Source organism: Callospermophilus lateralis, chromosome 11 (genome assembly GCF_048772815.1).
Source record: "Callospermophilus lateralis isolate mCalLat2 chromosome 11, mCalLat2.hap1, whole genome shotgun sequence".
Taxonomy (NCBI): Eukaryota; Metazoa; Chordata; class Mammalia; order Rodentia; family Sciuridae; genus Callospermophilus; species Callospermophilus lateralis.
The window spans coordinates 16,593,634-16,881,991 of record NC_135315.1 but is presented as its reverse complement, the minus strand read 5'-3'; the positions used below and the strand labels follow the sequence as shown (position 1 = coordinate 16,881,991).

At 41.7% G+C, this 288,358-nt stretch overlaps 2 protein-coding genes and 1 non-coding gene across 14 annotated transcripts in view; 1 reads left to right on the top strand and 2 right to left on the bottom strand.

Annotated features, from left to right (window-relative positions):
- Mapt (microtubule associated protein tau) overlaps positions 1–90,406 on the top strand; it is a 92,132-nt gene extending 1,726 nt beyond the window's left edge. The window contains exons 2-14 of one of the 9 annotated variants that reach the window (XM_076869229.2): positions 44,266–44,382; positions 49,858–49,944; positions 51,940–52,026; positions 55,357–55,422; positions 59,230–59,535; positions 62,284–62,339; positions 66,652–66,832; positions 68,032–68,085; positions 70,061–70,326; positions 81,156–81,248; positions 84,787–84,868; positions 86,739–86,851; positions 89,621–90,406. In XM_076869229.2, coding sequence (XP_076725344.2) covers positions 44,283–44,382; positions 49,858–49,944; positions 51,940–52,026; positions 55,357–55,422; positions 59,230–59,535; positions 62,284–62,339; positions 66,652–66,832; positions 68,032–68,085; positions 70,061–70,326; positions 81,156–81,248; positions 84,787–84,868; positions 86,739–86,851; positions 89,621–89,836 — 1,707 coding nt within the window. In that variant the 5' untranslated portion in view covers positions 44,266–44,282 and the 3' untranslated portion in view covers positions 89,837–90,406. Of the gene's footprint in view, positions 1–44,265; positions 44,383–49,857; positions 49,945–51,939; positions 52,027–55,356; positions 55,423–58,488; positions 59,536–62,283; positions 62,340–66,651; positions 66,833–68,031; positions 68,086–70,060; positions 70,327–81,155; positions 81,249–84,786; positions 84,869–86,738; positions 86,852–89,620 lie in introns of all 9 variants that reach the window. The other 8 variants (XM_076869225.2, XM_076869224.2, XM_076869231.2 and 5 more) reach the window with 8 other exon arrangements.
- A 4,228-nt stretch (positions 90,407–94,634) lies between these two features.
- On the bottom strand, positions 94,635–282,210 carry Kansl1 (KAT8 regulatory NSL complex subunit 1). Of its 4 annotated transcripts, none has more exons than XM_076870010.2 (16): positions 282,023–282,210; positions 281,087–281,220; positions 231,408–232,785; positions 154,432–154,573; positions 145,046–145,147; positions 131,020–131,135; positions 130,055–130,250; positions 112,866–113,037; positions 103,594–103,776; positions 102,952–103,140; positions 102,461–102,609; positions 98,809–98,930; positions 97,953–98,010; positions 97,620–97,732; positions 96,645–96,897; positions 94,635–96,362 (listed from the first exon to the last, which is right to left on the bottom strand). In XM_076870010.2, the coding sequence occupies exons 3-16, from the start codon at positions 232,694–232,696 to the stop codon at positions 96,135–96,137; spliced, it is 3,312 nt and encodes a 1,103-aa protein (XP_076726125.1). In that variant the 5' UTR covers positions 232,697–232,785; positions 281,087–281,220; positions 282,023–282,210; the 3' UTR covers positions 94,635–96,134. The 4 variants fall into 4 exon arrangements, with proteins under 4 accessions (XP_076726125.1, XP_076726128.1, XP_076726126.1 ...); XM_076870013.2 differs by having other exon boundaries at positions 98,809–98,927; XM_076870011.2 differs by having other exon boundaries at positions 282,104–282,210.
- Positions 104,857–104,963, bottom strand: LOC143411042 (U6 spliceosomal RNA). Its single transcript, XR_013092770.1, has one exon. It is a non-coding gene; the product is annotated as a U6 spliceosomal RNA (small nuclear RNA).
- Positions 282,211–288,358: the final 6,148 nt, after the last annotated feature.

Here is a 288,358-nt window from a genome sequence, read left to right as displayed (position 1 = left end):
TTTCCAGCTAGGGGCGCTGATCACACCCACGGATGGGTGGAGATCGCAGATGGCCCCTCCCTCCTTTACTCCCAGTTGCTTGCCCTGCGGGAGGAAGTGAGGAGGGGACTGGAGGTTCCCTCAGGTGCTGCGGCCACACCCATCTTTCGGAGCCCACTGGGAGGTGGGCAGCGTGTGGGGGTTGCCGTGGGAACCACAGGCATCCGGAGGAGGAACCTCGTTACATTGCCCCGCCCCCTTGCCCTAGGATATTGAGGACCTTGGGGTAAGGCTGCCTAGCCCCGGGTTGGCCATTTAATAGGTCCGTCGGCCAAACTACCTAGATAGGCGTCCTTGGTGTATTTTTATTATTATGAGCGTGCTAATTAGTATTATTTCATTAATATTATTTATCTTAGGTGTGGGATTTTTCACTTAAGAGTTGGAGTTCACTGTCATCCTTAAAACCAAGGGGGAGGGGTCTAACTCCCTGCCAACAAGTCCTAGCCTCGCTGTACTGCGGTGAGCTGGGTCCTCGAGGTTTTCTGGTTAATTCTATCGCGAAACACTGGTGCGGGGGCGCAGTTCTGAGATGGACGAGCACCTTTTGAGGCCGATAGCTCATGCGGGCTGCCTAGATTGCTCTGAATTTCTGGGGAGTGTCTTGGCTCTGGTGAAGAGCTCTCTCCGGGTCAGCTGTGGCCAGGGTGGGGGTGGGGGGGACCGGCCAGCCGCGGGAGAGTTTCAGAAGTGACTGAAGGATCCATTCAAACCTCTTCCAGCCGTCGCCCTCCGACAGAGCCCGGCATAGAATTCCCATCCCAGACAGAGGAGGGAAGATCTTGCTCCCGCCCTGGAAGAGGGAAGCTTGCGAACAAGGCTGCCCATTGCAGACTCTGGGACAGAGATATCACCTGTCCGTTAGGAGAGACCGGTGGGAGCGAGAGCGTTTATCCCAATGCTGGAACAAAGCACAGGGCATGCTTCTGTTATTTTGCTCCATTTTGAAATGCGTTAAAGCTTTACTGGGACGCTCGGGTCAGCAAGGCGGGGCGGGGGTGGTCTATTAATGGAAGAACTCAGGGATAGCGGGTGACCCTTAGAATGACTACTGGGAATCTCATCCCTGGCTCTGCGCGTGCTTTTACGCTAGTGCTCCACCCCAGGAGCTGGAAGGATGCAGCCTTTGAGCTTATGCCCCGATAGTGGAGCAGCACATCGGGAACTGTCCAGGCATCCGATCCCTCTGAGGGCTACCGAGTGCCCGCATGCGCGCGTGCACTAAGCCTCACGCAGTACCCAGCAGTCGGGGGTGCTCTTTTACGTCCGGTGACACCCCATTCACCCTCTGGCGCTCCAGAAACTGTAACTCCAAGTCCTGGTTTCCAGCTGGTTTGGATTGGAATGAATGATGGTGTCTGGGGCAGGGACTACCCGTGGCCTCTCCAGACTGCCGCACACTCAGGCTCCAGGCTCAGCAGCACAGCTTTGAGTTCTCTGTGGTCCCTGCCTCGCCCCCTCAACTGACCCAAAAAAGGAAATGGCCTTCCTGTTCGTAGTTGATTCTGTGACGTCATGTTGTGGTTAATGATGTTCCTTGTGTTTACCACATAAGAATGGCTTCTCTGTTTCCCATCTCCAAACTCTCTAAATAAATAGATAAATATAGATGATTTAGTGCAGCACCCTCCTCCTCCAGCTCCTGTCTCTTGAAGCTAATTCATTCCTTGACCAGTTTGCTTCCCTAGCTCATATGTTTACAGCAGTAACTTGGCTTGGCTTTGGAATGCACCTTTGGACGGTTTGGGGGCGGGGTTTGTTGGCTTTGCTGTTTTTTGGATGAGTGACAATGTCCCTGCCCTGCACAGACCTTGTTTTCACACACCCATGGTGGAAGGGTGTGGCTTTTAAGTGACTTCTAGTGTCAGCCACTCACTGCTCCCCCAACAGGAACAAAGGAAATGGATAATGCCTACCAATTGCAAGAAACTAGAATGAGTTTGAGGAGGGATCAGATTTATTCCCAGGAGGAAAAGAATCCTTTCAATTGAACATGGCCTTTGACCCACATGCCCTTGGAAGTCAAGACCAGCCTGGAGATGTGATAGGGCCCTGGTACCCTTTGTTTATGCTGACTTTTCCTTCAGTCTTTTAAACTTTAGTTCATGCAGGTCATTTGTTGGAAAATTTAAGAAATTTTATTCCATCTTCCCTCAGCACTGTGAATATGGTTTGAGTATCCCTGAGTGTGGATGTGAATATGTGCTATTTTCCAATTGGATGGGATAATTTTCCAACTGAATCTTGCATTCTAATATTTAATTAATATCTTCCTTACTTCCCCTTTGAAAAATAATCACTCCAAAACAAAACAAAAACCACCCTTAGGGTCCTACAGCAGACATGCATAGCAGACATATGATAGATATTTCGTTCATACTCATTTAAAATCATCCTAGATGGAGAAATGGAGATCATGATGGTGGCAAAGAGAAAGTAGATTGGGAAGGCATATGTGCTTTAGTTGTGATCACAGTATCGGGAAGGTGTGGGGATACATTCTATGCAGTTTGTCCTGGCTCTATGTCTAAATGACACCTGGCTTTGTGTCTAAATGACACCCAAACATCTGCCTGAGCCCCTAGTACACCTCCTTGCCCTCTCTTCCTCTGCTTCAGAGAAGACACACTTCTCCTGCCTGCCAATTTGGGGGTAGAGGTGCCCCTTCTGCAGGAGGTCAAGGCGGTAGAGGTGGGGACCCCACTCCCTCTGCTCCTTCCTGTACCTGCTTTTTTCATTATTCACTTCAGAGATTTCTCGCTCTTCCACACCCCCAGAAGCACTTAGCTGCCCACTGCTCACTTGCCATGCACAAGAGTTAGGTGCTTCCACTGTGACATGGAGCTGGCATTGGAGACCCCTTTGCAGATGAGGGAAAGAGAAGACTCCAACTCCACCAGCTGGGCTGCAGCAGGCAGTGGAACCGTGATGTTCCATTGGGGACTTTTGGCTGTTTTCCTATAAAACAGTGGTTCTCTGCTGGGACAACTGAGCTGTTGAAAGAGATTTTTTGTTTTCACAGCTGGGGAGGGTGCTACTGGCCTCTCATGAGCAGAGGCCAGGGATGCTGCTAGACATCTTCAAGGCACAGGATGGCCCCCTAGACCAAAAAATGATCCCAAATATCATTACTGCCCTGGTGAGAAGCCCTGCTCTAGAGAGTTACCCTGGCCCTATTATCTCAGTTACATTCATTGCCTTCTAGGAAGCTCCAGGTGCTGCTGGAGGTGATCTCATTTAGTCCTCACAACCTTGCCCCTGAGTAGTGGGTACTGTTATTATATCTGTTGCAGGCAGAGACACCGAAGCCCAGAGGAGCTTTATAGTGTACTAAGGCCACACAGCCAGTGAGTGGTGGGCCTGGGTGTCTGACACTAGCCCCCACCCGTTCTCAACTTCATGCAGGTTTAACAGGCCTTTGTGGGCAAGCCTGGACCTCAATCATATATGACATTAACCCAATGGAATATTCTGACTCCAGAATTACTGACTCTCAAAAGAACTTGTGTAAGAGTCTATGATCAGAGCGTGGCCTTGGATAGGGTTAGAGAGATGTGGGGTTAAAGCTCCAGTCTCTGAACTGGCCCTGACCTGAGACCTGGGGGGAAAGTATCCTACCAGGGTCCTTAAACTTCTTCCCCAACACCCAGGGTGAGGCACTGTCATGCCAAGGGACAGCCAGGTTTGATTGGCTCAGAGAAGGCTGGAAGTCAAAACTGGAGAGTGAATAGATTCAGATGAGGCCAGGGACAAGCGCTGTGGCTTTAGGGAATCAGATCCCCTTATTGGGTTCTGTCCCTCCCAAAGGTTGACCCTCGACACCCACCGATGGGAGCCAGCTCTAACCCGTTGGTGCACATGGAGTTGGGTGGGTATGGGAAGCCCTCATGTAAGAATCCCAGGTCTCCCTCTGCCAAGTGGGCCCCGGAGGCTTTGCTGGCTGCCTGGGGCACAGATTCTGCTGTCAACATTCCCTTATACTGTGGGTTAGGCGACTTCTCTGTCCTTAGGGCTCACTGCCAGTCACCCAGGTGGAGGCATGAGGCAGCCGCAGACCTGTGGCTCCCGCTGTCACACCACCTGTGCCAGCGATGGGACCATCGTGCCTGTCTTGCCTTGTTGCCTTGCCAGAGGGGTGGCTGTCCAAGAATTTCTTTCTTCTCTCCAGATGCCATGCTCTTGCCACCTCTGCCAGGTTCCTTTCCTGCCCAGATGGCTCCCATCAGAGTGGGGAGGCAGTGTGAGGCCCAGGACAGGCTGGGAGCTCTTGGGGTTCTCTGATTCTGTAAGTGTGCTGGTAGAACAGGCTTCAGCAAAATGCAGACTCAAATGGATTCAAACAGATTATCTTAATTTTGATGCTGCAGCAGGCCTGGTGCTGAATCAGACGCTATGGAAGTCTCAACACCAGGCCATTTAATCCCCAAGAAATGTACTTTTTGCCTCAGTTATACAAAGAAGGCTTGAGTGCCTCAAGGGCAGTTGTGCCCCCCACCTCAGGTCCCCAGTGCAGGGCAGTGTCCTGCATGTGGAAGCAGTTTGGCCTAATGGTTAAGGGTATACAGATCACTTAGGTCTGCTAGACATCTTCAAGGCACAGGATGGCCCCCTAGGGCTAAAGTCTCAGCCCTCCCAACTCCACATTATAGGACCTAAGGTGTTGTTCTGCCTCTAGGAGAGTTTTTTGGCATCTGTAACTTGGGGTATAATAGTACCTATTATGGGGTTTAAATGGGATCATGCACTGCTTGCCAGGGCTGGGCACATACTAACTGCTCAGCAAATAGTATCATTGACAGTATCCTCTGCATGGACATCTGTGATTGGATAAATGTACAGAGGTGCCTTTGGACCCCAATGAAGGATCAGTTGTAACACACACATGACTACCCTGAATAGGGATCAGGGAGGGAAGTGAGCATCTGCCCAGCTCCCCTGGAGCCAGATGTTGTTTTGGTGAAAGTGGATCCCTGAAATTGTGCACACCCATGTTTAAATGTACACACAGAACTCTTGCCACAGGCAAGCAGAGTGACTTATCTGTTGTCCTGCTTGTGTCCTCTTCCTTCCTGAAATCTACTCTGTTCCAGGAATAGACTGCACACTCCCTAACCCGAGCTGTCTCCTTCCCAGGAAGGATCCCAGCTCAGCATGCAAAGTCCAGAGATCTTTCCAGTTTACTCTGATGATTGAGAAAGTAAGGCAGTAGCGAGGGCAGTGGAAGTGGGGAAGCTTTACAAATGGAGTAATTCAGCAGAGTGTGCAGGTGAGGGAAGGCGAGCAGGGCCTATGAGCAGAGTAGAAAATGTCAAGTAAAGCAACTCCTGCTGAGCTGCGTCTTAGGAACTCCAAGCATCCATTAAGCAGAATCATATATGAATCACTAAATGAGGCTTAAGAATTCTTTTTATCAGCAAGACTGAGAATCATAATACATGTTTTAAAGTCATTATAACAGAATATCATCTTTAAGTGGTGCATATATATTTTGAACATTGTACTTAAATCCTATGGATGTGTGTCTGTTCACCCACCTTTCAATGCAGGGCCCAGGCCTTCTCTGAGTGTTTGGATTAAGTGGCTGCAATTTCTGGTGGTCTTTTTTTTTGGCCTACACCACACACATAATGTGTTATCTAGGTCTCTGGAGTTCAGTTCTGATGCTGGATTTACACAGTGGAGTAAGCTGGGTGCAGAATCCCTCTGCTATTTTACCATTTTGGTTTTTAATGATTTTTAACACCTCATTGGACAATAAAAAATCACCCACTTTTATGTAGTCTTTCTAAAGCATTCGACTTAATTTTCTTTAAACCAGTCAAGGATTTCATTCAGCGCTTGTATTCCATCAGCCTGTGTCTCTTTTAAGTAGTGTGATTTTGTACCAAGAATGGATTGGGCAGGTTTCTGAAGCACAGAGAAGCTTGGCAGTGCTGTGCAGGAGGCAGTGGCTGCAGACCTCAGGCCCTGTGGACCCCAGCCTTGAGCATTTCCATTTCCTCTTCAGTGTGTCAGGAGAGGCCTACTGGGGAGACCTTTTGTGTGAAGTAAAAGGTGGGTGGAGACCTGCCCGCCCTCTTGGGGTTGTCTTCAGAGACCCAGCAGTTTGAAGTCATTCACACAGAGTTCCAGCAGAAGAGGGCATCACAAAATTCTCCCCATCAGGCGCAAAATAAATTTTCCCCTTAGGAAAGAGTTTCAGATCAAGGTCCAACAACTTTCAAACAGTTTGAAATCAGCAAGTGAGAATTTAATCTGAAGCCATTGATAATTATGCTTGATTCATGGCCCTTCCTCTGGCCTTGTCCACCCCACTGCTAAATCTAGGCATCAAAGAGGAGAAGGAAGTGATTATCTCTGGTTCCAGCTGCTCCAGCTCCTCCCAGCCTATGGCCTGGTGTTGTTTTCCTGGGAGGCTGGTGATGCTGTCTTGGGACCTAGGTCGCAGTTGAACCACAGAAGTACAAGGGTGCACTTTTATCCTCATGTCCTCCTCCCCAGGGATCACAGGATGTTAGAGACCCCTGGGTCTTACTTGCCTGTCATGTGATCTGCAGCCAGCACATAATGACAAGAGGGAAGTGCCAGGAGGAACCAGTTGGTGGAACCAAAGAACAGTGCCCCTCCCCTGAGGGAAAGGCCCACTGGTCCCCTTGAATTGCATCAAATCATATGTGAACAGAATTGGGGGGAGGTGGCAAAAAACCCACAAAATATAAACAAAACAAAGGGAAAAATCCCACCAAACAAATGGGGTGCATACTTTTAATCCCAGCAATTTGGGAAGCTGAGACAGAAGGATCACAAATTTGAGGCCAGCTTCAGCAACTTGGTGAGACCCTGTCTCAAATTTTAAAAATAAAAATAAAAAGGGATAGGGATGTAGCTCAGTGGTCAAGTACCACAAGGTTCAATCCCCAGGCCTGCAAAAAATAAAAATAAAAAATAAAAACCACCCAGAACTATCCTGCACGAAAACCAAATCCATTTCTATCGTTGATTTTTCAGATCATTTCAGGAGTGCTTATTTCTCATTGTTCTTATCTCATCCTCCTCCCATGACCTGCCCCTCAAAAAGTGACTCATTGAGCTGGCTACCATGGCATATACCCATTGTCCTAGCAATGTGAGAGGCTGAGACAGGAGGATCCCAAATGTGAGGCCAGTTTTAGCTGCTTAGGAGACCCTATTTCAAAAACTAAAAAAATTAAGTTGAGGATGTAGCTCAGTGGCAGAAAACCCCTGGGTTCAATCCCCAATACCAAAAATAAATAAATAAAGAGATTGAGAGAGACACAGAGAGAGAAACAACCAATTAATTAATAATCCAATGCCCAATGTTTAAATGCCTAAGGGAAGCTTACAAATTAAAGAATCACTTTCTTTTGTGTTGTGTGTGTGAATATTCACTACCTTATTTGTTATATGTCTGGATTTTTTAATATTGAGTTTGCTGAAACTTGAATAGCATTCTGCTTTGGTGATACATCCCAATTTAAGCCCAGCAAAGCTTGGATGTGTAAATAAAACTCTATTCGACCTCCTGCTGCATTGAGGCCCAGTGAAAATCATGATGGAGACTCATGAACCTGTACCTTTGGTGCTGCCCATAGACAAGAAACACCAGGGATAACATTTGGAGGAGTCATCAGCCCTCTTGCCATCCATTTTTCTTGTCTTGTTTTGTCCCTAAGACCAAGGGAAAGTCTCTGCAGGTCCCCAGCAGGTCCCCATTCTGCCGTACCCCAGGTGCCACAGTTTAGTCTGGCTCCACTTCAGAAACACATCAATGAATTTTGCAAAACATCCCTAAATCTGCTTGGATAATGGAGCGATGAGTCATAGACTCACTTGACCCTTCTTTAAACCTATTAATATTCTCCATGGATAAGCCTATGGGGATGACAGGCAGGCGTCCTGGGCACCTCTGTGGGGCTCAGGGCCGCCTCCTTTGGTCCTGAAGTCCCTCCCCTTTGTGGCCTCTCATCTGTGCCTGAGAAAAGGCCTGAGAGGGATGCACTCTGCTCCCTGTGGAGTGCTAATGAAGACTAAGTACATTGAAGTGCATCCCTTTCAGGGTCACAACAGTGCTATAGAAAATCATGAACCAAGGTTTGATGGTTGATGGGGCATGTAGGAAAAAAGAATTTTTTTAATCGGCAGGATTCATGTTATAAGTTGACAATCTGGACTGAGTTTAAAAAAAAAAAAAAGACTTTTAAAAATGATCCAATATTTTGTTGCCAACAAGACTGAGTTACAGAAGGCAGGCTTTGCCTCACACCCTGTGATCACTGGCCACTTGGACTTGCTACCCCCTGGCTTTAATTGCTGACTTCCCATTTACCAACTAGGAAGCTTTTGGCAAAGATGAAGGATTCCTGGATCTCCGATCTTCTAAAGTGGGGATTATGCAGACTTCCCCCACAGAACGGATGATGACGTGGGCAGTCCCTCTTCTCCCTGGAAGCATAGAACTGAAAGGAAAGCACTCTCGAATGCCTCAATGCCTCGGAGCATCTCAGAAGTCAGTGCACAGGGAGAGGGAGATTTCCCAGGAGCTGCAATCAGGTGCCTGATCTGAGTCCCTCCTGAGCTGAGTGGAACCTGAAATGGTACAGCTGCTGCCCGCTTGCTCCTTAGCTCCAGTCAGGCGGGCAGCTGGTTCCCAGGGGTGGGCTCCAGGTCACAGGGCCCATGCCCAGGATGGATGGCGAGGCAGCCTCAGACCAGTCTGCACTGGTCTTTTCTGTCCCCTTTTTAGAGAGAAGGAGACCCAAAGCGGGGTGCAGGAGAGTGGGTGGGGTGGCTCTAGCTTGACCTCAAGCAATTTCCAGCCCCTGCCAGTGCAGACTTCTCCGGAAGGGGCCGGAACTTCCTTTTTGGCTCATGTTATGACCCTTGGATGGAATTTCCTGGGACCTTTTCTGTTTTCTCTGGGGTTTTCAGCTTCTTCCTGATCAGCTGGGGACTTGGTACAGAATCTCTCTGGGGTTTTCAGCTTCTTCCTAATCAGTCGGTGACTTGGTATAGAATCTCGTATTCTAATTGTGCCCGGGGGCAGCATCTCCCCGAGTTCAGTGTTCGGCTGGAAATGGGAATCCATTATGTCAAGAGTGATTAAATTAAAGCCGGGCATTGACTTTGATGGTATAATATTCTGATAACTCGTTCATCGAATGGCTTTGAATTGACTGGAACCTGCCTGAAGTTCATTTGCCTCTTCCCTGAGCACAGAGGGTTTCTCCAGTGTGTGGTTAGGGGAGAGTCTGTCACTGTGTGTAGCCAGTCCCTGACAGTGGCCTGTTCCTCATGGCTGGGCTTCAGTCAGGACCTGGGTGTCCAGAGGCCCATGTCATTGCTTCTTGGTAAAGTGGTGTGCCCTCATTACTGCCTCGTCCACTCACATGGGTCACAGCCTTCCAGTCCCCAGTACAGCAAAGCTGCGCTCCTCCTCCACATCCTGGAAGCGATCCCTCAGTGTCCCCCCTACATGGGCTCTGGGGCCCTCTTTCCAGTCCCGTCCTCACCAAAGCCAAAAGGGATTTAGGCTTTGTCCCCCCCCATCATCATGGAAACAATAATGAATTATTCCCAGTTTCAATTCCAAAATTCACATCCAGCCCACTTCACACACCACTTCCAAACTCCCACAGCAGCCCTGTCATCTGTCGTGTCTTCAGTGGAGCCCGAGTCCCTGATCAGGCTCTCCGTCACCTGCTAAGCCAACCCCAACCTCGCACCACCTGCCTGGGCCTGGACCTCTGCTCAGCCTCCCTGTCCAGTCCCACTTCCTGCTGCCTGTGTGGAGGATGTCTCTGCCTCCCTCTGTTTAGAACACCCATCTCCGTCCTCCCTGAAGGGGCTGCACTGCTGGTACTCCAGATCAAGGGCCTGCCACACCTGGTCCAGGCTGCAGTGGCTAAGACCTCATTGTCTGCCTTTGTGTGTGCAGGCCTCGTCTCCCCTCAGGATCTGCTCTGAGGGCAGAGACTATGTCCCCCGGGGGCTGTCCTGTCCCCTGGGTGTGTGCACAGTCCCAGAGCTCAACCCACTTGCTCTGGATGAAAATAGTTGTGTACTCATCGATCACAGACTGTTGTCAGCCGCACGTTACGTTTTAATAAAGAAGGTCCTCCACCTACTAATCCACAGTTCCTTTGCTCTGTTCACTTGAAAATAGTAAAAATCACATTTCTTCTGAAATATTCTATCGTTGTGACTTTGCCCTGATTCAGTCCAACCTAACACACCTCCTGGTGGTCCACATTAGTTTGGCTGAGTGAAGATGCAGGTTACCCTTTATTTTACTAAGAACACTGCCCCATTCGATCCTCACTCCCCAGTGAGGAAGGGGGTTACTTTTCCATTCTGCAGAGGAGAACTGCGGTGCAGAGATGTCACAACTGGACGGGAGGCAAGGGGTACCTCAATGGAGGCATGAACCCTGCCCTGGGGCACCCTCAGGCCTCCCCTGCAGGCCCCCTCTGCCAGCAGTAGAGGAGCTAGCAGACTGTCCTGGTGCTAAGGACCTGGGATGCGTGCCCTCCAGCCCCTGGGAACGGGTCACTTGTAACCAGAGCCTGGAGAAATTATTTTAAACGGAAAGTAAGCCTCCAAACCAGGCTGCCGCTTCATGTCGCCAGTGACGGCAGAACCAAATTTAGTGTCACAGACAGGTCCACACTTAGGAAGCGGAGACACTCATTTTTCTTCCTGCTCACGTAAAGCATGAGAAATGTTCACAGCCTCCCCATTGGCTTGGGGGGCCCGCAAGGCCAAAGGGGGAGATGCGGGGAGCGCAGCTGGTGTGTAAACTCAGGGAAGAGGAGGACCTGCTCCCCTCCCCGGCAGCATCTACAGGGAGAAATGTAATTAAAAGTGGGGCGGCTTCCCTGGCAGGGCCGGCACAGCAAGCCCGCTGCTGCCAGGGAAGGAGGGAGGGAGGGAGGGGCGGCTGAGCTTCCTGGGTACACCCACGATTATTCCCCATGTCTACACCTGTGTGCTTCACTGGGAACGGGGCACCCGTGAAAGCGGGTGGGACCCTGCACATCGTGTTACCTAGATCCTGCACCCTCCCAGGGCGTCCTCGGGGTTTGACATAAGTTTCCCCCACACCCTCCCTCTCACCAAAACAGCAGCCATTTCTGTTTTCCTCTTGCCTCCCACCTTCTCCCCAGCACTTTTTAAAAAAAGTAAAAAAGTGAAGACACCATATGTAAGATCCTACCCGCTTCTAGTTTTTGTTTTGTTCTGGTTTTATTGTTTTTTCTTAGTAGAAGGAGTCAGGGATCATTTCAGACTATAAAATGTATTCAGAGTGAGCAGTGAGGCATTCTAGAAGAAAATCTTTAAAAGCAGCCAGAACTGAAAGTTGAAGCCCCTGGAGAGAACATGGGCATCCTCGGCCTGAGCATAGGTCTGCTTAGCTCTTCTGGATCCAGCAGGAGCTGCAGAGTGTGGGCACCTTTGTGCACAGCCCTGGTGCGGCTAGGGGCTGGGCAGAGGCCATCTCTCCCTGTAGCCAATTGGACAGTCCAGAGCACACTGAGATTTTGGGGTGCTGGGATGTTTCCCAATTCTCCAAATTGCTAACAAGTAGATGGTATTTTATGATTTACAGGGTGTCGTTTAATTATTGACATGAACCTGTAAATTAAGAATTCTAGGGCTGGGGATGTGGCTCAAGTGGTAGTGTGCTTGCCTAGCATGCATGAGGCACTGGGTTCGATTCTCAGCACCACATAAAAAATAAAAAAAATAAAGATGTTGTGTCCACCTAAAACTAAAAAATAAATATTAAAAAAAAAAAAAAAAAAAGAATTCTAGCCAGGTGCAGTGGCGCATGCCTGGAATCCCAGTGACTCAGGAGACTGAGGCAAGAGGATCACAAGTTAGAGGCCAGCCTGGCTAACTTAGTAAGCCTGGCTCTTCAGTGGCAGAGTGCCCCTGAGTTCAACCCCAGTACTGGAAAAAAAAAAAAAAAATTCTAGAATTCTAGGGCTGGGAGCATAACTCAGTGGTAGAGTAGTTGACTGGCATGTATGAGGCCCTAGAATTGATCCCCAACACTGAAAAAAATCCTTCTTTTTTATAAAATAGGACATTGAAATTTAGGGAGGCTAAGCAGGGTGCAGGAAAGTTAAGTGGCACCTGAAATCACTTGGCTTCTTGGAGGCTGAATGGAAATCTGAACCCAGGACTTCTGCTCCTTAATCTGGGCTTCTGCTCCCCAGAGCTCACCCAGCTTTTCCACTCGTTGCTTTTACCTGGGGTGGGGGGGCTCCTGCCGTTTATCAAACTGCCAGTGCCTGGGCAGGGGGTGAAGAGAGATCCTGCTGCTTTTACTCCCAAAAGACAAAGAAAAAAAAGATGATAGAGGTTTGTGGGTTGGTTGGTTGGTTGGTTGGTTGGCTCCGTAGGGCAGAGGCCTGGGATCGTAGCTGGAGAACTTGTACTATATGATAAATAAATAAATGGATTGCTTTTTCCTTTGAAAAAATAAAAATTAAACTGTTCAGCATAAGACGTTCTGGGAGTGGGCATTATTTGTGCCAATAAGTGCTCCCAGCACTGCAGTGATGGGAGACAGATTAGGGGAGAAATTGGGATCCAGCAGCTCTGCTGTGAGCTGAACGGGGATAGCTGGGAGCTGCAGGCACTGCCGGCGGACCCAGGAGGTGGCAGCTCCCAGATGTGACTCCTGGGGTCAGAGGTAGTGGGAGGAGGCCGAGGACCAGCCTTGAAACTCACCTGTACTTCAAGGGATCCAGAAGACACAAAAAGAGGCAAATAAATAAATAATAAATAAATAAATAAATAAATAAATAAATAATTTGGGGGGGGGGCAACTAAAGGCTAAAAACAGTCCACAGAATTTAAAGATAATTGGCACATTAACTGAATTTCTCTCTGGTTTCAAATCCAGTCAGTTGAAACTTTCTACTTTCACATTACTGGTGCCCGTCATCTGTGTCTAGTTTTAACGACATCATCTGATTCTACTCTTCTGGGCTTCCCTAGGGAACAGGCTCCCTGACTCACCCATCTGTTGAGTGATGGTTTATTTGTATCCTCAGTGCCTGGCATAGTGCATGGCACAGAGTAAGTGCCACTTATTGCTTAGTGAATTAATAAATGGATAAGTGAGTAAACTCAAGATGGATTAAAACCCGAGTCCCCCCCTCACCCGGTGTTGAACTAGGGACTCACTGTGTTGCCCAGGCTGGCCAAAGCCCTGAGTTCAAGTGATCCTCCTCCTCAGCTTTCCAAGTAGCTGTAACTGTAGGAGTGTGTGTCGCCAAGCCCAGCTGAGGCCTTTTTAAAGAGACTTGAGAACAATCAGAGAAACAAATGCATAATTTGGGCATTTTTTCCTCTTTCTACCTTCCGAAGGGTGCATAGGTGCAGATCCACGTGTGATATGTTGAGTGCTGACAGTGGAAAGACGCACACATTTGCGATGATCTCTCTCTCACTTTTTGCAGTGCTGGGGATGGAACCTAGGGCCTTTAGCAAGGTAGGCGAGTGCTCTACCACTGAGCTACATCCCCAGCCCCTACCATAATCTTTGAAAAAGTTAAACCAAATTCTTTCAGATTCTCCTGAAGACTGAAATGCCACCATAAACCTTGAGCCCCACTTCAAAGACAGAAGATCTTTCTGAACGTGGCTGGGTCAGTGTTCTGGGCCCCCACACCTACCAGGAAGGGGGGTAAGCAGAGCAAGCCAATCACCGCAGATTGCCGTCTCCTAATAGGTGTGGACCCAGGGAGGCAGGAGTGTGGCGTCACCTGACCGCACCCTGAACATCTCCAGCTTCGCCTGCAGGGCTCTGAACTCCCCAGAGCCCCTCGTCCTGCCTGAACCTCCTCTTCTACCTTCCTGACAGCCACCCAGCTCCCCAGTGGTCCTCGTGAACCACCTGACCAGGGCACTGGAGGGAGGGAAAGGACGACCCAGAGAGGATGATCAAGGTGTTGGGAGCAGTTCCCAGGTGTGCGACTTCCTTCCACGGAGTCACCCGCTTCCCTTTCCGCCTCCCTGCGGGACCTCCTTTCTCCCCACACCTCCTCTGCTGTCGGAGGTTATGCTGAGAAAAACCCAGAGAGGTGCCAACATCACAGGGCGTGAAGGAACATGAGTCTACATTTTAACAGGCGCCAGAGCCGCTTGAGAAGACGGGGACCTGAGCCCCAAGGTAACAGCAAGTTCATGGCAAAGCTGGGCCAGCAGAGGTCTCTTGCCTCCCTCCTCAAATAGACCAACTCCTGTGCCCCGCGTCACCTCCCTCTGGTGGCTGGGCCACCCAGAGAGGGACCCTCAAGCCCACCAGGCTGGTGAGAGCAAGGAAGCCCGGTGTTTGAGATCTCATGAAACGAAGGCTTATCCTCTCAAGTGATGGAGGCCAGACCCAGGAACTGCTGATCTGATTTGCAGATCGCTCCTCAGCAGCAGTTTTCTAGAACATTCCCCATTCCTCCACAGTGTGAAGAACTCTTCTGCTGTCTCCTCCCTTGGACAAATCATGTTGCTTGGCACAGAGGCTGAGCTCTGCCTGGGAGGGTTGCACCAGCCTGTGTTGAGTGACAGATACTGAGGCTGAGTGGTCACCCCGGGTATGTGCCAGGCAGGAGCTAGAGTTGTCTCAGGCCGGAGGCCAGGACATGCCCTCAAGAGAAAAAGAAATCAAACCAAAACCAAAACCGAAAGTCCGCCTCTCAAAGAACGGAGCCGTGGTGATGTCCCTTCCCTAAAGCAGCCAGGCTGAGTTGTCTCTGTTCTGCTAAAAATGAGCGCGGATCCTTCCGGTGACCCGGGACTCCTGCAGCAGGCGGGCGGGACATCCTGGGTGAACGGCCTCCCTCCATGAGCAGGCCCTTGGCTTAAATAACCAGAGCAGCGTTTGCTGCTGAAAAATATCAATTAGGTTAATGAGGTTTTCTTGCCCAGGGAGGTGGAGCAGCTCCCAAGATGGAACGCAGCGTGGGAAAGCAGCCCACCTCCCGTTGGCCGGCCCACACCGGGAGCCCTGCGACCCCGCCAGGAGATCCCGGGATGGACTGGTGGAAAAGGTCATTTTTTAAATCCACTTTGGCCACTTCTTCTCTTCCTCTCTTTCCTTTTTCTTTCCAAAGTCAGCCGTCTCACTGTTATCACAAAAGCTGCTAGGGGCTCCTCACTCTTCATCTCTCCCTGAACATGACTGGCCCATTTCTTAGCCACTCCAACCACTTTCCCCGACTGTTGCTTGAATCATTTGTATTGCTGTCCTGCTCAAGAAATGAACACAAGATGGAGTGGGCCACCCTGGAAAGCAGGTGAGATAAGGTGGGAGGGGCCCAGGGCTTGGAGCACTAACTGGGACTGAATCTTGCCTGCCCCCATTAGCTGTGTGACCCTGGGTAAGTAGTTCTACCTCCCTGAGCCTGGTTCCTCATCTGAAAATGAGAATAAGAGCACCTCTCTTTCAGGGCTATAGTAAGGAATGACAGAGATGTGTAAAGCATGAGTGGCACAGCAAGTGAGCAAGCCCCTCAGCCACCGTCCTGAGCACTTTGTAGGGAATGGGGTGGCTGTGTGGGCCACCTCCCCTCCAGATGCCTTCCAGTGCCTGGGAATCCCACAGCACCCCACCCCACCCCCTCACCCCCAATCCACAAAGGAAACATCTAAAGTCCCCAAGACAGCAGAGCCCCTCTGCAGGGGTCAGCTGTTGGGCCTGGGGAAAGTAGCGGCAGGCTGAGGGGTTGTATGGCAGCTGACCAGTGAGGTGAGCCCGGCTCCTGCCCCTTTGTTGCTGCCCAGCACCTGCCATGCTGTGGACACGGAATAATAATGACATTGCTAGTGAGCTCATAAGGCCAGCATGGGCCAGTGATGTGCGTCTTTTCACATTTATTTATTAGACACATGATGAGCACACCGTTCAGAAGATGCCCAGGTCAGGGCATGGAGGCTGCTTAGCCTCTACACGTGGATGCCCTGAGCCAGGAGCCCAGCACCCTGCCTCCTGTGGTCAATGGCCTACTCTGGAGGAAGCACAGCTGGCCTGGAGAGAAAGCCAAGAGGGCCACAGATTGTATAGCTCAACAGGTGACAACTAACCACCAGTTACCCCAAGGGACAAGGTGCAAAAAGCCCCATGGAGCATCATGTCACCCAGTGTCCCCTCTGGTGTGGTGCTGGTGAAGCCCCCAGCTAAGGATGGCATCTAATTGAAATGAGAACCCAGTGTAGCAGCTCATCCTGACTCCTCAGGATAAATCAGAAATTGTATTTCAATTAAACACTCCTATTGCCAAGTGTGGGTGACTAATTCCAGAGCTTCAGAACTCTGTTATATGCTCACGGACTATTTGGTTTATGCTCTATCTGGAGAGAATTCAAGCTAGACTATAGGAAGAAATTCCTGAGATTTTCTTTTCCCTTTTTTGAACCCAGGACCTCACACATGCTAGGCAAGTGCTGTACCACTAAGCTGCACCCCTACACCTTTTTAAAAAAAAAAAAATTAAATTTTGACATAGGATCTGGTTAAATTGCTGAGGCCGGTCTCAAGCTTGCAGTCCTCCTGTCTCACCCTCTAGAGTAGCTGGGATTATAGGTGTGCACCACCACACCCAGCTCTAAGGTGAGGATTTGAGATTCTGAGGAAAGGGAGGAGGCCTTGGTGTATTGAGCACCATCCTGCCAGAAGTGAGGGTCAGGGCGCTAGAAGATTCCCCTTAGCAAGGTCCAGAGCTCCAGAGCCCAGGGCCCTCAGCAGCCGGGTCTGACTGCCTGGTTCCCGGGCCCCCTCTGGCTCTGTGCCTGGCTGACTATGCCGCTCATCACCAGGCCTTCTAGTTTGCCCTCTCAGGGTTCCTTTAGTCTGATGCTATTAGTTGTCTTCTTTTATATTCTATCAAAATACCCAGGTCTAGGCAAGTTAAGCCTTAAAGTTTGAAGATGTCCCGTGTGTCCATGGAAATGCCTCCTGTGTGCCAGGCACTGGGCAACTTGGGACCCCACTTAGTTTCCGTCCTTGAGAAGCTGAGGCTATCAGGGAAAGACACACACACACACACACACACACACACACACACACACACACACACTGTTACAGCCCCCCTGGGTTCACTAAAACTTTTATGTTGTTTTGTTGCTACATTTTGACACCCAGAGACTCTCTGAAGGAGAGGGCACCTAGAACAGGTGTCACCTGAAGTCTCCCCTCTCCAGCCTTGGGTCTCTTCTGTTGTGACTCAGGGTTTCTCACTGAGAATGGGATGGGATCATGTTCTAAAGATGGGGCTGACATTGGGATGCCCTCTAGCAAGTCCTCCAGGCTGGGGCAGGTCCTAAGAACCTTCAGGAAAGGCCACTGGACCCAAAATGAAGGATAGAACTAACTAAACTTGCTTCAGATCCTGAATTGGACTCAGATTAAGCACGATGCCAAAGGAGTTCACAGAGGGCAGAGAGATGGAGCCTCACCCAGCAGCTCCCGAGTAGGGAGCCCTGGCCATGTGGCCACAGCCAGGCAGCAGTGGGCCCTCCACAGTGGGTTGCCCCAGCAGGCCCAGGGTTTACTCCTGTGTCAGAGGCAGGATGGGGTAGCCTGGAAGGCTGCTGTCCCTGGTTTACTCTTAGGCACTGGGCGATGCTGGCGCCAGGCAGCCCTCAGGCTCTGTGTGGCTCTGGGTGCCTCCTGTAGATGGTGATCCAAGCCTCTCTTACTCAGGGCTTGCTCACCTTGTGTGCTCATCATACTGAGTTCACACTCAGGACCTCGACCTGCCCGCCTTACTGACAGCACCTTTTCTGAATCATGCAAACCAGTGGGAAACAGACTCACCTCTTAGCTCTGTGAGAGTTATGTGCCTTAAAATCATTTATCCTGCAGTTTTATTGACGTGGCAGTGAAGTGTCAAGCACCCACTCTAGAGCCAGGTGACCTGGGTTCAAGCCCCAGCTCTGCTGGGTCCTAACTGTGAACTTGAACTTGGGCAGGTCACTCAACCTCTCTGTGCCTGAGTTTCCTCATCTGTAGGACTGGACCAATGGCAATAGCTGCCTCACAGAGTTGTGATTCAAAACTGGTGAATAGAGCTTTGCATGTCATAAGTGCTTTGTAAGTACTCGATTTTTTTATTTTTTATTTTTTTGGGCAGTCCTGGGATTGAACCCAGGAGCCTACACATTCTAGGCAGGCACTCTATCACTGAGCTGTAGCCCCAGCCCTTTTTAACTTTTATTTTGAGGTGCTATCGCTAAATTCCTGAGGCTGGCCTTGAACTTGTAATCCTTCTGCCTTAGCTTCCTGGGTTGCTGGGATTATAGGTATGAGCCACCAGCCCCACTCACTGAGTGTTTGATTTTAAAGAAAAGATCCTTAAATGCATTCTTAGTGCATTTCACAAGCCCTTCATTTTGCATTTCACTATTGAGCTCTCTCTCCTGGAATCCAACCATAATCCTGCCGCACAGGCCTAAGACAGGCTCCAGCAAATCTGCAGAGGAGGCGGCGGCCCCCAGTTCCAGCTGGCGAGGCCAGGATGCTGCCGCCTCACTGCCCCAGCAGGTGTTCAAAGTCTGCAATCTCCAAAGCCCACTTCAAATATGCGTGCAGAGCCACGTGAGTGTGAAGTCACCTGTTATTTTGAAGACTCAGTTTTGCTCAGTCCATGGTCAGGAGCAGAGATCATGGGGAGTGGGGCATGCTTAACATCCCCCAAACACTGGGGAGCACTGGGCCGGCGGCGTCCCTGTCCCTGCATCCTGGCCTTCACTCCAAACCTGCTCATCCATCACTTGCCCTTTGAGGCAAACAAGACCCAAAACAGCACCAAAGCCTCAGTACAAAGGCCTGGAAACCTGTGACTTCACAGAGCCAGCTTTTCCCCAGGGGTGACAGTGATGTCATGCCCACCCTCCCTGGCCATGCAGCTCCTGGGAATCAAGCATCCCACATGTCCCTGTGGCCACCCCAGGCCAGCTTAGCCAGTAGAGCTTCTCCTGCCACCTGGAGTCCCAATGACAACCAGGAGTTGCTGATGTGAAGTCATCCCAGTAGAGTGACAGTGTCCACTGTGAACCACTGTGACAGGGACTCACCTCCCCTCTAGTCCAGGCCCTGGTCAGCCAGAGGCCCGGCCGTTTCCTTCAGTAACTGTTGCTGCTGGTTCCTGGGCAGTGCGGGGAAGTGGCACCTGAGACACATCGGGTCTGTTCCTCCTGTGTCTTCTCAGCTGCTGGATCAGAGAGCTGAGCTGGGTTGGGACCTTGCTGGAGGAGGTCTGCAGGTTCTCAGCCCAGGAATCTTGATCATGAACAGGGTGAATTCGGGCTTGACCAAATTCTCTCTCTCTTGTTTTGGACCCACGATAAGAACTCAGAAATATGTTCGTAGATTCTTTTATCCACGCAGACAACTATTTATTGAATGCCTCTCGTGAACCGGGCAGAGCTGGGGCCCTGGGATCTGGTGGGCTACACCCACTCTCCTGGGTTTCTGCTGTGGAAGGGGATTTTGATGGGTTTTCCCCTCCAGGGCCACAACTTTCCCCCTCTGTGCCCCTCGGTTCTACTCGCCCTAGGTGGCTTTCCTACTATGAAGATAGCAGTTTTTGGAGGCAGGTTCCCATACAAGGCAAGCAGGAGTAGGTTTGGACGGATTCACAGGAAGCAATTAGGGGCAATAGACCCGGAAAGCCTTAAAAATATTACTTCTCAGGTTTAGAATTTCACTTCTAGAAATCTGTCCTAGGGAAATAACTGTCCTAGGGAAATAAATAGTCACATGGAATAGATTTATATACTAAGATATTCATCAAAATGTTATAATAGAAAATCTCGGAAACAGGCTAAATGTCCATCCTCTGGGAAAGAGTTATGTAATGGCACATACCCATTAGAAGACGATGGAGTTCTAAACACCACGAGGAAATGTGGGACGAGGCGCGGTGGCCACGTCTGTAATTCCAGTGATCTGGTAGGCTGAGGCAGGAGGATGACAAGTTTGAGGCCAGCCTCAGCAACTTAGGCAGACCCTATCTAAGGATAAATTAAAAAAAAAAAAAAAAAAAAAAGTCTAGGGATGCAGCTCAGTGGTATTCCCCAGTACCAAAAAAGGGAAGGAAACACTCTGACATAATAAGAGAGCATGGCCCAGGGGTCGTGGCTCAGCGGTGGAGCACTTGCCCTAAACTCCTCCTGCAGTACCACGAAAAAAAAAAAAAAAAGTGGGGGCCTGGCACAAATTGTATTTTCAATATAATCTTGACTGTTTTAAAATGCATGGGAAAAAGTAAAGAGGAAATGTGAGAAAACATCAGTAGGGATTTCTCCAATGGTGGGAAGCACTTCTGTTTCTCTGTACTTCCCTGTACTGGATAACATGTGCATATGTTGCTTTGTAAATAAGAAAAAAAAAAAAAAAAGTTCAGTTTGAAATTGGAGTGAAGCTGGGTGTGGTGGTTGCACACCTGTAGTCCCAGCTACTTTGGAGGCTGAGGCAGGATTCCTTGATCCCAGGAGTTCAGGGCCAGTCTGAGCAGCATAGTCAGACCTGTCTCTTTAAAAAATAAACAAATAAAATAGGAATTAAAAGGATTTTTGTGTGTGTGCTGGGAATTGAACCCAGGATAGCTTTACTACTACTCAGCTAAGTCTCCAGTCCTTTTTATTTTTTATTTTGAGACAGGGTCTCACTAAATAGCTTAGAGCCTCACCAAATTGCCTCGAACTTGCAATCCTCCTACCTCAGCCTTCCGAATCACTAGGACTATAGCCGTATGCCACTGCGCCCAGCTGGGGCACAGTCTTTTTTTTTTTTTTTTTTTTTTTTTTAAGTATAACTCAATACAATCCTTGACTGGATCCTGGATCAAAGATCCATCTATAAAGGACACCTTTGGACAATTAGAGAAATCAGAGGGCGGGCTTACACAGGTTGAGCATCCCTTGTCTGAAATGCTTAGAACCAAAAGGTCTTTAGATTTGGAGTGCTCCAGATTCGGGAATATTTGCATAGACTTTATTGCAGAGGCTCCCTAATCTGAAATTCTGAAATCCAAATGTTCCAAAATCTGAAACATTTGGAGCATCATGTGGGCACTCAAGAAGTTTTGGTTTTGGGGTGTTTACCCTGTCGTAGGTGTGTGAGTGGGGTGCGGGTTCTGCAGGAAACGGGATTGTTCTTTGTAGAGAGGTTTTTCTACCCTCCCTTTCACCTTGCTGACTTCTCCTGGTTCAGGTCTCGGCATAAACATCCCTGTCCCCAAGAAGCTTCTTAGGGAGGAGGCAAGAGGCTGTCCATAGCTGATTCTCAAATAGCTCAGGAAAAATTATATATATATATATATACACACACACACATGCATATATTTACATATATAAAATTATATACATGCATACAGAGAGCACAAATTTTGCCAAGTTAACAATTGGCGAATCTTGCTGTTTGGGTATATGGTGCTTATTGTCTTCTTTCTGCAAACTTTCTGTAGGTTTGAAAACTTTCAAAATGAAAAACTGGGGGAGGAAGAAGTATTGGTCCATACTGGACCATTTCCATGCTGGAAATAGAATTCACACAATTAGGCAATTGAATATGTCTTGTTCTGCAGGCTGGTGGCCCTTATGTGTGGGAGCTGGGGGAGCCTTTGGTGTGATTATCTTAGAGGAAGAAGCAAATGCCTACACTCCAGGGTCCAGGTTCTTTGCTCCACTGACCTGTGTGGTGGGAGGCCCAGAGTCAGCATTCCGGGTGCGCTAATTCAGCACTGTTTTGTTCAGGGTCAAAGTTCACCCTGGGCACTTCTGCGGGCAGCTGGCTTGGGTGGCTCTGCTGAATCCAGGTCCTCCTGCATCCTGTGTCCCAGTTGCCATCCCTCTGCCTCTCCCACCATTTCAGGAACCTTGCTTAGATCTTATTTTTTTCCCTTCTATTTCTCTCCTCTGTCCTCCTCAACTATTTCCCTGTCAGCATTTAGGTTTAAATAATTAATTCTCCTCTTTACAGCAAAACAAAACCAATGCCCTCTCCATTCACCCCCACCCCTTAGCTCTCTCCTTTTCCCAGCCAGACTTTTATTTAAGCCATCTTCCACACTTTTGCAACCTCCATTTCCTCCCAATATGACCACCCTCTTCACTGGCACCCAACCAGGATTCAGCCCCACCTTCTTCCTGTGCCCCCTTATATTAGTCAGCACAGCCAGGATTGTGTGCAGTAACTAACAAGTCCCATGTTCTGATGGCTTCACACATCTGCATCTTCCAGCCTCATGGCCATCTTTTAGTTCTTTGAAAACACTGTAGTTTTTTTTGTCTTGGGGCCTTTTCAACATTCTTTCCTACATCCTCCCTTCCACCTTGCAAACTTGTACTCACCCTTTGGATCTCAGCATAAATATTGCTGCCTCAAGGATGTTTTCTCAAACCCCAGATGACACAGTACCCGTCTCACACTCCTGTGGCTCACTGGCCTTCCCTCATAACACTTGGCTTACTTGACTGTCCACTGTCTTCCCTTCTAGCACCTTTATAAGGACAGAAGTGTCTGTGTCACTCAGTGCTGTGGGGCTGGTACCTGCACCCTGGATGCCTACCTTAACTCCACTTTAGAATCACTTGACTCACTTGAGTACCAGGCACCCCCCTGGCAGCTGAATTCAGATCCCTGGGCCAGAGCAGACATCAATAGATATATAGTATTTCTATTGCAATGCACAAGCTTGAGAACCACCGGCCTACATTTTGGGTGATACTCAGTAGCTTTTTTCTAATTGTTAAAAATCATTTTTTCATGTTTGGTACTGGAGATTTCACCAAGGGGTGCTTTGCCACTGAGCCACATCTCCAGCCCTTTTTATTTTATTTTGAAACAGGATTTTGCTAAGGTGCTTAGGGCCTCTCTGAGTTGCTAAGGCTGGCTTTGAACTTGTGATCCTCCTGCCTCAGCCTCCCAAGTTGCTGGGATTACAGGTGTGCACCACAGCACCTGTCCTCAGTAGCTTTTTTTGAATAAACGAACCACTGCAAAATCAATCTCCCCAAATAGATAGGTTGGTGAGGACATTTTCCTAGATAACAATGTGTTATTTCATGAAATGTTGTTTCATTTAAACCAAGATCTGTTATACATCTCACATGGGGCAGGCCCAGTGCCTGGGGACGGTGTGGCCATACCCATTATACAGATAAGAAAAAGTGACTTCAGGTGAGGGGGACCCACATATGCAGTCTAGGATTTCAGAGAATGTCTTAACTTTTCAATTGCAAGTAACAGAAGCCCAAGAAACTGGTTTTGCACACAATTTCACTCTGGCTCCTAAATTTGAAAAATTCAGCAATAGATATCAAGTACACCTGGATGCAGTCACTCAAATGATGTCACCAAGAACCTGGAAGGGCTGTTCCTTGGCTGTGCTTGCCTTTTACCTCTGGGCAATGGTAAAAATGGCCACCCTGGGTTCATGACCTGGGTTATACACAAAAAGCTCTATAATTGTTAGCTCCATCATAAAGCCAAAGCCAAACCCCATTGTTCTTTAAATCGTGAGCTAGACCTTCCTTTTCTTCCTTGTTATTTTCCCCACCTGCAGTCCGGTCCCCTAATTCCCACGTATCAGGTGTCCTGGTGATTTCTTCTCCATTACCCACAACGTGCACGTTTATCTAAAATGCCAGGATTACCTGGCCTTTATTTTGCTGTTAACTGAGCCCGAGGCACAGGCTTCTAGGAGCTTGTCATGGACGTCCAGCCTTGCCACCTCCACCCTCTGACAGGCTGAGTCTGGCATTCTGCATTGCTGGAGAAGTTTCTGGGCCTCAACACCAAGCCAGCTCTGAGGAGGGGTACAGAAGCCCCATCATGCTTTCACTCTGGTCCTCTAGAATATTTTATGATGTTACTGAAAACTAAAGGAGGGGTCCTCCGAGAACAGACACGCCTGTGTCCATCTCAGGACAGGCTTCGGAGATTAGGGTCATAGCCTTGCATCATAAATAAGGACAGTGTGACTGCCCACGTCACACAGCCAGTACAATAAGAGCCAGAATTTGGCCAGGCACAGTGACACACGCCTGTATTTCAAGGCCAACCTCAGCAACTTGGCAAGACCCTGTCTCAAAATGAAAAATAAAAAGGGCTGGGGTTGTAGCTCAGGGGTAGAGTACCCCTGGGTTCAATCCCCACCCCACCCCCAAAAAAAGCAAACCAACAAACTCAGAATTTGAGCCCAGATCTTTCAGCTCTAGACCCTGTGTTTTTTTTTTCCATCACCAAGGCCACTATAAATCAATTCCCAAGATCAGAGTCTTCTACCGGAGACTCCTGCTTCTCATCCTCTGAAAGAGGTGGACACCGCTCTGAAATTCCGCTGGCCTGGGCTCACTCCACACTCACTTATTTTTGCTTTGTCACTGCTGCCCTGTCCCTGCCAGTAGCCCAGGAAGTAGGTCGTAGCTGCAGGGGCCACACGCGCTGGCTGCTGCCTCTGTGTCCAGGGCCAAGCGGGGCCTGACCCAGCCGGGAGCACAGCCTCCAGCAGGCCCTGCTCATCTTTCACATCCTGGCCCTGGGAAGCTATTGCCAACCTTCATATTCTGAGCTTTACCTTCTGGAATTCTCTGTCACCTGGGCTGCTGTATGAGGTAGTGTTTGGAGAAAGGAGCATTGAACAGGACCAGGGCACCGGGTGGTCTTGGGGAAAGTCCATCTTCATTCTCTTGCAGACCTGTGGCTGATGGAGCTGGCATGTTATTGAAGGGGCTCACTCTATCACCAGGTGACACCTTACAGAACAGTGGTGTCCCCAGCCACTTGACAACTAGAACTAACCTTGTTTTAGCAGCCCCCCATTTTTATTAGACTAAATTAGTTTCAGAAATAATCATGAAGTGATTTTAACGGTGGCCAGAAAAGAAATTCAGATAATAAAATGTTTCTCTTATTGAACTCTCATACATATCATTGCACCAATATTTTTAAAAATAAAATTTAAATGTTATAATACAAAAAAGGAAACGGGCTGGGGACATAGCTTATTGGTAGAGCACTTGCCTAGCATGGGGGCAAGGCCTTGGGTTCCATCCCCAGCCCCTCAAGAAATAAAGAAAGAAAGAATAAAAGAAAATAACATGATTGTTTATTAAGTACTTTTTCTATCTAGTTGAGTTTTGATCTTTTGGTTGCAGCCTTATATGTAATGATATTTTATGTAAATCATTGTTTCATTACTAATAGGTGAATTTTAATAAAAGTGAGATAGCAGCAGAGTTTTCTACAGTTTGGCAATTACTGAACCATACTGCTGATACACTCTTTTGTTCTTAATTCTTTTTTTCCCGTGCATAGCTACTTCCTGATTAATTATTCAAGCAATAAAATTCATAATTTAAAAAATCCATTTCAGCCTGGCGTGATGGTAACCACCTGTAATACTAGTGACGCAGGAGGCTGAGGCAAGAGGATGTCCTTAAACTAGGCCAATCTGAAGAACTGAGACCTGTCTCAAAAGAAAGTCTGCAAAGGGCTGAGGAGGTAGCGCAGTGGCGGAGCACTTGTCTGGTATGTGCAAGGTTCTGGATTCAGTCCCTAGAACTGGGGAAAAAAATTATTTTGTTGGACAAGTTGATCAAATGGCATCGGCCATTTGGTTGAACTGTGTCCAGCGGGCTCCTGTCACTACACTTTTCTTGCTGAGGGTCACCCGCTAGCTAGAGACGGGCCAGCACAGGAGCAGGCAGACACTGGGGCACGTTCCCAGGTGGATACAGAGTCAGCACTTCTTGGAGACACCCAGAACTGGAACTGCGGGAGCACCTCTGACCCCATCAGGCGCCAGCTTCTCTCTCCCTTCACCGACCCTCAGCTGGGAGATTGAGCACCGCCACCCCCACCCTCACGGTCCTGGCACTGAACCCAGGGTCTCGTGTGTGCTGGGCAGCTGCTCTGCCACTGAGCTACATCCCCAGGCCTTTTATTTTTTATTTGAGGCAGAGTCTCACTGAGTTGCCCAGGCTGCCCTTGAACTTGCTGTCCTTCTGCCTCAGCCTGCCGGTGGCTGGGGTGACAGGCGCCTGGCTGACTGCACAGGCCTCTGTCACATCCTCTTTTCCTCACCAGACTGAAGGTGGGCTGGGCTTGAGGCCAGTTGGAGCTTTTCTCCTTTTAGGAGGACCCCCAGTCCCACTGGGCTTAACAGCCACGGTTAATAACCGGGGAAGGGCGAGGGGAGCTTCTGTGTGGGTAACCACGTGAGAGAGGGAGATTCGGCTCTTCTCTTGCTGGACAGACGCGCTCCAGCCTTCCTGGGCAGACTCCCTGGGGAGGGCTGCTGTCTCCAAGAGCCCCTCACTGGAATTTGAAAAGCCGTGGTGGAGGGCTCTGCTGTTTTGACAGCTAAGGCTGCGCTAGGATTTGTGCCTCCCAAGAGGCCTTCCCAGCCCTCCAGCGGATGGGCAGCGGTCTCCTCCTCCATCCCCACCCCCTCTATCCTGTCCCCTCTTCCACTCCTCCTTGGCTCTGCTTCTCAAAGGCTTTGTGCACTTTTCTAAGAAGGAAGTTCTGGCCTGGGCCTCTTAATTATGTAACTTGCTGCTGCTCCTGGTCCAAGGATCACTCTGAACAGTGGTCAGGGGTGGGCACACCGCCAGGGTCACTTCACTTACCATCCCCACGCCCTCAGGCAGCACAGGAATTTGGACCCTGCAAGAATTAGCAGCTCTGCCACTGACCGCAGAGCCCACTTCAGGATAGCTGTTCTTCCTTTGTTAATTTCCAGGGCACAGGACTGGTCAGTGGCTGCTAGGGGTCCTTAAGGATCTGTCCCCATCATGCTAATGCAGGATTTCAGCTGGCTCCTGGCCTCAGGTCATTCTGATCTAAGCTCCTTCCAAATGTCTTCTGTTTCAACAGACACCTCCTTGACCAATGGTGTCCCTTTGCCCTGTGATGGCCCCCTTGCCTCACAATGGCCTTTTGCGCCCCTACGGTCCATCTCTAGCACCTATTCACATGTAGCTCACAGATTCTGGGCACCAGGGGTTCAGGCTAGTTGTTCCTCACTCTCTTCTTGAACTGTGTTTCTCTCTTTGTGTCCCCTCCCAACCAGACCCCAGAGGGCAGGGAACCTGTCTTCCATCCCTCTGTCCAGCCTGGTGTCCTGCACGTAGTAGGCAGCATTCCATGAATTGAGTTGACCAGGGGGTCACTTTGTTCTGAAATGACCCCTATGTCACTCACTATTTGTATATGTGCCTCTGAGGCCACACGGAATATGGCCACAGGCAGGGGCCAAGTCTGCTCCTTTGTCTGGGTCCCTGGCGGGGTTGGTACATGCCTTCCTCAGAGTACCTGCTCCCTGTCCTGATCCACAAGGTCTCCCCAGCTGCTCAGCCAGAGCTGGGCCAAGTGGCTGCTACTCACACAGTCCTCTCCCCATGTGGCCTCCTCCTGCCCCCAGCTGTCCTGGAACTGCCTGTAGGATGGGAGGGCACAGGCACACATTGTGCTCTGGGTACACACAACATCAATAATGCATTTTGTGCATAGAAAGCAGCTATAAACTTTATTTATTATCCTACTGACATGTCTGAATCGGTCCCCAAATCCACCTCCAAATGTGTTGCAAGCGGCCATCCCATCACTTTGGAGCCTGCTTTTCTCTGTCCATTAATAATAGATGTCTCCTACACCCCCAGCTTGGCAGCTTTTATTTAAAGTGATCTTCACAGAAGGGACTAATGGTTGGGCCCTAGTGTGTGCCTTTTTAAGCACAAGCATTGCTCTTAATGAACTGGGTCCCGGAGAGCAGGAAAGGCCCCCTCTGCTGCATTGACTGCCCACATCTGAACCCTCCAGCGCTCTCTCCTGTGCCAGGTCCATCCAGGTGTGTCGCTGGACGCCTGCAGCCATCCACTGCAGGAGCCACACCTGCCACCCAGGTATACCTAGCTGCATGCCCGGGGCTGTGTAGCAGTGGGGACGTCAGGAGGTGAGTCCCTGGCCATCTTGCCCCACCTGGGAGAGGGCGCGTCTTCCATATAGTCTGTGGTTCAGAGTGAGGAGGAGCCCTCTTCCAGTGTGCAGATGTGCAGCCACCGATACGGAGCATGTCTGAGGGGCCGACTCCACACCCAAGTGTCCTCCTCCCTCCAGCACATGCAGCCTGTGTCCTCGCCCCCTCTGTGCCCACTGGCGAGGCCATGGAAGGACGAGCGCTGCGAAAGGACAGGAGGAAAGAGGGCCCCACAGGGCATGGAGAGAAAAGGTGGCTGTCATTGTGGGTCCTCCATGAACACAACCAGACAGCAGGCACTGAGGGCTTTGGGGTCCTTTAGCTTGAGCATGAAGAAAGGAAGCCCCCACTAAGAAATGCAAAGTGCTCTGGGGACCAAGGAGCCAGGTTCCGAGCCTGGCTCTGCACTGTACCTGCTGAGGCCGAAGAGCCTCTTGGAGATGTTCAGAGCCATCAGCTGCCCCAGGCTCTGGCAGAGTCTACCAGGCTAGAGGGTGGCCTCGGGGAGACCGAGAGCGCCCAGTGGCCCAAAATCTGACACAGTGCCTGCCACACGGCAGATGCACCACCCAAGTCCTTTTCTTTCCCTCTCTCCCTCAAAATTCAAGTTGTCATTGAAGCGCTAGTCCACATGCACTGAACAGAGTCTTCTATTTGCTGCTGTAGCAAATCACCACAAGTTTAGTGACTTAACCCAGCTCAAATATATCATCTGACCGTTCTGGAGGTCAGAAATCCAGAGGCGCCCACACTGGCCAAGGCCACGGCATTGGCGAGGCTGCGTTCCTCACTAGGGGGTCCAGGGCAGAACTGTCTCTCTGGTCCTTTCCAGTATTAAAGGTCGCTGTACTCCTGGGCCTGTGACCCCTTCTATCTTCAAAGCCAGCTACAACCGACACTCTTTCTCACGGGGACCCGCTCTGAACCACCTCCACCCTCGTGTAGGTTTGAAGCCCCTCATCACCACATTGGACCACCCTGTCACCCAGGGTGAGCTCCCTGTCCTAGTCGGCTGGTGAGTACCTAATTCCACCCGCAGCCCAACTCCTCCTGCCGTGCCAAGCAGCACGTTCACAGTTCTGGGGATTCAGCCAGGGACTTCTAAGAGGCCACTGTCCTGCCTGCTACCTTACACGCAAGTGCTAGTGTTTGCTTCCTAGAAGACTGAATGATTAACCCCGTAAAACAAGGTCTGGAAGAAGGAGAAGTAGCCACCTTAGGATATAAATTTGGATCTGGCAATATCCTTGCTCTAAGTGTCTGATCAGATTTTCCTAATCAGCTCATTTTGTAGCTCTGTCGCAGCATCTCACCTAATTTTTCTACTTTTTCGCCTAGAACAAGCCTTTGGAGCACGGGGCTTGAGAGATCGAGACATTCTGTGTCCCTTGGATGGTGCTTATTAATCAACATTTTGTGGCTCCCAGGAAAAATGACTGTGTTCTTTAATGATAACAGGTTTTTACAAAAGGTTTCTAATTTGCTCGTTTTTGTTTTAATTCTGGGGATCAAACCCACACCCCCAGCCCTTTTTATTTTACTTTGAGACAGGGTCTCACTAAGTTGCCCAGGCTGGCTTTGAACTTGTGATCCTCCTGCCTCAGCCTAACAAGGACCTAGGATTACAGGACCGCACCCCAGCACCTGGTTCCTCTGTTCATTCTCTCCTGTTGAGGAATTGAAGTGTGAGTGGCAGGTCCTTGTCAGATAATCATGTGATGAGACTTCACCCTGAACCTTTGAGGACCAAGGCACAGAGCAGGAACCCCATGCCCCAAATGTCCCTGGGCCACATCTGAGCAGAGCCCTGTATTTTGTGCATGGCCTGCATGGGCAGGGGGTCTCTCTTGACCTAACATGTTCCCTCTGTGCACATTCCACATTCTGGGATTCTGGTTTCCTTCTGGGGAGAGAGGTGACTCAATTCACTATCATTTTGTCTCCACTGTGTGGCTGGAAGGAATCAGATCTATTTTCTTCTATTTGAAAGCACATTTCAATGTCCTAGAATTGTGCTGGGGCCCCAAAGAGAAGAGAAAGTAGTAAAAATCTATTGAAAGGGACAAAGGCAGGCAGTAGCTTGGAGTGGCTACAAGCTTTCAGTTTTTATGGCATAGAGGTTGTATTTTCTAAGAAAACAGAAGGTTGGGGCTGGGGATGTGGCTCAAGCGGTAGCGTGCTCGCTGGCATGCGTGTGGCCCGGGTTCGATCCTCAGCACCACATACAAACAAAGATGTTGTGTCCGCCGAAAACTAAAAAATAAATATTAAAATTCTAAAAAAAAAAAAAATAAAACAGAAGGTCATTTTACCTGCAGTATCAAGCCCTCCATCCCACAACTCCAGCAAATATTCTCTCCAGTGGGTATCAGGGTTTAGCTATCTTTCCAGGAGCTGGAGTGGCCCATGCAAGAGAAGGCTTCTGGAAGCAGGGGCTGCTTTGATAAAGCCTGAAGCTTGCATGGCAGCACACATGAAGGCCTGGAAATGAGACAGAATAGCGCACAGGACCCCCGCACATGACACTGACAAGGCGTGGAGTTTCATTTCATTCTTGAATTGATTCTTTCATTCATCCATTCACAAAGTGTCCTCTCCACACCAAGCCAAGCACTCAGGGCGCCAGGCAGAGTCAGTATGCACCAGTACTCCCCATCAAGGTGCTCACCTCTGGTGGCAGCCAGTGGGAACGATCAACGGGAGCCTGATGTGATGGGCACAAGAGTAAAGATCAAGCCGGCGGGTGCAGTGGCGCATCCCTGTAATCCCAGCGGCTCAGGAGGCTGAGGCAGGAGTATCACAAATTCAAAGCCAGCCTCAGCAAAAGCAAGGTACAAGGCAACTCAGTGAGACCCTGTCTCTAAATAAATACAAAATAGGGCTGGGGAGGTGGCTCAGTGGATGAGTGCCCCTGAGTTCAATCCCTGGTACTACCCCCACCCCCCCCCACCCCCGCCAAAAAAAAAGAGTATAAAGACCAGCCAGGAGTCGAGTGCAGGAGGGAAGCAGGAGGCCGTGGAGGTCAGGAATTCCTGCCCAGGTCTCTGGACTCTTTCCAACCTGAGCCTCCAGAGGAGGCAGGATCAGGCTGACGTGGTATACATGGGGATTTCTTCGGAAATGAGCATGTAGTGGTGTTTCCAAGACACCTGAAGTGTACACCTGAGCTTCCTCTGCACTCCATGAGCCCTGGAAGGGTGACAGAGGAGGCCCGTGGCACGGAGGTGCCCTGCTGAAACAGACCTCCCCACAGGCCTTCCCCGCAGTGTATGTTTTGTTTTGGTTTGATTTGGTTGGTTGGTTTTTGCAGTCTGAGGATTAGACCCAGGGTGCTCTATCCCTGAGCCTACATCCCAGCCCTTTTTATTTTTTTATTTGGAGGCAGGGACTCAAAAAAAAAAGTTATCAAGGGTTTTGCTAAGTTGCTGAGGCTAGCCTTGAACTTGCCATCCTCCTGCCTCAGCCTCATGAGTTGCTGAATCACAGGCGTGCACAGCTATGTCTGGCCCCCATGCTGTGTTTTAACAGGTTAACCCAGGACTTGACACTGTGTACCTCCCCTGCAGAGGTGTCCTCTCCCACCAGTCCAGGAGAGCACATCACCTGGGAAGGCGCCCTTTGGCCAGGAGCTTTTCCCAGTGCTCCTCTGCTCCCTGGTGGACCACAACCCCACATTCCAACTCAGCCCTGTCCTCCCTGATTTCCATCCAGGGCCCTGTCCTCCAGAAGAGCTAGGTTTGTACAAGCCACAAAAATCCACCTTTGTGGTTGTTTTAACGCAGACAAACTCTCCCCAGAGATTGATTTGAGCCAAAGCCAGATTGGCAAGCCGAGAAATTTGTGTAGACGCCATTCCCTGGTGGGATTGCCGGAGGACCCCTGCTGGAGAACCGGAGGCTGGAAGCTGAGAGCGGTCTGAGCCGTCCTGTAGGCCAGGTGGGATCTGCAGCTCCTGCCCAGATTAGAGGGACATCTGAATTTTTAGATTTAGTTACAGAAAAGAAATGCAATGCTGAGCCTCCTTTTCAATTATCGAAGGCCACGTGCACCGGGATGATCGTTTCCAGGCCATAAAATTCCTCATCGAGTTACAATTCAGTGGTTTTAGGATTCTTGCCTGATTGGGGTAGTATCTCCTGTGATACCTGGAAGACCCAGAATCCTCTTAGACATGAGGGTGGGGACGAAGCCTGGGTCACATTCTGCCTTCCTTGTCTCCCTCTTGATGAGTGTCAGGCTTCCAGCGCATGCACACAGGGGCGCACGCGCACTCCCACCCCAAGTGAAGTGTCTGTCATTTTTCCAGGTAGAATTCCATTTCCTACTTCCTCTGACTCTCTTGCCAGCTTTTTCTACGGTGTGCTTATTGCTTTTCACCAGGTTGTATATATAGTACGTGTTTAAAAATGAGATGAAAACAGAGACGCTGACCAGGGAAAGCCGCGGTGGCTCACACCTTCCCGACGGCCGGCGGGCCGGGAGGAGGGTCAGCCGGGTCTCCTTTAGGGACCTGAGTCTGCGCACTGACATCGATGCGTTAATTTCTCGTCTATAAAGAGTCCCTTCTGCACGTTTTTACCACCACTGTTTTCTCTGGCCGGCGCAGGGGCCCCTCCAGGCCGGTGCGCGCCTCTGCCGGGTCCCTCTCACAAGCGGTTGGCTTCACACAGGGTGCACCAGGACAGGGTTTTGGCCCCGTCCCCAGGCCGTCACGGGACCAGGGGATGAGCTCACAGGGTCTGCCATCTGCCCTGCCTGGCCGGAGGCTGCGCTGGGAGGGCCAAGGGGGCACCACGTGTCCTGGGTATTTTCAACAAGAGCCCTTAGAGAGAGCTGTGGAGCACGGTCTGTGTTTTGCGTCCTCCGAGTGCAGCGGGGACAGAGCAGTAGTAGAAAGCAAAGCCAGGCAAAGCCAGCCACGGGACCGGGTTCCACTGGGGAGTCCTGACCCCGGGGACTGTTTCAATCCTAAAATCCGAACAGAGCACAGAAAGGCTCCACTGAGTGACAGACGATAAGGTCCTAATGACAGTAACCAGGGAGGCACTACAGAGCTTGACACCCAAGAACTCGTCTAGTCCCCACCTTTACAGATGGGACCCACAGGACTGAGCGACGTGCCCAGGGTTGCACAGTCCATAATGCAGTGGGCCCAGGGACCCTGCCAGGGCTTGCCCTGCACTACCCTGAGCTCAGCCTTGATCCCCATCATAGCAGGGGCCGGGTCCCTGTCAGCGGGAGGATTCAGGGACGCCTGCTTGACCCCGTGTGCCGTTCTTTGGCGCGTGCAGCAGACACCATTTAAGACCATGCTGAGCTCAGGTCACTCATTACTGAGAGACAACTGCTGATTAGTGATGTCCCCTACATCTTTCAGGGTATGTCCTCAGACTCAAAAAATAGAAATGAAGCCATCTTAAAAATACCACCTTTCCTTCCTGATTCTGCTCTCCCCACCCCCTCCGTCTTCCTTATTGTCCACATCTAATGAAATGTCATGGCTAGAGGATGCCATTCGGGGCTGTCCCCTGTGACCTTTCAAACTCCTACCTTCCCCTGCTTTGGGCCATGTTCCCAGCAAACTGAGATTCTGGCATGGAAAGTTCCAGGCCCTCTGTCCCCCCACCCTCCCAATAGCCTGCCAGTCCTCCCTGTGCTCCATGCCACTCTCGGCACTGCCCAGGAGGGAATGGAGGGGGGGCGGACCATTGTCTCTGTGATGTTCACCTCTACCCCACCTCTGCTGAAGCCTTCCCAGAAGTCCCCTGGCTTCCCATCCTCTCCAGGTGGCCTCCCTGTGGCCCCCTGCTGTCCCCTCCCCTCCACTGGGGCAGAAGCTACAGAAGCGCTCCTGTGGGCCCAGGAGTCCTGCTTTGGGTTCATCTTCTTGTCTCTCCCAAGTCTTCTCCTGGCTCTCCTCACAGAGTCCTGGTGGTGGTGGCCCCGATGGTGGCTCATTTGTCTAGATGGTTACTGAAATGCTCACAGTTTTTCAGTGACCCCCACAGCCACCCTGTGAGACAGGTATGGCTTCATCCCCAAGTAACAGATGAAGAATCTGTTGTTCAGAGAGGGCAACTGACGGGTCCAGTGTCACCCAGCTAATGACAGCTAATGGCCAGCTAATGGCCCTGACAAACCCAGGGCTTTGGGCTGCACTCCAGGTGTCCCATCCACCGGAGTCCATAGAGAGGTCTGAGCAGGGAACAGGGTCCGAGGGAAGCTTCAGAGATGGTGCCTACCCCTCAGGAGCCAAGGGCTGGGAGTCCAGGCTGGTCCAGCTCCTGCTGCCCCCAGGAGGAGACAGGTTGGGGTCGGGCAGCCACTCGGTGGACCCCAGGAGATGATCAAAGATGGTGAGGGGAGAGCCCCTGCTCCCGGAGGGACAGGCAAGGAACCCTCCAGGTCACCTCTGGACCCAGAAGGAGGGTTTAGGGTGCCTCCCCTGTCCCGCACTGTGAGAATGAAGCCATGCCATCTCCACAAAGTGCCTCAGGAAGGGACAACCCGGAGCCGTTACCAGGCCCAGTTGTGGCCAATGGAGGAGCTGGTGCTCCCGGGTACCCACACGCTCCTGGGCAACTGGCCTGATGGTGCCTCTGAGAGGCCTGTGGCATTGCCAAGGCCAGAGCCTGCCTGTGAGGACACCCGTTCATCATCAGAATGACCGTGTCTGCGTGTCCCAGCCCGGCTCCTGGGACTCACAGGCAGTGCCAGCTCTCCCTCCCAGCTCGCTCCTGCTTCCAGGCTGAACTTGAGCAAATCACCACTCGCCAGACCCTCCCCCAGCTCTGCCACCATCTCTGGTTCCACTTGAGGTCCTGCAGCTGCTCTGTGCCTCCGTTGCTTTACCTGCAAAATGGAGAGAAGATGAGCTACACATCCTTCAGAAGTATGGCTAGAGAGGCACCTCCCACCTTCAGGCTTTGCCTGGGCTCCATGAGTCACTGTGCCTGGGCTTCATGAGTCATTGTGCCTCACTGTCTCCAAAGACTGACCTCCCAGTGTCAAAGTGAACGCTAGTGATTAGACCCACAGCCACACCCATCCTCCCTCAACCTGGGCAGCTGAGCTTCAGTGCATAAAATGGGGATAACAACATTCGCTTCTTCACATAGGAGGTTGTGAGGATTCAATAAGATAAAGATATGCAGCTGGGCACAATGATGCATGCCCATAATCCCAGCAGCTTGGGAGGCAGAGGCAGGAGGATCATGAGTTCAAAGCCAGCCTCAGCAACTTAGCAAGGTTCTGAGCAACTCAGTGAGATCCTGTCTCTAAATAAAATACCAAAAAAATAAAAGGATTGGGAGTGGCTCAGTGTTTAGTGACCCCAGATTCAATCCCTCGTACAAAAAAAAACAAAGATAGAAATGTGAAACAGTGCCTGAATATAGATATATCTACTTGTGGTGGGCACAGTGGTGCATGCCTGTAATCCCAGTGACTTGGGAGGCTGAGGCAGGAAGATCACAAGTTTCAGTCCAGGCTCAGCGACTTAGAAGGCACTGTCTCAAAATAAAAAATAGAGCTGGGCACAGTGACACATGCCTGTTATCCCAGCAGTTCAGGAGGCTGAGGCAGGAAGATTGCAAGTTCAAAACCAGCCTCAGCAACAGCGAGGCGCCAAACAACTCAGTGAGACCCCTGTCTCTAAATAAAATACAAAATAGGGCTGGGGAGGTGGCTCAGTGGTCAAGTGCTCCTGAATTCAATCCCTGGTACCAAATAATAATAATAATAATAAAAATAAAGAACTGCAGATGTAGCTCAGTAGTAAAGCACTCCTGAGTTCTATCCCCAGTACCAAACACCCACGCACGCATGCCCACACACGCACACACAAAAGTTTTGGAAAAAATATATATATTTACTCTTGGTATTAAGAGATGGGTATGCATGGCTTAAAAAGGAGAGACTTTAAAAGCCACCCTCCCCAGCAGATTTAAGGGCACTGTCCTGTTGGTCTGTGGACATTTGCAGCTGTCAGAGGTCACGTGACGCGGAAGCTAGAACCTATGTCTCTTGGAATCAGCCAGAAATGAAGAGAAAGCTTATTAACAGCGGCAAATTGTTAAGTGAACAAAGCAGGCTAATGAATAACTGGGACAATGACTCGTTTAGGGACAGCTCCGTGTGCAAGGAGAGGTGCCTGCAAGGACGTGTCCTGGAGCATGGCCGGGGTCAGTGCTGTCCCTTTCACATTGTGGAGTTGACTTTTTCATAATGACTCTGACTTTTGGAACATGGCACCTTCCCTATCCTGCTCTTCTCTCAAAGTCTAACAGTGATTTGTTCAAGGAAACTTTTTTCTTTTTTTTTTGGGGGGGGGGTGTTGGTTTGGTTTTTTTTGGCTTTGGCATCAGGGGAAGCTCCTTCTTGCCTGTTTGGGGCTCCAGGTTCAGGGGACTTCTTTGAGGGTGCACAGCCTCCAGAAAGAGCCCTCATTCACACCTCCAGGCCCTCGGGTGGCCCCCTGGGGCCAGTTTCTCCTCACCAGTGTCTCCCCTCTGTGTGCTCCTTCTCTTCTCTCCATTGGATCGGGCAGTTTTGCTTGAAATCTGGATCTCTATTACTGTTTGGTTCTAGAACATTCTATGATAAGCTGTGCTGTGATGTGACCACCAGCTCCTCTGAGGTGGGTGATGCCGTCTTCCCTGCAGCCTCATGAGCACCTGCCTCTGCTTGCCTGGGGCTGAGTGTCCCCCGTGAGGGGCGGGTGAGCAGGGGGACATGATGGAGACGGGCTCTCTCTCAGACACTCGCAGTCAGGATGTTACTGACCAACTGTCGCCCACTGTCACTACGACAGAGGAGCATCGTGGCATCAGAGTTGCCAGGCCCCAGCCCCGAGAGGGGGACATTTAAGTCTTGGAGGCTCTTTCTTAGGTTGCAGTTGGCTCCCTGCGTGCTAAGTGCTCCCAGCGGCTCAGGAGGCTGAGGCAGGAGGATCACAGGTTTAAAGCCAGCCTCAGCAACGGCGAGGTGCTAAGCAACTCAGTGAGACCCTGTCTCTAAATAAAATATTTTTAAAAGGGCTGGGGATGTGGCTCAGTGGTTAAGTGCCCCTGAGTTCAATCCCTGGTACAAAAAAAAAAAAAAGACCTGCTTCTTGGTAGGGGACTAGGGTGCCCGCCCACCCTTCATATCTTAAAGTGAAAGGGCTGGCCCTAATCATGAGTGGAAATATCAGGAGAAAGTTCCCAAAGAGCTTTAGTCTGGTTGAGCTAATGTCCTTAGCAATCATTTCTTCTCCTGAGATCCTCTCTGAAGCCCCCTTAGCTGTCATCAGGCGTTTCCTGAAATAATCACCCTTATCATCACTTGGCTTAATAGGTCAGCTTCCCCTACCAGCCTGCCTGGCTCCATTATGTACTGTGTGACCTCCAGCAACTTGCCCAACCTTTCTGTGGCAGTTTTCAAATCTGTCAAAGCGGGCCAAATAATCAGCTACTGTGGAATTAAATGAGCCAATACCTGGAAATGCCCATTTTTATGGTCCCCATCATTATGCCCTGGTTCCCACCCCAGGTTCCCACCAGCAAATTCATGGGAGAGCAGAAAAAGAGACCAAGGAAAGGAAAGATGGGATGCAGAGCGCAAAGTTCACTTAAAGTTATTTTGGATTCTAGGCTTCTCTTTTCTTGGTTTTCGGTTATCTGCAGATATCTATTTGGAGTTTTGCTTTTTATTTTTAAAGATAACTTGATGGAGATGAAATTCTCGGGCCATGAAAGCGGCGCAGCCAACGTCAGGTGCCGCGGCCCGGGCGCCGGTTCGCTGAGTCACGGCGCCCGGGTCTCCTCGCGGCCGCCGGGCGGCGGGCGCCCCCTAGTGTGGCCCGGACACGCGCCACCGGGCGGCTCCCGGACCCGCTCTAGACCCAGGAAGCTCGGCCGGTCTCGGGCCCGGATTGCACTCGCGGTGCGTCCAGCTGGGGCCGAGGTGAGCCAAGGCGGAGACCGCCCTGGACTCGGGTTCTCCCTTAATCCTCCCTTAATCCTCCATCTGAGACTGGATCACGACCTTTAGCGCCCCTTTGAAGAGGGTGATGAGCCTCTGAAAAGATTCCTGTGGTGAGCCCTTGCCCTGCTTAGCTGTGACCTTAAACCCGGCACTGAACCTCCCTAATTTTCTCATGTGCAAAGTGGGAGCAATGATTTCTTCTCCCGGGAGAGATCCTCTCTGAAGCCCTCTCTGAATGGCGCCTCCTCGGGGCTCAAATTAGCAGATGCTTTTATTAATCCAGCTGCCAATGGGGAGTGAGCCCCAGGAAGCTCTCTAGAGCTGAATGGCCGCTCACTTACCCATTGGCTTTGATAAGAGAGTGAGGGTCCTAGGCTGGGGCGGTGGGCACGCTTATAATCCCAGTGGCTCAGGAGGCTGAGACAGGAGGATGGGGAGTTCAAAGCCACCCTCAGCAACCGTGAGATGCTAAGCAACTCAGTGAGACCCTGTCTCTAAATAAAATACAAACTAGGGCTGGGGATGTGGCTCAGGGGTCGAGTGCCAAACAAAACACACACACAAACACACACACACACACACACACACACACACACACACTGGCTTGCAGGGGCGCCCCTTGCTTCCACCTGGATGACTCTGGAAAACATGATGCTCAGGGAAAGAAGCTGGTTACCCAAGGCCACCTACTGTGCTGTTCTGTTTATATGAAATGAGCCCAATTCACTTTAAAATGGTCAGCAGGATTAATTTTGCCTCAATCACAAAAAGTTTAAAAAGAGAGGGGGACACTGAGGCTCAGCTCGGTCAGTACTTGGTCCCTGGCCGTCCCACATCCCCAGTCCCGCTCTCCTGACCCATGGCACTGTTGTCTTGTTCCTGCCTCTGGCGACCCTGAAGACAGGCTTGTCTTCCTCTGCCCACCTCCAGGGGGGCCAGGCCGCGAGGGGCTGGGAGGGTTTCATCCTGCAGGCCAGAGCCCAGCAGCCCACTCCCCACCCAAGGCCTCGGGTTAGCTCCAGGATGATGGGGACAGCATCTGGGATCCTGGCTTCCCCTTGTCAGGAGGTGCACCTTTTCCAAGGACCCATTCTACTTTCAGGTGTCACTCGACTTTCGTGCCTCCCCTAACATTTCTTCCTGACCCCCTCCCCCACCTGGAAGCCTGGGCAACAGGAAGCAGGAAGTCGTCTGGAGGACCAGGGAGACTGAGGAGAGCGGGCAAGGAGGCTGGCTGTGGGGCCTGTTCTCCCTTCTGGGTCCTGGGGACGTGTGGGGTGGTGACGCCTGGTGCAGGCTCAAGGCGTGCTCGCTGAGGTGTTCCCAGAGCACTGTCCTGGCAGGAGTCACGGCCCAGCAGGCCTGGCCATGCCATCTGGGGCTGGTTCCGTCCTGTGGCCAGTCATTCCACAGGACTCATCCGGCCCTGGCTCTGCAGAGGGCAGCGGGGAGGGGGGCAGTGTGCAGACCCTGGGCTCCATGCCAGGGTCACCTGCCTGGCGCCTGGACCCGGACCAGAGACCTGCCATCCTGCCACTGGCCCTGGGCTCCTGAGCTGGGGACACAGGCTCAGTGGACGCACTTAGAATAAAACGCTGGTGCAGGGAGGGAGCTCGAGGGTCACAGGGTGACATTCAGGGAATGAAAACCTAAAGGCTAGAGAGGCGACTTCATCACAAGCTGCTGAGTGTGGGTCCTGGCCCTGCTCCTCCCTCACCCCAGACCCCTGCCCCAGGGTCCACACAGGAAGCCAGGGAACTTTCTGTGGTCCAGGATGAAAGAGTGTGTGGTGAGGGGCAGCTGAGTGTCCCTGCCATTCAGGACACAGGCCCTGCCTCCCACAGGATGCCAGCTCGGGCAGGTGACTCCCCAGATTCCTGGGAACCTGGTGTCTACAACGATGGTGGTGATGAGGAAGATACCTACCTCAAGGACAGTTGTGAGGGCTCCTAGGGGCTCTCTCTGTCAGTGGCCCACGCAGTGCCCACAGGAGCACGCACTCTTTTTGGCAGGTTCTGTGCCCGCACTTCCCATTGCCAGCCTGAGGCTCCCACAGCATCAGCCCAGGCAGGTCCCCCCAGACTTACATGCTTAGGGGCCATCAGAGTCTGTCATAAGACTGGGAAGAAGTGACTTCCTGTTGCTCTCCAGAGACCTCCTCTTTCTGGGTTCTGTATTCTGCCTATGGCAAGCAGACCCTCAGGAATGCTCCAGAACATGGACTTGCCTCCCAAGTCCCACCCCCCGCAGTGCTGGTGGGAATTGAACCCAGGACCTTGTGCATGCTGGGCCAGGGCTCTACCACTGGGCTACATCCCCAGGCCCTTTTGAAAATTTTCTTTTGAGACAAGAGCTCCCTAAGTTGTCCGGGCTGGTCTCAAATTTGAGATCCTCCTGCTCAGCCTCCCGAGCAGCTGGTGTTGCAGTTGTGTGCCACCGTGCCCGGCCCTGGCTCATCTTTCTTATCATGGCATGTAGGTTCCAAAACATTAGCACAAGGATTGATGATCTAGGCCAGCATCGCAAGTGTTCAAGAAGGTGCAGGAACCTTGGGACACTGGCCCCCTGGGACTGGGGCAGGCTGAGCCTTTCTGTTTACAGATTTCCTCCCATGCATTCCAATTTTTTTCTGCAAAGAAAAATATTGACCCTTGAGATGCAGTTTATTTATTTGGCATGGTGAATAGTCGCCTGTGTTTTGAAGGATGATTTAATTTCGGCGTTGGCACCTGTAATTTACACAGCTTCCCGTGGGTATGTCTGACTCTGCAGCGGACAGGGTCTGTGGGGGCGGCGGAGGGGCAGAGTGGTCATTAGAAAGCTGGGCTGAGGGACCCATGGCCCTGTTGTCTGCTAATGGGGCTGAACGAGGCAGCCCAGCAGCTGTGCATACCCTGGCGAGTGTCCCCAGGCCTAAAAACAACAGCACTGCCCACGTCCAGCCGTGACCCCTGGTCTCCTGAGTCAGAGCCTGTGGAAACCTCTAGAAGCAGCTGAAGAAAACCCAGTATGGAAAGTAAAAATCCACACTGAAAATATAGAGGGTAACCACAACAGGGTGACTTTTGCTAAGACTTATTTATTTATAGTTTTTGTTTTTGTTTTGTTTTGTTTTTGTTTCTATTCAAGAAGAGAAGCCTTAAGAGGTTTGTAAACTATGGCCCATAGGCCAAATCTGGCCTTGAGCTAAGAATGCTTCTGTGTTCTCAAATGGTTGAAAAAAAAAAAAAATGTAAAAGAAGGGCTGGGGATGTGGCTCAAGCGGTAGTGCGCTCGCCTGGCATGCTTGCGGCCCGGGTTCGAACCTCAGCACCACATACAAAACAAAGATGTTGTGTCCGCCGATAACTGAAAAATAAATATTAAAATTCTCTCTCTCTCTCCCCCTCTTTCACTCTCTCTTTTAAAAAAAAATGTAAAAGAAGATGATATTGCTGATGATGGTGATGCAACCTGTAATCCCAGTGACTCAGGAGGCTGAGGCAGGAGAATTGAAAGTTTGAGGCCAGCCTCTACAATTTGGGACCCTGTCTCAAAATAAAATATAAAAAGGACCTTGGGGTATATAGCTCAGTGGTAAAGTGCCCCTGGGTTCAATCCTCAGTACAAAGAAGAAGAATGCTATTTCATGACCCATGGCAATTATATGAAATTAAAATTCCAAAGTCCATAAATAAAGTTTTCTCACAACACAGTCATGCCAATTCATTCATCATCAAAACTGTTTTCCCAGTGCCAGGCAGAGACAGCGCAGAGCCTGCAGGGTTTACTGTCCAGCCCTTGATGTTGGAAGATTGTCTGACCCTTGACTTGAAGCTAAAGTGGAATACCTCTCCATTGAAGAACCTATTAAAATAAAGCTTCATGAAAAACTTAAAATTAGCCAGGTATGGTAGCACACAGTTGTCATCCCAGGGACTCACAAGCCAAGACAGGAGGATCCCAAGTTTGAGGCCAGCCTCAGCAACTTAGCAAGAACCTGTCTCAAAATAAAAAGTCAAGTCAGGCACAGTGGTGCACACTGCACTTCTAGCAGCTTGGGAGGCTGAGGCAGGAGGGTGGCAAGTTCAAAGCCAGCCTCAGCAACTTAGTGAGACCCTGTCTCAAGATAAGAAATAAAAAGGGCTGGGGATGTGGCCCAATGCTTAAGCACCCCTGGGTTCAATCTCTGGTACCAGAAAATAAAAATAAATAATAAATAAAAAGTCAAAAGGGCTGGGGGTGCAGCTCAGTGGTAGAGCACCCCTCGGTTCAATCCTCAGGGCAGGGGGAAAAAACAAATAAAATCATAACGGAAGTCAGGGGGATAGTAAAATGAATTCTCTTGAGCTTATTAATAGTGAAATGAAATCACCAGTTCAGCCAGCCCATGGCTCGGGGTTTCTTCCACCTGATCGCAGGACCTGCCCTCGTTGTCCAGCACCCTCCCTCCTAGTGCCGTCCCCTTGTCCCCTTTGCCGGGGCTACCCCTGCCCCCCACCGGGCTCTTTCCTCTGGCGTGCTCTCTGTCCTAGTCTCTCTGCTGACCTCAACCTGGTTTTGAAGTCTGGCCTAATGTTTTTTGAAATGTGCTTCTTGGAGCCACCCCTTCCTGCCCGTCTCCTCGCCTGCCCTTTGGGGCCCCCCTCTGACTGTGTGCCTGGACCATCGCCGTCACCTCCCTGCTCACAGTTACCCCGTTGACCTCAGGCCCCTCTTCTGATGCTGCCCCTCCCTGTGAGCAGGGTCCACACTGGCCCCTTCCAGCTCCAGGCTCTGCTCGTCTTAGTGAGGAGCAGCCACGGTGCCCTATCTGCCTGCTTCTCACTGACCGGGTGGAAGTGCAGAGGGGCCCAGGAGAGTGAGGACGGCCGCAGCCTCTGATCTGGGTGTAAGTCAGGTGACAGGAGCCACCTGTGACCATACAGTCTACCTCAGAAGGGAAGCCTGTTCCGTCTGCACAGACAGACTCTGCGCCCATGTTCCTGTTAGGAGCCGTCTAGACCCAGTGGCGGGAACCGAGGGCCACTTAGAACTGGCGCTCAGTGACCTGGCCCCAGTTGAGCTGCCTGACATGTGCAGCATTCTGTCCCTTCTCACGCTGTGAGAGGAACCAGCTGCCAGATAGGGCACGCGTGTGTGCAGGCGTGTGCACAGGGGTCAGGCTGGCGGTGTGAGGTAGCCAAAAGGGAGGGTGCACCTCACTGAGCCTGTGCTCTCCAGGAGTCCCTGGAAGGCGGGCTTGCCCTTGTGGATTTTGCACCCAGGGGACCCCATCTGATAAAGATGGCCTGGGAAAAGGACTCTCCCCACCGTCCCTGGAGACCTCCAGTGCGGCACACAGCTGTGTCCTCCAGGCCCTGGAGCTGGGAACCCAGGGCTGCAGCCATTCACAAAGGCAATGCCAAGTATTAGCAGCAAGAAGGGCGCAGGGGGTGGGGGTGGGGTGCTGCAGTCACAGAGCCCTCGCCTAGGTGCCGTCCCCAGCTCCACGGATTAAATAAACAACAGCAGGCACACCTGTAGTCCCAGCCACTTGGGAAGCTGAGGCAGGAGGATCAGTTGAGCCCAGGAGTTCAGGGCCAGTCTGGAGAACATAGTGAGACCCTGCCTCTAATTAAAACGAAACAAGCCAGGGGCCGTGGCGCACACCTGTAATCCCAGCAGCTCCGGAGGCTGAGGCAGGAGGGTCAGGAGTTCACAGCCAGCCTCAGCAATAGCGAGGCACTAAGCAACTCAGTGAGACCCTGTCTCTAAGTATAATACAAAGTAGGGCTGGGATGTGGCTCAGGATTCAAGTGCCCCTGAGTTCAATCCCAGGTACCCCTCCCCACCAAAAAAATCCAAGAGTTGATTTGGGGGGCTTGGGATGTGGCTCAGTGGTCAGGTGTCCCTGAGTTCAATCCCCAGTACCCCTCCCCCACCAAAAAAAAATCTAGCATTTTCCTTCTGAAGAAGTGGAGAGAGCACTGAGAGTAAGGGCTCAGGTCTGCAGAGCCTGCCTCGCACGGTGATTTTGAGTGTGAGCTGGTGTGACACTGGTTACAAACACATAGAAATGTCCCAACACTTGGGCAAGAATGCGGAGCACAGGTTGAGATGGGGCACCTGCTCCTTGGAGAGGGGAGTCGGGTGGCCAAAATCTGCCTGCCATGACCGGGGGCAGGCACTCTCTCCCCGTCCCCACCGCAGCCCAGCACACCTGGGAACTGAGTCCTTCAGCTCAGCGTCCTGCCGCCACCTCTCACCCTGCATCTCCTCCTCCCAGGTGAGCCTCGCACCAAGATGGCTGAGCCGCGCCAGGAGTTTGACACCACGGAAGACCACGCTGAGGGCTATGCCCTGCTCCAGGACCAAGAGGGGGACGCAGAGCACGGCCTGAAAGGTTAGTGGACAGTTGTGTGCAGCAGGCCAGGTGCCTGGGGAACACAGCCAGCCTCTTGCTTTGTCAAGGGCGGGCAGGGAGCCTTTGCATCCTGGGCGTTTCAACACCTCATTGTATAAGATGTCAGGGGCATGGAGCCTTAATAACTTGAAGGGGCCAGGATCACTCAAAATGTGAGGCTATTTCAAAATTTACCTCTCCAAAGGAGAGTTTGCCACATGAGTGGATGGAGTGTGACAAGCTTGCAAGGCTCAGGAATACAGGGGTCCTTGACGTCTCAGCCACACCCGTTATCCTATAGGCCTGTGCTCCTGAGCACGTGAAATGACCTGTGTTGACCTGTACTTCTACCCTCCCTCAGTGAGACCCCGCCTACGTGAGCTTCCAAAATGTCTGTAACACAGTCTTCTGGCCACACTGATCTGACTCCATCCTCAAACCCCTAAATGCACAGCCAGATACGGTGGTGATTCAGCCAGACACAGTGGTGCACACCTATAATCCCAGCGACTTGGGAGGCCCAGGCAGGAGGATCATCATAAGTTCATAGCCAGCCTCAGCAACTCATTAAGAAAAAAATAAAAAGGGCTGAGGATATGGCTCAGCGGTAAAGCGCCTCTGGGTTCAATTCTGGGTACCGATAAAAGCACGTGATTCATTTTGCTGTGTGACTACATGTCAGGGAGATTGGGATGCTCCTGGGGCTGCCCCTCTCTGGAGCATGGAACTGGCCCAGGGTGCTGAGCTGTGTGACAAAGAGCTCTCTCCATGGGTCTCCAGGGCACAGCCCCACTGCAGTCCTGTGGGTGGATGGCTCAGTCCCACCCACCACCAGACCCATTTCTAAGGAGACAGAATGGAGACCGTCTACATTTCTCTTTTTAATGCTAAAAATTGTGCTGGGGTGCGGGTGGAAGTCACAGAACTCCAAGGTTGGAAGTGACCTCTGCCAGCTGCACCTATCCAAGGAGAGTCCTTCAGGAGGGGGCATCACAGGGTCCCTCAGAGGTGGGGAGCAGGGGGACCAGCTCTCCTGCATGTGGAGCAGCCATCCCCCCTGGAGAGTTTTGGGACCTGCTCAGGGACCTGATTCCAAGGCTGGTTTCTCTCTCTCGGTGTCAGCAGGGAGGCCTTAGTCTAAGATGCGCATTGGGAATTGGAAAGGTGGGTTGAGGGCAGGGAGGAGGATGTGGGCACTCTACCGGAGCACAGAGGGAGGGTGTGGGGGATGCAGGCTCCAGCCAAACCTCTGTACCCAGCATCTCCACCAAATGGAGACGAGAGATGATGAATAACTAGATTATTGAACTCTCATGCGTAGAATCCAAGTTAGAATCACAGCATACTGAATTCAGAGTGAGCTCTTCAAATACTGAGTTGTGCCAATGAAAAATGGCACTGTCTATAGAGGTAGGGCAACCTGGCTTAAATATTTGGTTAAAAATATGTTGTCGCTGGGCACGGGTGGCACACACCTGTAATCCCAGCAACTCAGGAGGCCAAGGCAGGAGGATTGCAAGTTTGAGGCCTGCCTCAACAATTTAGTGAGACCCTGTCTCAAAATAAAATACATAAAGGGCTGTTTTTTTGCTCAGATTGAACCCCTGGGTTCAATCCCCAGTACCGTATATTATATTGCAACAAATGTACCATAATAATGTCAGATGTTAATGATAGGGCAGCTGGGTGTGGAGAGACTCATATATATTTTCTGTATATCTAAAAATATACTAACATTATAAATTCATTTAAAATCAAGTCCCATGAGGGGTGGTTTTTACCAGTCTTATTTTTTGCACTAGATTCAACCTGCAAACTAAGAATAATTGACCAAGTTACTTCGTGTTTCTGGGTTGCCTTAAGTATGTTTGTTCAAACTGCTATTCAATTCTTTAATATAAGACATGATCAGAAGTTCTGTGCGCTCTCTCTCTCTCTCTCTCTCTCTCTCTCTCTCTCTCTCTCTCTCACACACACACACACACACACACACACGCTGCAAAATTTAAGTTGCTAACCTTTTTGAAATGCTGTGAAAGGAGAGGACTCGCAGACCGCTAGCTGACCCCAAGACATCCTCTCCAGGACAGCCAGCGAGACCTAAGAGACTTCCACAGTCTCACCAAATTAATTCTCGCTACTCAGCATTCAAAGGAGCTGTTTTCATGTGGGGAGCTGGAGTTGGCAGAAGGTGTCACTGTACTGACAACACTTTAGATAAGTGACAAAAGTCTATTTTGAATAGTGACAAGAAACTGCATGTTAAATACCAGAACAAAGAGGGTCTGAGTGGGTGCTAAAAGCTGCAGTGGGGCAGGGACAGCCACAGAGAGCTATATGCCAGGTACGCTGGGGACACCAGGGACGTGGGTAGCTGAAGAAACAGTGGCCTTCGGAGTTGAAGGCCTCGCCCGATCGGCTGGTTAGACCTTCCTGACATTGACGCGGGGCTTTTCCCTCCCTCCTTCCCTCTCTCTAAGGAACTTAGCAAGGATAATGCAGTTGGAAGAGTGGGCAGGGGACAGGTGCCCTGTGCCGTGGCTAATGTCAAGACCACACGCAGTCTGCAGGCTGTGGCCTCGTCATTCAGCCAAGACCTGCTCGAGACAGTCTGCAGGTTTTTACAAGCTCCAGGACCAAGGAGCCGGGCATGTGTGAGAAGCTTGTTTTGAACCAGCCAATGGGTGTGGCCAGGGCCTGGTGTCCAGGGACGGCCTTGGGACCAAGTGGGTGGGTGTCTGATCACACGGTGCACTTGAACTCCATCCGCCTTTCTGTCATCTTCACATTCTGCCCCATCCTGAAACTGAGGTTGCCCCTGCCCCTGGTGAAGTGGCCTGATCAGGGTCTACCAGAGCCTCCCCATTTCCACTGAATGCCCCATCCCCCCTGTACCTCTCCCGGTTCCCTCACTGCTGTTGGAGACTGCCACCACCTGGTCCGCTGTGACCCCAGCCAGTGCCTACACCATCTTCAGCTCCCCAGAGACGCCGCCCACCTCTCTGCTGGCCCTGGCGCCCTCACCACAAAGCTGGGTTTGGAGACAGTCGCCCTGAGGCCTTTGCGTACTTCTCCCTTTTTGCTGTCACCCACTGTCACCCTTAAGGCCAGGCTCAGCAAGCCATGGCCGGACCGGCCAGATCTGGCCCCTCGCTGGCCTGCATCCAGCCGCCAACTGAGAACAGTCCTTATTTTTCACACGTTTGAGAAAACCTACATCCTGAGCATGTGGCTTCCACCCCCAAGGTGTCTCACAGGTGGGAAAGGCAGCTGGAAGGAGAGGAGGGGACAAAGGAGCCCTTCCCCACTGAGCTCCTCCCAGAGAGATGCCCTGTCCAAACACTTCCCCTGACTTCCCACTGGCCACCCCTGCCTGGCCAGGAGGCTGGACGATGTGGCCTTCCGATGGGGTGCAGCTCCAGCCTGAATCATCTCAGGGTTCTGTTTCCAAGGTGGGTTGAATGGGCTGCCAGGAAAGTCCCCTGTGCTTGTGGGCTATGGCTACTAAGTAATGCTGGACCTTTCCTCGGGTGGCCAGAGTCCACTTGTCCATCTGTTACAATGATCAGCTACCTATTGGGACCCCCAGGGACTCCCAGTCAACATCCACATCACTGTCATCAGCACGGTGCTACGCTGGGCCCTTCAACCAAGGTGGCGTCATGCTGAGTGACAGCAGGCACCACCACTTACCAAGGGCTTCTCACACCCAGGCCCCATGTGGTGCTGTACACAGAAGCCCCCTGAGAGGGTGGACCTGTTTCCATGCCCAGGAGAATGAGGCAGAGAGAGGGCAAGTCCCTTGGCCAGAGTCACACACATGGCAGGCAGTGGAGCTGGATTTGGGCCTCAACACAGCAGCATTATAGGCAGCAAAGGGAACAGTGTGAAGGGAGGGGTCCTAACACACGGGGTGAGCAAGGTCACCAAGATAACAGAGCAGCACTGACCTGATGGCGGAGATGACACTAGGCACCCTGGAGAGGCTTCTCTGGGCACATGGGGCCAGGCTCAGGAGAAGAGGAGGGAAAGTTGGTGAGAGTTGGCGCAAAGGGTTCAGAAACTCCGATGTGAGCTTCCCAGATTTCCATCTCATCATCTGTTCATCCATCCAGCCATCCAACTAGCCACCCAGACATCCCTGTCACTCGATAATTCACCCATTCATCCACTCCTCTGTCCCCTCTTCAATCATCCATCCACCCACCCACCGTCGTTTGAGCCGTGTCTTACGATGAGGGTCATCTAAGTCACCAGGGGGACTGAACTGCAGGGACTGCTTCACATCACTGAGAATGAGCCCCACAAATGCAAATCCCCGGGTTAGCAGAGTGCTTTCCCCACGAGATCCCCCAGCAGCTCCGGGAGGAGCGGGCAGGCAGGGTCGATGTCTTGTCACTTAGTTTATAAATGAGGAAACTGAGGTTCTGAGAGAGAAGTCCAAGGCCACCTGCTTAGAAAGAGGTGGAACCGGGATGAACCCAGACATCTTGGCCCTATTTTTTCCCAGTGCTTTCTAGACTGTAACACCTCTTCCTGTTAGGAGACCTTCACGAGAACAGTCTCAGCTGGCCTGGGCCTGCTCTGGGACAAGCTGGCGCCTGAGCCCTTTGCTCCGTGTGGCCACTCTCTCTCTCTCTCCCTCATTAGGCCGTGTGCCCCTGGAGACCAGGCTGTGTCTTTTGAGTATCTGATTCCCTCCGAGTTCCCAGCCTCCGCTGTGCACACGCCAGGCACTCAGCAGGCCTTCTCCTGCTGTATTTGATGACCTTGGCTCATCCAGCCCCAGAAGCTGAGTGATGCCTTGATAAACCCATAGCGACCAGAGCAGATTGACTTCTGGTGCCAAGGTGCCACACCAAAGAGGGACAATGCGGTCCTTCCTAGGGGAGGAGGAGAAGACAGACCTCTTCATTCTATTAAAGCCCACAAAAGCCACCTTACAAGGGTGTTCATGGTGGAGGGTGTGGCTCTGGATGGTTGGTCTTTTGGGGCTCCATGGGGAGCTTTCCATGAAAGGAGCTGGACGAGGTCCAAGCTCGCCCGAGTGTCCGAGTGGATGCAGGCCCTGGGTCCGCCCTGGGCCAGTTCTTTTCTGAGGCGGGAGCTGGATCTCTGAGCATTTCTCCGGGTGTCCACTTGTCCTTCATTAATAGCACTGGCCAATAGCAAGTTCACTGTGGTTTGACTTTCTGGTATTTGCCGCCATTTGTCAACAGGAGAGCCTTTGCCTTGCAGGAACTGGCTGGTGGAAGGGCAGTCTCTCCTGAACCATCTAGCATCCCCACATCTTCATCTGGTCACCTTGGTGTGGGGTACAGTTGTGCGGGGGTGGGTGCTGGTCCCCTCTGTTGTTTGCTCACATGGACGTGGGGTCCACGCTGAGGGGTTTGCAGCTCCAAGGGCTCTGCTCCCGAGTTCAGGGAGGCCTGGGGAGAGACCGCCGTCCTGAGGGGCTCACTGTGTATGTTCCAGCGTCTCCCCTGCAGACCCCCGCCGATGACGGATCCGAGGAACCCGGCTCTGAGACCTCGGATGCTAAGAGCACCCCGACAGCCGAAGGTGGGGCTCCCCCTCTCGCTGCTTCCTCCAGACACTCCCTCCCTGCCGCCAGCCTGTGCTTAGCCAAGCTTTGGGCCACCGTCCCTCCTGCGCTATGCTCCAGCTGCATTTGCTGTCCCCTCTCCCACGGGCTGAGAGCTGTGCTTGCTGGATGCTTTGCAGGACAGGGCTGTGGGCGCCAGGCCCATGCACAGTTCCACAGAGCCCCTGTCCCCAAACCATTGTCCTCCCACAGTCCCTTGTGAAGTTACCCTTTGCTCTTCTTTTGGGGGCCAACAAGGCCCACAGCAGCCATTTCTTTGAGGAAGGAGCAGGTCAGTGCCCATCTCCTCACCTGCATCTGGGGCCTGGTCTTGGTTTGGTATCCTTCGTTTCTTTAGCTCTGGGTGTGGCTTGGGCCTCTGCCCTGGTCAGGCTCTGCTAACCTGTCCTTTCCAGGCATTTGAGACCAGGTTGTTACAGAGTCCCTGTCTACTTGCTGAAGTCTCCTTAGTCCTGGTTTTGATCACCTTCTCTTGTAGTCTGTGTCAGTCACGACTACATCTGGAGCCAGGTCCAGGGTACACACCTGTAATTCCAGAAACTCAGGAGGCTGAGGCAGGAGTTTGATGCCAGCCCAAGGAACTTAGCGAGACCCTGTCTCAAATAGAAAATAAAAAGGTCTGGGGATGTGGCTCAGTGGTATAGCACCCCTGAGATCAACCCCTGGTGACGAAAAGAAAAGAAAGGAAGAAAGTGGCTGTCAAGTGGCTGCCAACTGCCTGCTCTAATAGTGAGTCCCAGCGGCTCTTACCCCTGAGGTCCTCAGCCTGGAAAAATTCCCATTGCTCTCCCAAGAGCCCGTGATGTCAGACATTTCCTGCTCATCTTGTTAGGACAGTTTTGCAAGTTGCCTGCACCCCGAGAAAGTCCTAAAACACTATCCAGACCTCACGCCAGCTTCCCAAACCTTGGCTTTCTGAGCTCTGTCCACACGACTCTAGAAGAACCTCCACCCACACCCCGCTGTGCTCTGGGCTGTCCGTCTGGCCCCAGGCGCTCCGGCTCTCACCCACAGGGAGAGGCTGGACTTTGCCCAGCTACTCGGCCTGTACCCAGCAAATGATGAAAATGGCCTTCATTGAACTAGGCTGATTTCAGCTCCTGGGAAGCCTTCCAGGGTGACAGATCCTTGGGTGTGCCCAGAATACCTGGGGTGACTGGGCCAGGATGTAACACTGGGCCAGGAGGAACACTGGCCTACAGAGCTCACCTTGATGGGGCACTGACCGCAGCTCCTGGAGGTCCATCCTCACTGCCTGCCTCTGCTGCGAAGCTCAACCACCTCTGGTCACACACCAGCTCCGGGCAAGACCAAGCCTGGTCGTGGCCACGCAGGGGCCTCTGCCCTCTGATTAGGGGTCATGAACTAAGATCTGGAAGAAATCTCTGAGACCACCTAGAGATGGCACAGATGGGGAAACTGAGGCCCAAAGAGGAAAAAGAACTTGCTCAAAAACCTCCCAGCAAAACTGTAGGCCCCAGCCCTATACCCAGGGTTCCTGCACTGCCCTAGTCCCAATCATGTCCTCCCACACCGCCTCGAGGGTCACATATCTGGCTCTCAATTGTTCTTTTTTGTTCTTAAGTTTTAGGCAGACACAATATCTTTATTTGATTTTTATGTGGTGCTGAGGATCGAACCAGTACTTCACATGTGTCAGGCGAGCACTCTACCAGTTGAGCCATGACCCAAGCCCTCAATTGTTCTTTAAAAACAGTGCTTACGTGGGGTGGGGACTGCTGGGCTTGCCTGGCAGGGCCTGGTGTCTGCCTGCGGTGACATGCTTGTTGGGGAGAAGGGGCAGGAGCAGCTCTGGGTCCTGCTTTGTGCTGGTGCTTTCTTGCATGTGGCCAGGTCCCCTCCTGACTCCCCCTGCTCTGCTCCTGCATAAGCAGCGAAGAGAGGGGCTGGGTGTGGCCCACCCCTCTGAGGCGACTCTCGGTGGTTTCCAGACGTGACTGCACCCTTAGTGGATGAGAGAGCCCCCGGCGAGCAGGCGGCCGCCCAGCCCCCCACGGACATCCCAGAAGGAACCACAGGTGAGGGCGACCCCAGGAGCCAGCGCTGGGCTGACCTGCTGCTGGGATGGTGCACTTTGGGTCATCCTGGTGTCCGGGCGAGGCAGGATATGGCCAACCCTGGCTTCTGGGACTCTCTGGCTGTTGGGAGCCGGGGCCTCGGGGCCTGCAGCCTCCCCGAGGACTGACAGCCTCTGGATTCCTCCTGGAGCCTCCTCCCCTGCCTCAGTCAGCGCATCAGCTGCAGAGTGTGCGGGGCTTTCTGAGGCAGGTGACAGAGCCAGGCCTTCACACCCCAGGCATCAGCCCTCCTGCTCCAACTCTGCCCAGCAGCAGGTCACCCTCCTTGGCCGGTTTGTCCGGAGGAGCACCCAAGCTCACAGCAGGGCTAGATGCCTCCACACTTTTTGAGGGCTTCATGGGGCAGTCCTGGGAGGATCTCCGAGAGCGACCTGGCATCCATTTATATCACTGTTGCCCTGGACACAGTGTTTGCAGAAAGGCGAGGAGAGGCGCTGACAGGGAATCGGACAGAGAGGGGTGCCGACAGGAACAGCCCTAGCTCCGGGCTGCCCAGTTCCTAGAGAGCTACCTCCTGGGGTCCCCAGGAAAGGGACAGCTCAGCTAGGGTCCCTGGTGTCGTTCTCTTTGTGGCCTCTTCCTTGGCCTTAATTGGAGAGTGTCCAGCAAGAAATGCAGAGGGCCCCGCAACCTTGGGCCAGCCGTGAAGGGCAAGTGGAAGCCGGCAGCAATTTTCTTTCCTTCCTGGGTCAGTGCTCTCTCCCATCTGGAATTGAGAAGCCACTGGGGGTCAAAGTGCGTTTCTCCTTGGCCAGGTGATGGGCAGCGAGGCCTTCTGAGATGGCTGGGGGGATGGTCCCCAAGCCTGCAGGGCTTCAGTCTGGAGCATGAAGGTGCTCAAGGACCTCAGAATGGGAGCTCACAGAGTGTGCTCACCAGTGACTTGATTTTGTCCCCTGCTGTCCCTTATAGTGTTGTCGGTGGGGGAGTTTGTCCCCTGCCCAGAGAGAGAACGTCAGCCAGCTCTTGACTTTTCATGGATCCTGGGTAATCGGGGACACCATCTGACAGCCAAGCTCCTCACACTGGCCAAGCTCAGGCCCTCCCCTGGGGTGGCCTGGGGCAGGCGGGTGGGATGGGCGGCAGGCTGGCCTGGTGTGAGTTGCTGTCCTCCCCGGCAGGTGTTGGGACATAACTCTTTCTCTCTTGGAAACCTCATCTGAATTCTTCCGGGCTCTTCTTTCCTTATCCCCTATCTCTTGCCACTGTCCCCTGAAGACCCTCCCTCTGCACTGGATTCCAGCAGACTTCCTGTCCCCTCTCTCCTGGACCCAGCAACAGCTCACCTCTGCTGAGGGTGGCTGGCTTCCACTGGTGGCCTGTTAGACATCTGAGATGCCCTCCTGAGCCTCTGACCTGGCCAGCATCAGATCCATGGGAGATCCCAGCAGCAAATTTGGGGTACCCTGCTGGCTGGGCTGCAGTGGTGCTCCTCTGCTCATCCCCGAAGCATCCCCTCTCCCACCCCATGGTGTTCCCAAGTGGGACCCTGACAGTGCTCACTAGGTCCCTGGCCAGAGGGAACATGTCAAGTGTCGTCTCCAAGATGCCTTGGAAACCACAGGGCCACCTCCCACCCCCAGCCCTTTCCACCCCCAGTGTGGTGGGAGGTTTTAGGGTTTGGTGAGCGTTTTTTCAGCTGTCAACAAGATGTGCCTTAGTTTAGTACCTCGTCTTGGTGCACCCTGTTTGCTGTGTCTTGTGTTCCAGTGAAACTGCCCACGGATGTCCCGTGGGGTGCAGTGTGGCTGCCACTGCAGGAGTCCTGCCTTGCTGGGGAGCAGGGAGCCCTCCTGCTTCCTTGAAAATGTCCCTCAGGGATATCAGAGGCTGTTAGCTACCACGTCACCACTGCCATGCCCCCTGCCCCTCTGGGGTTTTTCTGAGTGTCCCTCCCCCTCACCAGGGCCTTCCAGTTCTGCACCACCAGGCCAGGAGGTCTCAGTTCTTCAGTGGCACAGGAAGGCCTTCATCTGCCCCGTGGCAGGGCAGCATCCCAGGGTCCTCCTTGTACCTGCTGCCTCACAGACTCCGCGGCCGGTTAGCTGGACGGTTAGCTGGACAAGCCGTCACCGAGCGCCTTTCTTCCCTTTTCATCTTCTTTCCAAAACTCAGACCAAACCCATGCTCAGAGCTTTACCTCCTGAGCACATGGGCCAGCATTGGCCCAGTGCTGTGTCATGGGACAAGGAGCTATCACCATTGAGACCAGCCCAGTGCTGTCTGTGGGGGACCCAGAGGGTGTCCATGCTGATGATGGACACCCTCACATGCCGCCTCCTCGCAGCTGCCCTGGGACAGCCAACCAGCTGGGTAATTAGGAGGCCACAGTACGGCTGCCCAACGACCCCAGGGACCTCTTTCCCTAGCCACCCTCTCCATGGCAGACCATGCTGGCAGCTCTGCAGGTCTGGGGACTATGCTGATGGCCCAGCCAGGCTCACAGGCATTTCTCAGAGGCCGTCACCTTTCGTCGGCCTCAGGCAGGCTGGTAAATGCTGGGGTCAGAGATCAGTGTGTGGCCAGCTGCTTACGTGCTCCGCCTCAGGCAGTTGCATCCCAGTTTCTCCTGTGTTCTAGGAATGAACGCTTCTTGATTTAGGTCCTGTGGATGTTGTCAGGAAATTGACTCAGCTTTCTTTGTTTGGGGTGACCGGTGGCTCCCTAAACAGGAACTCAAGACCCCCCAAAAGCTACTCTCTGGCACCGCTGGCCTTCCTCTGGTCAGGCAGCACCCATTCCTGGAGGGTTTGAAGGAAAGAAGTTAACGAGTTTGGGGCACCTACCCTAGCCAGGCACCCTGCCGCACACCTTTACACGTACTCTCTTGCTACCCCTCCTGTCTTCAGGAAGACAAGCTGGGGCCATCTTCCTGGGGCTCCAGATGAGAAAACGGAGGCTCAGAGAGGAGGTGTTGGCCGCAGGCACAATCTAGCTCTGAGTCTCCCACCTGCAGTGACTACAGGGACCTCACAGCAAGTGCTTCTCTGACCTCTGGGTCCTGGCATCTTTGTGAGTCATGATTTGTACCCCCTCTTCCCTCCTAGGTGACAGTCACCTGTCAGGTGTGTGACTTTGGGGTTTTGTTTAGGAAACCGTTGTCATTGCTGTCCCCAGCAGTGACCTTTGCAGAGGAGCCAGGGCTGCAGCCCTTGGTACTCTGAGGATGTGTCTTTCCTGCAGGTTTTAGGAAAGATCTAAGATGCAGAGTTGGTTCTGACAAATAGTAACTGTCTGTTTTTGTCCTCCCTCTGCTGACTCTTAAACCAGCTGAAGAAGCGGGCATTGGGGACACCCCAAACATGGAAGACCAAGCCGCTGGACATGTGACTCAAGGTCAGTGGGCATTGCCTCCACCACTTGGGAATCAAAAGGATAGAGATGCGAGCATTCAGAGGGCCACCCCCAAAAAGAGCTCAGACCTGGGCCCTAATTCACCAGTCCAGGAGATTTGGGGGACTTGGTTCTTACCAAAGGTCGGCCACTCAGTAGCAAAAGAGCCCTAGCAGGGCTTTTTTCTGACACCATTTTTGTGTCATTCCTGAAGTGTTCAGTGTCCCAAAGGGAGCTGACCTTGCCCAGCCTGGGAGTCGAAAATAAATATCTGACAGAAATGCAAATATATATGCAGACAAAAGCTGTCCCCATCACCACCAAACTTTTGCATTTGAACTTTCTTCTGTGTAGCCTGCAAACCTTATGATTTTCTTCTCAGGAATTGAACTTGTTCAGTTCAAGAAAAGCAGCTTTCTGTTACTGTTTATCATAAATTTGCTAAGAACTTAATTTATAACATCCTAGAGACCCAGGGTCATTTTAGCACTGAGCCACATCCCCAGCCCTTTTTATTTTTCATTTTGAGACCAAGTCTCTCTAAGTTGCTGAGGCTGTCCTCGAACGTGTGATCCTCCTGCCTCAGCCTCCTGAGTTGCTGGTATTACAGGTGTGTTCCATTGTGCCCAGCTAGAGATTCTTAATCTTGGGAAATGGAGACTTCTGGTATAAATACAACATGGGCTGGGCTTGTTTAGTATCGTTTTCTGGCCAAATGAACTGTACGATGTGAAAGCTTCCAGAGTACAAAAGAGCTGAGATATTGTTCTTTTGTCCAAAAAGTGATGGGGGATTTGAGGCCAGAGTGCTGTCTGTCTTTGGAGACTCAGCTTCCCTGGAGAGCATGGTGAGGCTAAAGATTCTCATCTCACATGGCATGGAGAGGGTGCCTTCGTTCTTAGGTGAACAGGGAGCTTTGGAAACTACTAGAAGGAGAGCAATACACAGCAGGGCCTCCATCTATGTGTGAATTAACTAAAACCCTGGCTCCTGTTTGTGTGCAGGAATGGAATCTGGGTGTCACACAGATGCTGGGCCACTGAGCCCAGCTCCCGCCCTCCCATTCCTTGTGGTCGTGGGTTTCAGCTTAGGTAAAATTGGAGCTTTCATGAATTATAATCTCCAGAAGTCATCATCTATTTCCTTTTTTAAAAAAAAAAAGTGAATGTGAGTTTGTTCTACAGATTTGGGGTGCAGCCTGTAGTCCGACGGTGCCTAAGACCGTTAAGGTTGTCTCTAGATAGAGCTGTGGTGTGCTGGGAGTCAGGCAGGTGAAGGCCTTGACCAGTTCAGGGACACTCGAGGGTCCACCCACCTCCTTCAAGTGACCGCAGAGACCAGGCCTCTGGGAAGAAGGTGGGGGACCTGTCTGGAGGGCTGTCTGCCCTGACTCCGTGGCGGCCCCAGTGCTTACTGTGTGGAATATTTGCTGACACCTCATGGTGTCCTGGGAGTGGACAGGACATTCTGCCAACACACTCCTCCCTCTGGGAGCGAGCTGCACGCTGGGTTCCTCACTGAGGAGCGTGGGCTGCACCCCCGTCCCCCCGCCCCCGTGCTGATGGTTTTCAAGGTGTGCTCCCATCCATGTCTGGGGCTTTGTCTCTTTTTAAGAGTGGCTCTTGAAGTCCTGGGTTCCAAACCTCCTAGTCAAGAGCAATCCCTAGGAGGCTCTGGGAGGAACGTGCTTTCTGGAAGGCAGTGGGGACCCAGCCTGTTGAGTGGCCTGGTGACCAGGGCTGCCCTCGCCCTGGGCCCGTGAGCTGGCCCGATGACAGAAGTCCTGGCACTCAGGCTCAGCGTGGGCTTGGGCCAGAGCATCTCTCTTTGGGGCTACTTTTCTGAGAGGTTGAATGAGGACCCCAATAAGGTCTCCAAAGACCCTGCAAGAAGCAGGGATGCGTCTTTTCCTGACACCAGCTGATCCAGGGAGGGTGCATTTATTGATCACCTGCTGTGAGAAGGCACAGTTCTGGGAACACAAAGTGAATGAGATGGAGAGTCTGCCCAGCGTGAGGGTAGAGAGGGATCGAGCTGTGCCGAGTCTCGGTGGCAAGCCGGTGTGAAGCCACACCCCTGCTGACAGGTGGGGACAGGGGTCCGGTCCACACGTTACTCACATGCCCACCACTGCACATGTGTGTGGACACATGTATGTGCTCCCCTACCTTCTCTCCCCTCGTCCTAATCTCTTTTCCAAGTCCCTGAATCCTTTGGGGCCACAGGTCTGGCTCGAGGAGAGCCCGGGAAGTTATGTGGGTTCTTCTATTGGAACCAGATGGGATGTTCAGAGTTGGGAGTTAAAAAAGTAAAGTGTACTTATGAGGACCGTTCAGAACACACAGCCACATGCTGCACAGAGGGACTCACATGAATGTCACATGAATAAGCCAGAAAAAAAAAATGAGCGTGGCCTCCATCAGCTGAGTTGGTACAACACGTGGTGTGACCGGTTAGAGCAGGCATGCCCTGAGTCTTGGCTGCCACCGTGGTCCTGCCTCACGTTAGGCAGAAGGTCTGCTGTGACGGGTGAGCTGGAGAGGGCTGCACATACTCCCCTTTAATGGAATCTTATGGCAGCTCTTACGACACTCTCCATCCTTGATGATTATAAATCATGGCTTTCCAGGCTCGAGGCTGGGTGGGTTTGTGGCACCCGCTGGCTTCATTCGCCAGAAAGGGGAGCAGTCAGAAAGAGGAAGAGGAAAGGGGGTCTCTCTGACAAGCTCCAGGCCCTGCCAGAGTCTGTTGGTAAGAGAGAGGTAGTGCCCACCCCAGAAGGGGCCTTGGAGGCGACCAGGGCCAAGCCCCCCTTTTATAGAAAAGAAAACCGAGGCCCAGAGAGGAGAGGTGCTCACCCCAGGTCACCCGCAGGTTGGTGGCAGTGAGACAAGAGAGCTTTCATTCTAAGCAACCAGCAGCGAGAGGAGCCCAGAGCTGTGCTCCTGCCAGGTCAGGGGGCCCGTGATGCGTCTGAGCGTCTTTCTCTAATGGCGAGAGTGACGTTCCCTCTCTAAACAGTTCCTGTGCCCTTGCTAACCTTTTGCCACTGCTACCTCTTCAACCCAGAGAAGGTGAGCGCTCCAGGCCTGCAGAGGGCGGCGCCCGAGAGGCCCCCGGCCGAGGTCTCAGTGGCATCTCTGGGTGAAAAGCAGCCCGAAGCTCCCGTCCCGGCGAGTGCACACCTTCCTCAGCAGCCGCCCACCTGCCCGGTGCCACCTCCACCAGGAGGCCCTGGAGAAGCCCCCCTGGAGTGGGGTCAAGAGCACGGGGGCCCAGCCCAGGAGGGTGTAGCAGTCGCAAAGCCTTCCTCCCCTGCGCATCTCCACGCGGAGCCCGAGGGGGCCGAGGTTGTGCAGGAGAGCTGGCGCAGGGAGATGGAGCCCGGGCACCGTGAGGGCAAGGCCTCAAGCACAGGGGCCCCAGGGCTGACCCCCCAGCACGTCCCCCCCAGGCCCAGGACCCCCATCCCACCCGAAGGCCCCAGAGAGGCCACACACCAGCCCTCGGGAACAGGACCTGAGGACCTAGAGGGAAGCCAAGACCGTGGGCCGCTGGAGCGCCAGTTATGGAGAGACCAGGACCAGGAGGGGCTGCCTCCAAAGGGAGGCCATGACAAAGAGAGGCTGGGAGGCCGGGAGGAGGTGGATGAAGACCGAGATGTCGACGAGTCATCTCCCCGAGACTCCCCTCCTTCCCAGACCTCTCCAGGAGGGCCGTCCCCTCTAGCGGTCTCCAGAGAAGCCGCTGGTATCTGTGGCTTCCCGGCTGAGGGTGCCATCCCGCTCCCTGTCGATTTCCTCTCCCAAGTTCCTGCAGAGATCCCGGCCTTGCAGCCCATTGGGCCCAGCACAGGGCCCCCAGTGGAAGGGCCCGAGGCTGCCCCCGAGTTCACATTCCACGTGGAAATCAAATCCAATGTGCAGAAGGAGCAGGCGGGGTCAGAGCTGGATCTGGAAAGGGCCGCACATCTGGGGGCCCCTGGAGAGGAGCTAGAGGCCCAGGGCGACTCTGTGGGAGAGGCCACAAGAGAAGCTGGCCTCCCGGAGCCACCTGAGAAGCGGCCTGCAGCTGGTTTGCCAGGGAGGCCCGTCAGCCGGGTCCCCCAACTCAAAGGTCTGTGTGTTGAGCTCCCTCGCTCTTCCCTTGGCGCCCTCCTGTGCCACCCCGGCTGCGGGCACTGCCACTGGCCCTCCTTGACTCCTGCCACCCCAGAGTTCCAAGACAGCCACTAAACTGGCACCTGGGCCGCCGCTGCTCCCCTCCCTCGGCCGCCTGCCCCTGGGGCTTCAGTAGCACGAGCTCCTCACGCTTGCCCGCCGTTTTGCATGTCACCAACACCCCTGCCCAGTGCTTTCTGCCCTGTCCGATTCTCAGACCTCTCGATGTATCCTCCGTGGTCCCTCAGCCCACAGGCGGTGGGTGGGCGAGCCCCCCAGACAGGACAACAGCCACCCCGTTCTCAAGGGCTTCTGCTGTGCTTTACACTCGTGGTCTAGAAACTTCCCAACACTCCCAAACAGGCAAAATCAGCCCCATTTTGCAAAATGAGAAAACTGAGGCTCAGAGAGGTAAAGAAACTTGCTGAAGGTCTCCTATAGGAGGGGAGGGATCCAGGTTCAGAAGCCAGGTGGGTCTGGTCTGATAGGCACACTCCCACACTCCGCAGTGCCTTCCGCAAGGTGCTGGAGCACGCTTTCCCAATGCAGGGACACAAAGGCTGCGTGCCTGTCTTCTGCTGTCTTCCTCAGACAGGTCACATTTGGCAGGTGACACCCACGCAGCAGCATTTGCAGGTGACCAAGAGCCCAAATTGAGCCTTTGGCCCAACAGCCCCGCCCTGCCTTGTGGCAGGAGACTGAAGAAGCAAGATCTTTCTGGTCCAAAGTGCCCCCTCTGGCCTCAGAGAGACCAGAGACCCTGGAGGCCCCTGCATTGACATCACAGGGGGGTCACAGCCTGACCCATCTGGAGCACAACCACAGCAGCTTGAGGTCAGGAGAGGTAGGAAGGGAGGTTCCCCAGTACCACGGAGAGGACTTTCATGTCCTAGGAGAGACCTCGTGGCTCAAAGTGGATGTATTCATAGGTTTAGGATTTTAGAATAGTTACCATTTCAGAATTATTTACAGGGCCCAGGAATTGATGCTACTTAAGCTCACAGTCATAAACATCTATTAGATTTTTATTAGGATCTTATTACAGAGCAATCTTTGAAGTGTTTTAGATAAAGGAAACTGTGTTTAAGATTTAGGACGGAGTGGGGGTGGGAAAACCCTATGGCCTGGTTTAGATCCCAAAGCAGGAGGGGACAAATGACTGTGGCTTGTCAGGGTTTTTACCACAGGGTTTTCTAAAGTGATGTTTTACTGAATTCTGGTCCACCCAATGTCAATAGGTGCATCCAGAGGGGAAATGAGTTCCATGGCCCTGTGAGTTTAGAAACCAAGTTCAGGTTTTGCTGCCGGAGAATTTGTCAGTCTTTAATGTATTAATGCATGTCTTGGCCCTCCAAGGACGCATACTATGGACTTCCCACATTTATTTGATCCCTCCTATAACATCTCCTGGAAGAGGGCTCGTTGAGTCCTACCTGGATTGGGGAGATGCCGATCTTGCAGATTCTCCTGTGATCAGATGGTGCTGTTGATTTGAGCTAAGGAAGGAGCTTGTGAGTCAGACCCTCTTTGGCTCCTATGCAAAGGCCTGGGTGCCACGTTCGTTTGGCTTACAGGCTCAGTCTCACTGAGCCTGGGAGCCACTGTCTCCAGGTGGTTCTGCCACACCTGGGCTAGAGGAGAAGTACCAGGCACTCCAGAAATCCAAGACTGTCACAGCCAGTGAGAAACCCCAGGAGCTCATCGTCCTTGGGGCAAGAGGGAATATGATGTCACAACCAATGAAGAAATGTGCTATCAGTGTTCAATGATGAGCATGAGCTAGAGGAGAGGCTGGGGTTCGGTGGGCGGGCCCCACCACGGACAGCTTCCTAAGCAACAGCCACCAATTGCTGAGCCCCATACCCAGATGTTATCTGTGGGATGTTGGATGCTAACGGTTTATAGCTAATAAAAGATTAGCTTCCTCGGTGGGAAGACCCCCCCAGGGCTGGGGTCAGGGGTGGGATGGGCTTATGTACACATCCTGGAGCCCGTGGCCGAGGTCCCCATTAGTAAGGCAGGTTCTAGGGGTGCATCCAGAAAAATGGGGTGAAGTCATCCCCACCAGGCTCACCTATGCTGGAGGCAGGTGGCCAGGAGCAGGGAGGCAGGGTGGTCAGCATAAGAAGGCAAACGTTAGGATTGCTTATGAACTGACCCCAGGGGCCAGGGGAATCCAAGGTGGCTCCAGTCAGGCCTCAAGGCCCTTGAGAAGAAACCAAGGCCGAGCCTAGCCACAGGGTGGAGACAACCCCTGATCCTGAGGTCCTGCAGGAGGACAGAGCCTGGCAGAGCTATCCCCATCCATGGCTTTTAAATGGAGTGGGCTTGGCCTCCCCTGGGTGGGGCTGACCCCGGCAGAGACAGGGAAAGAGTCTGTGGGTGGGAGCTGGCACTGCCCACCCTCCCAAGACAGCCCCGAGTCCACACGTGCCTCTAACAGCCTCCACTGCGTCTCCTCTGCATGTCCCCGCCCTCAGCCAGCCTGCTGCCCCCTCACCAGGTTGCTCTGAGCAATGGCCCCAGTGTGGTGTGTTGTACTAACAAAGCGACATCTAGCAGATTCCGGGGGAAAGAAACCCCGCTGTGTTTCCACCAAACCCAGCTGAACAAAACACGGGCCACTGACCCCGAACAACGGCTGCTCCACCTGCGCACCAGGAGAGTGGGTTGTAACGCGCATTCTCGTTTTATATTTTATCAGCCCGCATGGTCAGTAAAGGCAAAGAGGGGACTGGAAGCGAGGACAGAAAAGCAAAGGTAAGCTGACTCCGGGAACCTCTGATGCCGGTCGCTGTCATGGAGAGCTTGAGTTTTGTGTGTGCGATCACACACCACGTAGGGGGCATTTGTCACTAGAGAGCAACTTTCATTTGAAGCGCATTGTGTTTTTCTGCAAGGTTTTAAAAAATTCCATTATTTATCAATTTTGTACCAGAGAAGGACTGTCAGAAGGTTAATGACATGGTGCTCCTTAAATTGCCATCTCCTCAGCATAGTTTGAATGAGGGTATGTTTGAATTTTCTGCAATAAAATTTGAGTCTTGCACATCTTACACTTGCCACCCCAGATCTAGGCCCAGCAAATAAATAAATAAATAAATATACATTTTTATTTATATATATATATATATATGTGAATGATATGTGATACATAAAAAATATATGACACTATTTGTATATATATATATATATATATATATATATATATATATATATATACACACACACACACATATGATACAAATGTACATGTATATGATACATAGAAAATGCATTAGGGCTGGGCACAATGGCACACACCTGTAATCCCAGTGGCTCAGGAGGCTGAGGCAGGAGAATCTCAAGGTTCAAAGCCAGCCTCAGCAACTTAGCAAGGTCCTAAGCAACTCAATGAGACCCTGTCTCTAAATAAAATACAAAATAGGGCTGGGGATGTGGCTCAGTGGTCAAGTGCCATTGAGTTCAATCCCTGGTACCCATCCCCCCCAAAAAAAAAGAAAAAAAATGCATCAGGGAGCTGAGTGTGGTGGCACAAGCCTGCCATCCCAGTGACTGAGGCAGAGGCAGGGGGATCATAAGTTTAAGGCCAGCCTGGGCAACTCAGAGAGCTTGTATCTAAAAACAAAAAATAAAAAGGCCTGGGATGTAACTCGATGGCTGAGCGCCTCTGGGCTCAATCCTCAGTACTGCACAAAATAAACAGAATACATTAGGAGGCCTAGGGGATCTTGAGCCAGGAAGTGGTCTCCAGCCAGTGCAGGGAGTCCCGTGAGCCCAGGAAGTGAAGGAAGTCAAGGAGCAGGCTGCGGCAGGGCAGGGAAAGGCTTGCCACAGAGGAGGAGCACAGGACCAAAGGCCTCAGGCAGAAGCATAGCAGGGACTAGCGACTGGCCCGTTGCTGATCCTCTGTGTGGGCTGACGTGAGCTGGAAGAATATGAGAGGAGGGAAAACTGACCCACTCCTTAAATAGAGTGGAGAAGCGAGGGTTGGTGCAGTGGACACTGTTTTGCAGTCTTGCCATAGTGGCGATTTGGGCTGAACCCTCGTCAGCCTTCAACAAGCAATCCCAGAGACGGCAAATGAGGTCACCTGTGTGCCACACGCCTGCCTCCTGAACCCTGCTGGTCCCTGTCAGGCGTCCATTCTTCAGCTGCAGTTTACCCCCTCAGTAGCTCTGCCTCCTTGAAAGTAATCCAGAAGCTTGGCGTAGCAGCACCCACCTGTAATCCTAGCCACTCAGGAAGCTGAAGCAGGAGGATCTCAAGTTCAAGGCCAAGCTGGGCAACATGGCAAGAACTTGTCCCAAAGTGAAAAATAAAGTAAAAAGGGCCGGGGGTCTTTCTTCTTTCTGAGAGGACCCACTCTCTTCCTTGAGTCCCCTCTCCCCTTTCCTTTTCTTTCTAATAAACTCATGCCTGTTACTCGAAAGAAAGACAGGAAAAGAAAAAAGGAATGGGAAGGAAGCAGCCGGGGACGTTGCTCAGGGGTAGGGCACCCCCGGTTCAATCCCCAGAACCGTAAAAATAAAAAGGAAAAACAATAATATTCCCAAAATTGCTCTGCTCAGTTTCCCTAGAAAATTCCACCTGGCCCTCAAAAACACCTATTTTAGAGCAAAAAATTTCTAGTATAAATGCTCCCTTTGGGGTTGGGGAGGTAGCTCAGTGGTAGAAAAAGGCTATAAGTTCCATCCCCGGCACCACCAAAAAAATCAAATGCTGCCTGGAACATCTGGAGTGCCGTCAGTAGTGGGGCCCTGCCGGATCTCCAGGTGCAGAAGGTGGCTTGAGTTTGGGAGCAGCGCTGCCACTGGAAGAGCTTGTCTTTGCAAATTTGGGGTCCCTATCACACAGACCCAGCCCAGGAAGGCAGATGAGCACCCGGCAAGGACTGAGAGAGCCCTGCCCCTGTGCTTGAGGCCCAAGCAATAACTGTCAATCATTTAGTGCTGCAGAGGGGCAGGGACTGGCTGCCTCGGTGTTCATTCGTTCTGCACACACGGGTGCAAGGTCCCTGCCCTGGAGTGGCCCCAGTTGCAGGAGGTCAGCTGTGCTACACACCTAGTCAAGTAGGGAGAAATGCCAGTGGACAGGAGCCTTGCCCAGCTAGGGAAGGAGGAGCCACCAATATCTACCCCTACGTTTTCAGCTTTGTCACCAGCCCCAGAGCCTCAGTCCTTGTTCCCTTGCCCCCTCCCTTGGGCTCTCCTCCTTGCCAGGGCTGGCCCAGAGGGACTCGGCCACTATAGCAGGGAATTCAAGGGTGATGAGGAAACGCCAGAGAAGCCCAGTGACATCTCTGGCCAGGTCGCTGCTCTGTGGCTCTGACTCCCTCCCCAGGGCGCCCTAACTTAGCTCTCAGCTTTCATTCCTGAGGGTGTGGCCCCAAGAGGCAGTTAGGACAAACCAGGGGTGCCGGCCTCCGTCCATCAAGCCTGTCCTGTTGGCCGTTTCATTAGGTGGAACACGCAAAACTTTACTTTGCCCACCTTGGAATTTACCAGATAGGATTAAGACTAGTTTTATTTGAGACTCATTCAGAAAACTTGCCTGTGGGTGACCTCAGTGGTGTCAGACACAATCTCCAGGGGTTGGAGCTGGGCAGTCCTCCCTTAGGATTGTCCCTCCTATCCACTTGTTATCTTCCCTTTAAAAGTTCTGTCATTTGTGAGTTGGCCACTGTAGCTCATCTAGCTAGCTGACGGATAACTCTGTGACCCGCGAAAGTGGTCGCTTCTCTTTCCTCCTGACCAGGACGGATGAGGGCACCGGTCCCAACAGCACGGGGCTCGCCTCTTTAAACACGCCTGCCTCTGTTCCTATAGCCTCTGCCCTGTTTCAGTTTGACTCCCTCCCAAAGTGCTGACGTTCACTTTGGTTTTATTTGTGTGTAGTTGAAGACACCCACGCCTTCCTGTGCTAAAGCCTGAGAAACAGGCCTTGCCTTAGCCCCAGCGCCCCACTCCATGTAGCTCAGACCCTTTGATCAAACCCTCCGGCCCCGAGCCAGCTTCCTCTCCTAAACACGTCTCTTCTGTCACACCCCCAACGGGCAGTTGGGAGCAGAGGAGATGAAGCTCAAGGTAAGGAAATGACCTTGGACAGAACCAGGCTACCCTAGTGGAGTTTCCGTGAATGTCCTCTTAGTCACAGTGACCTTCTTTAAATAAGCTCCTGCAGGGTCTTTCCACGCAGAATAGTTAAAATTCTAGCTGAAGAGGAAAGGGGCCTCTGGGCCTTGCTTCTCCCATCCCCCTGCCCTTGGCCGCAGCGGCCCCTGAGGCCCTGGGGATCCGAGTTTGAAAGTCGCCCCTGGGTAGGTTGCTGTGCCCATCCTTGGCTTTGGTAACCGGAGCGGCCTGCAGATGACCTGTCCCACGGGCTCACTCCCTCCTGAGCCGGCTAGTGCTCTGTGGTCAGTGCTGGCTGCTTCTTGGAGCTCCTGTTAGGTGCAATGGTCACCTCCTGGGACAGACTCCCAACTGCAGACTGCCTGTGCCGGCTCTTGCTCCTGACCTTTGGCCAGGGTTCACCTGCCAAGTGCCCTTAGCACACCTGAGACCTGCAGGTCGTTTGGGACAGAACAAAAGAACATGACCTCGATCTGTTTAGTATTTTCAGTCAGGTTCAACAAATAGTGTCTCCAGGAGTCTCTGGTGACACCAACACGTCAGCCAGATACATCCATAAAGTCGGAAAATGAGTGTCCCCGTGGGCATGGCCTCCCAGTGTCCTGCCCACTGATCAACACCTAGTGGACAACTACCCTGATCTTGCTACACGCTCTTTTGTCTTTTTATAAAATAACATCAGCACTGTGAGTGCTGATAACCAATGCAAATAATTCCCCTGGGAGGAAATGGCAACGGGGTGCTTGGCGCTGGGGTGGGGCTGGGCTGTCTGCGCAGCAAACCCTGGAGGTTGTTGGACACATTTGTTGCATCCAGAAGGCAAAGGGTCATCTGCTTTCGCCTCCTTGAGTTGAGGAGGGGTCCTTGGGGCCGGCCTTGACTCACGACAGTCACACTCCCCGTTGGTGAAAAACACTTTACCCTAATTCCATTTACAGGGGGCTGATAGTAAAACTGGAACAAAGATCGCCACACCCCGGGGAACAGCCCCTCCAGGCCAGAAAGGCACGGCCAACGCCACCAGGATTCCAGCCAAAACCACACCCAGCCCAAAGACACCGCCGGGCACTGGTAAGAAGAATGTTCTCTGGAGTCCTGGTCAGAGGAAGCTCCCAGAAGGTACAGTCCTCTCAGGACGCCACTGGCCATAATAACCCCTGCAGCTGAGCAAGGCCTTGCGGTTTGCTAAGCACTGGAATGTTCTCCGTCTTTGTTGTAATACTTTTGGCAGTTTTCTGGGGGTGGACACTAAATCCTTACTTTTAATCAGTGAAGAAATGGAGGCTCTGAGAGTTTGCCTGGCTCCGTCTAACCAGCTCGTTTTAAGCATGAGGAAAAGTGCTGTCACATGACGCATTAAGTGGCAGGATAAGGGGCTTCTCTGTCTTCAAACCCAGGGTTCTGGGGAGGCAGCCCCAGCTGCCCCAGGGCACGGTGGCACTGTCTCTCTGGAGACAGCAGCAGTCTGGACAGGTCACTCTGGGTGACCTCACACAGGGCTTGGCCCTGAGCAGCCTCACTCTCTGGGTATGTTAGGAATCTTCTGGCAAAACCCAAGGTCTTAACTGAGCAGTGACGAGCTGTGCCCATTGTCCTGGACTCCTGTGAGCCAAAGCCAGTCAGTGTTGGATACCCGCCCATTGGGCTGGCCGTGTGCAGCTGCTAGGAATGGCAGCCCTCTTCCGTTGCCCTGGCGACCTGTCCCCTGCAAGTGGGTCTAGATGCTGCACAACTTAGGGGAGTGTGGCCTGCATTTCCTTCTGGGCAGCACCCAGGAGGCCTGTGGATCTTGGTGCCGCTGTGGTGAAGGCCTGGCCTGTCTCAGGGTCCCCGCTTGCCCAGCCTGCGGTGGTCCTCTCAGCCATGATTGACACTGCATGCTTCTGACCTGGCGTTGCCCCCAGTGTGCGGGAGGGTGGGCTGCTGGTTCGGGCAGTGGGCTTCGTTTTCACCTCGTGTTTTCTTGCTGGGGTTTCCTCGAGCACTTATGATCTGGGGAGAATCAGCAGAGTTTCTAATGGGATTTTCATACGATTTTGAGCCTGCCGCGCCTCTTGGCTTTATGCCAGTTGCTTTGCCTATTGCAACAACTTGGACAAGGGTGTGCCTTGCTCTTCAGCTCTACCTGTTCTTAGGTGGCTGCCTGTAGGCGGACGCGTCTTCTCTGCTGGGCCCTGGACTTGGTTTCCTGCCCCCCTGTGCCTGTTCCCTGCCTCCCTGTCCTGGGCCAGATGGGCCAGCGGGCTCCACGTGAAGAACGCCTTAAGACCCTTTAAGCCTGATTGTAATGAGGCCGTCTGTGGCTTTTTCTTTTTAAGCTTCCAAGCAAGTGCAGAGAAAACCACCCCCTGCAGGGGCAAAGTCTGAGAGAGGTAAATGTGGGCCTGCTTCCCTGGGTGGGCAGGCCCCCGGGGCATGTCTGGTGCCCGGGGCTTGTTGGCAGGGCTAGGCGAAGCTGGCAGGCTCCCCAGCGAGCCGAGGGCTGCTTCCCTCCTGTGTGATTGGTGCAGCTGGGTCTGTCTGGTGGACTCTCCACACAGCCTCTTCTCGTTTGCTTCAGGGACTAGGGCTGTGGGGGTGAGGAGAGGGGAGTATGTGCCGCAAGGCATTTGGGGTGCTAGTTCCTAACGAGGGTTTAGGTAGGAAATTACCTCTGGCCTTCTTGAAGGTGCATTCTGTGAGCACCACAGCTGCACCGGACATCGCCTGTTAGGACGTCCCAACTTCAAGCCCATCTTACGTTCGCTGGTGCATACGATGCCTGTAATCCCAATGACTGAGGAGGCTGAGGCAGGAGGATAGCAAGTTTGAGGTTGACCTCAGCAATTTAATGTGGCTCTAAACAACTTGGCAAGACCCTGTCTCAAAATAAAAAAATAAAAAGGGCTGTGGCTCAGCAGTTAAGCGCCCCTAGGTTCAATCCCTGGTACCAAAGGGGAAAAAAAGACCATCTTGTGGGCACTGATCCCTCTTTCCAGGCTTAAGGAGGGTGATTGACCTGCCCAGAGTCACTCTGCAAGAGATGACATTTCTCAGGTGACCACGACTGGGCCTCCTGTGTCCCTGGAGACAGGAAGGCAGAGGCTGGACCTGGAGCAGAGGCCCATCGGGTGTTTCCTTCTGGGGAAAAGGCCTCACTTGTCCTGTTGCCACAGCACGTGACCACTCTAGGCACATCAGAGACGTGGAAATTCACACTCTGAACACTGAGGTGCTTGCTGTCACTTGCCAAGGGCACTTGCAGAGGGCGCAGACAGCACGGACTGCAGATTACAGCGTTTGTTATGGATGGTTCCTGGCCTGGGGTGGGGAGTGAGGAAACCAGTTTTGCCAGCCCCACGCCTTGAGGTTCTGCCCTAGCAGATCAGGATGGGGCCCAGCAATCAGCATTTTACAGGTCTCACTTCCTCCTCAAATGCTCCAAAGATTTGCCAAAGGAAAAGAAAAAAATAAAATGAAAACTCCCAGAGGTTCTGACCTGGGGTTCCCAGGGCCCCACTTTGAGAAACACCAACCGCAGACAGAATGGCAAACTCTGAAGTGTAACCGGGGCACGGGAAGTGCAGCCACAGAAGCAGGTGTAGGGGTGAAGGACTCCCAGAGGTGGAGGGACCCAGTCTGCTGGCAAGCAGAGGTCCCGGCTGAAGGGCCGGTGCCTGCAGGTGCTTGGAAAGGGGTGTGGTCTGGCCCACACAGGTGTGGGGGATGGGCATTCTTGGGGGAGGGGGACAGCCAGCAGGACCGGGTGGTAGGAAGAGGCTTGGCGTGGCCGTGGGCTCGGGCAGCAAGGCAGACGGTGGACATGTGGTTCCAGAGCCAGGGAATGGGATAGGAGCCCTGGAGTTGGACGGGGTGGGTAAAGGACCAGCTTGGTCTGGGCTTGAGGGTAGCAGCTGGGTCCTGTCATTGTGTCACCTTTGGGCAAGGTAAGGGCCACACTGGTGTGAATTTTGCAAAGCATATTGACACATGCCTCCATAGGCAGCCTCCCTCCCTGCAGGCTCCATAATCCTGTCCATCTCCAATCTGAGGCCTCTGAGTTCAGAAAGGGGTAGTGACTTGCCTGAGACCACACAGCTAGTTGGCCCCAGGGCCATGGCAGGATATTGATGGGATATTGATGAACATTCTGTTGCTGTCCTGGGGAATGGCGTCACTGTCCCTAAGTGACAAGGTCAGCAGGAGGAGAGGCTTCTCTAGCAGTGGGCTCCAGGGCTTCCTCCTGCTAGGGTTGCTGAGCTCTCAACCTTGTTCCCACCTGCCTGTTCCTATCCTGAGCCTGACAGTGGCCCCTGGGGCCTTTGCTGACCCCGTCCCCTTAGCCTGCCTTCCTCCCTTTCTCCCCAGGTGAACCAGCAAAATCTGGGGATCGCAGTGGCTACAGCAGCCCCGGCTCTCCAGGCACCCCCGGCAGCCGTTCCCGCACCCCGTCCCTGCCAACGCCACCCACCCGAGAGCCCAAGAAGGTGGCAGTGGTCCGCACTCCACCCAAGTCACCGTCTTCCACCAAGAGCCGCCTGCAGACCGCACCCGTGCCCATGCCAGACCTGAAGAACGTCAGGTCCAAGATCGGCTCCACCGAGAACCTGAAGCACCAGCCAGGAGGGGGCAAGGTAAGGCGTGCGGGCTGCTGTGCGTGAGGGCGGACGGGTGGGTCCTGTCACCAGTCTGGCTCAGCTGCCACCCCTCCCAGAGCACCTGCCCTGACCCTGACCTCCTTATCAGGTCACCTTCAAGCCCTGGTTCTTCCTTTCCCCCCCGGCGGCCCTTGCTGATCTGACAGAGAGTTCAGGGCTGTGTCCCCTGGCCTGTGGTCCTCAAGGTGGGGGTGCCCACGGTGTGCCACTGTCACCATTCAGAACACGGCACCATCCAGAGGTGGCAGCAGGCATGCATTGGGCATCCAAGGTTTCTCTGTAATCCTCGGTTCTGGGGAAATTTGGGGACACCAGTTGGAAGAACTGACCCTTCTGGGGTTAGGAGAGCATCGCGGAGTCTTCGGACATCCTAAGAGTGGAGAAACGGGCGTTGAGGGCCTAGGGCAGCAGGACAGGGGACCGGCCAGTCCCCCTTCCTCTGCTCGTCCCTCTCCCCCCTTGTGAGTCGGTTAAACAGGGGAAATGTATTTCCTCCTAGTTCTGGAGGCTGCGGGCCTCAGTGTGTCCAGAGGCTGGCTTCTGAGGCCTGTCCTCAGCTGGCGGACAGCCACCTTCCCCGTGTGCTCACTCGGCCTTCCCTTCGCGTGCACGTTGTCATCTCCTCATCTAAGGACACCAGCCCTGTTAGATTAGGGCTGCTTTAATGACCTCCGGTCGACTCAGTTACCTCCTTCAATACAGTCACGTTCGGAGATTCTGAGTTTGGGGTGTCCACATATGGATCTGGGGGGACTCAGTTCAGCTCAGAACACCCTCCTCTCCCAGCACCCGGAGGAGCCAAGAAGGGAGAAGAGGAGGCGAGCGTGGGGTGTCCACCTCCGTCACCCCCAGAAGGGCTTTCTGAGCTGGGCCCTTCTGGGGCCTCCTGGGGGCTGCGTGAGCTCCTAGGGACCTGGGTGCTTCCCTTCCAGTTGGGACAGCTTGTCTCCCCCACGGCGGGTGCTCGCCCCACTGATGAATTTATGTCACTCCTGGCTGGAGCTGGTCACTGCAGGGAGACGGCCTCGGTGCCCTGGGCGCCTTCCTCACCTGAGCTGTCCTCCTGTTGGCCCTTTAGTCCTCAGAGACCCCTGCCCGTGGCCACTCAGGGCAGCCCCTGGGCCCCAGTGCCTGGCCATCTTGCCCCTGCCTCCAGGCTGGAGGCTGAAGGCCGGCCGTGAGTCCAATGCTGGGTCTCGATGTCACTGTAGCTTGGTCCTGGGTCTGTGTTAGTGGCACTGGCCCTGCTACTCCCTGGGGACGCCTGGCTCCTCCAGAAAGGGCTCTGGGGGTTGACCTGAAGTTGACCCTGTGGAGCTGTGGCAAAGGGCCCCCGAAGGCAGCTTTGGGAGCTGGTGGGATGGTCTCCTACCGAGCACCTGCGGTCCTGGCCCTGCAGCGGCCGCATGGGCCCTGTGGTCACAGCGCATCAGGACGCATCAGGACCGTGTGCTTCCATCCTGAAGAACGAAGAGGACCCTGTGCAGCGTGGCCACACAGTGCAGTGGCAAGAGGGAGGCAGGGCCATCCCCCGACTCGGGGACAAGTGCACCCCGGCTTCCCGGCTCGGCACACCAACACAGAACCCCACGAAGTGAGTGGACGTGGAGCTCGTCCTCCCTGGTAAGAAAGGACAGATGGTGCCAGGAGGGTGCGCTCACATCACACGGCTCAGCCGCAGCTCAGGAGCCCCAGCGCCAGGCCCTGCGCGGAGCCCCTCTGACCAAGAAAGGATGGACAGCGGCCCACACAGGGCCCGACACAAGGCCGCAGAGACAGGCGCGGCCTGGGGACTCGGAGTCAGGAAGTGGGATCCATTGGTCTCCTGCCCTGGGCACTAATCCTAGTTGGATTAAGGTCCTGCCTGTCCCCACTCAAGCTCGCATGTGGCTTTTAAAAGAAATGACACCTGTAATCCCAGGGACTTCCGAGGCTGAGCAGGAAAACAGTGAGTTTGAGGCCAGCCTCAGCAACTTAGCAAGACCCAGTCTCCAAACCAAATAAATGGTGACAAGGGCTGGGCTGTGGCTCAGTGGACAGCACTTGCCTAGCCCGTGTGAGGCCCTGGGCTCCATGCCAAGGTCAGGTAGCCCTGCAGAGTAGCTCCAGGCCACCACGAGGCTCTGCCCAGCCTGAGCACCCCCAGCTGCTGTCCACACTTCCATCTCAGGCTCCCTTGTCCCTAATGACCCTAGGAGCCTCCATCTCAGGACCCCAGTGACTGTCACTCTGTAGGGTGCCGGGCTGTTTGACCACAAGGTGCCCTGACTGGCTTTCCTCCCTCTCCCAGCCTGGACACCCCACTTCAGCCCCCCAGACTGCGAACCAGGTGCAACCATGTCTTCTCAGGACGCGTGGCAGGCACCCCTCCTCCTCTCCCGCCCCCTCCCAGAGTCCGCACTAGCTCTGCCATGACCTGGCTCTGCCCTTCCACCCCACCGTTGTGTTCCAGCCTCCCTGTGCCCATCAGACCCTAGTCCTGGACCTTGGCTCTACCAGGCCTGTGCCCATGACCTCCCCTCCTCGCATCCAGATTCTGCCGCTTCTCCTCCAGGTTTGGGCCCGGGACCTGCCATCTGCCCACCCCTGACTCTCCCCTGTGTCCTGCTGGGCTCGGGGTGCTCTGCTCAGTCCCTCCTTGCCCTTTCCATCTGCCTAGAATGCCCTTCCCTCCGACCTCTCCCTTCCCTCAAGCCAAGCTCAGGTGCCGTCTACTCCAGGAAGTCTTCCCAGATTCCCTCTGCCTTCTGTGCCATAGCCGAGGGTGGAGGCTGAGTCTTGTGGCCACTCAGGTGGCAAGTGCTCCTGGAATGGGGGACAGTGTAACTCAGCACCTCTGAGCCCGCGGAGGACTCAGGCGGAGGGGGCAGGAGCTGCACCCTGACGGAGGCAGCTCCCCTGACAGCCCTGGCTCATCTGCGGTTGGCTGGGAAGGTGGGAGCGCTGGGGACCAGGGGCCATCCTGCAGCTCAGCTGGGAGCAGCAGGAATAGGGATGAACGGGAAGATGACGGTCCTCAGAAGAGGCCCTGAGCTGTCCTCGCATCCGGGCAGCTGGGCAGAGATGGCCCATCCTCGTCCACTGGAAGGGCCTCTCAGGGCAGGACTGTGGGAAGGGACTCGGGAGCAGAATCAGCCTGTGTCACGTTCCATGAAGCCTAGAAGACCGTCTGGAACCAAGAAGACCTAGGCGCAGCCACAGAGGCCAACCTGGGACCCCCAGGGACAGCGGAAAGGCCGGCGGATAAGCTCAGGCCTCCTCCCTCTGGACTGGGCAGAAGGCTTGGAGAGTTGCGCTGAGATCTTTGGGTGCCCAGGTCCACACGCAGCAAGTGCTCAATAAATGTTCAGCTACAAAGAGACAAAGCTGTGAGAGTCTGAAGAACTGGACGGCAGACCCCCAGCGGCCAGTGCTCGCCTGAGGAAGGGCGGAGGCCCCCCCTGTGCGCCAGACACTGAGCCCCAGACCGCAGGGCACTGGTTGGAAAGTGTGCGACGTCTATTTTTCTCCTTTGGGCTTTTTCTCTGTTTTCACAATTTGCGACCGTGAACACGTATTGCTTTAAGAGTCCAAAACAAAGTTATTTTTAAAGGAAAATGCAGAGAATCAGTGCTGCACCCCAGAACGGGGTGGGTGGACTCCAGGCGGGGGCTGCACAGCTGCTCAGGGATTCTTTTAAACATCTAGTGCCTGAGTCCCCTCGGACCTGCTGTGGTCTTGGGGTGGGCCTCACCAGGTGTCTCCACTGGATAGTCCAGGCTGGGACCTGGTGTCCCCAAATTCTTACCTGCTGACCTCAGGTCTTGACCCCAACTACTGGGGGCTCTTGTGCATGCTGGATTTGGTGACTGATCGTCCTATTCTGGTCGCCACCCTGTCCCCATTTGCAGATTCCATGCAACTGGCTCCTTGGTCAGCTCACATCCAGCCACTGCTCAACCCTCCAGAGCTGGCCCCAGTCCTGTGCGGCCCCTGGGGGTGGGGAGCTGGGGTGGATTAAAACTGTCCACTGGGGCTATGAGTGATGGGCTGTCTGTGCCCCTGTGTCCTGGTGAGGGTGACAGTGGGTGCAGTCAGACGCCACAAGGGAAGGTTCCTAGGCTCTCAGCTCAGTCCTCAGTCAGTGATCTGCCGAGGGGCCTCCTGCACCTGCCTCTGGACTAGAGTGCGGCCTTGGTCAGGTCACCTTGAGGCCTTTGTGGCCTCCAGGTTGATCCCGATCCCCAGGAAGGGCTGTGGGTCTGCATCTTAGAAACAAAAGCTGAGATTCAGAAAAAAATGGTAAGCTCAAAAAATATGCATTTAGTGATATTTACCAAAAAAATTTAAATATCTCCAATAATGAGAAAATCAATACTATAAAATATTATGGAATCATTAAAAAAGATCTTTGAATATATTGTTCAATAATTTATAAAATTATAAATTGTCATACTAATGAATGAATAAGTTATGTAGGCAATGCCTCCCATCTATAGGAAAAGTAGAAGCATAACCAGGCACGTGGCCACACCTCGACGCAGCTTCTCCAGAGGCTGAGGCAGAGGGATGGCAAGTGTGAATCTAACCTGTGCAATTTAGTGAGACCACCTTAAAACAGGAATTTTATTTATTTATTTATTTATTTTTTATTTTTTATTTTTTTAGTTTTCGGCGGACACAACATCTTTGTATGTGGTGCTGAGAATTGAACCCGGGCCGCACGCATGCCAGGCGAGCGCGCTACCGCTTGAGCCACATCCCTAGCCCCAAAACAGGAATTTTAAAAAGGGCTGAAGATGTTGTTCAGTGTAGAGCCCTTGCCTAACAATGTGGGAGGCTCTGAGTTCAATCCTAGTATTGCAAAAGTTAAAAAAAAAAAAAAAAAAAAAGATGCAAAGAAGAATGTCTGAAAGAAAATATGACAAATAATGACTCATAGGGATTGTGAATGATTCTTTTTTCTTGTATTTTTCCCTTCCCAAATTTTCTACAATGAAAATATTTATAATCTGAAGGAAGATTTATAGAAATTCAGTTGTAACTGGAGATGTTAAATAACAGTAGATGAGAGTAAAGTACAAGATAAGGAAGCCACGTGCAGTGGCTACACCTGTCATCCCAGCAACTCAGGAGGTTGAGGTACGAGGTTTGCCACTCGGAGGCCGGCCTCAGCAACTTAGTGAGACTCTGTCTCAAAATCAGATGGGCTGGGGTTGTGGCTCGGTGGTAGAGCCCTCGCCTAGTATGCATACAGGAAGTCCACATGATTGAAAAGGGAAGTGAACAGATAAATACCAGAAACTAAACTGTATGACAGGGGTCTGCCTGTTGTTATGAGTTCAAATATTATGCCGATAATCTATTCAGGTCATAAAGAAAAATATCTATAAAATAATTTTTTTTAAATCACACAAAAACAGAAAATTCAATAAATAAGACAACATTTTAATTTTTTTTAAAAAAAAGTAAACACACACACACACACACACACACATAAAGAGGCATAACCACAGTATAATAAACCAGAACTTAATTATCTAAGTATCTCCAACATGACCATAAAGACTTGGAAATTTAAAACGTTCTGTGTCACTGATTATTCTTATCTGATCATGGAGGTGGCCTGGTTGGCCCTGCGCAGACGGAACTAAAGTCACTTCCTCTGGGGATGTCCAAGTCTGAGGCAAGAGAGAACCTGGGGCCAGGGGTCAGACAGAAACTTCCAGAGCCACAGGGCTTTGACGGGCTTGAGACGCAATGTTCCAGGAGGCCACAAGGAGGCGATAGAGTGCTGTGAGCGTCCTTCATTCTTGGACCCACCCACCGCGGCTGTTCCTTCTGGCAACTGCGTTGATTTGTTTTTCTCCTTCCCCTATCCTTGGTCTCTCTCTGCCACTCACCTCTGCTCATCTTCTTCTGATCTGTTTCTCTCTCTTTCCACCCCTTTGCATTCCCTGCTGACATCCAGGAGATGGAAGTGTTTTAAATGCACTCCATTTATTAACAAAATTCTGTCGTCCCTTTTAAAACAAACTTGCAGAATATGGATGTGGATAAAGTGAATTTGAACCTGGGGCAGTTCGCCTCTCCTGGATCAGGGCTGGGAATCGGGTGACTTGAACTGAGGATTTCAGAGGCCCCACAGTGAGCAAAGAGTTCCATGTCCTCATGTCCTGAGTGTGTGTGCTTCTGAAAAATTCTGAAGGAGCCTGGAGCAGTCAGTGTTTAAGGATGGAGTTGCCAAGAATTCCAAGGGAGGCTGTCCCGTTAGTTGATCTCTTTGGCCCAGCTGACTTGACAGGAGACAGGAGGTTTCTCATGTCAGTTTCCGGGGGCTCACCTTGGACTTGTTTTTGTTTGGGGGCTGGGAATTGAACCCAGGGCCTTGTGCAAGCGAGGCAAGCCCTCTACCCACTGAGCTGTATCCCAGCCCCTCACCTTGGACTTGAAGACAAGGTTTGCTGTGGGCATCCACAAGCGCAGCCTGGGTTAACTTCCTGCTGGTGGCAGGGAGGTCCCCTCCAGCCCAGCAAGCGTGGAGCCATGCTGGGGACAGGCCCCCAGGCCTGGAGGGTTGGGGCCAGGGAGAGAGCAGCCTCAAGAAATCTGAGTCCAGACAGAACCAGATCAAGGCCTGGTGAGGGTTTGGACAGCTTTGGGTTTTCCCGGATATGGACTAAACCGAAGCAGACCCACTCTGGCTCCCATCCATGGCAGCCTCTCCTCCGGGGTTACACCCTGACCACAGACATCCCCCACCCCGACGAGGAGTCCCTGAGATCAAACTTCAGAGCTTCCAGTACATTGTTCTCTCATTTCCAGCGTCTAGACAGGGCTGAGGCACAATGTCCGCGTTGCTCCAGCTTAGAAATTGAATTTCTTGATTCCAGTTTCATAATACCAGCCATTACTGCTTTTTCTTCCTTCTGTAAATCTTAGATTCTGTAACGGGTGTTGACTTAATGTGACGACTAACAGTAATTCAGGTCTGCTTTGTAAATATCCCTGTGTCTATTGCCAAAGCCCACAAGAGTTTGTTGCTGATTTTTGTGGGCTTGGAACAAGAAAACCACATAGGAAAAAAAATTTTTTTTTCCTATGTATGTTGCAGACCTTACATTGTTGCTTAATGTCCTTTCATTCATTTGATTAGTTTCTTTTGTGGATCAGTACAGAAAACAAGGTTATCTTCCTTGAAAAACTGGTTTTGTCACATAAGAAGAGTTACGTAACCCATCATATTTCCTTTTTTGACTTGGCTTCCAGGAAGCTCAGAGCTAAGTATAATTATCACTCTTGTAATTGTGACTCTGGATGACCTCCCCTTTTAACATTATCCTTTAAATTTGCTTGTTTTATTATGGAGTATGTGTTTTCTAATTCTAAGTTGCTCCACATCCTTTTGAAAGCAGGGAAATCTGCTTCTAGGACTTATCCAATGAAAGAATAAAAACTGATTCCCAAAGAGGGGATTCACATGGGACGCCTTAGCATCTGAGGGGGGCAGGAATTCATTCAAAGCCATCCTGTCTCCCCCCTGGCAGAAGGGCAGTTCAGCACCTGCCTAGTTAATAGCCTCAGAGCAAGCCAGATGGAACTGTCTGGTGGATGGCTGGTGGCTGCAAGGATGCCTGGATCTTTCCACGTGGCTTCTGCCACTGACTTGTTTTTTTTTTTTTTTTTTTTTTAACCAGGGATTGAACGGGGATGCTTAACCACTGAACCACATCCCCAGCCCTTTTTTATATTTTATTTAGAGACAGGGTCTTGCTGAGTTGCTTAGCACCTCGCTAAGTAGCTGAAGCTGCCTTTGAACTTGCGATCCTCCTGCCTCAAATTCCTAGCTGCTGGGATTACAGGTGTGCCACCACGCCTAGCTTCGCCACTGGCTTCAGAGAAACCAACTTAAGACTCCCCTTTAATGGCCTTCCTGTCCCTAACAAGGGCTGGAGTGGGTGAGAAAGGAACGTGGAGTTCAATATTTATTCAACTCTACATTTACATTTAACGGCAGAGGAGAAATTATACAGGAAGAATTTGAATCGATCAAAATGTAAACATGTGTGTGTTAGAAAAACATTTGTGCGTTGTTGGCACCTGCCAACAATAAGGGGTGAAGAAGAGATTTCATTGGGAAAGAAATGTAGAATCAGCCAGCAACGAAGTTATTTATTTTGGTCAGAGAAGCAGAACGATTTTTATGACCTTGCATTATAATTATGACTTGGAGATATTCCAAGGTGACAAGAATTACAATGGCCTCCATTTACTGGGTGGTTGATAAGTGCCAGGCCCTGTTTTCAGTGTTTTCCGGGAGTTAACTGGCTTCATTTCAGTAAGACTCTAGGAGGCAGGTATTATTACCCCAATTTTACAGATGGGGAAACTGAGGCACAAAGGGGTTAAATTGATATCGAAGGTAAACTATTGAACCAGGATTCAAACCCAAGCTTTGGCTCCCAGCTTATGCCCTTAACCTGGAAAGGCATGGCCCGTCTGGAAATTATTAAGTAGTAAGAGTCAAAACAATGTTTTAAATACCTGATGCGGGTGAAAATATGGTGAAGGTGGCTTTCTCAACAGCAGTCGCAGAGAAAATTAATCCTTTTAGAAAGCCATTTGGAAAGTTGTATTGAGGGTTTTTAAAATATTTATAACTTTGACCCACAAATTCTATTTCTAGGACTCTATGCTATGAAAATAATCTATAATATGGAAAAAAAAAAATCCTTGCAGAGAGATGTTCACAGGAGGCAGTTTATATTACTTAAACTGGAATCAATGTAAATCAGTGTGTGGATAGCACAGCATCAGCAATCACAGGATGAAACAGGATGTAGTATTAAGAACCATACCAGCAGCCGGGCACTGTCGCGCAAGCCTGTAATCCCAGCGGCTCCGCAGGCTGAGACAGGAGGATGGTGAGCTCAAAGCCAGCCTCAGCAAAGGCAAGGTGCTAAGCAACTCAGTGAGACTCTGTCTCTAAATAAAATACAAAATAGGGCTGGGATGTGGCTCAGTGGTTGAGTGCCCCTGAATTCAATCCCTGGTACCAAAAAAAAAAAAAAAAAAGAATCATGCTGGTGGATGCTGGTGGTGTACCCTGTGGTCCCAGACTTGGGAGGTTGGGAGGCAGAGCCCAGGAGTTGGAGCCCATCCTGGGCAACATAGTAAGACTCCTTCTCAAATAAAAAAAAAAAAAAAAGAAAAAAAAAAAGAAAAATGCTTAAGATATGATGTTAACACAGGATGCAAAATGGTATGTTTGCAATAATTCTACCATTTGTATGTGTAAGGCAGTGGTTACAAACAAGACGTCAAGGAATAGAACAAAATGCAATAGTCATTCTGTTTGGTTGGTAAGAAAGCTGCTTTGTTTTCGCAACTCTATTTTTGAAATCATATGCTGTGTTTTTCTAACGTAAAAAACAGTTTTTTTAAAAAAGTAACCTAAACCAGGTGTAGTGATCCATGCCTATAATCCCAATGACCTGGGAGGCTGAGGCAGGAGGATTGCCAAAAAACAAAACAAAACAACACTGGGATGTAGCTCAGTGGTAAAGCAACCCTGGGTTCAATCCCTACTACTGGGGGATGGGGGGCGTGGGCATGAGAGAAAATAAAGAGATAGGTTAAATATGTGATTCCAAAGTTTTACAATTCAGGCCATTAAAATTAAGAAAAAAACCAGGATGGGTCAGAGACCAGGTGGGAGTGCAGACCCTGACCCCAGTCCCAGCCTGTCCACAGTATTCGCAAAGGTGCCACTGCAGACCCGGTTTTGCATTCAAATTTTCAGAAACCAGCTTGGCCCTGCTGGCTCTCCATTAGGAGCTGCAGCCGTGGTTATTTACATCTGTGATTAATAAGAACCAGGGCACCGCGGGCTCCTGGGGAAAGACACCTGGGAGGAAGGTGGCGCAGCCAGGCCGGAGTTTCAGTTCCCCTGAAACCCCGCTGGCCTAGTTCATGGGCAAACTGGGTAACAGTCGTTCTTTACCAAAATGGTGTCCGTCCCCACACCTTGTCTCCCTGGTCAACAAAGTCACAGCTCCTGGGAATGCAGCTCTCAGGGCCACACCTGGGGACACACGGGGACACTTGCTCCAGTCTCCGGTAGGCGCCTGGTGGGCTGGAAGTGGAAGAGGGTGGGGTGGTGGGAGGTGGGACAGCCGGGCACAGAGCACTCCCTGGAGAGGGACTCGTCACAGGCCACCCAGAGGCCAGGGCTTCTCAGGCTTGGCGTGGGAAATTCACAAGGGGAATTTCCAAAGTGCAGCGACTTCAGCCAGACTTCTCCAGGGGACCGAGTCCTAGGCCAGGGAGGGTCTGGGGTTTTCTTTCAAAGAAAATCTCCGGGTGCGTGCAGCGCCCCCCGGGCCAGAGGACAGCGCGTGCATTCTCTCAGTGTCCCCCGCTCCGGAGGGCTGTGTGGACAAGAACACGGGGCTTTTTGTTGACGTGTGACTGGGCTCATTTTCTCCTCCAGGCCAATCTGCTGAACCCCCGTCTCTGATTCACAGGCCTCAGGACCCCACGGGCTCCACAGGACCCTTCCGTAAAGTGAATACCCGCCTCCCCGGGAGGATCTGGTTGTAATCCCAAGTCACCAAGCTCAATTCCCCAGACCTTGCAGGCCGCCCCCCTCTTCCCTTCCTCCTGAAAATCTGTCCCTTGGGAGGGGTGGCCCTGGCCCGCCCCTCCCCCCACGGCCGCGCACGTGGCCTGGCGCCTCCCTCCGCCCTCCTGGAGGCCCGGTGTGTGGTGCCGAGCGATGGATCTGGGTGTGGTGTGTCACTCATCCTTTTTTCTGGCTATCAAAGGTGCAGATAATTAATAAGAAGCTGGATCTTAGCAACGTCCAGTCCAAGTGTGGCTCAAAGGATAATATCAAACACGTCCCGGGCGGCGGCAGTGTGAGTACCTGCACACGTCCGTCCGTCCGTCCCACGCCCCGCTGTGTGTGCGCTGTGCTCCTGAGAAGCGGCATGAGCGTCTCGACTTGCAAAACATTGCACAGAATAAATCATCTCGGGCTCGGGATCTCCCCGTGTCCCCCAGGAAAATGCAGCCCAGGGGCTCCAAATCCTAATCCTGTGTCCAGTGTCCTTCCTCATGTTCCAGGAGCCCCCTTTCCCTCCAGCTCGTGAGGGCCATGGGGGGCCCAAATAGGGAAGGTTGGCTCGACTGGGTGGCGCTGGTCTGTAACTCCAGCTTCTCAGGAGGCTGAGACAGGAGGATCTTAGGTTGAAGGCCAGCCTTGGCAACTTCACAAGACCGTCTCAAAATAAAAACACAAAGCACTGGGAATGTTCTGCTCAGTGGTAGAACACTTGACTAGCAAGTGTGAGACCCTGGGACCCATCCCCAGGACTACCAACAAAGTCAAAATGAGAACAGGGAAGGAGACTGATCCCCTCTCTGGCCCCTCCCTAGAAGCTGGGTCCTCACAGCGTGATGCCCATCATGGCCCCCACTCACTGCCCAGGCCCTGTTCCCAGGAGCCCCACAGCCCATTTGAACTTGGGCTGAAGGTGGTAGCACCCAAGACTGGGCTGTATCACCTCCTCCCCCATCAGATGGGCAGTTTCACTTTAGGTGGCTCCACTGTGGGCAGGTGGCCCATTTGTTCTGGCAAGTGGACACAGAGGTCTCACCATCCTACCTCAAGGGCAAGAGGGTCCAAACTGGCTGGTTGGCTGTCCTGCATCTTCTGGGCGGGCCAGTTCCTAAACCTCTCAGCTTAGACTTGAACCCAGCTCCACCTTTAGCCGGGCTCTAGACAAAGAGCCAAAGGAAAGCCCCACAGGTCCTGTCTGCAGTCATTTGGCCATTTGATGGAGAACTGCTCTTAGGGCCCTTCTCAATGTGGCTGCCTCCAAACGCCCCTGGGGACACCTTGTATCCTCAGGGATGTGTCCCTGGGGGATACTGGACTCTGATCCTCACTTCCCATCCTCCCTCCATGGGCTCAGAGACACTGTCACCCTCCTGGCTGGACTCCTGTGTGCTCTCCCCGGCTCCCTGTGCACTCTCCAAACCTAACCCTGGGGAGCTGGAGGTTTGAGATCCCTGAGGCCTACCCCTCTGGAGGGGCTTGGTCTCTGGGGGAAGCACCTTGCTCCTGGCTGGCAGTGTCACGAGCTCCCAGGAAGGTCCTCCTCCAGTTGGTCCAGCCCAGAGGGTTTATTCTTGCAATGTGCTGCGCCCCTGCTGCCCCAGCACCTGGACCCTGCCTCCTGCCTCTGAGGCCTCTGTGGCTGCGCATGGGGCCTCACTAACGCTTCCTCACCAGTGTCTGCTAAGTGTCCCTCTGTCCTCCACTCCCACCCCGTCGCAGGTGCTTGTTCCTGGGCCCCTGCCCAGCTGCTGTTTGAGGAATTCTGGCTGTGACCTCTCTGGCACTGCCACCCTGGCCAGAGGAGGAAGGCCATGTGCTTCTCAGATTGACAAATCTCTGGGCTCCTGGGCTGCAGAGGGCAGATACTCCTGGAGGGGAAGCTGGGAAGGCAGCCCAGGGGCCGCGTGCCTCACATCCTCTGGTGACGAGTGGTTGCTCAAAGAAGCTGCAGAGCCCAGGACACCAGGGGACTTCCTCCTGTGTGTCCTGCACTGTGCCAGCCCACGGGCTAGCCTGTCACCTTACATGGAACCACAAGCTAGTCCGGGCTGACCAGGAGCGCTGTCCTTGGCCAGTGGCCACTGTTGGCTTCGGGAGGAACCTCAGTACTCTTTTCTGGTGAAGGCTGTTGGAGTCACCCGCACACACTGGCAGCCTGTGGCATTTTGGAGTACTATGTCTCTGGCAAGCCCCATCTCTGGCTTGCTCCCTGGCCCTCCCCAGCTTGGAGGGGCTTCCCAGCAGGCAGGCCCTGCTCCTCCATCTTGGGATGCCCCTGCCTCTTGGCTGGGCTCCAGGCTCCTCTCCAAGGCTGCTCTCCTCCCCCCTCTCTCCTCTGGTGGACCCAGTTTCACTGACCACCTGCCCAGGGCCCCCCTTCATCTGTCCCTTTTTCTTCTGGCCACTCCAGGTTCCAGCATCTCCTGCTCTGCACCACCCTGGCTCCCTCTCACAAGGGACCTCACCCAGGCCAGCCAGCTGGAAGGGAGTGAGGCCCGGGCCTCCCTCGAGGGAGGAGAGCCCGATGCCCCTGTCCACCTCCTTCAGGGTCCGCCCCAGAGTTCGGGCTGCCCCCAGAGCTGTTTGAAGATGGTCCTTACCGTGCTCATCCCTCGGCCCGCCTCCACAGGTGCAGGCTGCTGCCCCTGCGTCCTTCCTGTGCACATTCCTGTCTTCCTCAGCCCCTCAGCAAGCAGCAAAGGCCAGGCGACTTTGAAGTCAAATTACTGGGATTGTTTTATTTAGACCTAAGGAAAAGCCCCTCCTTTTCTCTGTTATTCTCACACACAAGGCCTCCTCCTCCCAGAGTGTGCAGGTGAGCCTCCTGTGCCCTCAGCTGACCTCCAAGAGGGTCTACGTGGGAGCCTCAGGACTTGGGGAGATTATCAGCCAGTGAGTGACCTGCCACCAGGCCCCTCTAAGCTACAGCTTTACTAGAGACTTGCCTTCAGGAGATTCGTCCATCCCGGGGTCCCTGGGGGAGCTGAGATCAGGGGTAGCTCAGGGGCATTGTTTCCCATGGGAGGGTTGGCAGTAAGGCTGCCTCTGAGCCCGCAGGCCCGCCCCCCCCCCCGTGTCGAGTCTGCCCGCACTTGCCAAGGCACTCGGGTGTGTGGATTTTGCTGTGTACCTGCCTGTCCTGTTGGTGTTACTTTCTTCCTCTTGGTAGAGGCTGAAGCGTCCTGGACACATGTGCTCAGGCGCCAGCTGGTTCTTACCCGGAATCACTGAGTCCCACTGGGTCTCACTTGCTGACCGTCTGTATTCTATTGGGGGTGCTGGCCTCTGTGGAAGCGTCCCAGAATGGAGCCCACCCTCAGTCCTCCTGCAGCCTCTTCTCCCAGGGGCCCCACTCACCCCACATTCTGGCCTCCCCAAGCAGGTTTTGCAAAGGCTGCAAATACAGATCACATTGATCCCTTCTTCCTTAACCACCCCCACTGGATGTGGCCTGTCAGGCTCCTGTCAGCAAGGGAGTAATGTTTTCACATTTAACTGTTTGCTAAATAACCAGGGTGGCCCTGCTCAATGACTGAGAGTCCCCCAGTTTCCCTGAGGGTCTTTGTTCTGCAAGGATTGCAGAGGCTGCAGTCCCACAGTTAGTCCATCAGGACCCAGCTCTCTTGGGGCAGAACTGGCCAAATTTCAACAACAACTCATTTTTCCATCCTGACTGGGTGTGTTCCTAATGGCAGACGGGAACCACTGACCCAGCGGCCCAGGCTCACACAGATGCTTTCCATTGTCACACCCATAATAAAATAATCCCTCTTTATTCTCCTTGTCTCCTCTCTCTCTTTCTCTCTCTCTCTCTTGCTCTTTCTCACTTCCAGGTGCAAATAGTCTACAAACCAGTGGACCTAAGCAAGGTGACCTCCAAGTGCGGCTCCTTAGGCAACATCCATCATAAACCAGGTAGCCCTCTGGGACGGGAAGGGCCTGGGGTGGGACCAGGAGGGGCAGAGCGCTGGGAAGGATTTGTTGCCTGGATCCTGCAGGAGAGTGTTAGTGTGGAACTTGCTGGGGCCTGGGAGGCGTGGCTGCCCCAGCTGCTCCTGAGCAGGGCCTTATTGGCTAAGATAAGGCATGGAGGGAGGGGGGATGCTGGTCCCGAGCCCCAACCCGTGACTGATTCTCCAGCAGTTTGTACACAGTGCCTTTAGGGTGCCCCTGAAGGCCAGCTATATGGATGGCCTAGTTTGGTTCCCATCCAACATGGGGGATACTTCACCACCCGCATCAGCTACAACATGAGACCCCTGGGCTATTGCCATGCCCTTGCTGTGACTTTGTTTAAATAGAAAAGGAGGCCACTGGAGAGCCCCCATGCTACTCTCCCTCCCATCCCACACTGTAAGGAAATCAGTGCACCCTTCTTCTCTTTGCAGTGACAGAAATGTACACCTGTGCTGTCCAATGTAGCCAGTAACCACAGGAGGCTATTGAGCACTTGAAATGGGGCTAATGCAATTGAAGAACTGAAATAATTTTATTTAATTAAAATGTAAATAGCTGCAGTCAGTCAGTGGTGACCATATTGAACAGCACAGGTATAGATTTTTTTTTGGTAGTAGGGATTGAACCCAAGGTGCCCTACCACTGAGCTACATCCCTAGCCATTCTTATTTTAAGACAATGTCCCACTAACTTGCCAAAGGTCTAACTAAATTGCCAAGGCTGGCCTTGAACTTGTGATCCTCCAGCCTCCCAAGGCCCTGGGATTTCTGGCGTTCATGCCCCACGGTGTCTGCAGCACATGCATAGATTCCAAATGGCACATGAGAGTCCACAGCAGGGACTTCTGCCTCCCTCAGGCTCTATCTGGAGCAGAGGTCTTTACTGGAAAGAGAAAGTCAATTTGGACCAGAACATGTCTGATTTTTTTTTTTTTTTCTGGCTCCCTGGACACTTTGTAGGAGTTGAGTATCAGAGAAAACTGTGCTACACCACACCTGGGGCAACCATCCTCATGTGCTGTGAGTGGCTGTCTTCATCCTCCTCAAGAAATCCTCGTGCCCTGTCTCCCACTCTTGGGCTTGGCATAAAGGGTCAAGGAGGGCTGGGTGCCATGGTGCATTCTGTAATTCTAGCAACTTGGGAGGCTGAGGCAGGAGGATCACAAGTTCGAGACCAGCCTAGACAATTTAGCAAGACCCTGTCTAAAAGATAAAAGGGTTGGAGATGTAGCTTAGGAGTAAAACACTCCTGGATTCAATCTTTTGTTCCCTGAAAAAGATAAAGGGTCAAGGAGGGAGAAAGGGTCGGGGGTCTTTCCTTTTTTAGTGTGCATTTTGACATTTAATTTGATTCTGAGAACTCTCAGGGCCGTGGTTTACAGGATATCAATATGGGAAGATCTCACTTTTTGGAAGTCAACCAATTTAGAAGTTAGCATAATTTCTCCCCAACTGAGCTGTCATTTACCTTTGCATTATCTAAGGAAGAAGAGTTTTCATAGTAAATATTTGATGTACACCTTGATTAGAGAGATGATGCAATGTTTTCAAGCTCTTTGCAAGGATGTACTTATACCCAAACACATTCTAAACAAAGGAGAACCTCAACAATTCTCCCTGAATCACTGGCTCGGTCCCCCTTTGGAGTCCCAGTGCTGTCCTGTCGTCAAGGGCTCCCCTCCAGAGCCCTGGGGTCTCACTTAAATTTGTGGTGCCCCAGCAGCCCCTGGCATTTGGCTCCGCAGACTACAGCTCTCATTCAGTGGATATTTAGTCTACTAAACCACAGGGAGAGATGGCAAGAGGCTGCTGTGTGTGTTGTGTTCCAGGAGGTGGCCAGGTGGAAGTAAAATCTGAGAAGCTGGACTTCAAGGATAGAGTCCAGTCGAAGATTGGGTCTCTGGATAATATCACTCATGTCCCTGGAGGAGGAAATAAGAAGGTAAGGGGGAAGGGCAGGAAGGAGGCCACATTTGGATATGGGTGTTCATTGCCTGGTCAAGGCTTGTCTAGTTTTCCAAAGGTGGAAAGCAAGGGATCTTGCCTGACTGTCTTAGCAGCATCCAGGACATCGAGTCTAGACCTTAGCTGCCCATTGCAGTCACGTGGGAGTTCTAACAAATTTGAGACCTGAAGATGCTAATTAGACTCAGGTGCAACTGGGTAGATGAGGTTTTTTTTTTTTTTTTTTTAATTTTTACTTTTTAATTTTTTTTAAAGAGAGAGTGAGAGAGAGAGAGAGAGAGAGAGAGAGAGAGAGAGAATTTTTTTTAATATTTATTTTTTAGTTTTTGGCGGACACAACATCTTTGTTTGTATGTGGAGCTGAGGATTGAACCTGGGCTGCACGCATGCCAGGCAAGCGCGCTACCGCTTGAGCCACATCCCCAGCCCCTAGATGAGGTTTTTTAATAACAGCTCTCAAATGATTTTTAAATATATATATATATATATATATATATATATATATATATATATATATTAGTTGTAGATGGACACAGTACCTTTATTTATTTTTATGTGGTGCCTAGAATTGAACACAAGGCCTCACACATGTGAGGCAAGCGCACTACCACTGAGCCACAACCATAGTCCCTCTCAGATGATTTTTTTTAGTGCAAAGGTGAGAACCACTGTGCCAGGCCCTGGGGTTCATAAACACCCACAAAGGCAAGTAGCCATCCCCCAGGTCAGCCCTGGTACACAAGGAACAGGTTATGGGAACGTCACCAAATTATGGGACTTTCCCCACTTGCTCTAGGTATGGTACTTTGGTGGTCATCAGGCTTGGCCTCTCCCCAGAATCTGACTCAGTGGATCTGGGACAGGCCTGGGCATTAGAGATCCTCTGGGTTAAAGAAGGCTTCCACCAGTCTCTGGAAATTTCTGTGCCCTGGGGTAAGTTCTGGGCTTGACTCTGGAAGTCTGTTGTGATTGAGGCAAGACCTAAAGATTTTTAGCCTCAATTTTTCCTTTAGCAAGACAGGATGGAAATACACAAATCCTGGTGAGTTTGTGAGCCCCAAATGAGCATGCGTCTGGAAGGGGCCTGGTGACTTGCAGGAGCCACGTCTAAGCCAAGTTTCTCAACTCCTGTTTCTAATTCAACTCTGTGATGGCCCAGAAAGGGTGGGCAGGGCCCTGCGTCTGCTCAGAACACACTGTCCTCATCCCAGGGGATCCTTTTCTGATTCAGTCCCCCATTTCCCTACTATGATAAACAAAACTGCAAACAGGGAGCAGAGCACATGACCAGCCCCATGGGTTCCTTTCAATTTGCGGGATTTTTGGACATTCCCAGGAATCTGTCCTTCTATTTTTTATTTTTTATTTTTTTAAAGAAACAGCACGTACAAACAGCAACAATAAAAACAATTAATTGCTACTGGGGGTGTAGCTCAGAGGCACAACATTTTCCTAGTATGAGAAAGGCCCTGAGTTCCACTGTCAGCACCACAGGAAAAAAAATTAACATAAAAGTTCTTATCACAGCTTTTCTCAAATAACCTTTCAAGTACAGTAGTATGAAAGGGTCCTCTTTTCAAAACAGTGACCCAAAACGAATGACATATGCACCTATCCTGAATGGGAGTCTGGCTTTTATCTATACTCACATTCAAACCGCTGAAATCAGGCTCTTCACTTGGGTTTTCATGGATGCCTGAAATTGCGTGGAAAGGAGGCACTGTGTGTGGGAGCACATGTGTTCACATTTTTCTTGCTTCAGCAGATACTCAAAGAGTCTGGGACCCAACATAAGATGGAGTTATGGTGTTGTCTACTTTGAGTAAATCAGGAGAGAATATTATGCAAACTCATATTTCCAGCTAAAACTTCCTACTTCTGAATTTCCTGGTATCCTTGGGACTCCTGGCTTTTTTGCTGTCCCTTTAGGAAGGGCGTCATCTCGTCATTTCTTCTAGCGTACCAAGGAGAGTTGCCCATAGTTGCTGCCACCTCAGACTCATCAGTCCCTGGCACTGGGAAGGCGTTTGTGAAGCTCCAGGCTGGCATAGGTGGCTCTGGAGATGGCCCTTGACTTTCTGAAGCTTCTCCTTCAACACCTTTACTTGCAAGTTGGTGATAATCTAGCGGAACATAATGTGGGGGGCAGTGGGGGGCTCAGTGGTAGAGCCCGTGCTTGTCAAGTACAAAGCCCTGGGTTCCATCCCCAGCACAAGGGAGAAACCTATCTTTTGACTTAGCGTCTCCACTTCTAGGAGATGCTAAGTCAAAAGATATGAGTGTAAAATGATGTGTGTACAAGGTCACTCAAGGTTATTCGAATGTTCTTCTGCATAAACGAAGCCCTAGCACTCTGGGCTTCTGAAAAAGACTGAAAGCTCCTAAATGGCATATGCTGGGGAGTAAGTTTGGTCCCTCTGCTGTGCTGATGTGCTGAGCAGTATGTCCTGATAGCAGAAGGAAGTGAGTTTGAAAATCAAAGTGCAAAGCATGTGTATATTGTTACCATAGCTGCTGAACACACATGTATGTTCGGACTCTGGCACCCATTTGTATGTGTGTGGGACATCTCTGGAAGGTACACAAGAAACACACTGGTTATTGTGTCTGGAGAAGCAGGTGAGGAAAGGACCGTTGGTACAAGCACTGCCAGTTGGAAGGCAAGGCCAGTCCCTGGTAGTGGTGGGGTCTTCAGGGCCTGTCCTTCTCTCCCTGGCACTTTGTCACACCCTGCCTTTCCTTGCAGATCGAAACCCACAAGCTGACCTTCCGAGAGAATGCCAAAGCCAAGACAGACCACGGGGCAGAAATCGTGTACAAGTCGCCGGTGGTGTCCGGGGACACGTCTCCCAGGCACCTCAGCAACGTCTCCTCCACTGGTAGCATCAATATGGTGGACTCGCCCCAGCTTGCCACGCTAGCCGATGAAGTGTCCGCCTCCCTGGCCAAGCAGGGTTTGTGATCAGGCCCCTGGGGCAGTCAATAATCGTGGAGAGAAGAGAGAGTGAGAGAGTGTGGAAAAAAAAAGAATAATGATCTGGCCCCTCACCCTCTGCCCTCCCCTGCTGCTCCTCACAGATGGGTCAACCGGGTCGTCACCTAACCTGCTTTTGTGGCTCGGCTTTGGCTCGGGACTTCAAAATCAGTGATGGGAATAAGAGCAAATTTCATCTTTCCAAATTGATCGGTGGGCTAACAATAAAATATTTTTCAAAAAACAAAACACACACAAACATGTAAAAACATGGCCACACCAACATTTCCGTGGGCAATTCCTTTCGATTCTTTTTTTTTCCCCTCTGAGTAGAAGAGGGCGAAGGAGAGGCTGAGAGCTGCTTCTGGGCAATTTAAGGGACTGGGGCGCCCGCCACCTCGAACCCCATCTGAGGGTGTCACAGTGACAGCGGCAGCAACGAACGATGGGAAACCTGGTGAGCTGCAGCCCCAGGCCGAGGATGTCAACCTAGGGTGCTGTGTGGGGCGAAGTGGGGCGAGGGGCCGGGTGGGGCGGCCTGCGCTGCTTCTTGGCCTGGGGTCTGCTGCCCCCTCTGGAAGGTGGCCTGTGGGAGAAGAGGCACTGAACAGAAGGAAGGTGGGCAGGAGGGTGGCACCCTGTGGATTACTTCCTTGGAGAAGACTGACCCTGCCATCCCAGAGCGCTGGCTCTCCTCCCTGCAGGTGGGGAGTCCTGAGCTGAAGGGCCCTGGGCCCAAAGGCCCCGATTCACTGAGTTCTGAAGGTTGGAACTGCAGCCACGATTTTGGCCACCTCACAGATCTGGGACTTTAGGGCTAACCAGTTCTCTTTGTAAGGACTTGTGCCTCTTGGGGGACCATCCTCCTGTTCCCAAGCCTGAGCCTCCAGCATCCATGGAGTGTGTGGGGTGGGGGTAGTATTTGGGAGGTGGGTCCTGAGCCTCCCATCCTTTCCATGGCCACTGCAGCCCCCTCTGCCTGTCTCTCTGTACTCGTGTGTCTGCCGTGAGAGCCTAATCACTGCCGTACCCCTCATTATGTCACTGTCCCAAGTGCCCAGCCTCCCCCAATCCCCAGTCATGGACACTGATTAAATGCTGGCTGAACCTACTCTACACTAAGGGTTAAATCAAGGGAGGGCAAAGTCCAGGCACAAGGGCTGGAATTCATTATCTTGCTATAAGTCCCACTGACCCAACTGGTATGAACCAGGGTGGGGTTGGCCATGACCCTAGATGTTTTTGCCTTCCTTGTTGACTTGTCTGATAGGCCTGGTTCCCTTCCTGTGTTGAGCTGGTAGCAGGAGGTAGGATGTCCTGATTGCTAGTAATAACACAAGGATGGGCAGGTGACTCCCAGGGCAGGGCCACACTCTCTGTCCCTCACTTCCACCCCAGCTTAACTGCCAGCCTCCCAGAGCCCAGCCACCGTTCAACTCCACGTGCATGGAATCAGCCCTCCACACCCTCAAGCAGGGAACATGCCCCTCGGAAATGATTCTTTTCCCCAGTCCCAGTTGAAAGCAATGCTGTTTGATCTGCTGGAGCAGCTGGACATATACATAGATGTTGCCCTTCCCTCCCCCGTCTGCACCCTGTTGTGTTGTAGTTGGATTTGTCTGTTTGGATTCACAAGAGTGACTAAGATAGTGAGTGTAAAAAAAAAAAAAAAAAAAAAAAAAAAGAAAGAAAAAACAAAAAACAAAAAAACGGACGCATGCATCTCAAAACGCTCATGAGGGTCCTGGATGTCTCTCACCCTCACACAGGTACTTGGCTCCAAGAGGCAGGTGTAGCTGTACCCTGCAGGGGCCAAAAAAGTTTTGAAAGGGTTTCTTCAGCATCTGGGACCCAACAGAGACCAGATTCTGACACCTGAGGGCTGTCAGCTGTGAAGAAGGCCGGAGGCACAGGGCTAGGACAGAAACATGGTGTGTCCCTCTGTCTCTCAGGCTTTCTTGTCAGGGCAGGCTGTGGCTGGCCTGGTTTGCAGCATGGAGATGGTCCTCTCTGGTGACAGCCTCAGGTGGGGAGAGAGCTGTAGCCCCCAGAAGCTCTACCCTTGGTCTGGGCCCTCATGAGGGACAGTCTGGGCCTCCACATCAGTAGGGACTGAGATGGATTGTTGCCAGCCTGGGCAGGCTCCAAGGGGTCCTGGGCTATACTGACAGAAGAAGGGGAACTAGCTAGAAGACACCATTTCTTCCCATGCCCCCTGTTGCTGTGGAAAAAAGGAAGCTGCCTTTGTGGATACTCAGCTGCTTCCAATTTGGGTACAGATAAAGGCAATCCTGGGGCTGGGTGGGCAGGGCTGCCCATGCAAATTACCTGGGTCTTTAACTTTCCACAGTGAGGTTTCCTACTGTCCTGACTCCCAGATAGGAAGTGTGGTTTAAAGATATGTGACCCTTCATCACTGCCACTGATTTCAGCTGTTTCTTCTCGCGCCTCTTCTTGTCCTCCTGCTGTTCTTCATGCCCTGCTCTTCAGCACCGTGGGTCTTACATGGAGAACTCTGCAATCTCCCTCATGGGATGGGCTATTGGGGTCAGCCTAAACATGGTTTTGAGTGATCAGTTCAGTGCTGATAGGTAACTACCTATCATTTTAATGAGGACAATCCTCCCAGGGCTGGGCACTCCCGTCTCCCTCCCTTTGTCCCACCTCCATAGCCAATGTCCCTGGGTGGGCTAGATAGGATATACTATATGCCTGGTTCATTCAAGCTCTCGATTCACTTTATCAATAGTTCCATTTAAACTGACTTCTGTGGTGAGACTGCATCCTGTTTATGATTGCTTGCTGTGCTATGGGGGGAGGGGGAGGACCATGTAAGACAGTTCATATGGGCAAAGGGAAGGTTTGGAGTGCGCAACTAGGTTGCCTTGAAGCCCTTTTCATAATTTCAACCACAATTGCTTAGAGGGAGGGGGGTGCCATGGGCTTGAGGCCATGGGGCTGTGCTGTTCTGAAAGGGTTTCCCAGTTGCAGAGGCAGCTAGCTAGTTTTCCAACCCTTCCCAGCCAGTTATGAGGCTTGTGTAGGAACTGGAGATCCTGTTGCTCTGGCCTGCTGCTGCTGCACTTTGGTGGAGTTCTGAATCCACAATCTTACCTCCCCAAGACCCTGGCATCCTTTCCTCTAAGCTATTGGCACCTCAGTGTCACCTCTCCCACTGGGCCAAACTTCTAGCAGCTATCTCTTCCTTTATTTCCCTTGTCTTTGTTCCTGAAATAAAACAAGAGTTGGGGACAGAGGAAAGAGGTGGTTATCAATTACAGGTCTGTGGCTTTATGAGCCTCCCAACTTCTCTCCACCTTTGGAAAGGGTTACCCTGGGCACTGACCCAGAGTCTCACCTCCTAATGGACTTAGCCCATGAATCTGCTGTGCTGGGCAGGATGATTTCCGGCACTTGCAAGTCCCATAACTTCTTTGGTAATTTTGAGGGAGGGGGGAGGGACATAAAATCATTTTAGCTTAGCTTCTTGTCTGTGAATGTCCAATATAGTGTATTGTGTGTTTTAACAAATGATTTACACTGACTGTTGCTGTAAAAGTGAATTTGGAAATAAAGTTATTACTCTGATTAAATAAGATCTCTGGCTCATGGATTCCAAGGACAAGAAAATTATATAGAATGTATGACTCCCAAGTTCTTTTTCACACATAAACTTAGAACAAGAAATAACCGTTTTGTTAAAAGCTGGACATGAGGCTTAACAGCTCTTTCTGGGCACCTGAAGGTGAAATGAGAATCCATACTTGTTCATTTTCAGTTGATGCTTTCATTCTAGTTCTGGCAAACCTTTCCGACCAACTCAAATGGGCAATGAATACCCATTAAACTCACAATACCATACTAAAGCTAAGACCCATGCCAGTGTACTGGAACCTGAGATTAGTCTAGAGGCTTGAGACTAAAGCAGAAAATAAGTCATTTACCTGAATGAATGGCTTAGATCCCTTACAGGTTTATACACATAGCTGTCTTCTTTCCTTTGGAACCTTATGCGGATTAACTCACCATATTATTCCTTAGTAATCATGTCAAGGTCATGATACTGCTGGGAGCTACTTCAGTCAAGCAGATCTTAACTCCAACTAAAGCAGCAGCACCAGATAAGGGATGCTCTCAGAATGACTGCTTTCAGAGTCATGACTGCAGCCTCATTTGCTGTTCTGGCTTCACTGCTATGGAAAGGAGGAGAGAGAGAGAGAACCGGGTCCACCCACTCATTCGTCTTCTACAAAGGAAATCAAGCACTTAGCCTCCTCAGGAGAAATATGTTGTCATCTCTTAGGTGGCAGGCCAAAGAAACAATCTAGGTACCATTAAAATTATACATATTCTCATTGACTCCCAACTCCAGAAAAGTCAAATGGTGAAAAGTAAAATCTTCATTAAAGAACAATTTAGATTTAGATACATACAGTGCTGGCCTCACTAGAGAAAGAATACCGAGAGGCCACAGATGGACTGCTTTCACTCAGTAAGAGCAGACAGTCTTGTGCTGGCCTCTCTCCTCCTGGTACCCCTCATCTCAGTGAAAACCATCATGTCCTCTCTCATGACCATCACATGAACCTGCCATGCTCCCAGAAGACAAAGGTCTCCAAGGTTCAGAGCCAGCCAGACTCCCCAAAGTCTGGCTCCAGCAGAGCTGCCTCCAGAGTTACCATCACTGCCACAGACACCAAAGTCTCGTAGGTCAATAAAGGGCTGACACCCAACATTCTGTAACTCTTTTTTTTTTTATTATTTTTTTCATTTTTTCTTCCTTTTTTTTTAAGCACTAGTCTGTGCTTTGCGAACAGAATCAAGACATTAACAAAGATCAGCTTCTCTGAAGAAAAGCATTTCTATAGAACAAAGACAGCTACATGTTTCGCTGCCATTACACAGCTCAAAGCAGGAAAAGAAAATATTTACAAAATACAAGTTTTTTTTTTAATTTTTGTTTTTTGGGTTTTTTTTGTTTTGTTTTTGTTTTTGTTTTTTTTTTTTTTACAATGCTAAAAGGGTTATTCAGAATTTTCAACCTTATAAATAGAAGAAGCACTTTATGCATAGGGATATGGTGCATTATTGTTGTTTAAAGAAACAATGACAAACCCTTTAACTTGCAAACAGAAAAAAAAAATCACTAATGTTGAAAATTGTGAAAAAACCCCAACCATTAAGCAGTTTTGCCTATAATTTTTATACGATTACAAAATGGCAGAAAAAAAAAGTCCTTCCCCCCGCCCCCTTTTTGGTGATGTGATTACACATGAGACAGGCACAAGGTTAACAAAGGAGGGTGATGGGGAGTGATGAAAACCACAGCTAGGTCCAGACAATGTTCCACAGGCAAGGGGAGCATGAAAGAGGAAGAGTCTAATTGACACTGACAGGGAAATAGAGGTGAAGGAAACATGACAAAGTGAACCAGTCAGTGAAAGCAAAATTACACAGGGGAGATGGCTGCTCGCATCCCCAGTCTCCTAGTTTGTAGGGGAGTGGGGATGAGGTTAAGGAGACCCTATCTTCACAGACCAGGCCAACATGGGAGGACTGATGTGGGTGGGTATGTGCATGGCATGGGGAGCAGACAGGAAGGGCAGGAAGGGGCAGGATGGGGGAACCTGAGCAGCCGCAGCCAGGTTACTGCAGTTAAGGAGTCAAGACTTAAGAGATGACCAAATGCAGATGAAACTAAAAACAGGTCTTGAAGACCTGGGTGACAAAGGGCAATTATGGCAAAGAGGCTCTGATGGGGTTCTCCAGCATAGAAAACCAAAGTGGGGGTAGGGGGACCCAGCCAGAAACACTAGAGCTTAGCCAAGCCACAGATGGGAGGGAAGGGGAGTAAGAGCCCAGAGTGCCCTTGTTCTGTCCCATCCTAAACTAAAAGGCCATGCTGAACTGGAGCTTTCCATCCCCTCTGCCCTTTGGCTTTCTACCCTGCCCACAGGTATGAAGAAGAGGGGTGATCATCTAACTTTGCTAAGTCCAGTGATTCAACAGTGCAGAGGATGTACCAGGACCAGGCCAGTAGGGTCTTATCCTGAACTTGTCTGCCAACTAGAGGAAGTGCTCAGGTGGGTGACAAGAAAACATGGAAACAGAAACAAAACAAAAATCAAAACGAGGGGAAAAAAAATACCAAAGGAGGATCTAAATTCCTTAAATTCACTAAAAACTGTGAAAATTTCCGGCATATGATGTTTGAATATCAAACGCAGAGATTTCTGAAGCTTTAATGCCAATAGTTAGTGAGTCTGTTTAGATTCTCATCTCCAGCTCATCTGTGAGTTGGGCGCTGAGCTGTGACTGTTGCTGCCAGATGCCGACTCTTGAGGGGGACAATGGGAGGCGAGGTGGGTGCCACCTCTAATTCCCGACCAGTCTTGCTGCCTGAGGTGCGGCGAGTGCAGCGGGCTGCCCGTTCCTGTGCATCCAGCTGGTCCTCACACTCTGCCTGGGGACTGTATGGCAGGGGGAAGGTTCGTCGCTCCCATGGCTGGACAGACTGTGGGCAGACAATTTGCTCTGGTGAGGACCCAAGCCCATGACCAGTCTATTTGGATTTTCTGAACCAATTCAGAAGACCCTTCACAGGGTGGGCACTCATTTAACAATGGTTGGTACAATTCCCTTGTACCTGCAGAAAATCAATTTGAAGTGCATGATCCCGCTTGCTCCAAATGGGGAGAAGGAATCATAAAAATGAAGATTCATTTTCTGCAGGTACTACCCCTTCCTGATTCCACCCGCCACTTTGCCAACCCCAGGCAAAGGTGGTATACCTCACCTGTTCATCCAATCCCAGCTCTGGTGTGGAACAACGGGTGTCTTCGCTGGCTAAGTGTCGCAGAGTGTCCCGAGCCATAGGGGTGAGAGGTGCCGAGTGCAGTTCTGGGCTAATGGGGCTCCTAGGAGACTGACCGTGGGATAACTCTGACAGAGAATGGCTACTACTGACATCAGGGGAGGCGGGCTGTGGAGTGGAGGGGTTGGCACTGCCCAACTGTGGGGTGGTCCGGCCGTCTGATGACCTGTAAGACCTGTACACCAAGGAATGCAGCTGTGAGTGTAGGCTAATGGAGGAGTTCTTGTCTGTGTATTTCTGGGTGGGTGAAGGGTGAGGAGGACATATGAAAAAAGCATCCCTACCAACAGACACTGATGCTGACTGATACCAGCATGTTTTCTTAAGATTTAGCAAATCTTGCTTCATTCTACTACTGCCCAGAGTAGGAGATACAAAACATAACATCTGAGAACTATGTACATCTATCATCCTGAGAAAGTCAGGGCTAAACAATGCCCAGGGTTAATCCCTGGCAGAGCACATAGTGAATTCACGGGAAAAGGGAATTTAGTCCAAACTCGGATAAATGGAAACAGGATAGTGATGTGTGAGATAGTGAACTGTGGTTTCCCACTTCAGAGAACTAACTCAAAGAGGGTTAACTTGTGGTGAGGCCTTCAAAGCTCCTTCAGCTCAATCACCATGACTGGCTTTCAACAGCCATAGGCAATCACAATAATTTATGAGAACCAGACAGGGACTACTCAGCAAGAATGTAGCATTTGACTTAGACATTCCTCTCCTAGTTCCAACAAATACTAGAAACTTGTAATTAATTCTAGGACATTGTCAATAGATGATATGAAAAGCAAACACTCCTGTGCACTGGCAATTCTGTGGACACAGGCAGGGCCCAAACTCCCTATCTACCACCCTCCCTCCACAGGCCCTGGGAACCTGTGCCTGCCCCATTACCTGCTGCCCCGCCGCTGGGGTGGCATACTCGTGGTCCACAGCCACCGTGCCCTCTCCATCTCCTCACATTTGGCATGCAGGGCAGCGAAGGCTGCATCAGATAGGTCCTCGATCTGCAAAAGAACAGCTTCATTGAGTCTCTCTTTCCCCCAGGAAGCTGAGTTTAAGTATGGATATAGCAATTCTAGAACCAGTCCCACCCCTTTCTAGGTTCTTCCTGGACAGGACAGGTATACACGGAGCTTTCACTTGACACCCACAGGTCTTGAGGCATCTTGAATATGTGTACCCAAGAGTGTGTTTTCTTCTAAGAGAGTATGACCATGCCATTACCTCCTCATTCTCCTCATCAGGACTCCCCTTCAGAGATTGAAGATCAACCTCCCGCCAGCTGCAAAACCAAGAAGGAAAAAAAGTCCCATTAGATGGTAGGCAGGTTGCTTGGGGAAGGCTCAGCCCTATCACAGCACATCCTCTGTAACCCTGAGACCTCAAAAAAAAAGTCCTCATATGCAAATACCCACAAAGGCCAGAAACACATGCAGCAAGCTGGGGTTGGAGATGACAGACTAACAAACCAAAGCAAGGGAACCTCTTTAAAGGGGACAAACACTATTCAGGACTGGTACCATTATGTGAATGTAAGTAACAGATAAAATCAACAAAAATTGGAAATAATTCTGCCTTGAATTTGAAAACAAATGCAGTATTTTAATAAAACATGTTTATATGCTAATCATGGTCAGTGGCTTGCCAGGCTGTGACCTCTGGTCATATAATGTAACAAGAGAAAATTATATAGACAAACAATTTCACTCCCTAGGTAAGACTTTCATTTAAAGAGAAGACAGAACACCCCCGTGGACTCAGTGGCACATGATTATAATCCCACATACTTTAGGAGCTGAGGCAGGAGGATATCAAGTTCCAAGCCAGCCTGGGCAACTTTAGTAAGACCATGTCTCAAAATAAAATTAAAAAAAAAAAAAAAAAGGGACTGGGGATGTGCTTGCCTAACAGTTTTGAGGCCCTGGGTCCTATTCCTAATATGGCAAGCAAGCAAGAAAAAAAAAAAAAAAAGTGAGGAGAGGGAGATTGAAAGAAGACAGAACCCGAAGGTCGATCAGAAGAGAAGAGGAGAAAAGGGCAATAATAGAAGGGAGAGGAGCTGATTATTCAAGTCTTCTACCTGGGAGTAAGGATTTCCTTGTATTGTAGTTTCTCTACTCGAGTTGTTGCAGCAACAGACATTGGGATGACAATGTTATTAATGTCAAACGAGCTCTCTCCCCTTCTCCTCCTTACTGGCTGCTGTTAAGACAAAGGTTATGTTTTAAGAGAGGCACAATTTTATAAACGTTAAATCATTCATTTAAGATATAAGCAGGATCACCAATAATCAGGCATTTGGGTCCTTAGACAGAACTCTGTAGTGAATGCCATGGCTCACCCCTAGGAAACTGTCTCCAAGAGCAGAGTCCTTGGGGAAATACCAGATGGTCCCAAGGAGTAACTTTCATTCATATTGCCCCACTAGCCCCCTTTTCCTTCATGAGCTCATGTGAAAAGAGATTTGTTGCATTTTATAGAGGTGAATATTCAGAGGTTTTAGGTCAGCTGTTGAAGTTTTTATTCCTCTATAAAAACTCTATTAACACTCTCCTTTAAAAATCCCTACTCCCCTCTTTTATTCCTGAACCTTATAAATAGCAATGTTTCTGCTTAGTGATGACTTCTGGGTTACAAATACTGAATTCTCTTACTCTGAAAGACACTCCAAGAGTAGGTCCTCTCAACAGACCATCTCACCTTGGTTGTTATGAAAGCATCCTCCTCTTGATAATCTGAACTCTTTAGCTAAATCTGCAACCACCACCTGCTTGGCTCTTGGGTAATTTCCCCTATTATACTTGGAGAAAGAGCCTAGAGCCTTCCAGTTGCATCACTGAGATGAGGGAAACTTAAGAGGAGGAAGTATCCACAACTCCCATTCCTGAAGAAAGAAATGTGCTCTGATGGGAAGTGAAGAAGATCAAACCCTTAGGGAAACTTCTAAGGATCCAATTTCAGAGGCAGAGGTGGGTATCTATTGTAGCTGAGATATCAGGAAGGAATGAAGTAGGGAGCCAACTGGCCTGGTTTCTTAGATGGAAGAGAAAGTCTACTAGCTGCTTCTGTCCATACAGCATATACCTTATCCTGAAACAGACTGTTAACTGAGCTGTGAGGGAAACAGTGGGATGACAAACATGCTGCCATGGCAACAATACATCTGGAAACATCTAAGAGGCTACATTCACACTCAAACCACTAAGTGTGGCCAAGCCTCAGAGGAGGGGCTTGTGAAAGAAGATAAGGAGGGTCAGAATTTCCCCTACAACTAACTACAACTATCCTCAGTTCTTGGAAAGCGATGTACAGTTTATTCACCCCATCATCTTAGAACATTTTCAGGGAATATTAAAAATTAGCACTTCCTGGACCAGGATTTCAGCTGCTGTCATTTATGATTTCAGGTAACCACAAAGTCTTTTCCACTTCTATCTCCTCCTCTATCAACTCAACTAGACTTGTCAATAAATTCAAATTTACAGCAACTGCTTAACCAAAATGGTTGAAAGATTTTTTGCAAATCTGGACTGGCTGGGTTCTACAGCTAAGGATCAGTGACCTCATACACAAAAGCTTTAGCTACTGCCACATCTATGTTCAAGTTCCATCCATGTCCCACAAAAGAACGCAAAGAAAGGGTGCCTTAGGAGATTCAACCTTCTCTGTACCTTGGTCAAGAACGTGAAACTGCTGGAAAACAGGTATGTATTTTCCTCAAATCTTTCTGGGCCCGATATTGGTACCTTACAGGCAAAGTGGCTTGTGGAACTGTCCAAGAACAACTTTTACCTCTCATCTTTGTCCTAGACGCCCCCATTCTGTCAGTTTCTTTTGATCTAACTTAACTACGTTCTCCTATTTAGAGTCAGAGGTAGACAGCAGGCAATGAGAACAGTAAGTGGTTCCTATACCTAGTTATACATCAGAAAACAAGAAAGGAGAAAAGGAGAGTAGGTAGGTTGGTTGGCTGTGGTAAAAAAATATATTTTTTAAAGCCACTAAAGTGATTCTACTGCAACCAATGACTCTGGCAAAGCACTACCACAAATACCCTGCTCCCACCATAATTTCTCCAGTGTAATCCAGTCTCTCTCTGAATAATTGGCCAATCACTCTGCTTACTATTACATAAATCCATATTCACTGAATAGAAATGAAAGCATTAAGGGTCAGCAGAGTGCTATACACAAAATTCTAAATGCCAGGGCTGGGGCTGTGGCTCAGTGGTAGAGCGCTCGCCTAGCATGTGTAAGGCACTGGGTTCGATTCTCAGCACCACATAAAAATAAAATTAAAAAATAAAGATATTGTGCCCACCTATAACTAAAAAATAAATATTTTTTTTAAAAAAAAATCTATATGCCAAAATTAAGTAAAAATTCCAAAGCATCCAGGCCCAGATTAACATTTTTTCAGACTCAGGAAGCCTGATATATTCAACAAGTCCCAGATCTTAATAGCTTATATTTTTCTATCACAATGAGACTTCTAAATTCTTTGATTATCTGAAACCCATGCTGGTGAATAATTGAATGTGTGAGGTGAAGAAGTAAAGGTAGTAAGAAGCCCTCTTGAAAAGATGGTCTGATTCGTAAAAGCAAAAAAGAACAATGTGAATTCCTACCTGATGATAGGAGCCTAGGGAGCACATTTTGTGAGCTTAGAAGTTTCTTGATCTAAGCTCTGTAAGAGCTTTCTTTCTAAGTCACCTCAGTAATGCCTCCACCCTTAGACTGTGTACTGTCATGGTGAGAAAGCTGGCTCTGCAGTCACACTGTTGGGGTTTGAATCACAATTATAACCCTTCACAAGCTGCCTCACTTTATGCAATTTACTTAACATTGGAAAGCCTTAGTTTTCATGCCCAAAACATGATAATTCATAAAACCACTTACATCTCAAAGGGTATTATAGGATTAAAAGGGATGACACACATCAAACACTTAGCACTGTCGTTAAGTGTACAATAAACATTAGTGTTCTAGAGTTTTATTATTACTGTTATAATTGTTATCGAAATTATTATATGAAGGACTCTAACGGATACAAATAAGCTACAAGTGTATGTGTTCAAGGGAGTGCAGCTTGAGATGAAAATATTAAAACAAAATTAATGAGAATGTTTGAAATGGCTGCCAACAGCTTGATGGATGGAATGTGGTACTGTCAAAGCAGATGGGGTGAGGGGAAGGAGTGCCTTAAATGGGCTGCCATTAGGAATGTACTATGTGGACACAACCACAGTGACCTACTGAATTTGTAGCTCTGTTCTCTCCAACTAAAAAAAACATGGGACTCTCTGCTTACTCCCTTCCTTTCCAATACCTCACACCCAGTTTTCACTGGAAGTAACCTCCATTCACCATAAGAACAGAAATAAGGAAATCAACAGCTATCTCCAAAGCCCATCTCCCTCCTCTCACTTCTTGGGCCAAGAGAGTTAAGGCCATGGTACTGTAGACTTCTGTCTGAAGCTTAGTTCCACAAATCTTGAGCAGTCAGAGATCACCTTAATAGTCTACTTCAGTATCAAGCTTCCTGTGGGTGGCTCAGCAGAGATTCAACTCTACTATGAAAAATAACAGATTAAGTACCACCACTATGGCTTAAAAATGAGTTACCACGAATGTCCTGGGCTTCATAACTTACCCTCTATAATATACCCCAGAGACACATGCAAGAGGGGTAACCTACAGAGGATGCCCAGCCAGATACACACAGGTACTTACAGAAGCACTGGCTGTAACCTGTGAGCCAGAGCTGGTGGGTGCGGAGCTGTCTGACGAGGTGGAAAGCTGTCGCACCAAGGGACTGTGTGGTGGATGGTGGGCAGCAGCCAAGTAGCTTGAACTGTTCACATCTGTGTGATGCTTCAACACTGCAGAAGTCAACAGAAAAGAAAGGAGTACATAACTATCTTAACAAGCTTCACTTCTAAATACACACTAAGGAACACCAGCAATATGCATGAAAGGTAAAAATGCTTTCTAAGCCTGGAGGATAAAAAGGTGAAGCAAACTTGGTGATGGGAGTTAGGGGAATTGGCAGAGGTTGCTGCAGCGGTAAGAAGTGACCTGCATTTAGAAGCAGTAGTGCCCCCCTACTCAGCCTTCCTAGAAGGCAAAGGACAAAGCTGGCGGGCAATTAAGAGAAGCCTGGGCTGCCCCAGAAAGCCCTGAGCAGGTGCAAATGCAGGTAGAGGTGCCGGGCCTGGCCCTACCTTCACTTCTCTCAGATGAATGGTCTCGCAATCTCATTTTGCTGTGGTTTGGGTCATGCACGGGTGGCGGTGGGTTGAGCAAGCGCTCTGCTTTTGGCGCTGTCACTCGCTCCACCATGGGCACAGCCCCCACATCGTCTAAGTGCTGCCTGTGGGTCCTGTCAGGCCGGGTTTGGTGATGGGACAGCTCTGAAGAGGGGAACAGAAAAAGAGCTGTGAAACACCTTCTCTCGAATCTTTTATTTGAGCCTTTAAGTTCTCTCTAGGTCAACGCTATATACTCAGGGCAGCAAGAAAGTCCTTTGGGACTGAAGCCTCTAGTAAATAGCACAATGGCTAGGACAGGCAAAGGGAATCCATAACCAGAGAAATGTGACACCAGGCTACAAAAGATCATTGCCGACAGGTGGATGCAATGCTATGTCACTGCCAACTGTTCAATGGACACTTTGGGTCTTCCCCATGATCCATGGTGTTTGGAATAGCATCCAAAATCCATCTAAGAGAATCTAAGCAGAAGTAGTAGACTGTGATACAACTGCCTTACCCAACACACTGGCATGGCAAACCAGTAACTTGAGAACATAAAAGAATGAAAAATAACTAGGACTCTGGAGGACTCCCCAGTTCTCTGAAACTTACTGGCTGTTGTCAGGAAGGAGTTGACCAACTTGTGCCTGTCTTTACGAGTTGGATCCGGCAGACTGCCTGGCATGGGTGCTCTGTGCTTAAGTGAGAACTTTTTGGGAGGTTTGATTTTGTCAAAAGGCTTGTTCTGCCATTGAGACTTTAGCATGCTCTGGAAGTGCAGGCTCGAGGGAACATCTGCAAGAAACAAAGAACACTGCAAGTCAGTCCAAACACCTGATCTCTGGGCTCCTCTTTCCTGAAGCGATGGGTGTTCACCACTGACTCTCCTGGACTTGACAAGTAGAAGCTGTCAGATAGAAGATCCATCTATGAAAACCTTGGTAAACATAGTTCCTCTACTTACAAGCACGTTACTTGCCTTTTCATTTTCAAGTTCCAAGCAGGGGAGTGGAAATTCCAAACACCTTTTATTAGACTTATGGAGTCCCCCCTCAAGGATGCATTTCTCTAAGTCTGCTGTCTTTACTGGTTTAACAGATAGATGAACATCCTTTTTCTATTCTTCTGGAGACTAAAACCTGCTATCTTCTATCAGTGTAGACTTATCAGTTAGACCCTATCTCTAAATAAAATACAAAAGAGCTGCGGATGTGGCTCCGTGATCGAATGCCCCTGAGTTCAATACTGGGTACCTCAATCCCACCTCACCCCCCACTAAAAAAGAAAGATTCTACAAAGGGGGCTACTTGGAGGGTAGGATATATCCAGTTTGGGGCTAGCCTGGAAAACTTAGTGACAACCAGTCTTACCAAAAAAAAAAAAAAAAAAAAAAAAGGGACTGGGGACATAGCTCAATGGTACTGCTTGCCTAGCATCCAAGAAGCCCCGGGTTTGATCCCCAGCCCCCTGTATTATAGAAGTGGGGGATGAGGGTGGGAGAGGGAGGACAGTGTTGCCAAGCACTATAGGGAGTACTATATTACCTTTCCTCCAAATAAGAAATACATAATACTGTCCTTTCTTTGTAGCCTCCTCACCTTCTCCCACCTCGGTTACCTAGGTTATTTTTTAGCTGAGCAGTTAAATGTTATATACCACAAATCAATTATCTTTTGAACTTAATTATAATCTTTAACTTTTTCTCACTAGGTATGTATTTTTTTTTTTTAGAGAGAGAGAGAGAATTTTTTTCAGTTATCGGTGGACACAACATCTTTGTTTGTACGTGGTGCTGAGAATCGAACCCGGGCCGCACGCATGCCAGGCGAGCGCGCTACCACTTGAGCCACATCCCCAGCCCCTAGGTATGTATTTTTAAGTACGAAATGCTTCAGGAAATTGTGTATCATCCTTGCCCAGGGGCCACACTAATATTCTCAGAATCATTCCAGTTTTAGTTTATGTGCTGCCGAAATGAGCACTCTTCACTATTATTTTTTTATCTTTTCATTCTTTAGATTTCCCCCTCCACCCTCAAGATGGGGGTGGGTCTTGCTACACTGCTCAGCTGGTCACAACCTCCTGGGCTCCAGTGATCTCTCAGCCTTCTGAGCAGCTGGGATTGTAGGTGTAAGCCACAGCACCCAGCTCTACATTAATTTCAATTTCCCAATAGGTCCTTCAGGAATTTCTGGACTTAAAATTACTTTCCTCTCCGACCTTTAAAGCTATTCTTCCACGGTATTCTACATCCAGTGTTATACATCAGAGAGAATCTGATTCTTATTTATTGTAGGTGGTCTGAGTTTTGTCTTTTAAGCTTTTGTGAAGAATGAAAACCAAACAACAAAACACCTAATGATACTCCAGTTCAATGTGGGGATAACAGTCATTTGTTCTGCCATGAATACTGAATTTCAAAATGTCAACATGTTATCTTTCTCTATTTATTTAGATTTTTCTTTTATTTTCTCTACAAAGTATTTGGTAGTTTTGGTGATCCCGTTAAAACTCTTTATGCCTTTGTGTTATTCCATAAAATTTTCCCTGTGTGTATCAGTAAAGAGATTTTTTTTTACTTAGTCCTTTTATTTGATTTGACCCATTATTCTTGAACGCTAGTGACAATATGCAACTTTAAGATTTCTTTTTCTGTGGTACTAGGGATAGAACTCCACGAAGATCTACCACTAAGCTACACGCCCAGACCTTTTTATTTTGAGATAGGATCTTGGAAAATTGCCTAGGCTAACCTGAAACTAGTGATCCTCTTGCCTCAGCCTCCTAAGTAGCAGGGATTATAGTTGCACATGTTCAGTTTAGATTTTCCTTGTTATGTTTTTGCAACATTCTGATATTCCACCACCATGGCTACATAGGTCTGAGTCTTTTTTTTAGGGTTCTGGAAAGTTTTCCAGGATCATTTTAATCTAAAGGCCAGAATATTTCTTTTTGGGCCTCTGTTCCCCTAGGAAATCAAGCAACGATCCATGAAATACTACAAAGTTCCAACCCTTGCAGAGCATGGAAGCACATGCCTGTGATCCCAGTGACTCAGGACACTGAAGCAAGAGGATCAAGTTTGAGACTAGCCTAGGCAACTCAGTGAGGCTCTAGGCTTGTAGCTTAGTGGTAGAGTGCTCCTGGGTTCAGCTCCCAACATAGCAATAATATATATAATAATAAATCTAACCCTACTAGAGTCCATACTAGTCACTGCTTCAGTGTGAAAGGGGTATGAGAAGGGAAATCCAACTCATTCCAAATTTACACAACTGCTCAGGTTCTATCTAATCTATGCTCTTTAAGTCTAGATAAAGAAACTGCTTTAAGCAGCTCCCACTACACAGAAGCTTATTCCTGCAGGCGGTTTGGGCTATATTTTCCCCTATATTATTTCTCTGGTTTTCTTGTCAGAAAAATTCCATCTTTCAAAATTCAATGAAAGTTCACTTACTCTACTTAGTAGTTTCTAAATGTTTATGGTGTTTTGGCCTCCAGAAAGGACAAAGGATGTGTTCAATTAGAACCAGGATAGGGAGTCAGGGAAGAGACGAATAAATTACCATCACTGAACCCATTCTTATGTGACAGGCATATTATGTGTGTATCACTAACCTTTTCAACAATTCCATGAAGTGAGCATCATTATGCTTATTTTGAAGACAGTAAACAAAATCAGGGTGAATTAATTCTGTCTAAGGTTACAAAGTAACACTGCCAGTCATGGTGGTGCATGCCTATAATCCCAAATGCTGAGGAGGCTGAGGTGGAAGGATCCAAATTTGAGGCCAGCCTCAGCAACTTAGTGAGACCCTGTCTCAAAAAGGACTAGGGACATGGCTCAGGTAGTTAAGTACTTAAGTGCCCCTGGGTTTAAGCCCCAATACCTTTAAAAAAGAAAGAAAGAAAGAAAGAAGACAATAACTGAGAACAGTGCAATCTTCTGAAAAAAAAAAAATTTCCAAAATCATTCTTTCTCATTCACATATAAAAACAAACTCACTATACCAATTCCTAAAAATAAATCAGTTGTACATTAAAAATGGGTGAGGAAAATAACACATTAGTCACGAATCAAATTTAGAAGTATCGATGGTAAAAGTCCTTTGCTCTAATTCAGACCAGGCTGAGAAAAGGGGTGTGTGGGAAATAAAGCATTGTTAAGAAGTACCCAGCGTAGGACAACAGTCTGAAAGCTGGGCTCCAGCCTGAATGCATAATGAAAGCTCAGGGAAGGAGAGGACACTTTCTGCATATGCCCAGATACCCCTTTGTCAGAAGATGAATACCTCCACTTGGCAAAAGGTGTGTATATATGTAACAGGACACCAAAAGCACAGTGATTTTGGTTTTTTTTCCCCAGTCACAACTCTCCCAAACCTGAACATGAAGCCAGTGAAAAAAGGGTACATAGGGAAATGAGAGGCCTGGTCATACTAAAAATAACAATGGACTAGATTTCAGATTCTTCTTAAAAAAAAAAAAAAAAAAAAAAAAAAAATTAAATCCAAATAGCTATTGTTAAAAATGTGAATCAGGCGTGGTGGTTCCTATAATCCCAGCAGCTGGGGAGGCTGAGGCAGGAACATCGGGAATTCAAAGCTAGCCTCAGCAAAAAAGCAAGGTACTAAGCTATTCAGTGAGACCCTGTCTCCAAATAAAATACAAAACAGGGCTAGGGATGTGGCTCAGTGGTTGAGTGCCCTTGACTGAGTTCAATCTCAGGAACCAAAAAAACAAAACAAAATAAAAAAACTGAAACAGGCTGGAGAAGGGAACTGAAAGGAATATGAAACGAAAAAAACACTTAACAGGGATCCACGCAGCTAGATGACATCCCACATTCTATACCTGCACTTGGGGTTAAAGTGTTATTAAGTGAAGAGGTTTCCTTATCAGATACATAATAGGAAAATAAAACTATTACTAATACCACCCTAAGTTACTATTTCCTCAAACAAAATCAAACCATGACTGCAGGTCTACCAGGTTCTGGTATTCTACAGTTCCACTCATTACTTTGAACCATTTTCTTAAACAAGTCTTATTTTGTAAGCTCACTTCATCCTCCTGCTGGGAAGTTGTAGTAGCCTCAGAGGTCCAGTTTGGCAAACAACTTCCTGGTCAGCAGATGATGCCCTTAATAACCCCTTTTTACAAACTTAAAAGTTAACATTGTTTCCCCCAAGGTTATACATCCTCTACATTTCTAAATAGGAATTAATTAATTACTAAGGAAGTTGATAAAGAAACAATACTTCTGCTTGAATACTAAGAGGCTATTACACTCTATTCCTCCAACTTCCACAGCCAGGGGACTATACTATCGATGTACACCCCAACCCCTTTTATCTGGAGACAAGTTCTCCCTAAATTGCCCAGGATGACCACAAACTTGCAATCCTCCTGTCAGCCTCCCACATGGCTGGGGTTACAGACTTGAGATACCATGTCTAAGCCACCCCATCCAATTAAATTTCTTACCTAGATGCCCTTAATGGCAATGAATGGAGCACTGAAGGTTGAGAGAGAGAACTCTAGGTCAGAATAGCAGCTGGCTGTGATACAGCAACCACACAAACTGATTAGGAAGCATTTGTAAAACTGCTTAAAATTTGTTACAGAGCCCTACAGAATATAGCTAAGTATCACATTTAAACAATTCCAAATGTGGAGGAAAAAATCCCAACAGATAGCCAATGAATGGAGCGATTAGAAATTCAATGGAACCATTTATATGGGAGGTTTATATGAATGTAACCATCATGGGAATTAAAGAATGAATCAAAACTAACCTTGTTAAGAAAAACAAAATTGGAAATTCTACCATTTTTAAACATCTCCTAGAGAAGAGGCTACAACAGAGCAGACCAGTAGTCAAGTCTAGTGCACAAGAATTGGAACCACAGCACTAGGATGAGTTGTTTTCAGTGTAGTTAAATGAAATACAGTGAAATACAGGGAATGCCAATATTTCAGGGGGTGCTTTCTGGATGTGTGTGTGTGGGGGGTACTGGGATCAAACCCAGGAGCACTTTATCACTGAGCCATAACCCTAGTGCTTTTTATTTTATTTTATTGTTGACAGGGTATCATGTTAAGTTGCTAAGGCTGGTTTTACACATGTGATCCTCCTACCTTGCTCTCCTAAGTTGCTGAGATTACATATGTGCACAACCCTGCCTTGTGGGTGTATTCAAATAAAATATAAATGAGTGGTACCCTCAGGAGTTGGGCGTCTCTATGGCTCTGGGAATCGTTCATTTACAAATAAACTGTGCTCTGAATATGGCATTTATTCACATCAAAGCAAAATTATCCTAATAGGAACAATGTTAAATAGGATAATTAGAATTATGTGAAATAACCTGGGGAGACCTAACTAACCCATAGACAAATATAGTTCATGTATCCTACTTAGGATGGTAAAATTTATAAATGTTTTTGTTTATACTTTCATAAATAGAACATGGCTGGCCAACTCTCTTGTCCAACCCCAGATTTATAGTTAGGAGGGGTGTGTGTGTGTGTGTGTGTGTGTGTGTGTGTGTGTGTGTTTTGTGAGTTTGATATAAGGAGATAGCAGATAGGGGAGGAATAACATACACACAAGCAGTATTTGGAGGCCAAGAAAATGATAAAGATCAGAGAAAGAGGTACTCTAAATATTTTCTTTCTTTACTGCTTGGAATGAAATGGTATGGTGAAGTATAAGGGAGGGCAGAAGGGCGGTAGTCATATAGGTATGACATAGTAAGCAGGGCAGAAAATATTAATAGGGAAGGAGTTCCTCCTAATAGCATGCTAAGTGATGAAATACATGAGAGATGTGAGGCAGGTGGCTCAGACATATTTGCTTGCGAGTTGGGGGAGACCAACAACAGTTATACATGGTAACACTACTGACAAAGGAATGATTACCATGCTTATTAGGGGATTTTCATTGAGTACAATTTTGGATTTTTTTTGTCTTCAAATTTGAGACCATACAACACTATAATTCAGAAAGTAGTTGGCATGGTGGACCATACCTATAATCCCAGGAACTTGGAAGGCTGAGGTAGGAGGATGTCAGCCTTAGCAACTTAGTGAAAGCCTGTCTCAAAATAAAAAGTGCTGGGGATATAGATCAGTATTAAAGTGCCCCTGGGTTCAATCCTGGTACCAAAATAAAAATAAATAAATAAATAAATAAATTCAAAGAATAACTCAAGAAAATGCTTTCCAGTTTTCCTGGAGGCTCTGTCTGGAATCAGAATCTTGAAATAGGCAGAAATCTGACTTTTCATAATAATTTCTCTGGGAAGGAACACAGAATATAGTGAGAGGAAGGACAGGCATTAGCTGACTCCCAGTTTCAATTCTACAGCCATTTAGTCTTGGATAAACCACCACATCTCACTAAGCATTCTTTGATCTATTAAATTACAGGAGTTTGGAAAGAGGCAAATGAGACAAATATGAGAAAAGTGCTTTTTAAACTATAAAATACTATACAAATAATAATGGAAGTGGTAATATCTATATTTAAAGGGACAAGTGAATGACTTTTGAATATGAAGTTCAAAGGAAAATGTTTAGGCATTTCCTACTCATTATGGTTCTTATCATCTTGCTATCCATGTGCTCCAAGTTTTCTGAATTTTCCTACTCTTACAAGTCATCATGTGGCAGCAGGAATATTATACCACTTCCTTTTAACAAAGAGGATTTTGGTAACAAAAGCCAAAACTCCTTGTAGCTACAGCATTTGGGAGCCAAGAAAGAATTCAGTCATTTGAAGAACACACACAGGAGATAACAGTTCTTTAATGATCAAATGACAATTACAAGGGGGATTCTTAAGGATGGGGGTTGGCAATGACTATTGCTGTAAACAGTCATTGGAACACTGTTCCAATAGTTATTGGAACACTACTTGGCCTCCCTTTTTTAACATCTTGTCCCTAACTGCTTTTGTGCTAAAAATTTCAGTTGAGCAGTTGTGACATAAACTGACACTGATTATACGGCCTGCACAGCCTAAGATATTTATCTACCACCTGCCCTTTTAAGCTTATAAACCACTTGTTTCCATGTTTTTTTCTCATATCACGTAAAGTTTATAAATCCTACAACCTTTTCTCATTCTTCAGACTCCTATTTCAGTTATTCTCCTTTCAGAAAGGTGCAATCTATTTGTGAAATGTTATGAAAGATGACATGAAAAACACAGATCTGAATCCTCGAGAAGATAAAGTACAATAAATAGCCATAATATGCGCCATTAGCATATAAATAAATATGGAGTTGGGGACGTAGCTCAGTGAATATAGCACTTGCCTAGCATGTGTAGGCCCTGGGTCAAATCCCCAGTACTGAAAAACAAAGAACACAAACAAAACAAGACCAAAATCAAAACAAAACAAAAAACAACCCCAACATGGTGATGATTAGAGAGCACATTATGTGAAAGTCAGTGAATCCATACCAGATTACAAAAGCACTATCCAGAGCAGTGGTTTCCAAATATTTTTGTTTGTATACTATTTAAAATGCAATTTTAAAAAAAGATCACTTCAGATAGTTTATAACAAAAGTTGTATATTCTAGAATACTACAAATGCTTTAAAACCACTTTATTAATACTTTGATAGAAAAAATCTTCCTGTTAAACCTGCCTTTAGTCCACCAAGACTTTGGTCAAAATCTGACTTATACAAACTTACTATAAATTGTAGTCTACACCAACTTGATTTTATTTTTTGTTTTTTATTTGAAGTCTCTGTGTGTGTGTGTGTTTGTGTGTGTGTGTATGTATACACACTGGGGATTGAACCTAGGAGTGTTCCACAGTAAGTTATATTCATTACCAGCTTCTTTTTTAAGTTTTACTTTGAGACAGAGTCTTCACTCAGCTGCCCAGACTGGCCTCGAACTTGTAGTTCTTCTGCATCAGCCTCTTGTGTTATTGGCATTATAGGTGTGTGCCACTATGACTGGCTTCATTCCTTTTCTTTTTAAATAAAAACTAGCCACTCCACCCAAACCCCTGCAGTGATACTGGGGCTTGCACACAGGGCCTTGCTCATGCTTAAACAAATGTCCTAGCACTGAACTATATCCCCACCCATCTTGTAAATTTAATTCCCAGGATTAAAATTATTATTATTATTATTATTTTTTTTTTTGGAAGGGAGAACCGGGGGTCAACCCAGGGCTTTGCAAATTTGAGGCACTCAGCTACATCCCATCCCGGGATTATTATTTAGGAGCTGTGAACTCTTAGAAATGTTCCCTTTATTTGTTGTCTTCTGTGTTTTAAGTTTTATACTCTCTGGAACAAGACCCATACCACACTGAGGCTCAACATGGCCAAGAGGAATGCATGTCTTTTAACATACTGGAGGGAGCTAGATGTGAAAAGGGAGGTGGGAAAGGAGAACTGATAGACACAGAAACTTATCAGAGGCAGGTAAATATCAGAAAAACAATACATGCCAACACTAAGGATCCATGCTGATGAACACACTGGAAAGATGTCATGTCTTCACATACACACCAATATGAATACACTCACAAGAAAAATGCTGCCCATTCATTTTATATCATGGTGCATACAAAGAACATATTTTTAAAGATAAACTAAGTTATAAAGAATCAGATTACTAGAGATAGGGGGCAACTGAACCCAGGCACCTCCCAGACACTCAACAGTGAATGGGAAAACTCCCTAGCAAGCTGCAATCTTTTCAGTGTCACATACTGGTTTGGCGCATCTATCGCACCCTTTCTGCAAAGTTTGAAGACCGATGGGAAGTGGTACATTTAGAGTGAGTACCTGAGCTGAAACCTTTGTTAAGTCTCATTCATTAGACTTTATATCCTGTGGTCTTTCTTACCATCTGGAAATGCTAGCACGGGGTGAACACAAGAGTCCAACTGGGAAAGGCGTTCCAACAGAGGGGCTTCGTAGTGGATTTCAGGAAGCATGGTGTTGACACTGCCTGAACCACACAGTGCACAGGAGGGATTCACATCACAGCCAGAGCGGATTGTGCTGTTCCGGTGAACCTGTGAAAAGCCAAACAAAATTCTGATAATTCAGCATCTGATAAAAAACCAAGATTCCCACTCATTATCCCAAAGATTCAGGAAACCTTGTTAGACAGCGATATGATACTGCCAAGAGAATGCTTGATTAGTTAAGTCACTTCCATGTCTCTGGAACACATTGACCTTCAAAGTGATTAAGGTAACTTTCTTTTCAATAAAATCCAATTATTTGGCACCCTAATTATTTGCCTAGATATCAAACTCATAATAGTTCAAAAGATACTGAAATTGTGCTGAAAACAGTTTACAATATCTGCATAGTTTCATCACCTGAAGTTCTGTGTGTTTGTGTTACTGGGGGCCCAAACCAGGGTGTTCTACTACTTAACTACATTCCCAGCCTTTTTAATTTTGAGACAGGGCCTTGCTAAGTTGTAAGGCTGGCCTCAAACTTGAAATCCTCCTGCCTTAGTCTCCTCAGTCGCTGGTATTACAGGTATGCATCGCCACATCTGGACCACCTGATGGTTTAACTGTCTACCAAGGCGAGTAGTAGGCTCCCGATTCTCAGGACTTGGATTTATTCTTTTTAGCAACTTCATCCACATGGAAGCCCTTAATTACCAACTACATTCTTTTTGTCTTTACACTTCTTCCTTAAAACTTTCAGGTAATCCCATACAAGGTGGCATATTTCTGGAGACAAGTAATTCATTAAATTCTCTTTAACCTAGCCTAAAACCTACTGTTAAAAGATTCATGCTTAAGTAATCAAAATAAATTTTGTATCCTGAGTGTTCTTGTTCATAGTCTTTGTATTAATTCTAAAAGGACAGAAATTATGTTCATTAAGCTTCCTTTGTATATGAGGGCAAAATAAACAATCTCTTCAGCAAAGTCTGGAATGAAATATGAATTAATTTAAGTCTTCAAAAGACTTAATTCTAGCTGGGTGCAGGATGCATGCCTATAGTTCCAGTGACTCTGGAGGCTGAGGCAGGAGGATCAAGTTCAAGGCCCTTCGCAACTCAATAGACCCTGCCTTAAAAAAAAATGGGGAGTGGGGGGCGCTGGGGTTGTGTTTCAGTGGTAGAGCACGTGTGAGGCATTGGGTTTGATCCTCAGCACCACATAAAAAATAAAACAAATAATTGTATTATGTCCATCTGTAACTAAAAATAAAAATTAAAAGAAGCCTGTAGATGTGGCGCAGTGATTCAATCCCCATTACCATGCCCCCCCTCCCCCACAACTTAATTCTGCTAAAAACAAAAATAAAAACAAAACAAAACAAAACAAAAGCCCAGTGCCTTTATCATCTTAGGCTTGGAGGAGAAAAGCTGAAGTCATGTTGATCCCTATACTGTAGTTATTATAAAGAATAAGTCTGGCATTTACCAAAGCATAACTCAAAATCATCTGGGTAATACCACTCCTAAAAGAAACAACCTGCCTAGGGAATGGCACTATGAGATGGGATCCCAGGAGCAAAGGCAATTACATAATAAAGACAAAAATGTAGCACAAATCTCTGTTGGCAAAAACATCTGCTGCAGCTGCATTCATTTCCAGCACACTCTCTGAAAGTGGCTTCCCTTTATGGACTTGTATAGGAGAAAGTAAATATTTAAGAACAATGGAATCTTTAACAACATTCTCCATCCAACTGCCTCCTTCTAGCAATCACACAGATCAGCAAAGAAGGTCTCTTGAAGGTTAGAATGGACAAAATGAAATGAAGATTCTAGTTAACCAGCAATTGTAGATGCCACTGAAAGGAAAGGACACTAAGTATGATATTTTTATGTAGACAATATTAATTTCTACAGTTTTTGGGAAAAATTGTCCTGTGCAACCCTATTTAACTGGTTTTCTGGAGAGTCAGAGAGAAGAATATGTTTGTAGGTATGAAAACCAGATCACATCATTGATCTGGGAGGATTTGGGAAGATCTTTAGGATCTAAAAATCATACCAAAACTATGAATATGAAAAAGATTAAGATAGAATCTAAAAAAAGAAAAAAACACTGAAAGAGTAATATGGGTTTTTTTCCCCCTCATAAACTGACCCATGACATCAATGAGCTCTCCATATGGGACAATAACATTATTTCAAGGCTAGGGCATATCCCATAAGTAAAAAGTGAACACATTTGGGTACGAAAAGAATATGGCAAGGGGCTGGGGTTGTGGCTCAGCGGTAGAGTGTTCGCCTCCCACGTGTGAGACCTTGGGTTCGATTCTCAGCACCACATAAAATAAATAAATAAATAAACAAAATAAAGATATTGCATCCATGTATAACTATAAAAAAATTTTTAAAAAGAATAGCAAAGTAAAACTAAGATTAAGGTAAAAATAGAAGTTAGAAAAAGAGAAAACACATGCTAGAAATGACAAATTAAAAAAGTTATTCAATACTTTGAGAACTTTGTTTCCATATTTACCCTCAGAAGCAGGTAAACAATCAATTTACTATATGAATAGCTGAAAGACTAGTTGTAAGGAGAAAGAAGGGGGAAAAAACCCACAAAATTTTAAAATTCTTCAAAAAAAGCACTAGTTATGTGTCAAACTGGCTATATATATTTATTACAAATGAAACAATCAACTGTAGTCATTTTTAAGTCTGTACAAGCTAACCTGGAGAAATATTCGCTATCAAAGCTAAAAATAAATAGTTTTGACATAGTACTGGCATAAAGAAATTAGAAAGGCTTCTATAGTCCTTTTAGAAAAGGATAACAAACCCCAAACCTGGCAAAATTTAAGAGTGTTTGCCTAGCATCACATAAAAAATAAATCAATAAACAAAGATACTGTGTGTTCCTCTACAACTGAAAAAAAAACAGTATTCAAAGACAAAGTTCCTGGATAGGTGCTGTGGCACATGCTATAATCCTAACTACTTAAGAGGCTAAAAGGCAGGAAGCTCCCAAGTTCAAGGCCAGCCTGGCAAACTGGTGAGAACCTATCTCAAAAAAATAAAAAATAAAGTCCAGGTTCTTGCGGAGGGCACTAAACTATCTTTCACCTCTACCACCTCTTCAACTTCATTTCCTGATACTCACCTAGCCCACTCTACCAGTTACTCTGGTTCCTTGCTACCTTTCTCCAGTATGGCAGACAAACTTCCAGATCATTTGCACTTGGCTTTTTTGCCTCATTCATTCCATGGTCATTCTCTTACCTCAGTTCTTTTTATTCAAATAGTCACTTTCTTAAAGTGAACACTTATTTTAAATAATATGTATTTCTAAAATATGTAAGTGAAAAACTAAAATTAAGGTAAAAATAGAAAACACATACTAGAAATGACAAATTTAAAAACTTATTCAATACTTTGAGAACTTTGTTTCCATATTCACCCTCTGGGCAATTTATTGAGACTCTGTCTCAAAATTTAAAAATAAAGTAAAAAAGGGGGTTCATGTGATGAATTGGGGATGTAACTCAGTGGGTTCATCCACCCAGCTCCTCAAAAGAAAGCACAATAAAGCTTAAAGATACTAATATTCTGAAGATGAATCTAAAACATTGAACTAGGTTTGAGGGGGAAAGCAGCAGTAAAAAGACTAGGGCTGGGGTTGTGGCTCAGTGGTAGAGCTTGCCTAGCATGCATGAGGCATTGGGTTTGATCCCCAGTACTACATTAAAAACAAACAAACAAAAAAACCTAAATAAAGGTATTGTGTCCATCTACAACAAAAAATATTTTTTAAAAATATCAAATTTGCTGAAAAGGAAATTAGGAAAACAATTCCATTCACAATAATCTTTCTTTCTTTTTTTTAACAAAGTACATCTTTTTATTTATTTGTTTATTGTATATGGTGCCAGGAACCCAGTGCTCATGCATGCTAGGTAAATGCTCTACCACTGAGCCACAGTCCTGGTCCACAATAATCTCTTAAAAAAAGAAAAACTCTAACCAAGGAGGTGCAAAACCTCTATGATAAAAATTATAAAGCACTGAAGAAAAAAATGGAAGTCACTAGAATACAGAAGAACTTCCCATGTTCATGGATAGGCAGAGTTAATATTGTTAAAATGGCCATATTACCAAAAGGATTTCAAGTCAATCCCCACTGAAATACTGATAACATTCTTCACGGAATTAGAAAAAAAACAGTCCTAAAATTCAAAATTTATTTGGAAGAATGGAAGACCCATTATCACCAAAGCAGTTCTAAGCCAAAAAAAAAAAAGCAATGGAGGAGGCATCACAATATTCCACTTTAAATACCGCTACAGAGCTACAGTAATGAAAACTGCATGGTGTTGGCATAAGACACACACAAAAGAATAAAACAGAAGACAGAGAGACAAACCCACAGGCATAGTCATCTGATTCTTGACAAAGGTGCCACAAACACCCACTGGAGAAAAGATAGCTTTTTAAACAAATGGTGCTGGGAAAACTGGAAAGCCATATAAGATGAATGAAACTAGATCCTATCTCTCATCTTGCACAAAAGTCAACTTTGCAACTGTTACAAGAAAGTGCAGGACCAACACTCCTCTTCTTCTGACAGATGATTAATATCCAGAATACATAAAGAACTAAAAACAAAAACAACAACAACAACAACAAAAAAAACACTGAACAACCTAAACAATAAATTGGCAAATGAAATTAACAGATATTTCTCAAAAGAAAAAAAAAATACAAACAGCAAGCATATCAAAACTACACTGAGGCTTCATCTGACTCCAGTTAGAATGGCAGTCACCACAAATACAAACAATAATCCAGGAGTGTGGTGCATACCTGTAATCCCAGCAAACTGGAAGCCAGCCTCAGCAAATAAGCAAAACAGAAACAAAAACCCCCACAATAAATAATAAATGCTGATGGCCAGGCCAGGCACGGTGGCACACGCCTGTAATCCAATCGGTGGAGGAGAATGACACAGGAGGACCAAGAGTTCAAAGCTACCCTCAGCAAAGGTGAGGTGCTAAGCAACAGAATAGGGCTGGGGAAAATAGGCCCCTGAATTCAATCCCTGGTACCAATAAATAAATGCTGGGAAGAATAATAATAATAAATAGAAAATGAGGTTGGAAAAGGAATACTTTTACTGTTAGTGGCATTATAAATTAGTACAACCACTTTGGAAATCAGTTTGGAGGTTCCTCAGACTACGAATGGAACCATCATATGACCCAGCTGTATCATTCATTAGTATTTCTCCTAAAGAATTAAAGTCAGCATACTATAGCAATATATCAATAAGTACATTTATAGCAGTATCATTCACAATAGCCAAGTTATGGAACCAATCTATGTGTTCAACAGTACAGGAATGAATAAAGAAATTGTGGTATATATACACAACAGAGTTTTATTTTGCCATAAAAGAATAAAATTATGTCATTTGCAAGAATATGGATGAAGTGGAAAACATCATGCTAAATGAAATATGCCAAACTCAGAAAGTCAATGGTCATATGAAAAAGGGGATAATGAAAGGGGAGAGGGAATCTCATGAAAATAGAGGAAGATCAGTAGAAGAAAGATGGGGGAGGGAGGTAGAGAAGAAAAGGGGAGGTACAGAAAACTGAAATCAACAAGATTATACTATTGTGTGCATACATGAATATATAAAAACAAATCTCACTACTGTATGTAGTTATAATGTACCAATAGGAAAAAAAAAGATTCATAATAAAACAAAAACAAAACCTGGAAGAATAAATGTAAAGTAATTGGTAATTAATATAATCTGTTTGTAGCCTGATGTGGTGGTGCACATCTATCATTTTAGTGATTTGGGAGGCTGAGGTGGGAGGATCACAAGTTCAAGGACAGCTTCCATAATTCAATGAGACCTTGCTTCAAAATAAAAAATAAAAAGGGCTGGGGATGTGGCTTATTGGTAGATTCAATCCTTAGTACCAATAAGTAACTAAACAAAAATAAAATAACATTAGAAATCTGCTCTTAGAAGATAACTATGCAGCTTAAAGGTAAAGCACTTGTCTTTCATGCATGAGACCTAGGTTTGAGCCCCCAGGATTGGGGAGAAAAAAAAAGAAAATAATCTGCTCAAGAATTAAACTGGGCTAAGGTTGTGGCTCAGTGGTAGAGTGCTTGGCTTCACATGTGTGAGGCACCTGGTTTGATCCTCAGCTCCACATACAAAAGAAACAAATAAATAAAGGTATTGTGTCCATGTACAACTAAAAAAATACTTAAAAAAAAATTAAACAGCCTAAAGCATATAAGGTGATTTTTCAATAAATGGATCAGATAAACTAGGGGCTCATCACTTAGGGGGGAAAAGTTGGATTCTTGCTTCACACAAAAGTAAATTCCATATAAAACAACACCATGTTTGAACCTTAAAAAAAATTGTGGAGCAATATGTAGTGGTAAAAATGAAGGCTATTCTGTCTAACTGCCTGGGTTTTGAACCTTGACTGCTACTTAACTGTGTGACCTTGGGTAAGTTACTAGGCTTCATTACATCAATGTAACACATAGGACTTTCTGCTTCTAGCCATGATGAAGTAACAGTGACCAAATGTACCTTTTAGTTATAAGCTAGAAAACTGGACCACAGACAATGTTAAGACTGAAAAACAAATGGGTGCCTTCCATAACAATTCTGACTTTCACCTTAGAAGCACATTCTAGAAATGCAGAGTAGGGAAAGGGATTCCAAGAAGAAAATGAGAGTTTCATGAATTGAGGAAACAAATTCCCAGAAGCTAGGGTAACTGGAGACTGCAAGGCAGCAGTCAAGAAGTTATACAGAAAAAAAGATCCAGAACTCTCTGTAAGATCCCCTTCAGTGTTGTGAACACTAGAAGCACATGTACAGGCCAGGCAAAAAGCAGTTGGAGAGCTTTGAGCTTAATGGTTTCCAGAGTGAATACTGGCTACCAGGACTTTCAACGTTGAAAGTAGTATGGCGTATTCAAGAAAGATCCTTGTTAGGTATGGAACTAAACTACTCAACAGGTTACTCCTCACCTGCCCCAACTAAGGACAAATCATTCTTGTGCCAAAAAAGCCCCTTTAAAGGAAGATATCATAAACTACAATCAGTTCAAATCGAACACCCAGCACTCAATAAAAGTTGCTAGATACACTGGGGCTGTTCAGTGGCAGAACACTTGCCATGCATCTGCAAAGTCCTAGGTTCAATCCCCCGCATGGGGGCCAGGAGGTTACTAGATATGTCAAGAAGTAAATACTACTACAGGGATCAAGAAAAATGAAGGTCACAAGAAACTAATGGATAAATAAGCCATGTTCTCAGCAAATACATTATAAGAAAAAAGTGTACGATGGATAGCTTGAAGCAAAAACTCTAATAACTAGAAAGGCCACTCTCACTGAGCAGAACTACCGAAGTACCAAATACTCAGCATTTTCCCAGAATTAACCAGGAAGAAGCAACTAGAAAATGCCAGTTCACTTCTATAGTTCTTTGTCCCTAGAATTCTGGCTACTAAATGTTGTCATTGAGTTAGTATTAGCATTTCTTTGAAATCTTGAGTTCTGACTTTTTGTTTGTTTTCATTATTTATTTATTTTTAAATCTGGCCCTTCTAGAGGGTCACTTTTTGGAAACAGAGAACTGAGCAGAGCTTCTGGTGCTTTCAAAAGGCTGAAGGAACACTGTATGTTTAAATGCCAAATTTCCAGTGAAAAGAGAGGACAGGAAACTAAGCATGACAATACCAGGCACTCATCTTTACAAGGCAAACTGTGAAGCTATGAAAGGTAGGAAGCTAAGAAGCTAAGGAGAAATCTGTCTCTGAAAACAGGGCTTTAGCAGTCTCATTTGACTGACAGAGCTCCTAGAGAAGTCAAACCCAGGGCCTCATGCATGCTGGGAAGTGCTCTAACACTGAGCTACACCCTTAGATTGGCAGTTTCACTTTAAAAAGGAGACCAAAACTAGAGTTCAGAATACATTGGTCAACATAATGGGCTCAGCTGGCTGAAAGTGGGCATGGGAAATAATTTTATACTCCAAGAATGAGCCAGAGGTAGAGCTTTATCAAAACTAATCTGGTCACAACACAGCTCAGTCCCCAGATGGACTAAGGTTTTCAGCCCCATTATATATGCCTAGCAGGTAAACAAGGTGAAGACTCTGAATAAAAACACCATTGCTTGTAAAATCTTTTAAATTTACAATATCTAACAGTACTGAAAACAAAACAGACAACAGAAACAGAGCCCCAGTAACCCAGATTTTGGAGTTGGCATAGAAGGGATTTTTAAAATGTTTGAATAAACAAATACTTAATAAGTTCAAGGAAATACAGAGAAAATAATATATACATAAAAACATACATATATGCCAGAATCAAACAGAAACTTCAGAATGTGACGCAGACACAACAAAAGAGTTGTGACAAGAGAACTGGTAGTCTGGTTAATACAAAAATTAATTAAGAAATGTTAAGAAAAATAGAAAACACCTAACAATGTATCACAGGGTACTGTGATAATGTCCAATGCACTTGTAATCAGTGTCTTAGGAGGAGGAGAGAGAATGAAGCAAAGGCAATATATGAAGAGATAATGTCTAGTTCGTGTGAAAACTCATTGAAAATTTTACCAAGCCACAAATTTAAAAAGCTCTGCAAAACTCAAGCAGCAAGAAAACACAAAACCACATCTAAGCATATCATAAAAATGTTTAAATTACAAAGAGAGAGAGAGAGAGAGGGTGGGGGGGAGGAGAAACCTATAAAACCCAATTTAAAAGACATATACTGGAATCTGAATCTTGAGTCAAAGAACATTAAAATCATTTATTAACTTGGCACCTGATATCATGTCTTAAAAAATGTAAAATAAAACAAAATAGGGGTTGAGGATAAAGCTCAGTGGTAAAGTACCACTGGGTTCAATGATCAGTAATGAGAGGGAAAAGAAAAATAAATTCATTTATGAGAGAATCCTAGAAATCTGAATAGACTATTCTTTTATAATGTCAAAAACAGAGATGTTATTACCTGCTTTAATCTTTTTTTTTTTTTTTTAATATTTATTCTTTAGGTGTAGATGGACACAACACAATGTCTTTATTTTTATGTGGTGCTAAGGATCAAACCCGGGTCCCGCCCGTGCTAGGCAAGTGCTCTACCACTGAGCCACAATCCCAGCCCCATGCTTTAATCTAAAAATAGCCTAAACTGGCAGTATACAAGAATTAACAATAATATTAGACTCTTTTACTTTGGTAAATAGTTTTTAGAAGTAGAGCCCCAAGAAAGTACTTCAAAATAATAATGGAATGTGTCAGGAAAGATTTCAAAACCTGTGTCAAATGTTCACAGCCTACCATATATAGAAAAGTTAAAAATCAGGGGCTGGGATTGTGGCTCAGCAGTAGAGAGCTCGTCTAGCACGTGCAAGGCCCTGGGTTCGATCCCCAGCAACACATATAAATAAATAAATAAATAAAATAAAGGTTTTGTGTCCAACTACTTCTAAAAAATAAATATTAAAAATCAAATGTAATGGTTAAATCATACCGTAACTTTACATGTTTCATTTAAAATGCCAAATATTACTGATGTTAAAAATATGCATACGCTCCTGGCATCATGGTGCATGTCTATAATCCCAGAGTCTGGGGAGGAGGATCAAGAGTTCAAAGCTGGCCTCAGCAAAGGCAAGGTGCTAAGCAACTCAATGAGACCCTGTCTATAAATAAAATATAAAACAGGACTGACTGTCTCAGTGGTTGAGTTCCCGGTAATTGCACCCCCCCCACCACAAAGTATATACAATTAAAATAAATATGCACAGAAAAGAAAGCAATATATATATAAATACTTTAAATACTGAAAGAAAATGTACAATCATGTAACCATTAGTTTATTTTCTTGAAAACTAGACTATATCTAAAAATAGTAAGTTAATATTGGAAATACCAAAGTTTCTATATTTTATATTTATTCTAGTATAATTCTGAATACCTACTATTCCTAGATATAATTTCAGGATGAGATTTTAAGATAGAAAATACTGGAAAGAGTTATCTTGAAACTTTCATTTCAGTGTTGCTAAATGCACAAACATAATGTAAAATTATAGAATAGAAAGCAGTTTTTCTAAAATATTTCTCTAGAATCCTAATAATTCATGAATATGATTACTCAGTATTTTACAAGATTCCCTGGTCAAAGTTCGGGGGAAGAAAAGACTTGTAAGTCTTTTAAACATGTTCTATAAAACACAAGCAGTGACTATGGCATGAAGAGCTTTCCAAACTGATTTACCCATCATATTACAGTGGTAACACATATCTTAGACGTACCTTTATGTTCATCATTACTTTGAAACTTTGACAGTATTATACCTGCTGCTTAACTGACTGATCATATGGAGGACTGAACTCAGGGGCACTTTACCTCAGCCTTTTTAAAATTTTCAGACAGGTTCTTACTAAGTTGCCAAAGCAGATCTCAAACTTGTAACTCTCCTGCCACTTATAACAGATGTTTGCCACTGCACCCAGCTAAATCTTATTTAAATCATCAATAAGGAAGTGCACATTACTATGCCACAATATTTATATTTTTTAAATAACCATTTCAACATATTTGGTTTCCCTTCAATAATTCAATATATTTTACTTCATGCATTTTTAAACAAAATGTGTTATGAGGGGCTCAGTGACACAGCACTTGCCTAACATGTCTGAGGCACTGGGTTTGATCCTCAGCACCACACAAAAATAAATAAATAAAGGTATTGTGTTGTCCACCCACAACTAAAAAAAGAAAGAAAATGCTTTAAAAATGTGTTATGAGGAGTCCATATGCTTCACCATATTGCCAAAGTTTCTATTAACCAAAAAGGATGCTGGGTATGGTGGGGCATCCCAGCTACTCAGGAAGCTGAGCAGGAGGACTGCCAAATTCAAGGTTAGCCCAGTCTCAAAGTTTAAAAAAAGAAGGGGGTGCAGGTCAGTGGCAAAGGTCTCACTAGCATGTGTAAGGAGGCCACAGGTTTAGTTCCTAGCACTGCAACCAGCTCTACTCAAGGAAATAGGAGGTCGATATCAGGGCAGTACCAAGAGAATTTTGATTTATCAGTCAGAAAACTGACTAGGAAACTTGAGACCTTAGTGAAAAAGTCACATGAAAGAAACTAAAAGCAAAGTCCTGACCCATGTTCAGCTAAAAGTTTCCAAGTTCACATTACCAGCTTATGTCCAGAAACCTCATTGCTAATGACATCTGAATTCATCTAGATTCCAGTGGTCTTTTTAGAAGATAAGGAGAAACTATATTGGAGAGATACTTCCACAGCTCATGTATTACAAGAGTCTTAAGGAAAACATGACTCCCCTGACCCATGAGTTCACTGAAGACTATTAAAATTGTCCAATGAGGCAAACAAATTGTTTCTAAAAGTTACCACACACAAATCAGGAAAGAAAAGCGCAGACTAAAGTAAACTCAACTGACAGTTTGAACAGCAAACTAAAGAGAATAAGAGCGGCTAAATCAAGCTAAGAGATGTTCCAGACTAGCAAGAGGCTGGTTTCTATAATACCAGTGACTAGGGAGGCTGAGGAAGGAGGATCAAGTTCAAGGACAGCCTCAAAAACTTAGCAAGATTCCATCTCAAAAAGACTAGGGATGTGGTTCAGTGATAAAAGAGTTTCTGGATTTAATACCCAGTACCCTTGCGGGTACCCATGCCTATAATCCCAGCTGCTTGGGAAGCTGTAAGGAACCTAGTGAGACCTAGTCTCAAAAAATAAAAAGGGTTGGGGATGTTGCTCTCAGTGGTTAAGAGTTCAATCCCTGGCATACACACACAAAATTAAACAAAACAAAAAGCATTTCATACCAAAAAACCCCACAAACGACCCCCCCACCAAAGAAAGAAAGAAAGAAGCATAAAAGAAACATTTTAAAGAAATACTCAAATTTTTAAAAATTCGTTTATTTTTCTAGTTTTAGATGAACACAATATCTTTATTTATTTATGTAGTGCTGAGGATTGAACCCAGTGCTTCATACTTACGAGGCAGGCACTCTACCACTGAGCTACAGTCCCAGCCCCAATACTCAAAATTAAAAAAAAAAAAATTTTAGTTGTAGATAAACACAACATCTTTATTTATTTATTTTATGTAGTAATGAGGATCAGACCCAGTGCCTCACACATGCTAGGCAAATGCTCTACCACTGAGCCACAACCCTAGTCCTCAAATATTTTTTAAATTCAAGACAAACAAATCCTCACAATGAGGATACACAGCATCCTAAATGAATGAACTCACAGTTGTAAATACATTCCTTGAAATTCCAAAACATAAAAATAAAATTCAACTAACCTAATAGCAGAAAAGGAATAAAACAAAGGCAAAAAAAGAGCAAGGCTTATATAAAAAATGATGGCAGAAATGATTCTGTTATTTTTAGTTTTTAAGCCATCAAAACAAGACTACTTCACACATCAAAGGCTTTGGAATGCTACCCAAAACAACACTCAAAAGAAATCGAAAAAGTAAATGATTTATTATTATGTAAGAAAAAAAACCCCCAAAATAAACAAAGTAAGCCCTTAATAACACAAGAAGGCAGGAGGAAATTAACAGCCAAGAAGTTGATCTTTGAAAGAACAAATCAAATAGAAAAACTGCTGATAGGATTAATGAAGAAAAAAAAAATTAAGACTAAGGAATTCTACAGAAGTCAGCTTTAAAACACAGAGCAATCTCTTTATACTCTAATGCAAAACTACAAAATTCTAAAATAATGCCAGAACACTGCCACACAATTTGTGTGAAGACACTACTTTTAAAAAATTTGAAGAAAATCCAAAAGTTTCAAGGGTATGCTACTAATAAACTGTGCATTATTTCTTCTACTGGCTATTCGTATAAAGAAGAAGTCTTTTCAACAATTTATTTACTCACACTGTTGTCTGACTATATACAAGTTTTCAGTGGTCCGAGGTAAAGCTGGGAACGACAATTTATTAATGAATTACTAATAAAACGACATTTTTCTCTTTTCCCTTTTTGGAGGTGGAGGATACTGGAGATTGAACCAGGGGCACTTTACCACTGAGTTACATTCCCAGCCCTCCATATTTTTTTTGAAATAGGGTCTTACCAAGTTGCTGAGGCTGTCCTTGAACTCAAAATCTTCCTGCCTCAGAATCCTGAGTGACTAGGATTACAGTCATGTGCTGCTACACTTGGCTTCCCTTTCCTTCTTGAAATACTATAATTTATTAGATAACTTTACTTGAAAAATATAAAGTAACACTCACTATGTGGGGGTTATTTTTAAAATTTTACTATTTCGTCATCTCAACTAATGTTTAGATTAAGTTACAAGCACCTATCTCAGAAACAGTAGGCCAGGAAATTTTCATTTGGTTTACTTACTAACATCTACCATCCTAGACCCCTAAATTGATGAAACACAATAAATAGTAATAACAGACACAACCTATAATCATGTCCTAACATTACAATGAAACTATGCAACAGGAAAAGTAACCCATAAAATCCATGGGCTTTACTCCTTCCAACACAGGACAGCAACATTTCCCCATTCTCAAAGACCTGTGTCCTCCCAATTGATATTACTTACTATGTCCTAACCAGACAGCCTTTAAAATCTATTCCATCTTCAGAGTTTTACAGTCCTCAGGCTATTATTTCCTTCAGGATTACTATTGTTAGTCTCTCTTTCTGCCTCTAGTCTCAGTTATACCAATCCATTCCCAACATAAACTATCTCCAGATTTACCTTTCAAAAAAAATAGGTTATGGGGCCTGTGACTGTAGCTCCGTGGTGGAGCACTTGCCTAGCATGTGTGAAGCATTGGGTTTGATCCTCAGCACCATGTAAAAATAAATAACGGTACTGAGTCCATAATATAACTTTTTTTTTTAAAGTAGATATTTTCTCAAGTCATATTCCATTTATCCTTTTTTTTTTTTTTTTAGAATTTTAATATTTATTTTTTAGTATTCGGCGGACACAACATCTCTGTTTGTATGTGGTGCTGAGGATCGAACCCGGGCCGCACGCGTGGCAGGTGAGCGCGCTACTGCTTGAGCCACATCCCCAGCCCATAATATAACTTAAATATAAAAAAATAGGTTATGATAGTTACCTAACAAACTCTTAAAACTAGAGGCTAAATAAAACTCAAATCAGTAGTTCAGGTGCTCAAGGATTTTTATTACTTACTTTTAGGTCTCATTTTTTTTTTTTTTAATTTCTAACAAGTTCATCTTACAGGATACTTTGTTCCAACACTTAATGTGCATCTCAACTTTAAGGTACATACATTCCAACTGTGATTCAACTAAGCTGATAGTTCCTTAAAATCAGTAAAGAAATGAGTTCCTTTTCAAGTGGGTGTCACAGTTTTTGGTTCTGAAATGCAATATTAATATTTAAATGTAAGTTCAGGCAGTAATATTGACATTAAACATTTAAAAAATATCCTATAGCCATATCTTTTTCAGGGGAGGAATTACAAACAAAATTTAAATTAATCCAGAAGTATATAATTTCAACAGAATCCCTTTTAATCAGAAACAAAAAAGCAGAATTTATCACAATAAATGTGAATTCACTGGCATTAATCAATATTGGAAAATAATGTGTTAACTTCTTTGCTATCCAATTCTACCATTAGAAAATCGAATCTATGAAGGTAAAAACTTTGTTTTGCTCACCAAAAGTTTTGATGAATTCAGCAAAGAGCCATGTGAGACACAGCAAGCAACCAAGACAGGGAATGGTGTTTATCACCAATTTCGGCAGAACTCCAGCCTTTCTGCTTTACCTAGTAAATGGTTCACTACCCAAAGTCAGTTTATTTCTTTGATTTATTTTTTGTGTAACTAATTTTTGTGTGTGTCAGGGATGACTGTTTTAGAAAATGGCATTCTTCACCCTTTGCCTCAACTGTTTTTTAATTAAATTTAATCAGGTGGGGGTACTGGGAACTGAACGCAGGGAGACTGAGTCATATCCCCAACCCCCCTTCTCCCCTTTTAAATTTTTATTTTGAGACAGTCTCACTAAGTTGGGGCCTTGCCAAGTTGCTGAAGCTGGTCCTGAAATTGTGATTCTCTAGCCAATGGATTATAGGCATACAATTCCCAGTAATAATTTTATTATGCACCTTCAAAAGCCTGAATCAGGTCGGTCTGCTACTTTGGGGGCGGAGAGGGGGATCCACACCTTCTTTGTGAATTAAAACATTTCCTAGATGTCATGACACCATGACTGGCAAATTGTCAAAACAAAGGAAGGATATCATTTTCCATGAGGTTACGAGAAAATGTACTCTGTTAAAAGCATCAAGGACAAGACAAAAAGTTACTTTCCTAACATTTGATAGTAATGTACAGTTTTCCCCCTTTTTTGCTTTCTTATTATTACTCTTTAATCTCTCAGAAAACTATTCAGATTTATGACTATGAATAAAAAAGTCAAGAGACTCAAATATCAATATAAAAATCCTGCCAAATATTATATTCTTTTCTATTTTGTTATTTAAGTATAGTTTGAAGAAAAGACCGGAGAGAAATATACTGCCAGACAGTCAATTCTCATAATACTTTCCTGCCTATGATCATGCAAAGTGAACCAAGTATTGAAAATTCACTGTCCATATTAATGATTCCAGCAACTGTCTCTCATTCCCCTCCCCTGTCCTCAGCCAATAAGCTACAATAGTTCCCCTTAAGAAAGACTATCCTTCAAACAGGCTACTCTGCTTTCTCCTTTATAGCAACATTCTTTGAAAGATTTTCTTAATGGTTCCCTCAATTCTTTTTTGTCCCATTCTTTCCTGAACCCACTCAAAACAGGCTTTCACCCCTTTTCACCCTCTACCAAAAGTGCTCATCAAGGTCACCAAAACATCTCTGGCCCTGTCAGTCTTTTTATTATTAAACTGTGTACAGCATCTGACTCACATGGTCACTACTTTCCTCTCTGAAACACTTTCTTCCTTTCCCCACCATGCTCTCTTGGTTTTCTTTTTGCTTCAAGTGTCACTTTTTTGAGCCCTTTCTTCATCATCTTTCATAGCTCTGTGTCTTGTATGTTCTCAGGATCTAATTAATCCCCAAACTTCTTCTTTATTTGAGCTTCCCAGCATTTTCTTATTTCCTGTTGCATTTTTTGCCCTACTATTTAATGCTATATGACATATTATATAGTTCATTTATTGATGTGTTTCATGAGAGTAATAAATATTTTTATGTTTTTAATTTAGTGTTGTATTCCCAATACTCAGAAAAGATCTAGCTCATTGTAGCTCAATAAGTACACAGAGAATGAGTGAATGAACAAAATCAAAAGTGGTAAACTACTCTGTACTAGGATCTTATCAACCATACACCCTAGTAAGCATGTTATACACATATCAATCAATCTTCAAACAATCTTATGAGTTTTCTTAGGTTTTGGAAAAGAGAAAGGGTGAGAGGGGCTAACATCTTCCAAACTACTAGGTGGCAGTACCAGAATTCAAAGTAAAATGAATCGTGTTTGAAGTCAATGTTTTTGGCCACTGCATAGTACCAATTTTACTGGAGTATTATTTTATTAGTTTAAGAAGAGTACAAACTCTGTTAACTAAAGAATCAGTAATAAAAAGTTCCCCGAAACTGTGAATTAATCTTCATTTTCTTTGTGAAGATAAACATTCATTTAGTAACATGTCTTTAAAGACAAAGCCTTCAACACTGCCATTTTCAGTGAAAACGGTGCAGGTGAGAAAGTACACTCTCCTCCAAATCTGGCCAAAGAATCAATCACCTAACAATGTTTTGCTTTTTGAAAACATAACTTTCAGCTCCAATCCAGAGCAACTGAATCAGACTCTCTAGAAAACAAGGCCCAGGAACCTAGTATATTTTTAAAGCTCTCTAGAAAATGTTGGTTGTTAGCCAAGTTTGAAAAAATCCTTAAATTAAGCAAATCAAAGGTGGCATGAGACTAGTTAATCCCTCTTAGCACCTGGCTCACTGACAATGACCAAATCTCTGTGGTACTGACCTTCTTAGAAAGAGGGACAATGCTATTGGGTCGAACAAGCCTCCGCTTCTTACAGCTTAGTACAGGACGTGTCCGGGCTGCCACACAGGTACCATCAGATGATGAAGAAACTAGATTCAGTCGTTGCTTTTTATGTAATTGTTCCTCAGCATCTGAGCTGTCACCTGGAATATGGTCTGCCAAGACAGGCTGAAGACTACACAGGGGAAGGAAAAATATTCACTTTTTAGAAAACATGGAAAACAAAGCCTCTAATAATTGGTTCAACCTCCTCTACTAGCAAATGCTCACAAACATTAACTAGTGTTCTACAGCAGAAGCAGGTCATTTCTGGATAAGGTTCACTAATCTAAGTATGTTGCTATGTCTGTGTTTATTTATAAGGTTCTTGGTGTACGTTTACTCTATTATGTCTGAAAAGTACAAAGGTCAGTAAGTAATCTTAAGTTCCTGTGATTAGGTTTTCCTCAACACAAATGTGATTAAAAAGTCTTGATAATTACAACTGGTAATAAAATGATGGAAATCTGCAAATGTTAATGAGCTGCCTTAGAATCAGCATACCTGTGAATCTTCAATTCTAGGGATACATACTATTCATTTGTTTAGGGTTCTGTGAACCTTCATATACACAGATTTACAAACACAGCCTTGGGGAAATTAATCTGTTCTACCACAGAGGTATTTATGTAAACTTCTTTGAGGAATTCCTCTAAGATTTCGGACCAATAATAATGATGTAAAATAACTGTATACTATTTTTTTTTCTCCATGTCCAGGCCCTTTTAGACCATGGTAGATAAGAGAGAAATACATAAATATATTGGTATAGTAGGAAGCATGCAAAATATTAATCCATGATAAAGCTTCTACTTCTTCAAATCAGGGATCAGTACTGGCCAGAGATAACAAACTCACCTTTTACAAGCCTACTAAGTATAAGAAGTAGAAGGGATAAAACATACGTGTTAATAACTCCATTGACAGGTCTCAGTGCTCCACATGATTTGGTAGATAATGACTCTGAAATAGGACCAACAGGGGCACCATGGTTTTCCAGTGGCTGAGAAACAGATTCAATCTGAATAAGAAAAAAAAATAAATACACATTAACATTAACCCAATAACACCCCTATCTAAAAAGCAGTACCATATCATTTATGACAAGCACTGAATATTTCTCATGACCGACTTGAAAATTTGAGTAAAACTCATATAACTGAGGGGAAATTAGTTTTTGCTTTGAAACAAAGAAGAATGAGGAACATAAATATTTATCAGATTAAAAGTAGTAAAGGCCTACTGACAGGGAAATGATCTGTGGAAGAGAACTATAGCTAAACAATTACGCAGTAACATGAACCTTATGCTAAGGGTCAAAGAGTATAGAGTAATACCAGTATCAAGGCAATTAAGAGAAAAAATTAAATGTAGTTATTATCTGTTTATGGTGCATGGTGGAAACTTGATTTCCAAGAATTGCATTTTTTGTGTGTATATGTATGTATGTATGTGTGTGTGTGTGTGTGTGTATATCTATAGATTATTCCTTTGCAGGAAACAAAATCAAAATATCTAATGAATCTAATTGACAGATACTAACTTCAGACTACATAAATCAAATATGCTTAGAATATAAGATGAAATAAGATAGATGTGTAAGAATTATGTAAAGGTTTTAAATTTCAATACTCAAAACAAATCAGGAACAGTTATTAGTGTCAGTCACATGGCATCTTTCAAGTACAGGGAATAAAGCCTGTAAGACAATAAAGCTATCAAGCTATCCACTGGTTCTGGGGTTGGTGAAATATCTCAGAAAGATTGTTGCCTTTATCCCCTTACATTTGATCTGGCTTTGGGATGTTCTGAAGTTCTTCTTCCTATAATTGCTACCCTTGAATTTAAGATCAGTATTTTGAGGTTGAAATCCCACCTGCTTCTTCTAAGTATCACAGAACTATTTCTGATCTTCACACTTCCAAGAAAATAGACCAAAGGATCTACAGTCCTGAAAGCAGTCCTGGATAATTATAAAGTAAGTACACAGATTAGGAAGATAATTTAAAAGATTTAATACAAATTAACCCCAAAAGCCAGCTCAAGGTAAGTATACAAACAGACTAGTCATGTAAGTATACTACAATAAGTGAACACTGGGGAAATGTTTTCCTTTCCTGAACATCTACTAAGGTATCACAAATGTCTTAATTATATTAATCAATGCTATAAAAATTTTGTTTTTGTTTTGTTTGGCAAGGAGTATAGAGATTTAACTGCAAGGACATCTTCCAGGATAAAATGTTACCATTCTTTATCCAAATCAAAACGGCACACAGATTCATTCCCTTAAACTGTTTTGACTTTCCTTGGAAAGCAACATGGTATTAAACAGCAAGAACTATAAGATAATTAAATCGTATTTGTAAAGTTCGTCACAGCAATAATATCAATAACCTAAATGCTCAGTATCTGAGGCATAATTACAAATTGCAGTGTACCAAATCAAAATGTCAAAAAGAATCATAAAAGATATTTCTTCTTCTCATGCCAGGAGAGTATTTAAAGGAAAAAAAAAAAAAAAAAAAAGAAACTTCACAGAAATTGTATTAGGAAATGGGGTAAATGCAAAATATTTTGAATACAGTTGTAGTGACTAAAATGTATGTATACACATAATGAACAAAGTGTTAGAACCGAAAGTTTTCCTTATAATTAGGTTATATTTTTATGTTAAAAACAAAACAGTAAGAGGAACCTCATAACGAATAAACAAACATTACAACATGACAAAAAACTACCAACAATAAAAAGGACTACAAAAAAAAAAAAAGATTCAGGTTGTGTGACTTCAGGTATGCTAAATATGAAGGAAATTCCTTTCAACACAAAAACACTGTGACTATCAAATTTTTGCTGGTATACTCCAATATGAAGAATGGGTGTTAATTTTAAATTCACTTAAAATATAGCTTTTAGCATTAAGTTGTGACAGAGGTCTGATTTATATGTCTACATATTCTACAAGGCACCATGTTAAGTAAGGTTGAACCTCCATTTCAGGTTTTGTTTTGTTTGGCAAGGAATATAGAGATTTAACTGCAAGGATATCTTCCAGGATAAAATGTTACCATTCTTTAACCAAATCAAAACAAATTTATCTTTCTACAGAAGAAATCAATTAATACTTACCAGTAATATTATCACTCATAGCTAACATATTAACAAACTTTTAAGAAATGTTAAATCCACAAATAATTTAGGCTTTATCAGTAACTACTGTAATGGTTCACATCATTATAGTGTTTTCAGAAAATTAAAGCATGACTCAGGTATCTTACCTACCCCTCCAATAGGAAACTGAAAAAGGATGAACAAATCTATGACTGCCCTGAGCAGAGAACAGGGATTATCAATAAAAAAGCTTCTATCTGAATTTTATGTGTTCTGATGTACCCTAAGAGTTTCTGCATCCCATAGCCAAAAAGAAGAGCAGAAAAGCTAATGTGGTAGGTAAAATGCTTTTTACAATCCCCTTCTCTTCAAAGCAAGGGCACAGGGAATTACCTTTGGCATAATCTTAAGAGTCAGAGGAGGGTTACTGAACATTTTTCTTGGGTTACTGAACATTTTTCAAAGGACAGGTGTATGGCATAAAATGATTAAATCGGCAATGACATTCAAATTTGTTACTCATATAAAGCTAGCATCTGTCTGATTCATCACTCTACCCTGTTAGCCAGACAATTAAGTGTAACAAAGCCTTTGAAGAAAAACTAAATGAAGGTTTTATGAAGGGTGTGCTTTTGTGGGGCCTGAGAATCACTAGATTTGTTTTACCAAAAGGTAAAGAAAGTAAAAGGGTAAATACAAAGAGGCTCACACTTAAAAATGCACAATAAAATTAAACTCTACCTTTAAGATATGTGTATGAGGTTTTACTTTGTTATTCAATTCACATCACACCACACCTGCTTGAAATACCATTTTATTTTAAACACATTTATTCGGCTAGAAAATTTAAGAGTTGGGTTTTGGTTAGTTAGTCCCTTTCTGACAAACAGTATCAAAATAAAAATGCTAACTAAGTGATAGGAATTTTTATGCCTGGCTTAAGATAAATTAGTGACTCTGTAGGATAACAGTACTACACTTGGAGTGCATGGTTCTGAAAATTTCACTTCCACCAAGTTACTTATTAGGATCAATTTCTCCTTATGTAAAATGGGGCCATGTGCCTCATTTTCCTATGTCTGTAAGTTGATGATAAAGGAGAAGTTATATAATGTTTTATTTCAACAAACACAATGCTGTTACAAGTCCAATGGTCTGAACCTAAGATTTATACTTACTAACATTGCTGAAAACATGCATCTAAACAAACAGCAATTGTAATCAAACAGCAATTATAGATCTTTATTATTCAACTTATTTATCTAAAGCTCTATTTACTTTAAAAGGCTTAATTAGTCAGTATTTAAAACTGTGGATCCAGTATTTTCTTCTCAGCATCCATCTCTTTACTCTCTGCCCCCAAACCCTTGTCAGGCCAATGTACCACTCATCAATCCTGGTGACTGCAAAACTTCAAGAAAAAGAAAGTGTTTCCTACTGAACCAATGTTACAAGGAATATATCTTGGACTATTAAAAATGACAACGCTTTACACTTTTAGCATCCTTTTCTCTGAGAAAAAACATCAGTCCTCACTTAAAGTTCAGTTCTTTTCCCCATTACTTCTGTAAAGTAGGATGAGTAAGAAAAACTCATCTTACAAATATAAACTAACAACAAATAATGATAAATAATAATTATATTTTATTATAAATAATTATCACATTTTATATTAAATAAGCATTGCCTGTGCTAAACAAAACCAAAAATCACTCAATTTCAAATCTAATCTTTAAAAGAAATATTTACCAATGAGGGAAACATAAGAAAACATACATGTCTCTGTTCATTTGTGCATAAGAAATACAAGATGGATAATCCAAACACCAATGAAACTGTTTACCTACTGAGAACATGACATAAAAAAGGAAAAATGGAAACAGAAAAATAGGAATACTTTTCTATGTATCTCTAAGAACTATAGTAATGTTACACAAACAAAAACCCAAATCAACTATTTTCTCTGTGAGAATGGGACTAGAAACAGTGTCAACTACAAAGAACCAAACTTAGAAACAGTGTTTTCAGACTATGTACGATAGAGCTACCATTGTACACAAATATTATACTCTAGTTAAACTTATTTCTCACAGAGGTATGAGATGGTAATTATGAAACGAGAACTGAACCAGCGATTATAAGCGGGTGAGGAGACTGATGAATTGCTATAACTTAATACACAGATGTTAGTTTTAATACACAGATGTTAGATAAATGTGTAAGATATAGGAAATGCACATATTTCCTAGTTTTATCTGTTGAGAAATTCCGGCAGCAATGACATAAGTAGTACCCAGATCTTGGTTCAAAACACTGCTCTCAAAAAGAACCAAGAATTGAGTAGACAATCTATAAAATGAGCATGAACATCTTCTATTGCCAGAAAGTAAATACTCAAAAGACGAGGGGAATATGTTGAAAGAACACAGGAGACAATCTAACGGAGCTCCCAATGCCAATAACAGACAACTGGAAAAAAAACTGAATAATAATAATATTATTATATAATAATATAACCCACAGAATAACATTAAGATGCATGGATCCATTCTGATCTAAACAACTGAATAAATGGGGAGAAAGAACAATTTTTCCCAACAGAATTACAATTAATAAAAGTTAAAAAAAAAAAAAACTAGTCAGAAAAATCCCCACTCAGTAAATAACATAGCAAAAACCACTGTATGAAAAAAGCCTATTTAGTTAGATGATAAAATTGTGGGTGACAGTATTTGCACAGCAACTCCCTGAGAGATAGTATTCTTACCTTCATAATGAATGACTAACTTTACAGGGGAGCAATAATCTAGCAGGCTCTTTTTTTTTTTTTTTTTGCGCGCGGGGGCGGGGGTACTTGGAATTAATCCGGAGGTGCTTTACCATTGGCCACATCCCCAGCCTTTTTAATTTTTTATTGAGACAGGGCTTCACTAAGTTTTTGAGGCTGGTTTTAGCCATCCTCTTGCTCAGCTTCCTGAGTTGCAGGAATTACAAGCAAGTACCAGCACAAACAGGTAAGCAGGTACTATATTAACCAAGTAAACAAATGTATCATCATCAGTACAAAGACACAACACACCACCACTATAAAACCTCTGATACGATTCTCCTAAGAGCTTAGTAACACTTATGTAACAGTCTTTCAAAAATGCATTACATCTAAGAATGAGAAAATACCAGGCAACTCCAGTTTGAGGAAAATTAACTGGAGTTGCTACGAAATTAACTGACCCGTCATGAAAGACAAAAGCTGAGAAATTTATGGACTGGAGAGGACACTTAAAAGATTAAAAGAGGGCTGGGACTGTACCTCTATGGTAAAGCGTCTGTCTTGCATGTGTGAGGCACTGGGTTCGATCCTCAGCACCACATAAAAATAGATATTGTGTGTTCATCTACAACTAAAAACAATATTAAAAAAAAGATTAAAAGAGATGACAACTGGGGCTGGGGTTGTGGCTCAGTTGGTAGAGCACTTGCCTCGCATGTGTGAGGCACTGTGTTCGATTCTCAGCACCACGTATAAGTAAATAAATAAAGGTCAATCGACAACTAAAAAAATTAAAAAAAAAAAGACAAAACAATTAAATACAAAATAAGATTCTGGATAAGCAAAACAGACATTAGTGAGAAAAACTAGTGAAATTCTATTAAAATGTCTAGTTTTATATCAATGTTAATTCCTGGTCTTTGTCAATGGTTATTATGGCAAATTGTTAACTTTAGAGGAAGCTAGGTAAAGGGTATGTGGACATGTATATGACTTTGAAATGTCTTACTATGTGTAAAATCAATTTACAAGTATCAAGTTGGGCCTGAGGACATGCACCTATAGTTCCAGCAACTTAGGAGACAGAGGAGGGAAGATGCCTTGAAGCCAGAGTTCTATGCCAGTCTGGGCATCACAGTGAGACACCATATCCATCAAAAAATTCATTGAAAAGAAGAAAGGAAACAATGACCCAGAAATATCAAAGTATATTTCATTCACACTGAAAATCTATTTTCAGTCTACATCTTGTTGTCAGTTATAGGATGAAGTTCATACTTTAAGATAAATACAAAATCCATTATGAATTAGTCAAAACATCCAAAACTTCATCATAAGTTATTTGCAGTTCCCTGAAAATGCCAGGTCCCATTACCCTCCCTGCTGGAACGAATTCCCTATACCATATTTCAGCAAGTCCACAACACTCAAGTACATCTTTCCCAATAAAACCACTTTTCTGACCTCCATTAGACAAAATAAAAATTCTTATACTCCCCTCTTCCACATGCCTGTTATTCCCCACATTGTTGACACCGTTTCAGCCTCCTTGGTAAATTACAGGCATCCATCGTCACACCCAGAACAACAGCAAGCTTTTACAAAATTTATTATTATAGGTAAACACTGTTAACAGTACATTTTATATCTTAAATTACTATCAACAACCCTAAAGAAGTAGGAACAAAGCTACACAAAGACCCTTGAGAACCACATATAAAAAAATAATTCACTGCACATCAAGGTAAGCAGCTAAAGAATCAAATACATTAATATTTCTTTTTTAAAAAATATTTTTTAGTTGTTGGACATTTAATTCTATTTATTTGTATATGGCATTGAGAATCGAACCCAGTGCCTCATGCAAACTAGGCAAGCGCTCTACCACTGAGCCACAACCCCAGCCCCATGCATTAATATTTCTTCTTTCAGAGCAATGTATAGGCAGAAGGACCACATTAATAGCATTAATGTTAACTGAAGACATTATATACAGCAATAGAATTCCACAGGAAAGCAATTTTAGAAATTTCCCTTGGTATTTAATTTATCTACCCCAAACATACAAAACTGAGAAAGAATATCTCACTGAGGTAATGTACCAGTTCAAATAAGTTGGATATCACCCCCATAGTAATACCTAGGAGCTACTAGATTTAAAACAAAACTCCATTACTCAATGCCGTCTGGAGCTAAAGAGGGGAGCAATAAAAATATATATGGAAATCCTAAAGCAAACAAAATAATGAACTTATTTGAAAAATATTATCACTAATAAGAATGAGTCTCAAAATTTCTACATTAATTCTGAGAGGAAAATGAGGAGAGTTAGGGTTTAAAGAGGTTTTCTATTTTCGGGTAAGAATCAATATAGTACACACTCATCATGCTATTTCAAACACCATCATGCTAATTTTTATTGCTTTCAGAAAAACCTAATTCATTCCCTACCTATACTCCAAGAAAAAGCAGACTATTATAAATGGAAAAGGCAGCACCGAATTTCTACACTTAAAAGAGATCTCATTAAATACTATGTGAAGTTGATTCCTTGCCTCAGGTGTAAGAAATTCAACCAAACAAAATTGAAGCAAAAAATTGATTTTGATATTTAAATTTTTATTGCAGAACAAAAAATTTATAAAATTCAGTATTCTTATTTACTTAAGGTTTAATATAAGACTTTATATATGTGTGTATACACACACACATATATATAATACACACATATATAAAGACAGAGAGATTCTTGAACCTGAGAATTCATTAAAATGAGAATCTATTTTCTTCGTATTCAACGTCTGACAAACTAATGACAGAAGATTGAGATATGTTTTATAATTTATTTGCTCTAATTTGTTATATATGACAGCAGAATGCATTTCATAGTACACAAATGGAGCACAATTTTTCATTTCTCTGATTGTACACAAAGAAGAGTCACACCATTCATGTTTTCATACATGCACCTAGGGTAATGATGTCCATCAAGATTAAGGTACATGAAAAAAACTGACAGAACTAAAGGTAAAAATAATTCCACAATCAAGGAGATTTCAATATCCACTCTCAATAATAATTGGGTAATCAGAAAGATAAGTAAGCAAATAGAGGACTTGTCACAATAAGCCAACTAAATCTGGCAGAAAACTTGACCCAATAAGAGCAGCATACATATTCTTCACTTGTTCATGAGGCAAACTAAATCTCAATATATATCATTTCTGTGTTACTGGGGATCGAACTGAGGGCCTCATATGTAGTAGGCATATGCTCTAGTATGAGCTACATCCCTAGCCCTATGAATTTTTTTTTGAAACAGGGTCTGCTATGTTTCTTAGGGCCCAATTGCTGGGGTTGGCCTTGAACTTGTGATCCTCTAGCCACTGGGATCAGAGGCATATGCCCCATGCCCATTTTAATAGATTTTTAAAGAGATCGTACAAAGTAGTTTCCTAAAACAAGATGGAATTAGAAATCTATGAGAGGCCACACATGGTGTCGCACACCCATAATCTCAACTACTTGGGAGGCGGAAGCAGGAGGATCACAAGTCGGAAGCCAGCTTCAGCAACTTAGCAAGACCCTGCTATAAGGAATAGAAGGGGACCTGGGGTGTAACTCAGTGGCAGAGGGTGCCTGAATTCAATCCCTAATGCCACACACACACTTCCTAGCCCTATTTTTGTATTTTATTTAGAGACAGGGTCTCAATGAGTTGCTTAGCACCTTGCCAATACTGAGGCTGCTTTTGAACTCATGATACTACTGCCTCAGCCTCCTGAGCTGCTATGATCACAGGCATGCGCAAACGCGCTGGCCCATGGAGCACTTTCTTTGGCAAAGCCCTGGGCTCATCTCAAGCACTACCAAAACAAAACAAAACAAAACAACCCACACCCCAAAAAACAATAACACCCTATAGGGCTGGGGGTATAGCTCAGCTGGTCAGAGTGCTTGTCTTGCATGCACAAGACCCTGGGTTCAATCCCTGGCACCATAAGAGAAACCAACCAACCAACCCACAAAACTATATAACATCCCAAAACTTATGGGAAGTAGTTAAAGTGTTAAATGTTATGAGGAAAATTTACTGCTATGAATACTTACATTAAAAACAAGATCTTGGCACTGGGGATGTGGCTCAGTGGTAATGCACTTGCCTGACATGTGTGAAGCACTGGGTTTGATTCTCAGCACCACATAAACATAAATTAAATAAAGGTCTATCACCAACTTAAAAAAATGTAAAAACATTTAAACAAACAAAAACCCAAGATCTTAACTTTATAGAAAATAATAAAAATAAGTCCCAATCCAAAGCTAGCAGAAGAAAATAATAAAGATGACTGAGAAAAAACAAACCGTGAAACCTAAAGGTGACCATTTGATAAAGGCTTTATCTAGAAGGACTAAGAAAAATAGAAGACTGAAAAAAAAAGTCATAAGGGGCTGGGATTGTGACTCAGTGATATAGCACTTGCCTTGCGTTGTGAAACCCTGGGTTCAATCCTCAGCACCACATAAAGATAAATAAATTAAAAATAAAGGTACTGTGTCCTTTTTAAAAAAGTCAAATAAAAATGGGGATATTACTACTGATTCTACAGAAACTAAAAGGATTATGAGACTATATGAACAATTACACACCAACAGACTGATGAAATGGACAAATTCCTAGAAATATAAAATCTATCAAGTCTGCCTCGTAAAAAAATAGAATATCTGAATAAAGCTAAAACTAGTGAGGAGACTGAATCAGTAATAAAAAAAATCTAGCAAGCAAAGAAAAGCCCTGGACCTTATGGCTTCTTGGATGACACTACTAATTTAAAACACACCTGCCCATATGATGTTGGGGAAACTGGATATCCAAAAATGAAGGTGATTCTTCTCTAAAATTATGAGTAAAAATTAACTCAAAATGGATCAAAAGGGGCTGGGGTTGTGGCTCAGTGGTAGAGCATTTGCCTCACACATGTGAGGCACCAGGTTCGATCCTCAGCACCACATAAAAATAAATAAAAAGATGTTGTGTTCTATATTTAAAAAATGGATCAAAGACTTAAAAGTTAACACCTAAAACTATAAATCTCTCAGAACAACAACTACCAAAAAAAAAAAAAAAAAAAAAAAAACTTTAAAACACTGAATTTGGCAATGATTAATTTTATTTTTATTTTTTTTAGTTGTAGATAAACATAATACCTTTATATTATTTATTTATCTTTATGTGGTGTTGAGGCTTAAACTCAGGGCCTCATACGTGGTAGGCAAGCAAGCTACCACAGAGCTACAACCCTAGACCTGGCAATGATTTCTTGATATGACACCAAAGATTAAAAAAAAAGACAAATTGAATTTCATGAAAATTTTTAAAACTTTGTGCATCAAAACAAAACAATAACAACAACACTATTCACAGAGTAAAAAGGCAACCCAGAGATTGAGAGAAAACACTTGCTGCAGTTCATTACTTGCCTAGCATGTGTGAGGCTTCGGGTTCAATTCTCAGCACCACATATATATACACACATACATACATAAAACAAAGGTCCATCAATAACTTTTTTTTAAAATAAGGATTTGAACAGACATTTTGCCAGAAAAGACATATAAATGGGGAATAACCACATGAAAATATGTTCAGTATTTTTACTCTTTAAGATACCATCTCATAACCATTAGGATGACTACAACCAAAAAAAAAAAAAAAAAAAAACAGAAAACAAAAGTGTTGATTGAGAATGGCAAAATCAGAACTCTGTGCACTGTATGTCGGTATAAAACAGTATTCAGAAAAAAAAATGTCCATACTGAATATATACAGACTTTCTTTGGGTCATTATTATCTAAACAGTACAATCTAACAATTATTTACATTGTATTACAAGAAGGGCATGCTTCTTAACACTGGAGAACTCTCAACAGGTGTTAAACATAATCTAGAGGTTACTTAATATCTCAAGACTGAAGTATATAGGAGGACATGTGTAGAAATAGTATATGCCACTTTACAGAAGGGATTTGAGCATGCCACAATTTTGGCATATGTGGGGGTGATACTGGTATCAATACCCTGGGAATACCAAGAGATGGCTGCACTTCTACAGTTTTGGTAATCTCTTAAGGAATCTGAACATTTTATTTATGCTGCGATTGAGCCTCCCTCTCTGAGCAATTTATCTAATTCCATTATTTTTGGCCTCATCCATCTTGAGCATCAATGCTTTATTGTGTGGAATTCACCTTTTTCCTATGGCTACTTTTAAGACTGTCTTCACTTTTGATTGTCACATCTGACTACAAAGTAGTTCTCATGTATACTAGTCTCCAAAGAATTTTTTTACTCTATCTGTAAATTGACTTTTCTTCATTTAAACAAAGTGATATTCTTCTTAAACTTTGTCAGTCCCATTTTCTCTTTTTTCCTTCATAACTAAGAATCATTTTTACTGGTTATTCCTAGGTATAATAATTTTTATTGTATATGTCACTATAGAGACTCTGGTTTCAATTCACTTTCCCTGAAGGATGCTAAGGTTTTTCTAAGTGGTCATCTTGATTTTGTGGAACTGGTAATTCTGCATTCAAAGAAACATACTGAAGCCTACTTAAATATTTTGGTTTTCTCCTTAATCCTACAGTGAATTACTTAGTCTGGCGAAACATTCTTTTAACTCAAAAGTGTGAGCACCCCATGCTTTCAATGCGAAGTCCAATGTGAGATCCAAACTCCAAATTTTGCGTTCCCCACAGTGAGTAACGACAAACATCTCTGTTCAACTCTTTCAGTATTCCAGCTTTACTTTCTACTAGACCATGTAAAAATCTGACCTGAACATGGACAGCTCAAGGGCAGATCAAGATTTGAAGGGATATATACAGATTGTGGGCTTAAGTCCTGCTCTATCCCATGTAGCTCCCTCTTTGCTACTCCCTCCCTCAAATTCTACCTATTGGCCAGCTCTGAATTTCATCCTCCAACAATATACAAGCCAACGATACTATGACTCTCTGGTAGAATGCTAGAAACCCTGTGATACATGGGCCTCACTTCTTCCTGAAAATACTTTTTGTCTGAAATCTTGATGACTTTCTTGAATAATTTTAAACTACTTTCTTCACTTAGTTCACTTAAATAAGTTTCAAGTTAGTTATTCTCTGGTCCTTCACTACTTTTTCTTACATGGGTGAAAATGGTTTGCTATTCAAGGGAATGAAGAGGGAGGAGGGAAAGATAAAGGGCATGCTTCTCAACATAGGAGAACAACTCTCAACAGCTTTTTTCTTTCTAGGGACACACCTTCTTTGTACATCATGTGAAGCCTTACTTCACATCAGCTATTTATTTGAACACAGAAGACTTTATTGGCAGCTACAAAGCCATAGGCCTTCAACTGTCTCTCTTCAACAAGTCTTACCTTTCTAACTGTCTTGAATGGTAAGACTGTGCAAATCCCCAGAAGGGGGAAGAGGAATTTTTTAGGAGTTCCTCATTAGATCTTATTTTCTTCTCCCAACACAAAGCCATCTCCTATCTCAAGGAGAATTTCTTGCTTTGCTCCATGGCTCAAAAGAGGCTCACCTAGTCTCTAAATGTCACAGGCTGGGGCCCTTTAGAACAACTTAAATTTCAGTAATATCTGTACTGTCTTCAAGACCCACATATATAGGTATTCATTCTGCCAAAAAATGATCATTCAGTTTGGAAATAAGGAAAAAAGACTGGCTATATGTTCCTTTGGTATTAACAATGGAACATTATTCAACAAGCCCACATTTTGTTTTATCTACTATTTATAATTGATTAGGGGCCCAGATAATTTAAGTTAGATGTTTATTGTAGATTTTCTTGTAAAAACTGATTTGCATTTTGTTGAAGACATATGATACATTTATATAAATGTTTATAAAGAACTTATTCCCAATCAAATATGCCTCAAGTTTTCTTTGCCTCTTTATCATCATCAGCTGACCTCTCAATTTACCCATGATTCTTCTCTCACGAGCAATATTTCCCTTGGCTGGAATAATTAAAGTTTATAAGTCACTTAAAAAATTCTATTGATAGCGTATAATTAACTCACATTACAGATCCGAACAGTGGCGTAATTGGGCACTCTGTTCTTTATTCAAAACTACCCTCCAGTTAAGAACTCTTGATCTCATTCAAAACTGAGTAACAGACCTTTTCAAAACCCAAACATCTCTATGATCTCTCAGAAGAAAGTTAATTTTCATTATATTTTATATGAGTTCCTGTTTACAATGATAAATATAAAAGGTAACATGCTTTAATGAGTTGCAGATATAAAGAGACAGGCTAGTAACCCCAATTTAAAGAGTTAATACTGCTTACTACCAGGAACCATAATCAAAATGAATAATTACTAGAATTTCAAACTCAGTTGTTGAGCTGACATGAAGAAATGCTAATATTCATAAAAGCCAGCTAGCTTTTAGGGAAACTTAAAAAGTATAATAAGTATAATAAATAAATGAGCACTCCTAGAATTCAGAAAGAAAGAAATTAAGTTAGGGAAAGGGAAAGAATAGAAGAGGGAGATTTGATCTAGGGTCTAAGGATATGGAAGATTATGGAAGATAGTTTTATCCTCATTATAAAATAAGAATCAGCCACAGACAGTATTTACATTTTTCAGAGTTTAACCTCTAGTCCAACCTTTTAATGAAAAGGTTATATATATTATAGTAAGCCAAAAAAGTTTTATTTTACCTCTCAAAAGGTCAGGGTATAGTCAGGTCTACAGATTCCAAACAACATTCCAAAATTTCATATTTGCTCTGGCTGTGGTTTCTTGAGGGTTAGGAACCATCTTTAAATTCTAAGGTCAGCTACACAGCAAGAGGGTTCCTATGTTGCCCAATTTAGGAATTCAGATCTCAAAATGCCCAAAGTGATAAAAGGGGATAGTTTCCTTCTTTTAGCCAATGGGAACATTCTATTTATAGAAAATAAACTGTGTACTGAAGTTATACCCTCAATTCTCACTCGTTTCCCCTTTCCTTTATTTTATACTTACCAATTTATCAGTCCCATGATCCGTCTTCAACTCAGAACTAAGTGGAAGCAGTAAGTCTGCTGTATGTTCTGGTGGAGGTGCCTCCCCAAGAACTATCAACCCCTGTGGGACAGAGAGGAGATAAACAACACTAAGTGACTGAAATAAATGACAAATTTAGGACCTAATCTCAAAAGGGTAGAAGCAGAAGACTGATTTACCAAAAGCCTTTTCTCTTATTCTATTGTTCAGAAACAAACTACATTAGCAGAGCACTCTGCCAATAAGCTATAGCCCCAGGTCTTTTATTTTTAATCTGATACAGGGTCTCATAACTTGTGATTCTTCTGTCTCAGCCTCTGAAGCCACTGGGATTACAGGTATGTAAATTGCCTTGCTCCAAAAGAGTTATTTAACCCATTATGTCCCATTGTATCATTTATGGAATATCTAAAGAACTTTAATTGAGACAGGCATGGTGATACATGCCCATATTCCCAGTAACAGGGAGGCTGAGGCAGGAGCATGGGCAAATTCAAGGCTAGCTTTCACAACTTTAGTGAGACTCTGCCTGAAAAGTAAATACAAGTATTATGGATGTGGCTCAGTAGTAAAGCGCCCCTGGGTTTAATCCCTAGCACTGTAAAAAAAAAAAAAAACAACTGATCAATAAAGCAAAGAATATACTACTAATGGTAACTTTGAAATATATGTTTCCAGAGTTTTGATAAAAAAAATAAGCTCTATATAGATTTCCAATCTACTTTAATGCACCTGTATCAATTTTATTGAAATACTTGCTGAACTGAAAATTTGCTTCTTAACGGATGAACAAAAAGCCTAGTAGTAGCAGGGTATTCAGCAAGGCACCAAAGGCTTCCTCACTATTCCACTTCAATGTTCTGATTTACTTGACATGTCAGTTCACCTTTTATTCGGAGCCTGGCATTTTTTAGTATTTTATATATATTACCAACTGGACTGAACTGGATCAACATAAGCAATGCAGTGTTTCTAGTTAATTTGATCACAAATATGGCTGAAGGATTACCACATTAAATGTACTACTACTGTCAACTATGAGCTCAAACAACTGTATTGCAGAATAATGGAGTGAAACAAAAACGGAAAGTCCCTGCAATCAGAAATCAAAAAAAAATTTTTTTTTAACGTCCCACTGGCACCCAGCACATATAATACTTCAGATTAAGTTCCCGCTTGACAATTTCAAATTCAGATCTTACATTCATCCCAAGTAATAGTGAACAGATCAAACCAGATTAAGAAGCTCTTATTAAAGATGGGCATGGTGGCACACACTTGCAATCCCAGTAGCTCAGGAGGCTGAGGCAGGCAGATACGGAGTTCAAAGCCTGCCTCAGCAATTTAGTGAGGCCATAAACAACTTAGCACATCCTATCTCAAAATAAAGAAGGGCTGGGGATGTGGCTCAGTGGTTAAGCAACCCTACGTTCAATCACCAGGGCCCCACCAAAAGGAAAAAAAAAGCAGCTCTTATTAGAATCAGCTGGGGAATATATCAAACACATATGGCAGGTCCATCATCAAATCTATTTATTATCTCAGGATAGGATTAAATATTCCACATGAAATCTCTTTCCAGCAAGGTGGGGTGGCACATTCCTGTAATCCCATGCACTTGGGAGGTCTCAAATAGCATTTTAAGTTCAAGGTCATCATAGCAACTTAGCAAGAACCTGCCTCAAAATAAAATTTAAAAAGGGATGGTGATGTAGCTCGGTGGTAGAGCATTTGCCTAGCATGTGCCAGGTTCATTCAATCCGCAGTAATGTGCAAAAATACATACTAGACTTCTAGATCTGATCAGTCATGGTTCTCCAACAGAATACATCAGAGAAGAGACTAAAATATAGATTTCCTTTTTTAAAAGTCCTAAAAATTTTGACTATATTAGTTTGAGTTCTCTAGGACACTGAGATATAGGTTCTTATGAGTGACTGAACCAGACTGATCCATCCCTAGGATTTTTTTTTTTTGTGTGTGTGTGTGGGGGGGTGGTGCTGGGGATTGAACCCAGGGCCTTGTGCATGCAAGGCAAGCACTCTACCAACTGAGCTATATATATCCCTGGCATCCTCTGGGATCTTTTTTAATTTAAAAATTTTTTGAAAGAAGAGATGTAAAAAGATGAAATATTTATCTTAGACAGGTTTAAGGCCAGCTCAGAGAACTTAGGGAAACCTTTCTCAAAATTAAAAGGGGGCTGAGAGTATAGCTCAATGATACAGCACTCATGGGTTCAATCCCCAGCAGAGTGCAGGATGTATGAGTAATACAACATTATGGGCCATAACTTCAGTAACACTGCTGTCCCCTCAAATTTACAGAGGTTGGGAAAATAAAATATAGGGGAGGGAAAAGTGGGATTACCAGGTCATATGGCAGTTCTAACTTTTAGTTTTCAGAGGAACCTCCATACTGTTTTCCATAAAACTTGTATCAATTTACATTCCCACCAAACAGTGCATTAGAGGTCCCCTATCTCTGTATTCTTGCCAGTATTATTATTTTTGTTTTATTTTGATAGGGTACCAGTGATTGAACCTGGGGGCACTTAACTGAGCAACAATTCCCACTCCTTTTTATTTCGGGAAAGGGTCTCACTAAGTTGCTTAGGGCCTCGCTAAATAGCTGAAGCTGGCTCTAACCTTATGATCCTCCTGCCTCAGACTCCTGAGCCACTGGAGTCACAGGCATGCACCACTGCCCCCAGCAAGTTTTTGTCTTTTTCATAAGAGTCATTCTGTATTGTGATGATACAAGTTGTTGGCCTTTTGTTTATGTTCTTTTGAGAAATGCCTATCCATTTTGTCCATTTGTTAACTGAATTTTTTTTTCCTGGGATGGGACCGTTGCTTGAATCCCTTATATACTCTGGATATTGCTCTCCTGTTAAATGAACAGTTTGCCAATATTTTCTCACATACTATAGGTTGTCTCTTCATTGTTGTTTCCTTTGCTGTGCACAAGTTTTCTAAGTTTGACATATATAATTTGTCCACATTTTCTTATATTTATTTAAGTTAACCACTGTTCCATTCATAAACATTTTTTAGGTGCTGGGGATGCAGAAGAGAATGAGACCTCTCCCCTCAATCTCCCCTAACCCATCCCTCAAATTCCTTACATTATTCTAATACTGGGGTAAGAACAAACAATATGAAAGGCGTCAAATGGAAAAGAGAAGGACCTAGAGAAGGTTAAGAAGTGGAAGTGAATACTATTTCATATTAGGCAGCCAGAGTAAACCACACCAGGAAGGTGATATTTGACTAAATATTTGCCAAAAACATGAAAACAAACTTTACAGGTATCTAGAGAAAAGTCAATGCAAAAATTAAGATGAGGGTAAACTTGATGATTTGAAGAATGATTAAGTTTTAAAGGATCAATCTAACTACTGTGCTAACACAAACAGTGGAGGACAAACAAAAGCAGAAAAAACAATTGCTTGGAACAAAGTGGCTGGACATTGGATATATATTTGAAAACAGAATCAACCATATGCAAATATGCTTGTAGGTTGGGAAGAAGTCAGAGAACCTGACAAGGTTTCTAGCCTCTTTCAAGAAAAACAGATTCTACCATAAGGAACTTACTTTATCTAGCCTTGGATAAACAAGTAGGCAAAGCATTACTATAGCAGCACTATAATAGAAGTCTAGAGAAGGTGACCTAAAAGAGAAAAGAGGTAGAGCCTAGCTAATGAGGCTGATGGAATGAGGCTTTAAGGAGATTTACATGATTACTTGAAATTTCCTAAAATATTCAAATATATCATTAAACTGTTCAGTTAATATTCTATGTCCTTTTTTGTATGCAAGTAGTTACATTCCACCATTAAATTATTTGGGAAGAAGTTTATTCATGTTTAACAGCCATGAAAAGAAAGATTATTATCAGCTAAGAAAACTCTTCCACTCTACCCTGTCAAGTCAACCCAAACATGGAATTCCATAGCATTCTGTGTTTCAACTGGGTCATTGAGAAATGGCTATGGCCATCAGTTTGAGCACCAAAAGCCTTAGGGTTAATGTACTCTGAAAGAGATAGCAACTGATAAAGGACAAAATTAAAGGCCAAGAGTGTCACTCTATTCTTCACTCCAGCCCTTTGAGCCAGAAACAGGATGATGTGGCCTGCCCAGCCCTACAGAATTCTCACAAGGTAAGCTTCCGCTTTATACAAGGACCAATGGAATTGGTAAGGTCACAACTGCAGACACAGTCTTTAAGCAAAAACAAAACAGTAACTGCAGATGAGTTCTTAAGAACGTCCTTGGGCTACCTGAAGAAAAAACAGCTATAACTTGGTTAAGATGGGAACCTTAACTCTTTATAAAATTTAAAGACAGGGGCTGGGGCTGGGGCTTGGAGGTAGAGCACTTGCCTAGCACATGAGAGGCACTGGGTTCAAACCTTAGCACCACATAAAAATGAAATGAAGCTATTTGCCCACCTGCAACGAAAAAATATATATATATATTTGAAGACAAAGGATAAGCTCCTGCTAATCAGCATTTTTCTATCTGGTGTTTTCAATGCTTTTCCACCTCTTATCCTCAATAACATTTCCGTCCTTAGCAACTGCTGTGGAATTTCTCAGATCAGTCAGAAGAAGAGATGAAAAATAATAAAGCATTTTAATGCATTAGATGTGGATGCAGAAGAACATTGGAAAGATGAACTTATTCAATACATACACACATTATTTTCCTTTCTCTGTCATGGAAGATTTTTTTTTTTTTTTTGAACCGGGATTTACCTGGGAGCATTTAACCACTGAACCACATCCTCAGTCCTTTTATTTTGAAACAGGGTCTCGCTAAGTTGCTGAGGCTGGTCTGAAACTTGTGATCCTCCTCTCTTAGCCTCCTGAGCCACTGGGATTAGTTATGTGCCACCAGGGCCAGCTGGATATTATCTTTTGATATTAACTTCTGATAGCAAAGAACATGATATATGGAAATTAGAATCACCTAGCAGTGGTTCACAAATACTTCCCCAAATATCTTCATTTTAAGAAAATTAATACAGTAAAGCCTTAAAAAGTAAAAGCCCCACCATCTCTCCAATCTTCCAACCATAAGACAAAGTTATAACTGAACATCTGATCATCAAACCTAGAATTGTCTCATGAACAACATAGGCAAATGACGTAAACCTAGGAGCAGAACGGGAATACCATCCACTCTACTAATGCACAGAGAAAAAAATCCCTTGGATTTCATTAACCCGAAAAGTAACAAAGCACTTAAAAGTGACCTCCAACTTGAGCAAAACTCTAGAGGCCAGATACTCAAACCTTGGTTTTGGATTCACTTTGATGATACACTTTGGACCATGCAGAAACTACTTAACTTCTAAACCTTCATTTGTTCATCTTTAAAACTGTGGATAACAGTAAAATGCCTATAGTATAGTTTTTGGCACACAGTAAAGGTGCTCAAAGGTTTCTATTAGTAAAATAATAGAATAGCCTAGGTAAAATCCAAATGCATGGTAATATATCACTGAGGAAATTCCACTGCTTATTTATTAGGCTGGGTTGAAGTATTCCCTCAAAATTTATGTCCGCTAAGAACTAACAATGTGACATTATTTGGAAGTAGGGTCTTTGTGGATGTAATAAAGTTATGATGAGCCCTTTATAGTGGCCCTAAATATACTGCAACTGGTGCATTTAAAAAAAAATTATGTATATTTTTTGTTGTAGATGAACGCAGTATATTTATTTATTTTTTTATGTGGTGCTGAGGATTGAACTCAGTGCCTCACGCATGCGAGAGGAGCGCTTTACCACTGAGCTTCAGTCTCAGCCCCCAACTGATGCATTTTTAACAAGGAAATTTGGACACAGATATTCAAAGAAACAACGCTCATGTGGAGGCAAAGGCAACAAACAACTAGAGTGGTACAGCCTCCTCCAAAGCACATCAAGGATTGCCAGCCACCACCAGAACTTTAGAAGAAGCAAGATTCTTCCTCAGAACCTTCAGAAGGAGCATGACCCTGAAAACATCCTGGCTTTAGACTTCTGACCCCAAGAACTAAGAGAGAATAAATTTCTGTTGTTTTAAGTCACCCAGTTTGTGATACTTTGTATGGCAGTTTCGGAAACTTAACAGATTTAGATGAAAAAACAAATGACTTAATGATATGAACAAATCGTTAAATCACTAACATTTAAATGATAGAATGATCTGAAAAGTTTTGATTTTTTTTTTGACATATTACTTACTGGGATTCTCATTCTAATTTTATTGTCAGAAGTTGTAATTGATACTGTATTTAAACTGCAGAAAAAATGTTTTATAAAAGATTATCTAGAATGACATATTTTATAGACCAAGAAACTGAGGGTCATAAATGATAAGTGACTTTATATGACCAAGATTATATAACTGGTAACAAAAGTCAGAATTAAAATGAATATTAGTAAATCTGGTGTTTCTTTAATATATTATGCCCTGAATATCAAGACTCCTGAGTTATCAGTATATACATAAAGTTCTAGAATATTTTCCAGATATTGAGAAATATCCTTAGGTTTTTTAAAAAGTTTCCCCAAATTGCTCTGACATTACTACTAAGTGATGAGACAAAGAATAAAGCAAGAGCCAAAAGTGAGATTATCTTTTCATACGTAGTTACCAAATCTGTAAACTGACAGGGACTGCCAAGACACTTTTTTTCTACAGCATGCAGCAAAAACATAAAAAAAGTTTTTATGTCTTTGACTGAAGTAAAGATGTTTATCATGGCATGCCTTATAATTAAAAAAAAAACAACCCATAATTTAAATAACCAACAAGAAAAGTTAGAAGAACATAGTTAATAACAACAAAATTTTCCAAAAAGTGATAGTAAATATTCAGGATACACTCTAACAAAATTCTTTAGTAGCTATGTGACACTAAGAAAAATGATGGAAGAAAATATATATATAAAAATGTTTTTGGCTGGGGTTGTGGCTCAGTGGTAGCATGCTTGCCTAGCATGTATGGACCACTGGGTTCGATTCTCAGCACCACACATAAACAAATTAATGAATAAAGGTCCATCAATAACTAATAAAAATTAAAAAAAATATTTTGTACCAAGTTGAGTTTATTAGGGAATGATCCCCCATACTTCTATGTAATTTCCAAGTTTATCCTATTAATTGAATTGATACACAGTATTTCATCAATTTTAACTAAACCACACTTTTCCACATTTCAACATCTTTTAAATCAAGATGCATTTCACAACTGCTGTTATGCCCTGGTTTAATTGAAATAATCTCTGAGTGGTACATAAAAAAAAAAAGGTGCATCTTACATTCTATGAAATATGATAAACTCATTGATTAATCTGAATACTGGAGGGTTGATTCCAGGATCTCACAGGTTAGTCAAGTGCTCTTTCACTGAGCTATATCTCCAGCTCTTTTTATTTTGAGACAGGGTCTCACTTAGTTGTCAGGCTGGCTTCAAATTTGCAAACCACTGGTCTTAGCCTCCCGAGTAGCAGGGATTACAGGTCTGCATCAATGGGCCTAGCACTATGGTAGTTTTATAATGGAAAACTAACATAACAAAACATATACACATATATAAAAGCACATATCAATGTATGAATGCATATAAAACAGATGAAACAACAAATATGACTGTTGTACTAACCAAGAGACTCTAGTTTTCATATATAGAAACTCCCACCTAACTACTGGTTAAAATAACTTAGAAACAGACACTGAAGAGGCGTCCCTGACACAGAAAGACTTTTTTTTTTTCCCCTCAGGATAGGTAATATCCAGTCATCTCCTGGCTATCCTTAGTCACCATTCCAGTTCACTCTGTATAAATCAGGCTTTAAAATTTCCTTTGTGAAGATGAAGTAAGAAAAGCAAAATAATCACCACTTCTAGAATCTCTAGAATATTTCTTAGTTTTGTTCTAGCTAATTTGTTTTTTGGCTGGGGGTGGGAGATGGGGGAGTACCAGGGATTGAACTCAGAGGCACTTTCCATTGGGCTACATATATCCCAGTCCTTTTCTACTTTGAGACAGGGTCTTGTTAAGTTGCTTAGGTCCTCACCAAGTGCTGAGGCTGGCCTCAAACATCCAATCCTCCTGCCTTAGCCTCCCAAGACACTGGTATTACACATATACACCACCACACCCACGGATCTTTTAGCTAATTTGTTAAAGTTAGCCATGATTTAATCTGTTCTCTACCCTAAGGGAACAAATTATTAAAAAGTGAATCCTTTGGACTATGTCAATTATAATATGCTCAGATGGATTATTGGAGATTTATACATAAATCCAATGTAAGGGGAAAACCTAGAACTATCCAGTGAACTTTTTTTTTTTTTTAAAGAGGAGAAATGTCTAGTGGAATTTTTAACATAAATGTTTAAAAGACTAGATAGAGGAAGCTACAGACTTTTACATCAAACTTTCATCACTTTGTTTATCTTGTCATTTGATCACCCTTTAACTTTAGACCTATTAATTAATCTAACACATACTGTTTACAGTAAGCAGTTTTCTTAAGGCTGTGACAAGCATTAAGGATAAAAAGATATTTAACACATTTTTAGGAGTAGACTTTATCTAGACCCATCTGTCAGTCATGAAGCTCATAAAATATTAAGAACAAAAGACACTGTGCAAGAATGTAAAGCTCCATGCAGGTAGAATTTTTGTTCACCACTGTGACCATTCCACAGAGAAAAGTGATGCTACACAGTAAGCACTCAATATTTGTTGAATGGATTTTTTTTTTCTGTGCAAATTTCTTTTCAACTCAAATTGAAACTGGAGCAAAAAGCTTTCACCTATGTCGATTTTTCAAGACAAAAAACTATGTAATGTCGGTATAAAAAATAAAAGCTGTAAGGTAGCTTATTAGTCCTTCACAGACAGGGGAATAAAACAAAATAAAACTCCTCATCATCAATGTATTTACCTCAACAATTGTTTAGGCAAACCCTATTTTTTCTCAAGCAAGCAAGAGAGGCTTAGTAATAAAACAGGAAACAGCTACTCAAAAGAGCAAGATAGTAAAAATCCTCACTAGACATGAACACATAATGAATCTGACAGCTAATGGTTTACACTAATTATATAGTCTTTTATTTGAGGTGGGTTTTGTGTTAACTCAGACACCCATGCTGTTCTTCTCTAAACACACGTCAATTAAACATCATATTCTAGCCTTGTTTACTACAGTATACTACCCAACATCAGCTTATAATATCAGATCATTAAATCTTGACATAGTGAAGAATTACTGAAAGGGTAGGAGAGGATGAGAAAAAAAGGGAAAAATGGTAGTTTTTAATTGGGCTGAAAACACCAGATACTGATCCCTTACCTTATTAGCACGAATCTGTTTGTAAATATCGGTTTGCTGACGAATTCGATATTCCAAGTCAGAAACATGAGCTTGAAGCCAGTTCCAGCGGCTCACAATAGCTGCTCGGTCTGCAGCCCATCTCCATTCTGACCTGCGTCTCCTAAAAGGAAATAAACTGAGTGAAATCCAAGAGTAGATAGTATCTATACCAAATCAGATGAAGGCACTTATATAGACTAACTTGTTATCAAGAAAAAGCAAAAATGGACACACACAGAAAACCTACAGGAAGGACACTTGTGGAATAAAACACTTCATATAGATTAAGTACCCTGATCCTGTGCATCCCCCCTAAAAAAAAATCCTCTGAAATTGCCTTAATTTTTCTATTTAAAATAAGACATATATGAAAAATAATTTCTGTTAAAAATTCCAGTCATAGAAAAATATTTTCTGTAAAAGCACTACTTATAACTAAACTCACCAACAAAAGCTAATACTAGAGGAAAAAAATCTTTACAGATAATAAGTCTGAAAGATATAAAGATCTATACAAATGGCAAGATAAATGTTTTAATAAGGCAATTTTCATATAAATCTGTAAATTCAAAGACATCCCAATGAAATTCTCTGCAGGGTTCTTCATAGAAGTTGAGAAACATCTAAAAGTTCACACAGAAAAAAGAACCATTAGCAAAGATATTCTGAAAAGTAAAGCATGATATAAATTTGAATTATCAGGTATCAAAACTCATTATAAAATTAGGGTAACTAAGGCAATATAAGATGGACAAAAGATCAATGGAACAGAATACAGAGCCTCAAAACTTAAAACTGGATATATAAAGCTATGGCATTCAAATCAAGTGAGATTCTAATGAATTAGATTGAGCTATTCAAAATGCCTAGTTCTTTCTATAGGGAAAGTAAAAGTTTCTTTCTTCATGATATAATTCCATAATTTAAAATTTTCAAAATGCTATATTTGTACATACACACTTAAAACACAAAGAGTATCTTTGGGACTTAGAACAGGAAAGAATTTCTTAAATAAGAAACAAAACATGACCTAATTTTCAAAAAGATCTAATTAACAAAGTTAAAAGGCAAGGTACTGATTGGTAGAGGATATCTGTAAAACAGACATAACTAAAGATTAAATAATCAAAACATATAACAGAACTCCAGAAATATGCTGGAATTAAAAGAGACGATCTTAATTCACAGGAGAGAAACCCAAATGATCAATAAATACAACATATGCTAAATCTTATTAGAATTTGGTTAAAATATTAAATAAAATATTGATATGCTGTTTTAAATCTAGACTGGAAAAACTCAAAGTCTGATAAAATCAGGGGATGATAAGATATGTAAAACAGCAATTTGTACACTGCTCCTAAGTGGTATGACTACTTTTGAAGAATAATTTGGAAATATCTGGCTAGTGGACAATCTACATACCTAACCATTATGAAATTGTGCTTCTGAGAATTTAACTTTTACATCTGCATATGGAAATAGGTTCATAGCAGAATTTGTAATAAATTCAAAATTAATTACAACCTGTTAAAGCACTTAAACTAATTTATTCCTCTAAAAATTTCTCCTATAGTAATAAACACAAATCTATATCTCTACATATCAACAAGACTAAATCTCAGAACACAATAGTAAATGGAGAAGTCACATAAAAACAAAAAATAAGTATGAGTACTATTACAGGGAACAGAGTGTAGCTCAGTAGTAGAGTGCTTGCCTAGCATGCTGGAGACCTGCAGTCAACATGGTGTAGGAGGTAGGAATAAATACTAGTACAGGTACATACAAATAGTAAAGGAATTTAATGAAATACTATTTGGAAATTTAAATTGCTACATGTATCAACATGATCATCAACCAACAGTGGTGCAATGGAAAAACTACATGAAAAACTAAAAAATAATGATTGTTACTAATATAGTTAGGTTTAAAAAAACGGTATAAAACATGTATAGAATGTATATACAACAACTTCAGGATCACTGTAGGGTTTTTATTATCTCTGGGAAGGGGAATAGAAAAATTGTGGAGCTTAGCTCTACTTAAAATGTAACATTTGACTTCTCAGAAAAATTATGACAGAAATGTGGCAATTTAACATTCTTTAACTATTAGAGGGGTATATTGCTCCTGCTTTATTCTGTATTCAGTTTGTAACCAAAATATTTCACAATCTACTACAAAATTATTTTTCCAGAAATAAACAGTCACAATGCCCTTGGTTCTACTACCAATTAGAATACACACACTTACTACTAAAAATTATAATACATGAATTTTTATATAATCCAATTGATAAATGTCAATAATAAATATGGTTGCAGTAAGGTTAGAAATGAGTGCTTAATCATTATAGTAAAAATAGTAATTGTACTAACTTTTATATGATCCTAACAAGTCATTCAGATCAAAAATTGTGATAAAGTATTATACAATTGTTTATGTTCTTCTAGAAACAAGGCATTTTATAGTTTCCTAATTCTGATGGAATAATTTTAAAATAAAACAATACATTGTAGTAAGTAGTGAAGGGCTTCAATGTAGGCTGTAGGTCTACTTCTAACCTGAATTCAAAATAATCAGGCCTCAAGTGATTAGAAATAACCTAGGGAGCCTCCCCTTTCTAAAAGACACATAGCTAGTTACCCTTCATATCCTATTCCCAATTAAAATTAGATTTAAAAGGCTTACCATCATCCTATCCTGCAAAATTTCTACCTTTTATAGGTTCCATTCATTTCTAATGGTACCAAGTCCCCATCTATCACTGCTGGTCTACTTGTTGATATTCACTGGTCAATCAGATTATGTTCCCTAAAAGAACTCGCCTTGAATAAACTCACATTTCTTGTCACTCCTATGTTCAAAAATTACACAGCTCTTTCCCCTTCCAAAATTTGGTTTTCAAGGAAATAATATACCAAGTTTTCAATTCTTATATTATCCTTTAATTAAGAATGAAACTACATATTGTCCTAAAAATAGGATACTTGGACAATTGTATATTGTGTATATGTACAAGCACTCAAGAGTCTTCTCTAATACATTCTTTGGAGTATGAAAACACAGGTCTCAATAATTGTCAATAACCAACCACAAATAGCAACACACCAGAGTTTATCAGTCAGGAGTGCAATAGTATAGTACATATTACTATTCAGTATACACTGTATCAATGTCTTTTTTATGAGACAGCTGCTTTTGAACACTGACCATGTGAAATCCAGGGCAGTCCTCAAAATGACAATCTAGTTCTAGAAAATACTTTAATGAATACACTTCTAATATTACACCAGTTGTGTAAGTAATTTTGTTCAGCTTAAATACATTTAGTAAAAGTAACTTTTGCAATGACTTTTCTGTACCTTCATAATGAATTTTAAAAATTTAAACATTCACCTATTATTTTTTCTCACTAAAAACAGATCACTAAAAATAATACTTATTTCAAAGTTACCATAAGTGGTATATATGTTGCTCAATTTAAAAACCAAAAGTAAGGAAAGACACCTTGTTGGCAAACTTGGGCTACTTCTGCGTTTGTACCCAAGGTGGACAAAAAAATCCTGAATGTAGTTCATAAGCTTTCTCCTGACAGTGTTCCAGGATCCCAAGTATTCCAGATTAGCAAGAAAGATTTCATCTTATTGTTATCTCTGAGTGAGACATCTTAATTTTTTTTCTTTCTTTCTTGTTTGCTTGGGGCAGGAGGTACACACGTGGGAAGCCAGGTTCAGGCCAGGCATAGTGGCACATGCCTGTAATCCCTGTGGCTCAGAAGCTGAGACAGGAGGATCTCTAGTTCAAAGTCAGCCTCAGCAATTTAGGGAGGTCCTAAGCAACTCAGTGAAACCCTGTCTCTATAAATAAACTACAAAAAGAGGGGTGGAGGGGGGCGGTAGGGATGTGGCTCAGTGGTTAGATGCCGCTGGGTTCAATTCCCTGTATAAAAAAACAAAACAAAAACTGGTTCAATTTTCAACACTGCAAAAACAAAACAAAAAACTGTTCTGAAAATATGGAAGGAAGGAGAGGAAGGGAGACATACTGGGAAGTGATACTGGCCAAACTATATTGTGTGCATGTACAAATATGTAACAACAAATTCCACCATTATGTATTACTATAATGTACCAATAAAAATGCGTGCAGGGTGGGGGGAAAACACACCAGGAAAAGTAAACTTTTTAAAACATTTAGTTCACAATAACTTTTGTACATACCTTTTTTCTTTGATAGAAAGGTCAGAAGTAATAGGCCTAGGGTTCTATGCCTAGCATCACCAACACCAAAACAACCCCCTCCCAAGCCCAACCCCCTCCCAATAGCAATAGGCCTACTATTTCACATGTATGCTAAATAACAATACAAACTCAGCCTTCTGATAATACTTTTTGGAAACTGGCCAATGAAATAATCACAAAAAGCAGCAATAAAGGAATATTATTAGCAATCATCAGCTTATAAACAGGTTTCATTCTACAAATACATATGTGCTGGTATACAATTGATTTGCAATAGAAAACTATCACAATTTTTCTATAATGTTGTTCATACTCAGATTAATTGTAATAAAAAATGGAAAACCCCACCCAAGAATCCATAAACTATCTTATGTTTAAAACACGAGCAATATGAGCAGAGAGCTGAGCTATCAGCAAACATGAAAGGTATATAGTTATTAACAAGTCTGGGGTGAGATGTGATGTTACCATACCCCAGTGGCAGAGTAGAATACCACAGAATATTAAAATCACAAGAGTAAGAGTTCCCTGCTATACATTTTTTTCCTCGACAAAACAAAACACAATTTTCTGTTTATTGAAAATGAAGATAGACCTCCTCCAATATCGAAAATGTAAATTTAATACTCTAATAATTTATGGCTCAAGAACAGCAGACACTGATTTCACATTAGGCATATTCTCAGTATATGGCCTTATAAGAAAAACTCCAAAGCTTCAGATTATAGAATGATATTATAAATATAACAATGACTTGATTTCCAATATAGCCATGATCAATAATGAAGACATGAATTCCAACACTGGTAAGGTTTTCAACTGTTTCCCTTCGATGGTTCCATGCTAACAATTGGTGAAATTGCTTTAACACACTGTGTCTCTGAGGAGTATTTTATTGCTGTGTGCTTTTTTTCAGTTTCCAGCAAAACTTTTGTCCACATGTATTATGGTTAACGCCAGGGCGGAAATTTTTTTTTAACTCTTATTTTGATTTTACATAAAGTTTTTATTGGTAAATTTGCTTTGTCTACACGTGCTGTGTAAAAAATTCATTTAAAATTCACACTATGAATTGCTTTTCAGTTATCTAAATGCAGTAAACTTGTATAACATTTGCTTTTGTGATACTAAATAGTAAATTTTAATGTTGTCAGCTATGTGCCAATATTGGTTTGTAAGTACTTGTCAAATAAATTGATTCCCTTAGATGTGTGAACTTACTCTTTTAATAGATATTTTTACAGAAGTAAATTACCTACCTATCTAGAACTGAGGATATTCTGCTGAATCTAAAATATAGAATATGTACTGTATTTACTTAAACAAAAAATCATTTCCTCTTTATAAAACATTCTAAAGCCATACAGTGGAAAGTACCCCCTACCCAAATATAAGGCTCAGTTTACATCTTAGTTAATGTGGAAAAAATTATTTTTTAAAATGTTTTTAGTTCTTTAAAATCATCATGAATGGTACTGTTAATGGAAATGTTTCATTAGAAGACAACAACAGATCAACACCAGAAACTTTATGTAAGGGGATTTAACCTATCTTAAATGTGGGGTCCAGGCTCCTTTTATTTTAGTGGAAATTATCCACTGAATCTTCAAAGAGGTCAATGATAGAATCTTTCCTACTGCACAAAAAAAACAGGAAATGATCTGAACACTTTAACTCAGAGATGATCATCACTGATTTTGCTAAAATAAAAGTGCTAAGTAATAGTAATTTCTGCTGAGAATGAAAAATAAAAATTTGTAATAATATACCTCTTTCTCAGAACTTAGCAGTGGACTATGAATTCATGATTGTTGTATTGACTTTCTGTAATTTTAAATCCTATATTAAATGCCCACAGCAGGGCCACAGTGGTAAATACACTTTTATTCTGAGATGAACTACAGCAAAAGATATTGATTTATCTAAAGAGCTAGACATGGCAAACACCTTGACCTAGTGTTGGTTCTAATTAAGTCAGGCAGTTCCATTTCAAGACAGAAATTTGTACAGAAGTCCAACAGAATAGTGCCAGACAATTTCAATGGTTTCATTAAAGCAAAAACAAATATGCCAGAAAGACCTGAATGGTGGTTATTTCATTTTTTATTGTTTTCCCAAATACCTCCAATTCCTCTCCTTTTAATTTAACAAATGTTTTATTAAAGTCCTCAAACTCAAAGTACAATGACTGGACTGAGTAAATGACTGTCAAATGCTCAACTGGTGAGCTATTTCACAAGAATTACATGTGCAAGAAAGCCTGAGACATCTAAATTATGAAATCTCCAGTTTGTTTAGATCATTTATAAAACAAAAAGAAGAGATACAGCAAAACTGAGTCTGTACCAGAATATCCAATACCTACAACTGCCCAATTCCTGATATCCGAAATAAGAGTCACCAAGAGACATTAATCCCGAAATTACAGACTCAAGTGGGGAAGGGGGTGACCCTTAAGTATTCACTAAAAAGCAGTATGAAAGAAACAGGACAGAGCAGGAAGAGAGTTTCTCAACAAATTCTTACTTTTGTTTACTTTTTATGATCATGGACATGTAAACTGACCTTTGGAAATAACAATATCTGCCTCACAGGGTTATGATATTCATAAAGTTGTACAATTCTAACTGTAATGTATACAGTATTAGATAAACAATTTATTTCATAAAAATAACCTTGAATTTCAATTCCATATATTCTATACAATAAATGGTACAAAAAAGGAAGTGGGGGGATAATAAGATGAAAAGAAATATCCAGGGCTAGGGCTCTAGCTCAGTGGTAGAGTGCTTGCTTAGCAAGTGTGAGACACTGGGTTCGATTCTCAGCATTGGATATAAATAAGCAAAAATAAAAGTCCATGAACAACTAAAAAACCAAAAGACAAATTTAAGAAGTACAGGTGTTTTCACTTAGCCTGTAATCCCAGCGAGTCTGAGGCACAGATCTCAGGCCAGCCAGGGCAGTTTAGGGAAACTCTGTCTCAAAATAAAATAAAAAACGTTCTGGGAGTGTAGCTCAGTGGTAGAGCAATATCAGGGTTCAATCCCCAGTACGGTAGGGTGTTATGTAATAATTCTCAACATCAGCACAACATCAGTAACATTACCCTCCCCACCTCGTACAATGAGTTGAAGAAATAAAATACAAGAGAGGGAAAAAGAACCAAATTGTCCAGCATTAAACAGCCCTTATGTAAAATAAATCCCACGAAAACAAACTTAGACAAACATTCCCTTAGCACATTCGCATCAGTCACTCTAGTTAGGTTACATCAGCTTTTTGCAAGTTTGTGGCAACAGGAAACAAATGTACCAGAGCTGTTTCTAAACTGCTGACTCATCCTGACAGTCTCTAGGGACTGAACTTAAACTTAACCCCTTTGTCTTATTATTTAAACCAGAATATTTTTGCTTATGAAAAAATAAAATTTGTATATTCAGTGGAAAAAACTCAATCCCATATGGGACTCTTTTGCCCTTGCCCTCCTCCCATTTACACAAATATTTACACAACTATAATTTACCAGTGATTACTCTAGGTGCCAGATATAGTAACAAACAAGAATTGTGTGGCTCATTAGGTTCAGATTTTAGTGGGGATGACATAAGTTAATAAACAATCATATAAAATGTAAGAAATAATAACTATAAAGTTCAATTAGATTGGAAGATCTGAAAACACTGTCCTGGTACTAACATTTAAACCAAGCTCCAAAGCATGAATTAGATTGGCAAGCTGGCATTGGGAATGGAGCAGGGGTAGAGAACAAAAGACAGAAGGGGAGGTCTGTGATATGTCTCTCAAAAGAAATAACATAAATACAAGTATTACAGGACAGGAGGTCTGCTGGTGAACTGGGAAGAATGTGCTCAAATTGGCAATGGATAGAGGTAAGTAGGGCCAGATCACACAGAACCTGTAATCCTTGTTAAATTTTATGAAATTATGTTAAGTAATCCTAATCACTGGCCCTACCATTCTTTAATGATCTTTTTTTGTTGTTCTTTTTAGTTATATATGAAAGTAGAGTATCTTTGACATATTTATACAAAAATGAAGTATGCTTTTTCTAATTACGATGCCAGTTTCGTAAATGTACATGATGTGGAGATTCACTGTGATGCACTTACATATGTACATAGAAAAGTCATGTTAAGATTCTTTCCACTGTTCCTATCCCCACTCCCTCCCCCCTTCATTTCCCTTTGTCTAACACACATCAGAACATTCAACCTTTGTTTTTTATGGATTGGCTTATTTCACTTAATTTAGTCACCAGATCCATCCATTTACTGACAAGTGTCATAAAGTCATTTTTTAATGATTCTTTTCAAATGAAAATTTCTTTAGAACTTCTCACACTGTAGATTTTATAGATCCATATCCCTGCAACAAGGTCTGTACTTTAATTTTATAAACTAATCACCTGTAAACTACCTTCAGTTTCATACATGTAGTTTTCTGTAGGTCAACTGATAAATTATTTGAGCTTTTGTGCATTTCATTTTACATGTTTGAGGTAGAAGTAAGTATTAAAACACACCCAATCTTTAGAGAACTATCGAGGTAATTTAACTCCTCTCCATGGCAAAATTTTTTTTTATCAACTGTGTCAAGTACAATAAAAGCAATGTAATAATTCTCCAGCCTTGCCCCTCAGACTACTCAGGTCAATTTGTTTTGTATAATCTGAAAATATCTGGGAGCATGTTCTAACCCCAAACCCACCTCTTTCTGAAAAAGTCTTTTATATTGAATCTCACAACTCATTACTTGTATTTTTCCAGCTTAGTGTAATCCTCTTATTTTCTTGTTATTTTGTTATATAGATGTTCTATATTTCCAAGTTATGTCATATACATTATTGGTCTTCAACTATATGATCCATACACTTCCTTGTGGACACTACCATGTATTTTATGAATAAGCAATTCCCAGGAAACACAAATATGAAATTGATTTATCTAATCCCTTTGTTTAAAACACCCAACTTCAGCCTGATAAACTCAGAATGCCTAGGAAATCTCTGAAGTATTCCAACAAGAGAAAAACAAGGCAAGACAAGGAAGCATGGAAGTGGTTTACTGTTCTTGGCTGGCTATAGGATTGGACACCGGATTTAAGCATGATTTCAAACAAAACCCTGGTCTACCTACAGGTGTCAGACCTACCTACAGTATAAGACTCAAGGTGCTGGCAATATAACTCAGTTGGTAGAGTGATTGTCCTGCATGCACAAGGCCCTGGGTTCGATCTCCAGCAACATTCTCTCTCTCTCTCTCTCTCTCTCTCTCTCACACACACACACACACACACACACACACACACAGAACTAGAGAATAGGGCCGTGTCATGTTTCAACAATAAAGCAAAATGACAAAGTTAATAATAAAAGGCTCTCAAAGTCTCTTAGTTATTCAAACTACTGATACTCGCAACTGTTCCTCCAGAATGAATCCATTTTCTGACTATTTTACTTCTCAGAGAGCCCATCTTTTTAGAGTAGTTATCATTAACAATCTTTCAAAAGTCAAACTGAAGCCGGGAGCAGTAGCATACCCCTGTAATCCCGCAGCTCAGGAGGCTGAGCAAGAGGACCATAGGTTGAAAACCAGCCTCAGAAACTTAGCGAGGCCCTAAGCAACTCAGTGAGACCCTGTCTCTAAATAAAATACAAAAAAGGGCTGGGAATGTGTCTCAGTAGTTGTGTGCCCCTGAATGGCAACCCCAAAGTCAAACTGAGATTAGAATAATATGTATAATAATTTCTCTTTCAAAAATCATAATATAAGGGGGCTGGGGTTATGGCTCAGTGGTAGAGCGCTTAGCTAGCATACGGGGCACCGGGTTCGATTCTCACCACCACATAAAAATAAAATAAACAGAATAAAGGCATTCTGTCTATCTACAACTGCAAAAAAAAAAAAAATAGGGGCTGGGGTTATGGCTCAGCAGTAGAGCACTCACCTAGCACATGCGAGGTGCTAGGTTTGATCCTCAACACCACATAAAAACAAATAAATAAAAATATTTTGTCCGACTACAACCAAAAAAAATTTAAAAATCATAGCTCAATAATCCCACTCAAAAACTGTAACTTAAAAGTATAAGACTAGCCATTATCTGATCCAATTTACTTATTTAAGCAAGAGATGACAACAATCATAACTAAAATCAAGAGAAAAAAAAACAATAATTTTCCCAACTCCTTAGCCCTGGGCTACTTAAAGAAGAGTGAAAGAGTAGAAAAGAACATGTTTTGACAGAGTTGGTAAGTGCCTGAGCCCTCCCTTTCCTTGTCTACCCCAATATTCCACAGACAGAACTTGTTTGTGGGCATCCCTGAACAATCAGAGAAATATTTGCATTAAGCACAATAGGCTAACTGTATGTACTAGAATTCCTATAGAAAAACATTTATTTATTCTCCTCTTTCAAAATAAAATACACCTGTTGGAAAAGAGTAAGGTATTAGAAATCAATAAACACTGAGTTCTAAATCCTGGCCCCATCACCTAGCATCACTTAGTTATTGAAAAAAATCAAAGAACAAAAGTTCTTATTAATGCTCATCCTCCAGGAATGATGCTCTAACTTCAGTGAGTATAAAAATTACTTCAGAGAATAGAAGTGAGTCCTATAGATCTGATGAATAAGATACCACTCCTCTTAGTTCTTATGCCAAGTATTTCAGAACCATTACTCAAGAGATACTGAGGTTTAGAAACAACACATTTTCAAGAAAATGAAATTGAACCAAATGTTAGTCTGTTAATTTATCAAGTTCTTAAAAAGAATTTCTAGGGAAGATGATGCTGACTCCTTTTCTCCCGGTTCATCTGAAGAATTTCTAGGGAAGATGATGCAGACTCATTTTCTCCCAGTTCATCTGGGTTATAAATACAACTATAAATCCTGGACATGTTGCAAGAAGAAACCAAACAAACACTCTGAAAGGTAGAAAGAGGAAGATGAACTGTCAGGGACCACTAGACTACAGGAACAACATAGTGGAAGGAAGGGGGGAAAACCGCATCCAATAGAAGGCGATACAAAAACCTGGTTTCTTCATTTGCAAGAAAATAAAAAAGTGGCTCAGTCAGGCTCATTCCTTCATGGAGGAAACACAAAGGGGCCCTCTAATCAACAGCAAAGTTGAGCTTCCAATAAGCCATGGGAAACATTACTGCCAATTTTCCCTTTTAATTTCATTTTACTGAAAATATTCATTATTTCTAATTACTTTCCTCCCATTATTTATTCAATTCAGGTTTTAAACCCCACTACTGGACTAAAACTACTAGACAAGGAAACCATGGACATCTAATCCACTATCCAATTCCCAATCTTTACCATCTTCAACCTATCAACAACGTCTAACATAGATGATTATTCTTTCAAATACTTGGCTTATCTTTCAAGACATCATATTAACCTGGTTTTTCTCTTGTTATTTACAATTTCTACACAGACTCCACAGGCCAAATCTCTTCCACACATACTTCCTAAGTGACCATATTCAATCTCATGATTTTAAGTTTCATCATCATCTCAGAGGAAAGAATGCTCTATTTAATTGTTGATATTGACATAACCAACCATACATTTGATAGGGAGGAGGAATTCCTATTTCATGTACATACGAAATAAATATTAAGTGTACTAAAGACTTCACATAATCACCACATCAGGAAGCATTCTTAAAGATCAGAAGAAACCCAGAAATCAGAAACGTTCATTTTCTGGAAAATTATCTGGTAGCATCTAATTACCAATTACAACACTTTGAGATTTCATCCCACAGAAATAAAAGCACCATATAATGATGTTTACCATTAGGGTAAATGAAATCAATCATGTTTTCCAAAGGCAAATGGCTAAGTACATTCAATAACTACTAAAAGAAATATTATGCAATCATTAAGAATGGGTTAGGCTTGTCTTGCAGGATGTCTCCAAGTTCAAGGTCTTGGCAACTTAGCAAGACTTACCCTCAAAATAAAAGGGCTGGAGGTAAAAGTTCAGTGCTAGAACATTTGCCTATAACGTGTGAGACCCTGGATTCAATCCTCAGTACTAGAAAAACAAAACAAAATGAATGAATTAGATCTTTACATACTATCCTGAAACAACATCTATAATACACCATAGTTTGAAAAGCTAATTTCAGAGCATGTTCCTATTTGGGTTTTTAAAGAACAAAAACACCTTAGCAACTTGGAGGCTGAGACAGGGGAATTGCAAATTCAAGGCCAGCCTGGGCAACTTAGTGAGACTCTGTCTAAAAACAAAACAAAATACTCTGGGGACCTCAGTGGTAGAGCATCCCCTAAATTCAATCCCCAATGATGCAAGTATAGTTAATAAAGAAAAATGCCGGGGGGTAGGGATGTGGCTCAAGCAGTAGCGCGCTCGCCTGGCATGCTTGCGGCCCGGTTTGATCCTCAGCACCTCATACAAATAAAGATGTTGTGTCCGCCAAAAACTAAAAAATAAATATTAAAAAATTTTCTCTCTCTCTCTACTGCTCTATCTCTCTGCTCTATCTCTCTCACTCTCTCTTTAAAAAAAAAAAGAAGAAGAAAAATGCCAAAAATGAATGCATGTGAAAACAAAAAGACTTTTAAATAAATTGTTAGCATTGTTTTATGAGACTTTTATTTAAAAGCCATCTGTACTGTTTTAAATTGCTAAGTGTGTTTTATTTTCATAATTAATACTTCAATAAAAAAGGTAAATCAGAGAATTTTAAATATGAATAAATGAAATGGAACTACAAAGAATATGGAAGACAAAAAAAAAGGCCATTGAATTCCAGAAATTAACCTTTCTCTGTATCATCTAAACATCAGAACTTTACATAAACATAAGAAAGATGACCTCCCTTCAAAAGTATTTCTAATGTTTCTAAGAATATGACTTGATTTCACCCATTATTCTTAATCTGGGTGCTTCTGTTCTCCAGAGAATACCTGGCAATATTTGAAGACATTTTTGGTTGTCACAAATGAAGGGACAGTCACTCTTGGATTTTTGTGGGTAGAAGCCAGGTATGCTGCAAAAATATCAACCACACAAAATAGTCTCCCACAACAAAATGTTAACAGACTACAAAAACTTTACCTTTCCCAAATCCGTCTTTCCTTTTTGCCCTACCATCCCCATACTTTTCCAGATTATTTGAATAAGCCACCAAATTCTTATTCAAATGAACAGCAAGGGAGAAGATCAAGCTGTTACCCAATATTTTTTTTAAAAAGTAGAACAGAAAAGTAACTAAGAGTACAGAGAATATAGATTATGCATGTAATAAATATAGGTTACTTCTGTTTCAGTTAGGCATATGCAAGCCTGTGAGCCTCCAGGCAGGTATGAAGACGCAAGTCTCACCTTATTTATTATATTATTTATTTTTATTTATTATTGTCATTATATATTAATATATATTATATCGTATATTATTTATTATATTTTATAGGCTCAAGTGTTTATCTTATTGTACATCATGTGCAAATAAAGTCCTTTAAATATAGTTCAGTTCTCTCATCCTTAGAACTAGTGTTTTGAACTAAAAAAATCTTCAAGGTGCTTGATTTACAAGATGTGACAAACTTGTGACCATCAGCACAAAACATATCCTGACTATGCAACATATGGGGAAACAATAAATATACCCAGATAAATATTTGCAAGACTTAATTCACTCTAGATACTTCAGTAAAATTCTATTCCTTAGATACATAAAATCTTTCTTACTGAGACTTTTAAGTCCTGGGAGACTTTAAAAGTCTTAGGATCTTGATTAAATCATAATGCCAAGTCAAAACTAAAATACGCTTTCAAAAGGTGACTGAACTTTAAAACTGAAAGAAACTTCAGAGATTATAATTCTCTGTTCTTATCTTCCTGAGTGACTAGGATTGCAGGTGTACCCTAATGCGCCCAGCTAAGCCTCTCAATTTTTAAATGAGCAAAGTGAAACCAAAATGGGACCTAAGCTAGGTGTGGTGGCGCACAACAGTAATCCTAGCAGCTGGGGAAGCAGAGGCAGGAGGGCTGCAAATTCAAAAGCCAGCTTCAGCAACTCAGCAAGACCCTATCTCAAAATTAGGGGCGGGGGTGTGTGTGTACTTCAATGGTTAGGAGCCCCTGGCTTCAATTTCTGGTACAAAAAACAAGTGTGTGTGTGTGTGTATGGGGGGGGGGGGTGTTCCCTGAAAGATTCAACAACTTGCCCAGAGTTCTCGTTCAACTCAATCTGACAAGCTCTTAGGGCAAGCTGATAAAAGAGTTAAACAAGCTAAAAGTTACATGCTAATGTTTAAAATTACTTTGGGGGCATAAAAAACAATCTTTTCAAAATTTCAAAAAATATTTTACTGCTCCACAGAAAGACTTTCTATTACTGTTTGACATTTTCCCCTAATTAAAATACTTTTAAAATCTGCCTTAAGATCTATTCTTATCTTGATAATTAGGAACTATAACAAGAAAACATAAACTGATCACCAAAATGGAAGAGTGAGTAAAAAGAATTCCACCATTTTAAAAGAAATCAAACCAGCAATCTACTCTACATCTGCATAGCTTTCAAGTTTCTACTTGTGCAAAACTCAGTGTCTTATCACAAGGGTCCTTCCAGTTCTAAAATTCTACCCAAATGTTTGGGAGATTAAATATTTCATTCATACATTAAGGCATGTTACTTTATTAAATAATGTGCATACAAAATTAGTAATGAACAACTGGTATCAAAGTGTGCTCTGTCTCTCTTTGATGAAGTTACTCACCTGTAAGCTGATGAATTATTGAACTAAGTATTTATTAATTTGTCTTCCATTAGACTCAGAATTTGCTTGGAAACAGACCCTCAGCAACTTGACAATTCTAGAACATCTAGTTCTAAAATAATCTGATTCTCAAAAATTCTAAAGATGAAAGAGGATACAGATTTCCTAACTTACTGAATTAAAACTAGAAAAACATTTTTCCCAATGGGGATGGGGTATTTTGGGGGGTGGTCCTAGGCGGTACTAGAGATCTAACTCAGGACCTTGTGTATGTAAGGCAAACAGTCTACCACTGAACCAAAGACACTATCAAAATCCGCCCCCCATTGGGGGTGGGGTTGTGGCTTAACAGTAGGGTGCTTGCCTAGCAGGAGGGAGACCCTGGGTTCGATCCTCAGCACACATAAAAATAAACAAGTAAAAATAAAGATATCAAAAATAAATCAATAGGGCTGGGGATGTGGCTCAAGTGGTAGCGCGTTCGCCTGGCATGCGTGCGACCCGGGTTTGATCCTCAGCACCACATACAAACAAAGATGTTGTGTCCGCCAAGAACTAAGAAATAAATAATAAAATTCTCTCTCTCTCAAAAAAAAAAAAAAAAAACAATCAATAAAATAAAGGTATTGTGTCCAACTACAACTAAAATATATATACTAAAATATAAATATATAAACTAAAATATATATACATATATTTTAAATCCCCCCCTTGGAGTTCCAAATTGTTGATATAATAAAAAGTATTTTTCCCCAGACAGTTCTCTTATGACTACATGCCAGTATTTTACTACAATCTGTAAGCAAGGGAGAAGGTCTACTAATGCAAAGACAAATTCTTACTAGAAATATTTTTAGGAAAAAAGGAATGGCTAATTATTTTACTAGATAAAATGAAAATGTCTGATTAACTGCCATTAAGACCCTTGATTGGCAGCTGACAGTCAACTGAGGTAGATAGGTAACTGGTTTCCCAGAAGTCTTAATCCCAATGAAGTTCATCAGACAAATGCAGTAGTATTTTAAAAGAAATACAAATATCTTCCCCAACAAAAGTTGTGAATTATACCATAAAGATCCTGTCCAAATGAGGCTTAAAACAATTTTTTTTTACACTTTCTCCTTTTAATTTATATAATCTCTAAAGATCTGTCCAGGTCTAGGTCCATCTCCCTGAACCCTGTACTAAAGACCTCTGAATTGTTCTTTCTTTTTTTTTTTTTTTTTTAAAACAAACTTAGCTATATTTTAAAGAGCAAAAGGCAGTTATAAGCCAGTTCTTGCACAGATAGAAGACAGCAAAAAGCTGTAGAGAGCACAACTCATCCTCCACCGTACTGTCCCTGAAAGCAAACAGAAACCCCAAGGAAAGTACACCTTCTACACATAAAGACAATTTTAGAGGTGTATATGATGGCATACATAGCTTTCAGAGAACACAAGTTTTCTCAGGGATCTCTTGGGTCATCATAGAAGGTGACCATAAAAAACTTAAGCTGCTAATAACACCAAGCAAATGCCACAGATCTGCTGAAGAATAAGTTATCCCCCACAGTACTTACAATGCACTAAAACAGAAAAGGAGTATGAAGGGTTGGAAATTATAACAGAAAGTTTCATTCACTGAATACATCCTGGTTAAATTCATAACTCATATTACTAATTTTAGAAATCATTAAAAAAGAGAAACACTCAGAAACCAAGTCTCTCTCCCCATCTCCTTTCTTTCTCTTTTTCTTACATAAATAATTATGTATTTCAGACTGTCAAGACTTTAGGCAGAATGAAAATCAAAACCAATTTCAAACTAGGAGGACTTTCTATCAAAAAGTAGTATCTCAGACTTTATAATAATAAAGCCTAATACATATAGTTTTCAAAGGAAACATTAAAACTATAACAATGTTTTCTGCTAAGACAGAATACTAAAAGTAGATCAGGAACAGCTAAGTCGATTCTTTTCATCCTGTGACACTTTTTGTTCAGCCTCTATCAGTGGCTCCCTTTACCCATATAAATACAATGCAATTTCAATCTTACCACTAAAAAATTTTCATTAATAGTTCCCCAAATTCTCTTCAGTCCTCCAAAATAACTCCATAACATGAAAAAGTTGCACATTTTTCTTTCAATTTAATATTGAAGATTTACTTTATGTAATTATATTATTTTTGTATTAAAAAACCCACGGTTGCAGCTTTTCAAAAATTCCTTTAAAATAATCTTGGTCATCAACAGTAGTACTATAATACTGTTATAAATACATTTTAAAGGTATAAAAACAACAATTGTATTTTAATGTATTTTAAAACAGGGATACAAATTCTTTTACACTCCTTATCAAAAGGTAGAGTCTTTTCTTCTTGAAATTGAGAAGGTTCATGTCTGCTTCAGTAAACAAAATATGTAGAAGGAATATTGGGTGACATCACAGCATAGATTAAATGAACACACTGCTTCTATTTTGTCCCCTGAATACAAAGATCCATGTAGGAAAACTTATAACCCTGAGACTACCTTGATGTAAATGTCAAGGGTCCCAGGGGAGCAAAGCCTTCTCTAATCATCCGGGAAAAGGTGCCTGGCTTGTAAGTGATGATATCATCTTAGAAATAGATTCTCTAGTCCCAGCCATTTTCATCCCAGGCCTTTGGATTTTTCCAACCAAGGGCCAAGAATCCTGAACAGAGACAAGCCATTCTAACTGTACCCAGAATTCTGATTCACAGAATATATTAAAGTGCAATAGTTATTATATGCCATTCAGGCTGAGGTGATTTGTTAGATAGCAATACATAAAAGAATAGTCATCATCCTGTAAAACTCAGGATTTGCATACTTAACCACAGAATGGTATACTATATCCATGGGAGTATAACCAGGAGTATGAACTCACCCCCAAAAATCTTTAGCACATATACCAGAAGGCAAGTTCAAGAATGTTCAGAATAATAGCATTGGTCATTATTTTTAAGTTAAATAAACTGGGGTAGGGGGTATTCCAGTGCACAGCAAGAGAAGTGTGAATGAATTATGGTGTATATTCAGTGATACAGGGAAAATAAATAAACTACATGAAATGAGATATGAATATTAGTAATACAATGTTTAAAATCCAAGCTCTATAGACAGTTTTTGTAAAGTTTAAAGATAAGTGAAGGTAACCAAGATATTCCCTGGGGAAAATTTAGAAGCAGCAAATACAGGTTTTTCGATTTCCTTCACATTTCTGCCCCTACCCAAAGACTATATCAACCTTATAATTTCTTAGGCAAACACAAGCAAAACAACTTAAAAAAAAAAAAAAAAGCAAGAAAAATGACAACTTACAATATAGGATGGAGGTGATCTTGGTAGTAATAACTGCTTAACTGTACAATATCATCACGTATGTATTTTAAAAATAAAGTCATAAATGGATGAGTTTAATCAAAAAACAAACACATACATATTAAACTGCATAAAATGGGAGTGCATACTTTTTTATTTTTATTTTTTAGGTGTAGATGGACACAACAAAATGCCTTTATTTATTTTTTTAATGTGGTGCTGAGGATCGAACCTGGGTCCCACCCATGCTAGGCAAGTGCTCTAACGCTGAGCCACAATCCCAGCCTGGGAGAACATACTTATGATGGAACAGAAAGAACTAGCACTAGGTTTTGAAAAATCATTTTTCTAGTTTAAGCAGATAATTACTGAAATCAATTTGTACTCCTTCAACTCTCCTTTTCATATTCATTAAAATACAAATTTTAAAGAAACTAATCACAGAAACTAATATTGAATAATACTTGAATATCTACAGAGATTTCCAATAACCAAAAGCAATTAAGATGAAATATAGACTTCCATTTCCAACTATTGTACCATATGCAGTCCTCAATAACTAAAGAGAGGGAAGGTTTCTTACTATCAATCCCCCCAGCAAAGTTTAAATTTTTCATTAAATTTCAATGAAATAAGTTTAGACAACTACAACTGTATTTGCTATCCTAGAGTACTAAGTTGGCAATGAGAATACAGATGATCAAATGATATAAGGTGGTATTAACTGGCAGGAAAGGAACTACAGACTGCACAGATTATTCAATAAGCAACTCTTCTCATAACAGAAAAGCAATGTGACATAATCAGAAGATCTCTCCTCAGATCAGGACATCTGCACAACATCAAGGATCAGCAAATTGGCCAGAGGCTTCACTCAGTAAGAGTTATACAGCTCAAAATAGGAATCCAAAGGCAACAAACTATACACTGAGGGAAATCCATTAACTTATTTTCTTGCAAACACCAAAACCCTGCAAAGATCTTTTCTTCCAGGCAATAGCTGACTATCATAAAGTCTCAGAAGGGGGCAGGGGAAAGGAAACTATGCAAGTAGTTTTTTCACAGAAAAAGGCCACAAAGTTGCCTATAAGAAATATCACAAGGGCTGGGGATGTGGCTCAAGTGGTAGCACGCTCGCCTGGCATGCGTGCCGCCCGGGTTGGATCCTCAGTACCACATGCGAACAAAGATGTTGTGTCCGCCAGTAACTAAAAAATAAATATTAAAAATTTTAAAAAAAAGAAATATCACAAAAGTATATTTCTTATATCCCTCTAAAAATCTGCTTTTCCTAGTTTTCCCCTTCCTTGGTTAAAAAAAAAAAAAAAAAAATCCAACCCCCATCCCACCCCAAAATCAACACACTTGGTTCTGCAGTTTTTCAAGGTAAAACACTCCCTTTTCCCCACCTCTCTCCCACTCAGAAACTTTTGCCTCTACCTTCAAATACATCCATTCTCAAACATTCATTGCCTGAAACCAAGCAACCACCATATCTCACCTGGAAGTGGCATCCACCTCCTCAGTGATCACTCCTGCCTCTAGAACTTCATAGCCTCAAAAAAGCAGCCAAAACATCATTTAAAAATCTTATCAGATCATGTCACCCCTCCTGCTGAGAACCTATAAAGTTTATGACTATTTTTCATGTACTGTCACTCTATTCTGGCCGCTCCAGACTACTAGCTGTACCTTTAACAGCCCAGACACTCTACTTCTGGCTACTGTACTGAACACTTTCATCTCCCAGATATCCTTGGGTCTTCTCCCTTACTTCTTTGAGGTCCCTTATCAAAAAAATCTTCTTTAACCAATACAAAAATAATAAAGTTTCTGCTGTAGCTTCTAGCACCAATCACTGCTTTCCTGCACCTTTTTTAAATAAATGTTTTTAAAAATATTTATTTTTTACTTAAAGGTGGACACATCTTTATTTTATTTTTTATGTTGTGCTGAGGATTGAACACAGGGCCTCACAGGTGCTAGGCAAGCACTCTACCTCTGAGCCACAATCCCAGCCCCTCCTGAACCTTATTTTAATTGTCCTCTGCAGTACTTAAAACTTGGCATCATATATTTGCTTGTACACTGACTCCCTTCAGCAATGCAAGTTTTAAGAGTAAAAATTTGTATTAGTTTTACTCACTGATTCCCAACACTGAACAGTCTCCCTATATGCAGCAAGCATTCAATAAATGTTTATTAAATGAATGGATACTGTTGATTTTAGTGGTGGGGAAGCAAGTATCCTATTCACAGGGTTCACAGTAGTAACTATGTGCATGCCTGGGAAGTCAGCCAAAAATCTTTTTTGAGAGTTATTATAGATTTGATCTAATTTGAATTCGAATCCCAATGGAAACTTTTAGGGACATTTAGCAAAGGCTGATGGAGTTGACTACAGAAATTAAAAACTTCTATTCTTCAAATAACATAAACAAATAAAAGCTAGGAAAGCTAGGAAAGGCAATTTGCATTATAACAAACTTTTTTTTTAAACGCAAAAGCCCTTTCACTCAAAATAGACATCAGTACTTGTAGCTTTAACTCAAAAAAGACATAGGTACTTATAGCTTTACATAAAAAATATAAATGGCAAATAAATATAAAGGAAACTATAGAAGTACATTAGTAAATCAAAGTAATAAGTGTAAAGAATGCTTGTTTGCCTATTAAATTGAAAAAGTTTTAAACAATTATACTATGTTATGTTAAACAATTATGCTTTGTTAATTTGTTAAAGTATGTTAAACAATTATACTTTGTTAGGTTTCAGAGAAACACTACTCATGAAAGATAGCAGTTTCTTCTGGAGAACCTATTTATCAAAACCATCCTTTATCCCATGACCAAAAATACACGTACAATTTATCATAGGATAATCTGTGATATGAAGCAAGTTTTAAAATACTTTTAAGCTTCTATATAAAAGATGACAAACTTAGTGTCACATTTCCCACGTTTGTCTTATTTGTTTGAGTTTTTCTTTGGTTTCTACAACTGTGTCAAAATGTTTACAGAGGGACTGGGGAATATAGCTCAGATGGTAGAGAGCTTGCTTGGCATGCACAAGGCCCTGGGTTCAATTCGTAGTACCACCAAAAAAAAAAAAAAGGCGGGGGGGTTCAAATGGTTGCCAGTGGTGTAGAAGCTATTATAAAGACAATATCTATCAATCTGGGGTCTGCAAGTCTCTCTACTACTACTAAATTACAGTTGATCTCTTCAGATGTGGCATATGATCTTAACTTCAAAGTCATTCCCATTCTGAAAATCTCATTCATTTGCATTCTATGCTTTATCTTCTGAAGTAATCCAAGTTGGAAACCCTACACTAGAGGTCAAACTTTAAACCTGTGTGTTATAAATAATGGTTGACAGACCCCACACTCAGAATTTCTCAACCAGGAAACTTGAGGTAGAATCCCCTAATTTCTAACAAGTTCTTAGGTGCTGGTCCCAGAGACCATATTTTGAAATTGATGAACTTTTTTCATTAGAGCCAGAGAGAGGTCCAGCATCTCTGGAATCAAACTATTATAGGATAATTGAATAATATTGGAAATTTTGTTAATAGGATGACAGCTGGAATAGAAAAGCTGACAACCAAGTCACTCCTTAAAATCATTTTAAGCAGAATGAATTCCTTTAAAAATCACCTTGTGTGTATATATAAATATACCACATGAAATTTCACCTTTAAAAAGAACCAATCAATCATCTTTAAAAAGAACCAATCAAATAAGTTATCAGTGGGAAACCACTACTCAATATAAAATTTAGGAATCAGTATAGAAGTTTAATTACCCCTTTACACATCAAGCATAAAATAACAGGTGTTGCAAATAAAAATATTCATGCAAAAGATTTCTTATAACTCCACTATTTTATGACCAACATGTGTTATCACCAGCTTCAATATTTTGCACTGAATTTACATTCTACAGCTGAATACTACATATAGTGGCAAACGTTTGTTGAATGCTTCCCTTGATCTGACTGTGCTATACACACTGCAAGAATTTTCATCATTTAATTATTATGATGATCATATAAGGCAGAGCCTACTACCTACACCTTCTATCCCCACATTGCAAATGGATAATATGAGGCACAAAAAAATTAGGTCATTTTCCCCCAAAGAAGTACAGGTAAAATCTACTTATGAATCCAAGCAATCTGGCTCCAGAGTCCTTGCTTTTAACTACTGTACTTAATCATTTAAAATCCAATACTTCTAAATTACAAACTTTTTTCCAAAATTAGCTCTTCCTTTAAACTTATTGTCTGTCAATACTACCCAGGCTCAAAATTACAAAGTTCCTGCAAAAATTAAATTAAGTCCTACCACATTTCACAACTACCTTTTTCATTTTATTTCAAATTTATGGAAACAGTCTGTAGTTATCATTTTCCTGTCTTCAAAAACAACTAGTACTTAGGCTTTTGATCTTCCTACATTTAAGGCAGCTGTGCGCCTCCCTACCAATGTGTTGAAGGCCAGCTTACTTAACAACAAAATCATTTTAAGCACAGTGAATTCCTTTAAAAATCACCTGTATGTATGCATAAATACACCACATGAAATTTCACCTTTAAAAAGAATCAATCAAATTTATGATTTTGTCGGGATGAATCCAACTACTATGTTTAACTATATAGCTCTATTTAAAAAAAAAAAAAATCAACTTAAGCGCTTTACCTACATCTTTGACTCATTTCTCTATTTCCACAAATAGTTAGAGCCTATACATATTTAAAACTCTGATATTTTATGCAGAGCATTCTTTGTTTCTGCAGAAGATGGAAAGAGGAAAAAACTCAAGAAATTATATTCAATTCAAAAAAGTAGCATTTCTAAGTGGAAAGCTAAAAAATAGTTTTGAAAAAGAACCATCCAAATATCAAAGCCCTCTTTCATAAAGCATTAACAGTTAAAGAATCAAACTGTTGAGGCATCCCAGTATGAACAGTATCTGAATATCAAAGCAAATTTTATTATAGGACCAGGGCTGGGCTCCAGCTCCAGACAGAACAATTGTAGAGACTCTGTACAAAACTGTTTAAAATGAAAGAACTCCAAGCTTTTGTCACTGGGGTCTAGATAAGTAGAACAATTTTATAAAGTATATAAATCTACACCATGCAATTCCATGCAATATATAGAAATATCTACGACCATGATTTTGAAGTGCTAAATCTTAGCAGATAGCAGTAACTATATTTAAAGGTAACAAAGGAGGTGTACTTCTTAACTAAATGAAATAGGAGACAGGCAGCACTTCAAGGATATAAGAGCAGTGTTGAAATGAGACAAGTTATGCGAATCGGTTCAAATGACAAGCTTACATGCAATCTTGAGCAACTTTTCTTCCCCCTACCTCAGAGTCTCAGGCTCTTCATCTGTAAATGGGGGTACTATCTAACTTAAAAGGACTGCTATGGTGACTTGGGATCATGTATATATGTAATACCTTAGCACAAGAGTACAGCACTTTAAGAACAATATGAATTCTCTTCCCTTCCTTATCCTATACATGTTAAAGTACCTGTGATATTTGTCTGGATTCTAACTAAAGTTAGGTGAAACAATACAGCTTTTGATTAACTTGTTGCCATTTAATGTATCTACTATATTACTTATCTTTCTGACTACTGCTAGAGATGATGTCTCACACTAGTGGTAGTAACATACAAGGCTTGAACTTAATTCTCAAAAACATTCAATTATGCTTGGAAATACTGAGAGTGTTAAGGGGGGTTCTTGGAAATAACAGTTCTACCAATTTTACTTGAATTATTTACTGTCACGAGCCACCCATGGCTGTGTGTGTGAGCTATGTGCACTGAGCATATGAGAGGACTGGCCTGACTAAACTGCCTGATTGGGCTGTGCAACGTATGTATGCCTTTTCTCTCCCTCAGCCTGATCTCACACAGCACCTGAAATGGGTATGGCTTTCCAAGATGTCACTCTGCTGACCACAAGACATCACCAAGCAAAAAGACTCCACCCTTCAAAACCCAATCTCTTGCCTTATTTGGGTGAGATTTTGTATCAAATGTCTTTCCCCTAAATAAATAGAGGGGCTTGGGGTATGCTCTCTCTCTTGCCTCTTGCCTCCCTTGCCTTCCAGCATGGGAGCTGACACCTGAGGTTTCCGAGGCATCCCTGACCCCTATTCAGTGTATAAAATGTATTTCTGTGCTTGTGTGGGTTTTTTTAGTTGCCACCCCAGCCAGCTGGTGACAATTTACTTTTAGAAATGATTAACCCTGAGAATTTCCCTGACCCAGACACTCTCATAAATACTTGTAACAAAAAGAACTCTTATTTTAAAAATAAAAGGGGGGAAAGTCATGTAATTACAAGTCAGATGAATCTATCTACCTCGCAGTGTTTTTCCATTTTCTGCATACATACATAATTCAGGATACAAATGAGTAGTTTCATAACATATTTACTGAATTACTGCTATTGGTGACAGGATCTTCTATCAATATATATATTAAAAAAAAAAAAAAAAACAGCTTCGGGGCTGGGGTTGTAACTCACTGGTAGAGTGCTTGCCTAGCACATGTGAGGCCCCAGGTTTGATCCTCGGGAAAGAAGGGAAGGAGGAAAGGAAGGAAGGAAGGAAGAGGGGGAGGGAGAGAGAGAGAAAGAAAGAAAGAAAGAGGTATTGTGTCCACCTACAACTAAAAACTAAATATTTAAAAAAGAAAAAGCGAGGTGGTGCATATCTATAATCCATCTTGGGAGGCTGAGGCAGGAGGATCGCAAGTTCCAGAGCAGCCTTAGTAACTTACAAAGGACCTAAAGCAACTTAGGGATGGATACACTATCTCAAAAATAATTTAAAAGGGGGGGGGGGGGCGCTGGGGATGTGCTCTGTGGTTAAACGCCCCTGGGTTCAATCCCTGGTACCCACCACCTCCAAAAAAAAGAAGGGGGGGCGGGGGCGGGCATCAGTCACTTCACTTCTTACCTCTCAGTGTCTGAAAGAAACCGAATCCATATTTGGTTTATGGCTTAGACAGCTGCTCAAGCCACTAACAGGAGAAAACTAAGGGGAACATCATAATGGATAAACCAGGTGGACAACCCCTTAACCCACAGATAAGCCTTAGCCCCACAAAACAGAAGGTGATATTGTTTGCCTTTTAGATGTAATAGGTAGTACACAGCACCACCTAAGAAATATTCTTGCCAATCTGAAACTAACGATCAAATCTGTAGATATATTTTAGCATACAGGAAATGGTAAGACAGAAGAACTTGGTACTACACCACAGGGAAAAACCAAATTCAGAATATGGAAGACAGTACATGATAAACAAACCTATTTTAAAAAAATAAATGGGGATGGGGAACTGTTAACAGACTAAATGAGATTTAAGAGACATAAACAATAAATGTAATATATGAGACCTTGTTTGGATCCTGATTTGAACCAACCAATTATAAAAATTCATACATAAAAGCCAAAGGAGAAAATCTGCACACTAGCTTTTAGACTATGGAGAAATGAATTTATTTTCAGTTTTTTTAAAAAAAACTGTTATTGTGATTATTTTTTAACAAAGAATCCCTCTCAAAGATACATGCTGATTTGTTCACAAATGAAATTATAAAATAATTAAGATTTGCTATAAAAATAATCTAGATTCAATAGGAGCCTCTGGATTGCTTGAATTACTTCATTTTACGTAAGCCAATCAAAGTGCTATCCCCTGAACACCTCTGAGTGACAGGCACCCATCCTGAAGCTGAGGTGCTTTTTATACACTGAGGAGCTGACAGTGGAGCTGGGGCAACCTTCAATAGGGCCCAATGCCACCTGCTCCAGTGCTTCACATGTCTAAGCCTTAGGTGGTGACTAGCCCAAGACTCCATCCCTCAGTTTGCCAGGGGAATCCAATTAGAAAATGGATATGGAAAGGTCATTATAAGCTGTAAAGTGCTATGCCCATGTAAAAACACAAAGACCATACAATAATCTGGCATAAGAAAGGTCAGACAGGAGGGAAAGAAACTAGAAGTTTTTTTTTAAAAAAATAATAATCAGGGTCCAGTAGGCCTTTCCTCACCCAACAGACATATACCTTCAAGGGGTACAAGTTTCAGTCCCAAGCAAAGTGTCTAAAATCCTGGTGCTGTCCCCCTTTTGGTACATACTGCCCTAAAATTGCATTTTAAACATCTCTGTGTGAAAAGTACCATAACTTCTTTTCTCTGGGATCCTGGATACTTTGATGCCCCTAACTATGTAGTCAACTCCTTACTCAGGATGCCAGAGCAAACCTTTGAAATGGATCAAATCTATGCTCCCTTTGATTTCCTGCAGCCCATGGCAAGTCAGAGTCTTAAAGTCTAGTCACTTCCTTTGTGAGAGTTTGGTACAATTTTTAAATAAAAGTGACATGTATTAGCCTTCACCAGATAGACTTCTGTTTAAATTTTTCAACACATAGTGGTTATATGTATTTGTAGGGTAAGTGTGACATTTTGGTACATGTGTCCAAAGTATAATGATTAAAAAAAAAAAAGATACAGTATTCAAAACAAAATGATACACTACTCACTCTAAACTCAACCTTCACACAAAAAGCATAAAGATGGAAAGTTAAAAACCTGCTAGAGGGGCTGTGGCTGTGGCTCAGTGGTAGAGCATTCGCCTAGCACATGCGAGGCCCTGGGTTCGATCCTCAGCACCACATATAAATAAATGAAATAAAGGTACTGTGTCCAACTATAACTAAAAAATAAATTTTTCTTTTAAAAAACCTGCTAGATGTATACCCTTGAAGGAACCTGGTGACTGGTACATAAAGCCCAAGAGATACCTTAGGAATGTACAAGTAAGCAACTAAACAAAAAAACAAAGGATAGTGAAATCATGCTTTCAAGTCTCCTGTCAATTATGGTTCTGCTATTTCTTACATGTCATTTACTATTATAAGCCACTTTTTGAACAGAAATATATTTGTGATGTCCAAGACAAAAAATATGGCAAGAATGCTGTAAAGAGGGATAGTTTTTACTTTGCCTAAGGCATTAATTCAAAAGTGACTGGGCAATTAAACAGATCTGATTTGGGGTTGTAGCAATTCAACATGCTGTCACAAAAGAAGACGTCCCTGGCAACAACCAAGCTCAGAGAAAACAGCATAAACCATCATGACTGATTTTCATAAATTAGTAGATTTTATATTCTGAAGTAGTTTTAGATTTTAAAAAAGAATTGATCTGGATATGGTGGAGCACGCCTATCTATAATCCAAACTACTCTGGAGGTTGAGACAGGAATATATAAGATCAAGGGCTAATATCAATGACTTAGGGAGATCCTGTCTCAAAGGGGAGGGGGGCTGGGAATGCAATTCATTGGGTTCAACTCACCCCGAGTTCTTTTCCCAGTACCTGCCCCCCGCAAAATAAAAACTCAGCGAAAAGTACAGAGAATGTCCACATACCCCTACCCAAGTTTCCTTATTACTCTGGTTCATTTGTTACAACTGATTAACCAATACTAGCATTTCATTATTGTCAAAAGCCTATAATTTACATTAGGTTTCACTCTGTTTTGCTAACTAAGAGAGAATGATCTTTCAGCATCTCATTATCTTCATCATAAAAATATAAAATGAACTCCTACTAATCTTCTCCCCTTCCCCAACCTACAATTCCCAGTCTTCCCATTCCAGTATATCTCAATACAGAGCAATACCTTCCATTCACATGCCAAGACCTAAAACTCAGTTCTCTTGTACAACTCGGTCCATACATAGCACCAGTCCTTCAGCAAATTCTACCTGCTCTGCCTTCAAAATACATGCACAATCACATGTTAATCCTCACAAACTCTACCACAACACAATCATTCTGGCCCAAGCCACCAACCTCTCTTTACAACAGCCTCCCCACCCTCATTTCTATCCTCAGCAGTTAGTGTTCTTCTCAAACTGTCAGATGATGTTAATTCTCTGTTTCAAGGAGGCACTTGGTCTCCACCTGAACCTAAGAGGTACAATCTTTAAAACAGTCTTCCTCACAACTTGTCTCCACCTACATCAGCCTCCCTTTACATATGACATTACCTCCTATTTTCCCTTTACTAGTTGTTGAAGTTCTACTGGCTTGCTTGCTGTGAGTACTCCAGGCAAGTAAGCAGGCTCTGTCCCTAAGGTTTTTTGCACCTGTTCTTTCTTTTGCCCAAAATGTCTTCCTCATATATCTTCATAATTGAGTCCATGTTTTTGCAGAGCTATCACACTTTCAGAGTTAGGCCCAAACCAACCTATTCATCACTGCATTCCCTTTACCCCCTTTATCTCGCTTCAAATAATATATACATACATACATATATAATATATGATTATATATATCTAGGAATGACCTATATATACATATACACACGTATGTAGTATATATACTCATTGTTATTGTCTTGATCTCCCACTAGAATAAAGGGAGAGAATTATATTTGTTTTGGTCTCTGAAGCAACTGTTAAGTGTCTGGCCTTGAAAAAATAGGTACTTAGTAATTATTTGTCAAATTAATGAATAAATTAAGGAGTCATGGGTCACTAAGAGGACATAATTGAAAACTGGTAGAAAACTGAATTAAAATCTGGGTACCAGCACCTACAGCCCACACAAAGCCCAATTCTGAACAATTCAGAGACTAATTTGGAAGCATGAAAGGTTCTTAAAGGCTTAAAGTTGGGGGGGGGGGGCGCGCGTGACCATGATCTGAGAGGCTGGGTGGGATTCTGCACTTGGAGATTTCCCTATTTTAAGACTCTAACATAGTAATGCATTCCATTGTTGTCGTGTATTTTTTAAAAAATAATAAAATCAATTAAAAAAAAAGACTCATAGCAACCAAGTATGCCAGAGACACAAACATATTTGGTCTGCTATCATAAAACAAAGGCACCTTTGTTCATAAGTACTTAAACATGTATTCATGCTGTAAAATATATAATGCTTTTAATCATCTTCATAACAAAATGCTGCAAGATCAATCGAAAAAGTGTGCAAGTGTGTGTACAGGTGTGGTTCATCTCCTATTAATTACAAGGGTAGTCAGAAATTGTCAATCTATACTAATCCAACAATTTACTTACATGCAAATAAAAGCACTCCTCCTAAAATCTAGAGTCTAGAACCCAACTACATCTTTCTATACAGGAATCATCCCCCAAGGCTCTGCAAGAGAGGTGCCTTTCATCACTAAACATACTGGGACTATACATATAGTGAAATATCTTGTTATTCTCTTCAAAACAGCTACAGAAGAAACCTCTTCTAAAACTGAGTAGAATAAGAACTCCCTGATTATAACATAATCAAACCAACTCAGGATTAGGGATTCAGTTCAACAGCAGGGCACAAGCTCAAGCATGCAGGAGGCTCTGGGTCTGGTGTCCAGCACCTGAGTTTGGTGTCTCATCTGAGTGCTCCAACTAGGAAAAGATGGTCTCAAGAAAACGTAGCTGAAGCAAAAATTTCAACCTTTCAGATCAATTACTGTGATGTTCAGTAGTAGCAGATTCTACTAGTATCGCTACTGACCATTTCATCTCAGTTCTCAAACTCAGACACCTAATCAATGCAGGCTGGAATTCAAATTTGGGTCTGGTTCAAAAGTCTGCATTCTAAGACACACCCCAAAATACACACTGAATTCTGGATAACACTGATAATATTAGTAAAATATTTTGGCACATAAATGGTCGTTATTTCACAAAATCTGCCTACCAATAAGGATTCCTTCCTCAAAAACTGATCATGGTTATCAGACAAACTTTAAGAAATATATCCAATTGAATTATGACACTAATAAAAAGGAACACGGGAAGCTACAGGAAATTCCAGAGGTAATTTAAAACTACCCTTCACCAGACTTCACTGGAGAGATCATATGACATGGTAGGATTATGGAAACCAGCAATAATTGCATTTAACAAAATGTCTCTCACAGAATACTACCACTTTCCCTGTGTAAATGAGTTTGAAAGGTTATTTTTATCCCTCAGAGTTACAGTAAGGGTAAGGTGGACAATCACAGCTCAGAGAAGTAACACTTGCTAAAAAAGGAACCAAATTCCATGTTCTTTAAGAAATTTTTCTTTCCCAGCAATGTGGATATTAAGTTTCATATTATGAATTAAACAGAAAAACACCAGTGACCTGGGATATCTGTGCTCATAATCTTCAAAATGGCATCAAGTAAGAAATGTATTTAGAAAGCAAAATGCTGATAATGGAACACAGTACCATTCTCTGGTAAACTCTCCACTACTATTAAAGCATTCCCCAACCCAGTTAACAAGGGAAGTGCTAACTAAGAGTTGAGAGCACTTAAGATTCTCAACTACATATGCAATTAAAATAGACCACCACAATAACTGCATCAGAGGTTCTTAAAACTAACAAAAAGAATCACCCTTCCTAATTTTCTTAAGATGGCCGGCCCACAAAGTCCTGCTTTATCTGAATCTTGATTGTACCACAAACATCTGTATGAAGCACTTTAAAAGCCTCTACTTGGTCTTGTATGCTTTGATCACACAGGCAGAAGACAAAGAAGAGTCTCTTGGTAGGAGCTTTCACAGGATCCTTTATTTGTGCTCAGCTAGACTCGTTATAATTTCAATTTTAATTCTTTGATTAAACCTCTTTTTTAGAAACCTATTATGTTTCAAGGTACCTTTATTATAGTAGTGAACCAGGCAAAACCCACCAAAAGAGGAAATTTATATTCCAGAGGTAGACAGAAAATTTTAAAGTTAGCAAAAAATGTGTGTGTACACATACATGTGCACAAGTGTGCTCTGAAAATGTCATTTGTGATGAGTGTTATACAGAAAAAAAATTATGGTAAGAGGACAGAATGAAGTTGTCCTTTTAAAGCTGATAGTAAAGAACACCTTTTTAAGTGTATCAGAGACTTGAAAAGATGAAGCATTTAATCAAGCTGACAGGATATCAGAAGGTATTGTTTTAGCTAGCAAAGTATACTAAAGGGGAAGATTGGAAATTATTTTTTAAATAGCTATAGGCCTACTCCAAGTCTAGGCAGGAATTTAGCTTCTTGAATAAATCCACCAGTGTTGGTAGAGCACCCCAGCCAAGGGATAAGCGGTAAAGTGATATCAAAGAAGTAAACAGAAGCAAACAGAAACTGGATTCTGTAGAGCCTTGTAGCCCATGATACAGAGTTTCCATTTTAGGTTGAGACAGGAAGACTTTGGGAAATCTGAGTAAGAACACAAAGTACATTAACACTGTAAGTCTATTCTGGATATTGTATGAAGAACATATTGTAGTTTATCATTAACAGCAAGGAAACAAATTAGGTGGCCACTGAGGCTGCCCAGGAAAATGATAATAGCCTGGGCAAGAGTGATAGCAGTCAAAATTCAGTGTATTCAGAATGCCATTTGAAGGTAGAGCCCATAAAAGTTGTCAATGGAATAGAATGTAGAGATGAAAAAAACAAAAACCAGGTATCTGCGTCTCTCCCTAGAAAATGTTTCTGACCACTATGAAAAGTAAGGGATTTGACATATTCAGGTCTTTGAACACAGAAATAGTGGAAATTATGTTACAATTTAATGAATTAACCGTTCCAAATACTATTAGTGTATCAGGCTTGGAAACTAAGCACCTTAGAAAAATGAAAAAGCAGTTAAAAAGTTCCCAAATCAAAATGAAATCCAAAAAACCCAAGACCTGTGTTTTACTGGACTTGGAAATCTAACTCAAAGCACCACTTGCCTGAAAATGTATGTTAAAAACTGCTTACTTAGAAAAATAAATCACAGAATTCGAGCAACAGTGCTTTCTTTCAAGAGATTTGCTACACTATCTGACAGGATTATTTAAAATGACAAAGAAGGGCTGGTGATGTGGCTCAAGCAGTAGTGCTCGCCTGGCATGCGTGCGGCCCGGGTTCAATCCTCAGCACCGCATACAAAGATGTTGTGTCCGCCAAAATCTAAAAAATAAATATTAAAATTCTCTCTCTCAAAAAAAAATTATAAGACGACAAAGAATATCCTCATCAAATAGAACTAGAGGTCCTTGGAGTCCTGTGATATTAGGAATCTGGTACATCATCATAAATCAAGGAATGTGGACTGTTTCTAAACAAATTGTTTTAGCAAGCAAACATATTAAAAGGGAAAACTGGAAGTTATTTTTTAAATAACTATAGGCATACTCCAAGTATTTTTGCAAAATTGTAAGATCAAATTCCTGTGCTTTTGGGTAAGATTCAGATTTGACATCCTCCAACTTCCCTCTGTGAGAGCTACAACAGATTTGGAGTGTGGATGGGGGGACAGAACCTGTATTTCTTGAAGAAGAAATAAGAAAAATATTCTTTAATAGTGGTCACACACTAGAATTAACTAGGGATATTTTTCAAATATGAAGGCTGGATACCAACTCCTGATCAATTAAATCAGAATTTTAGAGTTGGGTCCTGGAATTTTTTTCTAAAACATTTTCCAGTCATTCTCTGTGCAGCCCAAGTTGAAACCCACCACTTACAGCATAAAGATTCAAGTAAAAAACTTAAGGGGGGAAAAAAATCTCCTTTAAAATAAACAATGTTTTCTGAAGTCAATAAATTTGAGCCCTCAAATTAACACATGTCCAAGTGAGGGCATCCTGGAGCTTGGGTAAAAGAACTTCACTAGAAATTGTAAACTCATTTCATATATGCTTAGTTTAACAAATCAGGAGAGGATGGAAAAGAATAATGATGATGCCCTGGTTAAACGCACCCACATTCTTTCCCTGGGCTTACATTTTGGGATTGCAATACTACCAGAGCAACAATCCTAGAGTCAATTCAAAATCCTCATCTTCCTATAATGCTGCCTTAGAACTCTATAGAATAGCACTTAACTGCTACACAGCTAAATTGTCTCCAGCCACAAAACAAAAACCAAACAAACAAAAAAACAACCTTGTACCTAGAAAACAGAAAAGAACACCAGAGTTTGTCCCTTTCTCTTTCACTCTTTTCATCACTCAACAACAGCTAATTCTGAACATTTATGGACTCACAATTTACAGGAGTACAAAGGAGGAAATTCCCAGGGCACAGTTACAAATTTTTCTTCAGGAAATTCTATGGAGCCGGATATGGTGGAGCTGTAATCCCAGCAACTGGGGAGGCTGAGGCAGGAGGATCTGAGTTCAAAGCTAGCCTCAGCAACTTAGTGACATGCTGTCTTAAGGTGTGTGCACATGCACAGAGTGGGGGTGAGGGGAGTCTGGGATGTGGCTTGGTGGTGGTTAAGTACCCTTGGGTTCTATACCTGGTACTCACCACCACCACCACAACCACCCCCGCTTCCCCACCAAAAGGTGGGGGAGTTCTTAATTGATAAACCTTTCCAACCTCCCAAATACATAAAGAAGGCTGCCACAATTTCTTTTTCAATTATATTCTAAAACATCTGTCCTGGTTTTAAAGCACAAGCTGATCTTCACCTCATTATAGATGTTCAAACTGCCACCACTTTTATTTTTAAATATCGGAGAAGTGACAAAATTTCTATAATGGAGGATATATTATAAAAGGGAAATTTATCCTACTTATTACTGACTTGGACCATTCTACAATGACTTGGCTGTTCTGACAGGTGAGTGGTAATACAAATAGAATATGGATATCATGTTAAGGCACAGTTCAGACTAAAATGATCTATACAATTTTCCTTTACACATCTGGTTTCTGGAAATCCGAAATCAGAACAAAGAACCTTTTCATTTCAGATTTATATTTGAAACTAAGCTAACCAATTAAGTATTTCCTTCAATAAAATTACTATTTTAATTGTGTAAAAGCACCAAAGTGGTAAGGAACTTGAATGCCATGACATGAATACTCAAAACTAACTGGTACATTCTACACATTAAACCTGAGTGCCTAATATGTACCTGCCAAAATAATCATCTGAATTATTACAATGTGAATGATTATGCGGAGCACTATACAATAATCAAAAGAAAGGTTCCATATTCTCAAGAAATAGGCCTAATAAGAAAAACAGCAATAAAACTATCTCAAGGGCTTAAATTAGTACAAATTAAGTTTTGAATATCAGTTTCTGATGTGGAATCTTAAGGACATAGCAAGAACAAAAATTTGGAAAGTCAAATATATTAGAAGTGAAACTAGTATTCGAGAGCCCTTAAAATTTGAGAAAACAAGGTTGGAAGTCACTCATTATACTAAGATAAAGGTTAGAGCAATCTCAAGTTTGCCATCACTGTGACTGTAGATAACTTCCCTAAAATGTTAAAGGAGGATAACATAGACCAATTGCCATGAGAATCAAATGAAATAGTGCATATAAAGTTCTTTGTGTACAGTGTCCAGCACCTAGTCTCAAATACAGGTTACTATCATCACTATCACTATCACTACTGTTAGACAATAGTAAAATCCTAGTGGTAGAAGGGACCTTCAATTTATTTAATTATCCAGTCTAGATATCTATCTGATTATCTACATTCACAGTGTGTGGAGTTCCAAGACCAGTACATTAGCCTCACTTGGAAACAACAGAAAACTACACTCTAGGCTCTATCCCCAGACCCAATAAACCATAGATTCTGAAGTATTAGTCCAGAAATCTGTTTTAACAGGATTCCAGGTGATTGTGATAAACACTAGAAAATGACCACTTTAATCAAATTCTCTAATTTTTACACCTGAAGAAACAAAAACCTGAAGAGATTCTACCATCTGCTCAATATAATCACTAAGACCATTTACTTAGGGTCTGTTATATTATGCCAGGTTCTATGCCAACCACTTTCTGCATTTTTCATCTCCAGTCTCAACACTTCATCCAGGCCCCAAATGATAGAAGACAATAGAAGTTCAGAAAGGTAAAACAATATGACAAAGGTTGCCCAATCATCAATTACCAAAGTCAACATTCAAATCTGATCAAGTCTGTGACCCCCAAAACTTACTAAAACTGTTGTGACAGAACAATACTGAAGCACACCAAGACTTCCTGGTTCTAAGGCAATGGTCTTTTCATTCTACCTCACGATCTTAGCTGTGATAATTTTACTATGAAAAATAAGCAGAAACTGCCACTTTAAGCAGAAAATAAACTGATCTTTACTATAACCAGAAAGGGAAGAATGACATACTATGAAAAGACATGAGGTAGGAATATACACAGCCAAGGTATGGAGAAACGGATATGGGATAAGTAATTTTACAGTCACATAAGTACAAGAAAACAATCTTCTGTTCAATCATCCAGCTTTCAATGTCCAAAAACCTGGCTACTTCTTTTAATAGTTATTGGCTAAGGTGGCTCCAAATTTATTAGCTCAAAGATATCTTTATTCTATAATAATTGTTCAATTAAAAAAAATTCTAAAAATGTTAAGGAAATATTTCTGGTAACTGTCTCCTTCAACTCCAAATTAACAAATGTTAAACAGTATCTGGATCTGCATACTCCAGTTAAGGAAGGACGGAAGGAAGGACCTGAATACAAAAAAAAAAAAAAAAATTAATCATTTTCTACCTTTTCTCTGATGTCCCTTCACACAACATAACTGTATGTTAACCTTCTATTAGGCACTAAGTCATACAATAAGTATCATAACCAAAACACAAGGAAAACCAGTTAGAATCTTACTGTGCTGGTTCAAGTAGAGAACTGTGGCTGTGGAGATGAACTCACATATTCAAAATATTTATTTATTTTTATAGGTGCCAAGGATCTAACCCAGAAACACTTTACCACCAAGCCACATCCTCTGTGTGTGTGTGTTTGTTTGTTTGTTTGTTTTGTTTTGTTTTTTGAGACAGGGTCTTGGTAAATTGCTTAGGGCTTCATTAAGTTGCTGAGGCTGGCTTTGAACTTGCAATCCTCCTGGCTCAAGCAGGGCCACCAAATCCAACTCAAGAGAAAAGAAAGTCTTGTTAAAAAACTGGGAATAGGAGTAATCAAATACAGAAATTAAGATGGACTCCTAGATTTACTATCTACTGTAATGGGTAGGTGGAAGTGGTGGAAGGATTGCAGCAGAATAGCTGGGTTTATTTAGCCAGGGAAATCAAGAGCTCTACTATAAGTATATTAAATTTAAGTACTTACAAGACTGACAGAGTATGAACTTCAGAAAAGAAAGCTGGTCAAAGAAAATAAATTTGAAATTATTTTGTTACATGGATAATGCTTGGAACTGAAGATCACCCAAGAAGAATACATAGAAGGCAGGAAAGGAATGATAGGAATGGTAGGGAGGAAGTGGGGTGAGAACTAAACTCTGAGACACTTTCACAGGGTAAGCAGAGAAGGAGGATCAGAAATTTCTGTCGAAGCCATTGGGGGATGGGTATGCCTTCTTCTGATGTAATGAATTCTAATCAGTGCCCCCTTTATGGATCTGGATCTACCCAATATTATATCCTCTTCTAAAAGTCAAATATCAGTTATGCTTAATTTCTACTCTTTTGTCCCCTCTTAAATAACTTCTACTTTATTCCTTCACTTCTTTTTGAATACAGGAATACTTTAAAAAAAATTATCCCCCCCCCCCCCAAAAAAAGACATGAGACCAACAGAAGTCAACATCTTTTTGGAGATAGACTATGAGATTTAGATTTGGGGAGGGGGGTTGCTGGGATTGAACCCAGGGGGGCTTAGGCACTAAGCCACATACCCAGTTCTTTTTATATCTTATTTATATTTATCTCCCTGAGTTGCTTAGGGCCTCAGTAAGATGCTGAGGCTGACTATGAACTTGTCATCCTCCTCAGTCAGCCTCCCAAGCCTCTGGGATTACAGACATGTGCCACCATGCCTGGCTGACTGTAAGATACACAGGTAAAATAAGATTTTTTCTACAGAACTGGCTTCAAAGTAGTTTAGGTTCATGTCCACTGTAGCTGGGTGATGCACACATGAAGAGTTGACAGCACTGTTCTCTCTACTTTCATGTCTGCATTTCTACAATAAATGTAAAAGGGGGATGACAAGCAGCCTATGAGAAACTTCTTGATTTTCATCAACAATTAACCACAAGTACTAAGGATTTATGGGTTTGACCCAGACATTCTAAAAGATTCAGAGCATACCAACAGACTCACAATTTGAAAGTTTTTTCCCCCCTAAATTATATGCTGCTATTTTTAAAAATCTCACAGCAACCCAACAATTTCATAGCAACTCAAAAGTTTTTCTTAACCTATGTACTTTAATTTTGATAAAATTTATCATTTTAAAGATCTCTTATATTAGCTTGGGCAACTACACAAATATACACATAACTGAGATGATATCAAGTGTTCTTACGCTAGTTTATATATCATTCAACACTACACACATTCAATGAGAATTTCACTACTCGGCAGCTTTTAACCACTGAGAAGTCAGATGCTGCTGCTATCTCTGGGTCATAACCCTATATCATTAGTCAAAAAGGACACCGTATTTAAATTCCATGGTATTCTTCATATAAATAATCTAAATTTCAAGATGTGATTTTCTAATCACATATTCTTCTTTTTCACAGTTCTAGAGACTGAATCCAGTGTCCCCCACATACTAGAGCTCCACCACTGAGCTGGACCTACAACCCATAATCTACATAGTTTATAAATAAAATTATTATTTTTCTCTATACACTAGTTTGGTGTGCAATCAAAACTGTTACTTTTCTGAAACCTGGCAGTGTTATCTTTATCACATGGCTTAAATTTTTATTTAACATATACCAACACATGTTCACACACCAAGAATGATAATTCTTTGTAATACAAAGAACCAAATCTCTACTAAAAATAAAGCCTTCTCCTAGAAATGCTGAGGACTGAAATGATCCACAAAGAGGAGAAATCTGCATCATCAGCAATCATATTTAAATTGATTTCCTGCTGGACATCATGGCCCATGCATTTAATACCAGCAGTTTGGAAAGCTGAGGATGGAGAATCCCAAGTTCAAGGCCAGCCCCACCAACTTCGAAAGACCCTATCTCAAAAAACCAAAAAGGATGGGATGTAGTTCATTGGTAAAGCATCCCTTAGTTCAAAGGGGGATGGGGCGGGGCGGGTGTGGGGTGTGTGCAGATTTTTCTCAACTGGTAACAATAATGACAAATCAAATAGACTAACTGCCCTAAAGGCCAATCATTTCTCATTTCTTTCTGACATTTCCTAAGTCTTTCCCATCACCCATCCCATGCAGGTTCTCATTCCCAGAAAGTATCCATGAAGATTCAGGAAGAACTAAAAACAAAAAGAGGCATCTTTCTTTCTTTCTTTTTTTTAATTGTAGATGGATACAATACCTTCACTTTATGTATTTATTTATTTTCTTGTGGTCCTGAGGATCAAACCCAGTGCTCCATATGTTTGAGGCAAGTGCTCTGCCACTGAGCCACAATCCCAGTCCTAAAGAGGCATCTTTCATTAAATGTATGTATTACCTTTCTACTCAGGGTTCAAAATTAAATAAAATTAAAATTTCTACTCTACAGGAGTAAAAAACCAGAAAGTCAAAGTGCTAACAACAGAGAAGGCAAAATGCAAGCACAATCGAACTGCCATTCTAAACCCAATTATGCCAAACACATTATTTCCTGGAATATGTGTAAATCAAAAAACAAGACAAGGGGCTGGAGTTATGGCTCAGCAATACAGTGCTCGCCTAGCACGTGCGAGGCGCTGGGTTCGATCCTCAGCACCACAAATAAATAAATAAATAAATAAATAAATAAATAAAGGTGTTGTGTCCAGCTACAACTAATAAAAAATAAAAATAAAAAACAATGCAAAATGTTCATGGTTACTTTCAGTTTATGGGCTGGAAGTGAATAAATTGCAGCAAAGCCCTTTCATAACCAAGTATAATTTTTTCAGATTAAATTTTCTATGAATATTTGTTTTGTATTTATTAGGTACAGGGCAGAGCAAGAGTACAATACAACACAGGAACAGAAAGCAGATACTATTCAGTAGAAGTGTAAAACCCTTCCCCACAAAATTGTTTCTCTTGATTTTCTGTTCACACATATTCCCTTGGCTTAAATTTGCTTTTGTCCCTTGGCCCTTTCCTTCTTTCAGCTCTACTCATTCTTAAATTTCTTCCCATCCTTTCTAATGCCTGATAGTCAAAATAGTACTTCGTGCTAAATTGTCTTAAGTATTTCCCAATATTCCAACCATGTGTGATTTTCCCGTCTCATTTTTAGAGTGTCTACCTATTTCTTTCCTTATGTATCACATATAAATTACTTTACATATCTGAGTTAACATCCTTAAGTCAAAATTTAACTACAACAAATTCTTCTGAGTCCAGCATGAATCTTGTATATAGCAGGCAACAGGTATTAGGGGGAGGGGGGGGGAGATAGGTGAATTCACTCCCTTTAATACAAGTAATTGCCATAAAAATTGGGGGTATATACTTAATCTGAATGTACCTTCCACCTTCTTGTTCTGAAAAGTTTCACAAGTAATCTTTTGGGGAGTAAGTTCAGGTGAAAAGGTATTTAAAGTTTATATAATCAGCTCCCAAGCTTCTCTAGCTGCTCTCAGTGAAAGGTGATAAACTGTAGCTGAAACAAGTTAAGTGATCTGCCCTAGGTCATTCAAATAGAAGCACATTTCCTGACTCCAGCCTTGACTTTTGGAGAACACTGTTCCCAAACATGCAAAGTAAATACTTACTAGCTTTTCAGTTTCATAAATCAAGAGCATGTCTGCTTGTTTGGATGTACATGTGGCTAAAGTTCAAAGTACTTTTAAAATATTAAGTCTAATACAAAATTCAGTTAGTATTATTCACCTGATCTGAAGGCCACACCATACAACAAGAACTGAAGACAAAGGATCAGCACAGTAACCCAACAACACAAGTACAATTTGCATTAGGATAAGTCAAGAAGTTAACATACAAACTGTACAAAATACACAAACTGTACCTCTAACCAGGAATTCTATAATATATTTCATTATATTTAATCTTACCAAATGCCCTCAGTAGCTTAGGAATCATAAAAGGAACCAAAAGTAATTACCATAAAATTTTCTAACTTGCTGTTAGGTTTCTAACTTATCTTAGGTTTTAAGGGAGAAACTACAGCCAATTCATTAAAAGGCAGAGAAAAGGGAAACTAAAAAGTACTCCTCTACTGCTATATTCCCCACATTACAAAACAATAAAGGAAAACAATGTTTATATACTAAATAAAAAACTAGCCTTTACTGAGTGAAATCATGGTATATTAAGCTCTCCATATCCATAGCTTCTTCATCTGTAAATTTGACCAAGAGCAAATTAAAAATATTAAGGGAAAAAAGAAATCACATCTGTACTAAATACAGGCTTTTTTGGGCCATCATTCCTTAAATAACATAGCATAACAGCTATTTATTTAGCAATTACATTGCATTATGTATAATTAATCATCTAGATACAATTAAAAGTACACAGAACCTCAGGAAGCTGAGGCACGAGAATCATTAGTTTTGAGGCTAGCCTTAGCAACTTAGTGAGACCCTCAGTAACTCAGAAAGACCCTGCCTCAAAAAAAGAAAAACAAATAATAAAAGAGGAGTGGGGAATGTAGGCAACTCAGTAAATAAAAAATTAGCCTTTACTGAAGCAAAACTGTGGTATATTCAGCTCTCCATATCCACAGCTTCCTCATCTGTAAATTTAACCAAGAGCAAATTAAAAATATAAAATAACCTCTCGGTTCAATCCCCAGTAACAACAATTAAATAAAACCTAAGATAAAGAGCATGGGAGGATACATATCAGTTACATGTAAATATTACACCATTTATAAGAAATCTGGGCATCCTCAGACTTTGCAGTGAGTGGCAGTATGCCAGAACCAATCCCCCAGGGAAACCAAGGGATGTCTGTACTGCTGTTACTCTCATATCCATATAGAATTTGGCCAAATTTTAAATGGCCAAAGGATCTAGACATTTCTCTGAAGGTATGCAAACAGTCATGAAGTACCTGAAAACATGATTAACATCATAGTTATTAGTGCAATCAAAACCAAAACTACCAGGGGAGCACACTTTACAATCAATAGCAAGGCTATAATTTAAAATACAGATCAAAAAAAGGTGCTGGCAAAGATGTGGAAAAATTGGAATCTTCATACACTGCTAGTGGGAATATAAAAGAGCACAGCTGCTTTACAAAACAGGAAGTTCCTCTAAAAGTTGAGTGTAATTATTATAAACCCATCATTTCCACTTTTTTTTTTGGGCAGGGGCGTGGGGGGGGTGGGTTGCAGGAGATTGAACCCAGAGGTGCTTAACCACTGAGCCCTTTTAATATTTTATTTAGAGAAAGGGTCTCACTAAATTGCTAAGTGCCTTGCTAATCTGCTGGGCTGGCTTTGAACTTGCAATCCTCCCACCGCAGCCTCCTGAGTTGCCAGGATTACAGTGTGCACCACTACACCCATAGCATTTCCAAGGCTAAACACATAACATGGATACTCTTGGATCCATGGATGCCTGAAATAACAAATAGAACAAAAGTCTATATATCTTATGTGAGTTCCTATACATACAAGTTAAAACTTGTAAGACATTTTCAATAACTGAAGAAAAACAATTATAATATGCTATAATAAAAATGTGATGGTATTATCTCTCTCAAAATATCTTACTGAACTGCACTTCAGCCTTCCTATGATGATGTAAGATGATAGAATGACTACCTGATGAGATGAAATGAGATGAATAACAGAGACATTGTGATACAGCCTAAAGGTACTCCTACTGATTTTCCCATAATTCAGAAAGCTCATCATCTGACTGCCAACAACAGAAACATGAGAAAGTGAAACTTCAGATAAGGTGTACTACTTTATAAGCCCCATTTTCTTTATTCATTCATTTTCAAAAGACAAGTGATGGCCAACATTCGGTGAGGAATAAATGAGTTTATTTAGGAAAAGAATTAGACCATGGCTGATGTTTGTACAACTCTGAAACTATACTTAAGTCAATGAACTATACGAACTTTTAATGAGTTATTTATTTCAATAAAGTTGTTTTTAAAAGCACACAATGACTCTCATCTATGCTAAATCTATTTAAAAGAATTAAATAAGATCAAATAGAGCCTTGCTCAGTGATGAAATATAATAATAAATGTTAGCCCCAACCCAACTTACATAATCACTTTAAAGTATTTAAAGCTAATAATGCAACCATCATTTTATTTATTTTTAAATTTTTTTTAGTTGTTGATGTTCCTTTATTTAATTTATTTATATGCATTGCTGAGAATTGAACCCAGTGCCTCACACACGCTAGGCAAGTGCTCTACCACTGAGCCACAAGCCCAGTCCCTCCACCATCAGTTTACATGCTTTCTCTGACCAATATTTTAAACAAGGTTAGGAATGAAAACTGTTTAACAAATGGTCCAATGGGAGAATGCGTTAAGGAAGGAAGGGCAGGCCACTCAAGTGACAAAAATATCCAAAGCTTCATCTTCTTTAATAAAAAGTTGTTTTAACAGTCAAAAAAATTGTAGTTCAAGAAAAATGAAGAGAAAACCTAGCCCTTACACCAAAATTCAAATCTTGCTTTCTCACTCCGAATTGAAGAGTTTTAAATAATCCAAATGAAATATTTCAATGGCATTGTTTCTTTGCTTTAAATCAAGGGATTTCAAATTCTGACTTTACGCCAAGAATCACCCAGAGATTCAGACAGACTGTTACCCAGGCACGGTGGATCACGCCCACAATCCCAGGGACTCCAGGAGGCTGAGGCAGAAAGAAGGCACAAGACAGCCTCAGCAACTTAGTGAGACCCTGTTTCAAATTAAAAAATAAAAAAGGCCAGGGATGTGGCTCAGTGGTTAAGCACCTCAGGTTTTAGTCTTCAATTATTCCCCCTGCTCATCCACTCCCCAAAAATAGACTATTAGGCTCCATTCCATTCCTTTGCCCAAAGTTTCTGGTTCAGTAGGTTTGGGGTATGGCCATAATTTGCATTTCTTACAAATTCCTTGATAATGTGTGTTGATTCCACTGGTCTGTGGGATACATTTTGAAAACTGTTCAACCAAAAAGTTAGATCAAATGGCAACTGTAAAGCTCTAGATAAAATTTAAAATACCTATGTTATAATTATTGCACTTTCATGAATATTTGTTACAGAGAGTAAAGGACTGAAATTAGGTTTTGCCCGTGTTGGTAACAAAAACAACAACCATTTGCTTATACTATGCAGATCAGTATCTAGTTGAAAAGCTTCAATGCTTACCTTCTCACAATTTATGACTTTGCTACAAAATAAAAGGTACCTACTCTTTGTTATCTTTTTTTCCTTTTTTGGTGGTGCTGGGGGTTGAACCCAGCGTCCCAAGCATGTTAAACAAGAACTTAATCATTGAACTATACCCCCAGCCCCACAAATGTACCTCTTCGAATTTTCTTTTTAGTATATTATTTTTTATTTAGGCGCTGGGAATTAAGCCCAGCACCCTGTCCCTCCACTGCTGAATTACACCCCAGCCCAGTGTTGTCTACAGTTAACAATTGATAACAGTTTTTACTACAGAAGTATTTTACAGAAACTTCAAAGAATGCAGAGGCCTACACATAAAAGGATACATAATTTTAGATAGTTCTGGAATAAAATGTATTATGTTGGAATGTTACCATAATGAGCTAAGTATCTGCAAAATAACTGCTTGTCTTCTGCATAGATGTGTAAAATTCCATTCAAGTGCATAGATGTGTAAAATTCACTTTACAGTATCAATTTTATTAAGTCAGAACCCTAAGAAAAATTTCCTATTGCTTAAATGATAACATTCTAATCTCCAGTCACAAAACAGACCATACACATCACCCCTATCCAATATGTTAAGTAGCCTCCCTACTGGCCTACCATAATTCACCAATGGCCATGGGAGCTCTACAATCCAGCCATTAACCATGTGACACACCTAGATCAATGTCACTGAACACTAATGGCATATATCACCATTTTTCTACCTACTGGCTCAACACCCTTTTCAAATTGATGCTGGGGCTGGGACTCAGGGTAGAGTACTTGCCTAGCATGGGTGAGGCACTGGGTTTGATCCTCAACACCACATAAAAGATAACCAAAAAAAAAGAGTTAAATTCTTTTATAAATAAATAGATATTCTGCAACCTGTACACTCAGAAAAATGAGAAATTATGTTCCATCTGATTCAAATGTATGATATGTCAAGATCATTGTACTGTCATGTGTAACTAATTAAAACAAATAAAAATAGATAGATAAAATGGAATGAAATGAAAGTGTTCAGGGAAATATCTAACCCAGAAGGATGGATCACAAAAGAAAATTACCTTGGAGAAAATGAGAGGACTGAGAAGATTCAAAATAGTAATTTTATCATTTTGAACCCCTAATCAAATTTCTATGTGTTAAATGTCCAAAATGCATATCAATCGGAAATTCAGGTATAGTATTTTCAGACAGTGTTTGATTTTTCAAGTTCGAAAAAGTAGATACTATATAGATACTATATATAGCTATTAATTAAAGTATTTGTGTTTCTCTTAAGAAGTCTAAACTGTGTAAGGACTGAACATATATTAAATTGAAAACTGGTTTATCTGGTTCCAGGATTGAAAATCCTTTTGCATTTCCACCTATGAATCCACATTACAAGGTGAAACAAATATATTAAAACAAATACTTCTTGAAACAGGGAACATATACATTTAAACTCAGATTATCCCACAGAACAGAGTCTAAAAGAAATCATGCCATTTAGGAATCATTTCACAGAACCCTTGATTTAACTAATCTTAAGAGACAAGAAAACAGCCAAAGTACCCTTCTCTTTCTTCAAGATTATCTACACATCTAAATCAAGGTCCCTGGAGAGACCAAGAATTTAAGTCTAATAACTTCTAAGCAATACTAATAAGTTTACAAGGAGTCTCTTTTAACTGAAGTCAAAATATTCCACTGGGTTTAGTGTGGAAACATTGGGTGCAAATTAAGAAGTGGAAGGCAATTTTCAACTTCGACTCCAATAAGAAAAATGAAATAAAAGTATAATTGTGGCTTTTTGTTGTTAGAATTTTAACATGAAAGTGCCTAAATTGAACCCAGGGGCACTTAACCACTGACACATCACCAGCCATACCCACACATATCTCTCTCTCTCTCTCCCCCTTCCCCCCCACCCCACCCGTTTCTTTCTTTCTTTCTTTTGCTGAGATTGTCTTTGAATTTGTGATCCTCCTGCTTCAGCCTCCTGAGTTACTGGGATTACAGGTCTGTAGCCCACAGCATAGCAGGAACAAGTTTTTTTTTTTTTTTTTTTTTTTTTTTTTTAGTTAGAAATCATAATCTAGAGCTTTTATTTTATATTTATATTAATGTTACTATATTTGCTGTTAATATTATTTTGTTATAATTTGAACCAAATTTAAGTTTTTATAAGTGTTCCATATCTGGGACAATGGGACAAAATGGTTTGAAAGACCAGTGGCTTCTAAACTTTGCTGAATATTGGAATCACCTGAGGATCTTCAAAAATTGCTAATGCTCAATTCCCATCCCCCAACTTATTTAGTTAGCATGGAGTTCAAACTGAGCACTGAGATTACTAAAAAAGATGAATCTTAAGTCTTAAGTGAATCTTAAGTCTTGAGTGAAATTCAAGTAGTGTCTCGAGAAAATTGGTTGATATTTCAAATATTTTTCTTATTGGTAAAGAGAAGATGTTGACCATGAATGTTCTATATCACTAGTAGAAATTTTTAAAAATTATTTCATTTTAGTTATACATAATTTTGACACAATTAATATGCATAGAATTATATTCGCTCCAGCTCCCTTTCCCTCTCCTCTTCACTCCCTCTATTCCCTTTTCTCTACTGATCTTACTTTTATTTACTTATGGCTTTTTAAAAAAAATTAATGAATTATGAATACACATAAAAGTGAAATTCCCTGTGATATATTCATTTATATATTCATCAGATTGATTCCACCATTCCTGCCTTTTCCATCTTTCCTCTCTCCCATTCCTCTAACTCCACTAATCTCTCTTGTATTTTTGTGGATTCCACCCCACAACATTTCATTCTTTTCTCCTTTATTTTGGTCTAGCTTCCACATATGAGAAAACATTTGACACTTAGCTTTTGGGTTCTGATTTATTTCACTTCACATAAGGCTCTCAAGTTTCATCCATTTACCAGAAAATGCCATAATTTCACTCTTCTTTATGGTTGGTGAAACTCCATTGTGTATGCATATCACATTTTCTTTATTCATTCCTCTGTTGCTGGACACCTAGGCTGGTACCCTAGCTTGGCTACTGTGAATTGTTCTGCTTTAAACATCAATGTGGTTCCATCCCTTTAATATGCTGATTTTAGATTTCTTAGATATATAACAAGTGAGATAGCTAGGTCATACAGTGCTTCTATCCCGAGTTTTTTAAGGAATCTCCATACTGCTTTCCAGAACAGTTGTATTAATTTGCAGTTCCACCTTGTAGTTCTACCATTTCAACGTGGCCTCCACAAAAAAGCTTCCAATGGTTTACCCCAACATAAACCTTCGCTGTAGCACCTCCTACTTCGGTTTGAGGGAAGTATCACTTCCCAGGGCCCACGCGACCGTGGCTAATTATCGCAAGGAGGAGAGGAACAAGAAAAACTAAACAAACTGACCCACTGCAAGTATATCATATTAAAGCAGTGTAAAATTTATGCATAATGTGTTTCTGCAGTTGGATGTAAAAGACTAACTGTAAAGAGACAAAATGGGAGGGACTGGGGTTGTGGCTCAGCAGAACCCTTGCCTAGCATGTGCGAGGCCCTGGGTTCAATCCATCCTCAGCACCACATAAAAATAGGGGAGACAAAATGGGAAAGACCTATGTGAGAAAGAAAAGAGTACAAGTTGAAAAGCAGGCTCAATAAGGCTGCCAAGGTAGCTACAACAATAAATTCTCTACACATCTAAACAAAGGTCACTATTGTTATTCAGAATGGGGAGATCATAGGACTACTAGACTCTAATAATAATCAAGCCATAGACAATTGCCTCAGAGGAACACAAAAATACAAAGAGGTAATTAACAAGAATGGTCTGTCCATCAGATCTAGAAATTTTTTTTTTAAAAAAAGGCATATTTAGACAAAAAAAAAAATCATGTGGCCTTCATTAAATAGATGATAGTTTAAAAACTAATGCCAGGAACAGTGGGGCACATCTACAGATTTCCAGCTACCTGGGAGTCTGAGGCAGAGGAGGAAGGACCACATATGAACCCCATGAAGAGGTCAAGATCAGCCTGGGGAACAGAGATCCTATCTAAAAAGAAAAAGGAAAATGGGGGTTGCGGGATAGGAGGGATAGGAGGGATAGGACTATCAAAAGTGAGGCAATTGTCACTCTATAGGTAAACAGTGTTTGACATATTCTTGGACAGTAATCAAGAAAAGACAGTCAAGAAGAAGGTAAGGTATTACAAAAAAACAAGCACATACTTTCAGGAATAAATACCTTCCCATACAGTTGCTACTGTCTAAGAAGGGGTGAATTCTCCTTTGAAGCCAAGTACAAACAAAACAACTCTTTGGGAGAATTATTATAAAGGAATATAAAAGTGAGTCTGTGCTGCATTTGTGTTTTAGTTTCTAGTTGGCGACCACGTTGTGAGACCACAAGGCAATTAAATTTATCTACACCTTAGTTTTACCATCTATAAAACAAAAGACCATTCACATGCCATCTAAAGCTTCTTAAAACTGCTAATAAAATTTCATGACTCTCAAGACTATAATTTTTGTAGAAGAGAAAAAGCTATCTGCATTAAAGCAAAATTAGTTTTCCTGCCATAGAACTAGCAACTCAAAAGAAAGCATGGCTAATTTTTTGAGACCTGTTCTCAGCTATGTTGCCCAGGCTGGTCTTGAATTCCTGAGCTTAAGTGATCCTTATACCACCGCCTCCAGAGTGCAGGGACTACATGTGCATATCACCCTGCCTGGTTTCATGAAATAAACTTTACCAAACGCAAGAGCTCACAGAATTCTTTTTTCTAAAAAGCAAGGTAATCTTACCACCTGATTCTTATTTACGTTCCCTTGTTTAACATTTTAAAAATATTCAAAGCCACTATTAGGCCTTTTGCTGATTACATTAAAATTTTTAAGTTGCCAGTGTGGTTTTAATTGAAAATATCATTTGTCCTGTCATTATTTTTGCAACATAATGAAAAGAAGGGTAGGAGGAAGCACACATGTATACAATCATATATAACTGTGAATTGCTTATTAAAAATGATAACTTGAAAAAATGATAACTTGCAAATTAGTAATTCTGCTATTTACCAGCAATAAAAATGTGACAAACCATATTCATAAAAGCAACAGAAGTCCAAAATACTAAAGAAAACTCTTACAAAACAGATTAAATGAATACAAAGAAAACTGAACAACCAATATACATATACTTGAGGGAAAGAAAATGTCTGCAAACTTAACATATAGGTTTAATGCAATGTCAAAAGTCCCAAGGGAAAGTCATATAAAAATAAATGCCATTGAGACATCATCAGCTATTTAGGCAATAGGGCTACAAGACTTAATTCATTCCTCATATCATTAAATAAAAAATGTGTTGATGGTTTAAAGGGCTAATTTCTAAAAGTAAGACCACTAAAAATATCTAGAAGAATGAAAGATTTCCACTATTTTAGGTTGATAAAGAGAGCTCAAGAGAAAAGATCACCAGACAAAAATTATATACATAATATAACTCGCATTCTTTATCCCAGTTGGATTCCAAAATATTTTAACACAGGACTAGTATATTTGCTTCATCAAAAAATTATAAAAAGGGCTGGGGATGTGGCTCAAGCGGTAGGGCGCTTGCCTGGCATGCGTGTGGCCCGGGTTCGATCCTCAGCACCACATACAAACAAAGATGTTGTGTCCGCCGAAAACTAAAAAATAAATTAAAAAAAAAAATTATAAAAAGACTACTTAAAAAACATGAAACCAGGTATGGGGGCATATGCAACTCAAGAAACTGAGGCAGGAGGATCACAAGTTCAAGGCCAGCCCAGAAAGCAAGACCTTGCCTGAAAATGAAATAAAAAGGGGTGTGGGCAGAGGGTTCAGTCCTCCAGTATCACAATAAATAAATTTTTAAAATGTTCCACTTCACCATAACTCCTAAATGTGAATTTAAGTAAAGGTGATTTTCCTCGCCAACTTAATGAACATTTTTTAGAGTTGTTTTCTATGCTAACTGGAGAGTGTTTAAAAGAACAAGATGATATACTGACATATATTGCTGTTATGAATATAACTGAGAATGTTTTGACAAAGCAAACTAACAAGAAATACGTGTACTCTTTTGAATTGTTCACACCCTCTTTTCTTTGTAGATTTTGAGACCTTAAATAAATAAAATAAAAATCAAGAGTTGTATTCAAACCAGAAAACATTCAAAAAGTCCATCAAAAGAAATTAAGAAAAAAAAAAAAAAAACAGTACAATATATAAATCAGGCTCAATCCAGGGGATTTTAAAAACTATTAAGTTTATAAAAATAGAACTCGGAAGTACAGTGAAATGATGAACATGTGCATACAGCTATGATATACACAAACTAAAAAGTCCTCAAAGGCCAAGTAACAGGGCTGGGGCTGGGGCTGGGGCTCAGCAGTAGTAATGCACTTGCCTGGCATGTGAGAGACACTGGGTTTGATTCTCAGCACCACATATAAATAAATAAATAAAATAAAAATCCATCAACAACTAATAAAAAGATTAATTTTTTAAAAAAAGGCCAAGTGACAAACTGAAAACAGAACATTCAGATGAAATAAAGGGAAGAAAAAGTGAAGTGATAATATTTATTTCAGAGCTAATACCATATACATGCTCATATATTAAAATTTTCATAGCAATTACATGAAGCTATTTTCCCAGTACAAGAAATTAGAAAACTTAAGGTCCTGATTCGTTCAATGATATGATTGGGACCATAGTTATAAAAATGCTAGAACTTGAAAATCTGGTTCCTAATCAAATGCTTACTACAGAGTAATTCCTCGGTGTTGGTGGAGACTTGGTTCAAGTATTACCAAAATCCACAACTCTCATATAAAGGACATACCTTATATACATTTTCCCATATACTTTAAATCATCTCGAGATGATTTAGAATGTCTATCATGTAAATGCTATGTAAATAGTTATTACACTGTACTTATTAAGGGAATAACAAGAAGTCTGTACAAATACAAACATAATTTCCACCCAAATATTTTCATCTCCAATTGAATTCTCAGATGTAGACGGCCAATTTTATTATCCCAAAGGAAGATAATATTTTCCACAAAGATATTACAACAGATCAAGTAATATTAGAACACATTCTGATTTACTTTTGTGGTTCTTTGCTTTTTGCAAGGGGGTTTATGATTTTTATCATCAGGAAAAAAAGCAATAAAGAATTTTTTTTAATTAGTTCAAGGAAGGATAAAATTATAGTGCTATCATTTGAAGGCAAGAAAAGTCTACCTTCCAAGTCCTGTGTACTTTTCAAAATCTTCATTATTTATATTAGCAGGTACAGATTACATACTTCTGGACTTCCTATGATGTGCCAAAACTCATGGATTATCAAGAAATGTTTGTTGAATGAATGAGCAAACACTAATTTAAAACAGAACAAGATATTCCAGATTTCCACCTCAGTACAAAGAAGCCTATACCAACAAAATTTTGATAGGAAACTGCACTTTTATATTTGAACCATGGAAAAGTTCAACCAAATTCATTGACTCCCAGGAGCCTCTAAATCAATTCTAAATACAAAAATACACACTCAGCATTCTTCCTAATCATTTATGAAAATAAAGCACATTAAGGTTCTGGTGAACCTTTAAAAACAGCCATGAAGTGGACGTATAGGTTGCCAGGTATATAATCTGCATGACAACTTACTTTATGGGGAAAATATCTAGAAATTATAAATGTCCCCTCAGAAAAGAACTGTACCCAGGAGACACTACATAGCAAAAGATTTATGCTAAGAAAAAAATAGAATTAAGACCCTTTCAGTAGCTGGTGATGACAATTTTGCTTTTGCAGACCTCTCCCAGGAAAGGAATAATAATGACACTGTTCTTTGGGTCTTCAGGCAGAAAGAGAACATTAACCTTCACAGGCCAAACTTACTGCTGCCTATACAAAATGGAAGGTACTTTTAACTCTCCAGTTCATTTTAGATTATTTGGATGTCACATAGAGGGTGGTAAATAAAGTCATCAAGGTAAATAGTCAATTGTTTCAATTTTGCCAGAGGATTGATATTCTAAATCAGGAATCCAATTCTTAATAGAAAAGAGATCAAACTCTTTATAAAGAGAGGGTTTGGCTAAAAACATATTTCAAGCATAGATGCCATGACTTAGCCCTTTTTATTTCCTATGATTTTTTTAAAAAGATGGACACAGTATCTTTATTTTTTTTAAGTGATTCTGAGGATGAACCCAGTACCTCACAAATGCGACCACTGAGATATAACCCCAGCCCCCTCCTATGATTTTTTTAAGGAAGACAAATCTAATGAGTTCTACAACCAACTTTCTATTTCTACTTAAGCTATTCCACATTGTAGTATCTAGAGATAATACTAAAACTACCCAAACTTTCATCAAGACTTTTAAAAAAGTTAAGCACTATCTATAAAAGCTACCTTCCTGAAGAATATTTTTATGCTTTGTCTAAACACAACCTTTTCTCGGGAGTTAATAAAGCAAATCCTAGAAATGCTTCTGTTATAAAACCTTCTGTTATAAATTAGGTAAACAAAACTCACTTAAGTACCTAAAATCATAAGCTATAAGTGAAACAAGGAGCACAGTGATGCTCCATTCATATTAGCTTCTCTAAAATCATTTTATTCATTCTTTCGTTCTTCATTCTAGACAGCTAAAACATCTCCTAAAGAGAGCCTGCTTCCATGTAACCTCTAAGCATTTATTATTTTGAGAATCAACTGTGAAAAGCACTGAAATAAATGCACATTAACCCACAAGCTTCTATGAATTCCACCATATCATATATGAACAAGCTTTTAATTTTCACAAGAACTTTCACATAGTCTGACCCTCTAAACACCACACATAATAAGGCAAGCCATGAAACCATATGACCATCTCCATTATACATTATTTTTAAAGGTTACATAGTTTAACCAAGGTCATATAGTGACTAACTGGCCAAACTGGTTTCCAATCTTATGAGAGTCCAGGTTTCTTTCCTCTACACCGATCCTAAAAGCATAGTAGAAAAATCTCTATCATGGATATCTAATACCCTAAGGGGGCCTCATATCTACATGTTCCTTTATTTAAAAAAAAAAAAAAAAGAAAAAGAACAAAGGTATTGTGTCCAACTACAACTAAAACAAAAAAAAAATTTTTTTTTTAAAAAAAGAGTCAATGATCTAAGAAGTTTGTTCCTTCACATTAGAATGACCTTGAAAAGCCATAGTTCCGGATGCCAAAATATGATCTACTTTAATATGTGCATTCAAATGCAATTGAAAATGAATCCGCATTTTGTATTGGTTCAGAAATTCTGAATATATTTTAAAGAGAAATGGAAATTCAACTGGTAAGATACTATGCAATCACATTATCTCTTTCAACCTGCTTAATAAATATTTCAAATGTTTATTTTTAAAAAGGCAAAAACTTGAGGCACCATGGGAAGCACTGTGGGGGTAAAATTTAACCATTCTTCATATGAGGCAACAGGTGGTAATAGAAGGCTGTAAGGCAATGTTTTCTCTAGTACAGTGCAAAGATAAAAAAACAAATTCAAATCACAAGACAAAAGCTTTGATAGAAACCTCAGGAATCTGTATTTTTAAAAGTACTAGGGTGAAGGGCTGGGGAGATAGCTCAGTTGGTAGAGTACTTGCCTAGCATACACAGGGCCCTGGCTTCAATCCTCAGCACCACTAAAAATAATAACCCTTATTAAAGTAATAAGGGTGATTCTAATGAGCGTAAAATTTCGGACTACAAACTGAGGATACAAGTTTAGGGTAGAATAACCTTAACATTGGTAGCTGTGTAACTCAAGGATTACAGTCTTGATCATATCTTCTCAATAGAAAAACAGGGTGGTAGCAACACAATCTTCCTACTTCAGAGAAAAGTTCTAAAGTATTAAAGGGGATTGATTTATAAAAAGTGCTTAGCACATAGCTTTCAAACAGCAAAAATTCATACTGTCTAACATCAGTACGCTAAATCAATATTTAACATGAGGTCTTTTATTAGAGCACATACAAGAATGGGCAAAAAACTAAAAGCCTATGCTACCCAAATCACCATCTTTTATCACTGACACTTAAAAACAAAGTCCTCCCCCTATACTCACAAAATTAATCAATTGTTGAATTTAATAAATTCTCTCTTTCTCTACTTGAGCAACTGCAATTCTAGTCTTCATTTCATTTGACATGATTCTCTAGAGGGCCAGCCACAAAACCTATCTCAACTATTCACTTCTGCCACTGTAGTATTAAACAACTATACAGACAATATCTAAATAATGAATGTGGCTGTGTTTAAAAAAAAAAAAAAAAAGAATCTACAAGAACCACCTTCCATCTGCATTTGGCCCACAGGGCACGGTTTGCTGACTCTGATAATCCTTACAAAATAGAGCTCAACAGACCTTGGCCTGATACCCAAGGGCTTCCTTGGGTCCCCACCACCCTACTACATTCCAAATTGCATTCCATAAATGTAGCTCCTTTGTTTTGATACTGGGGATTGAACCAAGGCGTGTTTATCACCATGCTACATCCCCAGCCCTTTGTATTTTGAAATAGATTCTCAGAAACATAGTGAGACCCTAAGTCTGAAGTCCTCTTAATTTGTATTATATTGCCTAAAGACTAATGACACTGGCTCAACAAATCATACTTTCAAAAATAGGGACTGGAGTTGTGGTTCAATGGTAGAACACTTACTGGGTTCAACCCACAGCATCACATTAAAAAAAAAATTAAATAAACAAGCATTTATTTAAAAAAAAAAGAAGAGGTATTTAAAAAAATAATAATCTTACAGGGTGAGGTGGCACACACTTATAATCCCAAGGGTTCAGGAGGATGAGGCAGGAGGATTGTGAATTCAAAGACAGCCTCTCAGCAACTTGGCAAAGCACTAAGCAATTTAGTGAGTCCCTGTCTCTAAATAAAATAATTTTTAAGATGGATGTAGTCAGTGGTTAAGTGCCCCTGGGTTCAATCTTCAATCCCAGTACCAAAAAGCTAAATAAATACACACACACACACACACACACACACACACACACACCCATAGTGGGGCATGATAAACTAAGAAAGCGATCCAAATTCAAATCCAGATTCTGTCTGTTGTTAAATCTCTGCTTCCTCCTTCTCTAGTAAATAGGCATTAACACAACCTACCTGGTGAGACTAGAAATAATTACCAGTACAAAATAAGTAAATCAATTACCATATGACTTTCATAAATATAAATTTGATAACCGATACATAAGTTGACTGTCAACAAAAACTGCTAGGGCCGCAGCTCGGTGGTATATGTGAGGCACTAGGTTTGATCCTTAGCACCCCATAAAAAATATTGTGTCCATCTACAACTAAAAAATATATACTTTTACAAAAAAAAAAAAATGTTGAGTATCTTCTATGTTCAGCATTATCTTAATAAAGAAAATATAGACAAAGATGGTCCCTCAAAGAGAAATGCAATAAGATTTGGATCTTACAGCAGTGTAATTTAGCAACATAATGCATGCTAATTTTCTAGCTAATTCTGAAAAAAGGAAAGCTCAGTATTATTTCCAAAAATTATTTTAAGCATAAAGTAAATATTCAGTTAACAATCAAGAATTAAGTTTCCATCAAATTAAAATGCCCAGGATCTGACAAGTTTACAGGGCTCTCTGACCTCATTTTCTATCACTTGTTCTATACATGGATCATCATGTCATCTCCTGCCACCCAGACATTTCTGCTGAAAATCCAACAAACTGAGCACAGTGCCACAATAAGATCTAATTGTTTTGTTCTCTTTGTTGGGAACACGCTTCCTCAAGATCTTTCAAGGCTTTCCTGCCTTGCTTCATATAGATACCAAAGTAAATGTTGCCTTTTTTGGGCTGGGGTTGTGACTCAGTGGGTACAGTGCCTGCCTCCCAAGTGTGAGGCATTGGGTTCAATCTTTAATATCAAGTAAAAATAAATAAATAAAATAAAGGTATGTGTACATCTACAACTAAAAAAAAAAAGTTACCTTTTTGGACAGGCTTTCCCTAACCACTTTATTTTAAAATAACTTCTCCATTACAATCACTTTCAATCTCCTTACTCTTTTTTTATATCACCTGTTAACTGGCCTCTGGTCATTTTACTCATTGTCTTCCTTATTAGGATGAATCCCCATGGAAACAGTAATTTCCTACTGACAGCTATATCCCTAGTAATTAATATAGTATGCAAACATACTGAAGATTTGATACATATTTGTTGATTGTTAAATGAATGAAGGATATATTTATTTGCCATTCCAAGCTACATACTTTCTTAAACTCAGGCACTTCTAATTAAATTTATCATGTCAAGGCTACTCTCAGAATAGAACAGGAGTTCTTACTTTAAGGCTTTATGGAATAATGCCCATATTCTGGAAAGCAATCCTAAAGCTTTTCTCTAAAGGGTTCCAATTGCAAAAACATCTTAGAGCAGCAGTGATTTACAACTTTGGCTACTATATGGAATCTCCTGGAGAGTTTTAAAAATATAGATATCTGAGTCCTACCCCTGAGATAGTTTCATAGAATTTTTTCCCCACCTCAATTACCCAGGAGATTTTAGTGTAAAGCACAAGTTGAGAAACATTCAATTTGAAGACAAATTTTAACTGGATCAAGTTTTTCAAAGCCATTATCTATGGAATAAAGAACTCTCAAAAAACTGGCATCTCTGGCAAAAAAGATTAATATACAAGTTCCTGAATAATTTTATACTATAAAAGCATCCTAAACAAATATCAGTATTTCTACTCCACTTGAACACAACCTGCCACTGAGATTTTAGAGTACATTCCCAGAACACAAAAGACATTTTTCATTTTAAACTTACGTGAAACAAAAACTCATTTCTTAATATTAGATTATGAAAACTTCAAAAATATCATACCTTTTGAAGACAAATCAAGGACTAAATTAAGACCATGAAGTCCTTTGTAGTTTTACTGGAAACCCTTTCAAGCACAGAAATTCCACCAATTAGTGCTATTATACAGGATGACGGACCCTGAATTTAGGTGAATTAATACTGACACCAGACACAAAGGAGAGGGCAGGAAGGAGGAAGAATTTCACAAGAGTATTTAGATGGTCCAGAAAGGATTTGAAAAGAACAGGTGTTAGACTGACATACGGGGTAGATTTTATTCTTTTGTTGTTGTTAATTTTTCAAGTTCAACAAGCAAACATCAAGTAATGAACCAATTCATTCATATCAATCTGGAGTGTCAAGTCACTGATTTTTACACCCTCGACTAATAAGCCCTTCAAAAAGTGATTGGCAAGACAGAAAGCAAAGCAGCAAACTACTACTTATTTATAGAATCAGTTAATCCATATATGCTAAAATCCACAATGGTTTTTGACTTTAAATATTACTCAGATACTTCACTAAGGCATTCATTCTGCCTACCCCTTTACCTTGACTCTTGACTGTATAGAGACATCTGACAAAGAAATGTCAAATCCTCAGGAGACATGATATAGAAAATCAGGAACTTGAAGCAACTTTATTTATTTTTAATCTAAAAGGGCTTTTGGAAGAAAGACTCTTTAACTACGAAGCCTCCTCAAATGGTCATATTGTAATATTTTGGTCATATTGTAATATTTTATCCTAAACACTACTCATTCCATTGTCAAGTTAATTCACCAAGGAAGTGGAAATGAAGAAACACAAGCAAGTACATAGCTCATCAATACATCTTAGTTGAGATCAGAGAGAGATCCTTAAGAGACATGAATAACTGTAAAATTATCAGAGTTAAAAACTGCCATCTCTACAAAGATGGGCACAAGAACAGTTTTAGCTTCATGTGTCATTTTACCCTAAGTAAAATAGTGCCCTTTTTATTAGTAACTTTCTTTCAATTAGGAGCCTGTGGAAAGAAATGTTCTGGGATTAACCAGTAAACATATAAATGAAGTCACATATACAAATTCCAAAAATGTGCATTGGAAATGGAAACAAAGCAGTACAGGATGTAAACTCCATGGTGGTTTACAAAATGTTCTTACATATTATATTAATTTTCATATAATACAAACAACACTAGTAAAAAGGCGGGAGAGTTAACAATGTGGCAGGACAAGAGGTAAATATCACAAGAAACATCATGAGACCAGGACATCTATTCAATACTAGATTACCAACCCAGGAATAGGATTTGAGTTATACCTAATATAGATGAGAACAACAACAACAACAAAATGTCAGCTGGAGAGAGAGAGGAAACTAAAAAAATCTAATCTTACAGGGACTCCAAAGTGGTAGAAAACACAGGCCCAGGAGTAACTGTCTACGTTAAGGAAAGTAGGGAGGCAAAAATAATAATAATTGAACAATACAAGAGACTATGAACACCAGATGTCTCAATATGTAAGAAAACTCCCCTGACACTTGATGCTGGTTTAGTGCCCTGTTCTCATGCAACTATACTCCTTCTAAATCATATGCTATTTTTAAAGCCAGTCCCACTACCTTGAAAACTTAATTTTTGCAGTAGAGGCGAATGAACATACCCAAATAAAAGGATATCTAGTTTTGGTGGGAGATGAATAGGAAAGGGAAAAGACAAAACAGAATAAGGGAGTGGCTAATAGCCTTCTCTCAATACAAACTTAAGGGAGAAAGGCTGAGTAGCATATCTATGTTTGAACCATATATACCTGAAAATGAAGGGTAGGGGTGGACAGAAATGCTAATTCTGATTTGTCCTTTAGGGATATCTTCCCCTCTTGGAACTACACTTTAAGAATTTCTATTTTTAATTGTTCTTACCCTACTTTAAAGGGGGAGGCAATTTTCTACTTTAAAGGTACAATCTGACACACCAATTAATTCATCTTCACTGCAAACCCTTAAGCACTATCTGAAATCAGGTAAAGAATATTCTTTTCTTAGGGATGGTGACAAAGAAATAGGGAGCAATCAGACCAAATAAAACACATGATCATAGCAGAAGTAACCTATAGTATATGGTTTATGAAATGCATTAAAGATTTAATCTCAATTTTAATTTCTTTATAAAATAAAACACAAAGTTTATGACATAGTAGAAGATGATATAAAACTGTACTGAAATAAACCTTACAAAGGGTATTCACTATGCAAGTTGACGTTAGTATCTATTCCCCCACCAAAGACATATGCAGAAAGCTAATACAGTAGTTTTGTAACCAGAGGTGATTTTGCACCACAGGGCATACATGACACTGTCTGGAAACATTTAATTATCAAAAATAGGAGGGGTGTGTTACTGACATTTAAAGAACAGATACCAGAGAGGCTAAAAAATACCATATAGTGCAAAGAACAGCTACCCACAAAAATTATCTAGTCCAAATGTCAATGATGCCTCTGTTACTAGAAATCCTGCCTAAACAAACTCATTTCTGGAAAACTATACAAATATGGAAAAGGAGGGGAAGAGTAAGTCTATTTAGTTTTTACAGCCTATAAGAATCCTGCATAGGGCTGAAGTTGTGGCTCAGTGGTAGAGCACTTGCCTACCACATGTGAGGCACTGAGTTAAATCCTTGGCACCACATACAAGTAAATAAATAAAGGTATTGTGTCCATCTACAACTAAACAAATACTTAAAAAAAAAAAAAAGAAAAAGAAGAAGAAGAAGAAGCCTATGTAAAAGATTCTAAAAACAATCATCCTGTCTTGTAGAAACTATTACTCAAATGACAAAAAAAGTAAGAGGTAGAGATAAAGCTCAGTGGTAGTGTGTGCTCTGCATTCACAAGACCCTGGGTTCAATCACTGGTATCACAAAATAAACAAACCCAGAATCCAGAAAATCTTAGGCAGGAAATCTTTTTAAATGACATACACACACACACACACACACACACACACACACACACACACACACAAAAGCTTATCCTCCTCGAAAGTAGTTGAAAAATATGCAAATAGTTCATTTTTCTAAATAACAGTAAAGCTTGAAGTTGACCTGGCATACTCATATATCAGCAAAAGCAGAATAGTGATATAAACTTTTAGAGAAAAATCTGGGGGTTAAAAAACAGCCACTAAGGGGCTGGGATTGTGGCTCAGCGGTAGATCGCTCACCTAGCACGAGCAGGACCCGGGTTCGATCCTCAGCACCACATAAAGATAAAATAAAAAGATGCTGTGTCCACCGAAAACTAAATAATATTAAAAAATTCTCTCTTTCTCTTTAAAAAAACAAAACAAACCAGCCACTAAAATAATAGTTATCTTTTGACCTCAGAATCCAATTTAAAAGGATGAACATAAGACAGGTATAGTGGCACATGCCTGTAATCCTAGGGACTCTGGAGTCTGAGTCTTGATCACAAGTTTGAGGCCAGTCTCAGCAACTTAGCAAGGCATTTAGCAACTTACCCAGACCCTGTCTGAAAATTTTTTAAAAAGGGGCTGAGGATGTAGTTCAAATGGTAAAGCGTCTCTGGGTTCAATCCCCAGTACAAAAAAAAAAAAAAGAAAAGAAAGAAAGAAAAAACAATCATTAAACCATGATTCAAACCCAGGTAGACCCACCAGCTTCAACCACTGGGCAATACTGACTGCTACTTGCAGTATTGTAAATCCATTTTTTAAAAACTCAGTTTTAAAAATCACCGACTATTTATTACACAATGTACAGTTTATATCTAAACTTAGAACATACTTTTCAAATACCCATAAAAGCTTTAAGAATTGACCATGTAATGAGTCACAAAAGACATAGCTCAAATTCCAAAAAACAGAAAGCATACAGGCCACATTCTTTGAATGCAACAAACTTAGAAATAAGTAAAAAAGGACCAAAACATAATTTAGACTAGAAATATTAACATTTCTAAATATTTATATTAAAGAGAAACCAAAATTGTTGTTTTTTTTGGGGGGGGGGCATCATTCTCACCAAACTCTTCAAAATGGTCAGTCCAACTATTTCAAAGAAAATGTTAGACCTCAATGTATATTTAAAGAAAATAAAACAAATGATGTGATTATATTCTTTAAGAGATGCTTTAAAGGGGCTGGAGTTATGTTATGGCTCAGGGATAGAGTGCTCGCCTTGCACATGCGGGGCCCTGGGTTGGATCCTCAGCACACATAAAAATAAATAAAATAAAATAAGGTATTGTGTCCCACTACAACTACAAAAAAACAATATTAAAAAAAAAAGAAATGCTTTTAAAAAATCCAAAGAAAGAATAAATGAATAAAGGTAAAAATAAATACACTGTACACAAAAAAAGATAACTTTAATCAATGTAATAAAAAGTTAGTTTTTGGTTAAAAACTAAATGATAAAGCAGGAACGCTTTGTATCCAAGAAGAAAAGGGAAAAAAAATTAGAAATGGAAGAACAGATATAAAAGAAAAAAGCAGCATTGAAGAAAAGACTTGAAAAGAATACAAAGCAGAATTTCTTGTCAATAAATTTGAACAATCTAGGCAAAATAGGCAATTTTCTAGAAAAATACATCACTAAAACTGGCTCATGAAGAGGTTACAAACTTTTTAAAACTAACGACCACAAAATAATTTTTTAAGACGTAAGCAAGAGATACCTATGGTGGTACATGCCTATAGACACTGTTACTCCAGAGGCAGAAGAATTGCTAGAGCTTAAGTCTGAGGATCAGCCTGGGCAACATGACAAAATCTAGTCTCTCCCACCATTAATATATGGCGGGGGTATGAAGGAAGGAAAAGAAAGAAAAAAAGAATGGATGGACAAACGAACATACATACAGGAAAAAATGAAATGGCTACTGGTTCAGACAGTCAACTTCTATTAAAATGTCAAGAGCTAATCTAAGCTTACAAAAGATAGGATGATTTACCTTTTCAATCTATGAAGCTTCCATAACCATACCTAGTCAAAAAATAAACGACAAGTCATTCCAAGTTTTAAACATGGAAAAAGAGCAGAAAAAAAAAAAAAACATACACATTAAATGAAAAGGAAAAAAAACACTTAACAAAATAACCTTTGACATATGTAAAGAATACTCCAGGTAATCTAGATAATCAATACTTTATAGTATTTATGTTACAACTCCACATATTGCAATGTAAACTAGAGAAAACACGTGATATTGTTGTCCTTTTGTCCATTGCCCTGTCTCTGGTGTCCTGAAGAGCACCTAATTCATAAAAATGACAATATTGGTTCAATAAATTCAAGGTTTAGCCAACATTAGCAAATCTATTAAAGGTTCTGGGGAGGTGTGTATGTGTATAGGAGACAAAAATATGTATATAAATATAATAATACAAAATGCATATGTATACACTTATAAAAATATCTCCATAGATACTGAAAAGGCATTGATTAAATTCAATGCTCAATCATGACAAAAATACGTAAGTCAGAAATTTAAAAAACTTCATCTGATATAACAATACTTTATCTATAAAACCTATAGTACAAGTCATACTCAATGGCAAAACTTGACTTTTCTGATTAAACTCAGGAACCAGATTAGAAAGTCCCCTACCTCTGTATTATTCAACAGTGTACTGGAGAGTCCCAGTGTATGCAAACATATACATGATACTGCCCTGATTCAGTATCATGAATCTACAGTTAGGCTATCACAATAACCTTGCCTTTAGTCTTTTTTTCTTTTCTAATTTTAATATTTGTTGATATTTATTGGTGCTACTGTTTATCCGTAATAATTAAAGGGGGAATCCTTCCCTTTAGTCTTGCCCTGCTACAAACCATCTGAGAACATCCAATCCATCAATGACTTTTTTATGAGCACCTGAATCACGCCATAATACTTAAATGTTTCCTCACTATTGTTAGGATAAAATTCAAATTAGTCTTCCAAATTTATCTTCCTTTTCTTGAACCTTATATCTTTGACAGATAATTCTTTCACTGATATATGATTCAACATACTGAGTTCCCTCATCCTTGGACATGAAACATGGTATTTCTTCTTGGAAACCTAAGAATCATCTTTTTTTTTTTTTTTTTAATATTGTTTAGTTGTCATTGGATCTTTATTTATTTATATGTGGTGCTGAGAATCGAACCCAGTGTCTCACATATGATAGGCAAGCACTCTTCCGCTGAGCATCATCTTTGATCCAAACTCAAGTTCCATCTCAGGTGTTCTGCTCAGCTAATCTCAAAGTAATCACTCCTCCTAAGACTTCAGTATGTAATTCCTGAATCATCTATCTAGTACTGAGCAGACCAATACTAATCTTTGGTGCTTCCTTTTCCAGGGGTACAGTATTATAAATTAGCTCCTTGAAGACAAGAACCAAGTCCTCGATTCTTTTTTTTTTTTTTAAGATGGACACAATATCTTTATTAATTTTTAAGAAGTGATGAGGGTTGAACCTAGGGCCTCACATGTGCTAGGGGAGTGCTCTACCACTGAGCCACAACCCCAGCCCCCTCAATTCTTCTTAAATATTTTTATCATTCCTTATTTGACTACCCTTCAGAGGCAAGGTTAATCTTGATAAATGATCCTGAAAAGCTAGTCTCCAAGTAATTACAGCACCTTGAAAGTTGTTAAATTTATTATTATTTTGCTCAAAGAATTCTGGAACTCCTTTTCTGGAAATGCCTCAGGAACATTTTGACTATCTTCAATGATGACACATCTTAATTTCTATTCAGATCATCAACTAAGATGATTCCTCTGATCAAAGTTGAAGAACTATCAAAGGAATGAACATAAGCTATTGCTTTTAGGTCAGCCTGTTAGGAAACACCAAAGTGTAATTCTGTGCTTTACCTTTCTATAAATTTATCAGCCAATTTACCATTCATGAATGAGATTAGGGACATTTATGTTACTTAGTGTACATCACACTAAAGCAAACCACGAAAGCTTAAATAATTTAAATTATTTAGACATTAATAGAAATAACCTCTCATACACTATATGCTCGCACGTGCACATACACACACAACTAAGTGTTATGTGTACATCTGTATCTAGACAGATAAAGAGCCTTGAATGTATTCTACTTTAAATTTTCAAGGTTACTCCTTACCTTTCAAGTCTAGGATCCGAGACCTGCTAACTATCAAACTAACATTAAGAAAAAATTAAGGGCTGGGGTTGTAGCTCAGCAGCAGAGCACTTGCCTAGCTTGTGTGAAGCACTGGGTTCAAGTCTCAGCACCACATAAAAATAAACAAATAAAATAAAAGGCATATTGTCCATCTACAACAAAAGAAGGGAAGAAAGGAGGGAGGGAAGGAAAGAAGAAAAAAGAGAACTCTTAGTTAGGAGGACAATCACAACACTAAGCAATCTTCTTGCAAATACAAAATCAGATTTTCTACTTACACTTCTAAACAAAATTACTTTTGAGTGTGAGTATTTGCATAAAGATCAATTTCATGTACAGATAGGCAAAAGCAAAATAAGTTTTAAACAAGATTCTTTTCTTTTCTTTTTAAATTCTACAAAGAGAAGACTGGATCTGTTTTCCTGGCCTTCTGAATAAGGATCTTGCAGAAATAACTATGCATAGGGTGTGCCCAAAGAATACTTGTTGAAAAAAAAAAAAACTGCTGGGTGAGTGCCAGTTTAGAAAAAAAAGAAAAAAAACATTTTCACACAGTTGGAAGTATAGAGAAACAGAAGTTGCAGCAACTCAGTTGAAAACTCTGAAGACCTTTTTAGGAAAAACGCAAAAAAACATCTTTTCATCCTTAGTGTAAAAATTTTACGAAAGGTAACTAAATAAATCAATGAAGGATTCAACTATGCTAACTTTATCCATATAAAAAGTAGTAACAAATTCTTTGATATCTGATATTATCAAATGGCATTAGGAACCCTGTGTGTTCTATATAAATGAACTTTATCATCTATCATAGTTTCTGTTTTGTGAAACCAGGAGCCTCTTGAGCGGAAATCTGTCATAGTTTTCAATTAATTATTTCTGGGGAAAAAAATAAAACTTATGGTTTTGCTTCTTAACAGGAATGAAAGTGAACTTCTCCAACAGTAGCTTTATTAAGTAAAAAAGATACCCATCCTGCAAAGGTTTTACTCTCTCACTACACCCCATCCTCCTCCAAGGCCATTCAGAACAACATAACCTTGTGCTCAGATATTTTTCATTGCCACAAGTTAAAAACAAACAAGAATAAACAATAGCTACAATAAGCAAACACAATGACACCAGGTTGAGAAAAACAAGTGAACTGACTCCTTATGGAAATGCAAGTAACAAGAGCTGTATGGAGGGTCACCAGGCCACTCAGCATACTGCAGCAAAGCAGAAGGCATGCCCAACAGTGAAAATGGCCTTTCCCAGCCTGGCCTGGTCCCAACATTTCTGACAAAAAAGGTATAATCCTGAGGTATCAACGAGGAACTTAAGTCTAGCAAGACAAAATTAACAATTCAACAATAGTTCAGAATTTCCCCCACTATTCTGCTAAAGAAACAAACAAAAAAAAAATCTCTGGTTCATCCTTCAGGTTTTCTGAGGCTTGCCAAATAAATCAACAGAAGTAAGACACCAAAAGCCTTCTACCCAGGCACTGAAAGGACACATACTCAAACTAAATGGGTGAAAAACCATCAGATATTCTTCAATTGTTCTTTCACTCCTTCAAAATCTTCTAGTAACTAGATTTACCAGAAAAAGCTTTCCTGAGGAAAACACTTATTTTTAATACCTACTAAATAAATAGCTACAATTCATGTATCACCAGTAAGCACAGGGAGAAAGAAAATAAAATATGTTATCTTAAAAGATTTTTCTCTGGGCTGGGGAATGTGGCTCAAGCGGTAGCGCACTCGCCTGGCATGCGTGGGGCCCGGGTTCGATTCTCAGCACCACATACAAAACAAAGATGGTGTGTCCGCCGAAAACTAAAAAATAAATATTAAAATTCTCTCTCTCACTCTCTTTAAAAAAAAAAAAGATTTTTCTATTTTGGGGCTGGGGTTGTGGCTCAGTGGCAGAGCACTCATCTAACATGGGTGAGGACTGGGTTCGATCCTCAGCACCACATAAAGATAAATAAATAAAGATACTGTGTCCATCTACAACTAAGAGATTTAAAAAAAAAAAGATTTTTCCATTATAGTACAACAAATAAAGGTCAATTTAAGTTAAAAAAAAAAGAGAGAGAGAGAGAGATTGATTTTTCCAGCAACTGGGAAAATAAGCCAGTTTTCCACAAAAGGTATAAATCATCCTTCTTTGCTTTTCTTTTTTACTTTTTAATTTTGATACTGAGATCAAACCCAGGAGATCACAGATGGGAGGCAAACTCTTTTATCATTGAGCTACATCCCATACTTTTTTATTTTTATTTCCAATGAGGGTCTAATTTGCTGAAGTTGGCCTCAAACCTGTCTCAGTCTCCCAAATAGCTGGGATTACAGACATGCACCACCAGGCTAAATACCAGGCTAAATCAACCCTTTCAAATACCAAAAATGTTCTTATTTGAGAGGGGGAAAAAATTATTAAATTGGTCACTTCTCTGGATCATTAAAGTACAAGGAAACTACTTAACCTTCCCATCATCCCTTACAGTCAATGCCATGCCCAGTGTACTGTGCTGATGAGAGCTATTAAGTTCATATGTGTAGTCTTAGATCTCAACTGTAAAATAAAGACATCACAATCATATTGAGTATTTTAAAGATTAAATACGATACTAAATGTAACCAAACATTTACAAGGTGTGGCAAATAAAAAAATTAATTAATTTCCTTTTTTTTAACCTTTAAAAAAAAATCATTCCAACCCCACCCAGATGCTAAGTCGGCCCTAGTAAAATACCCCTCCCCAACCCAATCTTCTCTCACACACACAACACAAACACACACACACACACACACACACACACACACCCATGCATGCATGCGCATACACAAAGGTAAAGGGTAGTACAGACTTAAGAATATATTTAGTTAAGACCATTATGCCTTTCCTCAAAATGTGTTATCAATTTACTTTGTATTAGCCTCTTGAATATAAAGTTAAGTGTCTTTATTTTGCATGGTTGTCAGTCTTTCCATCAACCAAACCTAAAGGACAATTTGATTGTTTCCAAGAATATAGTAGGGTTTATGCCCAGGCTATGCATAAACAGCCTACAGTAATAGTTTGACCTCTTATTAAGTGTATAATCTTAGGCAAGTTACATTATTCCGCAAAGACTGTAAATTAAGATAAAATATCTACCTCATCAAATTATTAAAGATTACATAAAAGAATTGAGACAACGCCTATCCTCTCCCAAAATGTAACAAACGTAGGCTCTTTCTATATCTCTATCTTTTATTTCTCTATCAACATGTTTCAACTCTGTTGTCTAATTTAAGTTTATTAAAAATGTTTCTTAGTTCAAATGATTTAGTCAAAATTCTTCTGGGGTTCTGCAGTCTGCCAGATTTCAGACTAATCCTGTCTCAAGATCCTAAACTTTTGCCTCCCTCAGTTTTTACTTTGCTGGGATGTATCTCTCAAGTACCAGAAGAACAAATGGGAAACAGGGATTAAAGAAGAGAGTAAGAAAAAAGTACACTACACATATACAGTATTATTCAATTTCTTGGCATATGCCCTTTATTCTATTAGGCAAAACAACTGACAGAAAATGACTTTAATAATGCCTTTGCCTACTGCCATTTCCCCCATCTCTTCCTTTCCACCAAAACTAAAATTTCTCCACAAGTCCTTTACCTAAATTCTGAATATAATCTATCTGAATATCTATAGGACAATAATGCTACTGAATAGGTTAAAAGAATTAATCCATATTTATAAAATAACAGCACCATGCATGTTGGCGAACACCTTGTAATCTGACTCCTGAAGCTGAGGCAGGAGAATAACAAGTTCAAGGCTAGCCTCAGCAACTTAGGAGGCCCTAGCTAACTTAGGGTCTTGCTAAGTTACCTAAAGCCTCACTATCTCAAGATTAAAAAATATATTAAAAGGGCTGGGGATGTAGCTCAGTGATTGTAGCTCAGAGTCTGTGGTACCTTAAAAAACAAACACACGGGGCTGGGGTTGTGGCTCAGCGGTAGAACACTTGCCTAGCACGTGCAAGGTCCTGGGTTCCATCCTCAGCACCACATAAAAATAAAGACATTGTGTCCAAATACAACTAAAAAAAAATATCAAAAAACAAACACACACATATACAACTAGCAACTTTTTAGTATGTTCCCTAATTTAAAAGAGTACAGTGTTTGCACAACTCATATACTTTAAAATCATCTCTAAAGGACTTGCATTACCTAATACAGTATAAATGTAAACAGCTGTTACACTATAGTATTGAGGTAATAATGACAAGAAAAAATATGTACATTTTCTGCACAGATGCGTTCCCCCCCGCCACCGCCCCAGAGTTTTTTGATCCTTATATGCTGAATCCATTGATGTGGAGCACTTAGATACTGAGGGCCTTCTGTAATGTTTAAGAAATTTTCATCAGACTTATATTAATTTCAAAACAATTTAACACCTTAGTAAAAATCCTTCATAAGTATACAAATATTCTGAGTCCCATGAGTCCAAAATTATAGAAACTCAATGCTTCCTTTACATTAATACATGAGCATAATTTTCCCAGACACATAATGGGAAACAGGGGAATAAGCAATGCTCTGGTAGACATAAAAGAACATGACCTTAGGCATGAATTTCTGCCCAGATTGCAAAATAATCTAGTCCATTTGGTCTATGTTTAGGGACAGAGTGGGAAAACTAAAGTGCTACTCATTTGCGACAGAACATAGCCCCAAGCTTTCCGTTTTCCAGTTAAAACAATTTATTTTATCATGTTGCTGGAACCTAATAGTGTGCTCTGCGAAGCACTGGAACCTCTAGTTATAACCAACAGAGAAAAATGTTTAAATTAAAAATACAGAAATGCTCACTACACCCAATAATCTCCCCCATCTGTTCTTTCTCCATCAACATATCTATCCAATCTATTCATCCACCTCCCTCCATCCGTGACAAAAAAAATCTAATAATCACTCATTACAGTCTATCTCTCTTCCCCCTACATCCAATCCATCAGAAGTCCTAGTCATTTCTGTCTCCACTAACGAACTCTCTCACTCTTTCCTGCCAAAGACTAGGTCCACCATTCTCTTTCACCTATTAGTAAGTGCCTAGGTAGTTAAGGCTTAGTTAGCCTAAATCTACCTCTACCCCATTCTCTACATAATAAGAAAGGGGGGGATTGTAAACCCTGTCAATGGCTTCACAGTAAAATCCTAAACTTGATATGATCTACAAAGGCCACCTATATTATCTGTCAATTAATTACTTACTTCTCTGGACTCATTTCTTACTATTCTCCTTTTTTAAAACTTTTTGTTATTTTTAGATATACATGACAGTAGACTGTACTTTGACATATTATACATACATGGAATATCACTTACCTCAGCAACTTAGTGAGACCCTATCTCAAAATAAAATAAAATAAAAAGGGTTGGGAATGTGGTTCAATGGATAAGCACCCTTGGGCTCAATCCCAAGTAGCAGCAACCCCTTTCCCCCAAACACAGACTCATTATCACATCCCATGTTGACTAAAAACACCTGATATGAACATTCATAGTACTCTGAACTTTTTGTTTCTGTGACACCCACAACTGTAAATATGTCATCTACATGATTACTTGCTTAAATAATTTCTGTTTAGCCTATATTCTCCATAAGGGCAGAGCAAGGATCATGTCTCTCTTACCATTGTATCCCTAGCACCACAACTTACAGTCAGCAGTGTACATCTAATAAATAAATTAAATCAAGTTCAAAGTCTTCCAACATAAGGCTTTTGTGTCTCCTTCTATTTTTAGAAGATTACTTGGATTTACTGATTTTTAAACTTGCTGAAACTTGTAAGGAATACTGAAGCCTTCATTTCTAAGACCTTAGTATAAGAGCCTGAACCCTCGTGAGTTATTAGGGTTATTTTGCAAACTGGGTTCTGAAATGCTTTGGTTAATCATCTATTCCTATAGTTAACCAGATTTGAAACTTCAATTATCTATGATGGTTCCTCCTTCATTCAATACTCCCACACATCCCTATTTTTAAATCCCATTAAATTTACCTCTACATCATTTCTGAAATTATCTCCGTATCTCTTTACACTACCACCCTTACCAACACCAGCCATGTCTCCAATATATCCCATTCTAGCCTTTTAAACTGTCTTGCCTCTGTACCTCAATAAACCCCAACCAAAATAAACACAAACGTCAGCCACCTTTCCAAATTAATTTATGATATCTTTTCTTTCCAATCCCATTAACCAGTTATAATTTCTTCCTATTTCATTCATTATCACCCAGAATTAACTTTATACTACTATGTGCCAGGCACTGTTCTAGTCATCTATCTTACCATGTTCTCCACTCTATAAACTCCATTAGGATATCGACAGTTTTTCTACCTGTGACATCTCAAGTCTTAAGAATTTGTTCATTTAATAATTACTTATCATGGGCTGGGGATGTGGCTCAAGCGGTAGCGCGCTCGCCTGGCATGCGTGCCGCCCGGGTTCAGATCCTCAGCACCACATACAAAGATGTTATGTCTGCCGAAAACTAAAAAATAAATACTAAAAAAAAAAAAAAAAAAAAAAATTCTCTCTCTCACTCCCTCTTTAAAAAAAAAAAAAAAAAGAAAGAAAAAAACATTTGAAGCAACTACTTCTCCAACAAATAGATATCCCCCCCCACAAATTCCTGTTGCCTAACTTCTTTAAGAATACCACAAAAAGCACTAAGAATAATTTTCACTAGCTACATATCTTCACAGGAATCAAATGGTAAGAGAATAGAAGGGAAAAAAATGGAACTTCTTGGGTCATATGCAGGTTACCAGAAAAAAGCAAAGAGCACTAAATCAAAAGTGTTCAGCAAATTAAAGCTTCCTCATCTCTAAAGTAAATTCTATAAGAAAATAATGGAATTATTCCCATATTTGTATCCTAGATACCAAGGAAAACAATAATCACTTCAATAGACTATGAAAAATAAACTAAAGAAACTAGTTGTAGGTCAAGAAACTTTTTTTTTCCAAGTTATACTTCTAGGACTTTTGCCCCAGCTTCCCAAGATGACAAAAATGATGATAACAACTCTATTAATGCAAAAAGAATATTATTTCCAAGCAGTATGAATTTTAAACATCATCTAGTTCAATTCCCTCGTTTTAATTATGAAAAGGCTACATGGTTAATCCTCTATCTGGTTTATAGCAGAGAGGGGTTAAGCAGAGAACATGATTCATGTTTTTTGGCTGTTTCTCCGGCCCCATCATTCTATGAAAGGAATAGTTAAGAAAATGACAAATTTGCTTGCCATTCTGACAAATTCTTCTCTGTGCCCTTAATAAATTCTTGTAGGAGCTATAGTTTGGAGCATTGCAGAGTCCCTAAAAAGCAAAACCTACAAACATATTAGTAATGCATTATATCATAAGGTCTTCATTAACTCTGAGAGGGTAAAGTTACCCAAGAAAAGATAAGTCACTGCAAAGACCTTCCAAAATTCAAATAAGTGCTGTAGTATCACTGAGGAATTATATTTTCAACCAACCTTGATGTGGAATACACTTCGGGAGGCTATTAGACAAAAAAAATAGATCAGCATAAATAAAGCCAGAAATTAAAGCATGAAAATAAATATGAATAGGGAAACAAAATGAATCCAAGAATGAGGCTTTTAAAATGGTACAACAAAGAAACTGACAAGCTTGGTTCTAAACTTCCAAATCCAACAGAAAAACAAGAAATCTACAGAACACAAATTATAGCATCTAGGTAACATAAACAGACTAAAAGCGTAGATGGGAGGAAACATTTATTCTTGGTTGTTTATCTTTTTCCCCTGTAATCCTTAAAAACAAAGCACTGTGTAGTCAGGCATGTTGGTACGCAGCTGTAATCTCAGCAACTTGGGAGGCTGGGGCAGGAGGATCACAAGTTCAAGGCCAGACTCAGAAATTTAGAAAAGTCCTGAGCAACTTAGCAAAACCTTGTCTCAAAATCTTAAACTCTTAAACAAACAAACAAAAAATGGCTGGAGATGCAAGCCAGTATGAACCACCATAGGTTCTATCCCAGCATCAAAAACGGGGAGTGGGGTGGGGGGTGGAGGTGGGAGTGAGGGGAAGCACTGTGAAGAACATCATCTTCAACAATATTTCAATAGTCACAATGTTTTATTGAATTATTTTTATAGCAACCTTCAAGATAAGCTTAAATCTATAGTAACAGTTCAAAGGGGAAAAAATAAAGCGCACCGGGACAGGGATGTAGCTCGATGGTACAGTGCTTGCCTCACCCTGGGTTAGATCCCCAGTAAAACACACACACATACACACACACACACACACACACACACACACACACACACACACACACACACGGTGGTGGTAGGGGGTCTATAATGTAGTCCATTGCTACATTAGTAGTCCTGTTTTGACAGGAGGTACTTATTATGGAAATTTATACGCACAGGACCCATAAAATGAAAAACAAGTTTAGCAAAATCAGAAATGGCTCCAAGGACTGAGAACAAAATAAGAGAAAAAGGGCGGGGGTTGGGGGGGTAGGGCTAAAGTGAAAAAAACAAGCACACATTCAAACGCATTCAACAAGGATATCATTTCTACTTAAGAATTAAACATTAAGGTATTTCCTACACCTTCCACAGAATGTCAGTTAAGAATGATTTAATTTCTAAAAAACCCAAGATAGTACAGAATTTTCAAAGCAGTTGTATGTACACTCTACCAAAACAGAGGCATGAAACATTTTGAGAATATTTTTCAAAAAAGCTAAACAAAAGCATAAGACTTTAAAAGCTAACATAAAAATCAGTTAACAAAAAAATTAACCAAAAAAGGTAAAGATTTTCTCTAACCTGTCTCATTTAGCAATATACAGTTTATTGCCAAGTGCAGTACAATGACAAACACAATTTGCCAAAAATTCAACACATTAAAAAAAAAAAAATCAATCATCCTACTACTGCTAGCATGTGCCAAGAATTTAAAGAGATCATAGAGATCACAATTTTTCCTTTAGGAGGTAGGGGAGCAAAAAACACAACTGAATTCTTGGTGGAGGACACAATTTTCAGAAATTACATCCACTTGTAATTTAAACAATCTTATTTAAAAACAACTCATTCCACAGTCTCCTGTACAAAATATTTTCATCATGGCTGCCTAAACTATATATTTGGCCTACTATACCTATGAAAACAGAATAAAATATAGACAAGCAGCTTAACAAGAACATAACTTGTTGCAGCAGAAATAACTACTCATTCTAGGACTCAACAATTTCATTATGGTTATGAGATTTGGGAGAAACTATCAGATGAGAAAGAAAAGGATTCTTCTGAGCATCTGAAAAACAATTTCCCTTTTCTTTTTTAATTAAAGTAATGCTTTATCTGGCAAATTATTAAAAACTTTAAAATTTTGGGAAGATCAACAAACAAATAAATATCAGTCAATCTGGTAATGAGGGAGCAGGGTGGGAACAGAAGTTCACTGGATTAGATAATGGGGAATGAAGGGAAGTGGGGAGGGGAATGAAGGGAATTGAGGGGGGATGAGAATAAAACTATAAAATGAATAGAATCTAACTTTCCTATGTTCATATATGAATACAACACCAATGAAACTCAACATCATAAACAACTCCAAAAATGGGATACTAATTAAAAGTTATACTCCATGTATGTTAAATGTTTAATATGTCAAAATACACTCCACTGTCATGTAGATCTAAAAAGAATTTTTAAAAAGCCAATCTGGTAATCTTAACAAAAACTTTGAAGTATTTATGCTGTACTGGTGGTTTTAATTTAAATACAATTATAATGTGCAAAAAAATATTTACTTGACAGTACTTTCAGTGCCCAAATTTTGCTTCCTTTTATATGATCTAGAGCTCGGAAAGTTAACATTTTAAAAGAGTATTTGGATGACTTAATTTCAAGAGGACTCAATCAATCCCAAAAAGTTTCCCAACATGATCCCTTGGCTGGCTTTATACTTCTCACCCCTCCAATCAACACATTATTATTTGAGAATATTACTCAGAACCAAGTAGTGAATGAATGAACTAAGAGGTTTTTTTCAAGTTACTAGAATACCCTATGGAATAAGTTCTCTTTGGGTATTTTTATTTCATTGCATTAGAACACTTATCACGGCATTACCAAAACCTATTAATATTTTCAATGCAATGTTCTCTGAACATAACCTTACTTAGAGTCAAGATGCCTTTTCGTTAAATATACAAAATACATAGATTATGAATCTTCAACTGCATGCGCCTGCTATAATTTTAAATGAGAAATGTTTAATTTCCACCAAGATAGTAGTAAATTATGCAGCAAAGTCAGTGAGAATAATGCCGCAAATATTGGCAAGCTGATTTAAGCTGCTAATACTTTTAAAGAAAGATAAGCTATCTTACAAAAGTAGTGAACCTCTAAAACATCCACTTTAAACAAGAACTTATAAGTAAACTTATAGAACTAGGTCTACAATGTAGAAATTCTGCAAAAATTACCTAGACTATTATCTTCAAAACAGACATAAAACAAAGTTTCATTTCAAATATACAAAGTCATACATGTGAATAAAACAAACAAACCCAAGAAACCCAGGTAATTTGCTGGTTAAAAGCACTGCTGCCTCAATCACCAAACTCTTCAGATAAAATCTTAAGTCATCTTTTTACTATTGGTAAAGAAAAAACATTTTTCCAACATATCCACCAACTGCTTTCTTTAGTATTCCAGACATTACAACATTTCTTCCAAAAGGAAAATGAAGAGAATATACTAGTCAACTATCCTGCCCACCTTTGCCAACTTCTTATGTACCCTCTTTCACAAATCTAACATTTATAAGTAGTAAATGTAGATTTATTTATTTATAAATATAAGGTACTTCCTTATTTAAATACATAAATAAAGAACTGAAAGAGTGAAGTACCTCTGGCTCCATCATGCCAATTTGGCCAGTTGCCCATAAAGAATTTATATAGAATTTTCTCAAACCAACAAATTTGGAAATAGCAGTAAAAATGTATCTCAAATACGTCAATACAACTTTGCTGGGGAAAAAAAAAAAACGAATCTAAAAAAAAACTGGCGTCTTTCCAAAGAAAAATCAAGGTCAAATGGATTGTGTTTGGAGGCAATAAAAAATATTCTTAAGCACTTTCCAATTATTAGTCCTTAAAGTGTAAGTGTGAATCACATATTGATCTTGTCTATTTCTCCATATAACTCCCAAAATCCTTGGGATGTCCAAAGTGATAGCAGGTTTTCTATACTAATAAACTGAACTGATGGCTGACAGGCCCCAGGTAGCTTCAGAATGGGGGCTAGCCACTGCAAAGACCAAGGTGGGATTAAAGAGCTGGCACTTTCAACCTCTGGAGTGGGGAGGGTAACTGAAGGTTAAGTTGATCACCAAAGGCCAAAGACATAATGAACCTTGCCTATGTAATCAAGCTTTCATAAAAATTCAAAAAGACAAATTGAGAGAGGTTCAGGACACTTAGGCAAACCCAGGGAGGGGAGGGAAGCTTCGAAACCCCTTCTTCCATCCTCTGCATGTTTGTATCCTTTGTAATCTCACTGATTTAAAAAAAAAATGGTAAAGGTACAATAGCATTTCCCCGAGTTCTATGAACCATTCAAGCAAAATAACTGAAACTGAGGAAAGGGTTTTAGGAACCTGATTTATAGCCAGTTGGTTAGAACAGAGGTAAAACAACCTGGAGCTTACATTTAGCACTTGAAATGAAGAGGGGTGTCAGTCTTGGAGACTGGGTCCTCAACCTGTGGGATATGACACTTTTCCCAAGCTGACACTTTTCCCAAGCAGACAAGAATTGCATTTAGAGGACGTCCACCTGGAGTTCACTAAAATTGACTGATTGCAGGTAAGGAGAAGCCCTAACACTTTTTCAAGTCACTGATATTTTCTATTTTGAACTTTGCAGTGAGAACACAGGAAAAAGTACTTTTCTAACACTAAGATATCTTATATGGAAGGTGAGGAAGAGAATCGGCATAGGGAGGTGGTTGGTCATAAGCTGATGTGTTATACTGGATAATGTACATGTGGAAATGAGCTATTGTACTTTTGTATGTATTTTGAGTATTCCAGAATAAAAATAGTGAGTTCTTTAAAAAAAAAAAAAGAAAAGAAAAGAAAGAAAGAAAAAGATTAGGGTATGCTGTGCTCAATGTCTGATTAAAAGCCACTATGGGGGGCTGGGGATGTGGCTCAAGTGGTAGCGCGCTCGCCTGGCATGCGTGCAGGCCCGGGTTCGATTCTCAGCATCATGTACAAACAAAGATGTTGTGTCCGCCGATAACTAAAAAAAATAAATATTAAAATTCTCTCTCTCTCTCTCTCCCCTCTCACTCTCTCTTTAAAAAAAAAAAAAAGATCTGCCCCAGAATTAGACAGTCCTGGTTTTAAAAAAAAATTAAAAAATAAAAAATAAAAGTCACTATGGGGCGCGGTGGCATGCACCTGTAATCCCAGCAGCTCGGGAGGCTGAGACAGGAGGATCACAAGTTTGAAGCCAGCCTCAGCAAAAAGTGAGGCACTGAACAACTCAAGTGAGACCCTGTCTCTAAATAAAATACAAAAAATAGGACTGGGGATGTGGCTCAGTGGTCCAGTGCCCCCAAATTCAATCCCTGGTACCAAAAAAAAAAAAAAAAAAAGCCATTATAAATTCCAATAAAGCTAACTAAATTAACTAAATATTTATGGCTAATTATTAAAAACAACAAAATCTCAACACTCAAGCCATATAGTTTCAAAAGAATTTTACTCACTCTGAAGAAGTACTGGTATGATGTTACAAATATGATGTCTTATAGTTTTTCCTTAATAAGGTTTCCAAGAAAATTAGCATCTTTTGGCCTACAGCAACTATATCAGAAATTCCTGCCTTTTTTTCCTTTTCTACTAGATACATGTATCTATCTACCTAAAACTAGGAAAAAGATAAATGGAACATAGGCACCAATATACACACAATTCTAGTCTCTCCAAAATAGGGATTCACTAAGTCGTCTTTGCCCCAACATTTCTCAAGAATGACATAAAATGCATGCAGGCAGTCTACTCACAGGGATACATGGCATTGCTCAGGATCAGCTCTGGTCAATTCTTCCTCTTCAATATCAGACTCCCCTCCTGAACTACTGTCAGTGATGTCTGAATCAAATGCTTGTTCACTGCACCGCAAGTTGGCTATGCCACTAGCTGTAAATCTCTCCAATTCTTCTGAAATTGAATTGCTTTTCAAGAAGTTGCTAAGTCCCTCTGAAGTGGTAGTTTCACTGGCAGCTTTTCTCAAGGCAGCTTCAGCCTTTCGGGTCAGCATCAACTGGCTCCGGGATCTCAAGGATTCCAAATTTGGCAATTTGCTCAAAGTTTTCTCTAAAAATCCACCCAGCTGATGCTGCAAATGCCTCTCCACTTGCTTGGCTTGTACAACCTGTAAGCGCTTCTGTAACCTACGGGCACGGCTCTCAATATCAGCCTGGCGCCTCAATAAAGCTGTTATCCTTGTATCAGAATCTAAAGCACTGAAAAGAATGGAAGACAGGGGAGACTTTTTGCCCTCTAACTTGACATCCCCCAAGTTAGAGCTGGAGTCTGTACCAGGTGATAACCTACTGCTTCCTTGAAGTGCTGGCTGTTCCATGGAATTGACAGAAGATTTGTTTGCAGTGCTATTATTGCTATATAGAGTTGTGTGTTCTACATCAAGGCTTCTGTGTGGAAGAGTGCAATTGGTCATACCCCCCTTTATGTCCCCAGAGTCAGTTACCGACACTTCACCTCCCTGAAGAGCAGATGAAGTGAGAGCCCGTTTTCCCCCATTGAGGGAACTGGAATTGTCATGATCAGAATGTGTTGAACTTTTAGTCAATTTCTTAGCCAACCCATTTACAGGCGCTTGAGGCAGAGCTGTCTGACCACTTGTATTCATGGTTCTAAGATTTTCTAAGGAAAACTCCAAAACTGGCTGTCTCCCCAACAGCTCAGCTCGGAGTTCATAGGATTGAGATAACAGAGAATGAGATTTAAGGACTGTCTGCTTGCTGAAGACCCCTTGCAATTTCAAAGACTCTTTTGAAGGAACAGATGTTACATCAGAGCAGAGGTAAGATGCCACCAGTGGTTGCAGCTTTCCCAAGTCTTCCTTGGTAGAATTACTTCGGAAGTCTAGACTAGGATCCTCTGCAGCAATGGCTTTTCTTTTGGTTCCGTTGGCAGCAATAAGGATATTGGCGTTGCCGTTATTCTCGGCACTGCCGGGGGACAAGGTGGAGGATGGGGGAGCCAGTTTGAACCGGATGTGATGTGCTTCAGCTGCTGCATCGGTGAGAGCGGGCGCCATCGCAGCCATTCAGCACAGAGAGACAGGAAGTCCAGCCTCTCCCGATGCCGGTGCCGAGGCCAGCTCCACAGCCTCTCACTGCCTCCCCTGAGAACAGACTAGAAGAAAAAGAAGAAAAGTTAGAAATACAAAAACACTGAATAACATACATTTTTAATACATACACTATTTAAGGTATTATCCAAATTCTGCCTCCAGGAAGAAAACACTTTGGAGCACTGAATGTTTTTCATCTGGAGGGATGAAGGGAACACAATTCCTGAAAAAGACAAAGAATTCTACCCTTCTTTTTGCCACTTGAAAACCAGATTTAAAGTTGCCAAAACAGAAGTTCCATTCAGCGATAATCACAAATTGTTAAATCATTTGTATGTAAAACAAAAATCTCCAAACTTCTTGGTAATCAGTGAATTTAAAGCAAATATATCAAACTAAACATCCTGAAATAGCAAAATATTAGTAAGAAACTCCTCGTGCTTACAAAAAAAAAAGTAAGCCAAATGTCATAGGTTTGTACACTTTTCTGGCCAGGAATCCAATTTTCATCAGCTTCTTCCCACTTCTCTGTAAGTACAGTCTGTAATACAAGGATAAATGTACCACTCCTACAATAGCAATTTGCTTCAACAAATTTCTTTTCTTTCATATCAGAGCACTCATTAATGTTTTTTATACTGGCTCCTTCCCTTCAACCTAAGAATTTACTCAAGTCTCCTCTGTCCTCAAATTAATTGCCCAACATCTCATTCCCTTTAACCAGAAACTCCGTTAAAGAATATTAAAAACAGCTGCCTCTGTACTATTTCCTTTTCCATAATCTAGATTCCATCCCTACTGCTCTGACAAAGATCACCAGTCGGATCATTTCCAAGTTCAATGATCAAGTCTGTCTCTCCTTTCTTGACTTCTTCCAAACATTAGCATTGGGCATGCTGACCTTCCTGAAATTCTCCTTTCAACACACAGATTATTAAAATATGCACACCAGGGTACTTGTCCTTAACACTACTATCATTCTGTTCTTTCTCCTGCCTACCCCTTTAAATGCTGATTACCCGCCCCCAAGATTCTCAATTCATTTCCTTGGCATCAATTATAGCATGATGGGAAGGGCTGGGGTTATGGCTCAGTGGTAGAGTGCTCACCTTGCACGTGCAAGGTCCTGGGTTCGATTCTCAGCATCACATAAAAATAAATAGGTAAGGGCTGGGGTTGTGGCTCGGCATTAGAGCACTCACCTCCCATGTGCAAGAATCTGGGTTCAATCCTCAGCACCACATAAAAAAATAAATGAATAAAATAAAGGTATTGTGTCCAACCTACAACTAAAAAATAAATATTTTTAAAAAATAAATAGGAAAATAAAATAAACTTTAAAAAAAGAAGTCTCCCAACCAAGATTTTGGAAAAAAAAAAATTATAGCATGATGAAGCTTACTAACCCTCAAAAAAATTTTTTTCTGAGCTATACTAATCAACATTCCCACTCCTAATCCCTAAACTCCTTGAATCTCAGAACTCCCTTTCTTCTTCCAACACACTTATTCCTCACCCAGTTTCATTATCTTAATAAAATCATTTTTATTTATTTAATAACCAAGCTAGAAAGTTCAATCATTTGCCTCTTCTTCATCTCTCCTTATTTATTTGTTCTGGGAGCAAAAGGAAACCTATGTAAGTCATCTATTCTTAAATATGGTCTCTGGAATTATTATGGGGATCTCAAAGACCATTTTGGGTTTTGTTTGTTGGGATTTTTGCTTTTTGTTTTTTGCAGTGATGGGGATCAACCCAGTACCTTGCATGTGTGCTACACATGTGCTCATCCATTGAGCTACATTCCCAGCCAAAAAGACCATTTTGGAGGTCCATGTTTTCACAGTAATACTAAAACATTGTCTTTTTCACAGTGTTGACACCTACTCTTCAGTAAGAGAGTGCAAAACCAAAGATGAGCAAAAACTGCTGGTATGTTAGAACAAACTGTACTAAGAGTCATGTATTCTCCACTTGCAGTTAAAAGAAAGCAAGCTCCACTTAAGATGTTCTTGATGAAGCAGTAAGAATTAAAAATTTTATTAAATCTTAACCCTTGAGTACATGTTTTAATATTGTGTATTGAAAGGGAAAGTATGTGTAAAGCACCGTGCTGTTTTATGAAGTCTGAGGAAAAGCACTTATACAATTGAGTTACAAAGCTGAACTAGTTTTCTACATGGAATACTATTTTTATTTGGCAGAAAGACTGACAAGTAGTTAGCAGCCATTTTCTCAAAGCTAAACAAAGTGAATCTGTCACTTCAAGGAAAATCATTGACAATATTTTTATTGTTGGGCTGGGGTTGTGGCTCAGTGGTAGAGCGCTTATCTAGCATGCATAAGGCACTGGGTTCAATCCCTTGCACCACATAAAAATAAACTTTAAATAAAATAAAGGTATTGTGTTCATCTACATCTAGAAAAAAGTTTTTAAAATTTTTAAAAAAGTTTGTTGTCAATGATAAAAAAGTGAGATTTCAAGCTAAAATTAGTATTAACTTGGATCTACCTCATGAGCTTGAACATTTCTCCAATACTTAAAAAGCCATTTCTAATTAAACGGATTTGTGGTGATAGTAATCAATGTTAAATATCTAACATCATATAATACAATATTCACATTTGAAAGCTCTGCATAATCCCCTAGAAAACTATGTATAGGGCCAGGCACAGTAGTGCATGCATGTAATCCCAGTGGCTTGGGAGGCTTGAGACATGAGGAACTCCAAAGCCATGCTCAGCAAAAACCAGGAGCTAAGCAACTCAGTGAGAACTGGTTTGTAAATAAAATACAGAACAGGGCTGCATAAGTAGCACAGGGGTCGAGTGCCCCTGAGCTCAATTCCTGGTGCCAAAAAAAAAAAAAGAGAAAAGAAAAACCATGTATGGATAAAACCAAGTGCAAGACAGACCACTGGATCTTAATATAACAGTATGAAAAATTAACTGATAAAATTTTAGCTTCCATGTTACAACCAGCCTTTATAAAACTTTGGGTTAAATGTCATAAGATAGTCACAGGTATTTGATTTAAAAAAATAAAACACTGAAATAGTTCTTTTCAAATCTATTTTTCTGATGAGAGCAGATTTTTATTTTTATTTTTTTTAATTTTTTTTTTAGTGCTGGGGATTGAATGCAGGGCCTTGCACATGCTAGGCAAAAGTTCTACCACCAAGCAACATCCCCAGTATTTCCTTTATATACTTCCACCTAAACCACATATAATATGCATGTAGAAGACATGAGTACCCAGTTGTTTTCTATTAAGCCAGTTATTAAAAAGATCTGCCAAAAATGTAAAATAATGCCTTTCATTAAGCTTTTGCTTTGGCCAAAAATTATTTTTCATAATAAGTAATGGGTTTATTATTTTAAAATGAAGTAGTAGATAATTATGTTTAAAATTTCTCAAAGTCTCTAATAAAGCGAGTATGTACAGATAATAACCCAAAAAAGGGCTGGGGATGTGCTCAAGCGGTAGCATGAGGCCCAGGTTCGATCCTCAGCACCACAAAGATGTTGTGTCCGCCAAAAACTAAAAACTAAAATTTTTTTTTTTTTTAAATATTCTCTCTCTCCCCCCTACCAAAAAAAAAAAAAAAAGCTCTTTGTGCCAGTAATTTTTAAGAGTGAAAAAAGAGTTGGGTGTGGTGGCACAAGCCTATAATCCCAGCAACTCCATAGACTGAGAAAGGAAGACACAAGTTCAGCCAGTCCCTGCAACTTAGCAAAAAAAAAGAAAAAATAAGGACTGGAGATATGCTCAGCAGCACAGTGACCCTGAGTTAATTACCCAGTATTTAAAAAAAAAAAAAAAGTCCTACGTTCAAAGTTTATGAATACATTATGCAATCCTCCAATTTTGACATTTTCATTCAATACCTACGTGGGATGAATAGGCCCTACAGAACTACACTAAGCTTCTTTATAGTATGACAATTCAAATTATTAATGCTATTATATTAATATTATATATATTAATATTATATATATTAATATTATATTAATATTATTATTAAAAATACTAAATTATCGAAAAAACATTATTCCTAGAAGCACCCACACACACGCAGGCCAAATCTGTATACTGCTCTAAATGCTCCAAGTTTCTTATCTAGGGTTGTGTTTTAATGAACTTTCTATAAAAGGAGGTCTTTGGGGCTTATATTTTTATTCTCATGGACTTTTTGGCATACGGCATTCTGTGTGACACAAACTGTTCTATGTTCACTTCTTGCAATTCTGATTTTAAATTCAATACTAATTCCTAACAGAACATAAATGGTTGTTATAGGTCAATCGACAACTGAACTAATAGTTGTTCAAAATACTGTTTTACAACATACAAAGCATTTTCCCATATTTCTCAATATTTCCCATATTTCCCATATTTCTCAATATTCTACTCTTTTGATTACCAATACACAGTTGATATATCAGCAATGCAAGGAGGCATATTATCAGTGACACAATTAGTACAACATGTGAAAAAATTTGCTGTACCTTACTTCCCAAAAGCACTAAAGTCTCAGCAATGGCAGGAAAACAGCCTTCTTTCTGGGGACCCAGACAAAGAAAAAAAAAAAAAAAACTTACACAAAATAGAAAAACGCAGGTTCACCCAACAAAAATAAAAGAAGGGTCATGATGGGTATGGTGGTGCATGCGGGTAATCCCAGCTCCTCAGGAGGCTATGGCAGGAGGATCATAAGTTCAAAGCCACATTCAGCAACTTAGCAAAGCCATAGCAATTCAGTGAAAACCTGTTCTCTAAATAAAATACAAAAATAGCTGGAGATGTGACTCAGTGGTTAATTGCCCCCCAGTTCAATAAAAAAAAAAAAGTGGGGGAGGGGTCATAATCAACATCATAACACTGAAGGTATTTTATTTTAGAATTATTCAATTCTTTAAAGTTTGACAACTTAAAGAAAAATACACTGGCTCTAATTTCTAAGAGAAAAGCGTAAGACACCAAGAAGACTTCTTTTGGGCTGGGGTTGTGGCTCAAGAGGTAGAACACATGCATGAGGCACTGGGTTCGATCCTCAGCACCACATAAAAATAAAATAAAGATACTGTGTCCACCTATAACTAAAAAATAAATATTAAAGACTTCTCTGACAATAGTCCTCTCAAGCTGTCCATGAACTTGAAATTCAATCATACAATTTCAAAAGCAAAAGTTTATTTTATTCACATTTTCTCCTTGGTCTCAATATCCCCCACAGGATGCACTACAAAGAGCAGTTCCTAAAACAATCATCTAAATTCTATCTAAAATCATCTTCTTTCTTAAGAAACTCCTATTCTGAATTCCTAAAATTTTTAGGTTTCCAAACCAAAGAAACAATACTGTTTAAAAAGAAAAGATGTTTAAACCCATATCCTCCCTCTTCCCTTTTTGAATTAAAATGCTATGCTTGAATTCAATACTATCCTTAAAACCATTTATAGGTCAGGGGAGCAAGAGCTCAAGTAAGTAAGTCTGGATTCATATCCTGGCTCCAACTCCTCAAATTATTTTGTTCCCTCAGCTGCCTCATCTACAAATGATAGAGCCTACCTTATAAGGTTACAGAATTTTTATGTGCTTACACAAAATATTTTCATTAACTTAATCAATTACCTAGAACAAAATATCCTTTCATATTTATCTATTAATTCTAATCTGGAAACAGCTAACATAGAAAGAATAAACTTCCACTAATTTTTTAATGCACAGAAAAAAGAAAGCAAATTAGTCTAAAACTGCTTTTTTCTGTAAATCTAGATTAACTTATTAGTTTTCATTATGTTGCTTATAATAAGAAAAACATGTTAAATTCCCAATAATTTAAATTATTATCTTTCTATACAATGAAATACTTCATAACATAGAACAAAGCATTGCAGAGCTACATTTACTAACATGAAAAAGCACCTGCTTCAATGATAAGTTTTAAAAAGTGTTACAAAACATATTACGACCTCATTTTTGCTTTAAAAATGTAGGTGACAAGATTCTTTTGCCTTTTAATTTATACATGTATTACTTGTATAATAAACGGGAGAGAAACAAAAAAAAGGAAAAAAAAAGAAATTCTTAAAGGAGTCCAAAAATCCAAATAAAGCAAAAACATAGTATGCTGGGAGCCATCAGCCAAGTAGGTATGACAATTTCCTTCCACTAGACAGCATGGGAGTAGCTGGCAAGGAAATTGTCATACCTACTTGGCTGATGGCTCCCAGCAATAGTAAGCAAAATGTTCATTAAAACAATGTGGATCCCACTTGACCTCATAAATAACAAAAAGCTTCACTCAACAATTTAAAAAAGAGAAAAATTGTCAAATTTCTGCAATTTTGCAAAAATAGCACATCAGCTTATGATAAATCACCTTTCTTCAAAAAATACAAAACATTAAAAGCTATAATTAACTAATTAATCATGATAACAACCTGGGTAGTACATTCAGAGCTGAGATCAAAATTCACTAATGAGAACAGATAATGCAATTATACTGTATAATCAAAATAAAGAATTCAAAATATCCTAATTCTTATCTCATTTGGTAGACTATAATCTGACAAACACAATACAGATGGAGCTATCTGTTGCCACTGTCATAAATTAAGCAGTAGAGACCAAAGAAAGGGGTCATTGCCAGGTGCAATGGTGCATGCCTTGTAATCCCAGCATCTCAGGATCCTTGGTTGAAGCAGGAGGATCAGAGTTCAAAGCCAGCCTCAGTAACTTGGCAAGGCGCTAAGCAACTCAGTGAGACCATGGGTCTAAAAGAAGAGGATAAGGCTCTGTGGTTAATTGCCCCTGGGTTCAATATCCACTACAAAAAAAGGGGGGGGGGGCCCAGGGGTCATCAAATCAAGGTCCTTTAGCTACAAAATATTGGGCTAGAAAATTAACAGTTTCTCTCCCAATTCTAAAGAACCATTTTAAGAACAGGAAGCTGCAAAGGTATTCAGCATGCAAGCACATTTAACACTGCTGAGAGATTTAAATCACAATCAAGTTCAAATGGGTGACCTCTAGGGTCCATACCAAGATTCTTCTATTCTAAATTGCAACACAGACCCAAGAACAAATTTCTACTTAGCACAAGTAGCACTTGGGAAACAAACACATACCCCCCAGGGCAGTGTTTCTCAAACAGCATTTCTAACATCTCAGGCTGAATAATTTTTGTCATGTGGGCAATACTGTATATTGTAGGTTGTTTGGCAGCCATCTCTGGTTTCTGCCCACTAGATGCCAGCAGCACCCTTCTGCAAATGGTAACAAAAACACCTCAATACATGTGTCAAATGCTCCACACTGGCAAAACAAAATTACATCTACCAATTAAAAGCCCCTAGCTTGAAATACAGATGTCTGTCTCTGTCTTCAGAAAGCAAAATGTTACCAGGATCATTTGAATACTCCAAGTCAGAACTAACTGCACCTACAAATGAAGACCTCACTTTATTCCTTGTAAATTCCCAAGTCAGTACTCCAGGTATACAAGAAAAACCTAGAAACACCCACCTTGAAAAAATGTTAAGCTGCAGAGACCTAAGGGGAAGGGTTACGACCACCTGGCTGTCCAACAAGCCAAGCTTCACAATTGCACTTAAACATTGAAAAAAGCAAAAAGAAGCAAAACTCAGATGGGGAAGAAAAGTTTTTACTCCTAACGAGGCTTCTACTAACCTCTTCCTCACCATTATCTCATTACTCTGCAAAAAGGATGAGTGAAAGAAAGGAGAGGAGGAAGAATGGTTGAAGAAGTATCCATGAAGTTTTCAAAATTATAGTTGAGATTTAAAAATTATTTTTAAAAGTCATTATGTAAAAGATTAAGAAAAGAGTGGTAATGTAGCCCTCCTGAGAAAGGCAATGGCATGAGAAAAGGCAGGGCTCTTGTAAAACAAAGAATCTACAGAGGGTTAAAAGAAAGGAACAATTTTCTTGAAATATAAAGCATATTTTAATAAAGGAAACAGTTCAGAAAAAGGTGGGAAGGTACTTTGAAGCCTGAATACTAATGGACAACTCTTAATAGTTAGCCAGCATTTACTCAAACTTAAGACAGCTGAGTATCATTAAAGGTTTTGAAAATGAGAGTGTCCTATCAGACACCAGAAAAACCAATTGGGTAGGGTGGATAAAAAGAAAGTGAAAAGACTAGCAAGGTGGCATATGCCTATAATCCCAGCAGTTCAGGAGGCCAAGGCAGGGGGATCAAAAATTCAAAACCCATCTCAAGCAACTTAGCAAGGCCCTAAGCAACTTAGCAAGACCCTGTCTCAAAAACCTAGAAAGAGCTAGAAATGTCCAATGGTAAAATGGCCCTGGGTTCAATTCCCAGTATCAAAAAAGGTAAAAAGGAATCTATACGGCAAAGACGAATGAAGAAGCTACCACAATAATGCAGGTAAAATGCAATGAAACCTCAACTAAGGTGGTCACCACAGCAAAATGAGCAGAATCTACTTCAAAACTTTAATCCAGAAATATGAAATGGCTATATAAGAGTCAAAAATCTAGGATAACAAGGAGATAAAGCTCTCTTTATGACTTCATCTCCTTTAGGATGAAATCTTTCCATTTATTTCTCATAAAGTTCTCCAGGTTTAGTATATCCTCTCTATTCCTTACACTACCAACTCAACACAGGTCCTTATCAGCTCACACCTGTACCCTAACACCTTTCTGATTAGTGTCTCAGTCCCCCAAACCAGGTCTTCCTCCTCTAGAAGAGTATCTAATCTCTTTTTCATGAGTTCAATCTCCTTAAGAAAAAGTAAAAATAACACCAGAAAAAATATATCAAGCAGCATGAACTCAACTACCCCAGAATTTTCCAGATTCCCCAACTCCATCTTTGCCTATGGTGCTACTTCTACCTGGAAGTCCATTCTCCAATCCTTTTGCCCAGAACATATTATTCTTCAATACACAGAATCTCCCCCAAAATTTGACTCCTCGGATTTTTATTACTTTCTTTCTACTTAAATTGCATAATGCACTTAAGTCACATCATTCAAATTCAAATCATCTGAATATTCCCTACTTGTCAATTTTTTTAAATTCTCTTTCCAAAATAAGCAAAGTTCTTTAACAGCATCTTTTTTCATGCTTACTAACTTGATCTAGAGCCTGGTACATCATAAGCACTATAAGCACTGATTAGAATAGTCAAAAAAAAAAAAAAAAAGATTCTTGAAGTGGGTCTTCAAGTATAAATTAGATTTTGTTAAAAAAAATTCTAATAAGGAAAATGACACAATCAAAATAATGGGAAATATTTGAGAAAATAGTCATAGAATGACATGGATGAACTAGGTGGTATATACAGCTTCTCAAGAAAAGAATGAGAGGAAGAGAGCAGCTATGTAGAGATTTGTGATGTACCGGAAGTTACGTTATGGAATGCACTGGAAATTATTTTTTTTACACAGAAACAAATGTAGAAATATAAAGTAAATGAAACATGCTGAAAGAAATAATTTTTTAATAAGACAAGGAAATAATGTGGGTCTCACCCCACCAAGTTCCTAACATTATCTTTTAACAGAGCTTCTTAACAAGTTTTATAACTAAGAATTATATCTAATTGGAAGACAGGTTACTAACTTTAATTGACCATTCACTATGTCAACCAGCATGCTATGTTTTTACATATATTCTTTTATTTAATCTTCATAATAACGTTATAAGGTAAGTACTACTACTGCTGTCTTACCATTTTATGGATGAGGAAATTTTGATGCTCAAGAAGATAATTAAATTGCCCATGATAACATAACTACTAAGCTGCAGAAGCAAGATCTCTAAGGCCTTTTAACCAGTACACTAGGCAGTTTAAGGCTAGGTTTAAATTGGAAGGGCCTTAATTACTAAATACTAAATTCTGAATTTTAGTCTTTAGAGGAAAGTCAATGAGGGAACATCAACTATCTACTGATTATCTCCAATAAATATTAAAATGCCTATTTTAGTCAAAGCACTGTACTAGGTACTTACAAAGGATGACAAGGACCAGTAATAAAAGGGGTCTCCAGGGACCCTCACACAACCTGAGAAGTAGATGGGGTCAGGAAAGTCTTCCCAGAGGAACAACATCTAAGCTGAAACCAAAAGAATGAATAGGATCCAAGCTGGATGCCCTGGCAGAAGCCTATAATCTCAGTGACTCAGGAAGCTAAAGCAGAAGGATCACAAATCAAAGCCAGCCTAAGCAATTAGCAAGACCCTGCCTCAGAATAAAAAATAAAAAGGGCTATAGCTAGTGACACAATACCTCTGGGTTCAATCACCTGTAACCCCCACTACACACACACATACACAGAAGAGTAGAATCCAGCACTGACCATACAGCTACTCCAAGCATCCCATAATCAAAACACATTCCCTGGCCCCGACAGCAAATCCAAAACCAATTAGTGCCCCTCAACATTCCCTGTATAAGTGCATCATGACCACAATCATTATTTACTTCTCATAAATATCTCAGATTATAAATATCTACTAATGCCAGACACTAATCAAAGAAAATCTACAGGAGGACCTAACATTAGAGACGCTAAGAATTGTAAAGTTTCATTAATGCCAAAGATGATTAAGACATAAATTAGGTATGAAGACAGCTTAATGCACTGTGTTTTGCCTGATGGGGTCAAGAGAAGACATTCTGATTTTTGTGGGGATGGAGGCACAGTTCATGCAGACATTGACCCACATATTCTACTATCCTAACAATAATACACTAAACCACAGTATCTATTCAACCACAATTCCCCACAAGACGCTCAATTGAGAAGAGTCACGATTCGAGGGGCCAAAAGCACCCCCGTCCTGGGACAACACAGCAGTGTGGGACTTTCTGACAGAATTCTGAAAGGTGTAAGGGGTTGGGGGAGTTCAAACAGCAGAATGATAGGCACATTCATTCCAACCTCAATGCCACTACCTTACTTCAAAACCTGATTATATACTACAGTAATTCAGGCAGCAATAATTTCCCAACCATTTCTCCTTCTGAGCTCAGAAAGCCTGCAATCTTGAGTCTACTATTACAATAACTTACAACAGTGAGAAAGGAGGAAGGGAGGAAACATAAATCCCATTGTGTGGTGCTTAAAATTCTCCAATGATTTTAGGGCAAGAATGAATCCAAACTCTTTGCACAGCACATATTTGCCCCCTTTTAACATTCAACCTTTTCTTACTACAGCCACTTGAATCTCATACATGATTCCTGGTTCTTCTATGCTCCTCCACCTTTGCTCATGCTACTCTTTCAAAGTTCAGGTCCAAAATTAGATGCTCATTCATGTCAAAGTGACATGCTCACATTGAGCAACTGCAGCCAGTATAAAACTCACAATTTCATCTATCTCCTCCCTTCCTAGGCCATGCATTATTCTTTTTTTTTAAAACCCCTTTGTGGTCCTGGGGATTGAACCCAGGAACATTCTGCCCCTGAGCTATATTCCCAGTCCTTTTATTTGAGACAGGGTCTCACTAAATTGCCCAGGCAGGACTCCAACTTAATGATCGTCCTACCTCAGCCTCCTGAGTAGTTGGGATTAGAGGCATTAGCCATCAAGCCTAATTAGACCATGTATTTCCTGAAGGGTTATGGAGTGTTTTCTATCTATCCCCTACATGCAGCATAGTGTCTGATGGACAGTAGACCAATATATGTTAAGCAACATGAACATTTTATACTGAAAAAATCAGATTAAGATCCATTAGAAAGCTAATGGGAATGTCTGATCATGAGGAAACAGCAATCTAATAAGAAGCACGTATCAACTAAATCTAGGACAGACCTCATCCACCTCATGTTCCAGTCACATACATGCCCAAGTCCCTCTACACCTAAATGAACAAACTTTTTAAACCTATGCTTTTTAAATTATCCAATTTGGTTCCATAGCTGTTTTTTGTTTGTTTGCAGTTCTGGGGAATCAAATCCAGGGCCTCATACATGCTAGCAGGCATACTACCACTGAGCTACATCCCCAGCCCTCCAGGGCATTTTAAAGGGATTATCAATTTTACATGCAATCATACAAACATTTACCTAGCAACAGCACTTCTAGGAACTCTATCCAACAGAACTACTCTAATGGGTACACAAAGATATACATATCCAATTCTTTCACTAAAGAAATTAAATAGCAAAAAAAAAAAAAAAAAAAACCAACCTAAAATTTCAAAAGATCAAACCACATAATAAGTATATTCCCACATGGTAAATATACACACACATATAAACAGAATTTTTTGATAACCATGTCAAACTATGAATGGTATTTATCCGATTCATATCCTATCACTGAACTCAAATTTATTCGTCTTTAGCTCACAAAAGGTCAAAGAGGAAAAAATTCACTTTTATTCTATTTCTTTCTAACACACTAATGATACAAGTACTTCTGAACAATCCTAAAATCAGATTTCTTGAAGAGTCCAAGCAATTCAAAACAAAAGGGTTATTCTTCAAAGTCCACGGCCAAATTCCAGAGATCCAACTGAAATCTACCTTATCCCCTTTAAATTGAATTAAGGATTAAAAATGTCTTCTCAAATGCCAGGGAAATGTTAAAAGTTAATAACGGGACTGGGGTTACTAATTCAGGGATACATCGCTTGCCTAGCATGTGTGAAGCCCTGAATTTAAAACCCAGCAGGCCCAAAAGAAGAGAAAAAGAAGTTAATACTAACATCCTTCTTTTATTCTCGAGAGGCAAAGAGTAAATAGTAAGGAATAAATCATTAACGGCAAAAAAAAAAAAAAAAAATTCCAGCCCTATTTTTCACATATAATATTCATATAATATTCTTCTTTTTCCCAAAATATTTTTTTAGTTGTAGTTGGATACAATATCTTGATTTATATGTGATGCTAAGGATAGAACCCAGTGCCTCAAATGTGCTAGGGGAGCGCTCTACTACTAGGCCACAACCCCAGCCCCAACATAATAATATTCTTAAGGTGTTCAAACATTCTCCATGGTAGTATGGTAGTATACAAACAATTTAATAAAAACTCCTGATAGTTCAACTTATAAGACCAGTATTTCTTTCAGGTTTTTGTTTTGTTGTTGTTGTTTCCAGTGCTTTGGACTGAACACACACAGGACCTGGCACATGCCAAGCAAGCAACTCCCCTTCCCCCAATAGAGTTCCATAAAGCCTCTATACTAGCAAACATCAGACACTCACTCACTAATTAGCTTTTAGCCTCTATCCCTTCACACCCTCTGGTAGAGGTGCTAATAAGCAGTCACAAAGGCCAAACAGCAAGTAGCAGAAGAAAGCCTACATACCAGTTCTTAGCAATTTTTGGTTTAACATCTTAACAAAATTGTTATTTGTCTTTTTTATTCTCCAACACTTTGCAGTCTAAGTGAATCTGATCAGGACTGACCTTTAAACTGCTCCCTTTTTAAAAAGGAATTAAAAGGTGATGGGGCTGCATTAAGTTTGATGCCACTCAAGCAACTTTTTCCAAGCAAGGGCAGAATCTTCTGAACTTAAAATTCAGAGTAAGATCTCATTTTAGATTCCTAATTCAAGTAACAAGAACCAAAATTCTTGATAACATTTAGATAAAACAGCATTAAATTTATCTCTCATATACATTTCCTGACTTTCAAAAGCTTGGAGAAAAACTTTAATTCTAAAAAAGTATTAGAGAATAAAAGGCAAGCTCAGTCAACAATAATAAAACATGGCTAAATAATTCCCTGGTAGAGAGAATTCACATGTTAAAATTCTATTGAGCTAGCTTAAAATCTTGGAAAAGCAAAGCTTGCAGAAAATAACTTTTATTAAACACCTATTACTAGCCACACTGTACTACCCAATGGAGAAATAAAAACTTAGAAAGTCTCCTCCATCAAGATGGACCTGTTGGCACAAAGATTTAAAATCTTCACATACAATCTTTAAATTTTCCTTTTCAGAGGACTGGAGTTTTTCATTTCTCAAGTATGAACTGTGCTGGGTACATTGATGAAATTGGTTTCCACATACTTTAAAATAGAACTAAAATTCCAATCTGCACAACCAGCTATCAAGCAGGCTCAGTAGGCTTTTCACTTTTGGGGGGTTTTATTTGCCCTACCTTTATCCTATCAAAAGCAAGAAAAGGTCAGGCACTTGATGGTGCACACCAATATTCCCAGCAACTCAGAAGGCTGAGGCAAGAAGATCACAAATTTGAAGCCAACCTCACCAACTTAATAAGGCCCTCAACAACTTAGCAAGACCCTGTCTCACAAATAAATAAAAAGGATTGGGGATGTTGCTCAGTGGTAAAAAGCCCCAGTACAAGAAAAAATGGATTGGGGTTGGGGCTCAGTGGTAAAACATTTCAAGAGCATGAGAAGGTTCAACGGGAGTAGGGGGAAGACTTGTTAAGCAAAAACAGACTAACACACAGAGAAAAAGTATCTATTGCAGCCTTTTGGAGTCCCAAGTTTTTTGACAAATCACATCTATTGGCTTACTTTCTTCTATATATTTTACCCAAAATCCTAATAGATAGGCACAAGGCTTAACACAGAAACAAATCCCAGAGTAAATCTCATCACTAATTATTTAGTATTAAAGCACTTTCCTTTCCCACTTTCTCCAATTTAAATAAGTTTCTACCTTGATTGCTTAGATTGAACCAGATCACAGGAAACATATTTTACACTAATGCCCTCTGCTTGCTCATTTTATGAAGAAGCACAGTACAGATGTCTCAAATAAAATGGCCACAAACACCCGATCTGACAGTGCAATAAAAGGCTTAGACCATATCTTTTCCTAAAATAGGATGACTGTTTTTGTTGCTGTTTGCTCTTTTGTTGTTCGTGTTTTTAATCTGTACTAAGCCTACTTTTTAAGCCATGTTGCTTTCTGAAGACGTATATTTAAATTATAAATTCTATCTTAATAAATTGATATTAGTCTCCAGGCACACTAAATGCTGTGCAAAAATATTCCTGCCAATGTAATAATTCATAACGCAAAGTAGGACTCTCTATCATCCATACTTCCCATTCCTGGAGATGGGAACTCAAAACTCAGGTGAACACAATATGGTTATAAGACAGTATGAATTAGGAAAAACAAATACTCACTGTACTATATAGGCCTCCAACATTTAAAGGCTACCAGAATACAGACAGGAGGTAAGTGATATGCATTACTTGTTACTTGTGCATTAAGGAGAGAATTGTGGGTCACAGAAAAAGACCAGAATGCATACTTGGGAGGGTAACTTACTAGTTATCATTACCACATATGTGGTCTACACTATTCTTTCCCCTCCCGACTCAAAGAGAATGGAGAGGTCCAGGGGTAGGGGGAGAACAACAACAAAAAAAATTTAGATATACACATCTCTGAAAGAAACTTGACTTAGAATCTGTCTTAATGACTTCACCAAGACGACCAAAAAAAAAAAAAGCCCCACCCAAAGAAGCAGATTAAAAAAAAAAGAAATATTGCTGTTTCAACAGTTTTCTCTATTATTGTTCCAAAAATCCAGTATGAATTAGTTTAACGTTTTTTAGAACACTTTTAAAAATACTTTTCTAATAGAACAGATAATTAAGCTTTCTCAAAAAAAAAAAAAAAACCTAACTAGAATTATTCAATTCTCTAACAAGCATCACAAACCAAAGGACCTATGTTTATAGATTACATGAATCAGTCAGATCATATCAAAGAACAAAGCTAAACTTGTTATTTGCTTAAAAATACAATTAAAAATCTGTAGTCAAACCAATAACATCCAAAGGATAGAGAGACGTTGGTGGTTACAGTGTAGCACTACTAAAGATGGAAGAGTTTAGAAAGGGCGAGGGAACAGACTATAGTTATTTTCCTTTCTTCTTTCCTTAATAAAAAGTTCACAAATAAGTGAACTAAGGCTTATTCATTTTCTAGTTTCCAGAATTTTCCTCAACAATCAAAGACTGCTTTACAGGCTTAACCATAGAAATAATATGTGTAAGGAGGAAGAAAGAAAACCAGGCACAAATTTAATGTATCACTGTGGAAAAGCATAAAAGTCAAATACTAATGTTCTGAATAAGGCTTTCAGAAGAGAAGCAGAAACACATCTCAATACCTCACTTCAAGAGATTCATAGAGGTGGAAAGTCCAAAAACACCCCACCCTATTACAAAAGCTCTAATCCTTTACTTCACTGAGCACTCAACTGCACAAACACAATTCACACTTATTTCAGTGTGTGTGAAATAAGTCAATTATTGACAATCATCTTCACCAGAAAACAGACTTTTTAAATATCTAATATTTCCCTCCAAGTAGTTCACACTTGAGAAATAGATAACCACCTCAAATTATGAGATCACTAATATATCCAAAAGACTGAAAGTCAAAGGAATCATACACTTTGTTGGATAAACCTCCTGGAAATCCAAAATTCCATGACTGAGGGTAGTTATCTCACATTTATAATACATTTTTTAAATTCCTAAGGGATGAGCACTTCTACCTTGCCTTATTTTTAGAACTACACATCACACTGCACATTATCACATGACATGATGTAACTGTTAGCAAAGAAAATGGCCCAAACCATGGAAAACATACATGATAAAACAGATCAATACATACTTAAGAATCACTACATTTTATATTTACTTGAAAAGAAAGTTTAACTCTAGATTTTTTTTTAATTGAAAGTGTCTAGTAGCCCGTGTAGAAACAGAGAAATGTACTTTGTATTTTCCATTAGAAATTTACTCAATTATGGGGAAAACTGAAATGAAGTAACAGTTAATAACATTCTTCTAAAGCTACAGGATTAAAAGCAAAAAATACCCAGCATCAAAAATGTAACAAATATTAATGAAATATCCTTAGGTAGCACACATTACCCAAAAGTATACACTGTTGTTAAAAAAAAAAAAACTTAACTGGCATCGCCTGCAGACAATTGAAATTATCTAAATTGGTAAAATTGTATGTAAGGAACCAAGTACACCCTATAGAAGGGGGAGGGGAAACACACCCACTTAAGCCTTTGTAAATAGTGGTACTTTAAATGACCCAAAAAGCAGGAGGGAAATCGAACTACAGACCATTCTGAGAAATGGAAAAGATATTCTAATGTACTACTTGAAAGTACTTCGGAAGCGAAGTTCAGTAACAATCTATAACTATATCATGATTATGCAAGGCGAAGATTATGTAATTTATCGTTTATTTTAAAAATGTTCTCCGACTCTGTAACTGAAAGAAACTAAAACATTTTGAGCTCCTCAACGGGAGAGGAAAGGTCCCTCTAAGCTACAATTTAAAATATAAACATACACCCCAAAACAAACAAAAAAAACACAATGATTGCTAGCCACGTGACAAAGGAGATGGCAACACCAGGATTGTGAATGGAAGGGAGGGAGGTTGAAGGACTAGAGATATTACTCAGAACTTTGGGGACCGCGGAATTCGGGTCTTCTGACCATTAAGGTGCCAAACTCTGGCTCCTATGAGTTGTTCTCCTAACACCCTCAAGTGCAGTTTTATTAATAGGTCACGGAAAATGCTCCAGTGACCTCCAGGATAAAGGGGGGGGGGGGGGACAGGAGGAGGAAAGAGCAATTTAAAGTGGCGCCATCATGTCACCCCTTCTCCCCTAAGGCAATCAATAAGCAATAGTTAAGTAACGTACTTCTCCAAAAATCCACACTGGGATTCCAACATTTGAAAACAAAAGGATTTTTAAGTTAATCACAAGAGTAGGACTGATCATATGGAAAACAAAGTATTTGCTGAGAATCTAAAGATCATCAGGCGGAAAACAGCCCCCCCCCCCAAAAAAAAGCATTAAGATTTCAACTCTCACTTAAAAGCAAATGCCTCTTCCTCTTTAGTTTAAAAAAAAAAAAAAAACACGTCCGCCTGAGGGGGGACTAGATCTGAAAACGTAAGTGACCTCAATTTACAGGCAGCAAAAATAATAAATAAATGAAACAATCAAGAGTTGTGATAAAAACCGTGAAACGCTCAAGACATGTGTTCGAGCAAAGAAAAAGACCTTTTGCAGTCAAGAGAAGTTCAAGGCGAGAGCCAGAGTTTGTTTGGGTTTTTTTTTTTTTTTAAACAGGAATAAACCATGTTCTCCAGGCCGCCTTTTTAAATAGAACGCCAAAGGAAAGCCCAGCGAACGAGGCGGCAGCTGGTGGGGAAGGGCCCCCGCACACCCCCGCCCTTGGGGCGACTCCCAGCCCGGACCCGCAGCGGGGAAGCCCGGAGAGGCCATTTAAAGTTCCGGGGATTTTTCCTCCCCTGCCCTGCCTTTCTAGTTACAACTAACAAAGAGAGGAAGAAATGGGAGCCACAGGGAGAGCGAAGAGAAGGAGAAAGGGCAGCGGGAGGAGGAGGAGGAGAGGAGCAGAAGCAGCACCTACCACGTGATGGAGGAGCGTAGCCCGGGCGGACTCGGCCCCACAAAATGGGCGCAGTTTGCAAACAGCCCCCCGGCCTGGGCGCCGAGGGCCGGCGGGAGGGGGCGCGCGGCGGCGACTCCGGCCGGGCCCGCCGCTCTCCTCCCCCCCGGCGCCCGGAGCCGCCCTGACTTTCCGGGCGGGGGGGCGAGACGGAGGGGGAGGGGAAGGCGGCGGCGGCGGCGGGGAGCGGCCGCTTTTTCTTCTCTTCGGGCCCTTTCTCCGGCCTTCCTTCGCTCCGGCGGGGCCTGGGCACGGCCGGGTACCGCAGCCCGGCAGGGCGGGCGGGGGCAGAGGGTGAAGCCGCCCCCCCGCCCCGCACAAACAAGCGCCGCCGTCTGCAGCCCGAGCCCGCACCCGGCCGCCACCCCCGGGCGCCTCTTCCCGGCCGGGGAGCGCGCTCCGGCCGCCCCCCGCGCCGCAGCGGCGAGACAAGTCGGCTTCTCTGCGATGCTCGCTTCTCCCGCCGGCTCGGCGAGCGGTGGCGGCGGTGGCGGCGGCACTGGGAAAATGGCGGCCGAGCTCCTTTTCCCTCCCCCCCCTTTAATCTGAAGCGGAGGGAGAATGGAGCGAGCGAGCGAGCGGGCGAGCGCCGGGGACACGGGGAGGAGGGACAGCAGCGCCTCCGCCGGCTGCGGCTGCGGCGGCGAAGGGCCGCTCCGCCCCGGCGCGCCGCCAGGGGGCGCCCGCCGCGCCGCCCCCACGGGCCGCCAGGAGGCGCGGCCGCCGCCGCCTCAGTCATGGCTCCTCGCCGCGGCCGCTGTATCTGCACCTCCGTCTGCGGAAGCACGCCAGGCCCCACTGCCTCGGACGTGCAGCAACCGCACGAGGCATTGCAGCAGGCAGAGCAGGCCCCTGGCTCCGGCCGAGGTGAGGCTAACCTGAGGCGCTGACGCCGTCACATTCCCTCCGCGCTGGGCTGGCGGTGCCGCGCGCCGGCTATGAGGGGCAGGGCGGGCTGGCGCCGCGGAGCGAGAGGACGTGAGCGAGGAACTGTGTGCACTGTGTAGTAAAAAGGCTAAGACCGTCGCTGCCACACTATTCCAGGGCAAACCGTGCGTTGAAACAGGCAGAAAGCTCCCTGACCAGTGAAGCGGGTTTTGCCACCCGCCCTTTGTCCTACAGCCTGCATCCGTACACTGCAGCACGGCTGGGCACTAGCCCCAGCGCCGCGCTCCGCAGCCGCCGGAGGCGGGAGGGGGGGGGGGAGGCACGTCGTTGCGCAGGCGCGAGCCAGGGCCCGCGCCGGGCCAGCCCGGGCAGGGGCAGTCGGGAGCCTGGGGGGGAAGTGATGGCCCACCAACGCCGGGCCCGCTGGGAACTGTAGTTTTCGTTAAGAAGCACGCGTCTTGTTTTGGGTGTCATGGTTTGGCAGATCCGCAAAACAGGCAAAAGGCGTTACACAATGCGCATTTATGCTTCCTGCCGCCACCAAATGGAAGTTCAGTGCTATGCTAAAAGTTTAACAAAGAACTCCATAGAGAAACCCAATCTCACAACAAAAAGCAAACTTTCCACTTTCCCACCAGAGTTTGTTTAATGTGGTAGCACCTTATTCCTCATGATGTTTGTCAGTACATTTATTTTATTCCTTTCCCAAAATAGGGTCTTAATATTGAAATTACGTCTAGTTTTTAAAAATTCATCAATATAATGCAAAGTCTCCTATCTATACAAAATATAATTCCACCACCTTTAAAGCTAAAGAAAAAAAAATGACTTAAAAAAATTATCAAAAGTCTGCACACAAGAAGCATATGGTCTGCTACCAAAAAGGAAGATGCAAAATGCTCGGGTGTGTGTGTGTGTGTGTGTGTGTGTGTGTGATTTACCAGAACCAATATCCGGTGTTATGAGCCACTTCTGCTCCTCAAAAACACCCTCCCTAACGTTACGGAACAGTTTTAGTCTGCCCACAAAGTTACACTAACCAGCTCCTACAGCATCTGCACCTATGTTTCTCTGAGTCTATATTTGTACTCTTTCAAAAATCATCCTCAAGCACAATCATGGTCCTCAAATATCAAAAACAAACAGCTTTGAGTCACAGGGTCCAATTATACAAAGTAATCCTGGGAAGAAGGTTTAAAAAAAAATAAACACACGTTTCTCCACATAAATACATATTCTATATTCCACACAATACAGCAAGAGTATGTTAACACACAATTCTAGGACCAATAGATGGCGAACTAGAGCCCTATTCTGAGATCTGAAATCTAAATTAAAGCAGAATGAAAAAAAAAAAATCCACCAAATAAGGTAAAGCCTTTTGCAATGTATACTTAAATATTATATTCAGAAACTCATCACAAAATAATCTAGCCCAACTCTTAAAAATATGACTGTCAAATTTAATTAATTCCCGCCCCCGCCAAAAAAACAAGGTTATTATATACATTTTTTCAGGGGATTAGAATAAAGGTAGAAATGTTAATTTTTAAAACCATGCATTTGGAAGAAAAATAAACTCCAACTTTCCCCTCCCTCTTATTATTACTTAGCCCAGGAGATTACAGTGTTATGGCATTTAAAGCAGTCAACCTGTTTTACATTTGTATGTGTGTTTTTTTGCTGGAGATCCAACCCAGGACCTTGTGCATTCCAGGCAAGCACTCTACAACTAAGCCGTATCCCCAGCACCTGTTTTACATTCTTATCTAAAATCATGTCTTTCTGCTTAGGCATCAATTTTTATAAGAGCATCCAAAAGTGAACACCCACATATGGACACAAAATCTTAAAGACATAAATTTTCTTAAAATTTCCTGAGAGACACACTGTATGTCAAGACTGTTGAAAACTCTCACACATACTCTCATCTTCCAAATCAGTCTTTGAAAAGTCTGGTTGATTCTCTAATATCCACTCTATTCTGATAAGTTTAAACCCATTCTCTTTGCCAATAACCGGTAGGAATGGACATGAGATATGAACAAAGGCTATCTGGGAGGTCTCCAAGGGAGAACTGTGAGAAAATTTTCTTTAATCATAAAGATGAGATGGAGGAAAACAGTCCCTCAGAGGATGACACCTTCATTTGCTAAGATCTCCTTGCCCCTAAACTGAAGACACCACCAGCATCAAAGGGGCAGAACAGACCAAGAACCTTGGTAACAGCATTAAGCCATTGAATCAACCAACCCTGACATTTGCATGACTTCTGGACTTCCAGCTACTTTAGAATAATGTAACATGAAATATTTCTTGGTAATTTTAAACTCAACTTAGGTTTATTATACCTGACGTCAAGACCGTAACAATGTCATATTTTAAATATTACATTCCCTTACTTACATTTTATAAATTTATGCATTATTCCTCAGACAATATTTTCCCTACTATAAATAACTCTATACATCTAGCTCCTTATCTGTGTTCTCTCTGCCTAGAAAAAGGGACCATTCCTCCTCAACATTATTCCTTGTTCATTCTTACCCCCAAATCTACCTCCAACTCTTTTTATATATTCCACTGTGCCACTGTTATCATTTACTTAACAATAATGGAGATAGCTAGCATTATATTATTCTTGATTCAGTTGTTCTCTATAATTCCTCTGAGGTTATTTTCAAATACCAATCTTACCCTTTCGCCTTTCCAAGCCAGCCTGAAAGCCCTTAAAGGCAGGAACTATGGTTATTCCAATTTCAGATCTATTACTCTCATCAATACAATAAACATATTCCAAAAAGACACTTTCTAACTTCCTTACCACAGACCTTTCAACAAGCCAGAAATTCCTAAAGAGAATATTCTGTCACAAACTTGGGACCTCATATGCCCAAAGTAATCTCAAAAGGACAAGAGATTACCTTTTGTTCTTCACTTAGAAAAAGTAATTAGTTTTGCTGGGCACAGTGGCACCTGCCTGTAATCCCAGTGACTAGGAGGCTGAATCAGGAGGATCTTTGAATCAAAGCCAGCCTTAGCAACTTAGCAAGGCACTAAGCAACTCAGTGAGGCCCTGTCTCTAAATAAAATACAAAATAGGGCTGGGGATGTGGCTCAGTGGTCAAGTGCCCCTGAGTTCAATACACCCCCAAAAAAACAATTAGTTTTTTTTTTTTAAGCAATTATATTAACTCAGAGCAAAGTCCTACAGCTTAGACCATTTAGTTTCAAAAGGAAAAGGAATCCATTTTTAATTATTTACCTTGCATCCCTGAGACCTTGTCCAGAACCTGGCAGAAAGGTGATATTTTACAAGAATTTGTTGAACACATTTAAAAAGTATAGTAATTTACAGCACAGAATCCAGCGGTATTCCCAGTTTCCATTGCTTACCAGCTGCACAAAGTACTTATTCTGCATTGTAAAATGGAAATAACAATGGTATCTTTCTCATAAGTTTAACTATTGTTATTATTACTAAATGAAGCTATTTTCCATAGTTCTAAAATTGAAAGGTTAAAATGAGTTCAGCAAAGACCAGTTTGTCTTTCCTAGACTCTTCCCTACCTAGTTCATACTTCAAATCCCTATAAACAGACTCCAGGAAACAATGTTTGCATTGTTTAAATTCAGATAGCATTATATCTAAAAATACTTTTGACCTCCCTAAAAACATTCTAAGACTATTACAATCATAAATCTAAAACAACACTAAAAATTTTAAATGCATTCAATTCAACAAATATCTATTAACCTTAAAACCCTTTTCCAGATACAACATAAATGAACAAACACATCTATCTATTTAAAAACCAAAAACCATGTTAAAATTGTACCTTTAAGCAAAATCATTAAATTGATAAATGTTTTCAGGTTCATATTTAACTAGCTAAGTTTTAAATAGAAAAACCAGAATAAACTGAACCAAGGCTGGGCATGGTGGCGCATGCCTATAACCTCAGCAGGTCTGGAGGCTGAGGCAGGAGGATTGCAAATGCAAAGCCAGCTTCAGCAACTTAGGGATGCTCTAAGCAACTCAGTAAACCCCTGTCTCTTAAAAAAAAAAAAAAAAAAAAAAATGCTGGGTGTGGATATGGCTCAGTCATTAAGCACCCCTGAGTTCAATTCGTAATTCAAAAAAGAAAAAAACAATGAACCAAAATTAATAAATTTATTTTTTAACTTTTGGTACTAGGGATTGAACCCAGAACAGTTTAACCATTGAGCTTTTTTTATTTTGAGACAAGAGTCTCACTAAATTGCTTAGGGCCTGGATAAACTGGTGAGGCTGATTTGAACTTCCGATTCTCCTGCCTCAGCCTCCCAAATCACTGGGATTACAGGCAGGTGCCACAATGCCTAGCAAAAGTTAAGAAATTTGGGCTGGGGTTGAGGCTCAGCAGTAGAGCGCTTGCCTAGTACTTGCGAGATCCTAGGTTTGATCCTCAGCACCACATAAAAATAAATTAATAAAATAAAATTATTGTGTCCAACTACAACTAAAAAAATAAATAATTTTTTTTTTTTTAAAGTTAAGAAATGTGCTTTCGGATCCACCATCTGCGGTGGGACTGCCGCCAAGATGCAGATTTTCATAAAAAATCTTATGGGGAAGACTATTAGCTCAAAGTTGAACCCTCAGATACTATAGAAAATATAAAAGCCAAGATCCAGGATAAGGAAGGAATTCCTCCTGATCAGTCGTATGTACTTTGTCTAACTACAACATTCAGAAGGAGTCCACCCTTCATCTTGTGCTGAGGCTTTGTGGTAGTGCTAAGAAAAAGAAGTCGTCATCTTAACACCACTCCCAAGAAGAAAAAGCATAAGAGAAAGGAGGGTAAGTTGGCTGTCCTGAAATATTATAAGGTAGATGAAAATGGCAAAATTTGTCACCTTTGCGGTGAGTGCCCTTCAGATGAATGTGGTGATGGAGTTTTTATGGCCAGCCACTTTGACAGACACCACTATGATTTAAAGAATACTTTTTGAGCATTAAATTGATGGTCCCATCATCCTTTGATATGCCTCTTCACGTGAATGTTGATACACACATAATGTGACCAGTGCTTCTGGGTCAACTACTGAATATTTTCACAACATAGTAATTTCTTAAATGACCTATATTTTGGCAGGACTTACGTTATCAGCTGTCTAAGCATAAGCCAGTTTTCAATTCAAAGATGCATCCTGTGTTAGTAGGATATCTGCCCTTTGCGGTACAAGGAAATACACTGCTGATTAATGTTGTGTATAAGCTCTTAGAAATTATTCAGGATGAATCCTTATAAAATATTTCATGGTGTTGTTCACAGCAAAAAAAAAAGACAATTTTAAGCCATTAAAAAAAAGTTAAGAAATCTAAGTCAAAGAAGTTGAGATGTCAAAAATATATGAAGGCCATCTATTTCAAGCTCCACATTGTATTAGTGTAAAAATGAGGCCAATAAAGCCATTTAGAAACTCTCCACAGCCTCAAAGCTGAAGGACACACTGGGATCAGGGTTTCAATCTCCAATTTTCACATTTCCCAATGTATTACCTGCCTCCCAATAGGAACATTCTACTAGCTTAGTGAATAAGAAGTGAAACATGACAAACTTGAACAATATTACTTATCTTCCAGTTTCACAAGTATCAAGAACCAACCAAATTCAACTAAAAGAAAATGGTCATACTGATTACAATGACTACAAAGGTCCAAATCCAGATTTTTTTCATTAAACGAAAACCTGCAGTAATATTAAGCAATTTAAGGCATTTGGGGAAAGTTACAAATGTTGGCTTATTATAAGAATATACAGCACTCCTTTTATATGTCCCATCTAAAATCAAGATAATTTTATTTCTCATACTAGTGATACAAGCTCCAGATTTTACATAAAGATACTGCCTGCCAGGGGTGGTAGTGCATACCCATAATCCCAGTGGTTTGGGAGGCTGAGGCAGAAGGATCCCAAATTCAAGGTCAGCTTCAGCAATTTAGCAAGACCAAAAGGGGCTAGGGATGAATGTAGCTCAAGGGTAAAGAACCCTTGGGGGCTGGGGATGTGGCTCAAGCGGTAGCGCGCTCGCCTGGCATGCGTGTGGCCCAGGTTCGATCCTCAGCACCACATACAAACAAAGATGTTGTGTCCGCCAATAACTAAAAAATAAATATTAAAATTCTCTCTCTCTCTCTCCCCCCTCTCTCTTTAAAAAAAAAAAAAGAACCCTTGGGTTCAATCCGCAGTACCACAAAAAAAGGAAAAGAGAAAAAAAAGATACTATATCTTACCATCTCACCATAGAAGTGATCCAATAACTCATCAAGAAGAAAAATTAATTCTTAGTGAGTCTCATGATTTCATTATGTTAACAATAAGAACAATAAGTAATATTTTTTAAAAACACTCCTAAATATAAAAATAATTTACTTGGGGATAATTCAGAAGATCAAGTTGGGCATGGTAGTGTACACCTGTAATCCCAGTGACTATGGGTGCTGAGGCAGGAGAATGAGAAGTTCCAGGCCAGCCTGTAGCCATTTATCAGAGATCATATCTCAAACACACACACACACAAAAAAAAAAAAAAGAAAGAAAGAAAGAAAAAAAAAAAAAACACCTGAATACATTGTATTGCTTAAAGAAACACAAATCAGGTTTTCTCATCTTAGACTATCATTAAAATCTAATGTCTAACCAGGCGCAGTGGCACACGCCTATAATCCCAGAGGCTCAGGAGGGTGAGACAAGAGGATCAAGAGTTCAAAGCCAGCCTCAGCAATGCCAAGGCGCTAAGTAACTCAGTGAGACCTTGTCTCTAAATAAAACACAAAAAATAGGGCTGGGATGTGGCTGTGGCTCAATGAGTTCAATCCCCAGTATTAAAAAAAAAAAAAAAAAAAAAAAAAAAAAATCAATTATCCAATTTGTTGGTTTTCTTTTCTGCAATCCCAAATTTCAAAGTAATGACACCAGCACTACTTCTAGCGCATACATCTTATCCAGGACTTTCTATGAATGTTTTGGTAAATTCTCTCACAAGGAATTTTATTAAGGTGAATTTTAATTAATCCCAAAGTTTTGAATTTTAGATTAGAATACTTTAAAATTCTCAAATAACTAGGAAACGTACTTAACCAAAGCAGTTTATTGGTGGGACACACCTGTAATCCCAGCAGCTCAGGAGGCTAAGGCAGGAAGATCAGGAATTTAAAGCCACATTCGGTAATTTAGGCCCTAAGAAACTCAGTGAGACCCTGTCTCAAAATAAAAAATAGCAAAAAGGGTTGCCAATGTGGCTCACTGGTTAAATCCCTCTGGGTTCAATCCCCAGTACAAAAGAAAGAAGTTGTTTATTAACCAAACGTATTAGGAGTGCTCTACTAGACATACTGATTGTGCACATAAGGCAATGTCAATTGAAGCAATCTGCCTAAGACCTAAACACTATCAAAAAATAAAAGTGAATGTCAGAATTTGCCCAAAATTTACCAAGAAACTACCTGCCTTCTCATCCAACTAAAACTTAAAGCTAAGTATAGAACTTCAAGGCAGCTTTGAGAGACCAAGTAGAGGAGGGCCTGATAAAAGAGTCAGGAATTAGAAAACATACTCAGAGAAAACAGAAGGCAACAGATATACAAGACAAAAGACATTAAAAAAATTTTTAAGTCAGTTGCTAATTCCAAAATTACAATGAAACTTGTAAATCTTTGCTTCGACAGCATAGCAAACCTAGGGATTTTGAAAAATACCACACCTGGTTCACTTCAAAGGAGAGGCTTATCATTCTTGGAACAGAAAACTTCTTTTTAACCCACTAATTTCCTGGATTCTAGAATTGGATTCTATGTATGCACAGGAATATTCAGCTATGGAAGGAGGAGTAACTAAAGCCACTGAAAAAGACAGGAAAAAACTTACTGGAGTGTCAATTTAATCAAATGTTGTAGCAAAATTAAACATACTTTTGTTAAAATAAACACAAATATTACAGAATATGATGCAAAATTCTAATTTATTTCAAGACAGAAAAACGAATCTTCTGGGTTGAGGCCTGTAGTTCAGTGGCAGAACACATGCCTTGCATGTGCGAGGGTTCAATCCTCAGCACCACATAAAAATAAATAAATAAGAAAAAGCTATTGTGTCCATATACAACTAAAAAAATATTTAAGAAAAGGAATCTTCAGGGACATGTCCTGCTGTGAACAAACAAACCTGCTCCAAACAACCCCAGACTCTGGTAGTATTTGAAAGTAGAAGTTACAAGAACTCTAGTCGAGACATTTATAGATAGGTACACATGGACAAAATCTCCTGGACAGAATCCCTTTGTGCAGATGATGAAACCTAAAAACATCTCTAATATAAATTATCTTGAGTACATTATCAAAGATACCATAAGCTACTGAGAACATGACTGGAATTCACAAAATGCTAAAGTCCCTGCTATCTTATCTCTGTCATTCATTCACTAAGAAATCATATATAATTTCCTCAACAGCAATCTTTTTTCATTTCTGAATTAGACAAAAATTACTGAATCTAATATTCAGTATTTTCAACTATATTCCAAATTTATTCCCATAATCACATTTAGACACAAATTTAACAAAATCTGTCAAATTAATTAGCGCATGCACGCACTCACACATAACACAAACGCATGCTGGGGTTTAGTTAAACCCCAGGGGCTTCAAGCATGCTAAGTTTGTACTCTATTATTGAGCTACAGTCCCAACCCTCCTTTCATTTTCAAAAAACTGGACATATCCTTAAATGCCTTACATTAATTCCCATTCATCCATAAACATTTAATTATGTGCCTACTGATGACTAAACACTATAATACCTCTGGAAAAAACAAGTCCTTAGTCAACATTACAAGCTATATGGTAGTTAATAAAAAAACAGGCTTCTATTCATTGATTTAAAAAAAAAAATAGTTGTTGACAGACCCTTTATTTTTATTTCTTTATATGTGGTGCTAAGAATCGAACCCAGTGCCTCACACATGCTAGGCAAGTGCTCTACCACTAAGCCACAATCCCAGCCCCTCATTGATATTTTAAATGGCTAAATATTCCAAGCTAAGAAGTGACCAGAACAATTAGCAAACCAGCAAAATTTTAGTTAAGCATATTATATTTGAAATTCCACTGACTTCTGACTCCTTTTCTTTATTTTTCTTTTTTTCTTTTTTGGTACCGGGGATTGAACTCAGGGGCACTCAACCACTGAGTCCTATTTATATTTTATTTAGAGACGGTCTTACTTGAGTTACTTAGCACCTCACTTTTGCGGAGGCTGGCTTTGAACTTGGTGATCCTCCTGTCTCTGCCTCCCCTGCCACTAGGATTACAGGTGTGCACCACCATGCCCGGCTAAGTCATCCCAGAAATATTGCTGAGAGACACTTCTAGGGTTTTGGGGGGGGTTTTTTTACTACAACAATAATAGATTTAAAAAAAAAAATAGTTATACTTTTAAGTATTATCTTCATTGAGTAATTAGGCAATTATTTACAATTGCTAAATGAATGTTCAAGGAATTATTTCAGAATAAATCCAAGCACACTGTAATTCATTTAATAAGACCATTATCACTCCATTATTACTCTAATACCAAAATCAGACAAAAACATCACAAGAAAATTACAGGCCAGCCAGCCATGGTGGCACACAACTGTAATCCCAGCAATTTAGAAGGCTGAGTCAGGAAGACTGCAAGTTGGAGACCAGCCTCAGCAATTTAGCAAAACCATCTCAAAAAATAAAAAGGGATTGGGGATATAGAACAGTTGGTAGAGTACTTGCCTTGCATGCACAAGTACCTGAGTTTAATCCCCAGCACAAAAAAAAAAAAAAAAAACATGAAAATAAAAAGGACTAGGGATGTAGCTCAGTGGTAAAGCAACCCTAGGTTCAATCCCCAGTTCAAAAAACAAAAAATCTACAGAACAATATTCCTTATGAATATAGATATAAAAATCCTAAATAAAGCAAAATGAATCTAGAAACATATAAAAAAGGATCACATTTTTATAATAAAAACACTCAACAAACTAGGAATTGAAAGAAACTTTCTCAACCTAATAAATGGTTTGGGAAAAACCCACAGCAAAAATAACATTTGGAGCCAGGTACAGGGGGGGCACACCTGTAATCCCAGCAACTCTATAGAGGCTGAGGCAAGAGGATTGCAAGTTTAAAGCCAGCCTCAGCAATTTAGCAAGGCCCTGAGCAACTTAGCAAGACCCTGACTCAAAATCTTAAAAAATAAAAAGTCTTAGGGATGTAGCTCAGTGGTTAAGCAACCCTGGGTTCAATCCCCAGTACCAATAAATAAGTAAATCATGCTTAGGCAGATGCATTTTCTCCATTAAGATCAAGAACAAAGCCGGGTGTAGTGGTGCATTCCTGTAATCCCAGTGACTCAGGAGGCTAAAAGAGGAGGATCTCAGTTCAAAACCAGTCTCAGCAACAACAAGGCACCAAGCAACTCAGTGAGACCCTGTCTCTAAATAAAATATAAAATAGGGCTGGGGATGTGGCTCAGTGGTTGAGAGTGCCCCTGAATTCAATCCCTGGTTCCCCTGCCAAAAAAAATCAGAACAAGGGTTGGGGTTGTGGCTCAGTGTCAGAGCGCTTGCCTATCATGTATGAAGCACTGGATTCAATTCTTAAAACAACTTGTAAGCAAATAAAATAAAGGACCATCAATAACTAAAAAAATATTTTAAAAAAAATCAAGAACAAAACAAATAGATCCACTCTCCCTACTTCTATTCAACATTGTACAAGATGTTATAAACAGCAAATTGCCAAGAAAAAGAAATACAAAGAATTCAGATTAGAAAGGAAGAAATTAATTTCTGTTTGCAGATGGCATAATCTTGTATATAGAAAATCTTAAGGAGCCCAAAAATTATTAGAGCTATTAAGTTCAACAAGATTACAGGATACCAAAGCAATATATAAATAAAAATGGTACTTCTACACACTAGCAATAAGCAATGTAAAAATGAAACTTAAAATAATTCCAAATAGCATCAAAAGGAATAAAATGTTTAGAAATAAAAGGAAGTGAAAACCTATACTATGAAATCTATAAAAATTACCAAAAAAAAAAAAAGTTAAAGAAGTCCTAATTAAATGAGAAGACATACCATGCTCATGATCAGAAGATACAGCATTGCTGAAATGGCAATAATCTCCCAACACTGACCTATACATCCAATGCAATCCCATAATACTCAAAAAATCTTGAAAAGAAGCCAAGTTGGAAGATTCATATTTCCAAATGATTTCAAAACACAATTCAAAGCTATTTGTAGGTATATTTTGAAAACAGGTATCCAAACAAATTTAATCATATTTATAATAACATTATTCATAATAACCAAAAGATGTAAACAACTCAAATGTCCATCAATTGATTATAACAAAAATGTGGCTTCTCTATAAAATGGAATATTATTCAGCCATAAAAGAATAAAGTATTAGGGCTGGGGATGTTGCTTAAGTGATAGCACGCTCGCCTGGCATGTGTGCGGCCCGGGTTCGATCCTCAGCACTACATACAAACAAAGATGTTGTGTCTGCCGAAAACTAAAAATAAATAAATAAATAAATATTTTTAAAAAAAAGAATAAAGTATTGGTATATGCTATAACATGAATAAACCTTAAAAGCAAGGTAACTCACCAGTGTGATATGCATGCCTATAATCCCAGCTACTCTGGAGGAGGAGCCCAAGGCAAGAGGATAACAAATTCATAGCCACCTGGACAATTTAGTGAGGTCCTATCTCAAAATAAGATTTAAAAAGGGCTGAGGATGAAACTAAAGTCATAAAGCACTTGCCAAGCACTTGGGCAAGGCCCTAGGTTCAATCCTTAGGTTTTTGTTTGTTTGTTTGTTTTAAATATTTAGTCAAAGAAGTCAGTCATGAAAGACCATATGTTAGGGCTGGGATATGGCTCAGCAGTAGAGCACACTGGGCTCGATCCTCAGCACCACATAAAATAAACAAAATAAAGATATTGTGTCCATGTATAACTAAAAAATGTTTTTTAAAAAGACCATATGTTATATGATGTGACATGTCCAGCCCAGATATTTCCATAGAGACCAAAAGAAAATTAATGGTTGCCAGGGTCTGAGGAGAGGAGAGAAATGATAATAAAGATTGACTGTTAACAGAGTTTCTTTGGGAAGAGGGGAGTATACTAAAAATTCACTTATTTGTACATCATAAATGGGTTAATTTTGATAAGGAAAATGTATTTCAATAAGACTATTAAGAAAGATAAAGGGTGCTGAGGCTGTAGCTCGCTCAGTGGTAGAGCGCTTGCCTTGCACATGTGAGGCCCTGGGTTCAATCACCAGAACCACATAAAAATGAATAAATACATTTTAAAAACCAAGTGGTTTTCAAGTACCTTTCTTGTCAGTTCAGTTCTGTTTCTTATAAATAAAGGAAAGAAAGAGAGAGAGAGAGAGAGAGAGAGAGAGAGAGAGAGAGAGAATGCCAAAATAGCACTTAGTTTCTATACAATTTCATTTTGCATAAAAAAAGATGAACAACTTGAAGGTAAGCCACACTTCTGCAATTTATTTCCCCTTGAAAAGTTACCTCAGAGTACTAATCTGCCTTCATGTTAGGTTTGCAAACTCATTGCCAACATCATATATAAGTGAAACTTGTGTTTCCTTCAAACTCAAGTTACTCTAAATTAATCTCTGTGAGAAGGAAACAAGGTTGGGCACAGAAGCATATATGCCTTAATCTCAGGGACTCCAAGAGAGGCTGAGGCAGGAGGATCTCAAATTCACGGCCAGTCTCAGCAACTTAACAAGACCCTGTCTTAAAATATAAAAAGGGTTGGGGATGTGGCTCTGTGGTTCAATCCCCTGGGTTTAATCCCCACTACCAAAACAACAACAACAACAAAAAAGAGAATGAAATGAGGAAGACCCAACATGTCACCGATAAAATCAGACATTTAAAGGAATGACTAAATTTAAGACATCAGTAAATGAATAGTTTAAGGAACACAAAATCCTATTACTGGGAGGGTTATCATCAGGGACTTAGGACTGGAATGTATTATTTAAAAGCTTTAAAAAAAGTTAACAGTATAATACTCTGCCTGAAGAATATTGTAACAGATTGTTGGCAAGCCTTCTATTAAAAAAAAAAAAAAAAAAAAAGGTAGTTCAAAAAGAAAGAATTTGGCATTGGCATTGCCAGCACTACCCAGCATATAAAGAAGATGTCCTGATCCACAATATGAGCTTCTGAGGAGAGTTATGTGCTGAACAACAGAAAATATGCTGATCAAACAACTTACTTTCAAAGCAGACTGATCATTTTATTTTTTTTCCTCTGTAAATCAACAACTTTTTTGTTGCATACAATCTAATGTAAATGTGATGAGCACACATCTATCCCATAGTAATCAGTGGACTAAGATAATTAACATTGGACTAACAGTCTAGGTTCAGGTCTACAACTAAAGTAAAGGTATGACTTCAGACAAATGCCTTCACTGCTCTCAATTTCTACAAGTATAAAACAAAAGAGCTTAATCAACTTAAAGCAAGGTTTCTTTTAACTTGAAAGCTCAATGATCCAGAAGCCTGAAAAATACAGTAGTAGTAGTAGTAGTAGTAGTAGTAGTAATAATAATAATATAATAAAGTAGGGTTCAACACACATTTAACAACACAAAGCTTCTTTTGGAAGGAAATATGTAAAATTTTAAACTATAAAATAAATTCTTTCTCAAAAATATTAGAGCCTAAGATAAATATATGTAATATATACACACATATATATAACAGATTTTATTCTAAATTATAATTAGAAATTGACATAGAAGACCCACTTGTAATAGAGATAAAAACATTTAACTAGTATTCCGTAGTTGAAAATTAAAATGTATGGCTACACAATTTTTGTTTTAAATATTTTTTTCAGTTGTAGATGGACACAATACCTTTATTTATTTATGTTTATGTGGTGCTGAGGAACCAACTCAGGGCCTCACACATGCTAGGCAAGCGCTGCACCACTGAGCTATAACCCCAGCCCAGCTACCCAATTTTTTAAAATCTAGAATTTCATCATATAAAATTAAAATTTCACTTAAAGGAAAAGATGCAACATAAAGTGTAGAAATAGACTTTAAAACATTTTACTGAGTCAGGTGCCGTGGCACATGCCTATAATCCCAGGGACTGAGGCAGGAAGATGGCAAATTCCAAGCTAGCCTCAACAACTTAGCTGAGTCCTAGACAACTTAATGAGACTCTGTCTCAAAATAAAAAATAAAAAGAGCTTGGGATGTAGAGCTCAGTAACAAGACATCTCTGGGTTCAATCCCCAGTTCAAAAAAAAAAAAAAAATTTTTTTTTTTTTTCACTGAAGGCAAGAGATCATAAAAGTCAAGAGCCCAGCAAGGCATCAGTGGCACATGCCTAATAAACCCAGATACTCAGGAAATCGGGGAAGAAAGATCATAAGTTCAGGGCCAACCTGGGCAATTTATTTATCTCAAATTAAGATTTTAAGGGATTGCAGTTGTAGCTCAGTGGTAGAATGCTTGCCTAACGTGTGATGAACTGGGGTCAATCCTCAGCACCACATAAAAATAAATAAAATAAAGGTACTGAATTTATCTACAACTAAAAAATGTAATTTAAAAAAATACAATTTTCAAAAGGGCAGGGGTGGGGGCTGGGGTTGTGACTCAATGGTAGAGCGCTTGCCTAGCAAGTGTGAGGCACTGGGTTTGATTCTCAGCACTGCATATAAATAAACAAAAGTAAAGGTCCACTGACAACTAAAAATATATTTAACAAAAATAAAAAAGTAAGGATTGGGGTTGTGGCTCCGTGGTAGAATGCTCGCCTAGCATGTGCTAGGCCCTGGGTTCAATCCTCAGCACCACATAAAAATAAACAAAATAAAGTATTGTGCCCAACTACAACTAAAAAATAAATATATAAAAAAATAAAAAGGACTGGGGATACAGCTTAGTGGTACAGCACTTGCCTAGCACATGTAAGACCCTGGATTTGATCCCTAGTACCACAAAATATAAAATTAGGTGCTCAATTAAAAATTTCAAATTGTTAAGCAGCATGGTAAAGGGAAAGAGGAGGAAGAAAAACAAGTTTTTTCAAAGTAGTACAACATAAATGATTGAAAGCAATGAAAGACCACAAAGTATAGGAGCAGAAAGATCTATGTAGGTAGAACAATTAAAACCTTACAAGTAAATGCAAAGCTACTAGGAGATTGTTTAAATATATAAAAGCTAGATATCAAAGACTGGATGGGTCATTTGATAAATAGAGTATTAACAGTAATCAAAGCAAAATAGCTAATAAACAATTTTATTTGCTTCAATATTTACTGTAGAAGATATGAGAGAAGAAAACCTATTTCTAAATTATTCTTTTTAAAGCATACAGATTACAAACTAAGCTTGGTGGAGCATACCTGTAATGGCAGTAACATGGGAGGCTGACACTAGAGGATCAAAAGTTTGAGACCAGCCTCAGCAACTTAGCAAGACCCTGTCTCAAAATAAAAAAAGCTAGGGATATAGCTCAGTAGTAAAGCACCACAGTACAATCCCTAGTACCATGACTGAGTGAGTGAGTAAATCGCTAATAGTGAACCAAATTCATCATTAAACAAACAAGATGCTTCCAAACTGATATATCAGATGCCAGGTAGTCTTGAGTCCCTAAATAAGTCTCTGGGTTTTAAAGACATTTAAGTATAAATTATAAAATGGCTGGTGAGAACATCCTAGGTGACAGTCAAATGAGAGAAGTGACCTTCTATAAATCCCAAGAGGATAGAATTCAAATGTTTCCTTTATCAACATTTACCCAGCCCCTTGCTCAATGCTCAGGAATATTTAGGCACTCAAACAGACATTAAACAAAAATTTTTAAATGGCCAGGAGTGGTTGCACACACCTGTAATCTCAGCGGCTTGAGAGACTGAGGCAGGAAGATTTCGAGTTCAAAGCCAACCTCAGCAAAAGTGAGGCGCTAAGCAACTCAGTGAGACTCTGTCTCTAAATAAAATACAAAAATAGGGCTGGGGATGTGGCTCAGTGGTTTAGTGCCCCTGAGTTCAATCCCTGTACCCAAAAAAATAAATAAAACAAAAAAAATTTTAAATGCCACCAGTGTTAACTCCCATCTACTCAATGTCTCTACAACTCCAAATGGACCAAACTGGCCTTTAATGAAGGATGGGATCAGAAGGCAAATCAGCATTAGTAATACGAGAGCTTCTAAAAGGGAAAACCACATGCCAGTCAGTCCAAAAAGAAAATAAGCACCTAAGCCAGGAGCAATGGCAAGCACCCTAAAATCCCTAGGACTCCAGAGGCTATGGCAAAAGGACCACAAGTTTGGGCCTCAGCAATTTAGGAAGACCCTGTCTAAATATAAAAAGGGCTGGGGAATGTGGCTCAGTGGTAGACCACCACTGGGTTCAACTCCCAGTACAGGGGAAAAAAAAAATAAGTATGATTTATATTTGCTTTCATGAAAGTCTTGATAAAATTCTACATTTTTTAAAACCTGAGTAACCACAGAATTGAGAATATTTACTACAAATGAGGCATGATTTAAACATAGAAAATTATGGATAGATGCTGAGGAACTTCCTCAAATGAAGAAATAAGGACTGATCTTAGGAAATGTTTTACAAATGCTGTATTTAATATTTTCATAAACTGATTAAAAGATACAAAGAATTCTCGATTCTGCAGATAAACTGATGAACTTTCTGCTAACGAAATGCCACAATGAGTCAAAAAACTAAGGGAACTGAGAGATGGTAAGAATTTCTAAGTGCATCAAATGAGAAACATTTGTAAAACTTCGGATTTATTTTCATCCGAGAGAATACTTCAACAGGATGAAAGCTGTCTAAACATAGGAAGGCCTGTCCAGCAGAGGAGAAACTAGACTTGCTCTAGGCAGTTCCTGTGTAGACAAAATTGGGCCCAAAGTGGAAATTCCAAAGAGAAGTACATTTTAACTAAAGCTTTCTAACCATCAGAGCTAACAAGGTGATTCTTAACTCTGGGTTACTTCTAAGAGCCCACTGATGGAAGATACTAAACTATTGTAGGCAGGAAAATGGCAAGTATGTTATAATATGGAAAAATGAAAAGTAAAGCATTTACAGAATGAAAATTTAAATTATACTTAAAATATAATTTATGAGTTCTAGTCCAGGAAGGAATTTTTGAATAATTATAGAATGTTCCTTAAAGACAATGTGATGTTCTACAACCAAAAAAAAGACCAAACTATATTAGCAACAAAGAGAAAACTTAAATATATTTTCCTATCCTTCTACCAATTTATAGTTTTATAAAATGTAATTCTCGGGCTGAGGATGTGGCTCAAGCAGTAACGCGCTCGCCTGGCATGTGCAGAGCGCTGGGTTCGATCCTCAGCACCACATAAAATAAAATAAAGATGTGGTGTCCACCGAAAACTGAAAAATAAATATTAAAAAAATCTCTTAAAAAATGTAATTCTAAAACTTAAAAAATATTTAATAAAAAATGAAATAAAATAAAAAAATAAATAAATAAAATAAAATAAAATCATTCTGAGAGGTTATAAATAAATCCAGAAGGGAAAAACAATGATGACAAAGATCCAAAGAAGAAGGGGCTGGGGCTGTAGCCCAGTACCAGAGCACTTGCCTGGCATGTGTGAAGCACTGGGTTCAATCCTTAGCACCACATAAAAAGAAAAAACAAACAAAATAATCCATCTACAACTAAAAATAATAAAAATAATTTTTTTTTTAAATCCAAAGAAAATGACAAAAGAGGAAAAGAGGTTGAAGGAGGTCTCACTGGAGATTTTTATTTTTTTTGAGGGGGGCGGGGACACCAGGGATTGAACCCAGAGGCACTTAACCACTGAGCCAGATCCAGATCCCCAACTCTTTTTATGTTTTATTTAGAGTCAGGGTCTTGCTAAGTTGCTTACAGCCTCACTAAGTTGCTGAAGCTGGCTTTGAACTCTCGATCCTCTTAACTCAGCCTACTGAGCTGCTGGAATCACAGCATGTGTCACCCCGCCTGGCCTGTAGATTAAATTTAAAAATCAAGCACCTTGGGGTGAGGATGCAGCTGGGTGGAAGAGCACTACTAACCTAGCATGTATGAGGCCGAGTTCAATCCCCAGTATCACAAAAATAAAAATAAAATCAAGCGCCTTCAATTGAGAAAACAGGAAAGCTAAAAATCAGAATATATATCAGTATGATAAACAATAATTTATCTACCAAATCTCAATACAAAATATTAAACTTTTAAGCTTGAAAATTTAGAGTATATTTTTCTGTAACAGATAAATCTATAGAATGTGTTTTCATCAAATCTATCTAAAGATAGATTTCCAAGAAGTGTTTTAAATAAATTTATGGATAAATCCATTCTGGAGTCCTACAAAATAGAAGTGATGTCTGAAGTAAAACCCTAAGTTTCTGAGGTTAATCTTTTTTTCTTTTATCTTAATAACACCTCATCACAAATTATCCCTTGGTGCCAATTTATATAGAACAAATGGCTGATAGATTCATATGACAATGGCTGTCAGCAAACTGGTTCTCTCTTTCCAAAAGCAAATATTAAATTATTGGTATAGTTCCTTCTATTCTTTATTTTTTTTAGTTGTCAATGAACCTTTATTTATTTATTTATATGTGGTGCTCTGAATCAAACCTAGTGCCTCTACCACTGAGCAACATCCCCAGCCTTCCATTCTTTTATCTAGGTATGTGTATGTAATACATAATTATAAATATATGTATATAAACATATACATATTCTTTATCTTTTATACATTTGAAATATTCCTTATATAAGCCTTCCTGAATTTTTCATTTATCATATATTCAACATAAAACATTTAAAATTCTTCAAAAAATAATATTTTATGGTTGGTTGTATAATGATCTACCATTAAATAAACCATCATTTATTTTCCCATTAATCCTGGTGCTTATGAATATCTTTGTTCACAAGTCTTTCTAAGTATCTCTATTCTTCCCCTTTGGACAAATTCCTAGAAGTAGAATTATTGAATTAAAGGATGCTTTTACCATTAAAATATTATATATGCTCTCAAAATGTCTTCCAGAAGAACTGGGGCCAATGTATATGTCCACTACTAATTTTGGAGACTGTCCCCTCACCACCTTTCAAAAGCAGAATTCAACTATCAATTTGATAGGTAAAAAATACTTGTCATTTAACCCGTATTATTTTGATTTATTTATCAGAATTAAAATGTTTCTCACATGCTTCTTAAGTCATTTGTATTTCATTTCTTCTTGTAAACTCTGATCAAGTTGCCAGTAAAGCTTTTCTTATTTTCTCCTGGGCTGATAAATTACTGAAAGCCAGTTGAGATGAAGTCACATATCAGTGACTTCAGCTCCCCCTGCTGGCCAAAAAAATCAATATGATCAGGAGCCAGATAAAGGGAAAGTGGACTACCATTACAAACTTGCCCATTTTCTGGGCTATTGATTACAAGCACTATTTATACATAGTGGGGGGGAAAAAAAAAAAGATTTTGTGCACCTAAAATTAAACTTAATGGAGATTTGACACAGAAGTGGAAACGCAAGAACTAATGTCACAAAGAATTCTGTTTATTTTTGGCACTGGGAATTGAACCCAGGATAGTATACCACTAAGCTACATTCCCGCAGCCTCCCAAATTCCTGGGATTATAGGCATGCACCACCACACCTGGCATGTCCTGAAGAATTCTAGCATCATCAGATCCCTGCCAAATACACCAACTGATTGGTACATCATAGGCCTAAATAACATTCATTTCCTATACGTGACACTGGGTTGTTAGCAAACTGGTTCTCTTTGGCCAAAAGCAAACATAAGATAACAAAAACAGCTTTGCATATCAGCATTCAATGTAAGATTATTTTAAAAAATAATAATATGGCCAGGGGTATAACTCAGTGTACAGCATTTTGCCCAACATGCAGGCCGGCCCTAGGTACAATCCTCTGCACCACAAATAGTATAATTACAGTAAACCTTGGCAACCCTTATTCCAAAGCTGCTCACAACATAGACTGGATCCTACTGTTCCAACAGGTAAGTACAGGACTGGAAAACAGGTGCCACTAAATCAGCTTTTCCACTGATATTCTCCTCAAGTTCTCAATGTAGTGCTTAGATCATTCATTCAACACACATTTACTGAGTGCCATCAAGTGCAAGTAATTAAAGCCAGTCCTTACTCTCAAAGAATTTAGAGACCTGACAAGGTGAAATAGAAGCGCTAGGTATGCATACTGCAGAGCAGGCACACACTCAAGAGACCACAATTCCACAAGTGTCAGCCTCTTTATTACTGTTATTACCACCACTGTTATTAAAGGAGTAAGGAAGTGCTTCCAGAACAGAGGCCATTTTAAGCAGAGTCAAGTGCCTGTGTGAAGGTCCAGAAGGCAAGGAATAACAGGAAGCATAGGAGTAACTGCACCAAGGGCCTGAGTACTTGGCTAAAGCATTTGAACTGTACCTTAAAAACTAGAAGAGCTACAAGGAGGCCTGCATTTACAAAGATCACTTTGACAGCAACTTATTAAAGGCAGTTAAAGAAAATGATTAGAAGATGACTGAAGTTATGCAAGTAAAATAGTGAAATTCTGAACTCAGAATAGAGAAGTAGGGATAACTATGATGGCAGAAGAAGGAATCTAGAAGCCTCCAGAATCCTTGATTTGAGTGATTGGATATGTAACAGTATCACTCACTGGGATAGGAAGATTGGAAGAAGGTGGACTTGGAGAAGTGAATAATAAGGACATTTCTAAATGCCCCTGGGACAACAAAGTGGAGATGTCTGGAGATCACAAAGCTAGTCAGAAGTGGGAGAAAAAAAAAAAAAAATTGCAAATCATCAGCATATGGACGGCAAGTTAGACAAAGACCTATCTAAGATGTCCCCCAGCAACTGCATAGGGTGAGAGGAGAGGAGGTCAAGATAAGGTTAATAATTTTTTTAATATTTATTTTTTAGGTGTAGATGGACACAACATAATGCCTTTATTTTTATGTGGTGCTGAAGATCGAACCTGGGTCCCACCTGTGCGAGGCGAGTGCTCTACGGCTGAGCCACAATCCCAGCCCCAACTGATGCTTTAAAGAACAAAAGCAGATGGCTTGCAAAGAAAACTGTTAAAGAGCCGGGTGTGGTGATGCACACCTGTAATCCCAGTGGCTCTGTAATGCCAGCAGCTCCCAGCAGTTCCTTGGGAGGCTGAAACAGGAGGATTGCATTCAAAGCCAGCCTCAGCAATGGTGAGGCACTTAGCAACTCAAGTGAGACCCTGTCTCTAAATAAAACACAAAATAGGGCTGGGGTGTGGCTCAGTGGTGAGTGCCCCTGAGTTCAATCCCTGGTACCAAAAAAAAAAAAAAAAAAAAAGAAAGAAAGAAAACAAAACTGTGAAAGAATAGGCAGAAATGGTGGTAATGATAAGACCAGCCAGCCCAGGTATGGTGGTTAGATTAACCCAGCTATTCCAGAGGCTAAGGCAAGAGAATCACAAACAGTTGAAGGCCAATTTCAGCAATTTAGCAAGACCCTACCTCAATTTTTAAAAAAGGCTAGGATGTTGCTCAGTGCCCCTGAGTTCAATCCCTAGAAAAAAGGAAAAAAAAAAAAAAAAAAAAGGTAGCTTTTTTCCCAATTTCTTTAAACCAAGTAACTTACATATTCTAACTCCAAAACTTACTGTGGCTATTCCCTTACTCTTCTGGTACAAAGTAGCCAGCAATGTCCAAGGCTGGCTCTCTTTCCTGCTACCTGACTTCTCTTCACACCCAACCTGCATCACTGGTGCTCTGCCTCAGCCTGCTCAGATCTCTCTGAGCACTCTCTAGCCTGGTCCAGTAGCCCTGCCTCATAGTCCAGTCATTCAATTGACCCTTTCACTTCAGAATAAGAAGAGAAGAGAAGGAATATGGGAACTAGTCTCTTAATGAAAACTGGCACCCCAACATCATAACACCTACTTATCTGGAGAAATCCCAGATAACTATAAAAATCAGATGTGAAAGCACTGAACTCTTCCTCTCCATAAAATGCACAGACAAAACCATATCATTTTGCACTGGACTTCCCTCTGGGTTTCAAAAGAAAATCTTAGCTGGGTGCTGTGGCACCCCTGTAATCTCAACGGCTTAGGAGGCTGAGGCAGAAGGATCAAGAGTTCAAAGCCAGCATGAGCAATTTAGCAAGGCCCTAAGCAACTCAGTGAGACCCTGTCTCTAAATAAAACACACACACACACAAAAAAAAGGCTGGGGATGTGGCTCAGTGGTTAAGCACCCCTGGGTTCAATCCTAGGTACCTACCCCTACCCCCCACCCACCCCTGCCAAAAAAAGAAACAAGAACTGGGAGACAATAAATTTCTTTTTTTCTTTTTTTTTTATTATTAGCCCTTTTTGTTTTTTATTTGGAAATAGGATCTCACTAAGTTGCTCAGGGCCTTCCTAAATTGCTGAGGCTGGCTTTAAACTTGGAATCCTCCTGCCTAAGCCTCCCAAACTGCCGGGATTACAGGCATGCACCACTGTACCCAGCCTAAATTTCTGTTCTTTAAACCATTAAGTTTATGTCACTTTGTTATGGTAGCCCTAGCAAATAGATGTCATGAAGAAAATTAGCAATTAATATTTATTGAGCACCTACCACGTGCTAGCCTAACTACACTACATCAATAAAAGTCCAACCTAGGATTGAGGTACTATAATTATACCCTTTTCTTTTTTTTTGTCTTTTATTAATATTTATTTAGTTATAAATGAACACATAGTATCTTTATGTATTTTTAAGTGGTGCTAAGGATTGAACCCATAACTTACATATTCTCTGTACCTCCAAAACTTACTGTGGCTATTCCCTTACTCACACATGTAAGGCAAGCACTTTACCACTGAGCTACAGCATCAGCCCTAATTATACTCTTTTCAAAGATAAGGATACCAAGGCTCTAAAAAGTTAATGAATTTGCTCAATATCACACAACCAGAGGACCCCCCCTACTTTTTTTTTTTTTTTTTTTTGGAGACAGGTTCTCACTGAGTTGCTAAGTGCCTTGTCATTGCTGATAGCTGTCTTTGAACTCATGATCCTCCTGTCTCAACCTTCCAAACTGCTCGAATTACAGGCATGCGCCATCACACCCAGCTCAGAGCACCACTCTTACTACTAGAGTATGAGGAGCTATTATTAATAGTAATTATTATAACAACAGTAGTAATTCACTAAGTCAGACACTTCCCCTTGTCCTTTACAGATATAATACACACAAAAATCCTCTGAAGTATTATTATTTCCAGTACAAAGAAGGACCCTGACCCTAAACCCCAGAGAGATTAAGAAAATCACTAAAATCATATAGCCAAGAATGATAACAGTATATCTAACTGCAAACTTGAGGGAATAATAAGGAATTACTAAAACTTACTTTTACTAAAGTAAATAAAAAAAATTTAATATCTGACACTGCAGTTCACTACTAAAAATACACATGTATAAATTCAAAATTCTTCAAGATACCAGCCAGGCACAGTGACACACGCCTATAACCTCAGTAGCTCAGGAGGCTGAGACAGGAAGATCCTGAGTTCAAAGCCAACCTCAGCAAAAGCCAGGCACTAAGCAACTCAGTGAGACCCTGTCTTCAAATAACGTACAAAATAGGGCTGGGAACATGGCTCAGTGATCAAGTGCCTCTGAGTTCAATCTCCACTACCGCCCCCCACCCAAAAAAAAATTCTTCAAGATTCCAAGAAAGCACATGATTAGATTACTGAACCCTTTACATATATATCCCTTCAGGCAGTGTACACTAGAGTCTGCCCTTTCAGCTATGGCTTACCACTTCTCTGACCTCCAGACAGGAGAAGAAAAATGTGAGGACTAAGATGCTGGATTTTAATTTTATATTCAAGTGTTTGAATTTGATATAAATATCAGAAAGTATAAAAAGATATATTGTAAGAAGTCTTCTTGGGCTGGGGATGTGGCTCAAGCGGTAGCACGCTCACCTGGCATGCGTGCGGCCAGGTTCAATCCTCAGCACCACATACAAAGATGTTGTGTCCACCAATAATTAAAACATAAATATTAAAAAATTCTCTCTCTCTTAAAAAAAAAAAAAAAAAGAAGTCTTCTTCCCATGCTCTCCTCTACCTGCCTAATTCCTATACTTAACAGGCAACCAATGTCACCATTTTCTTGTGTATTCTTCTAAATTGTTTTTCCTTTTTCTTTTTTTCAGTCTAAGGATCAGATGCAGGGCTTTGCACATGACAGGCAAATGCTCCTCCACCAACCTTCATCCCAGTCTCTTTTTTTTTTACTTCATTTTGGGACAGGGTCTCATTAACTTGTCCCATCTGACCTCAAATTTACAATCCTCCTACCTCAACCTCTGAATATCTGAGAGTACAGGTGTGTACCACTGTACCTGGCTCCTCTAGAGTTTTTTTTAATGCATGTATAAATCAAACAAATTTTTTTTCTTTTTATCTTTTTATTCCTTCCTTCCAGCCTGCCTTCTTTTCTTCTTTGTGCTGTAAAAGGAACCCAGGGCCACACACATCATGCTAGGCACATATCCTACCACTTATACACCCTGACCTTTTTTTCCCCATAAAACACAAAGGATGACATATTATACATACTATTCTGCATCATGCTTTTATTATCACTTAATTTACATCTTGGAGATCTTTTCATATTATTGGATTACATTTTAATTCTATCCTTTTCCTTGTTTTAATACTTTTGTTTTGCTTTGTTTTTGGTACTGGGGACTGAACCCAGAGAAGCTTTACCACTGGAGCCAAATCCCCAGCCTTTTTTATTTATTTTGGTACAGGATCACTCTAAGTTGCTTAGGGCTTTGCCTAGTTGCTGATGCTGGCCTCAAACTTGCCATCCTCCTGCCTCAGCTGCTCCAGTTGCTGGGATTACAGACATATGCCACTGTGCCCAAATGCTGTAATACTTTTTACTCGCTTTCATCATAATTCAGTCTAGTACACGAGACACCTAGCAGCCCCGAAGAACTACCTGACAACTGATGGTGGCTCCATGCCACACACCAAAAGCCATTTATCTTTTCTCTCCTACTCGTCTTCATTTTGCTCTTTCCTCCCAGTTGCCAAATCCTCCCTCTTCCTCTGCATCTCAACCATCCCCTAACACTGACAAGTGGACATGGAAACACTGATATTGCTTAGTCATGGCTGGCAATATTCAGGTTTTAAAAAGGTACAGATCTCTGATATAGAGAAAAAAGAATAAATAAGAATTTCCATAGGAACTTCTAACTAACAAGAGTGCCTTAAACTGAGGAGTTTTGTTTGGAGTTATTTTTTCTTTGGTACTTTGATTTTTGAGATGGATAAGTACAAGCACTTTTTTTTTTAATATTTATTTTTTAGTTTTAGGTGGACACAATATATTTATTTTGTTTTTTTTAATCTGGTGCTGGGAATCAAACCCAGTGCCTCAGGCATGCTAGGCAAGGGCACTACCATTTGAGCCACATGCCCAGCCCCACAAGCACTATTTTCTATAAGCATGGCAACAAGCACATACTCAGGTCTCACATTTAACGCCTGGCAGAACTACAGGGTTAATTCTAAAACACTTAGAAGCAACGCATATGAAGTACAGAAAATGAATATTTTAGCTTCAAAATACACATTTTAATTAACATATAATTTATTTTTACTTAAAAAATAAGTAGCTCAAATTTGAAAATACATCCCAGAAACATTTTAATGATATTAACAATAGAGAGCTGGGGATATAACTTAAGACTGGGGATATAGCTCAGTTGGTAGAGTGCTTGCTTCACGTGCACAAGGCCCTGGTTTCAATCCACATACACACACAAAAAAATTAGTTTATATTTTGGGGCTGGGGTTGTGTCTCAGCGGTAGAGCGCTCGCCTCGCACATGCGAGACCCTGTGTTCAATTCTCAGCATCATATAAGAATAAATAAGTGAAATAAAGGTATTATTTCCAACTACAACTAAAAAAATAAATTTTTTTAAAAAAATGAAAGAAAAGAAAGAAGTTCCCTCTCCAGCTACCAACTCAGAGTTCAGTCCAGCACACAAGGTACCTGGTAGCCCTTAAGAACTACCTGAGACAACTGACGATGGCTCCAGGCCACACACGAAGGACTGTAATTTGCTCCTCTCCTCCCCAAAAATGATGCTTTTTTTCTGCCCAGATCAAACACTACAATTTTTTTTAAACTTTTTTTAGTTATACATGGACACAATATCTTTATTTTTATTTATTTTTAGGTGATGCTGAGAATCAAACCGAATATCTCACATATGCAATGCATGCACTTAACCACTGAGCCACAACTCCAGCCCCAAACACTACAATTTATGAGTTTTTTAAAATAATAAAAATCATGAGGAAAATGTTAGCAAATAAAAAATTTGTTTGAACTTTGTTTGAAGATATTTTCCACTGATCAAAGAATTAAAGGGAACATAAAATTAAGACAGCCACATCCCTGCATCCTCAAGTAGTTAACAGGTAGTAACTCTGTATGGAATACTGACATTCATTCTGTATTTCTGCCATGCTAAAGACCTTTTGTGGCTGGGGTTGTGGCTCAGCGGTAGAGCGCTTGCCTAGTGCATGCGGGGCCCTGGGTTCGATCCTCAGCACCACATATAAATAAATAAAATAAAAGTTTTGTGGCCAACTACAACTAAAAAAAAAAAAGACCTTTTTGTACACTTCAGAGGTTACTATATTGTAACACCCCAAGTTCAAAGATTTAGAGGTAAAACCCTGAAACATGATAGATGTGTTAAAAAGCAGGCCTCCCTGAATCTAATACCTTAATTAAAACCAAGGAACTATAACATGAAATCCAATATACTGATCCCAATCTTCTTGAGCATTTTCTAGGAGCATAGAGGCATTGTTAAGAAGTGCAAAAAATGGGACTGGGGATGTGGTTCAGTGGTAGAGTGCTCACCTAGCATGCACTAGGCACTGGGTTCGATCCTCAGCACCACATAAATGTAAAATAAAGATATTGTGTCCACCTAAAACTTAAGAATAAATATTTTTTAAAAAAAAGTGCAAACAACAACTTTGGGAGGCTGAGGCAGGAGGATCCATAAGTTCAATGCCAGCCTCACCAAGACCCTCAGCAACTTAATGAGACCCTACTTCAAAATAAAAAAAATATAAAATAAGGACTGGAGTGTAACTCAGTGGTAAAGCACCCCTGGAAGAAGAAGAAGAAGAGAGGAGGAGGAGGAGGAAACAAGGGCTGAAGCATAGCTCAGTGACAGAGCTTTTACCTACCATTCATGAAACTCTGGGTTTGATCCCAGGCACTACCAAAAAAAAAAAAAAAAAAAAGTAGAAATGCTCCATACAAGGTCATCTGATTCCTAGGGAGTCAGAATTCCTACAGTCAAGAATTCCTGTTTAACCCCCATGCAAACCCCTCCAATTCTACAGGGAAAAATGCTGGAAAAACTGTGATACTTTAGCTTCTTTTATACTAATACAAACAGTCATTAAACAATAGCAGCTAAACCATAAATGATGAAAACTCCCATCTACATTATTACCTAAAGATTTCTCACAAGTCTAAATATTTAGTTAAAATTTTTCCCCCTATGATGCTAGGGATCGAACCCAGAGCCTATGCATGCAAGGCAAGCACTCTATCAACTGAGCCATATCCCCAGCCCCAAGTTCAAATATTTAGGTTAAACAGATTGCATTATTCTGATTTATCCACCATTTCATTTATCTGGAATTAAACAGATCAGATTACCACAAAACAATCTTTTCTAAACTAATATCGAACTTCAAAGGAAGATCAAGTTGGTAAAGAGCTTCCATCATTTTCTCTGTCCTTCCTCCTCCCACTTCCACTTCTTCCCTATATATGTCATAAGCTATGTCCTCTACTTAGTTCTAATGGAGAGTTCTTTGGCCATCTGTATATAAGAGATCAGAAGGTGTCCTAAGAGTCTGGAGAACCACCACATCAACAGGAGCTTTTTCATCTAAAGGTCACCTGACAATGCCCAAATGAGTTTTAACCCTATAAGGTGAAATTTGGCACAAGTGCCACCTGTTGAAGAAAAAAAACAAAAAAAGCCAGGCATGGTGGCATACGCCTGTAATCCCAGCGGCTTGTGAGGATGAAGCAGAAGGATTGCAAGTCAAGGCCAGACTCAGCAACTTAGCAAGATGCTCAGTAAATTACCAAGACCCTGTCTCAAAATAAAAAATAAAAAGGGTTGGGAATGTAGCTCTGTGTAAAGCACCCTTAGGTTCAATCCCCAGTACCAAAAAATAAATGTTAAAATCTCATACACCTATGGAACAACAGGAGGACTCTCCAAAGAGTTGTACATATAAACCAGCAGGCCTTAGAGTGTTCTAATATACTACATGAAATTTCAGAGTAAACAAATGGTTAATGACACATCTTTTGTAACACATGAATCAGCTACTGATTTGCAAGAGTGGGACACACCCTAGTACCTATGACTCTAAAGTACCTGTTTGAAAGTGGACCTGGAAGTCTGAATGCCAATCCATGCTACCAGGATTGGAACAGAATTCTACAAGTATGCAGGCTGTTATAATTTAAAGTTAAAAAGATAAACACATCATTATAATAAATGTTGATTTTCGAACTGCACTAATATTTTACACCAATAATCAAGAGCAATAACAATTTACAAATCCTAGGAAACTAATACTAAGGTTTTGACCGGAAAGGGTAAGGGGATTGAAGAGTACAAATCTAAGAATCGGAATTTCTCAATTTTAAAAAAGTCAATAAAATAAACTTGGTAACGAAAAACAACACATCTTACCTTAAGAGGCATCCAAATAGCATTCATAGTGTCAGGAATAGTTCAGACAATACTCAGAAATGAACGAGAAGAGTCTTAGTAATTCCCTCAGTCACCAGATAGAAGCAAGTAGGAAAATTGTTTCAAGAAGGTTTCTGAAAGAAAGGATTTTCATTTAGACAAAAAAATAAAATACACGAATTGATTTCAGCTATCTGGGAAAAAACTTGGAAGTTCTAGCTTTTTTCATCAACCGGAAAAGGTGATGGTAGAGTGGTAGAGTGCTTGCCTAACACTTGAGGCACTGGGTTTGATCCTCAGCATCACATAAAAATAAATAAAGTAAAGGTAGTGTGTCTATCTACAACTAAAAAATATTAAAAAAAAAAAAAAAAGTATGCAAGATAAAATTCCCTTTGGAAAAGGCAAATGTGTGGGTGGATGTGTGTGAGAAAAACACTTTACATAAACAAGAAATAAATATGTAACACATATTATAGAATATAAAACTGCTTATTCAAAGAATTAGAAAACTAAAATCCCAGACAGAAAACATGATTATCTACAGTATTTCATAATTATCAAAAAGTGACTTGTTAATTGACCACCTAAAAAAGATCCTTGCCACATTTAATTGTATTCAGTAAATTAAAAACCTCTGATGATTCCAACTGTCCTAAATTTTCTTACACTTAAGTTTCTGCATTGGTTTATGTGAAAAATAAGACCTGTTCTTCACCCAAGTAGTACAAAAAAATAAAAGACCCTTCTTTCCTAGATATCTTTAAAAGCAGACCAAACAATTTAAGTTTGTAGGCAGGCAAGAGGATGAACTAAATGACCTCCTTCAGGATCCTTGTTCAAGACCTAGGCCTGAATGAAATTCCAGCTTAACCAGTTACTGCTTCGCTTAAAATGGAGGATTGCCCCGAGTAGGGACAAATATAAAGCACTCACCTCTTAAAACATAAATTCTGAAGAAAAAAAAAAGAAAGAGTAAAAGTACCCCCACTTTAAAAAAATGTAAATATTGAAAACCTGCAGAGTGGATTTGTTCTTGCTAAGCGTTTGTCACTTCGGCTTCGAACACTTGTCCATCACTTTCCTTACCGCTCATCGGATTGGGGGGAGGGGGCGGGAGGAGTTTTGACTCTTGACCCAATCTCAGGAGGGTTTAAGAGCCCCCCCCCCCAAGATTCCCACCTCCAAAGACAGCGAGAGAAGAGAAAGGGGAGAGCCCGGGTTCTCACCCCTCCCCCCGCCTTGGACCCTAGTCCCAAACCTCCGCCCCCCCCCTCCGCCAGCCTTCCCGCAGTGGGGCGACTCCTCCTGCCCCATTCCCATTGTTAGGGAGGGGGCTAGTGGGGCAGTGGGCTCGGGGTAGAGGCGCCGGTGGCCGTTCCCCCGGCTCTCTTCAGGAGGGGGCGGCCCGCGGGATGCAGCTTCCCTTCCTCTCCGCGTCGGTCCGTCCCACCTCGGCTCGGCCTGGCGCCCCAGGCTCAGCTCAGCACCCCCCGGCCCGGCCCGCCCCCCCAGGCGGCCAGGCCCCCGGCCGCTCGGTGGGCAGCCTGTGGCCCAGGCCTACGGGTGGGCGCGGGGCGGGAGTCCCTCAGCCCCGCACACGCGTACCCGCTCCCCCAGCCCAGCCGCTTCCAGGGCCCTCCGCGGCGCCCGCTCCCAGGGCCGCTCGGCCCCCAGCCTCCCGGCTGCGCCGCCCCCTCGGGCTCCCCGTATGGGGCCGCCTCCCCTTCCCCACCATCACCTCTACCCACTCGTGCCCCCACCCCCCCGGGGCACCAGTGCCAACGGCGGCTCCCCCAGCCCCGGACCTACCTGCACGGCTCAACCAAGCCTAGAAGTGGGGGCGGGGAACCTTCCGCCCTCCTCTGTCTCTCATTGGCTCCTCCAGGGCATATCGTAGGCGCCATTGGCTGAGAGCGGATGTCCGTCAGGGTGGCGGGGCGGGACAGAAGGGGGAGAGGGATGCTGGTGCCTCGGCGTCTCTGTCTCTGTGTATCTCGCTGTCTCTGTCTCTGTATGGGCCTTTGGAAATGAGAGGCTTTAGGACGCGAGGATTGGAAGAGGGCCTGAGGTGGGAGACGTAGGAATCCCGGCAGTGCTTCACATCAGTCGACCACTTCGAACCCCCTACCTAAGTCCCTTAGGTCCTCTTCTCCATCACCCAAAACCCCCGACCCTCACCCTTTAGGTTCTTCATCCAGGAAGCGACGCGATAAAAACTCAAGGCCGGAAGGCCATAGGGGGCGATTTTATATATGTATGAAAAATATACACATACAAATATTTATAAAGTCAACCATATATAAGGTCGTGAGGGCCTGAAAAGGAAAGGGCACACATCTCGCAGACAAGGAAGGAGTTCAGTTACAGCTGATATAAGAAAAAATCAAAAATCACTCTCAGAACTGGTGACAGTGCTTACCTCCTAGGAGGGAATCTGAGTGCTTAGGGAACCAGGTGGGAGGAAGAATCTCACTGCATATTCTTTGTAGTTTTTTATTTCTGTACCATTCTTAAAGGTTCAAATAAAAAAAATAGTCGATTTAAATGTGTAAATAATGTAAGGTCATAAAACCAAGGGACAGACAGTTCTTGAATGATTGTCCAAGAAAATTAGGACAACAGATTTAGAGAGAAATCTTAATTTTTAATTTGTTCAGTTCCAGATTCCAGGGGTAAACCAAATGTTGTCCCATAGACAACTGGAGTTCTGGAACTTGGGAGAGAGTGGACAATCTGGACTGGAAAAAATATAGGGTTCTTTGCCCCAAAACATGGTTGTCTACAACATACTAAAGCATAAACAACTCCCAAGAAGTGTAAAAAGACACCCACAGTAAAAGTCAGGAGGATGAAAAAGAAAAGAAAGACTAATTGAAGCAGCATAAAAGATAAAGCAGCAAGTGGTTCTGGCAAAACGGAGTAATAAAGCGGTGAGAACCTCACAGGTCTTGAGGCCCACTTAAGGAACCTTCTTTAGACCCTGGTAACCATGTGACAATAAGAATGAAAGTCAAGAAAATACCCATAAGTCTGAATTTTTTTTTTTTTTTTTTTTAAGTACCAGGATCAAACCCAAGGCTGAACCTTGCACGTTGAAGGCAAACACTGTCACTGAGCTACATTCCCACCCTTTTTAAATTTTATTTTGAGACAGAGTACTGGCTGTCTCTGAACTTGTGATCCTCCTGCCTCAGCCTCTGGATCAGCTGTAATTATAGGTATGTGCCACTATGCCCAGCCATAAACCAGAAATCTTAACAGTTTCACACCACAGACCTTTTGGTAGTCTGGTGACACATATGGACCCCTTCTCAGAATTTAAAATTCATATCAAACATACATAGGAACCCAAAGGAAACTATCTACATTAAAATACAGCTTTCAAAATACTTCTAAAAGTATAGTAACATGATTTTTTATTAATGTATTAAAATCTAATGACAGGCCAAATTACCACTATAAATTTGATGTCATAAATGAGCATAAATGTTATTTTAAGATATCTGCAATAACTATTATAATATACTGTGAAAATATCTGTGATTCTTATGACAAGATCACAGGTACTGTTAATACTAGTTTGTTGTCTCTATCTGTAATTGAGATAAATACCCATTTTTTTCTTGGACTACAGCATAATTAAAGGCATATTATTGCTGAGCGTGGTGGCACATACCTATAATCCCAGCAATTTAGGAGACTGAGAAAGGAGGATTGCAAGTTCAAAGGCCAGCCTTAGCAATTTAGTATGAACCTCAACACCTTAGCAGTACCCTGCCTAAAAATAATAAATAAATCTGGGTGCAGTGGCGCGTGCCTGTAATCCCAGCAGCTGGGAGGCTGAGGCAGGAGGATCACAAGTTCAAAGCCAGCCTCAATAATATTGAGGCACTAAGCAACTCAGTGAGACTCTGTCTCTAAATAAAATAAAAAATAGGGCTGGGAATGTGGCTCAGTGGTTGAGAGGCCCTAAATTCAATCCCCGTACCAAAAACATAAAAAATAAAAAGGGCTGGGGATTTAGCTCAGTGATAAAGCACCCCTGGGTTCAATCCCTACTAACCAAAAAAAAAAAAAAAAAATGGAAAAAAAAAGACATTATTTTTCCTATTTCAAATTCATAGATTTCTTAATCTGTGAACCACAGAATAAGAAACCCTACCCAAAGGGAAGCATGGTGACTTGCATTTGTGGTACTAGCTATTCAGGAGGCTCAGGTGGAGAATCACTTGAGCCCAGGAGTTTGAGGTCAGCCTGGGCAACATAGTGAAAAAGGAAGAGAAAGGAATCCTACCCTAAAGAAACCATCCTTCCCACCCTTCATACACTCCTTATCTGCCCTTCCTTGTCTCTCTTCTTTTTTTTTTTTTTTTTTAATTTTTATTTATTTTTTAGTTTTCAACCAACACAACATCTTTGTTTGTATGTGATGCTGAGGATCCAACCTGGGCCACATGCATGCCAGGCGAGCGCGCTACCCCTTGAGCCACATCCCCAGCCCTTCTCTCTTCTTCTTCCCCTTGCTCCAAACACTCTCTTGTTCCTAATCATGCCAGGAGATAGATATCTGACATCCTGTGACACAAAGAACAACAAAATATGAATGAGACTTGAAAGAAACATATTTACATCTTATCTTTGTTCAAAGAAAAAAAAAGAGCAGGGGCTGTGGGTGTAGCTGAGTAGTAGAGCACTTATCTAGCTTGCTTGAGACCCTGTATTTGATTCCCAGTGCTGCAGAGATAGGAACAAAGGGTAAAGGGAGGGAAGGAGAATGCTTGAGACTTATTGTAGATCTGAGATGATTGGGAACAGGGGGCCAGGATGGTGTATCACTCATTTCCAAGAAGGAAAACAAATTATAAAAGTTAAACATATTGGGCTGGGATTGTGTCTCAGTGGTAGAGTGCTAAGCCCTAGGTTCGATCCTCAGCACCACATAAAAGTAAATAAATTAAATAAAGGTATCATGTCCATCTACAACTAAAAAAAAATATTAATTTTAAAAATTAAATATCTTTACCAGTTAAAACTCTTCTTTAAATTGATTATTTCTACTTAAAGCGGCTGTAAATAACACCTTCAATTCAGCTTCTTATTTATTTTTTATCAATAAAATGGGGCAAGAAATAGTACCTACATGTTGTACTATCAGACTTTCCAGACAATATATCAGTAGGAGATAAATTCTAGGGCATTAAAAAGTGCCTGCCATAGGAGGTGCTCAATAAATATTTAGGGGAATGAATATTAGTCCTCATTACCTTATAAATATATAAATATACTATAATGTACCCATAAAAATGTGAAGAAAAAATAAATATATAAACATTTAGTTCTCACTATCTTGTGAGTATTAAATTGGTTAATACATAAAATGGATTTTTAAAATACCTAACAATCGGGCACCGTGGTGCACACCTGTAATCCCAGCATCTCGGGAGGCTGAGGCAGGAGCATTGCAAGTTCAAAGCCAACCTCAGCAATGGCAAGGTATGCTTAGCAACCCAGTGAAACACTGTCTCTAAAAAAAATACAAAATAGACCTTGGATGTGGCTCAGTGGTCAAGTGCCCCTGAGTTCAATTCAGTATCTATCCTCCCCCCAAAAAAATGCCTAACACAGGTTTAATACTCAGTTGTTAACTATCATTGTTATTATATTTTACATCTTGAATTCCAGGTCATTCCATGAAAATGTCTGGCATGATTAGTTGTGTTAATGACATGAATGAGCAAATTAAGAGCAATAAGAAGGTTAACCCAGAACACTTTATTTTTCACTTAAATGCTTCAAAGAATATTCCATGTCTTGCAGTTATATTTTTCATTCCTCTAGTGGGGAAGATTGGTCACTCTTTAAAAGAATCGTAAACTTGGAAAAAAATTACTGCTCATTTTATAAAGGGCTAAATTCTTCAAAACTGTCTAAAAAGACTTCCTACAAATCAATAAAGACCAGCAATTCTTGTACTGCTGGTGGGAGCGTAAACTAGTACGTTACTTTAGAAAAGACTTTGACAAAACCTAGTAAAATTTAAGATATCCACATTCTATTACCCACTACTAGACATATATTATAAGAAAATACAGAATTTTAAGTATAAGGTTTAAATATAAGAATATTCATAACAGCATCGTTCCTTATTGCCCAAACTGGAAACATCCCAAATATCCACACATAAAATGGTTAAATTGAGAGGCAGGAGGATCACATTAAAAAGACCCTGTCTGAAAAACAAAAAAAAAAGTTTGGTTGTGTGTGTGTGTGGGGGGGGGGGGGTTGTTATTTGCTAGGGATTCAACCCAGGGGTTCTCTACTGAGCTACACTCCAGAACTTTATTTTTATTTTAAGACAGAGTGTCACTAAGTTTCTGAGGCTGGCCTCAAACATGAATCCTCCTGCCTCAGCCTCCAGAGTTGCTGTGATTTTAGATATATGCCACTGGTTTCAAATTTAAAATGTTTAAAAAGGATTTGGGTTGTAGTGCAGTGTAAGAGCACTTGCCTAGAGTGTGCAAGGTCCTGGATTCAATCCCCAGTAACACACAACACACACACAGGTTAAATCGTGATTCTAAGAGGTTGCTGGTGTTCTACTTTTTACAAGGTGATGGCACGTAAGTATTTGTTCTATAACAATTTATTGAAATATTCAAAAAGTTTTATTTACTTTTCCGCATGTATGTTGTTTCACGATAAAAATTTTTAATCTCTGCACAAAACTGGAAAAATATATGTCAGAATTTCATAAAAAGAAAAATGCAAATGGCTCTTGAATGCAAAGATGCTCAACTTTACTAAAGCACAAACATTAAAACTGCTCTGAAATATCATTTCATCTAACAGATCACAAAGATAAACAATGCTTGCTAACATTGTGTTGGTAACAGAAGAAAAAGTAGCCATTGTTTTACTTCACTGGTGAAAATATAAATTGGAACAATTGATATTATAAATGCATACACACCCATTAATTCAGCAAGTCCACCTCTAGGAATTTTATCCATTAATTTCCTTAAATATTCACGGAGCACTTCCCACATAGCAGACGCTGTTTGATGCCCTAGAATTTATTCTACTGATATATTCTCTGAAAGGTCTGGAAACATTGGGCCATTTATCTCATTGTTATCACAGAGTTACCCAAGAGTAAGAGGGTGCAAATCTCAACCAGAGAATATAATTGAGATTATATCAGAGTACAATATTAACCAAAAGTAATAAGTATTTCCCCTGTTTCCAATTTTTGTGATACCCCGTATGTAC

Bases quoted from the DNA above. Each gene is read 5' to 3' on its own strand.
- Kansl1 (XM_076870010.2), bottom strand. From the start codon at position 232,696: ATGGCTGCGATGGCGCCCGCTCTCACCGATGCAGCAGCTGAAGCACAT. The intron at 102,610-102,951 runs GTAGGGCCAGGC...TGACTTCTGCAG, and splicing joins TTCATCTGAGAGAAGTGAAG to TGTTGAAGCATCACACAGAT. The intron at 98,931-102,460 runs GTAAGTACCTGT...TTGTCTTAACAG, and splicing joins AGGTTACAGCCAGTGCTTCT to CAGCCAGTAAGGAGGAGAAG.